The sequence below is a fragment of the Orcinus orca genome, chromosome 8 (genome assembly GCF_937001465.1).
Source record: "Orcinus orca chromosome 8, mOrcOrc1.1, whole genome shotgun sequence".
NCBI classification, from domain to species: domain Eukaryota; kingdom Metazoa; phylum Chordata; class Mammalia; order Artiodactyla; family Delphinidae; genus Orcinus; species Orcinus orca.
The window spans coordinates 7,510,818-7,790,715 of record NC_064566.1 but is presented as its reverse complement, the minus strand read 5'-3'; the positions used below and the strand labels follow the sequence as shown (position 1 = coordinate 7,790,715).

The window sequence follows — 279,898 nt, the reverse complement described above, 5'->3', positions numbered from 1 at the left end:
GGCAGACCCAGCCCAGGAAGGAAGCCCGCAGTGGCTGGGGGAGGGGCACACAACCAGGAAAGAGGGTCTGAGGGGATCAGGTGAGCAAGGACAGCGTTCGCTGCGAGGGGGGAGAGGAAAAGGTGGACTCGAGGGTGGCACCCGGGTTACCTGCATGCAGGTGATGCTGCTGCCGTTACTGAGATGGAGGAAGACCCGGGGAGGATAGAGGACGGGACCTGTTAAGTTTGAGTGGCCCATTATACAGCCCAGTGCCAACGTCAAGTAGATAGTTGGTGTGAGTTTGGCGCCTGGGTTGGAGATACACATCTGGGAGCCATAAGGACATGGCTGGTGTCTGAAGCCATGGGACCATCCGGAGGTGACTGGTCAGATAAATGGCAGTGCATCTTTTACTGAAGGACCCCACCTACCTCTCCGCCCTTCCCCTCGTTCTGGTCTGGCCACACTCCTTCTCCCAGAATGCCCCACACTCCACCCTGCCACAGGGCATTGGCACATGCTGCTCCTTCTGCTGGGATCCTCTTGCCTGACTCCCTCACTTACTTGATTTCTACTCATGCTGAAACCCTTGGCTCCGGCATGGCTTCCTTGGGGGGCTCTGTCTGACCTCTGCGGCCACATCAAAGCCCCCTGTATACCCTGTCCTGTGAACTTGTACCCTCTTTGGGAACAGTGGCCACACTTGTCAGTTTACACCTGTTTATGTGATTTGGTGGGTTTTGTCCGCCATTGGCCCCTCCGCCCTTTTCCTCTGTGCCTGATGGGGAAACGAGATCCCACAGCCCCGCTCTCATGGTGCTGTTCCTGTCACAGAAGCTTGTGCATTGGTCCCCAAAGCTCCCCAGTGAAGCCCAGGGGCCTTAGCCAGGGATTGGGCCCCCTGCTTCCAGCCTGCCATTTGTCCAGCTTCATCCCTCACTGAGATATTCTCTGCCCTGAGCAGGCTGCATGCCTTTCTGCCCCGATTCTTTGTGACCCAGTTAGTGGGCCTCCCTGTCCCCGTTGCAGAGTGCTGGCACCAGCATCCATCTTGGGAGCCTTTCCAAGTGCTTCCCCCTCGCCGGTCTCCACAGCCCTCCCGCCTGGAAGTACCGCACTTCTCCTCTGTATTCGCTCTGTGCTCTATGTACAGGCTCCACAAGCCCTTAGCACATCCAGCCCTTCTGGAATACTGCTTGGCAGATCTTCCCTGTGTCCTTTGTCTTCTGAGGGCAGCAGCCAGGCCTGATCCAGCTCACTCTCCCCTGGAACAGAGCCCAGCTCTGACATGCGCCGGCAGGGGTGGGAGGAATGGGCTCAAGCTTCAGCGTGTGCACGTCCCTGGAGCTCAAAACGTGACAGCGTGTCCTTACCTGGTGTCCAGAAGATCTCCTTGCTGAGGAAAAGAGATAAAATCTCAGCCAGGATCCTGGATCAGGTGGGTCACCCTGACCTTTAGGAATAAGCCCTGCAAATCACTGTGCTGTTATTTTGTTTTGTTTTATCGAAGGTAGTCTGAAAATTTTAGTAATCCAAGAAAATAGCCCAGTTACGTGTAAAAGAGTCAGCTAGAGTAACTGAAAGAATGATGTACATTAATGTATGTAAAAGAGGTCTTTTGACATTGTGGGTTTTTTTTAATTGGGTAAAATATACATAACATTAAATTTACTATTTTAACCATTCAGTGGCATTAAATACATTCATATAGTGGTGCAACCGTCACCACCATCCACCTCCAGAACTTTCTCATCTTCCCCAACAGAAACTCTGTAACCGTTAAACAATGGCTCCCCGTTCTCCTCTTCCCCAGCCCCTGATATCCACCATTCTACTTCCCGTTTCTATGAATTTGACTCTAGGGACCTCACATGAGTGGAATCATACAGTGTTCGTCCTTTTGTGACTGGCTCATCCCTTGGCACAACGCTTTCGAGGTCCATCGATGTTGTAGCACATGTCAGCATTTCCTTGCTTTTTAAGGCTGAATGATAGTCCATTGTATGTTTCTACCACTGCATTGGCTGTCTTTTCATATCCTCTGTATTCTTGACACTCTGGCATTGGGGGCCTTGATCCTGGAGAGTCAGGGCTTACTGATTCCTGGAGGTAGCAGACGACTCCCTTGTGAGGGCACCTTTGATGTACAAACCACCAAGCAGGGCCCACACGCCCAACCATCCCCTTTATCAAACTCTCTCCCTGCCCTGAATCACCCCAGGGCCAGGTGCTGGATAACTTGGGACCACCTCTATAGCCCAGATCCTGCTGAAATTATTCAAACTATCCAACCCTAGGCTTACTCAAGGTAACTACCCTCCTCTCCCGTTCTCTCCCACAACAACCCCAATAAAGGATCGGGGCCACGCTCATCCTTTTCTTCTCTCTTCTGCCTTCCGACTGACCCTGGTGCTCCCCTGAGTGGCCCTGTCTGGAGTTTCATGCCTCCTGTTTCTAGGGATCTGTGAGTACAGATTTCTTCCTTCATGACAATCATTTCTGAGTCTGTGTGTCTTACCATACCTGATTACCACAAATCCTGGGTATGTTTTAACAGAATCACATTTTATTTATCCATCCATCCACCAATGGACATTTGGGGACCTTTTGGGATCCTCCCGGACCGGGGCACGAACCCGTGTCCCCTGCATTGGCAGGCGGACTCTCAACCACTGCGCCACCAGGGAAGCCCCGTTGTCATTTTTTTAATGAAATATTTCAAGCATGCAAAAAGAAGTAGCAAGAATAATATAATGAACATCCAGGGACAGCCACCTAACTAAAGACACCCCACGCTGCCACATGACGTGTGTCCCTACCTGCCGTCTCTTTCCTTATGGATGGTTCTCTCTCCCCCATTAGCATTATCCATCCCAGGAAGGATGCAACTTCTCCTCCATAGGAAAGTCCTCATAAACAGTATACGGTATTGTCTTGTACATTTTTGAATTTTGTAGAGACAGCGTATATGGTACCTGCCGCAATGCGTTTTTCCGTTCAGCGTGATGTGTCTGACGTTACCCCATGCTGACGGACGCTGCTCTAGTTTGTTCACTTTACCTGGCTGCTCAGCATTCCATCTCTTGAATTTACCTTAACTTCCTTATTCTCCTGTTGATGGGCAGTCTGGATAGTTCCAAGTTTTTCACTAAAACGTGAACATCCGGGCTTCCCTGGTGGCGCAGTGGTTGAGAATCTGCCTGCTAATGCAGGAGACACAGGTTCGAGCCCTGGTCCGGGAAGACCCCACATGCCGTGGAGCAACTGGGCCCGTGAGCCACAACTACTGAGCCTGAGCGTCTGGAGCCTGTGCTCCGCAACAAGAAAGGCCGCGACAGTGAGGGGCCCGCGCACCGCGATGAAGAGTGGCCCCCGCTCGCCGCAACTAGAGAAAGCCCTCGCACAGAAACGAAGACCCAACACAGCAAAAATAAATAAGTAAATTAATAAACTCCTACCCCCAACATCTTCTAAAAAAAAAACAAAAAAAACCCGTGAACATCCGTGTGTGTGTGTGTCCATCTTGAGGGGACAGACCCAGGTGGGGAACTGGAAGACAGGGATATGTGCGTCTTCGTTTTATCAGGGCTGGCTAAACTGTTCTCCAAATCGAGGTAGCAGTTTGCACCGTGAGCAGCAAATATAAGGGTTCCTATTGAGACAGAGAAGCTGACTCCCAGCCCTCAAATTCACACCCAAACCAGACACCCCCTTGACCACAGCTGCTCTCTCAGAAGTGAGAATTCTCTGTGGCTGGTCTTGGTGTTAGTGGGAGAGTGGTTTCCCGGAGGTTCTTTCAACCATGGAGGCATCTCTTGGTCGGGATGTTTCTGGAGGAAACCCCTTGTTTCTGTTGCAGGAGGCCTCCATTGTGTATAAAGGCAGCAGAGGGAGCCTGTCTGACAGCAATTGTTCCTGCCTGTGAGAGCGTCCTCAGGGCCAGCACGGTGCCCTGGCTGTCCCGTCCCGTCCAGGGATGTGCGTGCCAGCCCCTACATGCCCCTGAGAGTGAGCCTGGCTCCGGCGTGGGGTTTGGTGTCCTGCTCATCCCAGGTGGGAACGGCTCTGTCAGTTTTCTGGTGGTTGGCGTGGCAGATTTACCGGCATCAAACAAAAACCTATTCTCTTAGTAATATGTTTGTTGTGAAGTGTCTATGTGCTTGTGTGTTCTTACGAGGCAAAGTGTTTCAGCAAAGAGGAGGCAAGTTCCTTGGAAATTAGGATATTCAGAGTAACTTCTCAGGGCTTCCCTGGTGGCACAGTGGTTAAGAATCCTCCTGGCAATGCAGGGAACTCGGGTTCGAGCCCTGGTCCGGGAAGATCCCACATGTCGCGGAACAACTAAGCCCGTGCGCCACAGCTACTGAGCCCGCGTGCCACAACTACTGAAGCCTGCGCGCCTAGAGCCCGTGCTCCGCAACAAGAGAAGCCACCACAATGAGAAGCCCGCACACTGCAACGAAGAGTAGCCACCGCTCACCGCAACTAGAGAGCCCGCGCGCAGCAACAAAGACCCAACACAGCCAAAAATAAATAAATAAAAATAAATAAATTCAAAGTAACTACTCAAGTCAGGCCCTTTGATATTGCTTTAAGAAACCTGTTTTGCCCATAAAATCATGGCTCTGCTGTTTGTGCCATTCTGTTGACATTTTTTCCAATTTTCCAATAGCAGCCTCTTCCACTTTCCCTTCTGTAATTCAAAATTGTAATCGTTAAGTCATCGGAAAATTGTTTTTGTAATATTCTAAAGTGAAATACTTGCAAATGTGTACTTTTTAGAACGAGTGTAAATTTTAACTTCAGGACTAAAGTAACATTTTATATGTAATCTTGTCTGTACCGTAAATCATGAAGTGTTTTATTCTCTATTCCTTGAGCAAGTCTCAGTTGCCCTGTGTATTCACGAGACTGGAATTGCTGGTTACGCGGTTTGATGGGCTCCAAAGATGTTCTTTGGGCTGTATATGCTGGAAGCATCTGCTTGTGGAGTGGTGCCACCCCATGCCTTCCCAGCTGTGGGCGCGAAGGGCGCCCGGGGCTGGTTGGTGTCACAGGTCTGGTAAAACCTGTGATGGGCTCTGGCGCGTCCCTTGTTGGGGGTCTCAGCCCCTTGCAGAGTTCTCTCAATGTGCATCCCCCCCTAATATTCCTGGATAGCCCACTGTGCTTATGTCCAGGCAGCTACTAGCTGGCTTCTGCTGGGCACCAACACCAGTCAGCACACCAGCGCCTGCCTCTGCTGGGCCAAGCAGTCCCTTCCCTTGGCCCAGCCTCCTGGCTTCTGCCCTCCCAGTGCTCCAGGTGGCAGGTGGGGGAGAAGGCCCCCCTCCCTGGTCTGAAGAAGGGGTTAGGCCCTGCCGTTGAGCCCTCTGTGCCCAGAAGATTTCAAGAACAGCTGTTTCAGGTTTCCCCTCTAGGACCCAGATGTGCCCAGGCTGGGCAGGGACCCTGGCTGAGCGGTGGACACGTGGCCGTGATCTTGGGCGCCCCCTGCAGTGCACTCCACTTGTTAATGGGTCAGCCCCTCCTGCCTGCTCTGATTCCCTGTTCCTCGAAGAAACAGACTTCCGGGGCTGCCTCTCCATTTGCCAGAAACGTCTCCACCCCAGCTTGCGCTCACTGTACTTGGAGTGCAGTTTCCTCAAGTCCGGCAATGCATCTGGACTGGTTAACTGTGTTCTTGAATGTTGAGCGTCTCAGACCCTCCCTGGGAGCATCATTCTGATGCTGTTTCCCATCGGGTGCAGCTGAGCACAGGGATGCGCCGTGGGGACACCTTTGGAGGGCCCACAGCGGGGGGAGGGGGCGGGGTAGGAGAAGGTGGAGACATGAGCACTAATGTCTCCAAACTTCCTCTGGCCCTACTTTTTTTTTGGCTGTGCCTCGCAGTCTGCGGGGTCTTAGTTCTCCGACAACCAGGGATTGAAACCCGGGCCACCGCAGTGAAAGCGCCAAGTCATAACCACTGGAGCGCCAGGGAATTCCCAAACACCCCACCGCCCCCACCACTTCTTCAACCAGGAGTGAGTGGTCGTACTAGTCCACCTTTAAGGACTCTTTAAGCTCTTTAAAAACTACTTGGGGAGGGAATCAAAAGTTTATTTATTTAGTTATTATTTTTTAAAACCGCGGTTAAGGGATAGATTCGACAAACATCCGAGACATCTCTCTCTTGCATGACCTCGTTTGAAAAAGCTCCCAATGGTCAAAACTGGAACTATTTGAGCAGCAAAATAAATGCAATATTGGACTACCTTTGCAACTTTTCTGTATATCTAAAATTATTCCTAGATAACAAGTTTATTTTTTTTAAGTTATTGTATTTCTTTTTTTATGAATCATTATCTCCGTTGCCAAGTTTTTTCTTTTGCTTGTTAGTCTTTCTTGTTTATTTGTAGCAGTTCTTTATATATTAGGATTTGACTGTAATGTTAATTATACATATTTTCTCCAGTTTGACTTTGTCTTTCAATTTTACTTACAGTCATTTTTCCCCACTCAGAAATGTTTCAATTTATATTGTCAAATTTATTCTTTTTTTGTGTGCATTTTATGGCTTTTAAGTTTGCATTATAGTTGGAAGTTCTTCCCCCCTCCAAAATTGTAAAATAATTCTCTCATGGTTTACTCAAGTGCTTTTACTTAAGAAGAGTGTTTTTTACATTTCCAACATTATATGATACAAACTTTAATTTCTAAAACTGTATCAGTTAGAGCAGTCAGGAGACAGAAACCACTCCAGTTATTTGAACAGAGAAGATTTAATATAAAGAATTCTTGGGACTTCCCTGGTGGCGCAGTGGTTAAGAATCCACCTGCCGATGCAGAGGGCACAGGTTGGATCCCTGGTCCAGGAAGATCCCACATGCTGTGGAGCAACTAAGCTCCCGGGCCTAGAACCCGTGTTCTGCAACAAGAGAAGCCACTGCAATGAGAAGCCCCTGCACAGCAACAAAGAGTATCCCCAGCTCGCCACAACTAGAGAAAGCCAGCAGCAACGAAGACCCAATGCAGCCAACAAACAAACAAACAAAAAGAATCCTTAACTAGGTATACAGTTGTTAACTAGGTAACAAAAAAGGTAAAGACAAAACTCTAAGGTATTAGGGGGTGAGCAACCACAGGAAGCAGCTACCACCCCCAGGGCTGAAGGAACAAAGAGAAGAGGCTGGAACCTTTAAACTCAGAATAATGTCTCTCCCTCCCTTAGAAACTCAGCGGGAGGGCCCCTCCTCCAGGTCTGGGGCCCACACCTCTGAGGGGAGGTACTGGCTGCGCTGGTGTCTCTGAAGGGTAGTGAGGGCATGATGAAGTTGGTCTGCAAGTGTTGGAAAAACTGTGTTGACCTAAAACAATAAAACGGCCAATTTACCAGCAAAATGGGTTTATTCAGCAACAGTAAAGAACTGCAACTGAGGACATACATTTACTGTGAACCACAGGCAAGTCCAAGAACAAAGGAGATTAAGTGTTCTTTTATAGAGGAGAAGGGGGAGCTGGGAGGGGCTGTTTTGTTATAAACAAAGGGTCCATTGGAGGAAACTGGAAGTTCAAAGTGTCGTCGCTTTTCATTGGCTGAGTGTGGCAGTCTCTCATTGGTTGGGCCGTTGCGGGGCAAAGAGAAATTCTTCCTTCCGCCCGCTGGGTGGTAAGTAGCAATCTTCTTGTTGGGTCTGCAATTGAGGTCAAGTGGCAGGGTATGAGAGTTCCCCCTTCTGGCCTCCTGACTTCATTTCAAATGAGGTTTCTGTTTATTAATTTTCACAACTGCAAACTGGATCCCACCCGCTGCTGTGGCCAGGAAATGCTGCTGCTGGGCTGAAGAAGCTTTGCTGGGATAAAGTTCACCAGAACAGGAAGCAAACAGGAAGAAGTGTCTTCTTCCTCCTCCATCTTTGCCCACTATGGGCAGAACCTAACAGGGACCCTGCTGACAAAGCAGAAACATTTACTGAGTTCCAGCCCCAGGTTCACAAAGCCAAATGGAGAAGAGTGGTTTGGAGCTGAGACAATAATTTCATAATTGACGTGTTTGCTTCAATGATTTTTGCATACTTCAGTCCATCCTCTTCTGTCTTGCAGTGGGACTGAAAATAACAGTAGCTACATAAAAGTGCTGTGCTTTCTTTTTTTTAAAATTTATTTATTTAAATTTTGGCTGCGTTGGGTCTTTGTTGCTGTGCACAGGCTTTCTATAGTTGCAGCAAGTGGGGGCTACTCTTCCTTGTGGTGTGCGGGCTTCTCACTGCGGGCTTCTCTTGTTGTGGAGCATGGGCTCTAGGCACGTGGGCTTCAGTAGTTGTGGCACGCAGGCTCAGTAGTTGTGGTGCACAGGCTTAGTTGCTCCATGGCATGTGGGATCTTCCCAGACCAGGGCTTGAACCCGTGTCCCCTGCATTGGCAGGTGGATTCTTAACTACTGTGCCACCAGGGAAGACCCTTGTTTGTTTTTTAATCTCTCAAAATGAATAATGTCTTGACTATTTTACACAGTCTGTATTGACGTAGGATAACTCACATTGCATGTTTACCAATTGATTTGCCCACCATTTCTTTTTTCATTTTAGGCGTTTTCTTTTCTTTTTCTTTATTTCTTTATTTTCGGCTGCGTTGGATCTTTGTTTCTGCGCAGGATTTCTCTAGTTGCGGTGAGCGGGGGCTACTCTTTGTTGCGGTGCGCGGGCTTCTCATTGTGGTGGCTTCTCTTGTTGCAGAGCATGGGCTCTAGGCACGCGGGCTTCAGTAGTTGTGGCACACGGGCTCAGTAGTTGTGACTCGCGGGCTCTAGAGCGCAGGCTCAGTAGTTGTGGTGCACGGTCTTAGTTGCTCCACAGCATGTAGGATCTTCCCGGACCAGGACTCGAACCCATGTCCCCTGCATTGGCAGGCAGATTCTTAACCACTGCGCCACCAGGGAAGCCCTCAGGCCTTATGGGATTGTTTTCCTTCTTCCTGAAGTACCTCCTTTAGAACCTCCTTTGGTTGGCATCTGTTGCTGGTAAACTCTCGATTTTTGTTTGTAAAATCTTTACTTCACATTAATGACACTTAGAAAACATTATTACACTGTCTTCTGGCTTCCACTGTAGCTGGTGATAAGCCTGTTTTCCGCCTAATTGTCGTTTTATTGATAATCTGTCTTTTCAAATAACTTGATATATAAATGGAAGGACAATAGGTATATTTAAAAGGACATTAATTTGTGAAGAAATAAATGGCAGACAAAGTCCTGATCCATCTCTGAGACCTTAGGCAAGTTTCTTAACCTCTGAGTCCCGTGGCTTCCTGGTAAGAAGGAATCTGTACTCTGCATGGTGGTTGTGGGAAACAGAGAAGCCGCATACATGCCCTGGGCAAATAGAGAAACTCCACTGACATGGTTATTTCCATGGATTCCATCTCTTTTCACATTTTTATGACACTTAAAGGTTAAAAATTTGAGTCTGTCAACAATGATGTTTAGTGCTTATTTTGAAATATCAAAACATAATTCCAACTATGGCTCAGTTTATTATTTCCTATTATATAGAATTTTCTTTTCGATTAACTTAATAAGGAAACCTACAAGCCTCTGCTAATTAATTTCTCGGCACCAACTACATTAGCTCAAACTCAGAATATTATCATGTCAAAATGGAACAAAAGAAGAAAGGGAGTTTTGGGTACTCCTTTAGGCAAGAGACTGGTAATTGGGGCTTCCCTGGTGGCGCAGTGGTTGAGAGTCCGCCTGCCGATGCAGGGGACGCGGGTTCGTGCCCCGGTCCGCGAAGATCCCACATGCCGCGGAGCGGCTGGGCCCGTGAGCCATGGCCGCTGAGCCTGCGCGTCCGGAGCCTGTGCTACGCAACGGGAGAGGCCACAACAGTGAGAGGCCCACGTACCGTAAAAAACACAGTTTTTGTTTTTTTTTTAAATCACGAATTTTGATTTAGAAGTTTTCCTAAAATGGTCGTCGTATTTGTATCTGCATTGGACAACTTGACATTCAAAGCAAGCAGGTTCCCTTCGAATTAAACTTAGAATATTCATCTGGGGAATTATTCACCTTCAGCAGAGTCGGCTGCTCGCTCATCTAGGCCTTCTAACGGCCCAGCTATCCACTAACTCATCTGTGTTCCTCTGCAAAGAACACGCTTCTCACCCTCACCACTCAAAAGTTGTGCTCATTTTGAAATCACACCTTTCTCATCTGTTTTAACGTATTGACGTTGTACAAGGGAAAAAGACAAGATATATTGAGAAATAAATTGTGTGAGAGGGTTAAGGAATCCTAAACTATTAACCTATGAAGGTTAGTAATGAGAATGTCTCCCTATTCCTTAAAAGCATGGATGCAAAGGGACAGTATTCTTGATTGGAAAAGAAACCATCACTTCCCACCTACTTTCTCAACAAGAAGGTAATTTAATTCTTTGCCTGAACCTTGTTTGCCCAACAGGACACTGTGTGCAGATGTTACTATTTTCCGATACCTCTTCTCTTTCTGTTCTTGGGTTGTCTTTGTGGATGACATCAACCTGCCTGCTCCAGGGGAAGATGGGGCTCAACCTCCTGCTGAGTTACTTAGATGGCAGTTCGATCACTGGAGTCAGAATGACCTAAAAGATTGTTCTGTGATCAAACTGGTGGACACTCAAATCGCATGTGCTCTGGGACCCGCAGGTACATTTTCTGAGTTTGTGGTGATTAAGATTGAAAATCACCCTGGCTATATCCGAAGAGGTAGCTGGAGAAAGAAAGAGAAACCCAATGGGACAATATGGGTCACAATGTTTTCTAAGCGTATACACTGCCACCTGAGGGGGTCCACCACAGTGGCCTGGGTCGGGGCCATTCTCCCACCAACTCTTCCAATCCTTTCCTCCCACCTGGGATTTACCTGTAAGACTTATCTGTACTTACCTGTTTTCCCCACCCCTTCAGGCCCTGGAAAGGGAATAGGCTGAATCCATGAGGTCACAACGTGGAAGTCCTAGAAGGAGGTCACTGGAACCTCCAATCTATAGCCAGTCGGTCAGGAGCACAGGTGACAACCTGGGGGGGGAAGGGGGAAGTGGGGGAGGGGAAGAGTCTTGTGGGACTGAGCCCTTTATCTGTGGGATCTGATGCTACTCCAGGTAGACAGTGTCAGGATTGAGTTGAGTGGTCATACACCCAGCTGGTGTCTGGAGAACCTCCCTTCCCCCCACTTACATTGGAATTGGGTTCAGAATCCCTTTACATATGGTCTCTTCTGGAAAATGCCCCTTGTGCATTTGAGAAGAACATGTACGCCATTGTTGTCAGGTGGAGTGTTCTGTATATGCCCATCAGGTTTAGTTGGTTCGTTGTGTTAAGTCCTCTATTTCCTTATTTACCTTCCATCTGGTTCTACCCATTATTGAGAGTCGGGTATTGAAGTCTCCAACTGTTAATGTAGAACTGTCTATTTCTACCTTCAATTCTATCAGTTTTTGCTTCACATAGTTTGATGGTCCGGGATTAGGTGTGTGAGTGTTCATTCTTGTAGGGGTTGGGGTCCTATTAACATGGGATAAAGAACCACTGTGATGTGGGGGGCGTGCCTACTGTGCCCTCCAGACCACCAAATAGTGTTACTCTCTGTTTATAAATATTTCGTTTCTTCTAGATTTCTGAGTGTTATTCTTCCTCTTACTTAATACATGTGCCATTTATTTTCCTGTGTGGTGTGAGGTACGGATCTAACTTTCCTTCCCATATTGCAGCCACTTGTCCTGGCGCTATTGCTAAAGACACTCCTGCTCTTGCCCATTGAATGTGATGCACCCATCATTTCTGGTAGGCTGTTTGTTCTGGATTTACAGTTACGTAAAAAAAAGAAACCCCATCTGTCTAACACGTAGCTGGTTGGGTTTTGTACTTGCAACCAAATACACTCATACTGATTCTGTGCATGAATGAACAGCAGTTCGATGAACAGAACAGTGCTGAGTCATGTTCTGCTTCCTCTCACTGCAAGGGTTGCTGGGAAAGTGGGTAACTGGACTGTCCTAAGTGTCTTAGAATAACCACCATTGCCTTGGGCTAAGTGTGAAAGTGGGGGCTTGAGTCACCACACAGACCAGCCTCTGGATTTTGTTATTAGCATTACAGTGCCCCTGAGAGAATACTACTGGGGCACTTGTGCAGGGAGAAAACAGACATATGCTGGAACTCCCGGATGATAAGTTCCAGCAGTAGCTTATTATTCAGCCTGTAGGGTGGCGGGGTGTGTCCAACCAGCCCCAGCAGGACTGGAGGATGTTTCAGCCACGCCCACACCTGACCCCACAGAGAGAAGGTAGAGGGTTCCACGTTGTCTTGTAGGAGGCAGAGTATGAGGGGTGGGGCAGAGAAGGACCATCCTCACCTATTGGTGGAGACTGGCTGCTTCTGTTGCCCTGGTGTGTGTATGAGTTTCCTATTGCTGCTGTAACATATCACCCCAAATGCAGTGGCTTAAAAGCAACACAAATTATCTTACATTTCTGGAGGTCAAAAGTCTGAAATGGTTCTCACTGGGCTAAAACCAAGGTGCCAACAGGGCGGGTCCCTCCTGGACGCCCCTGGGGAGAGTCTGTTCCTTGCTTCTTCCAGCCTCGAGAGGCTGCCCTCCATATTCTAAGCCAGCAATGTAGCATCTTCAAGTCTCTCTCTGCTTCTGCCTTCACGTCAGTTGATTACAGCAGGCCCACCAGGATAAGGTCCCCATCTCAAGAGCCTTAATTCAGTCACGTCTGCAAAGTCTCTAGCCTATAAGGTGTCATTTACAGGTTCTGGGGATTAGCACCAAGTGTTACTTCTTGTTATCCCAGGGGAGGGGCAGCAGCTGATTCTCCCTGTTGGGGAGGGAGGGAGGAAGGGCTCTGGGGGCAGGGCAGAGCTCGGAACGTTCCAGAAAGGCCATGGCTCGTTGGGCTCAGGGCGCAGCTGTCTGCTCAGCCCTGCTGTGATGTGGGTCTGGAGGGTCCTCAGCCTGTGACTGAGCCCAAGCTCGCTCTGCTCGCTGCACGACAGGCCAATAAATCAGGAGACGAGTTGCTGGGGCAAGGAAGAACTAATCGGAAAGCTAGGGACCAAGAAGATGGCAGACTAGTGTCTCAAAAAACCATCTTGTCTCAGTCGAAATTCAGGCTCTTTTTATACAGAAGAGGGGGGAGGGGAGGGGCCCACTGCAGCGCTGACCAGCGGCTGAGTGGGGCTCTTACAGGTCTCGCCTGCCCCGCCCCTATTACAAGCCTGGTTCCTGTTGTCAGCCCTTCCCCTCTCCCGCTCCACCTGCCCCACCCCCCACCCCCCACCCCCGGCCACCGTCCATCCCAACTGCCTCTTGGCTGGTCTCCTGCCTCCATCTGGCCCAAGTATTGTGGCCAGAGGAAGCTTTCCAAGGTGGAAATCTGAGCAAGCCGCTCAGCTTAAAACGTTGCTGACAGCTCCAGGTTACCTTTCAGGATGAAATCCCACATCCCCAGCCTTGCAGTCCCGCTCTTCAGGACCGGGTGCTGATTCTCACTTCCCCTCCCAGAGTGTGGAGAGAACTGCATTTCTCCCATTGTTCCAGGTCGGTTCTTGCCTCTTCACCTTCATATGTGTGGTTCCTCCTGCCCCTCCTCCCACCCCTCCTCTGCCAACTCCTATTCACCCTTCAGGACCCAACTTGGGTGTCACTTCCTGGGAAAACTTCGGGATTGGCCAGGATCCTGTGGACGCAACAGAAATGGACTCAGTCTGGTCCACGTGAATGGGGGAGGGGTGGTCCCCAAAGGGCTGATGTGATCACAAGGGGAAAGGATACCGGATACTTGGGGACACTGCCCAAGTATAAGCCTCCCTCTCTGATACATCCGAGTGGGCCTGGTGCCCCTATGGGCATGTTCACCAGTCCTGGCACTGACCACAGTACATCCTTGGTGGCCGGTTGCTTGCCTACCTCCCCGCCCAGTGAGCTCCTGCTGAGAACCCGGCCTGGCTCAGCCGGGCCCTCTGGGTCAGCACAGTGTCCGGCACACAGCTGCCCCAAGATTGTGATGTGGCAGGAGTTTGAGGAGCAGTTGGAAACTCAGAAACACAATGAACCGAGAGATCTGTGAGCTGTGGGGGGCCCTAAGCCGAGGCAAATGGAGGGTAAACGGGCTGGAAGCGGAGTCCCTTCTGCTCAGGCAAATGGAGGGTAAACGGGCTGGAAGCGGAGTCCCTTCTGCTCAGGCAAATGGAGGGTAAACGGGCTGGAAGCGGAGTCCCTTCTGCTCAGGGCTTGCTTCCTTGAGAACAGGGAGACTGGCAGTGCAGACTTTGGAGAAGTGTTTGGCAGTGTCTAGGAAAGCTAAAGAGATGCTCCTGCCCTGCCCAGCAAGTCCACCTTTGGTGTAGATGCAACAGAAACGAGTGTGCATCCCACCGAGATACCACATGAGCCCCCAGAGCGGCTTCATCCACAAGAGCCCCAAACGGAAAAGAACCCGAATGTCCTCCTCGGTGAAATGGATAGAGAGTGTGGACTGTTCACAAAATGGAAAGAAAGCTCATGTCACAGTTGACCCGCCCTGGCTTCCCTGGTGGCACAGTGGTTAAGAATCTGCCTGCCAATGCAGGTGACACCGGTTCGAGCCCTGGTCCGGGAAGATACCGCATGCTGTGGAGCAGCTAAGCCCGTACGCCACAACTCCTGAGCCTGTGTTCTAGAGCCCGTGAGCCACAACTACTGAGCCTGCATGCTACAACTAATGAAGCCTGAGTGCCTAGAGCCCATGCTCTGCAACAAGAGAAGCCACTGCAATGAGAAGCCCACTCACTGCAACAGAGAGTAGACCCCGCTCGCAGCAACTAGAGAAAGCCCGCACGCAGCAACAAAGACCCAACACAACCAAAAATAAAATAAAATTAAAAATTAATTAAAAAAAAAAAAAAAGAATCTGCCTGCCAATGCAGGGCACACGGATTTGAGCCCTGGTCTGAGAAGATCCCACATGCCCCGGAGCAACTAAGCCCGAGAGCCACAACTACTGAGCCCGCATGCCTAGAGCCCATGCTCTGCAAAAAGAGAAGCCACCGCAATAAGACTCTTCACGGCAACGAAGAGTAGCCCCTGCTTGCCGCAGTCAGAGAAAGCCCGCGCGCAGCAACGAAGACCCAACGCAGCCAAAAATAAATAAATTTATTTTAAAAAAAAAGAATTGACTCACCCTACATCTGCAGGTTGAGAACCCACATCCAGCTGAGAAGGATGTGCTTGAGAAGGAAACCCCAAATCGGTTTGGGGAACACTTTTAACCCAGGGAAATTTAGAATTGAGTATAGTGATGATGAAGTAAATCAAAACTATAGCATTTATCTTTTTGTGTTAAGCTCAGAAATCTACTTTGTATCTTTGGCATTTTCAGAACTTAGAAAGTCTAAGCAAATTGGGCAGATTTGAGTGTTAACATCAGACTTGTGATTCTAATTTTAAATGTGCTCTTGAGTCATTGGTTTCGACCTGTGCTTGTAAGTTGAAGTCTTACTACTTTGGTAAACAGTTTTTGAATATTTAAAAATCACCATAATTATAAGTTTAATGGATCTGATTGATAAGGATCACTTAAGGACTTGGGAAGATTTATTAGTCAGATAATTGAAAAACTTAGAAAATGGAATATAATACACTTCGATTGCAGCGTAAAATGTTTAAAGGAGTTTAATTAACTAAGTAGGTAAATGCTACAAACATTAATCAAAGTTCGCCTTAAAAATGATTGTTAAAATTGGCTGGGTATATTCATAGAATAAGATTTGTACATTGTACTTAAAAGCTCAGAGAAGAATTAGGGCTTAAAAAACAAAGTATTTCTGAAAGGCTTTTCTCTGACCAAAAGCTGTCCTCGAAAACATCAGAACAATACTTGGATTGGGACCAGAAGGAGGCTGGAGGGAGGATGACTCGGCAGCCACCTGTCCAGCCATCATCCTGGACCAATGGGGCAATAGGTCTGGCAGGTGGTGCCCATGGGTGGGTGATGTGAGCCCTGCATCCAGGCTCCCTCCTTCCTCTCCCCATCCCCAACTTGGAGATACTCTGCAAAGCAGCCGTTGGGCTACTGCAGAGACCTGGGTGGGGGGCAGTCACTGGAAGTCCCAGCCCCTGTGCCTCACAGCCTCTGTGAGAAGTGAGCTTGGACATCCCCAACACCCTCTGGTCTTCGAAGCCTCCCGTCTGCTTGGCGTTGCCCTCTGTGGTGGGCAGAATAATGCCCCCCAAAGATATCCGGGTCCTAACCTCTGGAACCTGCAAATGTTACCTTATATGGCAAAAGACACTTTGCAGATGCAATGGAATTAAGGTTTTTGAGATTAAGGAATATTATCCTGGATTATCCGGGTGGGTCCTAGATACGATCACAAGTGTCCTTGTAAGAGAGGCAGAGGGAGATTTGATGAAAGGAGGTGACGATGAGAGCACTGAAGCAGGTGGTTGCGCTCCCGAGCGCAAGGAATGCAGCTCTGGAGACTGGAAAAGGCGAGCAGCCAGATTCTCCCCACGAGCCTCTGGAGGGAGGCAGTCCCTGCCGTCACCTTGATTTCAGACCATTGAGACTCTGATTGTGGACCTCTGGACTCCATGCTGTCAGAGAAGAAATGGTGTGGGTTTTTTGTTTTTTGGGTTTTTTTTTTGTGGTACGCGGGCCTCTCATTGTTGTGGCCTCTCCCGCCGCGGAGCACAGGCTCCGGACGCGCAGGCTCAGCGGCCATGGCTCACAGGCCCAGCCGCTCCGCGGCACGTGGGATCTTCCCGGACCGGGGCACGAACCTGTGTCCCCTGCATCGGCAGGCGGACTCAACCACTGCGCCGCCAGGGAAGCCCATGGAATGGTTTTAAGCCACCACGTTGGTGGTCACTGTCACAGCAGCAAGAGGAAACTGGTACACCTGCTCCGAGCACGTCCTTGCCTGTGGCTTCCCGTGATGCCACAACTCTGCTCAGGGGCCCCGTGGCCCTTGCTGATCCTTGGACAGAGTGGGGGGCCTGGGGAGGTTTCAGTCCATCCTCTTCCCCAGCGAGCTGCTGACATCTCATCCTTTAGTGGAGAACGTCTTGGCACCTGCCCCAGTCATTGGTACAGGGTTCCCAAGCTTGACAGTGGCACCATGTCAGTGGGTGTGGCTGGCATGATAACGACCTCAAGGCCTCTCTGTAAGTCTGCAGGCAGCACACCCTGGGGCCTGGCTGTGGGTCCCTTTCTTTGCCCACCTGTCCCTAAGGCAGGCTCCTCTGCGGGCTTCCTGACCGTGTGGAGTGGATTGCAAACTGGGCCTGAACCACAGGGGGGACCATCATCGCCTATCACTACCGGTGGGCCTCAGATTGTTGGGGGCCCAGGGCTACTGCATCCCAGACTGGCACCTCCTGCACCTCACCATCTCTACCCCCCTTCCTGTATTCCTGGCAGGCGTGGTCTGGTTTCGGTGACAGCTCAGAGATGCCTGGTGTTAGATCAGGGGAGACAAGTCAAACATTTCACAACCAACCCCAGAGGCCACACCAATTCCCATCGCAGTTAAGCTGAAGTTCACAGGAAACAATGTGTGATCCAGAGATCTCCAAAGTGGGCGGCATGCTTCTGGGAGAGGCACCAGACAATCTGTCGGGGTAAGGGAAGAAATGTCAGAACTCCCATCTGTATTTATTTTTAGCTCATTCTTTTAAATTTCCATTTCTTGATTATCTTTTATATTATCTTTAATATATTAGGAGTCTAAGTATATAGTTATAACTAAATAAATATGAAATGGTGAGAATAAGCTTTAAACTTTTTTATGTAATGAAGATGATGAATAAAGAATGTTTTTACATCACTAATCTAATTGTCAAACGTTTGTTGATTTTCTACCATAGGCAAAGAACTAAGCTAGATGCTGGGGGATTTTTTTTTTTAATGAAAAGACTTTAGTCTTTTGTTTTTAGTCTGTGTTTACACAGAGGAGAATACATATTACATATTCACAATACATATATTGGGCAAAGGACTATATCCAGAAAACATAAAGAACACTTATAACTCAATAATGGTGGAATTTTTAAAAGAAGAGCACAGGGTATGGTCTCCAGCAGAAAGGTTAGAAGTGCTGCTCTGAATGACAGCCTGGGGAGAATATCTGTAACTCACATCACAGACAAAGGCTAATTTCCCTAAAATATAAAGAGCATGTACAAATCAACAAGAAAATGACTAACAGCCTAATTGGGGGAGGAGAAGGGCTGGGCAGATGAGATTCACAGAAATGAGCTACAAATGGCTGTTGAACATGTGAAAGATGCTCACTCATCGTAAGCAGGACATGTGTTAAAAGACACTGAAATAGGGGCTTCCCTGGTGGCGCAGTGGTTGAGAGTCCGCCTGCTGATGCAGGGGACACGGGTTCGTGCCCCGGTCCGGGAAGATCCCACATGCCGCGGAGCGGCTGGGCCTGTGAGCCATGGACGCTGGGCCCGCGCGTCCGGAGCCTGTGCTCCGTAACGGGAGAGGCCACAACAGTGAGAGGCCCACGTACTGCAAAAAAAAAAAAAGACACTGAAATACCAGTTTCCCCCATCATGCTGGCCAAGATCCACAGTGTGAAAGCAGGCACCACTGATGGTGAGGGAGGCAGGTCATCTATTACAACAGTGACAGCTTCAGAATGACAAACACACACGCCTCCAAGTTGGCCACTCATCTTCTGGGAATTTACCTACCAATGTACTCACCTGTGGGAAATAAACTGCATACATCCATACAGTGGGGTATCACTCGGGCTTAAAGAAGAATCAGGAAGCTCTATATGTACGGATATGGAATGAGTTCCAAGAATTATTGGTAGTGGAAATGGAAAGGGGCTACGATTTGTGTAAGAAAAGAAAAAAATACATATTTATACACGCATAGACAAATACTTGGAAAGCCGAGTGCAGGTGGGAGAGGCGGAACCAGAGCCTTCTTTGGGGGCTGCTATCCAGAACAGGACAGATCCCTGGACAGGTCGGAAAGTGAGCTGGAAAAGGACCCACAGTGCCCTGCTCCAAGTCTTCATGTTAAGCTCTCCAGCCTCGGTTTCCTCGTAGGAAACAAACACGGCCCACCCCTTAAGCCCCTGGGCTTGCTGGATGCCAGCTTAACACAGGCCCTGTTATTAGGGGTTTTCTGGCGCCAGGCTCTGTGCTCTGGGCTTCACATAGATTATCTCATGGAAACCTCACGACAGCCCCGTGAGAGGGCTACTATTTGCATCTCAGTTTCCAGGTGCTGAAAGTGAGGCTTAGTAAAGAGGTTAAATAATTGACCCCATGTCACACGGTGACAAAGCGAGATTCCACCCAGCTCTCTCTTTCCAAAGCTGAGCCGTATTCCTTTTCTTACAGACAGTGAGACCTCAAACCCACATCCGGGCTGGTATTTTGCTGTGTCTTGCATTGCCCCTGCTCACAGCCCTGAGCCAACCTTGGGGTCCCCAAAAGCACCCAGTTCTAGAGGAGGCTGCAGCCTCACATGCTCTCCTTGTCCCTGTGGGTTGATGCTGGCTTCCCGTCTGTCCTTCCGGAGCCTCAGGAACAAAGCACGCTGCTGATGGGGGCTGCAAAGCCACGTGCACAGCACTGCTGTCCTGGACAGCGGCAGGGAGATGGCCGCCAGCACTAGGGGAGGGGAGAGGGGCTGCCGCACAGCCCGCAGAGGGGTAGAGCCCCCTAGTTCTCCAGAGTCGTCCTAAACAAAGAGGACGAAGGCCACAGCTACCCCTCAGAGAGGCTTTCCGTCACCTGAGTTACAGGAATTCCCCTCCCCGCTCGATCCCCTTCTGCTATATCATCCTCTGTCCTCTATTTCTATTAATATATTTGCGCGTTGATTGCTGTCTCTCTTCCTCTGCTGGAGTGGAGCCCCTATGAGGCAGGGCTTTAGGGGCGTGTCCTCGGGCCGTTCCTTACACAACAGGCACTCAGGAAATGTCTGTTGAATGAATGAATGAACGAATGAGTGCGTGTAGAGTTCATCCCAAGCGTTCTGTCTGCTCCCAGGGATGAGGACCATGGGGGGGACCCCAGGGCCACCATCCAGGGCACAGACCTGGGGGCCCTCGAGCTCTTGCTGCTATGTCTCACACCATCTGCTTCCCACCACAGGTGCTTCATAGTGGGAAACGGGAGGCGTCAGGTGTGCCAGGATTGGAGGTTGTCAGCATGGGGAAGCTGGAGGTGGGCAGATTAGAAAGGAGGCCGCCCATGATTGGTCAGGCGAGCAGATTTGGCTTTCTCTGGTAGGTCTTAAGTTGGAGCAGAGAAAAAATTAGGGCAGCTGGTAGTTACCTACCGAGTTCTGGCCTTTGGGGGTTGATGCTGCAGAAGTTGAGGTTTGGCTCCCCCGGGCTGGTTTGCTGCGGCTCGCTCAGTGTTCTATTTTTGTATGTGGTCTGGCCTTGGTCGGTTTGTACATTCAGCCTCTCGCGATCCCCCGATCCACGGTGCCCTGGGCTTGCCTGGTGCGCGGCTCCTCCCTTTTTGTGCGGTTGGTGGTGCTGGGGAACCCTGAGGCCGCCGTGCCAGGCGGATTCTCGGCACCCGCCCGCAGGTCTGGCCGCCCCCCGGGGCCCTGCAGGCTGTGGGGCGCGACAGGCCCCGTCCCTGCGCTGCTTGGCGGGACGCGCCGCCTGCAAATCCGCCGCCAGCAAACCCGCCGCTGCGTCACGCGGACGCTGGACCTGCTCCTGGGCGGAGCCAGCGGGCTCGCAACTACCCGGGCGCCCAGGTGGGTGCGCAGAGCCGGGGGGCGCCATCGCCTGAGCAGCGGCTGCTGCGTTCGGGGCCTCAGTTCCCCCGCCCCCTCCTCTTCGGGCTGGCTAATGGTAGCGGTTCATGTCTTTCGGTTTTGCTTAGAGGGAAAGGACGGCAGAGCCAGGTTGACGTATGCTGGGAGCGGCGAGGAGTCTCCGGGAGGGAGGCCTAGGGGGTCTGGGCACCAGAGGTCTGCCCCAAGCTTGCCATGGCCACGAGGTGACCGGAGGAAGAGGGCGGGGCGGAGCGGGCACCCCCCCACCCCCTGATGCGCGCTCAATGACTTCCTATCCCAGGGTGTCCAGCGGGTCCCGAGAGGGAGCCCGGCTATTTTAGCAGATCCTCCACCGAGACCCCAGGCGCACGTGCTCCTCCCGCCCAAAGGCAACAGCCGCCAGAGGGCACACGTTAGACAAACCCAGCCCTGAGCTGCGGCCGCCCCTCCCCTCCCGCCTCACCTGTTCTGGGTCACCGCCCGCGCGCATCTGGCCACGGCGACCGTGAAAGCGCCGCCCCCAAATGCTCACTCCTCGACGCGCGCGCACGCCCGGAGGGGCAGGGGGTCATTCTAGGCGGTGTCCCAGGAGGGGGGAATACGTGCCTTCACAGGGAAAGAAGTTGATTCCCTGGTCACTTCTCTTTCCGCCCCCGATTGGCTGACGGGAGAATCTCCTTAACCCTTGCGGATGCTTTATTCTTAAAAACAAAGAGAAAGCTCAGAGCCCTTGGCAGGCAAAGGGATCCAGCTAGAACATACTGTTTGTTTTGTTTCCACAGGATCTGTTTTTACAGTTTCCTTCTGTTTATGACAAGTGATACTGGTTTTCCAGTTATGGTAGTTGACAAACATCCCGCAGAAGATAAATTATTTAGAAGTCTGTTGACTGAAAGAAAAGCATGAATAAATAATAGTTTATTGTTTATTAATAATAAGCAAGGGAACTGAGGATGTGACAGAAGTCAGGAAGACATGTAAGTGATAGAAGTTTTTTTATATAAATTTATTTATTTTTGGCTGCCTTGGGTCTTCGTTGAGGTGCGCGGGCTTCTCACTGCGGTGGTTTCTCCTGTTGCGGAGCATGGGCTCTAGGCGCGGGGGCTTCAGTAGTTGTGGCTCGCGGGCTCTAGAGCACAGGCTCAGTAGTTGTGGTGCATCGGCTTAGTTGCTCCGCGGCATGTGGGATCTTCCCAGACCAGGGCTCGAACCTGTGTCCCCTGCACTGGCAGGCGGATTCTTAACCACTGAGCAACCAGGGAAGTCCTAAATGATGGAATTTTGAAAAAACAGTGCTCTGAAGCAAGATGATGAACGCCTGCTGCGTCATTACTGTGCCTTTGTCTTGGGCTTTTTTTGGTGACTTAAACCTGGGCCTTGAAGATTTTGAAAACCTGGAACAAGTATTTCTTTATTAAATATGTACATAGCTTTTCTGTGTGGCTATGCACTATTCTAAGTGCTTTACTAATATAATATTATCTCATTTCATCCTCACACCCTATGTGATCAGTACTACTGTCCCCATTTTACAGAGGAGGAAACTGAGGCACGGTGAGGTTAGCTAACTGTCCAGCGGTCAGAGCTGGGATTTGAACCCAGTTTGGTTGGCTCCAGAGTCAGCGCTGTGAACTCTCATGGGGTCCTGGCTTCCTAGCCCTCATGCTCAGCAGCTCGATGTCAGCACAGCAATTTGATTCCCAGGCAGTCTTTTCAAAGGCCTTTTAGGGCAGGGGGTGCTCTGCAGAAACGCAGGCCTTTCGCCAGGTCTTTGCCGTGGCCGCCTGCCTCGGAGCCTCTTGGGGCTGCATCGTCCTTTACTACAGAGGTGCACTCGGGCCCCTGTGTTTTGGGGACTGAGGGAGACACGAAGGGTTTGGGGTGGAAATCCTCTCTTTAGACTACAGTCACTGCTCCCTTGGCTGGTGTCCCCTGGTCAGGGAAAGCTGACAGCGCTGAGAGTGGCGGTCATTGTCCTTCCAGGGCAGAGTTAGGGGAGCGCTGGTCGCTGAAGCATAAAGTGGGCACCAGCAGGCTCCCCTCCAGGATGGGAGTGTTGGAGGATGTTCCGACTTCCCACCGCAGGGGAGTGGACCAGGCGTCCGCTGGCCTGGGTCCTAAAGGCCACAGGAGGCGTTTTACCTCTATCCTGCACATCACCTACTGCATCCTTCCCGGTATGGCCCGTCTGGGGTCTTTTCTCCTTCTTGAAACTTCTTCCACTACCAGATACCATCCAAGACGTGGAAGACAGTGAGTGGGACCCTAGAGGGAAAAAGAATCAAGGTCCTGGTGACAAAATCACGGGGCAAGGAAACTCCTTGGAGGTCACAGAGAAAGCCCAGAGGTGCTGGAGTCCCCGTGGACCAGGAAATCCTGTCCTCGGTCTCGGGACAGGCTCTGGGGGGTTAGCTCTTCCCCTGGACTCCAGGTCGTGGTCTGCCAGCATTGTAAGCCCTGGAGGGCTGCAGTCAGTGACCCAAGGCCACCGTGGGGGAGCTGACAGGGGGCCTCCGGTCGTCTGTGCGTCATGGGACCCACCTGTCCCTGGGCTACCCCTGAGCCTCAGAGCCTGGGCTGCATGTCCCCTGACCACAAGCCCAGCCCCTGGAGCTGCATTTGCCTTCTGCATTCATCCTTCCAGAAGCAGGAAGCAGAACCCTCCAGGAGAAGAGAACTTTCAAGTCAAGCAGGTTTGTCTTCCTCCTGGGGCCTCACAGAGATCCAGAGTCAAGCCTCCCCACCTCTGGAGACCCTGCCCAGAGGTAGCACGTCCCCAGCGCCCCGTATCCCTGAGGACAGGCCCTGGGGGTAGCACTTGGCCTAAAGCCTCTTCTCTTGGCCACCTGCGCCCTGGACGCTCTGCTTCTCTTTGTGTTTCCACTGAGAGTCCGAGAGGCAGCCCACCCCACGGCCCCCTGCCTTGCCACGATTCCAGATGAATATAACAGCCCACCTCCCCCACTTTCTTCATCTCTCAGGGCCCTCCTTGCCCACAGATTGGCCCTGGCCCTTGGCCTTGGGGCTGAGGAACTGTGATGTGCTAAAAAGAAATCAGGTTTTGGGTGAGCAGAGCTCTCTGATGAGATGTGAAGCATCCCGAGCGCCAGGGCTGCTTCCTTCAGGCACTGGTGCTACTGCCATCCTCGTCAGCATCACCCAGACAGGATATGACAAGCCCAGGGCCCCACTGTACTTCCATGAGTGAGGTGGACAGCAAGGCCCCCGTCCCAGGGAAGAGGCAGCAGCGCCTGCTTAAGTGAACCTGGGCCCGAAACCGCCTTAGAGCAACTCCCACTTGCCTTCAGGGCTCCAGGATCCCACAAGGAGGGTCAGCCACCTTCTTTGCACTTCCATATCCCTGATCGTTAGCATTTATCACTGCCTTTATGTCCTTATCAAATATACATATATGGTGCTCACTTGTACTACGTGCAAGTCACTGTTCTAAGTGCTTTACTTATGACCTCAACACGACCTACGGGACAGGAACTGCTATTAGGATTCCCATTTTGCAGAGAAGGAAACTGAGGCACAGAGAGGTTAAAGTCACTTGCCTGAAGTCACTGAACTGGGAAAAGGTGGAGCCGGATTAACACCGCAGAGCCCCCATGTTCTTAACCACTGTGGGATGCACCTCTGTCCTAGCTGCCTGGCTTCACGTCTGTTCCCCCAGACCAGAAGCTTTTTTTTTCAACTTTACGTCCATAGTACAGGTTTCCCCCACTATCCGAAAGTAGAGCGTTCCTATGAAACTGTGAGATGCTGGGTGTGGTTCCTGGGGAAGGAGCTTGGCAGGGCCACTCCCACTGCCCAGGGTGCAGCGCCGCCCTTATAAGGGCTTGCTGCAGAACAAATACTGACCTCTATTTTCACTTGTTTCCGTAAAAGTGAAAGTCCTCTTCAGATTTCTTTCAATTAATGAACACAGGTGCTAATGTAACTCTTTGTAAAAGTTAACTGGCGTAAAGTGAACTTTTGAGAAGTGGGGATACCTGTAATTGGCACAGTGCTCAGGTCCTCAGTAAAGATTTGTGATTGAAATAATGGCCTAGGTGACTATATACTGCATGAGTCGTGGTGGGGACTTAATGTGTAAACCCATGTCTATTCTTGGAGCTTAGACTTTCACCAAGTGTGTGTCATTTTTTTGTTATAGCTGCTCAGCAGTCTAAACCACTCAGCTCAGAGATGTTTTCCCCTCTAATTTTTTTCTATTATTTCAAATTCTATGTTCAATGTTTTCTCCAACCTCTATTAGATGTCAAAAGGCCTAATTTCCATGACTTGTAACTTTTTGTAAGTATTTTTCATCTCTTTGTCCTTTTGCACTGTATTCTGGGAAATTCCCTTATCAGGAACTCCCAGGTCACTGCGTCCACTTCACTGTTCAACCCATTCATTGGCAGTTTCAGAATTTGTCAGTCATGTTTGCAATTTCCAAAATGCTGAGAATTTTTCCTTTTCCTTTTTTAAAAAACAGATGTGCTCTTAAATTTCTCTGACAATATAAAATAATTACTTTAGATTTTTCTTCTGTTTACTGCATTACTTCACTTACCTACTGAGTTGGTTCTTCTGTTTGTTGATCTGGTGTATCTCTCTCAGTGCACTGGATTCCTAAGTGTCGGTGTTTCTTGGTTCTCCATTCATGTTTGAAGAAGTGGGGTGTCCGGACAAAACCGTTGGTTGCTGGAACATCTTTCCTCAGGCCAAGTGGGAATTCCTGCCACCTAGCTGTGAGTGACATCTCTGACTGCAGGAGCCCTGGCCATGGTCCTTTGAGGTGGGGGCTAGCAGTCAAGTCCCATAGCCAGGTGGAGCGAGTGGACATGAATTTCTGAATAAAGGGCTCCACTCCGATGTGAGACCCTTACATTGCTGGGGTGCTGCCCTTGTTCTGTGGGCCTAGCCCCCAGTTTCTGAACCCCTTTTATCTGTACTTGAGGCTTTGACCCTGGGCAAACACTGGAGTCGGTGGCTAAGGGGAGGTAGGGAGGGGGGCTGGCATGACTACTTTGCTGATGCCCCTTCTGCTAATTACCCAAATCCTCCTCCGTCCCCCCACAGCCTCCCACCTGGTGCTATTGAACCCCTGCAAAAGCTCCTCTTCTTCCTCCTGTGTGGGGTGGTGGGTCCCTCTGCCTGGGGCGGGGGGTCTCCTTGTCCACCTGCCCCATGGTCTTTATATCTTACGTGTATTCCTTTCCTCCTTTGCCTTTTGTCATCTCTCTCAATCCACCTGAATTTGGGGAGGGGGAGATAAATGAGTGCTCTGCAGGTTAGTTTGTACCCTACACCCACCTTCATACCCCGGGAAACCAGGTACAGAGCTCAGGAGACCCAGGAGAAGCAGGGCCTCAGGGCCCCTGCATCCCCTGGGCGATGGCGCCCAGCAGGTTCCTTAACAGCAGCTCCATAGCTGCAGAGCCTGCGGCTGGTGAGGTCCCTCTGTAGCTAGGTTGACAATGCAGAGGAGAGTTTGGGGTCTACTTGCCACCGGGGGCAGAATGGGAAAGGGGGGTGGGGAACACGTGTCCCCAGGTGTCTGTCTCTATGGGCCCAGCGCTGGCGGGGGCAGCAGGTTCCATTGCCCTGCCCTCTGTGCCGGCAGAGAATAAAGTTGACGAGGGGGCACTCGGCAAACTTCCTGACAACGGTCCCTCCACGCAGCAAACACCCAGCATGCGCCTCCCGTGCACAGGCAGGCTTGGGCGCTGGACAGGTTAAAGATGAGGTAAGATCCCATTCCCGAAGAGATGATGTTTCGATGAGGAGGCAGTGGTGTGAATAACAACAAAGCCCCTCTTAGACAGTCCCTCTGAGGAGGTGGAAGGGTCGGCCCAGCAGTGGCTGGGGGAGGAGAACGGTCTAAGGCAGCGCCCCTTGAACTTGAACACAAATGCAGATCCTGACCCGGGAGGTCTGGGTGGTGCCTGAGATTCTGCATTTCTACAAGTTCCCGGGCGATGCTGCTGGTCCGCGGACCACACTTTGCGTAGTAAGGGGAGAGGGAAGCCACCGTTTCCTGCAACACCCCTGCTGCCATACTGTGGGTGATGTGCAGACCCCTGGGAACCCCACCAGGAGAAGAGTCCCGTGGTCTCTTGGGGAGGTGCTGTGCCCACGCAGGGCCGAGTCTCGGTGCTGGGCCGGCCAGGCTGCAGGCCCTCCTACCTGGCGTCTCGCTGGCCAGGAATTCATGCCACCCCAGGGGGAAGGTGCTGGGGGTGGGTGTGCCTGGGTGGGACAGTGCCCATCAGCCTGGGGGCTTGGGCAGGTGAGACCCCCCCCTTCAGAAGATCAGGGGCTCTGGCTCTGTTCCAGGGTTGGAGCCTGGATCGGACAAGGCCCTACAGGCATACATGTGTCTGGTTTCAGAGTTTGTCATCCGGTCCCCGTAAGTGCAAAGTGAGGCCTGTGTGTGGAGCCAGCACACGTGGCAGGTGTCCAGGAACCCTTGGTAATCTCGGGACCGAGTGACTCAGCAGCCCGTGACATTGGCCAGGAGCCAGGACAGTGCGGGCCACCCTTGGAACCTAGCTGGGAAAACCCTCCCCAACCACGGAGCTTCAAGGGCCCCTTTCAAGGCAGAAGATGTGCGTGTGGGGAGAGCGGCTGACCTGGGGTTAATAAATAAGCTTAAAGGTTAATCCAGCGTGTGACCAAGACAGGCTCACTCTGCGGGTCAGGAAGATGCCCTGTTACCGAAAAGAGACACTTCAGAATTCTGAAGAACAGCATGTGCTCTCAAGACCTTCAAAAGGATGGTGCCTGGTGATACTTACCTGGAGGGACGTTACTGGATCCAGCAAGTCCTTCTGCGGGTGGTTCGTATCGTTACCTCTTTAATATTTACTGAAACTACACTCTCACCATCCTCCGCCCAGGCATGGTTCGGGGACTGGCAAGAGCCTCTTGCTGCTTTTCCTCTTTTTAGCCCCGTCTTGTCCAAGCCTATGCACACACTGGCCAAGAAGATCTCTCAAAACTGTGAACATAACTGGAGCTCTTTCTTGAAGCTGCTCGTCACCCTCTGGGGCAGAGCCAGCGGGTGGGCTCTGTGCTCAGGGCCCCTTCCTACTCCAGTCCTGTAGTCCTCCATCCCTACACGTTCTCCTGGGGCCCAGACCCTCTCCTCCCACGTCTACCCCCGCCCCCCACCCCGCCTCAGGACCTTTGCACATGCTGTTCTCCTTCCTCAAATACCCACCCCACCTCCCTCTCCCTGCCTCAGACCTGTGCCCTCTCTCGGTTCTTCCGGAGCCCCCTCCCCAGCAGTTAATGTCTTCTGCTTTGTCCCGATGTGTGTCAGGTCCTGCTGACATTGTGTGATCAGACTATGTCGTGATGACTTTTTACCTCTGTCTCTCTACTGAACATACCTCCTTGCTGACTCATCTTGGGTCCCCAGGGCCCAACGTGGGGCCTGACACCTGGTAGGTGTTTAATATGTATTTGTGGAGCTGAAGTAATGATGAATTCTTTCACAGCCTTTGGGATCTGAGTGTTGGTAGGTGGAGGGAAATTGCTGGAAAAAAATTTAAGAACCGGGCTTCCCTGGTGGCGCAGTGGTTGAAAAAAAAAAAATTTAAGAACGAAGTGGAATAAATAAATGTGTGTCTGAGTTTCCTAGGGTGCAGCAAACAGGCACCACAAACCAGGGGGCTGACAACGGCAGACATTTATTCTCTCATGGTTCTGAAGGCCAGAAGTCCAAGCTCAAGGCGTCTGCAGAGCCGTGCCCCTCCGCAGGCTCTGGGGGACCATCTGTCTGTGCGCCTTCCAGTTTCTGGGGCTCCAGGTGCTCTTGGGCCTGTGGCCACATCACTCCGATCTCTGCCTCTGTTCTTGCGTGACCTCCTTTTCTCCCTGGGCCTCTCCTCTGTGTGTCTGTTATAAGGTCACTTGTCATTGGATTTAAGGTAATCCAGGATGTTCTCATCTCTAGATCCTTCATCACATCTGCAAAGACCTTTTTGCGAAATAAGGTCACATCCCCGGGTTCTGGAGAGTAGGGTGTGGACACGCCACTTTGGGGCCACCATTCAGCCCCTTACAATGTGTAATGAGATGAACCCCAAGCCCTCCGAGACAAACGCAAGAGTGGGTCTCATGACAGGTGCGAGTGGGTCAGTCCAGGCAGGAAGAGCACGGGTGACCAGTGACTGCACGGTCATTCTCTGGCGGCTGCAGGCAGTGTGGAGAGAACCGAGCGGGGACACCTGGATCCTGGCCCCATCACCCCTCCACCCCGGGGCCAGCACTTTATGTTTCTGAGGCTCTTCTCTATGGCAAGATGAGGGGTGAGGACGCATCTCAGGATCCTTCTGTCTCTAAGTCTCTGTCCCTTTAGTCTATTGGTGAATGCACGGAGGGGAACCCGCAGCAGCAGACACCCTGAGGAGTATGGGGTGGGGTTGGGCGTGGGGCTTACCACCCTGTGGCATCCCTGTGAGGCTTGAGGGAGTCACCCGACATCTCTGAGCCTCCTTTATTCACGAGTCACCCACCTCCTCAGTAGTCCAGAGCGTTACCGAGGCATCAGCCTGGTGCCCACACATAATCCCAGGACCCCTGTTGACCAACTGTCACGCCTCACAAAAGAGGGTTGGGACCCCCTGCCTTAGGTTGGGTTCCTCCAAAGGTCTGAGTGTAAACCATTTATCTGGAGGTGATCTCAGGAGGGGAAGTGAGACAGCGAAGAGAAGGAAGCCCACAGGGGATGGTATCAAGCCGGCTGCCTTCATGGCACTGGGGCCAGACAAGCTGGGGATGGACCCACCAGCTCCAGGCTGGAGGCTGCTCTGGGGGCCTTATGTCTCTAAAACTTCTGACTCGCTCCACGTGGCCACCTCGAGCTCCTGCAGCCAAGGAAGCCCTCGGGTACCTGCAGTAGGCGCCATCAGAAGGCACAGAAAAGAAGCCCTTTGCCCCCTTCCCCACAGAACCAAAGGAAGTGAGCAGAAGGCAAATAACAAGGGCTGAATCCACATAGCTGGGGCTGAGGGAAAGTCCAGTCTCAGGCCACCTGCTTTGAGAAGGACCAGTGGACAAGGCTGTGGGTTGCAGGACGATTCCAGCAGTTTCCAGACATCACGGTTCTTGCATCGGGTCAAAGCATAAACTTGGGGGGAGGGGGCTGTGGTGACCAGGGTCCACTGGAGAGGACACAACCTCTGAACGTGAGCACTTGGCAGCCTGGACCCATCTGAGGAAATAAAGCTCAGATATGAGACTGCCTGGTCACATCCTACCTCCTGGAACCTGCAGGTGCAGCTGAGACCCTCTTCCACCGTCTCTCTTCCCCGGTCCCAGAGGCTCCCGTTTCTCAGCCCTCCTACGTATCGAGGATGGAGGAAAAGCCCTCCATTATGTAAACTGAGGCAGGGCGTGAGAAGACGCGGCCAAATTATTTTTAATGAAGTATCACATTGATACCGAAACCTACAAAGATTGTGGGAAGGGAGGAAGGAAGGGAGGAAACCACAGCCCAATCTCACATGCGAAGAGTCGTGGAAAGCTCTAAATAAAACCTTAACAAGCAGAATCTAGCTGCACATTGAAGGAATAATAGCCCTTGTCTAAGTAGGTTCACTGCTGGAATGAAAGGATGGTTCAGCATTCTTTGGAAAACTCATTCCTATGATTCAGGAAATTTATTAACATAATTCATCATATTCATTGATTTAACAAGAAAAGTCATCCTGTCAACCCCATAGGTGTTGAAAAGACATGTGACAAAACCCAACAATCTTTCTTGATTTAAAGAGGCAAACCACGGGCTTCCCTAGTGGCGCAGTGGTTGAGAGTCCGCATGCCCATGCAGGGGACACGGGTTCATGCCCCGGTCCGGGAAGATGTCACATGCCGCGGAGCGGCTGGGCCCGTGAGCCATGGCCACTGAGCCTGCGCGTCCGGAGCCTGTGCTCCGCAACGGGAGAGGCCACAACAGTGAGAGGCCCGCGTACCGCAAAAAAAAAAAAAAAAAAAGAGGCAAACCATGAAAAAAATTCCTTCATCACCATAGTGTGGAGGAGACCTCTCAGATTATGACACACAAATCCCAAAGTCAAAAAAAAAAAAAGATTGAAAATTTGGTGACAAAAAAAAAAATTCTACATGCAAAAAGATCAATAACAATAGCACAGTAACAAAGTCCAAAGAAATTTAAAAATATTCTCAACTTCTATCACAGGCAAAGAACCAACCTCCCCCACATAAAAGGGGCTTGTAGAAATTGCTAAGGAAGCCACAGACCGTAATCAAAAAATAGACCAAGAACAAGAAGAAACAGTTCATGGAAAAAGAAATACAAATATATCTTAAATATGTTAAAAGATGCTCAACCTCACTCATAAGAAAAGAAAGATGAAATAAAGCTGCCTTGAAATACTGCTTGTCACCCATGATATTGGCAAAACCCCACAAGTGCGGACATAGTGCAGTGTGTTAGGAAGCTGGGGACAGTGTACATGAGGGTGTCCCTGGGGAGGCCATTGGCGCTGTCTCTCAAGGCCACCAGCTCTCTGACACCTCAACTCCATAATCCCACTTCTGGAATTTTATTCTACAGATACAGTAGCACACATTCAAAAGAGTATATGTGCAAAGCTATTCATTTCAACATTTTTTGTAATATCAAAATGTTAGTTGCAATCCAACTATCCATTGACAAGAAACCAGTGAGGTAAATTATGGAAATCCATACAATGGAATACTAATCCATACAATGGAATACTATGCAGCTGTGAAAATGAATCAGGATGTTCTTGGACGCACAAGGTATACCATCGTGGGGAAATAAACACAAAGTGCAAAGTTACCTTTTGCATAAAAGGGAGCAAAATAAGAATGCACATTTGCCCTTGCTTATGTTTTAGGAAGCAAAGGTGAAAGGATGCACAAGAAATTTAAAAAGGTTACCTGAGGGTGGAGGTGGCAAGTGGGGACTGTGGAAGGGGGCAGGTGGGAAACCGCTTCATTGTATACCTTGTTTACATTTTCTGTTCTGAACCTTGCGAATTGACTACCTGTTCAACGCTTTTAAAACCTGATGCATATATTTGAAGATGCTCTAAGATTTTGCTAGAAGAATAAACATTGTTGGTGGCACCTGCCTCCAGGCAGGTGAGGGTGATGGGGGAAAAGGACTTTTATTTGTCATTGTACAAAGTTCTGGACCATTAGGTTGTTTGCCATGTACACATACAACTTCTCAATTAAAGACAACTCATTATTAATGTTGATGTGTTCCTGAATACATAGAAAAAAGCATTTGAGTGGATTCCTCTGGGGCGGGAAGTGTTGGAGTTAAGACAGCAGAGAAGGGGCTTTCCTTCCATTACCCCCATGAGTCTGTGACTTATACAAGTCTCTACTCCTGCCCTGCTGTGTGAACCCAGGAAAGACCCTCACCTTTTGCCGACCCTAGGATCTTCTAGGAGTGCAGGGAGGGGCCAAAATCCAGTGAGCCCAGCTGGATCTGAAATGCTGTGACTTCAACTGGAAAAGAAAAAAAGGAAGAATAAGGGGTCAAGTGCGATGCCGGTGATGATGGTGGTGGTTAATACCCACTGTCAGGCCATTCATTATCTCATTTAATCTCACTATAAGTAAGCGGAAGGCCTCCACCTTAGAGATTCAGAGAAGGGACCCTGGAGTTCAGAGAAGGGAAGTGAACTGCCTAAGGTCATTTGGCAGCCAAGCTTGGCCTTGGCGTTTTTTTTTTGCCGGGGGTGGTGGTGGTGGTGGTTGCGTTGGGTCTTCGTTGCTGCGTGCGGGCTTTCTCTAGTTGCGGGGGCTTCTCTCGTCGCGGAGCACGGGCTCTAGGCGCGCGGGCTTCAGTAGTTGTGGCTCGCAGGCTCTAGAGCGCAGGCTCACTAGTTGTGGCACACGGGCTTAGTTGCTCCACGGCACGTGGGATCTTCCTGGACCAGGGATCGAACCCGTGTCCCTGCATTGGCAGGTGGATTCTTAACCACCGCTCCACCAGGGAAGTCCCTTGGCCTTGGCTTTAATTGGTAGAGCCCTTGGATAGAAAAGTCAACCCCAAGGGCAATTCTGGTTCTACGAGAACCAGGGGTTCACTTTACATGAATTAATTTAATGAGACAGTCTGGAGAGCTTTGTGGCTACAATCTGAGGCTGCCTGCATCCCACCCCAAGGCCCGCTCTTCCCACCTCTGCTTGGGTATTCTTGGGGGATGGGCACAGGGGGTGAGGATGAGCGTGATGCTGAGAATGCTGCAGTCCCGGGTGTGACCACCAGGTGGCGGAGCAGCTGCACCCAGTCCTGCCCCCCGCAGCCCCAGAAAAAGAGAAAATACAAATTAAAAATTCCTTGGTCTGGAAGCGGAAAGTCAGTTGGAGATTCCGGGAGCCTTCTGGCAAATCCAGGAGGTTTGACCTTCTCCTGTAAGCAAAGCTTAGGGGCGTCCATGACAGGCAAATGGCAGGGAAGAAGAGAACATTTTTTAAAGCATATGGAAGGAGGAGGTAGAAGGAGAAAAGAATTCTCTCGAAGACCCTGGGATTTCAGTAGCCACCTCTAGCCCAGCCCCTATCCAAGGGAGGCCTGGGTCCTAGTGCAGCAGAATCACCTCAGGGCTTATTTTTAAATGCAAATTCCTGGGCCCACAGGGGAACGGCATTTTCACCAGCACTCCAATGGTTTCTGGTCCTGGCTAAGGTTTGAAACACCAACATGGCAACACTTCCTTTCCCAGGTCAGAAACCAGGGGCCAGAGAGAGGAGGTCACTGCTCAAGGTTATGGCCCACGGGTCCAGGCCTTCCCCTGTGATGGTGTTTGCACGAACCTCGGCAGGAAGCACGATTCTTTCCATGTGAAATTTGGCCTGGGATAGTTTTGGAGGGGGCTGCTCCCAATCGGCCCCTCTCTCCTGGCCTCCTGGGCTTTAGCTTGGGCTGGTTCTCTCCCCACCTCTCTATTTGCTATTTTAAAATTCACAACGAGTGCCTGCCCGAGAGGCAGCGGCCCGGACTTTGAAATCCAGGCCCAGAACCCGGACTCCTGGCTTCCTGGCTGGGCGCCATCTTGGCTGGGTTCCCCAAGCGCTCTGGGGAGCTTCTGGGAAGTTTAGGGTCCAGACACCTACCCACACCTCACCCACACTTCCAGCGCTCTTCAGACTTCTCTCCGGAACTGACTCAGCCAATTCTTCTTGCACCTGGGAGGCCCTAATTCTGACCTACAATCTGAATTCCAGCCTTTAGCTGGGATTTAGAACATGACAAGCTAGAGACCAAACAGCAGCTAGCCAGGGGCCTCGGAGAGAGCACAGGCTGTGGTGTCTGGTTCGAATCCTGATTATGCTGTGTGACTTTGGGCAAGCTGCCTGCCCTCTCTGAGCCTCAGTTTCCTTGTCTAGGGGAATCAGTACTGTTTCTCTCCTGGGCTGCTATGAGGAGGGAATGAGAGAGTGCAGGCAGCGTGGTCAGCATGGAGATGAGCACACAGCAAGCCCTTGGTGCCAGGAGCAGCTGTTACTAAGAGGCATAGCGCAGGGTGGGGCCCGGGGGCAGGGGTTCCCTGCCTCCTCACACCAAGCTGGACTGGCATCAGACACTGGGTCAGGGGTGTGTGGCTTTACTCACTTCCCCAGTCTGCTCAGCTCCAGGGCCCACGAGGGCCTTCTAAGGGATGCCAGGAAATTGTAGCCTTGGTTTCCAACCTGGGGGAGCTGACAATCTAATAAAGGCAACTTGGAACCTTGAAATGGAAATTTCCTGAAATAGTGCGTCTGTGAGCTGGTCTCCCCATGCTGCCTGGTAGGAGGCACACGGTAAGGAGGGACAGAGCCCAGGCCTGGGCCCTCCTGCCAGCTCCGCGCGCCCACGCCCACCTCCCCCGGCCTCCCTGCAGCCTCAGGGTGGCGGAGCCCCGCTCGAGAGGGCCCTGCTTATCCTCACTTCTGTGCTTTAGCAAAATGAACTGATTGGTCCAGGATGGGTGAAAGTTCGGCCAACAGTTTCCTGATTAGAAGGAGGGCATGTAGAGGGTTCTGAAAGTTCAGACTGAAGGATGCTATCAGGCGGCCCGTGGGGAGCTGCTGAGGCCTTTCTGAGTAGCTGAGCCTGCCTTTCTCCCCCAGGATTCCTTGCTGGGATTTAACTTTAACCGTGGCAACGAGGCCACGGCCCGGTTGATGTTTCTTCCACAGCTGTAATTCAGTAACATCACGACATAGAGTCTTTTTTTTTTTTTTAAGCTTCTTGACCTTTTATTCTTGGTGTTGGAGAACAGGGTGCCCCAGATGCCCCAGTGAGTCTTATCTCCTCTCCAGAGCCGTGGAGCGTCTGAGCGGCCATTCCTAGAAGTTGGGCGGGGAGGGGTTTCTTCAGAGTATCTTGGGCATCTCGGGACACACTTGACTAGCTGCCGGACAGCTGCCCCACCCCCACGGGGCCGAGTGGTGAGCGGAAGCAGGAGGTCTGGAGATCCTGCGCTTGCTAGTGGTTCTGGGCAGCAGGCTGGTTACTCGCCAGCTCCCTGACCCCCAGGAGACCTGCTCTCGGTGCCGGCATCTCTGTCCATGGTGTTCACTGAGCTCCTGGAGCAGGCTGGGGGTGCGGGCTTCTTCCAGGCCCTGCAGGTCCTCACTTCTTCCTGCTGTCTGTCTGGGTGCCCATCCAATTAGCTGTGGAGAACTTTTCAGCTGCTGTCCTAGGCCACTGCTGCTGTGCCCACATGCTGGACAATGGCTCTGAGGCCCCCGGAAACCTCACCCCCGAGGCCCTCCTGGCCGTCTCCATCCCACGGAGCCCCAACCAGGAGCCCCACCAGTGTCTGCGCTTCCGCCAGCCACAGTGGCAGCTCCTGGACCCCCAACGCCATGGCCACCAACTGGAGCGAGGCTGCCACGGAGCCACGCGTGGACGGCTGGGTCTACGACCGCAGCACGTTTACCTCCACCATCGTGACCGAGGTGAGGGCCTCCCCCCAACCCGCCCCAGCCAACCCCACCACTTCCTTCCTTCCCAGCCTCCCAATGACTGGGAAGATTAGATAGACTGCATCACCACTGTGGAATGATATGCCACTCCCTCAACACGTAAGTACTGATCACTTGGGATGGCCTGGACTCTGATCTAAGGCTAAGGTTGCAGGATGGACAGGGAGGTTTCTAGGAGCTTACATTCTGCTGGAGAATTCAGAATTAGTCAGCATTTAAACCAGTAATAACAGCAGAACAAGTCCATACCTCGTGCCCTTTAAGTGGCAGCCACCGTTCTGATGCTTTCCCTGTCATCACAATTTCACAACCACCTCTTGAGGTGGGTTTTATTTTTGACCCCGTTTAATAAGTGACAAAACCGAAGCCCAGAGAGGTTAAGTGATTTGCCCCAGGACACACAGCTAAAGCACACTCGAATCTGGTTCAACCCGGGCAGCCAGGCACCAGAACTTCTCCATCACTTTCTGTCCTGCCTTGAGTCTCAAGGCCCCTGCGTCGTAAGTGAGCACAAAGGAGACAGCAGCTCCTGCTAGTAGGGAAGGGAGAGACAGGCAGGGAAGGGCTCTCCGAAGAGGCGACATTTAAGATGAGACTTGGATTATAAGAGAAGGAATCAGGGACTTACTTAGTGGCACAGGGGTTAAGAATCCACCTGCCAATGCAAGGGACCCGGGTTCCAGCCCTGGTCCAGGAAGATCCCACATGCCTCGGAGCAAGTAAGCCTGTGAGCCACAACTACTGAGCCCATGCACCAGAACTACTGAAGCCCGAGCGCCTAGAGCCCGTGCTCTGCAAGAAGAGAAGCCACCGCAATGCGAAGCCCACGCACCGCAATGAAGAGTAGCCCCCGCTCGCCGCAACTAGAGAAGTTCCGTGCACAGCAACGAAGACCCAACACAGCCAATAAATAAATAAATAAATAATTTTTTAAAAGACAGGGAAGGAATCAGTCACAGGAAGTTCGGGAGGAAGCTTAGTTGGGACAGAGGTCCAAGTAGGAGCTTGTCTGGGTGTTGAAAGAGCAGAACCTGGCACAGAGGGTGAGGGGTCCGGCGATGGCCGGGGCGTGTGGGGAAGGGGCCTGGATTTTGTTTAAGTGCAAAGGAAAGTCATTGGAGGCTTTGGGACTAGGAGGTGCTGTGATCTGATCTGCATTTTCAAGAGGTGACTTTGCAGGGTGAAGAATGTCCTGTGGGGTGGGGGCTCCTCCTGCAGCGGTTCAGGCAAGAGAGGCGGAGACGGAGAGGGAGCCGTGGGCGGAGCGTCCAGGCCTCAGTGAAGGGAAGAGAGGCGGAGACGGAGAGGGAGCCGTGGGCGGAGCGTCCAGGCCTCCGTGAAAGGAAGAGAGGCGGAGATGGAGAGGGAACCGTGGGCGGAGCGGCCAGGCCTCGGTGAAGGCAAGAGAGGCGGAGATGGAGAGGGAGCCGTGGGCGGTGCGGCCAGGCCTCGGTGAAGGGAAGGGCTGACTTGGGGGGAGAGGTGATGGGGCCAATGTTCAGGCGATGTCTGTCTGGTCCACGTCAGGCAACAGGAAAATCACGGTGACACGTGCTTAGCCATCAGTGCTCAACTTCATGCCCTGTAAGAGAAGCATCCGTACAGCCCCATTTCTGGAGGAGACGGGCTCTGCCAGGTGCAGGAACGCCCTCAGGGGCACCAGCCTGTCGGTCATCAGCTGACTCAGAATTCGAGCCTGTGGTTTAACTGCCACCCACCACTGTCCACTCGGAGCCGCCGTCACGCCATCAGACCCAGAGCCGTGTCACATGCGCCACGCTGTGGGGTGCCAGTGGGAGGCTGAGCCCCGCTGCCCGCACCCCCCTTCCACCTGGGTCGCCTGGCCTTAGGAATCTGGGGAACCCATGCAGCGTGGCCGGATCCCCTCTGGGGGTCCTGGACCTTCCTCTGCCACCCTGGCCCTGCTATTCCACACCCCCTGAGGCAGGCTGATGCACCCCCCTTCTCTTCCAGCGGGACCTGGTGTGTGACCACCAGGGCCTGAAGCCCCTAGGCCGGTCCGTCTACCTGGCGGGGGGCCATGGCGGGTGGAGCACCTGGGGCCTCCTCTCCCACCAGTGAGTATCTCTCCCCTTCCCAGCTCCTTCAACAGAGTGAGCATTGTGGGGACAGAGGTAAAGAAATGTCCAGTGAGCGTTCGCGTTTCCTAAGAGAGGGCCTCCCCTGGTCTGGGGTCTGCGTCCCAGGTTCCCAGGGAGCCAAGAACCCAATGTCTGAACCTCAATGCCAGGTTGAGCTGAGAAATTGCCCTGAACACTGGCTCTCATCTTCAGCTATTGCACCAAACTTTATTGAGCACCTACTGTGTGCCAAGCACTGCACAGCCCCTGCCCTCAGGGAGCTGATGGTCTTCTGGGCATAGACAGACCCCTCTTTCTTTTAACTCCAAGTACATGAAATGTAACGAAATAGAAGTACTCCTCTCCTCCCCCATCATCCCCCCTCCACTGCCCCCCAGCACACCCCTCCTAAGGTGGAGCATCAGAACGCTGTCCGGGACCTGCTCTCCGACCGCGGCCCCCTCCTGCGTGGGGCGCCGCTGTCCAGTGCTGAAAACGCCCACGTTGCACCCCCTCAACTGCAAACTGGGTTTGCAGTTGTAAACCCAACTGCAGACTTGGACGCACCTCACACTTACAGCAGTCAATGCTGAGCCGCTGACTCTCCACCCCCAGCGCAGCCCCCTCCGCACCAGACTCCATCCTGGAAAACAGCCCCGCGGGGAGCCAGCCCTGTGCTCCCTCCCTCACCGCCCACACTCATCCTCCAGGGCACAGCCCCAGCCCAACGCCCCACGCCCCCTGTCCCCCGCCCAAGCCACCGTGCTCTCTGGCCCTGCTACGGCCTCCTCTGGGGTCTCCTGCCTCTACTGGGCCTTCCGTTCTGCTGCAGAGCTCAGAGTGACTTTGCAAAGGCTTATATGTGGATCTGGTCGCTGCCCAGCCTGAGGTCCTCTGGGCTCCCACACCAAGGACAGTCCCCACGCACCCCAACACCCCTGCTCAGCACTTGGCCTCTCCCCCTGAGCCACGCCGGCCCCTCCTGGGGCACCGCTGCTCCCGTCCAGCCCACAGAACCCACTGAAGCCAGGGGCCGAGCCTCGCCTAGAGGTTTCTGCCCACGGCTGCTTCGTGCCCAGCACGCAGGCCTCAGCTCCAGGCCACTCCTCAGAGGCCTTTCCGGCTTCAGGCACAAAGGTCCCACTGTCCTGCCCACGCACCCCATCACAGCTCCTGGCTCTCTCTGCCGGTGCCCAGCTTTCGTGAGCTCGTTTACTGTGTGTGTCCCCAGGAGAACGTAGCTCCAAGGAGGCAGGGGCCTTGGGGCTGTATCCTCAGTGCCCAGCATATAGCACACAATCATAAGACGCTGAATGCATGAATGGTTCCAGACTCTGGGCAGTGCAGGCTCTGGGGCTAATGTGTCCCAGCTTCTTAGAAGGCAGGTTTGTTGCTTCTCTAGGCTTCCTCCTGTGAGTGGGGACCCTGCCACCTACCCACGGGGTTGTGATGATTGAGTTCATCACATGCAGAGCTTGGGCCGGGCCAGCACTGTGGTCGTTCTTTGTGGGCCTTATGTTATCCCGAGCGTAGCGGGGAGTCTGAACAGCGAGGCAGGAGGTGGTCCAGTTTGCACTTTCAGAGGACTGGCCGCCATGCCTCCACTTAGCCGTCCCCAGGGGCCACCCACACCTGGAGCCAAATCGCAATCAGTCTGAGGGTCACCTGGTGAGCCTGGGGTCAGCGCCAGGTGTCAGCCTCCAGACCTCACCCCGGATCTGGGGCGCGTGTCCCTGCTTCTGGGCGCTGCTCAGACAGGCAAGGCCAAGGTTTGCCCACATCTCTCCAGTCTGACTGACACATACTTCAGCTAAATGCAGGCAGTGGCTCGGGCTAAGCTGACCTCACTGGGGCTGAGGGCCCTCCGGTCACAGGCATGGGGGAGCCGCCTGGGTCACCCAAGGCCATGTGCGCTTAGCCTCCTGCCAGGCTCCTCCCTTGTTCAGTGTGTCCTCGTGAATCCCTGCATTTTACAGATGGAGAAACTGTGGCCCAGAGAGCAAGGCAGCTGCCATTTTTATAACAAATGCACTCTGTACGTGGTCCTAGGAGATCCGAGAACGAGGTGCTGCCTGCACTGGCAGGTGCTCCGGCAGGTGCCCCAGCCTCCTTCGGCCCTCCGGCGGCAAGTCCCTGCCTCTATGCCAAGTCCTCAGGGCCCCTCTCCAGGCCCCCACTGTGCTTGTCTCCCGAAATAGTTTGGGCGGAAGCCTGTTCTGAGCTGGCGCTGCCTGCAGGTGACGTGGCCAGCATCAGCCCCATCGTTGCCTCCAATCTCCTTGTCTACGATTTTTGAGCACTTTGGGATTGTCTGGCATCATCCTGACCTCCGCAACGCTCAGCGGATCCCTTGATCACCTGCCCCAGCCCTGTCGGGGAGGGGAGGAGGGGGCTCAAGGCCACTGCACGTGGCCCTCACCTGCTCATCTGCACCGCCTTTCAGTGGTGGAGTGGACCACGACCCGCAGAGGGCCGTCACCATGACGATCCTGAGATGCACCTACAGCATTGGCCAGACGGCCATGGGCAGCCTGGCCTTTGCCCTGTGGGACCGGCGAGCCCTCCAGCTGGCCTTGTTGGTGCCCTTCTTGGTCATCTTCCTGATATCCTGGTCAGTGCAGCTGGGGCCTTTTCCCTTGGGGAGAACATCACCGAACGGGAGGGGGACCCGGGGTGAGAGGGGCCCTACCACTCTGGCTGGCCACGGCTCCCAAGGTGGTGAGAACATGGAAGAGAATAATGTGAGCAGACCCCACTGGGGAGAGACATCCTGGGGGCTCAGAGTTCCGGGGTGGGCATTTCAGCCAGGGGTCCGTGGCTCCCTCCAGCCCACTGACCTCCGAGACCATGGAAGAGAATGATGTGAGCAGACCCCACTGGGGAGAGACATCCTGGGGGCTCAGAGTTCCGGGGTGGGCATTTCAGCCAGGGGTCCGTGGTTCCCTCCAGCCCACTGACCTCCGGGCCTGAGGCTGGGGGCTCCGTTCTTCCCTCACATTGACAACCAGCCCCCCCCACCCACCAGCTTCACTCCCTCACATCACTTGCCCAGCCTGCGGACCTCCAAGTCAGGCATTGGATATGGAAAGATATTATCATTATTATTTTCAGTGCTGCGAAAATCCCTGAGGTCTGGAAATACCTGCTTGGGTGGGGACTAGAAGAAGAGATACAGGGAAATAAACAAATTCCTGTCCTCATAAGTTCTCTTGTGCCCGGGGGCCAGAGTTGAGCAGGTCTGCTGTGGGGTGTAGAGAAGACTGAGCGCTCATTCATTCATTCTAAGATATTTATTGCACTCCTGCTCTGTGCCAGACTTGGCTTTAGGCACTGGGGACCCATCAGCAAATAAAAGAGATCATAGATCAAAAGTCACCGACTACATGGAGGTTTATGGTTTCAACAGGACCAGGAAGAAAGGAGGAAGACCATCCCGTAGTTACACTGATGAAGCCGCCCTAGTCACACTGATTGGGTGCATCCAGGTGCTGTTGGTAACACCAGATGTATATCCACACTCCTTCTAACGAGCAAGATGATGTTATCACTGCCACTTCCAGATGAGGGGCTGAGGCCCAGAGAGGGCCAGTGACTTGTCCAAGGCCACGCAGTCACTGCGTGCCAGAGGCAAGATTTGAATCCAGGCAGGCTGACTCTTGTAAACGCCTCATCAAACTGCCTCCAGAAGTTTTTCTTAGCTTCCCTGCTAAGGGCTGAGCTCCTGCGGGCTGGGAAAACCCTGACCCTTTCAAAAGGGAGATGCTTCTCCCTGCCCATCTGCCCCTGAGGCTGGGAAGAAGCCTACTACTTTCATAAAACCACTTGATTCTGGTTGGGGATGTTTTAAAGGTGTGTGTGTTTTTTAAATGCAGCATGATGCAAGCTTTCTACCATAGAAATGACCCCAGAATCACCCCATGTCCAGGCAGCCTGTGCGCTGGCTGAATGTGAGGCTTGGGCGGGCAGGCTCCTGGCAGCAGGGAAGCCAGATGGGGTGCCAGGGAGTGGGGGCTGGTGAAGAGGGCGGCCAGGCGTTGGGACTCATCTTTATTCTGAGACCATCAGGGACTCCCCAGCCTGGCATTAGTGGTGCAGAGGGAGAAGCGGCTGCCTTCTCCCCACTCCTGTTGCAGCTGGCAGGTCTGCTGCCCACCACCCCCTCCCCACATGACCTGGGGGCAGTGCCCAATCTACACGAAGAAAACAAAGACCCAGCCAAGCACCCGCTTCTTTAACCGGTGGCTGCCGGGATCCGCCCGACGGCTGATTACAGTGGGCAAAACAGATCGAGCGCTTCAGGAACTCAAAAAGGGGACCAAGATAAATGGCCACAAGGAAGCCAAAAAGACACTGACTATAGAAGTGAGATGCTATTTGTGATACAGTGTGGGACGTGACCCAGGGAAGGACATCCACGAATGTCTTATCATTATCACCAGCATCACCCCAATCTGCTCCAGCACCACCTCCATCAACACACCCACACCATCAAAACACCACCATCGAGGTCACCATCACTGTTGTCGCTTTTGCCATCTCTATCATCACCATCACCATAATCGTCATCACCATTATCACCATAATCATCACCATCAACCCCACCATCATCATCACCACCATCACCACCACCACCATCACCACCACTACCATCACCTCCATCACCACCACCACCATCACCACCACCATCACCACCTCCATCACCACCACCACCATCATCACCTCCATCACCACCACCACCATCACCACCACCATCACCACCTCCATCACCACCACCACCATCACCACCATCACCACCACCATTATCATCACCATCATCACCACCATTATCACCACAACCATAATCATCACCATCATCACCTCCATCACCATCACCATTATCACCACCATTACCATGTCCACTACACCCACAATCACCACCACTGTCATCATTTCTACACAAACACCACTACCATCATTACCACCACCAATCATAATAATACCACTAATACCAACACCATCATCAACAGCATTACAACTCTGAATAGACCCCCCATCACTATTACCACCATCACCACCACCATCACCTCCACCAGCATACCATACAATTGACTTCACCTTTATTATCACCATCACTACCAATACCAGCATTAACATCACCATCAACATCTCTGCAAAGCATCACCAACACCACCACTATTACTATCACCACCACCTTCACCACCATCATTGCCGTCCTCATCACCACCATCCCCAACTCCACCACAGCCACCATCAACACCACCAATAACAATACAACCATTATCAACAACAGCACACCCACATCACCATCTCTATTATTCATCACCTTAATCCACATGTGCTGCTCATTTACCTCACGGGGCTTCTCAGCGTATTTGGGGAAACAGGATGTGCTTATCTGAAGGTACCTATTTCAAGGAAGTAGGTGTGGGAGGATGTGCAGACAGAGGCTAGAGGACACAGAGCTCCCTGGGGGCAGAAGGATCAGGGAAAGCTTCCAAGAGGAGGTGAGCTAGAGCTGACCGGGACTGAGCGGAGCACAAGGCAGGCCAGGCCCGGGGTGCAGGCAGAGACCGGATGGGTACTTGGGAGGATCCAATGGCTGGAGGGGGCGTGCGCTGATGCCAGCCAAGAGGAGTGAAGAGGGATGGTAGGGCTTTGCGGGGTAACTGTCAAAACCTTCCTGCAGCCTGCAGCTGAGAGACTAGAGCTGGGACACAAGACCTGCTCCTTGGTTCTGAGTAGGGCGACCGGGTCTGCGGAAGATAGCTCAGCTAGGGGCCAGAGAGAACCCTTTCTGCCCTCAGGCCATCTGCTCCCCCAGGGCTCTCCAGTCTCCAGAGGCCAAGGCCAGGCTCTCCCTACCACTCTGCCCATCCGGACACCATTTCCAGCACGGGGGTGGGGCAGGGCCATGGCCCCAACGTTCACTGCCCCCGTCATCCCTGGAGGTACTGATGTCCAGCATGGAGGAGGACGTAGCCTCTGCGAAGTCCTGCCGGTCAGGGCTGGACCTGTTCCGTATAATCGCGCTCCTCTGGAGAAGCTGCAGACTGTTGGTAGCGAGGTATGCCATCCTGGGCATCCCTCCCGGGGCTAAGGAGGGCGGGGTGTCCAGTGGGGAAACAGCCCCTGCAGGCCTCATGGGGTACATTTCTGGCCAGAACAGGCAGCCTAGCAGGTGGGGGAGACAGAGTACGTACAGATGTGATCGGGAGGCCAGCTTGTGCAGGAAGTCAGCTAGACGGCAGGGCTGGGCTGTGGTCCTGGGCAGGGTGCCAGGGTCAGGCTGAAGCCCAGGGCAGAGGCAGAGCCAGGTCCTCAGAGCCAAGGGACCAGCAATAGCTGGAAAGGATCACTGGGACTCACCCTGACAGCTGGACTCCTAGAGGGTGGCAGATGAGTTCATTTATACCCCACTTTACAGATGGGGAAAGAGAGGCTGGGAGAGGCAAGAAACTTGCCCAAGATGACAGAGCAGGCGTTTGAACCCAGGCTGAGCTACCTCCTCGTCCTGCTCTCTGACCCTCCAGCCCCACATTGAGCGTGGACTCCCTGTCCCGCCCCAGGAGGCCCCACCTCCCAGGGGTACCTGGAACCAGGAAAAGGCTCCTTAAGACAAATTCAGTTTAAATGACTTGCAGAAGAGTGGATGGAAAAGTGAGGGTCAGGTTTGATTGGGCCTTGATCTTGAAATAGAACTCAGAATTAGGAAAACATCTATTTTATGCCATATATAAGCACATATGGGTTATAACGGCAAATACGTGCTGCATCTCAGACAGAGAATGCTTCTCTCTCTCTCTCTTTTATTTTTTTGCTTAAGTTTTTTTTTTTTTTTTTCCTGATAAATTAGGAGTGCCCAGGGCCACTGAATGTCCAGGGCCATTCTTTTCAAAAACCATCAAGGCTTCCTCAATTCTCCCAGGGGCCACTCTGCACTCTTGTTATTCAAATCACAGGCTGTGAAGCGGCCACCCTCGTGGGTTTTCTTATTTCTGTTAACCCAGTTGTTACCGGCTAAGGCTCTAGATACCTACGGGTCAGCCGCTTGCAGCTCCAGCCTGGCCCTTGTCAAGTCACTTTCACAAACTTCAGGAAGCTCTGCGTTTCTGCAGGAATCGCAGCTTTTCTCTACCGTTGTTGGCCTGGTGGCACCAGATGTCTCCTGAGGACGGCAGGCCGGTGCTGCTGAAGGGGAGGGCTGCGAGAAGCAGGGATGGGGACAGACTGGAAAAGTGGTGGAGGATAATTTCCCACCATGGCCACTTGTGGAGCCAGATTCAATCTCCAAGGTGTAGAAATTCAGCTACTGTAAGTTCAGCTACTCAGGAGCCTGTGTCAGGGGGTCCCCTGGGAAGCCGACTTTGAGATGGAGGGCCATGAGCAGGCAGTTCACAGAGGGGGCTCTAGGGATCACCTCTCATGGAAGCAGAGAGGGGCCAGGGAGGGCAGGAAGCAGCAGCGGCAGGGGAGAAGTCGTGGTGATGCTGTCACAGCCAGGCCCCAGCCTGGGGACCTGGGAGCTGGGGTGACCCTTCTGAGTCATCTCTCTGGACCGTGTAGACCAGCCATGGGATGCTCTCCCCAGCTCGGGGGCAGAACTCCCAGGGCACTGAAGGGGGAAGGCCAGCATCCTCCACTGAGACCCCATTCTATTATGAATCCCATGTTTCAAGACAAAGAAACGCGTCCAGAGAGGGCCAGGCAGAGACTTGCCCAGGTCCATGGCTAGTAGAGTGGGATCCAGATCATGGTTCCCGGCCACGACTGGGAACAGGAAACAAAGCCAGAGGGCGCTAGAGCCTGGCGAAGGGGCAGGTCAGCGTGACCCACTGCCCCATCTGCCCAGAGAGGGTCATGTTTTCCTGCTGGTTGGCGGAGAGGGAGCCTAAGAGGCAACGTCCAGCCCACCATGGCCGACGCCCAAGGCCCACACGTGGAATGGATGGGGCCACCGCCCTCCCACCCTTTCCTGGGACAACCTGACCCTGCGGAGGTGCATCCTGCCCTCACCAGGCTGCCCGGGGCTCGGGGCTGGTGGTGCCCTCCCGGTGCGGCCCCGGCGTAGGTGATGGTGCAGGGACCTGACTTCTGATTCGCCCCACAGCTTGTCCCTCACCCTCTCCTACTATGGGCTAGTCCTCCTCCTGCAGAACCTGGGGAGCAGCGTCTTCTTCCTCCAGGTCCTCTTTGGAGCCGCGGACTTCCGGGCCCGGATCACCACCACGCTCCAACTCAGGTTCTTTGGCCGCCACACGACCCTGCCTAGCTCCCTGGCTGTGGCTGCCCTCGCCATCCTGGCCAAAATGCTGGTCCCACAAGGTGCAGCCAGGGCAGCGGGAGGGAAGGCTGAGGGGCTGCCGGCCCGGGCGCCTGCTGGCCTGTCCACTGCACCGCACCACCACCAGCCTCTTCCCCTCCCCCGGCCCCGAGGATGGGCAGGGGCCACTGCGCCCCGGCTCTGCCCAAGGCCATTACTGCCACAGCCCAACCAGCCCCCCACCCATTTTCCTGGGGAAATTGAGGCTCAGAGAGACGAAGCCAGGTGCCCTAGATCCCTCATTAGCAAGTGACAAAGCCAGGCCTGGACCAGACTTCAAGCCAGAGGCCAAGTCTGCAGTGGGAAGAAGGGTCTGGGAGGCTGAGAGGGGCTCCAAGTGAGGCAGGAGAGGCACCAGGCCGAGTGTATTTCTTCCTGTTGACTAAGCGAGAGGGGAGACTTCCCTGGTGGTCCAGTGGTTAGGATTCTGCACTTCCACTGCCGGGGACCCAGATTTGATCCCTGGTTGGGGAGCTAAGATTCCCACATGACCAACAAAAAAAGAAGCAAAAGGGGGCTTCCCTGGTGGCTCAGTGGTTAAGAATCCGCCCACCAATGCAGGGGACACGGGTTCGAGCCCTCGTCCAGGAAGATCTCACATGCCGCGGAGCAACTAAGCCGCGCGCCACAACTACTGAAGCCCATGCACCTAGAGCCCGTGCTCCGCAACAAGAGAAGCCACCGCAATGAGAAGCCTGCATGCCGCAACTAGAGAAAGCCCGCGTGCAGCAACGAAGACCCAACAGAGCCAATAAATAAATAAATAAATTTATATTTAAGAAATTAAAAACCTCATACTGCAGATACTATAAAATGTGGGTGCATTAATGACACAAAAAAATCTGTATTAAAAAAAAAAAGAAGCAGCAAGAGGCAGAGCACTGGGGAAGCTGGGATGGGCCCTGGTCTCACTCTCCTTTCTGGCTGAGGCTGTGAGGCCCCAGAAACCCTCTCCGTGTCTCATTTTATTGCTCAAGGTGGGTGACTGGGGGAGGGGCAGGGACAGGTGTCCCGTGGTGACAGCAAAGCCAGGAGGGAGGCGAGAGAGGACCAGCCGCTGGGAGGGGCGGGGTGAGGATGGAGAACCAGTCGGGAGCCCAAACTCTGAGTGAGATGCAGCGCTCTGAGAAAAACTCCAAAGACGAGCACTTGAGAGTTTATGACTCTTCCCAACCACGTGCGGGAAGGGAAGTGAGGCCCAGGCCCACCACTGGCTTGCGACCTGCACCCTGGCTTCCCAGCTAAGGCTCCCTGTGGAAGCGGGGGCCCCACAGGCAGACTGAGGGGTGGTGGGAAGGCGTGGTGGGAAGGCTTCTGGGTAGCTGGGCACCCCAGGGCCCCTGCTGTGGGCCTGGGCCTGGCATGACCCTCTCCTTTGAGGGAAGAAGCACCCTCAGGGCCCAAGGAGCCCTGGCACTGTCACCCCTCGAGTGCCACCCGCAGCTGCCCCCAGGCTCACCCACCCCAGACCTGGCTGGGTTCTTGCCCTGCACCCCACCCCCAGCCCACCCACCAGGATGTCATCCTGCACTGCATTACCACCTGGCCCGGGGCAGCCTGGCACCAGGTCACACTGCCCGGGACCTGCTTTCAGTCCAAAGCAGCCTTGTGGGAGAACCCAGTCACTCTGCTCCAGGCTCCTGGGGACCCTCCCGAGCAGACCCCACCCTCACCCCTTCCTCTGCCTAGATCTGCAGACCCTGCATGTGATCTTGGCTGTGCTGGGAAAGGGATGTTTTGGCATCAGCTTAACCTGCATCATGGTCTACAAGCCAGAACTCTTCCCAACGTCACTGCGGTAGGCTGGGCTGCCGGCTGGGCCCAGGAGGGGCCGCCAGGCCTGGGGCGGGCGAGAAAGGGACCCCCCCTGCGAGGGCCCATGGCAGGAGTAGAGAGAGGGGCTGGGCACCCAGGGACACACAGCAGAGGTAGAGGGGGACCCAGCGCCGATATGGAACCGAGCAGACGCCCTGGAGTCCTTCCCCCTAAGGCACCTGCTCAGCCAGGGCCTCCGCAAACAGCCTCCCCCCAGGAGTCCAGGCTCGGAGGCAGCCCCACGGAGAGCCCTCGGGAGGCCTCTGGACTGGAAACCGCTTCGAGCCACACAGCTCTCTGCTCAGGTGAAATCTTATAAGAGCCCTGGTGAGGAGACCAAGAGCTACCCGGGGTAGTGGGGACTCTGCTTGCCTCCCACTGTCCCCTCCCTGCCCCAAGAGAGCCCCAGGTTACCTCCTCGGAGCCCAGTGGTCTAGAGTTAGGCCACCCCTGCATTGGACAGTTGGGTAGACTGAGGCTTAGGGTGGCCAAGGATTTAGCTGAGGAGCAGGGCTGGACCCCAGCCCCCAGAGGCCTGGCCCAGCCTCACCCACGGTGCTCACTCACTCACTTGTCCACTCTTTCTTTTTTTTTTTGACACACATTTATTGATTTTGTTGACTGGGAGCTCCGTGGCCTAGCGGAGACAAGCCTCCAAATTACCTGAGACCAGGGAGAATAGGGTGGGCCCTAGAGAGTTCCCGTGAAGGACTCTGGATGTTCCCAGGAGGCAGAGACCTTTTGGATGGGAAAATCTAGGTGGGCTCAATGGAGGAGGTGGGGTTGGAAGAGCCCTTGAGGAGGGCGACTCCAGCAGCCCAGCTTTCCCTCCCCTGGCCCAGCCAAGGAGCCCCTCTGAAGTGGCAGTTGTGACAGGGTCCCAGCCCTCCTCTCTACCCACAGGATGACAGCAGAAGTCTTCCTGCATTCAGCAGGTCAGCGGGGGTCCCCCTCCTACGGTGTCATCCCCATCGTTTCCCACCTCTTTGTCCTCTTCCTCCTGGAGACCTGGGGACTTCCACTCCCTGACACCATCCAGGCCCTGGAGAGACAGCGAGTGACCCATGGCCACCCTGGGAGTGATGCAGCTGCGTGGGGCTGCAGATACGGTGGCAGGTCCACCACAGCCCGGAGACAGGAGAGCCCAAGGGTCAAGAGACGTCCCGGGCAGAGAGGTCAGGAACAGGGCCGGGCTGGTCATCATGACGACACCCGCAGCTCGGGCTTGTTCAGTGCCCAGAGCATTCCCGACACCATGCTCAGGGCAGCATGTTTCTGAAACCGTTTAATCTTTACAACAACCCTGCTAGGAAGATACTACTGCTCTCCCTGTTTACAAGAGGCTCAGAGAGATGAAGTGACTTATTTGAGGCCTCACGGGTAGAAGGTGATTGTACCTTAGACAGGAAAATGTACTGGTCAAGAGCCTGGCTCTGCAACCAGACTGCCCAAGATTGAATCCCTGCCTACGCAGGCAAGCGTCTTCCCTCTCTCATCAAACTGACACAAGAAGAAAAAGAGATCCTCAACAGTTCTCCTTAAGGCTTCCTGCAAAGGAGCCCAGGCCCAGACAGATTATCAGGTGTCTTCCCTCGGGCCCTCCAGGAAAAAAGCCATGCTATTCTCATGTATGTTCTTTGAGAGAACAGGAATGAAGGAATGCTCCTCGACTTTCTTTTATAGCCAGAATCACCTCTAAGTTTCCTCTTCCTCATTGGTAAAACAGGTGTTGAAAAAAAACAGTGTAGCTCAAAGAGTTGTATTTGGGTTTAAGTGAGTAATTATACGAGAGCGCGAAGGACAGTGCCTGGCCCACAGCACGTGCTCCGTAAGTGTGGCTGCTGTGTCTCGGGCGAGAGGGTTCGTAGGCAGCCCTCCTTGCTAAACAAGAGCCAGGATCGTGATCATAGTAATGATAACAGTGGGGGCTTAGTGAGCCCTTATTGTTTTAATACAGCATCTGATTTGACCCATGCAGCCCACAAGGTGCTGTTCTGTCCAATTTCACTGTCAAGGAAATGGAGACACAGAGAGGTTATGCAAGTTGCCTAAAGACACCCAGCTAAGAGACAGGAAAGCTAAGTCTTAATTTACTCTTTCACTTAATTCATTTTTGTTGTGTATCTACTACATGTCAGGGACTGTCCCGTGCTTTGGGTAACAGCCGTAAATAAAACTCTCATCTCATAGAGCTTACATTCCCATAAGACTTGACCCCCGTTTCTGCCCTCCAAGCCTCAGAGCTGTAGCCATCACGGCACACAACTGCTTTCCCTTTTCATTATTCTAGGAGGACAGCAGCAGTCAGGGGCAGCCAGGAGAGGTGGTCATTACAGAAACCACCTGGTTCTAGAAATTCTGCCTGCGGGAGCCCCTTGGGCCAAAGATCCCTCTGGTGGGAATTGCCTCTTCTGTGATCAGAGGGTGGAAGCAATTTGGGCAGCCTTGAGGGTTTGGTGTGTCTGAGCTGGCAGCACAGCTGTGTGCTGAGGCTGAAGGCCACATCACCACTCACTTCTGCTCCCCGTGCCCCTCCAGACTCTACCCACCTCAGCATCGCAGGACGCCCCCGGCAGACAGACACGCCCAGCCTGGCTGCCCCCAGGTCCACTTGGTTAACACAGTGGTTCTCTCCCTTCCCTGCCAGGATTCGTCTTCACACCTTCACTCAGCCACCCACTTCTTCTCACTTCTCAGAACATGGTGCTGCAGGTTTCTCACCTTCCAGCTTCCAGAGTGGATCGTAGGGCAGGGTCCAGACAGACCTGAGCTCCAGTCTTTCCTCTGCCACTCACAGAGTCTTCATCAGTACAATGGGACTCATGGAATCTACCTCCCAGGGTGGGTGACAAGGTTAGCAGATCTTAGCACAGGCCAGATTCCAACAAGTAGAAGCTGCTACCAGAGCTGCCAGGAACAGGCAACCAGGTGTGCCTTGCCCCCGGGCACCAGCAGACGAGGCACATGGAGCTGAAACCCAGCCCAGGCTGCACCAATTCAGCCACTTCCCCTAACAGAGGCTGGATTCATTCCAAGCAAGGGGCTGTTTTAGTCACTTCCTGTTTACCCCCATTGGTGAGGGAGGCCTCCTGCCCTGTGGTTATGTGGCTTTAGGGAAGGCCCAACCTAACACTGCACAGGTAAGACGGACAGCAGTTTACTAATCACGTAAACTCACAGCCAAGGGAGGTCGACACTGTGTTCCACGCAGGCTCACATGGGTTGCACTCAGGAGAAGAGAGAACCACCAAAGGCTGTGGGAGGTGGGCTTCATGGTATCGAGAAGGTGGCAGGGGGACCCCTGGTTCCACAGGACCGTGTGATTGGCTTGCTTGAATCATTCCACAGGTTGGCAGGGACCCGACCCCCACCTCTCAGGGATGACAGGAACTGTGCTGGCCCCCCCCCAACCCCCATGAGAATTGTTGTTGGCTGGGGGACCTTACCCACAGGAGCAGAGTGGGGAAGGGGACCTGCAGATAAACCACAGAGACGCTCCCGGTTTCACCAGATGTCAAGGCAGCACAGGCTATTAGGCCTTAATTTTAGGCCTCATGCTTCAGGGCCACCCCTCTGTGTGTCTATCTTGAGGACTCACCTTTTCCTAATTCATGCAGACCCTCCCTATACAAGCAGCAGCCCAGGCTGTTAAAACGAGGGGATCATTGAGGCTGATCACCTACTTTAAAGGTAAGGAAACTAAAGCCCAGAGAGGTGAAGTGACATGCTCAGAGTCACACCGCCTAGCCCTGCCTGATTCCCAGTCCAGGTCTCTTTCCCGAACACCTGGCTCCCCGCCCTCACCTGTACCCCTCCGTGCTCTGATATCTGCAGCACTGTCACAAAGTTACACCCTTCCCTGGAGATCCAGATGCTTTAGACAACTCCCCGCTCTCCTTGGACAACTCAGAGAAACCTCAAACCCCAGTTCCCCATCCCATTTCCCCTCTTTCACACCTGATGCACACCAGACCCATCAAACCCAATTCAAATCAAATTCCCTGTCTGCTTAAAACCCTCTGGTGGCTCACGATAAAGATCATACCTCCCCCACCAACGAGCCCCTGTGGGTCCCCAGCCTCACTTCACATGTAATAAATTTAAAAGGATTCAAATCACACAAAGTATGTCCTTGGATGGTCATGGAATTAAATTAGAAATCAGTAACAGAGCCATATCTAGAAAACCTGTTCAAACTGAAAAACATACTTCTAAATAACCATGGGTCAAAGAAGAAATCACAAAGGAAATTAGAAACTATTTTGAGCTGGATGAAAAAAAAATTAAATCATGTGTCAGAATTTGTGGTGTGAAGATAAAGCAGTGATTAGAGGAAATTTTATATAGTTCAGGGCTCACATTAGAAAGGAAGAAAGTGAGAGAGCAGACAGCAGAAGCAAGAAGAACGACAGTTCTGCAGCCTGTGGAAGGAAAACCACATTCACAGAAAGATAGACAAAATGAAAAGGCAGAGGACTATGTACCAGATGAAGGAACAAGTTAAAACCCCAGAAAAACAACTAAATGAAGGGGAGATAGGCAACCTTCCAGGAAAAGAATTCAGAATAATGATAGTGAAGATGATCCAGGACCTCAGAAAAAGAATGGAGGCAAAGATCTAGAAGATGCAAGACATGTTTAACAAAGACCTAGAAGAATTAAAGAACAAACAAACAGAGATGAACAATACAATAACTGAAATAAAAAATACATTAGAAGGAATCAATAGTAGAATAACTGAGGCAGAAGAACGGATAAGTGACCTGGAAGACAGAATGGTGGAATTCACTGCCACAGAAGAGAATAAAGGAAAAAGAATGATGAGAAATGAAGATGGCCTAAGAGACCTCTGGGAAAACATTAAACACAACAACATTCACATTATAGGGGTCCAAAAAGGAGAAGAGAGAGAGAAAGGACCTGAGAAAACATTTGAAGAGATTATAGTCGAAAACTTCCCTAACATGGGAAAGGAAATAGCCTCCCAAATCCAGGAAGTGCAGAGAGTCCCAGGCAGGATAAACTCAAGGAGAAAAATGCTGAGACACATAGTACTCAAACTGACAAAAATTAAAGACAAAGAAAAATTATTGAAAGCAACAAGGGGAAAATGACAAATAACATACAAGGGAACTTCCATAAGGTTAACAGCTGTTTTCTCAACAGAAACTCTACAAGCTAGAAAGGAGTGGTACGATATACTTTAAGTGATGAAAGGGGAGAAGCTACAACCAAGATTACTCTACCCAGCAAGGATCTCATTCAGATTTGACAGAGAAATCAAAAGCTTTACAGACAAGCAAAAGCTAAGAGAATTCAGCACCACCAAACCAGCTCTACAACAAATGCTAAAGGAACTTCTCTAAGTGGGAAACACAAGAGAAGAAAAGGACCTACAAAAACAAACCCATAACAATTAAGAAAATGGTAATAGGAACATACATATGGATAATTACCTTAAACGTGAATGGGTTAAATGCTCCAACCAAAAGACACAGGCTCGCTGAATGGTTACAAAAAAAAGACCCATATATATGCTGTCTACAAGAGACCCACTTCAGATCTAGGGACACATACAGACTGAAAGTGAGGGGATGGAAAAAGGTATTCCATGTAAATTAAAATCAAAAGAAAGCTGGAGTAGCAATACTCATATCAGATAAAATAGACTTTAAAATAAAGAATGTTAAAAGAGACAAGGAAGGACACTACATAATGATCAAGGGATCAATCCAAGAAGAAGTTATAACAATTATAAATATATATGCACCCAACATAGGAGCACCTCAATACAAATGGCAACTGCTAACAGCTATAAAAGAGGAAATCGACAGTAACACAATAATACTGGGGGACTTTAACACCTCACTTACACCAGTGGACAGATCATCCAGGCAGAAAATTAATAAGAAAATACAAGCTTTAAATGACACAATAGACCAGATAGATTTAATTGATATTTATAGGACATTCCATCCCCAAACAGCAGATTACACTTTCTTCTCAAATGCACATGGAACATTCTCCATGATAAATCACATCTTGGGTCACAAATCATGTCTTGGTAAATTTAAGAAAACTGAAATCACATCAAGCCTCTTTTCCGACCACAATGCTATGAGATTAGAAATCAATTACAGGGAAAAAAACGTAAAAAGCACAAACACATGGAGGCTAAACAATGCATTACTAAATAACCAAGAGATCACTGAAGCAATCAAAGCAGAAATGAAAAAAGTACCTAGAGACAAATGACAACGAAAACATGATGATCCAAAACCTATAGGATGCAGCAAAAACAGTTCGAGAGGGAAGTTTATAGCTATACAAGCCTACCTCAAGAAACAAGAAAAAATCTCAAATAAGCAATCTAACCTTACACCTAAAGGAACTACAGAAAGGAGAACAAACAAAACCCAAAGTTAGCAGAAGCAAAGAAATCATAAAGATCAGAGTGGAAATAAATGAAATAGAAACAAAGAAAACAATAGCAAAGATCAATAAAACTAAAAGCTGGTTCTTTGAGAAGATAAACAAAATTGATAAACCTTTATCCAGACTCATCAACAAAAAGAGGGAGAGGACTCAAATCAATAAAATTAGAAATGAAAAAGGAGAAGTTAGAACAGAAATACAAAGTATCATAAGAGACCTCTACAAGCAACGCTATGCCAATAAAATGGACAACCTGGAAGAAATGGACAAATTCTTAGAAAGGTATAACCTTCCAAGACTGAACCAGGAAGAAATAGAAAATATGAACAGACCAATCACAAGTATTGAAATTGAAACGGTGATTAAAAATCTTCCAACAAATAAAAGTCCAGGACCAGATGGCTTCACAGGTGAATTCTATCAAACATTTAGCAAAGAGCTAACACACATCCTTCTCAAATTCTTCCAAAAATTTGCAGAGGAAGGAACACTCCCAAACTCATTCTATGAGGCCACCATCACCCTGATACCAAAACCAGACAAAGATACTACAAAAAACAAAAATTACAGAATATAGATGCAAAAATCCTCAAAAAAATACTATCAAACAGAATCCAACAACACATTAAAAGGATAATACACCATGATCAAGTGGGATTTATCCCAGGGATGCAAGGATTCTTTAATATATGCAAATCAATCAATGTGATACACCATATTAAAAAACTGAAGAATAAAAACCATATGATCATCTCAATAGATGCAGAAAAAGCTTTTGACAAAATTCAACACCTATTTATGATAAAAACTCTCCAGAAAGTGGCCATAGAGGGAACCTACCTCAACATAATAAAGGCCCTATACAACAAACCCACAGCAAACATCATTCTGAATGGTGAAAAACTGAAAGCATTTCCTCTAAGATCAGGAACAAGACAAGGATGTCCACTCTCGCCACTATTATTCAACATAGTTTTGGAAGTCCTAGCCACAGCAATCATAGGAGAAAAAGAAATAAAAAGAATACAAATTGGAAAAGAAGAAGTAAAACTCTCACTGTTTGCAGATGACATCCTTAGGGAATCCTAAGGATGTCACCAGAAAGCTACTAGAGCTAATCAATGAATTTGGTAAAGTTGCAGGATATAAAATTAATGCACAGAAATCTCTTGCATTCCTATACACTAACAATGAAAGATCAGAAAGAGAAATTAAGGAAACAATCCCATTCACCTTTGCAACAAAAAGAATAAAATACCTAGGAATAAACCTACCTAAGGAGGTAAAAGACCTGTACTCAGAAAACTATAAGACACTGATTAAAGAAATCAATGATGATACAGATGGAGAGATATACCATGTTCTTGGATTGGAAGAAACAATATTGTGAAAATGACTATACTACCCAAAGCAATCTACAGATTCAATGCAATCCCTATCAAATTACCAGTGGCATTTTTTACAGAACTAGAGCAAAAAAATCTTAAAATTTGTATGGAGACACAAAAGACCCCCAGTAGCCAAAGCAGTGTTGAGGGAAAAAAACGGAGCTGGAGGAATCAGACTCCCTGACTTCAGACTATACTTCAAAGCTACAGTAATCAAGACAATATGGTACTGGCACAAAAACAGAAATATAGATCAATGGAACAGGAGAGAAAGCCCAGAGATAAACCCACACACATATGGTCAACTAATCTATGACAAAGGAGGCAAGGATATACAATGGAGAAAAGACAGTCTCTTCAATAAGTGGTGCTGGGAAAGCTGGACAGCTACATGTAAAAGAATGAAATTAGAACACTCCCCAACACCATACACAAAAATAAAGTAAAAATGGATTAGAGACCTAAATGTAAGACCAGACACTATAAAACTCTTAGAGGAAAACATAGGAAGAACACTCTTTGACATAAATCACAGCAAGATCTTTGATCCACCTCCTAGAGTAATGGAAATAAAAACAAAAATAAACAAGTGGGACCTAATGAAACTTAACAGCTTTTGAAAGCAAAGGAAACTACAAACAAGATGAAAAGACAACCCTCAGAATAGGAGAAAATATTTGCAAATGAATCAACCAATAAAGGATTAATCTCCAAAATGTATAAACAGCTTATACAGCTCAATATTAAAAAAACCAACAACCCAATCCAAAAATGGGCAGAAGCCCTAAATAGACTTTTTTCCAAAGAAGATATACAGATGGCCAAGAAGAACATGAAAAGCTGCTCAATATCACTAATTTTTAGAGAAATGCAAATCAAAGCTACAATGAGGTATCACCTCACACCAGTTAGAATGGGCATCATCAGAAAATCTACAAACAACACATGCTGGAGAGGGTGTGGAGAAAAGGGAACCCTCTTGCACTGTTGGTGAGAATGGAAATTGATACAGCCACTATGGAGAACAGTATGGAGGTTCCTTAAAAAACTAAAAATAAAATTACCGTATGACCCAGCAACCCCACTACTGGGCATATACCCAGAGAAAACCATAATTCAAAAAGACACATGCACCCCAATGTTCATTGCAGCACTATTCACAATAGTCAGATCATGGAAACAACCTAAATGCCCATCGACAGACAAATGGATAAAGAAGTCGTGGTACATATATACAATGGAATATTACTCAGCCATAAAAAGGAACGAAGTTGGATCATTTGTAGAAACGTGGATGGATCTAGAGACTGTCATACAGAGTGAAGTAAGTCAGAAAGAGGAAAACAAATATCATATATTAACACATATATGTGGAACCTAGAAAAGTGATACAGATGAACTGGTTTGCAAGGCAGAAATAGAGACCCAGATGTAGAGAACAAACGTATGGACACCAAGGGGGTAAAGTGGCGGGGTGGGGGGCGTGTGGGGTGGAATGAACTGGGAGATTGGGATTGACTTATATACACTAATATGTATAAAATAGATAACTAATAAGAACCTGCTGTATAAAAATAAAATTAAATTAAATTTAAAAATTAAAAAAAAAAGATTTTAAATAAAAAGAAAGCAAGAATCTCGGGACTTTCCTGGTGGTGCAGTGGTTAAGAATCCACCTGCCAATGCAGGCGACACGGGTTCGAGCCCTGGTCCAGGAAGATCTCACATGCCATGAAGCAACTAAGCCCATGCACCACAACTACTGAGCCTGCGCTCTAGAGCCCGTGCTCCGCAACAAGAGAAGCCACCACAATGAGAAGACCGTGCACTGCAACGAAGAGTAGCCCCTGCTCGCCGCAACTAGAGAAAGCCCGCACGCAGCAACAAAGACCCAACACAGCCAAAAATAAAATAAAATTTAAAAATTAATTAATTAATTAAAAAAGAAAAGAGGAACAGAGCTGGACAACTTATGTTTGATATAATAGAATCAAGAATTCAGATAGAGCCATGCATAAATGATTAATTGATTCTCAGCCAAGGTGCCAAATGAATTAAATCGGGAAAGGATAATCTTTTATGGCAAAGGATGCTGGAACAGCTGGATAGCCATAGAAAAAAAGAGAAAAGAAAAAAGAAAAGAAAAGGAGAGAGAAAGAGGGAGGGGCAGGAAAGAAAGAGAGAGAAAGGAAGAAAGAAGGAGGGAGGACGGGAGGAAAGAAGGAAGGAAGGAAGGAAAAGAAGAAAGGAGGGGAGAAGAAACTCAACCCTACTTCACACCGTAGGCAAAAATGAACTTTAACTTTTTTTTAATTTATTTATTGGCTGCATTGGGTCTTTGTTGCCGCGCGCGGGCTTTCTCTAGTCGCGGCGAGCAGGGGCTACTCTTCATTGTGGTCCGCGGGCTTCTCACTGCGGTGGCTTCTCTTGTGGAGCATGGGCTCTAGACATGCCGGCTTCAGTAGTCGTGGCTCACGGGCTCTAGAGCGCAGGCTCAGTAGTTGTGGCCCACGGGCTTAGTTGTCCCGCGGCACGTGGGATCTTCCCGGACCAGAGCTCAAACCCGTGTTCCCTGCATTGGCAGGCGGATTGTTAAACACTGCACCACCAGGGAAGTCCCCCCAAATTAACTTTAAATGTATCATAGACCTAAACATAAGAGTTAAAATTATAACACTTTTAGAAGTTTAGAAAACAGGAGAAAATCTTAGCCACCTTGGGCTTGGCAAAGATATCTTCAATAGAACACAAAAAATGAGCGATAGAAGAAAAAAATGATATATTGGATTTCATAAAACAGAACTTCTGCTTTCCAAAGAGACTGTTACAAAAATAAAAAGGCAAGCCACAAACTTTGGAGAAGACATTTGAAAAATCTATATTTGACAGAGGACTTCTATCTAGAAAAGATAGAGAACACTTACAACTCAACAATAAAAAAAAGATCATCCAATTTTAAAACAGGGCAAAAGGTTTGAACAGATGCTTCACCAAAGAGGAACTAGGGAAGACAAATAAGCATATGAAAAAATGCTCTACACCATTAGGAAGATGCAAATGAAAACCGCCGCAAAATGCCACCACACTCCCAAGAAGGGCAAAAATGTAAAAGACCGGGCTTCCCTGGTGGCGCAGTGGTTGAGAGTCCGCCTGCCAATGCAGGGGACGCGGGTTCGTGCCCCGGTCTGGGAAGATCCCACATGCCGCGGAGCGGCTGCGCCCGTGAGCTATGGCCGCTGGGCCTGCGCGTCCAGAGCCTGTGCCCCGCAATGGGAGAGGCCACAACAGTGAGAGGCCCGCGTACCGCAAAAAAAAAAAAAAAAAGAAAAATGTAGAAGACCAAGCGTTGGTGAGAATGGAGAACAGCGTGGCAGTTTCTTAAAAACTTACACCTATGCCAGCCACGTGACCCAGACACTCCGCTGTTTTTTTTTGTTGTTTTTTTTTTTCGGTATGCGGGCCTCTCACTGTTGTGGCCTCTCCCATTGCGGAGCACAGGCTCCGGACGCACAGCCTCAGCGGCCATGGCTCACGGGCCCAGCCACTCCGCGGCATGCGGGATCCTCCCAGACCGGGGCACGAACCCGTGTCCCCTGCATTGGCAGGCGGACTCTCAACCACTGCGCCACCAGGGAAGCCCACTCCACTGTTTTTATTTACCAACAGCAATGGGAGGATTCGCCCCCTCGACGACACGCGCTTGGGGGTTCACAGCAGCTTTATTTGCAACTCCCCAAATCTGGAAACGACCCAAATGTCAGTCAGCAGATGAACAGGTAACAAAATTTGCTATATCTATACAATGAAATACAAATGACATGTACTTTTACAACATGTTAGAAAACACAAACTAATCTTTAGGGACAGAAAGCAGATTAGCGGTTGCCCAAGACAGGGGGAGGGGAGGGAAGGAGGGATTTCCAAGGTGCAACAGGGAATCTGGGGTGATGGATACCTTCATTATCTTGATTGTGGAGGTGGTTTCACAGGTGCGTGGATACGTCAAACAGCATTAAATTGCACACATTTTTTGTAAACTTAAATAAGTACAGTCAATTATCCTCAAGAAAACTGTAAGTAAATTTAAAAATTATAATCAAACAAACACTCATGTATTTAAGAAATCCGGCCTTGCAAGTACTCAGCAGCCTCCTGGGTGGCCCCCCGACCTGTGACCCAAGGTAACCGCTAGCCTACATTCTCGTGTTTTCCTCATAAATGTGCCGCCTACTCACACATTCCTCAACGGCACGCTGTTTGGTGACAACAGCATGGAATCCCGTAGTCTTCAGCCACTTCTTTCAACAACAGTGTTATGTGTTTGAGATACAACCTCGCCGATGATTGATCATGGCTGTGGTTTGCTCCTTTTCTCCCCTTTATTCATTCATTAAGCTTGAAAGCAAACCTCAGGCAGCAGCGAATCTGCAGGGGGACAGCTCCCAGCTCAACTGAGGCCACAGGTGCCTGGCAGGAGGCCAGTGTAGCCCAGGGGCATGAGTATGGGGAACAGAGTGGGCTCTGGGGTCACGCAGGTGGCAGGGCTCAGTCCCTGGGGCCAGTGTCTGTGAGGAGGACTGTTGACTCTACTCTTGGTGAGAAGGGGCCATGCAAGGCTTTAAGTGGAGGGCTGATGGGATCTGACCTGATTCTGGAAGATGCTCTGGCTGGGAGAAGGGAATGGGTGACCAGGCGGGGGACTGGGGCAGGGAGACCCATTCAGGGCTACCAGGTCCGGGCAGGAGGTGACTGGCTCGCCTGGGGTGCCAGCAGTACCCCCTGGGGGAGTGGTCAGGGAAGGGGGGGGCGTGATTTGCAGGAAGAGCCCTTTTTATTTGCTGAAAGGTCAGGAGTGGAATTTGAAAGAGGAATTGCCGAGACTTTGTGCGGTGTGTCTGAATGACCGCCTGGTGGCGTTTTACCGAGAGGGTGACGTGTTTTCCCCGAGGGGAGAGTGAGGGTTGTGAACTCACACATCTGGGGAGACGAGGCAGGTGGAGAACCCAAGGGGGGTGGGGGCCGTGACCACCCAGACCCAACCACTGTCGCCCTGGAGCTTGTGAGCCCAGGGGTGCCAGTCAGTCAGAGGTCACAATTTTTATGTGAAATCTCCAAAATGTTCAACGTTGGCTCAGTTGTTGAAAGCACAGCATTTGGGCCAGAGGCGTCTGGAGGAGACAAGCCACTCTCCTCTTCCAGCCTCACCAGCCTGGATGCTCAGCTCCTTCCCCATCGGGCGTGAGGCTCCTCCCTCCTCCGTAAGGTCATCCTGACCATCAGCTGGGCCCCCCCCCCCCGTTGCCCCCACACCCTCTTGGTTTCTTTCATCACCCTTAGAATCTGTCTTCATGAAATTAGTGATTGGGGAGGCAGTAGAGATGTGGCCCCCTCCCTCCACCCTGCAGGCTGGAACGCTTCTGTCTTGTTCTCACCACATGCCCAGAGCTTTGCTCCAGGGCCCAACTCAAGGTACCCAATAATTGTTTGTTGGGTGAATGAATGACGAGTGAATGAATGAATGAATGGGAGAGAAGAGAGTGAGGAGGCCGAAGAGAACGCCCCGTTGTTCAGTGGGGTTTCCATCCCGTTTGCCTCCACCTGCCGAAAGCCTCACCCTTCCTGGGGTCCATGGGGACAGCCCCCAGCAACCCCCAAGTTAGAGTGTGGACCCACCACCCATCCACAAACACCCCCTTTCCCACCCCCCTCCTCCTGGCACAGATGTCAGAACTCGCTACCCGCCCACGCCCCTCTCTCCCCACGGCATCATCGTGTTCTCTGGGCCCTCACTGGGTCCACCAAAGCCCTCTCCGGGGACATTTCTAAGGAAAATGGAGAAGGAAAATCAGCCCTCTTTGGGGGTGGAGAAGCAAGAATTGACGTCCTGGGGTGGTGGCTGCCACGCTTTCCCCTGTGTGGAGGAAACAGATCTGCAGCAAGAATGAAGCCAAGAGAGAAGTGGAAACAAGGGACAGAGGAGGGATGCAGCCCCCAGGCCCCCAGTGCAACTCTCCCCCTCGTCTCATGTGGGCTGGGGACAGTGCTGGTCCCAACCCAAAGCCTGGCGATGCTGTGCTGGGGTCCTGGGCCTGGCACAGAGGGTGGGGGCAGGGCACCCACAGGAGCCATGCGTGTCCCTTCAGGCTCAGTGGGTGGCAGGGGCCCTGCTGAGGCTGTGTGCCCAGCTGGGTCCCCGAGGAGGTGCTAATGGAGCACCAGTCACACATGTCCTCACAGCTGAGAACTGACTTCTCAGGGTACAGCTGTCTTGGCTTGGGAAACTCCCTAGGCTAGGTCACGCGGGCCAAGGTGAGACCCTGAGGACACCAGTTTTTGCAGGAGAAACAGCAGCAAAAGAGAAGACAGAATGATCCTGGGGCGGGAGAAAACTGCTGAGAGAGGGTAAGGCGGAGGCTGCCCAGCGAACCCAGAGGCAAGGGCATCCAGCAAGCAAGGCTGTCCAGTTCCACCCGGGCATGTTCTCATGGCAGCCGGAAAACATGCCCTCTGTCTCCTTAAGCCTCTAGGATTTAGGCAAATGGTGCATATGTGTGTGGGCACATGTGTGTGTGTTTGTGTAAATAAAGGCTGGGGGCTGACATTCAGTTTCCAAGGTACAGACCCAGCCAGGATAGAACCATAGGAAATCATAAGCCTGTGGTAGACAGTGACTCCAGCAGGACAGGAAGTAACCAGGAGCCAGGAGCCCACCTTCACCCTCCCCGCAAAACCCTCCTTCATTTTGTTCAAATAGCACAGATGGGGAGAGAGTCCAAAGGTCCAGTCCCCCTGACATCTGCATTACAGATGTTCTTCCTCGAAAAAGAAAAGTTCTTCGTTAAAACCGTCAAGCAACATTAGTTATATGTGAAAAGATGAATGACTTAGATTTACGCCAGCCCCACTCCATGGTGTACAGTTTAGTCCCTGTCCTTCAAACAACATCTATCCCTGCCTGATCGGACTCTGGACCCAACCCCACTCCCTATGAGCCCTTCTCAAGTTGGTCTCTGGGGTTCCCTGAATGTGTCGTCATGGTCAAAAACAAATGATGATGGTGATGTTGATGATGAGGATGGTGACATTAATAACAGGCATTCACTGCTTGTCAGGGACTGTTACAAGTGCTCTACATAAACTGATTTAGTCCTCACAGAGCTTTATGAGATCAGAACTATTATCATCCCCATTTTACAGAGGAGGAAACTGAGGCTTAATGCCTTTTCTAAGGCCACACAGATTGGGCACAGCAGGAATTCAAATCCAGACAGCCTACTCCCGAATCTGTGTGAGTAACCATCGAACCACACTGCCTCTCGTTTCAGGAGAATTCAGGGGTTTGTTAAAACCACGGCCGGCACTGGCTACTCTGATCTCAGGCCGTGCGTGTCTCATCCACAGAAGCAGAAAAGAAAGCTTCTGACTGCACGGTGTGTTTGCACATTGCCGGCCAAATCCTGCCACTGTGTTTTACAGTGAAATGAGAGGGATTTTGCCAAAATCCACGCACGCTTTCACTTACACTCCCCGCAGCTTTTCCTTGCATCCACCTAAAATTACTCTTCTTAACAATAGGCTACAGGGCTTCCCTGGTGGCGCAGTGGTTAAGAATCCGCCTGCCAATGCAGGGGACACAGGTTCGAGCCCTCATCCAAGAAGATCCCATGTGCCGCGGAGCAACTAAGCCCATGTGCCACAACTACTGAAGCCCTCGCACCTGGAGCCTGTGCTCCGCAACAAGAGAAGCCACCGCAATGAGAAGCCTGCGCACTACAAGGAAGAGTAACCCCCGCTCGCTGCAACTAGAGAAAGCCCGCGCGCAGCAACAAAGACCCAACACAACAAAAATAAACAAAATAAAATAAATAAATTTATAAAACAGTGGTCCCCAACCTTAAAAAAAAAAAAAAGGCTGCAACTCACAAAATCAAAGAGACAGCGACCAGGCCTTCCTAAGAATGCAGCTAAACCAGCGTATGACTTACTCAGTAAAGATGCTGAAATCCTAAAGGCCGAGAACCAGGGGGGCCAGCAGGGGTGGTCCGGACCCCTGGCACAGGGGCCCCGTGACACAGGTTCCAGGGAAATCGTGCAAGGGCTGGGGGCGCCAGCCGTTTACATCCAGCCTTGTTAAAATGTGCCAGCTGGTCGCTGCCAGCTGTGGTCAAGACCCTGCGCAGAGCGGGGCAAAGTTCATCCTGTTTGAGCGGCTCGCATTCTGACGAGCCTTATTCCGACTGGCTGGTTAACATCTCCCCATTGAATTTTAACGTGAAATATCTTTTTGACGCAGCAAGGAGAGCGAAGTCCCTTTGGTGAAGGCAGGCTAAGCTTGCAGGAGCTGCCAGGCACGTGAAAGGGAAGGAGCCGGAGCCACGGCTGCCCAAAGCTCTCCTTGACCTACTTAGAGCTGATCTGTTCCATGGGCCAGAGGAACCCCGGGGAGGGGGAGGGGAAGGGGGAGGGGAAGGGGAGGAGGAGGGAGGGGGAGGGAGGGGGAGGGAGGGGGAGGGAGGGGGAGGGAGGGGGAGGGAGGGGGAGGGAGGGGGAGGGAGGGGGAGGGAGGGGGAGGGAGGGGGAGGGGTGGCTCCTGGGAGGCCGAAACAAACGGGGGGCTGTGACCAGGGCTGTGGCAGCCCGCACACGGGGGCCAATTAAAACCATGCTATACTTACCCCCAAGCTTTGGCCGCCTGCCCGAGATGCTGCCGAGCCAGTGGCCCGCAGCCACTCCACCACTGTGCGGCCTCCGCGTGGGCGGTGGGTGCGCACAGGTGGCCCAGCCTCGCCTGCTCCCGGGGGTCAGCAGCCTAGAAGCCAGAGGAAAATGCATTTCAACGCAGCCAGTGCCTCCGACTGCTCGGGAGAGATGCCTGGGGCAGGAAGCAGGGGTTCTCTTGATGAGTGCCCACTGGATACCAGGCAGGTGCCACACGCGGTGCCCCAGAGGTGGAAACGGGTGACTCTGGAAGTTAGCTTGGAGGGAAGGCTACTTTTCTGTCTGGTAAAACCTTTTATTGGGCCTTTTGGCTACAGAAGGAGAAGAGGTCAAGCTGGCAGCACCAGGAAGTAAATGGATCTCTTCCCCGGCCCCGGAAGGGCTATGAGAGGGATTGATTTGGGGCTCCCTCTAAGGAGGTTCTGAGGTTCTGAGCTAGGGGAAGGGGGCCCTTGGGCTCAAGGAAGAGAGGATGTGAGGGAAGGAGCTGCTGATCTGACGGAGCAGGAGCCCAGGGAGAGGGGCAAGGATGCTGAGGCAAGGATGCTACCTGGTGGCCTCCTTTGCTACCCAAAAGCCTTAAGCCAATCTCAGGAGTTAAAAACATAAACACTGGAGCTGGACAGACCTGGATTGGAGTCCTGATTCTGCCACAGAGTAGCTGTATGACCCAGACTTAGCTCTATGAGCCTCAGTTTTCACATCTCTAAAAATGGGTATAAGAATCATATATCTAATTAAAAGCGTTGTCAGAAGGATTAAATGAGTTATTACAAGAAGAGGACTTAGAATTATGCCCAACACATATAAAGACTCAATATATCACTTATATGTGGAATCTAAAAAAGGAAAACTTAGAGAAACAGAGTAGAATGGCGGTTACCAGGGGCTGGGGGCATAGGGGAAATGGAAGATGTTGGTTAAAGGGTACAAACTTCCAGTTATAAGATTAACAAGTTTGGGGATCTAATATACAGCATGGTGATTATAGCTAATAATACCGTATCATAGGGCTTCCCTGGTGGCGCAGTGGTTGAGAGTCCGCCTGCCGATGCAGGGGACGCGGGTTCGTGCCCCGGTCCGGGAAGATCCCACATGCCGTGGAACGGCTGGGCCCGTGAGCCATGGCCGCTGAGCCTGCGCGTCCGGAGCCTGTGCTCCGCAATGGGAGAGGCCACAGCAGTGAGAGGCCTGCGTACCACAAAAAAAAAAAAAAAAAAAAACGTATCATATGCTTGAATGTTACTAGGAGAGTAGATCTTACACGTTCTCACCACAAAAAGGAATGGTAACTATGTGACGGGATGGAGATAGCAGCTAATATATGGTGGTCCTCATTTTGCAATTATAAAAGTATCGAATCAACACATTGTACACCTTAAACTTACACAATGTTACTTGTCAATTACATTTCAATAAAGCTTGGTGGGGGGAGCATTAATGAGACCGTTAGATATCATCATCATCATCGTCATCGTTTGGAAAAAGTAACACCCAGGAGACCAGATCTTCAGAGGTTCTGGAGAAGGAGTTAGAATTCCAGGCATCACATGTATTGGGGGCTCTAATTACTTGGACACTCTGGCAGCGGGAGACGGTGAGGACCCCCAAAGAACCATGACTTCTTGTCCTGAAAACAACCTTGTGAAGTGGGGGTTATGATGCTCTATTTACAGATGAGGGAAACAAAAAGGTCCTGAGAGCCCAAATTCAAACCAAGACCATGAAGACCGCACAGCCTCCCTGCATCCTGCCTGGGCCCTGGTCCTCATGCTGCGTCCTGCTGTGAGCACCGTGAGGGGCACAATGACTTAGTCCGGGCCCTTGGGAAGCGTGCAGCCCATTACCCAACAGAGGGAGGAGCTGGAGGATCCTCCCGTGGGCAGGGGGCTGCGGTGGAGGTGGGCAGGGACAGGGAGGACGAAGCGTGGAGGGATGGTGGCAACGGCCCTCAGATAGAAGAAATGGCTCACAAGGGAAGACGGGTGCAGGGCATTTCAGGCCATGTGAAGGAGGCGCCAAAGTGAAGGCTCTGAAGATGGGCTGGGGAGGGGGGCTCTGGCTGGCTTGGCCTTGTCTCTGAAGCGCTCGGGAGTCATCGGAGGCTTTGAGTAAGGGTGACGAGCCGGAGCCTGCAGACACCTTCAGAGGGACCGACTGAGGCTGTCCTCCCAGAATTGCCATCTGGTCTCAGAGCACTTGAGGGAAGGGAGGACAGTGGAGTTCAGGTGCTGCTTTATACTCTGTCCCAAGTGCTGGGGATCCCGGAGGCATAAGCAAACTCAGCTGGCTGTGGCTGCCACCTCCTCCAGCCGCCTGCCTGGATGCAACCAGCCTTCCTGGCCACCGGGGACTTTGCTGAGTCACTGACAGTGAGCACTCCTACTGGCCTTTCTCCTGCCTGGCCTGGGACCAAGGGCAGCTGCTGTCACCGCAGGACATTGGGGCTGGGAGGAATCACAAAAAGCCTGCTGCACCATCTGGCCAGAAAGGTCCATGGCGCATCCCCAGGTCCAAAAAAACACATAAAAAAAGACAAAAGGAAACATGTTGTTGAACAGCTTGCCTGTGCCCATTTTCGGAAAGTACGTGATCTTACTGGTCACAACCCCCAGTATTTACCAGGGCTGGCTCCGGAGCGGGGATGCCACACATTCCTGCAACAGCACCTCCCCTGGTCCCTTCGCCCCAACTGCCTGACCTCTCTGCTCCTTGACCTTCCCTCCACCCGCCGCTCACCCCCACGGTCATGATCCAGACTCTCTTTCACTGGAACCTTGTCTTCCAGGTCTCTAAACACTGGAGACCAAGGGCTCAGCCTCAGACCTCATCTTCCTGCTGTGAAAGGTCACTCCCCAGGTGAGCTCAGCCAGTCCTGGACTTGAAATGCCTTTCAGCCCTCGTTATCCCCACATACCAACTCTCACTGCATAGCGACCTCCAAGAGACAGGTCAGGTTTTGTTTATTTTGCTTTTTGGTTTTTCGGTTTTTTTGGCCGCACCACGCGGCTTGCGGGATCTTAGTTCCCCCACTAGGGATCGAACCCGTGCCGCCTGCAGTGGAAGCACAAAGTCCTAACCACTGGACCACCAGGCAATTCCTAGACAGGTCAGTCTTATCTCATCCAAAGCCAGACAGTTCGCTACCCCCTCAAACTCGCTTCACCCCAGTGTTCTCCATCTCAGTAGATGGCCCCCCATTTACCAGCCCGACCACAGGGTCAACCTTCCCTCCCCTCTCTGCACCCACACCCAACCCAAAATAAAACAATATACCCCGAGTCTAAGCATTTCTCCCACCTGCCCTAATGTCCTAGAGCTGACCCTTGTCTTTGCTCACGGGGACACCAGCCCTGAGGACCCCCTCCTACCCTGCTCCTTTTTCAGTGCATTCTCCACACAGCAGCCAGAGGGATCTTTTTAAAACATGTCAGACCACATCGCTCCCCTCCTCAAGACCCTATAAGGATCTATATGCTCTGGCCCCATAACTGCTCACCTCATCCTACTCTCACTCCATTCCATCCCCGGCCTCCTTACCAAGCCTTGAGCACACCAGGCACACACCCACCCCAGGGCCTTTGTATTTGCTCTTCTCTCTTCCAGGGATGTTCTATCCCCAGGCATCTGTGTGCCTTGTCCCCTTACCTATTTGTGTCTCTTCCAATGTCACCTCCACAGAGAGGTCTTCCCTGACTGCCGTGTCTAAAGGAACCCCCTCACTCTTACCCCTTATGCCACCTTGTTCCTCTCCATGGCATGACCACTACTCATCATTGGATTATATTCATCTATTTTTTGGTTTGCTTCCCCTCCCCCAGCGGCATGGCCTCCACGGAGCACAAGGGCAGGTACTTAGCTTGTTTGTTCTCTGCTGCATCCCCAGTGCCAAGAGCAGTGGCTGGTGCGTAATCAATGCTCAGTGAAGAATGAATGTCCACAACAGTAAGAGAAAAGCACCCTTGATATCCTCTAAGAGATCAAGGAAATGATGCCACCCATGAAACAAGAAGTGGAAGTTAGGAAACAAGAACAGGCAGTTGTAGGAAGGACCAAATAGTAATTTGGAAATGAAAAGTATAAATTCTGAAATTAAAATTCCCACAGTTTGAAAATCAGAGTCTCAACTGAAGGACTGAAGAGCAGAATGAGTTCAAGTAAAGAGCAGCTCAGTGAGCTGGATGCTGGCGTGGAACACCTCCCACCAGGAGGAGGTTGATTCTGATGAATTCTGGAATGTGTTTGTGTTTGTAGTGTGCACTTTAAGTATTTGCTCATTCATTCAGTCCACACTTGCTGAGTGCCTCCTAAGTGCCAGGCTTTGCTCCGGGTGAAGGGGATACAGCAGTGAGCAAAACTGACCAGGCCCCCACTTCCAAGGAGCTTACATTCTAGCAGTGGGAAGCCAGACAACAAGGGAATCCATGAGTAAAAGATGAAATGTGCTGGATGGCGGGAAGGGCAATGGGGAGAAGAGAAGCAGGAAAGGAGGCTGGGGAGTGTGAGGTTGGGGGCAGTTAACATTTAAATAGGGGGTCAGAAATGAACTTATTTACAAAACAGAAATAAATAGAGTCACAGATGTAGAAAACAAACCTATGGTTACCAAGGGGGAAAGGGGGTGAGGGATAAAGTGGGACATTGGGGTTGACATATACACACTACTATATCTAAAATAGATAAATAATAAGGACCCACTGTATAGCACAGGGAATTCTATTCAATACTCTGTAATGACCTATATAGGAAAAGAATCTAAAAAAGAGTGGATATATGTATATGTATAACTGATTCACTTTGCTATACAGTAGAAACTAACACAACATTGTAAATCAACTATACTCCAATAAAATTTTTAAATAAATAAATAGGGGGGTCAGGGAGGGCCTTGCTGAGAATGAGACTTCTTCACAAAGACTTGGATGAAGTGAGCTGTGTGCCTCTCTGGGAGAAAAGGGTTCCTGGAAGAAGGAACAGCAAGTGCAAAGGCCCTGAGGCAGAGACATGGAGCAACAGGAGGAGGCCAGTGGGGCTGGCGTGGATGCAGGAAGGACAGGAGAGGAGCTTACAGAGATAGCAGAGGCTGACAGTGAGGGGACTTTGACTTTCACTCTGTGTGAGATGAGGAGGCACTGCTGGGTTTCCTGCACAGCAGTGACACAGTCTGATGGAAGCTGACGAAATAAAAATTCACATCTTAAGGCAAGACAAGAAAAATTTTAACATAAAACTTTTTCTCTGCCCTCTGGCCTCCTCCCTCCCCATGGTGTGCATAGTGCCCCCACGTTCTGTGTGAACCAGACCTCCCCAATGGCAGAGGCACCTGCTCAACCATAAAGATCCAGTTTTCTCCTTCTGGCACCAGCCCTGTAACTCCTTAGAAGATAACATTCTTTTCTCAATCCTGTAAGGGGTCAGGATGACCCACCACTCACCCTGTATAGCCCAGAACAGACTGGTCAGATGGCCTGGGGAGACACTGGGCCACACCTAATGGAAGTTCTTAGCTTAAATACTTACAACCATATTAAGGTTACTGGCTATATTACTTGTATTCCGTCTATTTATAAGATTACTGTCTCTTGCATTACCCAATGTATGACTGAGCCTCTGATAGAATTAGTGATGATTAGGTGACTTGAAACAATAGACCAAGCATCGAGTTCTGTAAGATCAATGACTGTAACAGTGTAACTCTAGGTATGGGAAGAAGTGACAAGAGGGCACAATTTCCTGGACCATAAAAGACTAATGAGACAGGCAGCCCAGAGGCTCTTGGCTACTGTTAACAGGGCCTAGTCCAGGAATAGCACACTGAGTGGCCTGTCAATGGAATCCTCGCCTGACCTGGGAATGAGCATTCCTAGCGCCATGGGACAAATTGGTCACAGAGCGCCTCCTAAGCCTTGGTCGAAATTAAGTCCCAAAGGGAAGGGATTGTGAAATAAAGAACGTTGCCTACCATCCAGTTCTACAAGAATCCAGCCGTTTGCCACTGCAGTCTCTGACCTACAGTAACCCTAAAAAAAATGCAGGGCAAAGATCAAGATGAAGCACTTTACGCTTGGGAAAACGTGCAGAACGGGCCTTTGGCTAATGAGCTATTTTCAGGAGAAATTTTTTATGAACTCGGATTCTTGCACCTTCTCACATTTAGAAAAGCATTAACTAAGATGTCTGTTCCTCGTGACTAACGGCAACCGTTTCCTGAGATGTGTGCTCAATTGCAGGTTCCCGCTGCGCCAACATCACGTCTATACCGGCCTCCCCCTTAAACTCTTCAGAACAGTCCTTAGAGCTCTCTCAGAGACTGTCTCCCAGGTTATAATCCTCAGTTTGGCTCAAATAAAATTTTCCATTTCTTTCGTCGGTTGACACTGATAAATTTTTTTTGTTAACGAAGTAAGACAGAATCCCTCTATCTGCGTGCGTGTGGAGGATAGATGGCAGAGGCTCAAAGGTGGAGGAAGGGAGACCAGTGAAGAGGCCCTTGCAATGATCCAGGGAAACACGGCAGCAGCTTGGGCCACGGGGGTAGCAGATGGGGAGGGGAGAAGTGGGCATGGCCCAGGCATGGCTTTAAGGTCAAGCCAACAGGACATCCTGGCAAATGGCATATGAAGTATGACAGGGATGGCTCCAGGGTTTTTTCCTGAGCAGCTGGAAAGATGGAGTCCCCGACCGCTGAGACAGGAAAGGCACAGAGAAGCATGTTTACAGGGAGCTCAGCTTTGGCCTCGGTAATTGTGGGACGTCTGTTAGGCCTATTAGAAAGTGATTAAAGATAACTGAGGTGATACAAAGTTTATTTAACACTTCACGGATAGACCTAGAGATTATCATACTAAGTGAAGTAAGTCAGACAGAGAAAGAAAATATATGATATCACTCATACATGGCATCTAATTTTTTTTAATTATACAAATGAACTTATTTACAAAACAGAAAAGGCTTCACAGATTTCGAAAACAAACTTGTGGTGACCGAAGGGGAAACGTGGTGGGCAGGGGTAGGGATAAATTAGGAGCTTGGGATTAACATACACACACACTACTACATATAAAATAGATAACCAGCAAGGACCTATTGTATAGCACAGGGAACTCTACTCTATATTCTGTAATAACCTATATGGGAAAAGGAATCTGAAAAAGAATGAGTATATGTATCTGTATAACTGAATCACTATGCTGTACACTTGAAACTAACACAACAACAAACTATAAAATTAACTATAGATCAACTATACTCCAATAAAATTTTTTTTAAATGGTGAATTAGATAAAAATTTCAAAAAAAACCCCACAACACTTCATGACGTGGACCATCTCCATTCAGAGAACTGCAAAATGAGGGAGGGGGAAGGCAGGAAGCTTTACAAAATAAGGAATAAAGAACAGGATGCGAAAAGTAGAAAATATCAGATTGGCTGGGACCACATAGTGAACCCTGTTTGGAATGAGAAGCAACAAGGCAATAAGTATAAAGCCCAGGGTTGGCTTGTCGTCTGGGGACCGGCTGACTGCATACACTGCATTTCTGGTCAAGCGGAGCACTTACAGGGGCATGCATGTTATCAAAGTTTTCCTTTGTTGCCATGGCACCCCCAGCAGGAGCAGCTCCATCTGGGGCCTTCTGTATTTCAACAGGCCCCTACGTTTAGGGGGTTGGATTAAAGTCTAGCATTCCAACAAGAGGTCCTTGAAGAGGTGAACTGTCCCAAAGATAGAGGAGAGAGACTGAGAAGAGGACCAAGTACTGAGCCCCGTGACCTCAAGGGTAAGAGTGTGGGGAGAAGACGAGGAATCAGTCAAAGAGACTGAGAAGCGGGGGAGGGGGAGGAGAGCCGGGCAAGCCCTGGGGCCCAGGGAAGAAGGGTCTTATGAAAAGAGAAGTCTCAGAGGCTGTGATGGCTCAAGTAAGATGAAAATAGAAAGTGGCGCTGAACTCGCTGTAGGGACATCATTGGTGACCATGGGGTGACAGGGCAAAAACTTGATGAAGATGAATCCAAAAAAGAATGGGCAGAGAGATTGGAGATGGGTGTCGACAAGCCTTTTATGGAACTGTACAGTAAATAGAAGCAGAAAAAGAGGGTGGCAGCTGAAGAGAGATGTAAGGTTGAAAGTGAGGGGAGCTTTTTTGAGGACTGGAGAAAAAAGCAGCATGTTTGTACATTGATGGGAATTGTCCAGTAGGGAGGGAAAATCAGGTGCCAGGGAGGAAGGGGAGTCTTGAAAAGGTGGAGAGGTGGGCTGCAGGGCACACAGGGAGGAGCTGGCCACAATGAGAGGGGACGTGTAGGGCATTTACGGTGGCAGGATGGAAGGCAGAATGTTGGGGCACCAAGGCCTGTTGGCTTCGGTGAGAGACTCAGACTGTTGGTTTCTGATGGCTTCTATTTTCTTAGTGAAATAAGGAGAAAAGACATTTATTGAGAGGACAGAAGAGGAGGTGGGAGGTTTGAAGGGAGGAGATGGTATAAAAGAGCTCCTAGTTTGTGTGTTCAAATATAAGGCTAACAGAAATAAAATATGTCACTGCCAAACCACAACAGAAGAAAAATAGAACAAGAAAAAGCAATGGATTCCACAGAAAATAGGAACAAGGAAAAGATTTAAAGGGAAAATATGGTAAAGAAGAAAAAGCATCAAAAGGCCAAACATGACCATAACCACAATAAATGTGAATAGGCTAGAATCACTAGGTAAAAGGCAGAGGCTTTTCATTTGGACTTTACAAAAGGAGATGTTAAGCTTAGTTTGCATTCCAGGCTTATGAAGCAGAACATACAATGACTAAAATAGAGTCTGGAAGTATTCACTCCAAATTGTTACCAGTGGTGATCACTGGTTGGTGAGTTTAGGAGAGATCTTTGTTTTCTTTTTACCTTTCAATATGTTTTGAATTTTTTGGAAGGGGCATACATTAATTTTATTATCAGGAGAAAAAAAGAAGTTGTTTTTAAAAACAGCTGAAGCACGTCTTCATGGAACCTTTGTTTGCTGTCCAAACCTGGGTTCCAAAGATGCTCTTAAGAAGGGTCCCTGCCTAACATGAACTGGATGGAATTGAGGCCAGCTGGACAATAACAGAAGGGTGCAGGACAGTGTGAAGAGGGGGGCTCCACTGCCCACTCTGAGCTCCACGGGGAGGCAGGAATAATCAAGGAGAGCTCTCTGGAGGAGGAGGCTCTTGTAGTACATGGAGGATGTGGCCCAAGGGTGAGCCTGGAGATAGCATTCTAGGCTAGGGGCACTGTCTGAGTAAGGGCAGGAGCCCACTGAGCCAGCACAGGGTGCATGTGGGAAGCAGTGGGTGAATTGGGGTACAGAGGCCAGGGAGGCGAGGAGGTTGTACCTGTGAGCTACATGAATGGGCCAAGGGAAGAGTGGGCAAGACAAAAGGAAGCAGTGGGAGGGGAGATATTCTTAAAATAGGTGGGCCTCATGCTCCAAAGCACATGAGAATAAATGGCTGGGTCACCATCACTGCTCCATTGCCCACTCTCTACCTGCCACACGTCACACACACACTTGAACACACTCATGTACATATATGTGCACATACATCTATACACTCATGCACACACACATGCACACACATTCATGCACCACGTGTGTACACACATCCATGCACTCATGTATACATGCACACACATTTTTTGCCCTTTTGTGGCCTCTGGCCCTTTAGCCTGGAGAATTAACTATTGCAACCACGGGGCGGGGGGGTGTCTCTTGGCTCAGGTCCAATCTTTCTTGACCTCCCCCCCAGCATGCATTGCTTCCCCACCCCCGCCCTGGCCATGGGATACATTGGCTAGCTGCTGCTGAGGGGGTGCCCCCTGGCTTTTAAGCAGGATTTGACAGGAGGGTTTTGCAGTGTGGGAGATGGGTTGCAGGGACAGGAACAGAGGCAGGAAGACCAGGGAAGGGACAGCTGTGGAGACAGAGAGGTGGTGGAGGAGAAGTTAGTAGGGCTTGGCCACTGGAGGGGTTGGGAAGTGAGTAACAGGAAGCATGAAACAAGACACGGAATTTGGAAGTGGATTTGGGGAGGGGGCAGAGACCTTGGGGAAACACTGAACTTGAGGAACCCATGGGGTGTCTGGTGACACTAAAAGCCCCATGAAGGACTCAGGAGGGGGTGACCGCAAAGCGGGGCAGCATCAATGACAGTGGACACGTACAAGTGAGGGGACATGGGTGGAGGGCTGGGTCACACTGGCTGGGACGCGCGGTGCTTGGATGTCTGCCGGTGACTCAGCCTACACACACACAGGAGTCCTCACGGCGCACGATGTCGTACCAGCCCCCAGATTAAGAGGACCCCGGGCAATGCTTCTCCTGGGTCAGCCCTCAGCACCGGCAGAGCCAGGCCAAGGGGCAGCAAGGATGCTGGGGGCGGCGGCAGCCTCACGGCAACCAGGGCAGAGCAAGGCCTCCCAGCCCACATGGGGCAGGAGCTGCCGTGCCTTTGAATTTGCACCTCCCTCAGAGCCGGGTTAAACTGACCAAGGAAATGATTACTAACCCCTCTTCCACAGCGTCACCTGGACACAGTAACTCCAGCCTGGGTGCCTTCAGCCTCCTCTTTCCCCACTTCCCAAATTCAGCTTCTCCCAGAGATCCAGGGGCAGCTGCGTCTCTGGGGAGATGCCGGTGGCTTCAGGGTCACACCTCACAGACTCAGGTCCCCGTCGGAGCCACCCTGAGTGACGGCGGCTGAGCAGGCGCTCGGATACCTGCGGGCCAGGTCTGCGAAGCGGGCGCCACTGCCATGCCCCAGGTGGCCTGGCTGGCGGAGCAGGAGATGCCACGGGGGAGGCAGGCCCCTCACGTCAGCCCCTCTGCCCTGGGCCGGCCTCTGTGAAGTGGGCACCTCCACTGGCCCCCTGGGCAGGCTCCATGGCCTTTTCCGAACTCCCAGACTGAGTGGGCAGCCTGGGCAGGTTCCAGGTTCTCCAGATGGTGGCCCTTGTGGTCCCCACCATGTGGCTTACCACTCAGAATATGCTGGAGAATTCCTCGGCCACCATGCCCAGCCACCGTGGCTGGGCGCCCCTCCTGGACGACAGCACTACCCAGGCCACTGTCCCCAGGGCCCTGGACCCTGAGGCCCTCCTGGCCGTCTCCATCCCACCGGGTCCCAACCACGAGCCCCACCAGTGTCTCTGCTTCCGCCAACCACAGTGGCAGCTCCTGGCAACTCCTGCAGCCACCAACTGGAGCGAGGCTGCCACAGAGCCACACGTGGATGGCTGGGTCTATGACCGCAGCACCTCCACCAGCGTGGCCAAGGTGAGGGCCTCCCCCAAGACCCTCCCCAGGTCCTAGCACCTTAGAGGCCAAAGTCACAGATTACAGTTGGCTGGACTCAAAAATGGCCCAGTCCCAGGAGGGACCCGCCACCCCTGGCCTCCACACTCACAGGTGGCTTCTGGCTCCTCCTCGGCCACATTGCCCTACAGGGGTTGGTGGCAGGAATGAGCCTGCAGACGGACACTGTCCCCAGGCTGTGGAAGAGCTGGTGGTACTAGAGCAGGTCTGATACCCAGGCGGCCCTACTGCTGCAACTCGGGCAGCTCTCTCCACCCAGGAGTCTCAGGGGACTCAGGGGAGAGTCGCTGGGTTCCCAGAGGCAGGATCCAGCAAATGAGGGAGAGCGGGAGAGGCGGCCCATCCCAGCAGGCAGAAGGGGCCTCTCTGTGGAACGGGAGGGATGCGGCCTCGGGAAAGCGGGGGGAGGTGCCAGCGTTGCGTGGCTGCTGCCGAGGGGCCAAAGCAAAGGAGGCAGGTGAGGCCAGAGAGGGCTTGATCCTGGACCTGTGGGCAGTAGGGAGCCATGGAGGGGCTTAGGCAAGGGGTGACAGCCCCAGAGGTCACCAGGCCGGCCGCCCGGCCCCAGTGCCCTGGGCCTTCCCATCTGGCTCCTCTGCGCCCTCCGCCCCTCCAACCTGGGCTATCCAGCCTCCTGAGCTCAGATCCTCTTCCTCTCCCACCAGGGGGACCTGATGTGTGACTCCGAGGCCCGGAAGCCCACGGCCCAGTCCATCTACCTGGACGGGATCCTGGTGGGAGCTGCTGTGTGCCGCCAAGCCTCTAACAAGTGAGGCCCCCTTTCCCCTCACTGTCCCTGTGCTCCCAGACTCCTGGCCCTGAGTGGCCCTGAACTGGCCTCTTGCAGCCGGCCTGGGGAGAAAACTCCGCTTGCAGTGGAAATACCTGCTCCCGGGTCTCGCTCTGACACCCTCCAGCTGTGCCGCTGAGCAAAGCTCAGCCCCTCTCCGGGCCTCGGTTTCACTGACCCTCCTCTGCGGCCGTGAAAGGTCATTGCCCTCATCAAACGTTCACTGCTAAAACCTGCTCAGCAACGTGCCTGCCTTCCGCTGCTGCTTGGCTGCCCCTGCTGACAGGAAGCTCACCCCCTGCCCAGCGCCTTCACTCCTGCCTGGGCCGCGGGGGCGCTGCCCACGAGCCCTCCCTCCACGGACGCAGAATGTGGGTCTGGCCCTGAGAGGCACTTTAGCACCGCTATGCTCAGCGGGCGAGCGTAGGGTGGGCACACCACGGACCCGGCCGCCCTCCCCGTGCGTGTGCCGCACGTTTGGACTCGGGCTGGTGCTGACCTGGAGCTACTTTCCGACGGCCATGTGGGGCACGGCAGCAGCTTTCCTCCACCCCTTCACCGTGTACCGCCTCTTCCGCTTCCTGGTGGCCTTCGCCGTGGCGGGCGTCACGATGAACACCGGCACTCCCCATAGGTCCCCCGACCCGGGCCGTGCAGGGGAGGCTCGTGCAGCCTCCCAGGCTGACCCACTTGTCTCCTTGCAGTGACGGAGTGGACATCGGCGCAAGCCCGTGCCTTGGCAATGACTTTGAAAGCCCTGGGCTTCAGCTTGGGCCCGGTCCTGATGGCCGCAGTGGCCTACGGCGTGCGCGACTGGGCGCTGCTGCGGCTGGCGGGCTCCGACCCCTTCTTCCTCTGCTTCGTGTACCCCTGGTGGGTGCTACCCTTCCCCCTCCTCGGAGGAGATAACTGCCCACCCTCCCCCCGGGGCGCAGAGGGCCGGGGTGCAGGAGGCTGGAGGGGAGCCACGGGAGCCTGGTACAGCCACAGCTCACCCACTCAACCCAGGGCTTCTTCCCCTGCTCCTCCCACGTGTCTCCACTCCCTCCGCCTTCTTTCCCATCACCTGTCGGCCCTTTCCCCTCTCCGGTCATCGCCTGCCTTGGCAAGTGTGCCTCCAGGCACGTTTTCTGAGCCCCTCCTTCGTGCCAGGCATGGCAGCACTAGGCCAGATGGGGGATGGGATGCAAAGATCCAGCACGCGCGCGCGCGCACACACACACACACACACACACACACACACACACACACACACACCCCACTCCCAAAACACAGCCACAGTCAGCCTTACGTACTGACACTATTGCTAGAGGACAAGGACCACAACCCAATTGTCAGAGGGGGCCCTGGTTCCTCCACACAGGGCTGACACATGGGAGGCTAGGAAATGTCTGCACTGACCTGAAATTAATCCGGCATGGCCCTGACCAAGCTCCTGGCACACAGTAGGTGCACAGTAAATATCTGTTGGATGGATGGAGAGATAGATATACAGATAGGCAGACAGATAGATGAGTGAATGGATGGGCGGATGGATGGATGGATGAATAGGTGGGTGGATGGGTGGATGGATGGATGGATGAATAGGTGGGTGGATGGGTGGGTGGATGGATGGATGGCCCTTCAGGGTAGGGCTGAGCCTCACTCATCACATATATATAGGCCCAGCACCTGGTAGTCGCTTGGCCATTGCAGCCACCGCAGAAAGGAGCACAGCAGAGGCCCAGTGGAGGACGGGGCACCTGCACCCGCACTACGAGGAAGGCTGGCTCCACAAATCTCTCCCAGCCCAACAGCCTGGAGCAGAAAAGTTCTTAATATGGAGCCTTTAGCAACTAATTTGCAGTCACTTGCCAGAGCAGGAGGCAATCACATCTCACGCAGCGGCTCTGAGACGGGGCACTCGTACCTGACAGGTGGACTTCTGGGATGGCAGACTGACCCCCATAACAAGAGGGTGAAGGCAAATGTCAGTGATGCAGAGTCCAGGGCACCCCTCCTGGCTCTCTGATGCCGAGGCTGACTCGCGGGGCTGAGCCCCACTTTCCTTGGCAGACAGGCCCACACAGGTGCTATGTGCCCACATGTATTCATTACTCCACTACTTCATCACGTCAACAAATTGCACTGAGAACCACCATGGCGGGGGGACTGGCTGGTGCCGGGGTGACAGCGATGAGCAGCACGGACAGGGTCACTGCCCACGTGGAGCTCGCAGGAAATCCCCTGCATCACAGCATCACAAACCACGCTTGGGGTTTGACGCATCAGTGGGGGATGTGGACCCATCTGAGGATGGGACCCCCTGGCCCCTCAGCTCCCGCCAGCTCCTCTGCCTCTCTTCCAACCCAATTTCTCTTCGTGAGAAGCATCTGCACACACAAACCCACTCCAATGACCCTGCCGCCCTCGCTCTGCTCCCCTCACTTGGCCCCTGCCCAAAAGGGCACCGATGCTCTCTCTCCGGGGATCTCACCTGTGCCCACTGCTCTCCCTCCACACACTGCAGGCCCCCAACCCCCTCCCCTGTCCTGCCGCTCCCCGGCCTCCAGCCACCCGCGTGATGTCCCCATTACCAGTGTCTCGGCATCACGAACGTAGCATCTCCTTACCCCTGCTCCTCCCAGGGCCTCCCCAACGTTGATGGCGGGCCCCCACCCACAGGTACCGGAGTACCTGACACCTGACACCTCCCTCTCCCTCACGGTTGCCGCACCCCTAGTCCAGCAGGTCACAGAGTCTTGCCAACTCTACCTCTAATGTGCGCTTGAGTCCCCCTCTCTCCCCTGCTCTGCAAACCCCCAAGGATCTCAGGGACCCGGTGGCTGTGGGGCAGGCGGCCCCGCCCTGGCTGCTGCTGGGGGCGGGGTGCGGGGGGCAACGTGTCTGGCTGGGGGACCTGAGTCTGGAGGCAGGAGCCTGTGCGCGGTGGTGGGCACGGAGGGGGCTCCGAGGCCTGGATGGTGCAGGGGATCTGGGCTTGATGTTGAGGGGGTGGGAGACAGGTTAGTGTTAGGCCCACCCTGAGCCTGGGCCCTGCCACGGGGAGGGGGCACTGGGATGCCTGAGGCTGGCTGGCACTCAAGAGGCAGCGACTGTCACCGGGCATGCCATTGAGGGCGTCCTTACTGCACGCAGGCCCACCAGCCCTGGGTCCCGGGCGAGGCTGGGGAAGGGCCAGGGGGTTGGGAAGGAGGCAGGAAGCAAGAACAGGGGCCCCCAACCCCAGCCCAAGAGAGGGAGGAGGGAAGAGGGAGAAAGGGTGGCCTGCAGGGGAAGGAGGGTGCCAGAGGGCGCGGCTTCCGCAGCCCCGGAGCCCTGTGCTGCCTCCCCCGACCTCAGCCACCCTGAGCCTCGGCTGCCAGTGAGGCCACTCCTCTGGGCAGAAGGGGACGGGCAGGCTGGAGAGGGGCCTGTGGGAGCTACAGAGGGCGGCTGCCGTCAACGGGAGAGGGCAGTGCGGGACACACTGACCATCGAGGTGAGGCGGGGCTGGGCCTTCCCCCTTGAATCTCTCTTTCACGTGGTCTCAGGGCTGCCCAGGTGCATCCCGACCCAGCCTGACCCACGGCGCCTCTCTGGGCTGAGCAGGGCCGGGCCAGAGTGAGAGGCCAAAGCCACAGGTAGGCAGTGCGGCCCCTCACAGGTGCATCTGTGCGGGCAGGATGACCGCAGTGGGCCTGGGCCAGACGGCAGCCCGAGGGGGAGCCATCCTGGGGCCTCTGCTGCGGCTGCTGGGTGTACACGGTGCCTCCCTACCCCTGCTGGTGTACGGGGCGGTGCCAGTGCCAAGCGGCCTGGCTGCACTGCTGCTGCCCGAGACCCAGAGCCTGCCACTGCGTGACACTATCCCATATGTGTGGAGCCAGTGAGTGGGCCATCCCCTCCACCCTCCGGACAACCCCAGAAGAGGGCAGGCCTGGCAGCCACCCCTACTGCTGGACAGAGGGAGAAGCAGAGGCCCAGAGAGGGATAGGACTGGCCCAGAGTCACACAGCACATTTTTGGGAGATTGGAGACCAAGGGCTGGGTCTCCCGGCTGACAGTATGGACTTTGTCCCCTACCCTTCATTCCACCATTTGAGACCTAAATGCCCTAGCTACCCCCCAGCTCCACCTCGGGAGAGATCAAGGGGAAGGGAGGGTGTAGGACTTTGTGAGAGGGAGAGCTGAGGGTGTGACGGCTGTGCTGCAGGTCCTCACGGGCCCCAGACTCTACTACTAAAGCCCCTAGACATCTATCAAGGCTGTCACTGCACACCCATCCCCCACGATGTGCTCAGGGAGCTCAGTCCTGGGCCCCTGAGAGCAGGGCAGCAGTATCTCCTAAGTCTTCAGGACGGACACATGTCAGGGGTCAGGCGTGACTTGCACCCACGAGACATAACCCCTCCGTGCCTCTCCTGAACAGGGCAGTAAAGAAGGCAACACACAGCACCCAGGGGCGTCCTGTTCTGAAATCCACACGACTTTAGGCCTCCTGGGAAGCCTGCGATGGGATGGCAGGAGGAGGCTCTTCTCTGCGGAAGGAGAGCAAAGGCCTCGGTTTCCAGAGGGCCGGGGGGCTGCCCCTCCAGCCGAGCCCAGCCTCTCACTATCTAAGGAGCCGCCCTGAACACAGAAGGGGCCAAGGAAGGTGTGATTGGCAGGACGCTGCCCGGTACACCATCACCCGACCCTCTCTCAAGGCTGCTGAGAGAGGAGCAGGGGCACGACCCAACCCGACCCTATGCTTCCTCGCCCCTCACCAGCCCTGAGCTCACAGGCTGACGTCAGCCACGCTCAAAACCTCCCCAGCTTCTCACGCCACCCTGAGGGCTCCGCACAAGCGCCCCTCAACTTTACCAGAGAGACGGCTCGGGCCCTCCCCAGCCCCCTCGCTACTCCAGCCACGCAGCCAGGTCTTCTGCCTGGAATGCTTCTGCCACCTTCCCTACCTGACAAATCCCCCGCCTCAGCCTCCCATACCCAGGGCAATGGCCTTGTTCTGGGGCCCAGCGCCCAACCCAAGTCTCCAGTGAAATTCTTACCACGGCTGCGGCCACACGCCTGTGAGTCCCCAGAGGGTTGGGGTGGTCCGCCTCCCCGTGTCCCCAGCTCCCACACAGACCAGAGGGCCATTGGTGCGAGGGAGACGGGAGAGTGAATCAAGGACTGTGCCTCGGCGACTCCAGTGATGAGCCCCAGGGTCTGCCGGCGCAGGGGGTGGCACTTCCTCCCTGGGACGGCCCTTTCCCAGGCCAGCTTCCCTGTCCTGAGTGCCAGCCGAGTGGCTGCCTTTTCCAGCCTCTGCTGTGGGCCAGGCACCGTGCTGGACGCCTCAAGGCATCGTCTCGTTTCATCTTTTCCTGAACGCTTTGTGGTAGATGTTGCCCCATTTTACACACGGGAAATCTAAGGCTCAGAGAAGCTGTGCCTGGGTGCCCGTGACACCCAGCTAGGAGGGGCAGCTTAGGAGTCAAGCGCAGGTCCGAAGGCCTCCAGAGCCAGCTCTGGCCCCGACACCCCCAGCCTGGCCTCAGGCCTCAAAGTCTGGGCATCCAGTGAGCTTCTCGAGGGCAGGGCCTCCCTCTAAAAACCATCCCAAACCCCCTCACTGGCATCACTTATGGGGAAGCCCAGTGCAAGAGCTCAGATGGAAAGGGATGGGCCCCGAGCTCCCCCACCCCAGCTAACACACTCATGGGTGCAGCAGGAGGCCTTTCCTGCCCAGCGGGGTCCCCGCCAGCTGCCCCATCTGCTGAGTCACCCCAGACCTGTGCTAGGTGGTCTCTGGTCCACCTGTGCCTTGTGCCTCTGCTTCCAGGCACCTCAGCAGAAGGCTGCAGCCTCTACACCGACATACACACTCACACATCAGTGAGGGGTACACACGTGGGCACACACGTAAGAAGGTCAACGGGAAATCAGGAAGCAGCTCCCTGGCCCCAGGAGACAGGATCACTCCCTGGCTTGGTCATATCTGCCTGGGCCTCTGGGGGGTCGTGTCCTTTAGGTGTCTGCCTGTGGCCACCCCTCAGTGAAGACCCCCAGAACAAAGGGGCTGGGTGTGGGGATCACGTTTGCAAAGATGCCCGAAGGTGAGATTTCGCCAGCCTGCCGTGACCTTCTGTCTTGTCTGCCTGCTGCCCAGCTGAGCCTCAGCTGCCTCACTTACTGTTGCTTAGCATTCTTGGGGTCTTAGGGTGTCCGGAAGCCTCCAGCAGGCAGACCCCAGGGCTGGCGGAAGATGGCCCCTCCTCTCCCCAGCGATGTCCTCCAGCTCACCGAGTGGTCAGAGCTGTCCCTCTGCCCAAATTCAGAACGGCCTTGCTCCTGGTCCTTCCAGGTGGTCACAGCCTTCCAGGACCCAGGGCCTACCTAATTCCAACATGTCACTCCTCACTTAATTCGACAGGACCCAGAAGCTGGGAGGTCCAGGGCCCTGCCCCTCTGGGGCAGCTAGGGAGTGAGTGTCATCACTGTGGCAGAGTGGGCGCCCTACCAAGGGAGAGGGGGCCTCCCTCGGCAGCAGCCACAGGCCTGCAATCAGCTAGGTGCCACTACCCGAAAGGCAGGTCTTCACTTGGGACACACTCGCTCTTTTGATGCCCGTGCCAGTTTGCTCCTGGCCCCGGAAGCTGCTGGGCGCCCTGCAGTGTTAGAGCCAAGGGAAGTGGGTGTGGGAAAGAAGAGCCCACCACCACCCCTACAGTCTCCGCGCCCCCCATGGCAGGAGACGCCTCAGGCAGCAGGCACAGGAAAATGCCTCAGGACCCACTTCGGCCATTCTCCTGCCTCCAGCCAGGCCTGCAGCTCACCCAGGAGGGTGTGTGAGGGAGGACAGTGTCAGCAACACAGGCCCCATGTCCACCCCCAGGAGGAGGACATCCTCCCAGAAGAGCCCCAGCACTGGCTGAGCTTGTGTTCCCTCCCCTGGGGGCTTTCATGGCCAGTGCAGGTCTTCAAGGTCGAAGGCAGCAGCCAGACTTCACTGCAAGCTTCTTCCCCAAACTCCGTCCTTCCTTTCCCATCCCCCTCCCCCGGTAGAATCTCCTGGCACATCCCTGCCAGTACCAGCTGGCAAGGAGCAGCGTGCCTGGAATTCCGGCCACCCCCCCCCCCCCCGTATGCTGTTTGGACTCTCCTGGGGGTCACTGCCAGCCCAGCCAGACACCAAGGAGCCCAGGTCCGGCCCAGGTGTTAAGGTCAATAACAGATGCACAGGATGAAGGAGCTAAGAGCAAGGTGACCATCTCTTACGGACAAGTACACTGAGTCAGCGGCAGAGTCCAGGAAGCTTTCCTCTTACTACCAAGTCCTTGGGTGGCAGGGCTCTTAGCTTCCTTACGCAGAGAGGAAAACACCCAGTCCCACAGGCACACAGCAGTGAGCCAGACTGGGGCCCATCCTTCCAGCTCCTGCATGCTCCCTCTTTCTGGCCCCCTACTCTGATAGACTATTCAAGGCCACTCTAGAATTTCTGGAGTAAGGATGCTCCCTTCTTGATACCAAGGAAATCCTGCCTGCCTCTCTTTGCTTTCTCTGGCCAGTGGTGATGGGGGAGGAGAACCTGAGCTAAGTCTCCATTCCTTGGACTGAGAGAGCGGCAGCAGAAGAGCCAGGGGCAAGGCCATTACCAGCACAGGAACAGGATGTCTTGACAAACCTGCCTCAGGTCAGGCCTCCCCCCTCGGGCTCCCACAGAGGGTTAGAGGCGGCCTCGGTGATGCTGATCTCCAAGACTGAGCAGCTGTAGGAGGCAAGTGGGGCCCAACCCTCCCTCCTGGTGGCTGGTTCAGGAGGGCAAGGGGAGGCCAAGTCCATGGAAACCCACCTTCAGGGGCCGCTGGGGGAAGACTCGCTCTCCCACCCATGTTAGGACTTGGGGGTGGGGAGAGGACTCTCAAGGGCCACTGGGGCACAACCTGTGGTGGGAAGGGTGGTCCCACGATAAAAGCTTCGTCCCAGGATGGAGGGAAGGAGGGGGAGATGAGGTGGCCCTGGGTGGGGCTCCTGTGGGCAGTTGAGCCCAAGGGCCCTCAGTGCTGTCCAGGCCTAAACACAGACCAGGCTTGTGAACTGGAAGATGCTGCAAGAATGAGCTGGCCAGCAGCAGAGCCGCCCGAGGTAGGAGCTCAGGAAGCAGAATAGGGCGGTGAAGGGCCACAGTGAGCCAAGAGCACGAGAAAGCAGAGCCAGGAGGGGGAGGCGAGACCCACCAAGCCGAAGGCAGAGGAGACCTGAGTGACGGAAGCGTGGCTGAGTCCTGTGTCCAGTGGCGTGGCGGCCCACCGTGGCCCCCTGGGAGACACAGGCCCACCCACACTCTGCTTGCTCTCCTGAGGGTGCCCAGGTGCGCGGCTCCTCGTGTACAACCCCCATCTCAAGAGTCTCGGCTCCTTTCGACGGAGAGGCTTAACAAATCCAGACCCATCTCACATGTCTGGGACCATGAGCCTGTTTAGTGTCCCCATGAAGAAGCAAACACCTGGTCTGAGGTGTGCTGGCTCTACTTCCACCTGCGGCCACAGGGGCTGCCCACGGTCAGCCAGGAGGGGGCAAGGTCCAAACCCTAGAGATGCAGAAGGGGCAGAGACCGGAGTTAGGCGGAACTAGGGGCCAATCTGGACTCAGACACTGAGTTACCTTGAGACCTTGGACCAGCCACTGAAGCTCTTCCCACCCAGGAATAACATCACCTTCCCCAAGGGCTGTGTCAAGGCCAATGCCTGCACACACAGCCACCAGAAGGGCAGGCCCTCTTTAGCCACTAGGGGGCAAAACACTGCTCCCGTCTCGGGATTTGTCAGCCCCCAGAGAAGCTAAGGTCCGTGGCCAATGGGACCAGAGACCAGTCATCGCTCACAAGCCTGGGGCCTGTTTGCGGTCTCCTTCCCCAGCCCGCTGGGACATGGGGGTGAGACAAAGACAAGCTGCCCCAAGGTGCCCAAAGTCATGCTCAGCCCAAAACTTTGGGGGCTACTTACCAGCTCTCGTGGGCTCCAATCTGCACCCAGACCCCAGCCCAGAGCTCGGACCAATGTCCCAACAGCACCCAACCCGAACAAACTGCACAGGACCGTTGGATTTGGAAAGTTTTTGTTTTCTTTTCCCACACATTTCCGGGGTTGGGGTGTTATCCAAGACTCAGACACATTTGTTAACAAAGAGAGAAAAAAAAAAAACTGGGGGAGCAGGGAGCCTGTGGGCAGATAAGTGACCCCAGCAGTATGCGGGTAATGCCTGGCTCCCTCTCTTCCCTGCTGCCCGCGCCCAATGGGTGCCACAGGCTGCTGCTCGCGATATCTAGATTAATTGTCTTCAATATATATCTGCATTTGCCTTTCCCCTCCCACCCGCCCCCCACCCTGCTCCTCCAGCAGCTTCCCCATCAATGCACGTCGCCCGGCGGCACACAACAGAACAGGTCTTCCCAGGCCCGAGCCCCTTCCCTGGGCGGAACCAGGCAGGCGCCTCCTCCTGGTGGGCGGAGCCATGGCTCTCGGGGCCATCCCGGCCCCGCCCCCCGCTGGGACGCTCCGCCCACCCTCCCGCCCTTCTCCCACCGACTCTGGAAACCCGAAGGGAGGAAAGGAAGGGGGAAACCAGACACACACAAAAAGGAGAACTGGGGAAGGAGGGTGGGGACAGAGAGACATAGCAAGCCTGGGGTGGGGACTGGAGGGCTTGGGAAGAGAAGGAAGGCTGGGGGAACAGAGGAAGGAGGAAGAAAAATGGAGGAAAATGAACAGGACGAGTAGTTGACACTGTACAAAACCCCCAGTCTTCCTTCCCTCCCAACCCCACCAAAATAAAACTACCCCCCTTAAAAAAATAAATCAACCCAGGACTGTGAGCACGTGCCCTGCCCGATGGGCGCAGAGCTGAGAGGGACAGACAGCCCCAGGACGCACGATGACTCCGCGCCGACGGACGGCAGGAGGAAGGGGACGAGCACGGGGTTTTCCTTTTTTTTTCCATTTTTTTTCATTTTTTTGCGTTTCCTCTTCGTGAGAGAAGTCTGAGGCAGCCAGGGAGTGGGTCCCCAGGGCCCCGGCAGGGAGAGGGCCGCACCCTCCTCTCGGGCCCTCCCAGGAGGGGCAGCTGGCAGTGGGGCGCGGTGCCGGGGGCTCAGACGTAATACTCCTTGTCTTTGTTCTTCTTGGCCTTGCTGGGCGTCTTGGGGGCAGCCGGGGCCTTCTCTTTCACCACCGCCCCGTTGCTCTGGGCCGAGTTACTGATGTAGTTCCGGCTCTGGTCCACCTGGTAGGAGCCCTCGTCGCGGTTGCGGTACTTGTACATGGCATAGAGGAGGATGAGGATGCAGAGCGCCGCGGCCGCCACGATGCCCACCACCATGCCCGTGGTGCTGCTGGACTCCCGGATCACCTCCACTGCGCCCGGCGGGCCCCGCTCCCCAGGCCCCGTGGGGTTGGCTGTGGGCAGATGGGGGAAGCCGGGGGCGGAGGTCACGCCGGGGCGCAGGGGAGGGGGCCTCCGCGGCTCGAAGGACGTGGGGGCCCCGGGCCCCAGGGGTGGGTTCTCCAGCAGGGGCTGCAGCGGGTCTCGGTGGTTCATTTTGCCCGCTGGCAGGTTGGGGGCCGGGGCGGAGGGGGCGAGCAGCACCCCAGGGGCGCCCGTGGCCCCATCTGTCCTGAGGTTGGGCCGGGGAGCGGGTTTGCGGGGGGAGAGGAGGGTGGTGCGGTCCGTGACCAGGGGAAAGGTGGTGTAAAAGTCCTCGTCGTCCGTGGGGGGGAGGCTGGAGTCAAAGACCTCCCCGGAGGCAAAGCCCGAGGCCTCGATAGGCTCCTCGCAGTCGCTGTCGTCCTGCTCGGCCTGGCACGGGCCCCCGGCGGGCGGGCGGCGGGCCGCGGGCGGGGGCAGGGTGTCTTGGGTGGCACCCACGCCCGTGAGGAAGGGGTAGAAGGTAGGGGGTGGGGGCACGAAGGGGGATCGGGTGGCCACGGGAGGGGGGTCTAAGGAGTCCTCCGTGATAATGGGCAATATTAACTCTCCTCCTAGAACAAGAGAGAGAAGAGAAAAGACAGGGCGTCAGCGAGGGCCGGGGTGCAGGCGGCCGGCACAGAGAGAGAAACAACAGCCTCACACACCCAAATCGGTTCCAATTGGCCTTGGCGGAGACTAGAGCGGGCTGGGCCCGCCCGCCAGCCGGCCGGAGCACTGCGCTTTAAGCTTTAAGCGGGCAGCGGCTCGGATGCCCTGGGCACCCCACGCACGGGCTCTGTGGCTCTCTGGGTTTTGGTCTTTTGTTTGTCTTAAGAAACCAAAAGGAAAAGAAAGGAAAGGAAATAGAAAAGAAATGGAAAAGAAAAAAAGAATTCTACTGGTTTAAGGCTTTAAAAACAGATACAAGAGCAGCATTTAAACAAACCTAACAACAATATCTTTTAGGGTTTTTTCTGGGTTTTTCTCTTTTTTTGCTTTTTTTTTTTTTTCTTTTGTTTTTAAAAAAGAAGATAGCATACCACGGAATTCAGGCAACTTACATCAACAAATAGGCCGTGTGATTTTAGCATGAAGAAAAAAATTACAAACAGAGCTGTGTAAGCGGGTTCTCCCGGAAAAAATAAGAAAAAAACAACTTTTCCGTACAACGTTTCCTTTCTATCTGTTTGGTATCTCCCTCCCTCACTCTTCTCTCCCTGAACAACTTGCTTCCTCCAGAATACTCTCTCTCCTCCCTCACTTGGGCCCTCTCCCCCTCATTAAACACAAAGCTGAAATCTGCACAGTGAAGGCTAGCGTTGAGGAACTGTTACCACCACTTGGTGTCAGCGTGTGGGGGAGGGAGGGAACAGTGGGAAGGAAGGAGGCACGTGACAGGCAGCTGCGTAGGAATTGCCTCATTGCCTCATGGGTGAGAGGACTTGGGAGGGGATGAGCATGGGAAGGGGCTTTGAAGGCTAACTGCAGGTTGGTCATGGGGAGAGGAGAACTGAAGGTGGGAGGTGATGAGGTCCAGGAGGAAGAGCTGGCAGGGTGGGAGTGGTGGTGAGAAGCCATGCTGAGGTAAGGAGGTGAGTCAGGACAGGGAGTGAGTGAGGGAATTGGGCAGGGACACATGATTCTTGAGCTAACCCTAAATCCCCAACTTTCTCTTTCTTCACCCTCCACCTCTGACCCCCACTGACTTCCCCCCCTCCCCCTCCCCAGAACCCCCATGGGCCGCCAGGACCTGGCCAGGGCTTGACGGCCTCTGGCCCTCTTATTATTGTTTAAAACAATAATAAAACAACGGAAAGAAGAAGAAAGCAAAAAAAGAAAAGAAAATACATACACAGCCATCTGGGAAGGATGCACTTGCTAATATAGGGCCCAGGAGAACTACTGGGGAGGGCCTTTGGGGTAGGGGTGTAGGTCTCCTCACTCCCTAGGTCGGATAACTGGGGTCTCTTGGGCCAAAACTGCAATTCCCATCAGCCCCAGAGGGTGAGAATTACAATTCCCATTAGTTCTTACAGGGGTGTGGACCACAATTCTCATCAGCCCCTGGGTCAACAACTACAACTCCCATCAGCCTGCTGGGCCCCCTCTCAAACAAAAGCACTGCAACCCACTGGTCTGGGGTAGACCAGAGCTGCAGCCCTGGGTCTAGGTGGCTGGTGGAAGGGCTCCCTCCTCTTGGAGGGGCAGCTCTGGGCCTGGTAGGGACTGTAGGTTTCCTCTCTAGCTCTCCCTCCAGCACAGCTCAAGCCCTGCCCCCATCTGAGTGCAGCTCCCTGGTCTCTCTGCAGGGTTTGATCTTCAGAGATCACACCACAAACCTCCCACCTGCTCCATGGGAGGCTTCTCAGGGCTTCCCTGACAGACCCCTCTGCCCCAGTGCATCCAGGCCAGCCATGTGCCACCACCACCACACCTTGGCACCTCTTCTCCTCCTCCCCCCACCCAAAGCGCTCTGGTCTCCACTCTGCTGTTCAAACATCTCTGCTGATCCTTCAGATCGCAAGCTCCAGCGGTTTGTCAGAGCTGTCCTTGGCCACACTAGCCAGCTTGGCCAAGACCTTGCTATTGAACTCGCAGCCTTGCTGAGCTCCTCAGGCTGCTCTCCCCACCAGGCTCCAATCTCCCCCTGGACAGGGGCTCACCTGCACCCCAGATTGTGAAGCCTCAGGGCACCTGGGCTTCCACCGGCTCAGCCACACTGGAAAACTGAGCCAAGAGCAGAGAAGCATGTTTTGTGGGGCTGGAACTGTCCAACCCTGGCTTTTTATGGAGGAGGATGCTGAGGCCTGGGGTGGGCAGGACTTCCAGGGTCTTCCAGGTGTCACTGTCAGGCTACATGAATGAATAGACTATCCAGTCCCTTCTGTGGCTCTCAGAGGCCAGGCGAGGGCCAAGTCTCACAAGGAGCCCCGGAAGGCCTGACTCATCCTCCCCACGCCTGCAGGAATCTGCTAGGCTGCTTGACTCTTGGCTTGGATTTTAATGTGGGAGGCCAAGACCTGTTCTGTCATTAATTCCTGTGTGACTGTGGGCAAGTTTCTTTCATTTCCTGGGCCTCAATTTCCTCATCTATAAAATTAGGGTATTGGGCTCCAGGCCCAGGGTGAGGCCAAGGCCTGGATCCCAGCCTGTGGATGAACATAGTTTGTCCTCCCATCCCTACTGAGCCCTAGACCCACCAAGGATGGCCCAGCAACCTGGTCCCTGGGTAAGTGGCAAACTCAGCTGTCAGGTCTCAGGAGGAGGCTGGTAGCCCTTCGAGTGGTAGCATCTGGGCCCAGCCATGACAAGGTTCCCTTCCCTGTGTGGACCCTGAACACATCTGGGGTCCTCACTGCTGGCCCACACCACCTGCCCCCTTCCTGAACTTTGCCTTCTGTTCAGAACACCTTTCCCCTGCTGATATCTCATTCATCCTTTGAATCCAACCAAATACCTCCTCTTCCAGGCAGACCTCCAGAGGCTCCTCCCTGCCTTGGGTGCCTCTGACACCTTGTCCCTATTCTGTCCTGGAGGCACAGGTTTGGACTCACTGCCAGGGAAGGCCCTTGCTGGGGACACATCATGGCCCAAGGGGTTGATCAGGACAATCAGGGCATAGACCTTGGCTTTCTATCCTTTTGCTCACCTCCCCAGTAGATGAGGGTGTATGGGGGCTTCAGGCCTTGGACCACAGACAAATCCTGCTCAGCCTGAGCCGCCCCCCACCCCCACCCCCCACAACCATTTGCCCCAATTCACTGGTTCCTTAGGTCCCTGGGACACACAGGCTCCCAGGGCCCCCCTGTGCAGCCTCCTGCCTCCCCCAACCCTGCCTCCAGAGCCCTCCCAGTCCTGGTCATATTGACTTCTCGGCCCTGCCCTTCAACCCCAGCCAATTCCTGGCCTCCATCTCTGGGTCTCGGTCCTGTCCCTGCGTCCCCAACTCCTTTGGGGAATTTCCCTGGCCCGAGGCTTTGACAGCATCTCCTGAGGGTGCCCTGCCCTCACTCACATCCCCCCACACTGCCACAACTGCCCCTTGGTGTCCCCTTCTCCTGGCCCTGAACCTCAGCCTCCACCTCCCACGCCACTTCCTCCCTGGGCCCTACACCCCTCACCACAAGATGACACACTACTGAGACCCCACGCTGCCTTCCTTCCCCAACTCTCACTCAAGTCGGTCTGGGCTCTGTGGCAGTGAAGTCACACACAAAGTAGGGTACCGTCTTTTCCTGGGGTCATGCAGGAAGGGTCAGGCAAGCTTGTGCCAATGAGGAGTTAGTGGGGCCTGGAGGAGGGCAGGAACCCTCAGAGACTTCTCACTGCAGAAGTCCAACTGGGGGCTCCCCAGGACGCCCCTCCCGCTGGGCTTTTAGGGGTGCAAACTCATGAAGACTCATGGTGCCTCGGACCCTGGGTCCAGCTCTATGCCAAGGGTGCACATTGGGATGGGGTGCCCCTGGGGGTCTGATAAGGACCCTAGGCAGCCTCCCTCCCCTCCCCCACTTCAGGCAACTGCAGCATTTGGGAAATATTCACAGGAGCACTTATCATAGACGCCACCCACCCTCTGCTCCTAAATTGAATTTCAGTGCATGTCAGTTCCGCTTACTAAAAGGAATTCCATTCTGGCCAAGGAGACCACAAGCCATTCCCGAGCACCCTCCTCCCCCAGCTCCCCTGCCTCTGGGGGCTGCTGGACAAGCAAGCTGGGCCCTTTCTGCCTTTAGGGCAAAGAAGGCCCTTGACTGAAAATCTACCCAAGAACCCCATCCCCTCCCAAGCAAGATGTGCCCACCCCCAAAGCAGCATCTAGAACTGAGGCTGAGCGTCAGAGACTAAGCAATCAGCTGCCTGAGGCCTCATCTGCCAGTGCTGGGTGCCCTGCCCAGGCTGTGACGGCAGGAAGGCCACTAGTCCACAGGGCATTTCGTGTGGATTAGAAACATGGCAGACCCTCAGTGTGGCCACAGCCCTGCAGGTACACCATTTGGCAAACAGTATCTCTGTGCAAAACTGGAAAAAGGCATTCTGTTCTCCTGGTGGGCACAGCCCCGCTCCAGGGCGCAGGACACACAGCTTGGCAAGCAGAGCACTGGCTAGATTTCAGCCCTTACTCACCTGTTCCAGCAGAGAACAATCTGTGCAACTGTGTGCAGTGGCCTGAAGGGTACCACCCCTCCCCACCCGGAAACCCACACACAGCAAGGGCAAACGTCAAGGTGGAGTCAAGGTCAGAGACGGTGAAGCGCCTACTGTGTGCACGCACGTGCACCCACCCCTCTGAGGGTCTGTTTCTGCGCAGCTGGGCACGTGTCTCTAAGCGTGTGTGTGTGTGTGTGTGTGTGTGTGCGCGCGCGCGCACATGTGCGCGCGCGCTCGAACCTCAATGGATCCAAGCACGTGAGCATGCATGTCAGCGAGTCTTAGCGGACGTGCGTGCATGTGAGTGAGCCTGTGCTCTGTACGTGGTTTGTGTGTGGTCCGCCTGCCTCTAGGCCTGGGTCCGAGCTCGTGTGTGCATGTGAATGCATGAATGTGTCGCTGAGAACGTGTGAGCGTGCCACCATGGGTCTGAACACACGCGGTTGTGCCTCTGTGACCACCTCTTGCCCTCGGGTAGTGAGACTACATTTCCCAGCATCCCTTGCAAGTAGGTGCGGCCACAGGAGTAAGCAGTGGTCAGTGCCAGTACCGGCCCATAAAAGCTCCAGTGCCCGATCCTCCGCACTCCTTCTCCTCCTTCCAGTGACCTTGCAAACCACGTGTTGAAATGGAGGAGCCACAGATGGGAGGTCTCTGGATTCCCCAAGCACTCCTTGGGGCAGAGCCACCTGCTGGTCAGGAGCACCCAGGTGGGGCTTCACCTGAGTCAGAAACTCCCCTTGAAGGACCCACTGAGATTCGGGGGGAGGTTATCTGTTACAGAAACACATGTTACCTTAACTAATACAGACACAGCCAGAAGTGGGTGTCACATTAACAAAAACCTGTGGCCCTCAGGTAACAATTCAAGAAAATGGATTTGGAGGCTGGAAAGATGCAGAACCACATAATGCAGCGGCAGGACACCTGGCACCAACCGTTGCTTGGGACAGACCACGTGCTTACTGAGGCTGAGGCACTAAGGGAAGGTGCCAGAAAAGTCGGGACAATGCCGGCTTTTACTTTCTGTGTTTGGTAACGTATTACAAGAAAGAAACAACATTAGACGAGAATTGGTGCGTTTGCAAGAGATGAAGGGACCAGAGAGAGCCCAGAAATGCGGGGCCGGCAAGTGTCAGAAGAACCACTGCCCCCAAACCCCAAATCTTAAAAGAGAAGACTGGAAACGGCTTTCAGGGATAGTGGCCCAGTGACACTTCCACCTGAAAAACGGGGCTCAGCCTTGCCTCAAGGATCACACTAAGGGTGTGTCTCCCCACCTATTGTTTCAAACGCCCTCAAGATAGTCACCACTAAATTAAGAGATAGGGCAGAGAAACAAGGAAATAAACAGGCTTGAGAATTATGTCTAGGAGAGAACTCCGAGTGTCGTTCCGTTGACTATTGGAGCCTTAAAACAACCTTTGGGCCCCCAAACATGCATGAGCAGGAAGAGAGGGCCGTCAAGGCTGTGAGACCTCCAAGGAGGTCATTTTCCCGACACCCACCCAGAGGATGGAGGACTGGGAAGGGTCTGCCAGAGGGCAGCGCCAGGGCCCCAGACAAAGCAGAGGGGAGTTTCTCCCACACAGCAGAGGTGGGGTTTCAGGGAGAAACTTCCCCACTACTGAGGGCAGAGCCTCAAGCTGCCTGCTGGCTGGATCTTCCCAACACTAGGAACTACAAGCTGCTGTGCACCCTCCATCCTTCCCTTTGGACGCAGGGTTTTATGGTGGTGGTTTTCTCTGGCCCATCATGGTATTCTGGGTGTGTGTTGGGCTGTATGGGCAGTGAGATCAATTATCCTTTTAGTTCATGGGTATCCAGACCACATATGGGTACCCAGGAGCCAAGTCTGGACCCAATGGAGCGGGTCCATCTCCCAGACATCCTCACCTCTGAGATGACTATCCTAACCGGCTAGGGCTTCGGGTGTCTCTCCTGGGTAGGAGTGGGTGTGTTCTGTCGGTGGGGGGAACAGTGGACTGGATCGTTGGTGACCCAAAGCCCAGACTGTGGCAAATAAATGGCTAGCTGGTCACCAAATCTGTTTTTGCTTCCTCCTGGACTGCCTGGAAGCTAGGTCGTGCCACATGACCGAGCTCTGGAGAACAGAATCAGTAGGGCCCATGCACACCTCTTCCTCCCAGGCCTGGCCCATAAACCCTCCCCTTCATGCCCCTCCCTGCGTATCCCCTTCCACCACAACTCGGGAAGTCATGGTGAAGATGGTGCAGCTTCAAGGTGGAGACAGACCAGCCCTGAATCAGCGTCCTGAAAAGAGCTGCTCACCTAAGTGTCCATCGACAGATGAATGGATAAAGAAGGTGTGGCACATATATACAATGGAACATCACTCAGCCATAAAAAGAAGTGAAATTGAGTTATTTGTAGCGAGGTGGATGGACCTAGAGTCTGTCATACAGAGTGAAGTAAGTCAGAGAAAAACAAATACCGTGTTCTAACACATATATATGGAATCTAAAAAAAAAAAAAAAGGTTCTGATGAGCCTAGGGGGAGGACAGGAATAAAGACGCAGATGTACAGAATGGACTTGAGGACATGGGGAGGGGAAAGGGTAAGCTGGGATGAAGTGAGAGAGTGGCGTGGACATATATACACTACCAAATGTAAAATAGATAGCTAGTGGGAAGCAGCTGTATCGCACGGGGAGATCAGCTTGGTGCTTTGTGACCACCTAGAGGGGTGGGATAGGGAGGGTGGGAGGGAGATGCAAGAGGGAGGGGATATGGGGATATATGTATATATGTATACATGTAGCTGATTCACTTTGTTATACAGCAGCAACTAACACACCATTGTAAAGCAATTATACTCCAATAAAGATGTTAAAAAAAAAAAAGCTGCTCACCCATCAGGAACAGTGTTTATAACTTTACGTGAAGGAGAAGTCAATGTCTATGTGTTTAACCACGGGGGTTGAGAGTTTCTCTGTTACAACTAGTGTTACCTTAAGACACGTTGGAATCTGAACATGTTTCTGCCTCTGTGATTCTGAGCTAGATGTGTGGGTCTGAGCACATGTGTCTGTGCCTGTGGAATTAAGCATGTGTACGCCTCTGAGGGCCCTGTGTATGTGTGCACGGGGGCAACGCCTCTGTAGTGGGCCGAGTGCATGAGGCTGCCTCTCTGGGTCTGAGCACACGTGGGCTTATATGAAGCCGAGTACACATGTATGTGTGGGTCCTTGTGGGTCTGTGTGCTCACCTGGTGAACACGGAAGCATGCATTTTACTGTGTCTGAACATGTGTGATTGGCCTGAGGGTCCACGGATATGTGGGTGTCCTTCTGTGTGGAGCTGCATGTGTACCTCTAAGCATATGAGTAAGTACACCAGCAGCTGTGAGCGCCCGTGTCAGTGTTGGCCTGACTCTGTGTGTGTGTGTGTGTGTTCACGTGTGTGTACACCACCGTGGGACTGAATACGAGCATGCATGCCTTGAGGGGTCTGAGCACGTGTGTGTGTGTCTGAGCATAAGGCATGCACATCAGAGTAAGCCTCAGAAGGTCTGAGCTGAGGTGGGCCTCCGAGGGTCTCCTTTCCTGGGGCGGTGGGGCAGGGGCGCAGGTCTGTGAGTCTGAAGAAATGTGTGCGTATGCCTGGACCCCTGGGTCTGGGCACACACAGCCTGCCTGAGGATGCACACACGTGTGCCCTCATGGCCCTCAGCATGAGCACACACGTTGGTACACGAGGACATGCCTTTGAGGATGTGTGTGTCTTAGAGTACGTGAACAGATGTGCAGGCGACTGTAGGTCTGAGCCCAAGTGTATGCGGGGGTGGTGCTGTGACACTCGTGCACCTCTGTGAGCCTGGGCGCAGACGTGTACATCCCTGAATTCACACGCCCACGTGCACATGTGTGTGCCTGCATCTCAGAAGGTCTGTGCATGTTGTATACGTGGCTGCCCTGAACACGCACACACACACCTGTGATTCTGAAACATCTGTGAGTGTCTGTAAGTCTGAGCTCACGTGGGGGATTCTGTGGCCTGAGCACATGTGTGAGCATGTGTGTGATGCGGGTGGATTTGTACACGTGTGTGCCTCTGTGAGCTGAGTGTGGATGTGGGATTGTGAGAGTCCGAGGATTCGTATATGCCTGGGCCTTGAGGGTCTGAGCACGCAGGTGTGCGTGTCTCGCGCGTGTGTGAAACGTGCAAGCGCTTCTGAGCGCGCGCGACTCTGAACATCCGGTCTACTCCTCGATAGCTGTGCACACGTGCGCTTCAGTGGGTCTGTGTGTACATGGAGGTGCAGCTCTGAGCACATGCAACTGCCTTGGTGGGTTGAAGACATGCTGCGTATGCACCCTTGTGCAGCTGAGCTCGTGTGTAAGTGTCTGTTTAGACACTTACACTTACACTTACTCACTGGCAGACACCCGTGAGTCCACATCTAGGTGTGGAGCCCTAAGCCCACACATGCAGGACTGCAGCTCTGAGCACACGTGTGTACCTCTGTGAAAATGTGCACATGTGTGTGGGTTTGTCTGTGTTCATCGGACTCCCGGGGCTCTGAATACACGCGTGTCTCTTTAGATCTAAGCACCTGGCGCCTCTTTTGCTCTAGGCACAGATGGTGTGTGCCCTTTAGGTCTGAACATATGAGTACCTGTGGAAGTGGATGTGCGTGAGCTTGCTGGTAGGTCCATAAATGTTTGTGCCTGGACGTGGGCGTGCCTCCGGTCAGACACGAGTGTGCATGTAGCTGGGTCCCTCTGTGGGTGAGTCTGTGTGTGCACTTCCTATGTGCCTCAAGGGGAGCAATTCCTACAGGGGCCAGGCCCATAACACAAGGTGTGGGACAGGCTGGCTAAGGCAGCGAGGGGCGTTGGGTCACATTGCCTACTATGCAGGGCAGGTCCCCATAAAGGCACTCCCATTCAAAAGAAGTTAAACACCGTGTCCATCAACACAGTACTCTTGGCTGGGCTGCCAACCTCAGGTAAAATAACCATTAGATGATGGGCTCTCCAGGCTGGGGAGGCTGGGACCTGGGGTCTGTGGAGGGGTCCAAGTCAAGGGAAGGTGTGAAACGTTTCAGGGATGACCCGAGGCTTCACACCTGGACCAGGAAGGAAGATCTGGCAGGTGAGAGGGGTGCAAAGAGCCTGCGGTCAGCCCCTGGGTAGCTGCTGTCTCCAGCCAGGCTGCCTCCACCTCTGACACTGACCTTGGAGCCCAAGGAGTCCTGGTTGTCTGCTAGAGAAAAAGCCTCCCTACACTGGGGGCACAAGAGGGCTCTGGCCTGAGTCCCCTCCCTCTCCAGGTGGGGTGTATCACAGTCTAAATCAGCCTGAGGGACCCTGGAGTCATCTTGGTCGTTGTCTGGCCTCCCATCAAGATAAAAATCCAATTTAAGCATTTCAGGGCAGTATGAGCGTGGAGGTGCAAACATACGCGATGCACACCTGTGGGCTGCGATGGTTTTCTCTGGGGGCTCAAGCATGCACTCTGCCCTCCCTCCCTCTTATTTTTAAAGCTGGATGCTGGGCTGGCCCGCCAGCCTCTCCCCATCCCCCAGCTTCCATTCCTCCTCCACCCTCCTTGTCCCCTCACATACTTGGCCCTTTGATGCGGGGAGGGCAGCTGACCCGCCCACTTCAGCTCCTCCTCACTCCGTGGTCCCAACACAGCCTAAAAGAGCTCGGCCCACCTGTGGACGCGCTCAGCATCACACCCAGGCCCCTGACAAGACCCCGGGCTGGGGCTGGGAGGCCAGAATTTTGGTGGACAGGATGTGGCCTTGGGGTAGCCCAGTGTGCGCTTCCCGTCCCTGCATCATGGCCATCTGCAGGGTCCAGGGAGAGCAGAGGCTCCTCCTGTCACCTGGCAGTTCCCACCCCTGAGTGTGCAAACACATGTGGCAGGGCCAAGCTGGGCCCTTTTCTCGTGACTGCACAGCCTTTTGTCCCCAGAGTCCCATCCCGGGGCTCTCAGGGGACCATGTGTCCCAGGTGCTCCCCGCAGGCCTAGGCTTGAGGTACTGTGTCCACCTATAGGAAAGCCCCACCAGTAACTAGGTAGGGGGAAAAGCAGGGTGCAAGGAGAGTGCTGTGTCGAAGCTGCCAGATTCCCAGGGCCTCCCAAAGCAACGGTGGGGTGTGAGGGTGCATCCCTGAGCCGAGATCATCCAGTGAGACGGAGGGGAGAGCCCCCAGCAGAGGAGACTCCCCACAGTGGAGGGTGTCTGTCCGGAAAGCACTGGTCCTGGCTGTGGCGGAGGAGGCCTTTCCAGCCCAGCAGCCGGAGGCTCCCCCAAGGACCTCAGGGCCCAGGACTGCCAGAACAACCCCCTCAGCTCTGGCCTACTGGGGGGACACGGAGCAGTCAGGCTTCAGCCTCTGGGCCTGGCGGCCTGCGCCCCAGAAACCTCTCTGCCCTTGGTCTCTGGAACCTGAGCCTCTGCTCCAAGGCTCCTCACACTCCTTCCTTGGTTGCAGCCCACCCTCACCTTCAGCCCCAGAGTGTCTCTTCTGGGGCTGGCAGACCCCCTAGGCTCATGCCCAGGCCAGATTCACAGGATATGCCCAGGTCACACTGCCCACCTCAGCTGACCCCATCACCCCCCGCCCCAACCCTGTGGGCACCTGCCCCAACCTCCAGCCTTCCAGTACCAACAACCCAGGTGCCACACACTGCAAAGTAACGGAGAGAAGTCTCTGGAAACCCAAGCAAGGGATGAGGCTCCCAGGGGCTCATCCAGGACACCACCAAGCCCACGCGCTCCCACTGGGAAATCTGGCCACATTCAGTCTCCTTCCATTCCTGCTGCCAGCCTCAAGCACCAGGACCTCAGCTCCTCCCAGCCACCACCCACCTGTTCAGAGGCACCCCCTGTGCCGTTCCACACCCCACACTTCTGAGTCGGCACCCATGGCCCACCCCTGCCTTGCCAATCTGGTCTCTCTCTCTCTGGGGCTGCACCCTTCTCTCCAGCTGGAAGCATCAAGTAGAGCCCTGGAATGCCTCCCCCTGTAAGCCTTCCCTCCCAGCTCTGCTCTCCTCCTATAGCAGCTCCCCAACTAGAATTGTGGATCAGACCCCAGGCCCAATCTCCCCGGGGGACATCATGTCTGGCTGGGGCACCTCCTACCCAGCACGCTGCCCGACACTGTGCAGTAACTGCCCCAGCTTGGCCTGGCAGCCCCGGCAGTGTCTGGCCACCTCCCTGACTCTGGGAATGAGGAGGGTTCAGGAGCCAGCAGAGACCTCCTCTTCTAGCGACCAAAAGAACACCAGGCCTCGGGGACTGATGGGAGTTGTAGTTCTGGACCCAGGAGTCGATGGGAATTGTAGTTCCTAGGCCTGTGTTCCCCATCCCCATCCCCCACACACCCCGCCCCCCAACACACACACCCTAAGGACTCATGGGAGCTGCAGTTACTCATCTTTCTAGGGAAAAGTCTCCCTCTTTCCCTCCCAGCATCCCTTGGCCCTCAACCCCAGGACCCCAAGCTAAGGACCTCACTATCTCTGAGGGGCACCAAAACGCCAGAAACTGCCTCGCCAGGGGGCATTTGCGGGACCTGGGGCAATGGTAGGAGGGGAAAGGAAGCTACCAGGGAAAGTTAAGGCCTGGCAGCAGGCCCCTTGGGCTCGGGCCAGGTGGCAGGGACAGTCGCCCCCCTCCCATCAGTGTTGCAGCGGGCCCGGGGCAGGGGAGGGGGGAAAGGCACTCACCAGTACTGGGCTCACACTCCTCTAGGTCCTCGTCGTCGCTCGGACACTCGGCCGAGGCCACCAGGAGGTCATCTGTGTTCTTGGGGGCGAGAGGAGGGTGGGGGGAAAGAAGAGGGTTCCAGGCTGGGTCAGCAGGCCCCGCAGCCACCTCTTGAGGCACAGGGGATGAGCCCTGGGCTGAGACACACACCCTGGTCCACACCCCAGCTCTCTCATCGCTCGCTGGGTGACCATGGGCCTCCACCTCCCTTGTGCGAAGGTAGACTGAACAGCGCCTGCCCTGCGGCGGTTCCCGCGCTCCCGGGGATCAATGAAACAGCACACGTTGTGCCATTTATTTCTGGGAAGGCTGGGAGACTGGACCCCGGAACTGGGACTGCAGGGCCAGAGCGAGGGGGCCCGGGGCAGCAGGGAGGTGAAGCACAGGGGCCTCTGGAGGCCAGCACAGGCAGACACGGAGCAGGACCTGGGGGGTTTCTTGGCTCCAGCCTCACCACCCCACCACCTTCATCTCTCTCCCAACCCCCTTCCCGGAGCCTGGAAACCGGGCTGCATACGATAATTAGGGCTGTGGTTGCCATGACAACAGGAGTCGACTTTGTCAGCATTTTCTCTCCTGCTTGCAAAGAAAGAGAATCCCCAAGAAGAGTGAGTGTTAAGGGGTGGGGGGGATTCTCAGGGGGTGCTAGGGAAGAAACTCAAGGAGGGAAACCCAGAATCCAAGCAGGAACGGACTCTGAGAGACTTCGGGTGAAGGGAGAGGGCCAGGCTGAAGGCCAAGGATGGGAGGAGTCTGGGGTGGGTAGGGGGTGAAACGGTCACATCTTGCTTCTTCCCCACCCCCTGAGCTTCGGACACTGCAGCCCTCACCCAAGGGCAAGGTGGGACCTGGAAGACTAATTTTCCTTCTGCATCTCCGCCCCTCTGCACCAGTCTCCCCTGTGCAGGCTCCACCAGCACAGCTATGACCCCTAGAACCCCACCCTTCTCTTCTACCTGGATGGTCTGCCCATCACCTCACACTGAGACTGGACAGCCCTTCTTGCCATTGGGCACTGGGCATGGCCGGTGCCCAACCTTGGCTAGAGCCAGGCCTTTCTCCCAGGGCTCCCCGCTCCCTAGGGCAAGGCCTGGCATTCAGGTCCCCTCGATTTTCTTGGCATTGAAGGCAGAACGGAAGGGGGCTCAGGCTTGACTCTCTTGCCTGGACGAGGCTGTCAGCCAGACCCAGGCCCCTGCAGCACTGATGGGGAGGGACAAGGGGACTGCAGCTCAGAGAACCCAGCCCTCATTTACAGAGGCTGAAGGCGGGCTGGCAGTGGAGGTAAGACACATCCCCATGGCTGACCCAGCACCTCCTTCACCTTGGGAGGGCAGAGGTCCCTCCAGGCCCAGAGGCCCACAGCCATGTGTGATGGGGGCCAGAAGTAGCTTGGGCAGAGGGAGCAGGGTGACTGAGCAAGGTCCAGTGTGCCAGGTGTGAGCCCTCCCCCCCACTGGCCAACAATGACCGGCAGCAACAACTAGAAAACTCAGCTGCACTCCAGGGCTGCCTTGGTAAGTCACATATACTCAATCGGCTTTGGCCACCGGAAAAGCCAGCCCTGTCCTTCCCCAGTGGAGCCTCATTCTCAGGTACAGCCCCCTCCGGTGCTCCCCTGGGTGCAAGAGAAGATAAATTCAAACCTGACACAGGGAGAGCACCTGAGCAGGTGGGGCAGGCAGTGGGGAGGGAGGGTAAAGCACCAGGGGACTGTCTGTACCAGCCCCGGCTCTGAGGCACAGGCATGGAGGACACTGAGGCCTGCTACACGGCGGCGTCTACTCAAGGTCACACGGAGAGGACGTGTGAAGGCAGCGGGCTGGCAGTCTCACTGCAAGGACACCAGCCATCAGGGAGAGGCTGCTCCTGCTTCCATCAGCCTCCGGAGAGGGGCTGCCACCATTGGGTGAGCCACTAGCCCCTTCCAGTGCTGTCGTCTCTGTGCCCTGCGCAAAGCGACGCCATCCTGGCTCCCCCCGTCTCTCCCTCGATGCCCACACAACACTGGGCGTCGCCTTCGTTATGGGGCAGGCAGAGGGGGTCATTCCACCCCTCATCCCCAGCCCGGACTTCCTCTCTCATAAGTGGGGTGGTCTTCCCTGGTCTAGCTAGGGTACCAAACTCCCCCTCAACTCTGGGAATGGTCCCCCTAGAAATAGTGGTCACCTCCACATCTACAACATCCCTGGCCATCAGGGTGACAATCGCTTTGAGAAAGGAGACCTTGGGGACTTCCCTAGTGGTGCAGTGGTTAAGACTCCGTGCTCCAAATGCAGGGGGCCCGGGTTTGATCCCTGGTCGGGAAAGTAGATCCCGCATGCATGCCGCAACTAAGAGTTTGCATGCCACAACTAAGGAGCTGGCGAGGCACAACTAAGGAGCCCGCTTGCCACAACTAAGACCCGGCACAACCAAATAAATAAATAAACAAATATATTTTTAAAAAAAGAAAGAAAGGCGACCTTGCCAGCCCCACCTAAACCACAGTCCCCTCCGACCCTTCCTGAGCACCACAGTTGCTATGCAGACATCAGCCCTATTCCCCACCTGGAGCCCCGTTCCTCGTGCACCAGCGGAGGGGCCCTCACCTGGGTGGTGCTGTCCCTCAGCGTGGGGGAGCGGCCCCGGCGCGTGGTGGTGGTGGCCATGGTGGTGGTGGTCTCCATGATGGTGGTAGCCATGTCGGCCAGCAGGGTGGTGGCCGTGGTCTCCGCACTGAGCAGCACGGACGGCCCCTCCCCCACCAGGCGCAGGTGGCCCTCGGTCCGCACGTTGGGGTCGCTCTCGGCGGCCAGCGCCAGCACCTTGAGCCCATTGTAGTAGAGGCCGGACACCTGGCCCTGGAAAGGGCGGCCCTGATCCCGGCCCCCAATCTTGATGGCAGCCTGGCTGTTGAAGATGGTCAGCTGGCGGCCTGGCGGGGAGGGGAAGGGGCAGGAATGACAGACGGGGGGGGGGGGGGGGGGGCAGGCAGTGGGGTGGGGAGACCAGAAAAGGATAGGGAGAATGGATGGAGATCCAAGGGAGGGAAGGAGGGGTGGAGGTGGAAACCAGCAAGTGGGGGTGGGGTGGGGAGGGAGAAAGGAGGAAGGGGCAGACACCAAAAGGAAAGTCCTTGTCAGCCACTAGCCCAGCCCAGCCAGGTAGGGACCCTGGACAGGAAGGATCTCCAGGACACACTTGGGCTGGGAAAGGGGGCCCAGCTCCCCACTCTCCCCACCATGCTCATGCCTCTGGCCTTCCCATCCCCCCTCCTCTCCTGCTCCAGGGGCATCGCTCCCCTTCTTTCCCTTCCCTCAATTTGACCCCCCATCTTCCCTCTGTGCTTCCCCAAACTTCCCACACCCAGTGTCCAGCCCCAAGCCACAGAACCCTCGGAAGCAGCAGGTAGAGGAGACAAAAAGGCAGAGACAGAACAGCGACTGCCAGGCCACATGGTCCGTGCATGTCAGGGCAGGGATGGAGATGAGACCGAGGGGTGGACAGCGCATGGGAGGAGCGCCAGCGTGAGTGAGGCTGGGAGCAGCCGCGGACCTCACGCCACCCTCCCAGCCACCACCAGGCCCTCTGACCTCTGGCCAGGCCCCCCTCTCTCCTCCTCCCCTCCAAGGCCCAGCCACTGCCTGGGGATCAGGCCCTGGAGATCAGAGACCTTCCTTCCCCGCCAGGATGTGCAAGCACAGAGATGGAAAATGTTAAAGGGACCTTGCTTCGCTCGCTGACAGCCAAAAAAACCCCACTCCAGCTCCAACCTCACTCTTTACTTAGCAGTTACACCTCAGAATGCCCACCTGGGTGGGGTTTGGCTGTTCTGTTTGGTTTTAATGGATCTGGGGGTCAGTTTAACCCTCTGAGTTTGTTGCTTTGGTTTGGTTTTTAGAAAAGATATTTATTGTGTTTAAGTTTAGATTTAACTTTGGTTTTGATGTTGCTTATTTTTGGGGGGAGAGGGTCAGAGGAACTACTAAGTTGCCCCCTGCTCCCCTGGACCTTCAGCTGCTGGTGCTGGGGGTGTTTAAGACCTGGCTTAGCCCTTGTTAGCCTCTGGTTAGTGCTTTGTTAAAGATCTGGTTTAGAGTTACGTGCCTGTAAGCCCTGCCCCCCAAACCTGGGCTGAGGACGGTCCAACTTGTGAAACCCACACCCTTGCTGGCAACACAGGTTCCCTGGGACACCCAGGCCTCTGGGGCACCCAACCATCTGTCTGGCCTCTGGTCAATGATCAGCCAGGGGTGTGTCTGCTCGGCCCCTCTGCTCAACCTCTGTACCTCCTCCAGCTCTCCCTCCGCCCAGCACCTCCCTCAGGCCTGGAGCAGGGTCACCATCTTACAGATGGGGGAGCCGGAGCCCACAGAAGCGGAGAACTAGTGAGTGGCAGCTGGACACCAGACCCAGAGAGGCCCTTGAGGAGCACTGTGTCCAGAGTTTATTCTCGCATATAAGAATTATGAGAAAAACGAAGGGGAGAAGGTTCACAGTGGTCAAATGAGTTTGGAAAACAAACATTTCACAATTACACAAGGGGTTTGTCTCTCACAGGACCTCTCAGAGCCTTTATTAAAATCCATGTCCATATGCATCTCCAAGAGGGAGAAACAGGATTCAGACTTCTCAAGCTCATTTCACCACAAATCTCTCTCTCTTTCTCTCTCTCTTTTTTATAACCACAAATCTCTTCATCGTGAAGCATCTCATGGGACTTATGCTTCACAGGACATGTTTTGGAACTGGATTCACTCAATAAATATTTACTGAGAACCTACCACACGCCAGGTGCTGACAGTAAAGCAGTCCCTCCAAGAATGCCCAGCTTTTGTTCTCAGATACTTTCCTGCTCCTCATTTCATCTCATCCTCACAGCACCCGGTGTGAGGCAGGCTGAGCCGGGATCACCAGCCCTGTCTCCCCGAAGAGTGAACTGGGGCTCGGGAAGGGGAAGCCTTGAGCAAGGCCATGCAGCAAGTGAGCTCCTCCAGCCACACTCTGGGAAATACTAGAGTATGTGGCCAACCCTTCACTTTCTAGAAGAGGAAGCAGAGGCCTAAAGAGAAGATGTGACCCTGCAGCTAGTAAAGGATGCCTGGGCTTCCAAACCGCCGGCAGGAGCTCTTCCCTCATCTGGACCACAAGTCCCTCCACCCCCACCCCCCTACCGGGCCTGTCCGGCTCTCCCTATCCTTGGGGTCACAAGTTGTCCCAGCCTCAGCCCAAGCTGCTCCCTTGGCCTCTCTGATTCCGGGAGAAGGAGGTGGGTAATGGAGAGGAAGCTACACAGGTGAGCCAACTAGGCCTCTGGGGCCCCACCCACCATGAACTCCTCAAAGGGTTAAAGTTCACCCCGCTGGAGAGAGCAGCCCAGTGTGGCTGGGGGCTGTAGGTTTTAGCGATGTCTGTTAGTCCCTTTAACTTTTTGTCCTGTTATGGATTTATCACATCTGGTTATCAGCATGTTTAGTCCCCGCTGGCCACGTTGGGGGCTGGAAGTGACATTGGGGGTTTTAGTTGGGGCAGGCCCCAGTGGACATTTAAAAGCACAGTTATCAGCTGGTTAGGTGGAGGTTTAACAGTTCTACTTCCCCCCTAGAGTTTAGCCTTAGAGGTACAGAGCTCGCCCCCTCTCCAAAGGGAATGGGATGGCTTTGCCCTTGGCCCCAACTTCCCTTGGTGACAAGTGGCCTTCTCCCTCACACCCAGCAGCGCCTCACACATACGGCCGCTTAGCCAGCCTGTTCTGTCTTCCTCATCAGCTCAGCAGGCACAGGAATCCCCATGGGATGGCCACCTCTTCCCCATCTCCTAGTCTCCCTGCAACCTCCACTGCTTCTAGGAGACCTTCCGGACCAAGGTGGGCCCGTTCCAGAGATGGCAGTCCCACAGACACTCTCTCAGGGTGGCAGTCTTTCCAGTAGGATCTGAGCCCCCCACTCTTCCCTTTGCTCCTCAGATGACCCTGGTGGACCCTTCCTACCCGCCTTTGGATCCTAGGACCAGCACTTGCTGCTTCCCAAAGCCTTCCTGCTTCTCAGTGTGCTGTGGCCCTCAGGTGGCCCTTGACAAAACCTCTGAGCCAACAGGGCAGCTCCCTCCCAACCCGCACTCCAGCCTGCTTTCCTGGAGGGGTTCCAGGATCTCCCCTATGACCCTAGTCCCTTCCCAGGTTTAGAAAGAGACCGAGGACTCTCCGTCTTCTAGGAAAAGCCCGTCCCCTGCCCAAACCACCACTCTAAAAGACAGGGACCCTGGACAACAGAGAGGAAGGGAACAACCTGGCCGGACAATTGTCCTTTCACTAGGGGGTGGGCGATGGGGAAGGCACGGATGGGGAAAGAGAGAGCTCTGCACCTTTAAGATAGTGTTTTTAAAGTTAATTAATTAATTAATTAATTAATTCTGGTTAATTACCTTTGTCGAGCAGCCATTCATCTACTACTCGACCAAGCCGGTAGGGGATTCTCTGTCTAGCAATCGCCAGGCGCTCGTTATCAAAGTTTCCTTGGAAAAGTTTAGAAAGACAGTAGGTTTCTCAGGCGGCGAAATTAGAAAAGTAATTATGCATTTCTCAGGAGACTCAGAGTAAGCAGCGACATTCAACGGAGAGGGGGCCAGGTCCACCCAAGGCGGGAGAAGAAACGCGGGTCCCTCGTCCTCCCTCCGGTCCCCCTCCCTAGGCTCCCATGCAGAGCCAGCCCCACCCTGGGGGCGGGAGCGACCCAAAGAAAAAGAGAGGGACAAAGAAGAAAAGGAAAGGGGAAAGGAAGAAAAGGCAGCTGGAAGGTCAAAGGTCAGAGGTTAAACAGGTTTGTCTGTGCTCTCCCTGTCTGCCCACTTCCTTCCCCATCCCAGAGCGGGGCAGAGGGGCGGGGAGGGGCATTTAGCGGGTTTAAGTTGGTGGGGGGAGGCCTCGGTGGCCGGCGGGTTACTGCGTTTAGAGGGCTGTTTAGAAGTGGGAGGGATGGGTTAAGCGGGGGGTTTATGCGGCATTTAAGGGGTGGCCCAGCACACGCATTTAACAGTGAGATTTCAACCACTTCTCGAAGCCCCCTCGGCTCCCTTTACCTTCTGTGCTCAACCCCCAGCTTCCCCTCACCTCCCACCCCACCCCACCCCACCACCAGCTTCCACCTGAATCCCCCCAAGCCCCCCGCTGCTCTCACTGCAGGCACTTCCGGCTTCTCACCCTGGGCACAGGTGCCTGCTTGTGGCAGCTGGATGTCACCCAGCCGCCTCGCCCACCCTTTGCATCTCACCTCTTCCACCCCTGGTCCACCCTACAGGCGCCCCAGCCCTCCTCTGCCTGGCGGCACCTTGCTCTCTTCCCCTCTCTCTCAGCTTCATTCCAAGACCCTCAGACTCCTGTCTGCTCAGGTCCCCTCTCCTTCCAGCCCTGGGGAGCCCAGTCCAGCTCCCACTTGAGCCTTCCTCCTTCAGGTTCCTCCCCCCACAATTCCTAACCTCCACTCCTCCTCTCAACCCTGGCTGCCCATCTGGATACACACCTGCTCTTCTCTCCACTCACAGGGAGGAAGGAGGATGTGTGTGTGTGTGTGTGTGCGTGTGTCTGTCTGTCTGTGTCTGTGTGTCCTGTGAGCTCTTCCCCAAGGCTGTGGGTGATCCCAAACTGCAGCCGTGGAAATGGAAATGATTTCCTTTGGAAATCTGGCCACTCTACCCACTGAAACCACTTACACGATCTTCAGTAACATTCATGCCGGGGGCATTTTCCCTCTCATCTCCCACTGCACAGCTGTACTACCTGCCCAATGAGACCTGGGCCTGGGCCTGGGCCTGCCTGCGTACACATCCCGTTAATGAGCCCATGGTGTATTCACACGAGCATGGATGGGGCCTCCCTAGGTGCTTATGAGGCAATGAGACCCTGCCTTCCCACAGATTCCACAGGTTCTGAATCCACAGATTCAGGTCACTTGTGTTTCAGACAAAAATGGATCATCCATTTGTTTAGTCACTCAACAAACATTTCTTGAGTGCCTGTTCTGTTCCTGGTGCTGGGTACTGGAGATGCAAAGATGAACGTCCGGTCCTTGACCACCGGGAGCCCCAGCCAAGCAGGAGAGACTGGCAAGTGACCAGCAGTGTCCTGTGTTCTGTTAGAGGTAGCACAGCCCTGGGGATGGGGCTGAGAGGGGCCCTAGAAGACACTGGAGGAGAAGTATAGTAGCCAGAAGACTGTCAGATGGGGGAAGGGAGGGAGAGGGCACACACAGACAGAGGCAGAGAGGCAGGAGGGCAGGAGGCGTTCAGGGACCTACCTGCACTGGGATAGTTGTGGGTGCGTCTGTGTGTCTGTGTGTGGCATGTATTTGTGTGTGGGTCCTGAGAAGACGGGAAGAATGTATGTGTGTCTCACCGGCACACATAACAATTCTAACAAAAGCTCCGTTTACACAGCACCTCTGAGCACCTCTGCTACGCCACGCCATTCTAGCACTCTCCTTAGGTTATCTCACGGAACTCTCACAGTACGGCTATGAGGTAGATATTATCCCCAACTTTCACAGGTAGAAACTGAGATCCAGAGGAGCTAAATGACTTGTCCAAGGTCACACAGCTTGTCAGTCGGAGACCCAGGATTTAAAGCCTGGTCCTGCTGACTCGGAGTCCCTGGGCTGTGTCTCTGAGCTCCCTGAGTCTGGGCCACGCACACTGCTGTTGCTCAGGGTGACTCTCGGCTTTCGTAAGGGATCTGCTGTCACAGGGCACACAGGCAGCCACCAGGCCCTCACGGTGCTCTGCTTGGCAGGTAAGGGGGCACCCAGTGGCCTTCCGCACCCCAGCCAGGGGTCCCTGAGGAGAGGAGAGAAGGCGTGACTCCTCTAACCTCGCATCCAGCCTACGGGGCTCCAAGGGGAGGAGCTCTGGCTTGACATGGTAAAGCCTTCATGCTCCCCAAGTCCAGCCTTGTCCAGTGTAGGCTGGTGTCTTCACTGCTACAAAGGTGGCCCTGGTGTGTGTGTCTAAGACAGAGCGAAGTCTGATGCCCGCAGAGCCTGGCCTGTCAGTATCTGCGCATCTGTGGGACTCAGCATGGGAGCGTTTGTGTGCCTGAGTTGCCCTACACGTGCCCAGGCCCTGGTGTAAGCTGGCATCCCACTGTAGGGCTCTTTTTTACCTCGTGTCTGTCTGACCGTATGAATATCTGCAGTTGTCTGTGTGTCTGGGGCTGGCCTGTGTGTTTGTCAGCCTCTGAGTTTCCTAGGGGCCCGTGTGGTTCTCTCTATTTCCAGGGCCTGCCTGAAAGCGTCTGGGTACAAGCCTACATGGCTGTGAGCCGTGAGCCCACACTGGCGTTTTCATCCTAGCATGTAAGCGGGTCCATGAGGGTCTGTGCACTTGAACCTCTCACTGTCCTTCTGCCCACGGCTCTCTCAGCCAGCACGGGGCAGCTTCTCTGGGCATCACTTCTGCCAGGAGAGGGGCTGAGCCCGAAGACGCTCTCTCTGCTTCTCAGGGGCTGCTTCTCAGTCGGCACCCGCGCGTGTGACTCTGCAGTGCTGCTCAGCCTGTATCTCCACATCTCTGTGTTTCTGCGGTTCTTCTGCAGTACCTCCACTTCCCGTCCCTCTTCATCTCCCGCACTGGGGCTCTCTTCCTCTCCCTCCCAAGGCTCTGGCCACCTCCTCTCTCGCTGGCTGGGTCTGCACGACAGCGGCTCCATATATCTCCCTGCACCCCTCTGGGAGCTGCCTCCGTCTCCGCTTCTGTCTGGGTGACTATTTCCATCTCTCTCCCTTGCTCCTCCTCTGGTTTCCTCTCACTCTGAGGCTCTTTCTCTGCCTCCCTCAGATTCTTGCAGAGTCTCTGCCTCCTCATTTCTTTCAGGTCCTCATTTCTGTCCCTCCCCTGTGCTCCTGAGACCTTGGTTTGTCCTCGGCCACCACAGCTGTCACACTGTTGAACTGGGTCTCTTTGCATCCCCGTGCTCCCCCAGCCCCAAGACTGCGAGCTCCCTGCAAGCAGGGGCTGTATGCTGTGTCCTCAGGGCGCGGCACAGGACCTGATACTAGTAGGTTGTCGATGAAGGTTTGTTGAAGGCACTTGACCTATTTTTTGCTCTCGTTGTCACTTGTCGCTCTCTCCTTTTCACCATGTCCCTTACTTCTTGAGACCCTGGGGTTCCTTTTCTCTGGGTCTCCATGGTTACTTCTCTTCCTTTATTGAGATCACCTAATATGAACCTTTGACTTGCTCTTTGTAAAGACCTGGGTTCTTGCCTTGGTTCTATCCTTGGGAACAGTCCTGCCTCCTTGCCAAGATCCGTTTTGGGTTACTTCTGGATCTTCTCTCTTTGGTTTCTGCATCTGCCTCCCCATTTCCGCCTGTCCCTCTTTTCTCAACTCATCCTTCCCTCAATTACGACAGACTCTCCCTACTTCTACCTTCCTTCCCTCCTCTCCTCCCCCATCCACAAACTGGACCCTGACCTTGCATCCTTCCCTGTTCAGCTGTGCCGCCTTCCTCCTAGCTGACCCACTCCCACAGTCTCGCCCCCACCCTACAAATCCCAACTTTTCCCTTTAGCCCTGCCCCGCCATCGTCCCGCCCCTACAAGCCACGCCTTTCCCGCAGCCGAAAGCCTCGCCACTTAACCCCGCCCCCGGTGCAGGCAGCTCTCCTATCAGAGGCCGCCCCGCCCGCCCTGCCCCGCACCTCCCCTGCGCCCCGCGCCGCCTACCTGCCGGGTACCGCTCGTTGACCGGCCAGCTGTCCACCTGCAAGGTGGCATTGCCGCCGCTTCGAGTGAAGCGCACCACGTGGTATTTGCCGTCGCTCACGATGGCGTTGGGCTCGTCGATGGTAATGTCGTCCGTGCCCACGTTAAAGATCACCCCCACGGTGCCCTGGTCCTGGGGACAGGGAGGTAGAGGTCAGGGATCTGGAGGGAGAGACCGTTCACTCCTTCTAGAACTCCACCTGTGAACACCACCGGTCCAGCTCTGCAGCATTTAACAGCTTTACAACACACCTCTCCCAGCCGCGTCTTTACTGGACCTTTTCACCTGCCCAAGGAGGTGGGCAGGCTTGTCCCCTCCCTGCCTCATATGCAAGCAAGGGAGTAACTGAGGCTCAGAGAGGTTGGGGAAGCCACCGTGGGGTGCACAGCATGGGCCTGGAGCACTTCCACTGACCACACCTGCCTGTTGCTTTTTGGTTCAATCAAAATGTTCACAAATGTTCACAGGGCACCTCCTCCATGCAAGGGCCACTGAGCCTCCAGGCCCCGGACAGGGACGACCAAGAGGAACCCAGGACCAGTGGGACCACAGAAGGTGGAGGCTTCACCAAGGCACAGCCAACAGAGAAATCCACAGAAGCCAGCCCTGTGCCTGAGGAGGGTCTGGCCTCCCCACTCCTCACACCTCCAAGCTCAACCCTCGCCTCCCCTGGCTGTTCTGCACTGGGCGAGTCCCTGAGGGCTCTGGCACCAGGGCATTGGCAGGTGTCAGCCCATGGAGGTCAGGCCTGAGTGCGGGGGCAGCCCCTTTGCAGTCAAGGGGGCACAGGCGCAGGGTCTGGACTGTGTGTTCTGGAGGGAGTCAGGTATAGAAAGAGATCAAGAAGACAAACCATGTTGGGCTTATTAAGGGAAGGTTAGCTTGGGGGTGTAATGGTAGAGGATAGGGCCGGCAGCTGGGAAGGGAAGGGAAGAGGAAAGACAGGGACTGAGGCCTGGAGAAGGGGAGCAGAGTCAGTCTGAGCAACCTCTCCCAGGCCCAGGCTCCAGAGCGGACCTGCATAGGGAACCCTCAGAGGCCACCCAGGATCCAGCCCAGGAAGAGTTCTGTCCATGGTGCCAGGGTGAGAGGGAGAGCCTCACTGAACCCCTAAATGGTGCCAGGTCCTCTGTGGGTACTGTACACACATGCTGTCTTCATCCCCACAGCAACCCTCTGAGGAATAGACAGCATCCCATTCTACTGAGGGGGAAACTGAGGCTCAGGGAAGCTAAGTAACCTCCCCCAATCTCACAACTCATAAGGACGGACCCCCAGATTTGAACCCCAGTTGGCCTGACTCCAAAGCCAAGTGCTCCCTCCCGCTTTGCCCGCCAGTCTCGGGAGACACTGACTCAGAGTGCTGGAGGTGGGGGTGATCTGAGAGGCTACTGAGGCCAACCTTCCTTCAAGACCAAAGACGTCTAAAGAAGCCAGTGGAAGGCCCACTCGGCCCTAAACCTGAGCCCTTATTCCATTCCCCTGTACTACCCAGCAGCACCCCCGAACTCGGCCTCCTGAGTTCCTGCACCCCTCCTCCCACACAGGACAGACACTCGCACAGGCTCACACAGTCACGGGGACCAGATCAGCACGGAAGACACTACACTCCTGGAGTCTTCCTGAAAGACTGTTGCAGTCCGGCCTGGGCATGAGGAAGCATTTAGTTGCCACCTCCAGCATGCAACAGGGCTGAGGGGCTTGGTGGCCCTGGGTGTGGGGATGGGGTGACTCACAGACGGGGCAGGGATTGGGGTTTTGCAGAGAGAGCTGGGGGGGCAGGATGTGCAGCCGTGGCCCACTTGAAGATCCACGCCCTATCCCTTCCCCACTGTGGGTCCAGTTCTCCCCCTCCTAGAACCTGGGAAAGACACACGCGCACACACACACAGAGTCATACACACACACTCACACACACACACACGAGTCATACACACTCACACACACACACACACAGAGTCATACACGTGCAGCGTCCCTCAGATGCAGGAAAGCAGGGAAACTGAGGCCGAGCTTGCCTAACAAAGGGTACTAGCAAGCCGCATTCATCCACCACCCACAGACTGACGACATCCAGGGAGAAGGGGTGGTCTCTGCTCCCCACGTGAGAGGAACAGACCTCAGTACTACTGTCAGTCATAGAACAGCACCAGCCCCTTGGGTGCCTCTGAGGGTTTCTCCCCACGAGGCTCAGCTGGGTGGTGACAACGGTCAAGGAGCAGAAGTGGTCTGGGAGCCGGGATGGCAGAGGGCTGTCCAGGGCGGCTGGAAGGCAGGACACCTGCGTTTCCTAGGAGGCAGCCAAGCCCAGAGCCCAGAGCCGTGCACTCCAGGGGAGAGGCAGCTCCCAGAGCTGCTCCCCACGTGAAGTCAGTTGTCACTTCTTTTAAAGTCATTAATTCCTAATTCCCCAATTACCTCATTAGGCGGCGGTGGGAGAACGAGGCCGCTCCTACAGCAAATAATTATGGGAGTCAAAATTAATTTGGCAAAGTGGAGCGACGCTTTATTAGAAACGTCAAATTGCTTTTCTCTCATTTTGCTGCCGCCTCCCCACTCTCTGAGAGCTGCTAATGACGCTGCGGTGGGAGCTGATATATCACCAGGGGAGAAGGGGGCTTGGGGGCTGCCCCAGGGGGCTTCAGCCCGTCGGGTGCCCAGCTCTCCCCTCAGAGCTGACCTCTCTCATGGCTCCCACGCTTCCTCCAGGGCCCCCGACCCTCGCCAGGCTCCTCATCCCAGGGGCAGCCCCGCTCCGCCCCGCCGGCTACAGCACGAGGCACCAGGCCTCGTTCCTCCATAACCCTCGTTCCTCCATAACCCGGCACCAGGCGAGGGCTGTGGGCAACTGCTGGGAGGGCAAAGGAGACTCCTTCTCCCTGCACCCTGATCCCCCTGCCCCTTCTCCTCAGCACTGGGGAACCCTGTCCCCTAAACCTTCAGGCATATCAACAGAAGTTGTCAAATGAGGCGGACACAGTGCACCACAGATCTGCTCACCCAGGTGGATGCTCACAGGTGCTCAGGACATTAGTGGACACGGTGCTTCCCACGGGCTGGGCAAGGAGTGTCCTCAGTGCTTTACATACATGGTCTCGCTTATTAAACCTGCGAGCATCGCTGTCCGCTTATCATGCCATTACACAGATGAGGACACTGAGGCTCGGAGACACAAGGTGATGCACTAGGGCAGAGCAAGGACGCGGCAGAGCTGGGACTCAAACCCAGGCATCTGCTCCAAAGCCACACACCACCTCTCAGGACTATGTGATGAGAGAGCAGCAGCCCTCACTCACAGAGAGGGACCCGGAAACACAGTCACACCTGCCACGCAGAGTCAGGAGACTGAAACAGCAGCAAACGCCACACTGCCAAGAAATACAAATATAGAGCGACACACCCGATCAGAGGCCACGAGACTGTCCCCCACGGCGCCGCCCCCCAGCACTCCTGACACGATCAATGTGCACGGGGCCCACGCTGTCACATACAGTCACCGTCCGCACTGCCTCTCACGCAGGTGGAGACGCTCACACACACGGAACTTGCAGGCCTTCTCCCCAGGCTACTCCTTACTCTGCTTTCCTTTCCCCCTTGTTTCCCTGCCCGGCCTCCCAGGCCCGGTGTCCATCAGCTGCCACTTCTACTCCAGCTCCGCTCTGTCCACGGTCCATCTCTCCTCAGACCTCCTTCCTTCCCTCCCTCGTGCCGGGGAAGGGGTGTGCAGGCTGGGGACCCTGCAAAGCTGTCGTGTAAGGAGGGGCCAGAGCCCAAACGAGCCTTCTCCCCTGGCTCCCTCACTCCCCTGAAAGCTCAGGGCCCCCCACTCAGACCCTTCCAGCACACAGAGCCTGGCCAGCCTGTTCGACCCTCCCAGCTCGGGGTCCTGGCCAGGGTCACCATGTGGGATGCGGGCAGGGAAGGAAGGGGGCCGTAAGCGGCTGCATAGGTGGAAAATGGAGACTGAGGTCAGAGGCCCAAGGGTTAAGACAGTGGGCCGGGGGCAGGGGAGAGGCTAAGAGCACAAATGAAATGCAGCAAGGCTTGAGGCCACAGGGAAGTGTGTGGGGCCAGAGCAGAGAGGGGGAAGAAAAGGGGCCGCCCGAAGACCAGAGTTAGGATGGAAACTGTGAGAAGAGGAGCCACAGGCATGGCGGGGGGCCTAGAGGGAGGCAATGGGGAGCAGCAGAGGGCGAGGAGGGGAGCTGGGCAGAGAAAAGCAGAGCTGGGCAGGTTCGGAGGCCAGAGCAGAGATGTGGGGTAGGGCCGAGGTCAGGGAGGAATGAGCAGGGCTATGGCCAGAAGGGCTGTAAGGGAGGCCGGGTAAGGGGGCGGCTGGGAGGGCAAAGGTCATGGGAACAGTAATCAAGGGCAGGGAGGCCCGAAGGAGGGGACAGGAAAAGGTGCAGGACACAGTGGGAGGCATAGGCGGTGCAGGAGTGAGCAGGCAGCAGCCCAGGGCAGTCACAAGATGGGGATGTTCCCACAGGCTGCAGGAGAATGGCCGGGAAGGCTCAAGGAAGCCCCTGAGGTCTCAGGGTGGGGAGCTGGGGAGCTTCAGGTGAGCGGAGGTGGCTCTGGGGGCCTCAGTGAACAACCGGGAGGAGAATGGGTCTCAGGTGCGGAACCACAGACTGGAAACCCCAGCACTCAGGGAACAGAGGTTCTGAGGGCTCCACGGGAGGGAAAGATGCGAGGTGCTGGTCCCATGGCAAGAGAGGACTGAGTGGATTCGGGGCAGAAGGCTGGGGGGTCGGGGGTGCCAGCCCCGCGTCCTTACGATGTGCAGCTGCAGGTAGTCCCCGAGGCCGGAGGCGCTGTCCACCCGCACCAGCACGGCGCTCCGCTGGTGCGTGCTGAAGCCCACGGCCAGGCGGTCCATCCTCGTGCTCGGCCGGTCGTTGGGAGGCCATGTGTAGGTGATGAGCGCTCCCCCCTTCCCAAAGATGTATGTGGTCCCGGCTGCAGAGAGAAGGAAAGGGAGACAGAGATACGAGGTCAGGAGGGCGAGATTAGCAGGTCCTTGGGGCTGTGACCAGAGCACTGGGACACCAGGTTTAGGGTACGGGGGCTTCAACTGTGATACCCACAGCGGCCACCAGGCCCTGCCCTCCTAGGGAACAGTTGACAGGCGGGTGCCTGGGTGGGAGCCCGTGCAAGCGCGCAGACAGATGTAGCCGCCTCATCAAGAATTCTAGCTTTAATTACAGCAAAACAGAGAGGTAAGAGAGAGAGTGACACACAGAGAGAGAGAGCCCGGAGAGAGGCTGGCTGCAAGGGGACAGAGAAGATCGCCAGGGACGGGCAGGACCCAAGGGGCCTGGGCCTGAGCCACTCGGCTGCTCCCAGGGCTGGCAGAGGTGACAGGTTCGAGTATGTACTTGTGTGGGGCCTGAGTTGAGCAGGCACCAAGGCAAAAGCAGCCCCAGGCGATGGCGGCCGGAAGAGCAGGGGCTGTTCCTCTGACTCACAGCCTGCAGGCTGGCCCCGCTCCAGCGCCTGCTCCCCACCCCCTCCCAAGCCCCTGCAAATCCTGGTCCCACTTTGCCCGGACTCCCTGCTTCTACTCCCAGCTAGGGGGCTGCCTGGGTGCCAAAACGGGGTGTGGGGGAGGGGGGGTCCTGGAGCCCTGCCCAGAAAAGAAGAGACAGACAAGGGGGTGGGGGGGTAGAGATTGACAGCCAGAGGAGGAAGGAGGCAGAGAGACAGATGGACAGAGAGGGACAGAGAGGGGTGTAGGTGAGAGAAGGCGGGAGAGTGGGAGCCAGAGATGATGAAGGGATCCCTCTCCCTACCCTCTCCCATCCCACCCTCTCTCCCCCTCTGTCTCCTCTTTGCCATCCGGCTGCTGCTGGGGCGGGTGTGAGGTCCCTAACGATCTCAGCCCCAAAATAAACCCTATTAGTCGCCTTGTTCCCTCCTGTGGCTGCCTGGGCTCCCTGAGGGTGGGGGCAGACTGATTGCCAGGATGGAGGCAGGGGTCAGGGCCGGTCGCCCAGTTTCCGGGAAGGGAGCTTTGTCTGGGAGGCCTAGAGGACTAGTACTCTGGGGCCTTCAGAGAAGGAAAGACAACAATCTTGCATTCTTTAGAACATAAATGGAGCAGATGAGACTCATAAAATGCTTAATTAAATAATTAGCCACTAACAACTCCTCTCAAAGCACTTCTTGCAGGTAGAGGGGTTCAGGGGAGGACTTATCCAGAGAGAAGGAGAGGCAGATGGGGCGTGAGGGCACAAGCCTGGAGCAGGCTGGGAGAAAAGCAAGGCCTTGGGGGTGGGAGAGCTCTGGGTGGGATGGGAAGTCCGGGTCGGGGAAGGCCTGGGGTACTTCCCCGGAGCCAAAGCGCTCTGCCAAGATGGCAGCCAAGCTGGTGACACTAAGGCCAGGCCTCTCAGGCACCTTGGGGTCTCTCATCTCAGGGACTGGGAACCCCACTGTAGTTTGGGCAATCGGGGATCAGGGGTCTCTATCCCAGGAAGCTCCTAGGCCCCCGAAGGAGAGGGGACTCCTGAGTGCCTTGGAGGGAGGTACCATCTGCCCGCCCAGGAGGAACTGAGAAGGGAAGGCTGTTGCCTGGGTCCCAGAGAGGCAGTGAGGCCAGCAGGGGGCTGGGGCTGGGGGGGCAGGAGCTGTCACCCAGAGCGCTTGTCATCAGGGCCCTCCGTCTCCCCAGGCAAGGCTAGAGGGGAGAGGTGACTCCCGAGGGGGCAAGGCAGGTGGGAAAGAACCACCTTGATGTCAATTAACTGACATCTTGCCACAGCACATTGCAGGGAAAGTCCCCGCGCAGAAGACAGAGGGAGCTCGGCTCTGCCCCTCCAAACTGAGGTATGCTTCCTACCTGAGGGCCCTGGAGGCTCAGTGGTGAGATCTGAACTCTCAGGATGGGGTCCCAGGATCAGGGTGGAGAGCTGGACTGGGGCAAGTGAGCCACACATCCGCCTCCAGCAGGTCACTGCCTGGACAGGGCAGGGCCCAAAGGCTAGGAGCAGGGTAGGCCTCAGTCAGCAACGGTCTCTCCACTCCCAACACTGCAGCACTCTGGAAAATCGGCTGTTTCCATGGTAACCGTAATAGCCAGGGTCCTCCCTTCCCCCTCCACTCACTCACAAGCTGCATGTACAAAATTTGGGGGGTGAGGAGGGCCAGGGGCGCTAAGATGCTGACCCTTCTCCACATACACCCCTCCCTGCTTCCCAGACCAGAGGCTGCTGCCTCTCACCCCCGGGGCTCCAGCGTCTCCCAGTCAGACGCGGGAGGGGCTTATTGGGTTTCTCGATCCCTCAGACCAGCGAAAGAAACTCCATCTACCTGGAGCCTCCCAAATCTCCAGGTCTAGGGGAAAGGAGGCCCTTTCTCCTCACTTTCCCACCCCAGGAACCCAGACAGCACATCAGGCTGAGCCCCGAGAGGGCGCGAGGAGCGAGCACGCCCAATGCCCCATAGGGCAGTGAGGCCGGAGGGATCAGAGGCGGGGCGGGTGCTCCAACCCCGCAGACCCCGCACCCACACACGGGCCACGACGCAGCCAGCTGCGCACAAAGACCCAGTGTGGAGAGGCAGACCCCAGACAGGAGACAGCCGGGAAACATGGCGGTAAGCGCACAATGACGGGCCCTGGCAGGCGGCGAGGGCAGCGGCTGGCTGGCACTGCGCAGGACGGGACAGGCGCACGGGTCCCCGCCCCCGAGGCCCATGGCGCACGGGCCGCACACCCCCGCCCCAGCCTCCCCCAGTCCCCAGCCAGGGCCCTGCTCGGCCGGGCCTCCCCCGGGATTTATTACACAGCTGCTCTCCCACTGCCGCCAGTTTTTTCCGGGGGGGGGCTGGCCTGTTAAAGCCTAAGGGCGTTTATTACACGGTGGGGGGATCGGGTGGAGAGACACTTGTTGGGCCGAAGAGGTGAAGGATGAATGGTTTATCGGACTGGGGCGGCACTAATTACCCTGGGGAGACATTTCTCTCCCCGGCACCCCGCTCCAGCCCGGGCGCACAGGGCTCGGGCTGGGATGAACGCGGGTGGAGGGGCGGGACTCCGCCTGGTCCCTCCCCGTCCCTCCCCGCCGCGCTGCGTAGGCGTAGGCGCCTCCCGCCTCTCACTCCGCAAGCCGTCCTCTGCCCTGGCCACCGGGCGTCCTGGGTCGGGGGGCGAAGGCACATGGAGCCCAGGACACCGAACCACAGCTAGAACCTCTGAAAGGTTCCGGAGAGGGCTCCAGAGAAGAAAGGGGCCAAAGCCAAGGCCCATTATGTTGCCCTAGGGTGGTCCAGACCCATTGTTTTTGACCTCCCCAGGAAAACGCTAGTGAGCTACAAAGTACACAACATTGCAGGGTGGAAGGGTGGGGAGCAGCCCTGAAGCCCAAGGCAAGACAGCCTCTGGCCAGACACAAAATGCCCCAGGCCCAAGTGGCCACCACCCAAAGGCCCTGGCCTGGAACCTTCTGCCCACACCCAACATAGTCCCCTCAATGCCTCCTGGACCCAGAAATTCACTGATCCAGTAGAACACTAAATGATCAAGAATCTTCTGTACAATTCCCACACACCTGCATTCTAGAAAAAAAAAAGAAAAACCCCAACCAACCATTAATAATGGTTAGCTTACCCAGACCCAAACAACATAATCATCCCATGTGAAAAACCACCCATGCAGTGCTGCCCCTGTGGTTAAAACTACACGTGCAGACCCTCTGTCTGCCTGTCCCTGCCGCATCAGAAGCCATGACAAAAACCTTCTGGTGGATCTCGAATCATGAGAGGATAAAACGTCTTGTACCATCCAGAAAAGCCGCAGTCCTGGGTGCCCACAGCCCACGCCAGCTCTCTGAATACAGACCCTCACAGTCCACGGGGTTATCTCTCCAGGTCCAGAGCCCTGGGCTCAGGTCTCTCTTGATCCCAGAACAATAGTCCCTCAATTCTTAAGCCTGTTCTTGGCCATAAGACATCCAGTCAGAAATCCAAGTGAACACACCCATATCCAGCAAATCAAATGAAATGCCAGTCCCCTTTAGAAGCTGGAGTGATGAATCCAGAACCCGTGGAAGCTCCTGACTCAGAACCGAACCGGGATTGACCCCTCTATTCCTGGCCTCAGAGGGTACAAGAAATGAAGGTCAGGGGCTGCAAGGCTCGTAAAGGGCTCTGAAACTAGAATCAGGGTCAAGGATCAGGAGAGTGTCACCCCCTCAGGCCATTTTTAGGACCCGGGTGTACTAAACTCAGACTGACATCTGAGGTGCAGGAGTGTCAGTGAGTGTCCGGCAGGTCAGTAGGGATATTATGTAACGGGTGGGGTTGAGGGTGGAAAGGGAAAGGCAGGAAAGAGTGAGGAGAGGAGGGAAGGAAGGCAAGGAGGAATGCAGGAAGAACGCAAAGAGTCGGGAAGTGGAGACGCAGGTGCAGGAAAGAGAGGCTTCTCACACTGGGGGCAGCCAGGGAGATGCTGGCACAGAAAGGAAGGGTCTCCCCTGGCCTACAAAGGTCTCCCAACCTGGCCTCTTCCTCTAGCCAAGCATGGGGTCCCAGCAGAAGCCCATCCTGTCGCCTCCCCCCACATCTGAGGTGCGCCCAGGTGGGGTTCAGCCATGACAGCTGGCCTCCTCCCTCCTCTTCTATCCATCCTTTGACCCTCTTCCTTCCTCTTCACTGCCTGACCGTTCTCGGGCTCCTCCACTCGGTCTCCCCACCACCTTCCATCATGGCCCTGCAGCACCCTCCACCTCCTCTGCTTCCACGTGGTCCTCGGCAGCCATCGGCCCTCTTGGGGCTGTTTGTCTCCTCTGCACAGCAAGGGAGGCTCTGAGGCCATCCCAACACCAACATTCCATAGGTTCCCCCAACACCCCCCCCACAAGCTCTTTCCTCCATTTTCTCTCCCTCTCCCCCAGCTCTCTGCATCCCGACTCCAACTCCTTCACGGAGCCTTCTTCTGGCACTTTGGCTCCCAGGTCCCTCCTTCCAATCTGCTCAGCTCCCCTGGGCCAGCCCCTCTCTCCTTTCCTTTCCCCTTTCACCTCCTCTCCTCTTCCCCCCACCATGATTTCCCCCAATAGCCTTTCTTCTCTTGTCCCTTCATGCCTCTCCTCATTGCCCAGAAGGACCATGTCCTATCTGGGTGTCTCTGGGGACTGAGCCTCAAGGGAGTCAGAAGGGATGATGAAGGGGACGGTGAAAGGCAAACAGGGCCAGATTGCTCGCAGGGAGAAAAGGGGAGTTAAAGTCAGGTGCAAGGTGTGTGGGGGGAAGTGGAGCAAGGAGCCTAGAGAGCATTGCACAGAGAGGACCCCAGCTGGGACAGGGGCTAGCCAGGGACACTCTGCTGGGCAAGGGAGAGGAAAGGAATGAAGGAGAGTGTTGGAAGAGGCCGCTCCTGGGAACTGGATGAAGAGAAAGTAGAGACATGAAGAAGATAAAGGTGAACTAGGAAAAAAGGGGGAAGGAGAGTAGAAAAGGGGTGGAAGGACTGAAAGTGATATGGGGGAACAAAGATTGGGAAGCAAGGATGGACAGATGTAGAACAATGATGGGGAGGCAGAGATGAGTGCAGAAATAGAAGGCCATGAGGGCATAGATGGGAAGTGAAGATACAGGCATGAAAGATGAGGGCAGAACAAAAATGGAGTAAAAAAATATGAGAGGGGATGGATGAACAGAAATGGAAGTGATGGGAATACAGAAATTAGAGGCAACAAGGTACAGAGTGAGAACTGGTAAAGGCACAGTGATGGGAGTCAAGATAAAAGGTGATGGAAGCATGGAGATGTCAGAGTGCCAAGATGGGAGGTGATAGGGGTTCAGAGATGGGAAGTGATGGGAGGACAGGTATAGGAGGTGATGAGGATATAGGGATGGGAAGTAATGGAGGTACAGAAACGGTGAGTGTTGGAGGGATGAGATGGGGACCGAAGATGAAAGGTGATGAAGTATATGGATGGGAAGTGATGGAGGTACAGAGATGGGAGGTGATGAGTTGCACCATATGGGAGGTGAAAGAGGTACAGAAACGGTGGTACCCTATGGAAAGTGATAGCAAGGTACAGAGATGGGAGGTGATGTGGAGTACAGAGAAGGGAAGTGGACTAAAATGGGAGGTGATGGGGGTCTCTGGGATGGTAGGTAACAGGAGCTTTGAGATGAAATGTGAAGGAGAGACTGAGATGGGAAATGATGGAGTCTGACATGGAATAAAACGTGAAGAGGGACACACATGGGAGGTAGTGGGGAGGGCAGAGATTGGAAGTTATGGGGATGCAATAATGGGAAGTGATGGAGGTACACATAATACGGAAGAGATGGAAGAGGTGGAAGGTGGCAGGTACAGAGATGGGAAGAGATGGCATCCAGAGAATCTTAGAGGTCTAAGGTATGAGGTGATGAAGGGACTGGGCTGGGAGGGCCAGCAAACCCACAAAGGGCAGAAACCAGAAGTGATAGAGGTCAGAAATGGAAGGTGATGGAGTCTGAGAGGGAAGAGGAAGTAGGTTTTGAGATGGAAGGTTATGGGAGGGGGCGCTGAGATAAGAGGTGATAGTGTAAAGTGATAGAGGACTGACTCTGGAGGTGATGGGGAGACTGGGATAGGGGAACAGAAATTCAAACAGTGGGAGGTGGGAGATGCTGAGGATCAGGGGTGGAGGCAGGGCAGAAATGAAGAGGTGTGGAGAGGAGAAACCGGAGATTCAGGGAATGAGGCTGGGAGAATAATGGGACAGTGGAGCGAGGTGACTGCTTGGAGGTGGTGGAAGGACAGTAATAGGGGAAAGACAGGACAAAGACGGGACAGTTGCTGGAGGAACAGACGTAAAATAGAGACAGATATGAAGAGGTGAAAGAGGCAGAGATGGAACACGTCTGAGCCAGAGATGATAGGTGGGACAGAGGTGAGAGGTTGGTGGGGGACAAAGATGAGAAAATAATGGGTACAGAGATGCTGCACCAGCAGTGGGAAGGCGACGGTGAGGCAGAGGTGGAGGTAAGCCAGGTGGAGAAATGATAAGGGGCAGGGATGGAGGAGGTGAAGACAAGAGAAACGGAAGGGAGAGCTGGGCAGAGAGGATGAAAGGACAGATGGGGAGGTGGTGAGGGGACCTAAACAGGAGGGTGATAACAAACCAGACATAGGGATTCGGAGGTAAAGGTGAGGCGAGGAATGAAAGTGATGAAGACAGATATGAGGATGATAAAGGGACGGGGTGGGGGGATTGTGATGGAGAGGCGAGGGTGGGGCTGAGATGCTGGGAACCGAAGATGGTAGGTGAGGGGATGCGGGCCCGCAGGGCCGAGGGGCCGGGCCTCGGCGCTCACGGGCTGGGGTGCGGCCCGCGGGGGCCAGGGCCGCGCACACGGGAGGCCCTGGGAGCCAGCCGGCCGGCCGGTATCGGCAGCACCACTTACCGTGCCCGCCGCGGGTGAGGAAGGGCATGCGGTTGATGGCGATCGGCACGGTGCCGTGCTTGCTGTGGAAGTGGTGGACGTGGTGGGTGGTGCTGAGGCTGGAGGAGACCCGGGCCCCCTCGGCTGCCCCAAGCAGCAGCAGCAGCAGTAGCGGCAGCAGAGGTGGCGGCGGCGGCGGCACGGGCCCGGCCAGGGCGGGGGGGCGGCGCGGGCACCCCCCCGGCCCGCTCCCCCCCGGGGGCATTTCGGCCCGGGGGCGGCCGCCTCACAGTCCCATGGCCGGGGGCAGGGACGCGGGGCTGCGTAGCCCCGCGAAGCCCCCCTCCGGCTCCGAGCCCCGGGAGGGGGGTAGGGGTGAAGAGAAGGAAAACCAGAGCCCAAGCCTCGGTCCCGAGCCAACGAAATCAACTGGATACCGCCGGGAAATCCGGGGTCCGCAGAGTGGCAACGCCAAGGTCCAGGACGCCTGGGTCCATCGCGAGGAGCTAAGGGTCTCCCCGCATCCCGGCGGGGTCGGAGCGGCGCAGAGGGCCGTCAGAAACCCGGGGGAGCGCCCGGGGGAGGGGGCATGGTGCCGGGTGGAGAGGTAGGGGAGGCGCGGGGGCCAAGCAGGGAGGGGAGAGCGGGGGAAATCCTGCAGAAAAACCGAGCCGGGGAGGAGGGGGACTGGAGGAGAGAAGCGGGAGACCGACGGAGGCTAGGGCCGCTGCCGCTGCCGCTGCCGCCCGACGGAGACAGGGGAAAGGAGGGAGGGGCCGGGGGAGGGGGGGCGGGAGAAGAGAGAAGGGAAGCAAATCCGGGTGAGGGGGGAATGAAGGGAGAGGAGAGGAGGGGAGAGGAGAGGAGGGGAGGGGAGAGGAGAGGAGGGGAGAGGAGAGGAGGGGAGCGGGGCTGAGCAGAGGAAAGGCGCGAGCCTGCTAGATTCCGGCGGAGAGATGGAGGCAGCGGAGTGTTGCTGCAGAGGCTGAGAGGGCTGGAAGGGAGAGGGAGGGAGAGAGGAGGGAGGAAAGGAGCGGAGTGGAGAGGGGAGGCGAGGGGAGGCGAGGGGAGGAGGAGCGCGGGAGAAGGAGGGGGCAGGGCGGAGGGACCCGGGCGGCTCCCGATCTGCGGGCGACGCTGGGCAGCTCCACCGCGCGGCTCCCGGCTAGCCCGCTCGGGGCTCGCCTCTCCTCTGCGCGAGCCCCGCCTCTCCCCCGCGCCCTGGCGCGCGCTCCCCTCCCGCCCCCTCCGGAGAAGGGGACCTGCTGAATAATTGAACAGGACTGAGGCTAGCAGAAGAGGCCGCTCTCTCCCACCTCCTCCCTCCCCCCCACCTGGACGAACCCCAGGAGTGCTCGCTGGTCCAGGGCGCAGAGATGTGGACACCGCCACCTCTGCACGCACGCCTCGGAACACACGTGCACGCTAGGATGTGGACGGGCTCGGGTATGGAGACACCCACGTGCCCATACAGGCATCAGTGTGCACGCACACACACATAAGCTCAGATACATACATGCATACATGTGCTCATAGACACTGGCACACGAACTCACACTCAGCCGAGCGTGTACACATGCTCATGGAGGCAATACATGCACACACACATACATGTTCGGTCACAGGTACTGAATGAACAGCCAACGTACACACGGACGGCTCCCTCCAGCTCACCCTCCAAAAACAGGGTCACCCATACGCATACAGACAACGCACCCAGAGGCTCAAAGGTGCTCCAGAGTAAGACATGCCACACACACAGTCCCTCGCCACCTCTCCAAAAGGGTGCTCCCCTCCCCCACACACACCCTCCTGGACTCCTCCAATCCTTCCTGTCCACTTCCCCTGCCCCTCCCGCTGCCTCAACCTCTACCTCTGGGGAGGGGAGTTTCCAGGATACTTATCCACTGAGTGGCCCACTTGTGACAAAACCCTTCCTGGGCCACTTATGTCCAGCTGAGGAAGTCACTTGTCCTTCTAGGGGCCCCTCCACTGAGATCTGTCCCCTCCCAGACTTTGGGACACCTCTGGGAAGCACGTGTCACAGGCCCAGAGGTAAGTGCAGGGGGGCTTTCTTCCCTTCCTCTGGATGCCACCTCGGCATGGGGCCTGGGGGGGGCTGAGGGGGGGAGATGCTGAAGGTAGAGAGGGAGGGAGGTAGAGATGGGACCTGGAAGGAGGCAAAGAAGGAGTGTCATAGGGTGAGAAGGAGAGGTGGTGAAGAAAGGGCAAAAGGAAGCAGGTGCGAAAGGGGAGGGAGGGGCTGGCTCCTGCTTATTGATTCTGAATTCCGTTTTGGAGCAAAAACTGCTACCAGGAGCCCCACAAGTTCTGCACCCAGGTCCTGGGTGCAGTCAGAACCCAGGACAGCTCCTCTGCCGCAGCTGCCACCTCCCCAGCCCTGCTAGATGCCAGGGCCCCATTTGGCCCCCAGCCCTTCAGAAGGGGAGAAAGGGGTCCTCAGAGGCACCCGGGAGGAAGTTTCCAGGTGGTGCGTGGCCCCATGAGGGAGGAGAGATTGCAGGCTGAGGAGCAGGGCTGGGGCCCCCAAAGCCTTGTCCTCCTGCCCTCTCATCCCGTGCACGCTCTTGGCCCTGGCACTGAGGTAGAGACTGACAGAGCTCTGAGCAGGCAGAAAATGTATGGTCCCGGAGGGAGGGAGGGAGGGAGGGAGGGAGGAGCCAGTGGCAAGAGGAGAGGAAGGGAAACCGCCTAGAGGCCAATCAATACCAGTGAGTGGGAAGTGGAGAGCTGGAGGGGGTGACGCTGGGGATCGAGGGGGAGAGACAGAGGGTAAAAAAGAAGGGAGAGACAGAGGTGTGCAAGAGATCAATAGAGGCTGTGGAGCAAGTGGAGAGAAGAGAAACACACAGAGGGGCAGAGATGGGGAAGAGCTGACTGCCCGGGCGAGCCAGAGACAGGCTCTGGGAGACTGAGCTGCCAAGGGGAGCTGTCCTGACCTCAGCCCTGGGACTTCAGGCCCTGCCAGGAAGCGTGCCTCCTTCCAGCTTCCTTCCTCTCTGAGTTCATATTCTCTTTTTCATTCTCTCTCCACTCTTCTCTCTCCCATCCTGGAGATGACTTCTCTCCCTCTGATCTCTCTCCTGCCTTCCCAGGGCAGACTCCTGAGCCCACAGAGGTACCTTCAGCCCCAGGTGTAATGCCCATATCCCAGACGGAGAAACTGAGGCCACACAAGGGGAAAGGCTGTCCTGAAGGTCGGACTCCTCTCATTCCAGTCTCTTTACCACCAGACAGCTCCACACCCCAGGCCCAACCCTCTAAGGACACCTGGGCCATTCCCACCCGCCTCCCTCTCTTCAGGCACAGGGGCCCTTGGTGCCCAGTGGTGCCTCCAGGGCCTTCACACTTGGGGGTGAAGCAAACAGGCCTCTGGGCCAAGTTCCTGCTTGACGTTGTGCATCAGTGGAGCCTCAAGAAGACCCGCCATAGAGAGACAGCACGAACATGAAACAGCCAAGCCTGGAGAAGCGGGAGGAGGCACAGCTTCAAGAGAAAAGGGGGTGTGGCTTGACCCAAGATTCCTGCCTCGACCCTTGGGGCCAGAGATCTCAGAGGTACCCCAGGGCCAGGGTTTGGAGGCTCCCAGATTGCACCCACCTTGTCCTTACCTCCATGGCTTTGCTCAGGCTCTGCCACCAGACACACAGACCAGTGCTTGGGGACAGTGACACTTCCCAAGACGTGCCCAGCCCCAACTCTCCCTGCCTCCCACCTGCCCCCAGAGAAGTTGCTCCAAGCTCCCTTCCCATCCCTGCTGAAAGATGGCTTGACTCCCTAAACCACCATCCCTCTCTACGCTCCCTTCCAGAAGGCTCCATCATGTGGGAGTGTAATGGTGATGATGGGCAGCAGCTCTTCTCAGCCCTGATGCCCTGCAGCCCGGGCCAGCCATGCCCACCGTCGGCACCGTCTCCATCTCCGCCACCGCCCCCAACCCAGGGACTAAATGAGCAACAGGGGCAGCAAACTTTAGGGACGCCTAGCTTCTAGCACCTGTGATTTAGGGCAGGGAACTGCCTCTTACTGAGGCCTCAGTGTCCTCAGCAGCTAAATCGGATGGTTGGTCTCCATCCTACTGCCTTCTCTGAGGACAAATTAAAAGGGCTTTGCAAGCTGCAAAACACGAAACAATCAGTGGGGAATGTTACTGTTAAACAGCAAAGTCACCACCGTCCCCAGATCGCCCGTGCGAAGCTGAGTGAGCTGGAGAGGACGACGCCCAGCCCCGTCTCTATTCCCTGGCAGCCAGGGCTGGAGCGCCCCTAAGCTGGCCATTGTCTGGAGGCTGGAAGGTACAGAGAGTGGCAGGTCGGACAAGAAAAATCCTGGGGGACAGGACGGGATGTGGAGGTACCGAAGGACAGGTCTGCCTTAGAGCACCAGGAAAGCACTGAGGGAGATTGGTGGGCATTCTCACAAAGTAGAAGAAAAAGTCAAGACCCACGCAAGAGCCCAATCCCTGAAACCAGTAGGTTATCTACCCCGTAAGAAACTCAGGACTCTGCCCAGATGGCCAAGGCTCTGCAGTGTGGCACAGAGGCAAAGGCCCTGACCCCCGTTCTCAGCCCAGATCTACCGTTCACTCCTCCAGAAATCCACCCACCCCTCCAGGCCTCAGCGTCCATGTCTGTAAAATGGAGAAGCCCTAGCCTCCTCTGTGTGTCTGTGTGTGTGTCTGTGTGTCTGTGTGTTTTTCCCAGGCAGCTGACCCTTCATGTCCCTGGTCTCAGCAGGGCTACCCCAAGGAAGACCACTCAAATGACACCTGAAGAGGCTGCGTGCTCCCCAGCCCGCCCCCTGCAAGCAGGAGGTTGGCTCTCCCCCGCTCTTGCCCCACTGCCCTCCGTCTGCCAAGCTCAACCAGCTGCTGGCCACCAACCACTAGGGACTGGAAACTGCTGCTGAAGCTGCCCTCTCTGGGAAGGGGCCTCAAACAATATGCGGGCTGGCAGCAGATACCCAGCCAGGGAGGAGAAGAGCCAGGTGAGGACACTAGGGAGTGTTCTTGTGGCTCCAAGGGACACCCTGCAGCTGGGTGGAAAACCAGGGAACTGCACCACAGCCGGCTTCCAAGGAAGCCAGCTCCAGAGGCCTGCCCTCCTGAGCCCGTCCTCTGGGGCGCAGGCCTACCCTGGGCAGGAAATCCCAGGCTTCCACTGCACGTTTCTGAGGGCACCAGAGGAAAGGGGGTGCAGGTCGACAATTCCCACCCCCACCCTGTGCAACAGTGTGTACGTGTGAGCTACGACTTGTGAGACCATCGCCAGGATCGCATGGGGAGAGCGACAGAGGCTGACGCCCTTGGTGAGGGGTGAAGGGAGCGGTGTCCCGCCAGCTCAGAAGGAAGAGGAGAGGCCGTCTATCAACGATTTGCCCCAGACATGCAGGCAGCAGCAGTCCTGCACAGGCCCGAGAGGGGACTCCGGGAGGGGACGGCAGCCAGGAGCTCCCTCGGTCTCTCGTGACAAGAAGGGATGAGAAGCAAGCAAGCAGCACGGCTCTCAGAGACCCTCCCTCCTCCGGAGCATCCCTGGGGCCGGGGACGGGCCAGGATCTCCCCCCAGCACCCCGAACTCTCCCGGTCCCGCACTCACGGTCGTTGCAGACGGGGCCTCCGTAGGAGGTCATGGTGCAGTCGCAGGTGAAGCCATCCCACTGCTGTAGGCAGACGCCCTGGTTGGCACAAGACTCTTCGGTGCAGGTGGTGCTGGGGCCTGGAAGAAGCAGGAGGAAGGAACACCCCCAGCTCAGCCAAGCCCCCTCTAGCCTCAGGAGGTATGGAAGCTTCGGGGCCAGGCCGAGAGATCTTGCCCTCCGTTCTGCTGGGCAGAAAGGGCCAAGAACTGATGGGGGTGGGAGGGGGATGGAGGGGAGCTCAAGGACTTCTAGTCTTGGCCTGGAACTGTGATAAGTGGCCGGGGTGGGAGGCAACAGGGAGGGCAAGTGACCCCCCTGACTCCCCCATACTCTGCCCCAGAGTGGCAGCTCCTGTGAGGCCTGAGAAGAAGGCCACCCAGCGGCCCTGGTCTGCCTCTACCGCTGGCCCCCCTGCAGCGTGCAGAGTCACACCCGACTTCTGTGCCCCACACTCACCGTCACAGCCCCTCTCCACCTGCCCGATGCGGTGCAGGGCGTCAGCGATGAGGTCCGGGAGGCGCCCGTTGAGGTCCACCGAGGCCAGGCAGCCCTGAAAGCCATCCCGGGAGGCCACCAGTTTGGGCAGGTTGTGGAACATATTCTTGCTGAGACCGCCAATGTACAACTCCCCTGCAAAGGGAGTGGGATCAAAACCTCGGCATCCCGCTCCCCAGGTCCCCGTTGCCCTCCCAGGACATCGGCACCCAGCTGTCAGGTCATGCAGCCCCACAGTGTCCCATCCCGGACTCCAGTTTCCTCTCAGAGATGCAGCAGCCCGCAGATGCCCACCCTCCACTCTTCTTTCTTCCTTCTCCACTTTGCCATCTGTCTGCTCCCCTCCCAGAGAAGCCCAGATGCCCGGGAAAGGGGGGGCAGCTGGAGGAACCTGCTCCGTGCTCTCTCCCACACATCTGATTCCAGTTCCGGCCTGTAATCAGGGCCTTTCATAGATGTGCAGCCCGATCCCCTCCACCCCCACTCCCTCCCTTCCGAAGTCTCCCATCCCCAGAACTCCTTCAGGCCTCTGCCAGCCTCTCCCGGCTCTGAGTTGTCTCCTGGGGGTTCTAAGCCCAGCACCTTCCAACAACAACTAGGGCTTGGCCTGGGGACTCTGGGTGACACGGGGAAGTTCTCCTCAGGGACACATCACTGCCTGGCCACATAGACCCTAACTCCCTGGAAATCATAGCTGGCCCCCAGCAGAGCTCCAACAAGACATGAGTCAACCCTGCTGCCCTTGCCCTGCACTCAGTGCAATGCAAGACCAGCCCAGACCACCCCGGGTTTGCTGCCACTGAGGATTATCCAAGACACATCGCCCCCTTCTGGCATCAGGGAGAATTGACAGCACTGTGCCATTCGTCGGGCCCTGGATCTGACCAAGCTTCTGGTTCCAACTCTGCGGCCGGCTCACTTTGTGACCTTGGGCAAACCATGTAGCCTCTTGAAGCTTCCATTTCTGTCTCTCCAAGAGGGGGATGAATAGTCTCTAAGGGCCCTCCCCCAGCTCGGACAGTCCCAGTCGCACTGACACCAGGGGTCCCTAAGGGACTGAGGGCTGCTTTGGGCATGTAAGGGTCGCTCACGTTACCCCGGTGGGCTCTGGAAAAGCCGCAGGCCTTGTCCTCACTCCTGTGCCAAAACCCCGGTCTCTAAGCTCATCCTCTTCACTCCTCTCTCACCCACTCATTCTGGGGGCAGGCAATGACTTTCATTAGCTACTGAAGACACCCTGGGGAATGTAAGTCCCTGGTATGACGCTGAGCCCACCAGGGAGACTCTGAGTCCAAAAAAGTTCCCAGACCTAGTCCAGCCAATGCCCAAGGGCTATGACCAGGGCAGCATGTGGGGACCCAGTTATTGCCCCTCCTTCCTCCCCACATCACTGCCCCCTCCTGCCCCAGCAGGGAGGCATCTGCCAGGACACTATTCTCTCTCCAGCCCCCAACCAAGGCAGACTTCTCAACCCTGGAGGGCCAAGAGGTCTTCAGAAGGTGCAGCTGCCTACTCCTAGCTCTAGAGTGAGGCCACCAGGCTCCCCGTGAGACAGACACAACCTGCAACCAGGCTTTCAGTGTTGGGAGGGCAGCCTCGCAGGGGAGCTGAGCAGAACTTTGACGGGAAGATGTCAGGCTGGACACAGTGGAGAACAGGAAAGAGGGAGGGAAACCATGGGTGGGGGCAGGGGGAGAATCACGCGCGTGAAAGAGCATCCCAGGTCAGGGGTGATCTTGCTGGGGCCGAGGGGGCATCTGGGGTAGGGCCAGGCCTTCTGCAGAGGCCCCAGGCCCCACCTTTGAGATCGAGGTTTCGGGCGCCATTGGAGTGCTGAGTGACAGTGCGGGAGTCGATCTGGAGCGTGTGCACGTTGCCGGGGTCCCTGGACACCACCACGTTGTGCCACTGGTTGTCATTGACTGGTTTGTCAGAGTTCCCCTTCATCAAGGACGGGCCATTCCCCAGGTCAAACACGTAGTGGATGTACCTGCCCCACAGTAGGGAGGAGACACTGGGTCAAGGTGGGGGCCGATGCTGGGAAGGCGGGGAAAGGAGGAGCTATAGCTGCGGTGGGGCTGGGAGCTGTAAGCAGAAGGGGTGGAGAGGGAGACCTCATAGTGGAGGGACCCAAGCCAACAACACGAGGACTCTGGTGTGAGGTCCCGTCATGGGTGGATGCGGGCAGGGAAGGCCACAGAGGACCTGGCTCCAGGGGCAGGCTCAGAAGAGAAGCTGGTGGGGGGAGATATCTGTGAGGGCAGCAGGGTCCTCTGGGGGCAGGGACAGAGCTGCTCTAGGGCGGGGACCTCTCAGGCAAGAGAGGCCAGAGGGACACAGCCCTGTCTTCTGCCTGAGCCAGGACAGCGAATGGAGGACAGATATGACCGGGAAATCCCTGGCAAGGAAGTAATGGGGGCGGGGGGGTCACCAGGGTGGAGGACAGGGTGCTGCTTCTCCATCTTGGCTGGTGGAGGGCGGACCTGAACCTTGACCTGTGGTCTGGGGGATTGGACATCTCAGCCAGTGGCTGGGGGAGCTGCATCTTGGTCATGGCGGGTGGGGGGGAACCACGTCCTTGACAGCGGTGTAGTGCCCAGCACCTCACCCCTTGACCAGCTCGATGACAATGAAGTCGTTGCCATTGCCCGAGTTGAACAGGAGGAGCCCGTCGGGGGCTGTAGTCTTGAACTGGAAGAAGAGGTGCATGGAGGCGTAGGCTTGGAGCGTGGCGAGTGCCAGGTAACTGCTGCGACTCTTGAAGGTGACGGGGTCAGCCACGATGGCACGCAGGCCAAAGCGAGCATTGAGCTCGCAGTAGGTGATGTCGCCGTCCTTGCACTGGTCCATGTAGGGCTGGCCATTGAACACCAGCCCGCTCAGGTGCCCGATGAAGTTGGAGGGCACCACAGAGATGAAACGCCGCTCCGTCATGATGCCTGTCTCAATGTTGTGGAACTCCAGACGCGTGTGAGCTCCTGCCATCTGTCCTGCTCGGGACAGGAGACAGAGATGGGGACGTGGTTTTGGAGCCCAGATCGTAGGATCATTGGGTCCCCAGGAGCCTCCCCTCCACTCAAGGGCCACATGGGAGAGACACTGGCAAACCCTCGCAGGTGGGTGCTGGCAGCAAGCACGGCTCCTGGGTCTGGGGGAGTTGCGGGACTCTTTAGGCCAGGGCCGACAGGCTTGCGGGGCAAAGCTGCCTGCGGGGAGTTGAAATGGTCCCTGGGGTCCAGGAGCCCATGATATACCAACAGCACTGGCAGCTTGCCAGAATGCCGCCCCAGGTAGTGGTCACCAAGAATGGGGCCGCAGACCACCTACCCTCCACGGTCACGTTGTCCACTGACAGCTGCAGGCTCTTGCCACGCCGCACCACCCTCACCGTGTGCCACTCATTGTCATTGAGCTTGTGCCCCGCAAAGAGCGTCTCGGGGCCTTTACCTGCGGCACCAAGGGGGGAGTGAGCATGGCACCTCCACCCGCTCGCATTTGGCTTCATGTACCGCCCTGGGCACACAGAGCCTCACCACTGCCCGCACCTATGCACACAGGTACACACACCCACACACACAGAGCTTTACACACCCAGTCACAAACACCGACGTGCTCAGTCTTGCCACACTTCGCGCACCATCCAAGGGTGCTGTTCGAAAAGAATACGGTGTGAATGGCGCGGTGCCTCTGGAGCTGTGCCCTGAGACTGCACGCAGAGACTCACACCTGCACCAACATACCCCCCCACATCTCCTAAGGACCTTCAGTCGTCAGTGTGTGTAGCCAGCAGCTAAAGTCCCAGCATATGTACATAGGCCTAAAACTTCCAAAACTACTGAGCCTTACCACGCACCCAAATGTGAATGTGCACCCACAGACTCACTGCTGGCAGTGAAAACACACAGACACACAGCTCCCCCATCCAGAGGAACCCAACGTGACCTTTCTGCACATGCCTGGTTAATTCCACACACCCAGACACGCAATCATATACACAGCACATCCAGCCTGGCCAGAGAGCAGAATGTTTCTTAGGAATTAGGGCCATTTATTCAGGACCTGGATTAACCACTCCCAAGACTAAAAACGTGTAGCTTTAGAATGGTGCTGCAGTCCATTTGCAGCACCCCCAGGTTACACCTGGGCCCCCCAGTGCTATTGCCAGCAGGGACAGGGTTCACCATGCATGCGCACACACGTGCCAAACACACACCAGAGCCACGGTACGTACACACCCTCTCTGCCTGTGGCTGCCACGTCCCTGTGCTCTCTTACGTGACCTCAGGGCACACCATGCAGACACTCTCAGAGACAGAGCATTGAATCCAGGCACACTGGGGTGCTCAGAATTGTCCACACCCGCTCTCCATCTCACCCCTGCTGCGAGCCTCACTGTCACCTCTGAGAGAGCTCCCCTTTGGCAGAATCTCGCCCCCCACCCCAAACAGGGGCTGTGGGGGTTGAGCTTTGAAGCCCTGGCCAAGCTCACCTCCTGCTTGCCTCCCGCCCTCATCTTCTTTCCTGTGTGCCCCGCCTTCCCCCTTGTGGCCACCTCTGGAGGTGCAGCAGGATGTCCCAGCCCCTCTCCGGCTCCCTCCAGCCATCCTGCTGTAGGTGCCACCAGGCCTTTGCCCCACCCCCCAGAGGATGTGAGGTGACTTGAAGTTTCTGGGCCTTCCTTCTCCCGGTCCCGGTGAACATGCTGACCCGGACCCTCCACCAGCTGCCCCTGGGTCAGCTTCCTTGGGCTCATTCTGCCCTCCACGACCGTACCACCCTCACCCCCACCACTCCAGCTCCCCTCTCCACACCCACTGCCCAAGCCCCACACAAGCTATCCATGAAACCTTCTCCTCCCCCACCATCCCTCCCCAAATCCCAGAGTCCAGAATCCCAGGCCCCCTGGGGCTCTGCAGAAGAAGAGGGAAGCCACTTACTGGGTGCGCAGCCGACGCGCAGGCAGTCTGGGGGGGCCATGGGGCGGGCAGAGGGGGAGGGGAGACAAAAAGGCAGAACAAGTTTTTTTTGTTTGTTTTTTTTTTTTTACATCCTTCACAGGGAGGGGTATCTGCGGGCGGGGGTTCCCCCCAGGGCCACTTTCTGGGGACCACGCGTGCTCAGGTGCCTTCTCCCCTTCCTCAGTTGGACCCCTCTCCCTCCTTCCCCCAAGAGGGCTCCAACCCTCCCCAGAGCTGGGAGGCGGGGCAGCCAGGTGATGGGAAGAAGGTTTACATCTCCCTTCTTAGAGGGGCCCAGGCCTCTCATGTCTGAGGGAGATGGGCACCTTGGGAATCCCAGTCGTACAGGGGATCAGTGAGGGGGACTGAGGGTTTGACCAACCCGACATCTCCCCACCTCTGAGAGGGAGATGGGTGGGGAGGGCCAGAGCCCCTGCACCCCCTGCTCTGGGACAACTCCCTGCTCAGAGCCCAGGCTGTGACACATCACCCCGTGCCCTCTGGGCTCTGAGCTAAACGGAGGAGTCTGCCCCAGGGCCCCCTTCCCGTGGCCACACACCTCCCAAAGTCCCAGGGGGCTAGCACCACCCCTACAGGAACCTTCTTGCTACCCTTCCTAACCTGGAGGATGCCAGGCTGTCCTTGGGGACCAGGGTGGTCCTTCACCCTGAAGAGGAACTAGTATTAATCCGTTTTCCTAGGGAAGGGCCAGGGGCTCACAGATGAAGACACCGAGGCCCCCAGTGTATGACTCCTGAGGACTTCGGGGACAAGAAGTTACCCTAGGCAAAGTCTCCTGCCCCTTCCCCAGCCCCAGCATTCCTATCCAGCAACTCCAGGTTCGGAGGACCCCATGGGCTCCGAAAGCACACTGTCTACACAGAGCTGCAGCCCGGAGCCCCAGGGCCTCTGGCCACACCCCTGGTGGGATACATTACCCACCCCATGTGAGTCAGCCAGCCTTGCCGAGGAAATAGAGCACTAGCGTCCTGTGAAACTGGGGCTTAGGGCCCTTTGGACGCCTGTCCTGCTCCATCAGACCCAGACAGCTTGGGGCTGCAGAAGGTCCTGCAGGAAGAGGCAGAAACGCTGGGTCCGAATCTCATCATGTGACTGCGGGCAAATCTCTTCTCTCCCTGTGAGCTGAGGGGCTTGAACAAGAGGATCCTAAGCTGGGAGAAAGAAAAGGTGTCCACTGGGCTGGCCCTTGCCTCTCAGACAGGGGCAAGTTCCAGGCCTCTGTTAACAGCAATATCCTGCCATCCCGTGGCTCCTCCCGGAACAGGCTCTGCCCACAAGGCCCAGGAGGCAAAGAGGGGTGGGGGAACCTGGCATCCCCTGGGCCCTGAAGGTTCCTGCAGCGGAGGTGAAAGATTCCCCTGTGGCTCTGGGGGCATGGGCCCCTCGGGCAGTACAGCTGAGCCCCACACGCGTTGTCAACCGCAGCAGAAGAGTGGGGGGAGCAGCCGGGACCTTGAGCCACAGGCTGGCACCAAGGGAGAGGCAGAGGGAGGTCAAGGAGCAGATACAGGGGCAAGTCGGAAGTCATAGGGAGAGGAAGGAAGTGGAGAGGATGCGGAGAGAAAAGAGGAAGAAAGGGCGAGCAGAGGGAAGGAGGAGCTGGACAGAGTGGGAAAGGGAGGATGTCGGGGTGAGGGCAGGGGTGCCAGGCCTGGAGTCAGGTCACGGGGGCTCTCTCAGGGCCAGCAGAGTCTTCACCAATGAAGGGTCCAAAAAAGAAAAAAGGGGGCTGGAAAGGCAGGCCGATCCCCTGTTGAAGAAGAGGTCTAGAGAGGAGCACAGTTCTTCCCCTCCCCAGCAGGGGAGCACCAGGAAGAGGGGGGGGTCCATCTGTCCAGAGAAGAGGTGTCAGCTCCAGGCCCACCCCCTTGCAGTGACCCCACCCGCAGGAGCCACTACTCCAGTGGGGCTTGAGGGGAGCAAACTCCCCTTGAAGATGGGCCCCCAGGAAGCAGGCAGCACCATCCCAGGGGAAAGCCAGGAACTGTGAGTAAGTGGGAGAAACTGCCCTCTGGTGCCCACACCCATGCAGAGTGCAGCTCAGGGAGCTTTAACTGCTAATCTGTTGACTAGAAACCTACGCCTCACGTTCGGCAAACGGACAGAAGCGATTGGTTTGCAGAGACCCACCAAGGTCCTGGCAGGACATGGAGACCAGGGTGATGGTATGAATGTGTGATAAGACTGGTGGGAAAAAGTCATCTGCATGGAAAGGAGCTCAGGAAAAGAAGCCAGGCTTCTCTTTCTGTGACCCACCTGCCCCCCACCCAGGCCCCAAGGACTGGAGGTGGGGGAGAGAGAACAGAGGCTCCAATGCAAGGAGCCTCCGGAGCCCGCTGGCTGGAGTCTTGGAGGTGATACCGCAGAGTGGCAGCATGCACTCCGGCGCAGCCCTCCTTCAGAGCCATCTCCCCAGCAGCCCAGCCTCAGAAGGAGCTCAAGACCTACTGAACAGCGCCCCCATGGGAAAAAGGCACCGTCTCACGGTCCCAGAGATTAAAGGGCTTTGGAATGTAATGTGCATTTAGCCTGGCTTACAACACAAATGAGTCAGGCTTGCTCTGTACAGCTCCAGAGGGCAGAACTAGGTCCACAAGTAGGAATTTCAGAAAGGGAAGCTTCCACCAGGGAAGAACAACCCAGAGATTAGAATCACTGAGGTGGCCATCTCAGAGATGGGATGCTCCTGACACGGGAGGCATCTGAACAGAGGTGGAGAGCCTCCCATTGGTGGGGGAAGGCACAGAGGATGCACCCACGGGGGCGGGCTGAAGGAGGTGCCTTCCGAGGGCCCCTCCAGCTTGGAGATTCTTCAGTTACAATGCGCCATTCATGTCATCCTCACTAGGAACTGGGATTGCCAACGGGCACACCTAGAGAAAGGCAACTCCAGGGGGGTGATGAGGGACAGGCCAGGCTGGGCACTGGCCCCAGAGGCCACGCCCAAGGTAGAAGGAACCCAGGAACCCAGGTCACACTGGAATAGGGTGAAGAATCCAGGGACTCTACGGTCCTCTAAGGACAGAGACCAACCACCCTGCTCAGGGCCCGTAGACAGCAGAGCTCCGGGAACTGGCTCAGCGTTGGCGTACGTGGTGCAGGCCGGGGCCGGGGCAGGAGGCACAACCGGCTTCTCTGGCACCTCTGCCTGGTTGGAGGCAGCAGCCTCAGGCCTTCTCGGCCCTCTCCAGCCCAGCAAACACCCAGGCGCCTGAGGCTGGCACTGAGCGCCTCCTCCCGCCACATGGCCAGGGGCAGCTCCGCTCTCTTCAGGACCAAGTCTGCGTCATTCCAGTGAGCCCCTGACATGCTGCACAGCTGCCTGTGGGAGCCTGGCTTCCCTCACTACAGGATGGGACCACGAGGCCAAAGACAAAGCCCGCCGGGCTCCTCTCCATCCTCCAGCAGCAAGTCCGGACCAGGACCGGGGCCTCGGTGGAGCAGGCCCTGGGTAGCAAGCAGGATGGGGATCAGAATGGGGCTCCTGAGGTGGGGCCAGCTTGGGTCATGCAATGTGGAAGCAAGTCCCAGGCCTGGCTCTAAGCTTAGGTCCGTGTCCCAGTACGATTTCCCTTCCAGTCGGCTGGGTCTGTCTTTATGTGTGTGGCTTGCATCTATATAACGTCACTCCCACTATTCCATTTGAGCCTCAAAACCACCACAGAAAGGAGGCAGAGTGAGGATCCGTATCCCCACTTTACAGACAAAAAAACAGAGGCTCAGAGAGGGGAAATGACTTACCCAGCAGTCTAGGAGACCAGGGCTAGAACCCAGATCTTCTGGCCCCAGGCCCAGTGCTCTTCCCATCATAGCCTGAGGCTGGTGGCTGGGTGTGGACCACCTGTGTGCTTGTGTGGTTCACACAGAGGTCACACGCCTCCCTGTACACACATCACTTGGTGTCTGTGGACAGATGTGTCTGCAACAAGCATTTGGTCACGGCTTGTCATGAGCCGTTAGAAATGGCATCTCTGTGGACGGAGGCGGGCACAGCAGGCAGCGAGAGATGTGGGAGGACTGTCCTGCTGGCCACCTTGTTCCTTAACTTCTAAATACTTATGTGACACAGACAGAAAAGCATATCCATGGGAAGGAGAGGGTAGATCCTGAGGGTGAAAGGTCCCGAGGGTCCCCCAGAGGGCACTGTCCTGGCCAAGGCTGCTGCCTCCTGTCGAACCTGAAGGAACCCACGCTTCTTCACAGGGAAACTACGACAGTCCAAATGAGGAAGAAGCATCTGCTCTCCCTGCAAACAGAAGGCCCCAGATTCCCCCTGCAGTGTCCCCACCAAGTACAGAGCCACGGGCTTACCACACCGAGAACACATGCCAGGGTGAAGGGGTACCTCACCCGGGGTACACAAACCTGGGCAGTCTGAGAACCGCAGGGCCACGCACGGGGTCCTGGGCTGGCGCCTTCCTCCTGTGACCATTTCAGGGGTGCCAGGGGCCGCTGTACAGACCCGTGGAGCGCTGGCCAAAGGGTGTCTCCCATCCTGCTTCCCACTGCCACCCACCCCCCACCCACTCTGTAGGCTGTGATTGAGGTCAGAAGCTGAGCTTCAGGGAACCCTAAAGTCCCCCACCTCCGGGGCCCTGGCCGCCTGCACACCTCCCCACCTCCAGCCCCCGCCTCACTCGGCAAATCTTTGTCCTAGGAGTACAAAGGCCAGGTGGCCAAAAGGGGAAAGGACACAGTATAAATTTATTAGCGAGGTAATGGGTCCCCAAAAGGCCACAGTCTGTCCCCCAAATGCCCTGGAGACCAATGTTAAGATAGACTCCAGATAAATATTTAAAGCTCAAAGCTCCGTGTTCTCTCCAGTTGAGCATTCTAACCTGCTCAGAAAAGCCCAAGTTCTCCTCCAGGCCCAGGACACAAGAAGCAACCCCAGGGGCCTGAACTTCCCACATGACAGGCCCTTGGGTGCTACACTTCTATACGCTCAAAGGCTAGCCTGAAAGGGACAGATGTGACCCCAGCCTGGGCAGCTTAGGCCCTCTAGCTTCCAGGGTTCCCCTGACTGAAAGCTCCATGATGGTAGGACCTCACCTTAGTCACTACTGTAGCCCCAGGTTCAGAACACACTGGCACTAAGAAGGTGTCCCATAAATGTCAGCTGAATGAGTAGCCCTGCCTGCTGTTTTCCTTCTGACCCTGCCCACAAGAGCTGAAGCCTACGGAGAGTCCAACAGGTCTCACGGTCCCACCACACGGATGCCCCAGGGACTGCCAGGTGAAGTAGAGCTGTGCCTCCTCTGGGCAGGGGCAGAGGCATCGAGCCTTCAGGTGGCAAGGGCCCCTGATGCCCCTCCACCCCCCAGCTCTGTCAGAGGCAATGAGGAAAGCACCAAACCTCGGGGCAAATGGCCTGCGTTTGAGTCTGGGGTCTTCCCTGACCATCACTATAGCTTTGTGATGCTGGACAGGTCAGTAGATGGATTTCACAATCTATAAAACAGGGGCAGCTATGGGGACTCACATGTGAAAGCAGTCAAGGGGAAGATGACATGTCCCCTTGTGCATCACACACACACACACACACACACACACACACACACACACACACACACACGGCTCTCTGAACGCAGAGCAGACGAGGGCGGCTGTGTGAGGGCTGGGTCCTCCTGTCTCCGGATCTGCCACTGCACTGAGCTTGGGCTGAGCACCAGTCGGTGTCTGCGATGCTTCATGAATGAATGAACCAACGTATGAGCAAGTGGATGAGCCGACAACCAGGAACGAGCTACGTCCTTACGTGTGCACGCGCGGAACAGATGCCTCCGAGACCCAGGAGCGCCCCGGGAGGGTGGCTGTCACACCCAAGACAATTCGGGGTCCCCCTCCCCACAGTGCCACCGAGCGCGAGGCATCGCCCTACGCTGTGCATCCTCTCTGGGACGAAGTTCTCAGGGGCTCTGACCAGGGCTGGCACCTCCCCACCACCAATCTCTCACTGGCACCACCACCAACTTCTCCAGACAGAGGGGGTGTGGGTGAGAGGCAGGGTCGGGGAAGGGGCCAGGGGCGCGGGCAGGGCGGTTACCGAGGTTGACGGTGAGCTTCATCTGGCCCCCGTCCAGCTCCAGGCGCAGGGTGTCAGCTGACTCCCTGGAGGTGGTGGCCATCATGAGCCCGTAGGCCCGCTGAGACATGAAGCGCAGAGACACGTCCTCCGCCTCCGTGTGCATGGCGTTGGGCAGCATGATCTTCATGTACATGGAGCCATCGTAGCTCAGGACCGTGGCCTCTGCCCCAGGAGTGGGGGGAGGGAGAAGGGGGGGACAGGCAGAGGTCAGTGGAGGGAGAGAGAAGACCCAGAGAATCAGTGCAGGGATGGCAGGCCCAGGGCTGGTCTACGAGGGGCGCAGGGATGGGCAGGGGGCACCGGGATGACAGCCAGCCTCACCTCTCTCACAGACCCGCCCCAGAAAGCCGGTCCCGACGCAGTCACAGACGAAGCGGTTCCAGCCCTCTCGACAGACACCGCCATTGCGGCAGGGGGCGGAGTTACACTGCTTCAGCGTCTCCCGGGAGCAGAAGGGGGCGACGCCCACAGCCGCCTGCGCCTCCGCCAGGCCCCGGAGGTCTCGGCTACGCCCGTCTATGAAGAGGTCCCGCACGCAACCCACGTAGCCAGCCCGGAGCGCCGCCGTCCACACCTCTGGGGGCAGGGGCAGGTCCACCCGCCCGCCTTCAGGTAGGCCGCCCAGGTACAGCTCGCTCTCCAGGTCCAGAATCTCGCTCTCCCCGGTGGCCAAGAATGGCGTGCTGCGGCTGTTCACCGAGATGGAGCCTGCAGATGGAGAAAGAGTGGGCTTCAGTGGGGAGGGCAGGACTGAGAGACCCCACAGGCCAGAAAAGGATGTCCTGCCCTCACACCGCAGGCAGCCCTGGGCTGCAGACACTGCTTGACAAAGGTGCCAAGTTCAGGAACCAGTGTGAACCAGCCCCAGCCCAGCTGCAGTGTGCAGTGGGCCTCTGTCCGGACTCCTCCTTCCCACCAGAGCAAGTCCTCAGAGGATGTACAGGAGGTGGACGCGCCCCCAAAGGGCTGGATCCTTCACATGTCCTTCCCCCAGCCAGCCCCTTAGACCAGGAGTCAGAGGCAGAGACCCCCAAGGAAGCTGAAAGGCTTGAATCCAAAGGGTTTCCCCCACTAACATTTATTGAGCTTTAATGACTATATTTCCAGGCACTTAGCCCATCATGTATATCATATCTCTTAAGTCTCACGGTAACCCTATGAAATTGGTCCTTTACGATCCCAGTTTGAAATGGCAGATGAGGCTTAGAGAGACTGGGGAAGCTGCCCAAAGTGCTGCAGCGAGTAAGGACCAGAGCCAAAGTACCACCCACATGGCAGGACCCCAGAACCTGCATCTCCCACCCCCCGACCTGGAGAGATAGTCAGGCTGATCAGCTCCTGGAGCCTGTGAGACAGGACGGCAGCCAGGAAAGGGAAACCAAGCATGGAGCTTCTGCGTTGTAAGAGTTCTTTGGATGGAGAGGCTGGTTATCTTAGAAAAAGGATTTGGGATCAGGTGCGAGCTTCAAAGCCTTTCCTGAGATCTCAAGAAACCAAAACCTATACATTAGAAGCCTTATTCCGTTCGTAATTTTTATTCCATACATTCTCCTCCCGCTCTCCTTTCTCAAGTTTGGAAGAATTCTTTAAAAGATAAAAATAAAAAGTCTGCCTATCTCAGAGGGGCTAATAAAGAGAGGTAAGGATGGTTTGATCCAAGCTAGGCCTGATCGGGCAGAGATCGGGGGTGGGGAGTGGTAAGAGACAGCATGGGCACCAAGCGTGGAGCGGCAGGAGCAGGACCAGGGCCTCCTCTGCACACTTGGCTCCGCACCTGGAGCATGTGCTCCTCTGTGCAAACCCTTCCCTGCACCAGAGAGGCCCTTCCCCTGGGCCCCATTTTAACACCATGGTCCCTGGCTTGTCCTCCCCGACAAGGTGTCCGATCCCCACTGCTCCTCCCGGCCCCCCAAACGTGGCCCCCAATCACCCACACTTCTATTTGTAGCAGGTTCCCCAGGTGCTTCCACCCACCCCCTGTGGGGCCTCCTGGACACGGACACCACCCAACTGGACTCTCCACAGACGAACAGAATATGAAAGAAGGAAGGGGGTGGAAGGCTATGGTGGGGAAAGGGTGTACAATGGAGAGTCAGCAAAAGGAAATTAAAGTGAATATAGGTCTTCTTTCAAGGTGACTGTAAAACATGGGAAGGGAACAAACCAAGTGTCCCACGACAGATGGGTAGATAAACAAAAGGTGGTCTATCCATATAACGGAACGTTATTCAGCTGTGAAACAGGAAGGAAATGCCATCACATGCTACAACGTGGATGAACCCTGGGGACGTTATGCTAAGTGACATAAGCCACACACAAAAGGACAAATATTGTGTGATTCCACGTATAGGAGGTCCCTAGAGTAGGCAATTCATAGACAGAAAGTGGGATGGTGGTAAACGGGCTGGGGGACGGGGAGTTAGTATTTATGTGGACAGAATTTCAGTTTGGGAAGATGAAAACATTCTGGAGATGGAGGGTGGGGATAGTTACACAACAATGTAAATGCCCTTAATGCCACTGAACTGTGCACTTAAACATGATTAAAATGGTAAATTTTATGTTATGTATAAATTACCACAATAAAATTTAGAAACATGGGGAAGGTCAAAGAGAGCTTTGTGGGAGTGACTGTCCCAAGTCTGTGCTGGTGTACACGAACAAATGTGGGCCATCAGAAATGGTCGGGGCTTCCCTGGCGGCACAGTGGTTGAGAGTCCGCCTGCCGACGCAGGGGACGCGGGTTCGTGCCCCGGTCCGGGAGGATCCCACATGCCGCAAAGCGGCTGGGCCTGTGAGCCATGGTCACTGAGCCTGCGCGTCCGGAGCCTGCACTCCGCAACGGGAGAGGCCACAGCAGTGAGAGGCCCGCGTACTGCAAAAAAAAAAAAAAAAAAAAAGAACTGGTCAAAGTGACCCAAGGACTAGCCAGGGCTGGTGTGTGGGCTCTGGAGATCGAGCGAGGCTAAGGAGACCACTTCCTGAAGACAGAGAAGAGCGGAAGGCCCTGGGGTTCTATGCAAGACCTGAGCAGATTTCCAACCTAGAGAGTTACAGATCCCCTGTGTGGAAACCCTGGGAGGCAACAAGTTCTCTGTGAAGACTCCCTGGTACCATCATGACACAAAACAAGGGGACGAAGCCATTTACCGCAAAGCCTGGGGAAGCCTCATTTCCCTGAGGAAAGGAGAGGAAGAAACAAGCAAGCCCACGAGAGGCCAACACCTCCGGGAGCCATGGCAGCCCCTTCCTCCCTGTGTGTGCGGGGACGCTCACTCCACCCAGACATGAAGCCCCGTGCAGCGACAGCTGGGGGAGCATGAAAATTTAGCTGACGTTGATAAGAGCTTAAATTGGATAATGTGTCAGTTCTCATTTATATCAATTCTTTCTCTTATGTCCAGCAAGATGGAGAAGAGTAAAGAGAAATAGGCAGAAAACAGAAAGAGGATGGGAAAGGAAGACTGAAAAAGAAGAGCGGAGGAGGGGTGGCAAGAAGCAGCAGACGATTCAAGAACAGCACCTGCCCGGCCCCAGTGCCCTCCGCCTCGCTGCTTTACTGTGCAAGAACCTCACCACGCGGAGCGTGGTGTTTACTGTCTGTGTCTCCCCACTGGAACACGAGCTCCGGGACAGCCAAGACTCCAGCTCAGCACTGCCCCATCCCAGCACCCTGGACAGCGCCTGGCGCACAGTAGGTGCTTGCTAAATATTCAAGTGAGTTAATAAAGAAGTTTGAATGAATCTAGATAGAAGGGAGGCAAGGTTGGGAAGTTTTTTTAAGAGAACAAGATAGGGACTTCCTGGTGGTCCAGTGGTTAAGAATCTGCCTTCCAGTGCAGGGGACGCGAGTTTGATCCCCGCTCAGAGAACTAAGATCCCACACGCCACAGGGCAACTAAGCCCGTGTACCACAACTACAGAGCCCATGCACCTTGGAGCCCACATGCCACAACTAGAGAGAAGCATGCACACAGCAAATAAGACCCGACGCGGCCAAAAATAAATAAATGTTTTAAAAAGACAGAGAGAGAGAGAACGGGATAACCACTGTGTTACACACTGCACTAACGCTTTTACAGGTGTTCTCTTGATTTTCCCTCCTGAGCACCCCAGTTTAATGATCCTTTTATAAAGAAGGAAACTGAGGCTGCAGGGGGTTGAGGGACGGCCTAGAGTCACACACGCAGGAAGTGGGAGCATGAGGTGTGTGCCCGGGTCCGACTGACTCCATTCTTTCCACCAAGGCACCACGCAACAGGAACAACAGAGGGGCTGGGAGGGCCAGGGGAGGGCGGGAGGAGAACAGTCAAAGAGACCGTCAGGGTGGGTGGAGAGGGGCGGGCAGGGGAAAGGGGAAGGTCCAGAGGCCTCTGACCTTTGCGCCCGTCCCTCTGGAAGTCCACATGGCACCACTCGCCGTCGTTGACCTTGCGGCTGGACGCCCGCAGCTTGATGCCCCCAGACCCCATGTCCAGCAGAAGGTAGAGGTAGCCGTCCAACAGCTCCATGGCAAAGTAGTCAGCCCGCGGGGCAGCACCGTGGCTGCCGGCCCCAGCCCCGGCCCGCCGGCCCTGGCTGAAGAGCAGCAGCCCGTTGGGCTCAGTGGTGCGGAAGTCTAGCGAGATCGAGCCGGTGCGCTTGGCGCTCCAGTGGGGCAGCGCCACAAAGGCCTCAGGGCTCTCGAAGGTCACAGGGTCCAGGGCAGCCACATCCTCACAGCGGAAAGACAGGTCCCCCTGCAGCTTCATCTTGGGGTCTCCTTCCTTTGCCAGGCGGGACAGCTCCAGCTTGAAGTCATTATTCTTATACACCACCTGCAGCGAGGGGTGGGGGTGGGATGAAGAAGAGGAAGCAGTTTAGGGCCTGGCCACTCCTGCCCAGTGGCATGGGCCCCTGCCACCCAGCCCCGGGGCCCCACTCCACACCCCAGACCGTTGTTCTAGAACTGCACGAGCAGAGGCTGTGAACAGCACCTCCCTTGCCCTGCTTATTTCTCTGTCCTGTCTCCCTGCCCAGCACAAGCACGGCGGCCCTCGGGGCTACTGAATTGCAGTTCGTAATAACCGCAGGACAATCGCCACTGACGTTTGGTTGACATTTACGCTCTCATCTGCTCCTCACAGCCGCCTTGAGAAGTAGGTACTGACCACTCGTTTTACAGACGAGGAAACTAAGAGTCAGACAGGTCAAGGGACCTGGCCAAGGTCATGGAGCTAGTGAGTGGGCCTTAAACACAGGTCTTTAGTGTTCACGTCCACCACTCTTGCCTCTGTACACAGCTGCCTCGAGGGTCCTCCGAGAGGACGGGGGCCTTTGGGGCTCAAGGAGGCAAGAGAGAAGCCGGAGTCAATGGGCCTTAGGTTTTGAAGAGAGATCTCCCACCACTGACCAGAAGGAACAGAGGCCCCAGGCAGCTGGCCGGTCAGACCGAATCACACTGCAGACAGGGTTCCCGGGCTACCCCTGGCCCCCTCCTGGCCCTACTCACATCCTTGAGGCAGCCCATGAAGTTGTTGCTGACGGGCGAGCCCGGCAGGTCTGCCGTGTTGGGGCTGCCCCCAATGTAGAAGAAGTCGTCAGAGCCCAGCATGGTGTAATCCTCCTGCGTGTAGCCTGTGGTGGTCAGGATCCCGTCCACGGAGATGGTCACCTGCCCAGCCCAGGGAGGGAGGGGGAGAGACAAGGAGACAACCGGCATCAACTCCCTGGGAAGAGCCTCGGGCTGGGCAAGGGAGGGGCCGGGGGGCAGCAGGGGAGGGGGACCCCCCCATTTTTATGTCTGCTTGTCTCAGAGGAGGAACAGTGGGGGTGTGGGGGGGAAGTGGGGGAAGGAGGCAGCACAAGATTTGATGGTTTCAGGGTGGGCTAAGGCCCAGCGCGGCAGGCAGAGGCCTGAAGCGCGCTCGAAGTGCTCACTGTGAACAGCACCAAGAAGTGGCTCTGGACGGGAGTGGGAGCTTCGGGAGGGGCCCCAGCAGGGCAGGATGCAAGTGGCGCCCTCGATTCTCTCCTCTTGAAGGGGTCTCTGGACCCCCATGTGACTTCAGAGCATCTTTCATAAACAAGGCAGAGAACACCCATTCTCCTGGGGTGCTGGTGGCTTGGACTCCCCTGCAGCTCTCCCTGCAGGGCGTGGAGGAGTCCTTTCAATCTTAGCCAGGAGGGAGGTGGACAACAGCAAGGGCATGAGGAACAGGAACCCAGATACTCCTGGGGAGACTTGGAACTTCCTGGGGGACACATAGCACCCTTCAGGACTGATTCCCACCAGCACCCCCCTAACTGGTCCTAGCCCCCTTGCTGAGTCTGTCTCTTTACTCTCCAAGTCACTTCCTTGTCCCCCAAGGAGAGGGCAGCCGTTGGCCTATTCATCAGTCTGTCTGATTCATTCACCACCACCATCATCGGGGCCAGAGTAAGGAACAGAGGGGGACAGGCTAACCTCATGTTACCTTGACTCTGGGCTGAGAAGTCAGGTAAGAAAGCAAGATGGGTAGGGATGGGGGCATACCTGGTGCTCTGAGGAGGTGAAAGGGGCTCAGTAGTGGCCTGGAGAAGGCTGAAGTGACCTTGGGGGGCAGTGACAATACAGGGAACTCCTGATTCCCTGCTCCCCAGACAAATGTCCACCTAAGCCCTGAAAAGTCTAGCCGTAGGAGCATCCCACACCCAGCCAGGTTGTGGGGAAGAGCCGAGGCCAGGGGACCATAAGCCCCCGCTCTCTGGAGGCTGTGGATTAGGACGGTCAGGTTCCTGCAGCGGTGATCAGGAAGCTGACTCGCGGTGAACCCGACACTGTGCTTCTGCAGGCCACAGCTCACCCCAATCCCACACTCCAAACATGCCTCAGCACCCCCTTTTTGGGCCAAGTCTGGAGACTGGGGCCTTCTAATCGCAGCCCATGATGTCCTCCCCACATCAGTCCATACCCACATGCCACCAGCCATCTTCCAGTGACTGGTCGCCAGGGTTCCACTGTTGCAGGGCCGCAGAGTGGGTGTTAGGAACACCTAAGGGACATGGGCAGGATGGGGCCAAGGGGAACGTCCCTCACAGGCCCCTCGAGTCCCCCTCATGCTGGGCTGGAGCCTCACAGTGAGAGGGGAGGGGCCGAAGGGGCCCCCTCCTGGGAGCCATCAAATCTTGTGCTGGGGGGACTAGGTTCAAGGACAGAGGTAAGGGGGCGTCTTTGTGGAAGCGGGCACTTTGAAGCTTTTGAGTCTTGTTTTGAGGGGAGGGTTGGTCATTATTGTTTATTTCTTCTTCCCTCCACCCCACCCGAGGCTAGGAAGTGGAGATCTGGGTGGAAAAGGGAAGGGTCAAAGTATTAGTCACAAAAACATGCAGGCAAGATTAGAACAGGCAGAAGGGGGCTGGAGAAAGGGCAGAAGGGGGCTGGGACACAGAGATGGGGGTAAGACAGGGAGGCAGGGGGAAGGGGCCTCCATCCTGCCCTCCATCTCCACTCCCGGGGCTGCACTAAGAGACCAGGAATTGGGCCACTATTAGTTCCTGAGCCTGTGTCTGGTCACCCCAGCTAGAGAGTCAGCTCCTGAAGGCCGGGCCCCTGGCCTGATGTGTCCTTGTAACCCTACTAATCCCAGCACAGTCCAGGGATTGTGGACTCCATCATTAAAATGAATGTCAAGTCACCTTGTGACCCAGGGCCACACTTGGCTCTCACTTGCCTGTGTCCCATCTATGAACCCAGCGCCTCGGGGGCCTTTGGTGGACAGAATCTCAGTCCTCCAAGACTGCTCTGATGGGATGACCCTGCTCCTGTGCATGAGGAGGGCCCTCCCAGCCCCAAAGCTCCCCCAGAAGAGGCTCTTCCTCGCTCTATATATACGTCGGCCTACCAGCAGCCTGAGCCACTCAGCTGTCTTCCCTCCCCAGCCCCAGAGGCCAGGGCACCAGCTACCGGCATCTTCCTCACCCTATGGGCCCTCTTCCTCCAGTCCATTCAGCCAGCTCACCTGCCTTCGCCCTCAGAGTTAGAAGGACCTGACTTGGGGGGGACCCTCCTCAACTCCCCTCCAGACTGGGCACAGATCTGACCTTGCCCGCCATGGCTTTACGCAAATCACCACCACGTGGTGCCCCCATTGGGAAAGGGCTGCCTTAATCCCTTTTGTATCTGTCCCTCTTTTAGAGCCACCCCGGCCCAGGGGGTGGGGAGAGGGTAGCAGGAGGCAGGGTAACACAGGGTGCACAGAGGAAGGGGGGGTGGTCAGCCTGGGGGTGGGGGAAGAAGAGAGAGAAAGGGGGAGACGGGCACTGGGTAGAAAGGAAGCCAAGGGTCGGGGGAATGGAGGAAGGTCTCTGGGGAAGGCAAGGAGGGAGATGACTGAGATTAGTAAAACCCGACTGTTCCCTCAGACAAATCAAAGTCCAGACACAAAAATGGCAGGTTCGTTAGTAAAAGCAGGAAACAGGGGAATAATTCCCCTGGTCCCCCTCCACCCCAGGGGTTCATGATGCCCCTGCCCCCCAATCCCCCCGCGCAGCTTCTGGAAGGGGTGGGGACGGCAGGGGAAGAGGGCAGAGCGGGGGCATGCGACACAGAACAGCCACCACAGCTAGGACGCATGCAGGTTAGAGGGCCAGGGTGGGGGGCCTGGCCCAGCAGGACAGGCGAGAGAAAGGCAGCCACAGGTGGGAAGGCATGCGGGACCGGAGGGCATTGGGAAGAGCCGAGATGGAGGCGAAAGAGCTGTAGGGGTGCAGGAAGGAGAAGCTTCCTTTCAACGGAGGAAGGGAGAGGAGCCACCACTAGAACAGAGACATGTACAGATTGAGAAAGAAAGGGATGGGACATTAGACTCAGGCCTTCCTCCCCAGAGGGTGACCCAGACACTCATTCCCACCACCCATTCACCACTGATCACTGATCACCGACCCCAGACACGCCTGCTCACACACCACGTCTTACTGAAGGCAGTGGAAGGGAGTCTTGACAGGCTCATTTCCAAGCAGAATCCTTTTTTGTCATCAGAACCACGGCTAGCACCCCAAGACACAGCAGGTACCCTGCACCCAACCCACACCAATCCACGCAACACAGAGAGGCTGGGCCCTGAGTGGGGCTGAGTAGGACAAGAGGAACGAGCCACAGCTCTGCCCTGAAGAGCCACGGCCAGCCAGGGACGAGGGGAAGGAGCCAGGAGACTCGGGAGCCCAGCACCCAACCTCCGCTGTTCCCCGGGCACGGGGCGCGTGGCTGCAGGGGGCAGCCTATGACCTGGGTGGGCTCTTAACCCTCCCTACTGGCCCCACCTCTCTTCTGCTCTGCTCTGCTCCTCTCCCCCTTAGGCAGGCTGCTAGGATGTGAAACCAGGTCTTGGCCACAAATCCACTCGGGCATTCCATGCCCACCGCACCCCTGGAGGAAAGGCTATGGAAGAGGAAAATACCCCTCTGACATCATCCAGAGCCTTTCCCAGCTCCCTGCTACCATCACAGGGTTGCTGACCTTCCTGGGAGGGGGATTATTTGGGGGAGAATAAGACTGTTTTTAACCTGTAGGTAGGCTAGATGGGCTTTGGGGAGTCATGACACCCCTTGGCATTGTATGCAAACGGCTTCAATGGGCTTCTTTCTCCTGTGAGAGTCCACTGCTGCCACCAAATTCTCAGAAGGTTCCTGAGCCAAAGATGGGTAAGGACAACTAGTTTAGGAAGAAGGTCCTGGCCTGCCCTTAGGACTGCGGACGTGGGAGCATGAGGGCATGAGGACGGAGGACAGCCGAGGGAGTGTGTGCAGCCCTGTTACATGTTTGGGGTGGGGAGAAGCTGCAGAGAGAAACAGGTTGGAAAGACACACCAGGAAGATGACCTAACCAGCAGTGATAGCCCCACGGTGAATCCTGATGACTGGATTTAATAAAGTTTGGGAACAAAAACTTCAGGTCACAAATCCTGAGTTCTCCTGTGGCCTTTACCATCTTCCAGAACAATCTCATTTTACATCTCTGACTCTCGTCTGTAAAAGGGGTTTAACAACTTCCATCACTCCTGCTTCTCCCAGGCTTACTATGAGGATCAAATGAGATCAATAAAGTGAAAGCACTGAACTCTTCCACTACTTGCTATATGACCCCAGGCCTTCTTGGGCCTCAGTTTCCCCATCTGTTAACTGGGAATAATCTCTGCCTGCTGCCTGCAATCTAGGCATTCGTCGAGTTTAAATGATATTCAAAAGATGAGAGCTATTTAGAAAAGCAAAGCCTCCAGTGTCACGAGCAGAGAACACTTCTTTCAGCCTGACCACACCTGACCCAAACCTCTCCACTGGTTGGCCTTTTTGATCCGGATCCACCCTCTCCCCCAAGGAGGAATACTCAAATAACAAAAAGAGTCCATATAAAGAAGTTAGTAAAAATAAATACAAAACCAACCAGAGTCCAGCCGAGGAATGCCCGGGAATCAGAGCAGGTTGAACCCTGTCTCTTTGGGTGCCCGGTTGTCTGACTCCATTCTTGGCTGAAAGTGCTGATCCCTGGGACAGGTATCTGAGGGTTTATGAGGCAACTCAGGCCACCCATGGGCACCAGCTCTGGCTGTCAAGCAGTGATGCTCATGCTAGAAAGCGTGGACTTTGGAGACTTAGAAATTCACAGGGACTTTCCTGGCAAGGGCTGAAACCAGACAGGGTTGTTTGCTTCTTGACCAACTTAACCAAGTCATTCCATCCTCCCCAGGCCCGATTCCTGGGGCATTCTGGGGTTTCATGTAGTTATTTTGGGACTGATTCCCAAGCAAGGACGGTAATAGGATCTCCAATGGGGCCAGATATGCTGTATTCTCCAGGGTTTGCTATGAGAAGGGAATTGCTTCTTTACAAAATATCCCTGCTCTGGAAACACGGAGATAATCAGTTAACATCTCATAAAGCTTAATAAAATTATAATTCCCTTTACAGAGTACACACGCTTTCACTTCCATTCCCCTTCCTGATCTTCACACTGACCCCATGACATAGGCAATGCAGGTATATCAGCAGCTCATTTGGTAGCTGAGAAAACAGCTTTAGCCCCAGTTCACACAGTTTTTAACTGAACTGAGACTAGAAGGAAAGGGAGGTCTGTAGGGCCCTGATTCTCAGATGGTATCCCCAGGGGTTGGCTTTATCTTGCCTCCCTTCTGTCCCTGAAGTCACAGTTCAGCTGTCTAGTGAAGCTCTGTAAAGAAAGAGTTCTAAATGCCCAGCTCCTAACAGGTACTCAGTGGCCTGGCCTGAGGTGTGGGCAGCAGTGAACTCCTAGCAGCAGCAGCTGGAGAACAAGGCCCGTGGAGGAGCCGTGCTGGGACCACCACATGGCTCCACCTAAACACTGGGACGACAGAGTGGCCAAATGAGGTCTTGGACTGGGGAGGGCTAGGCTGGCCGTGGCCACAGGCACTAGCTCAGGACAGGGCAAAGGACGGGACCACCACAGGTCTGTGGGTGCAGGGAAACACAGACCTGCAAGAGTATCAGGACAGGCCAGATGTGGCCTCAGAGGTACATCCTCCTGGGGAGGTGGGGGAGCCACTCAGACAGGAAGCCTCGGCTCTCATGCTTCCCTCCTCTGCAGCCAGGCAGCTACGCAGACCTGGGAGGCTGGGAAGGCCAGGCAGCTGCCCCAAGCAGCGTGGGCCCCGTGGGAGCAGACACGTCCAACTGCAGGGTCCCCAGCCTGGTGCTCAGTCACTCTGCATTATTAATAGGCGATGACTAACTGCCTGCTGCCGCAGAGCCAGGACCGGGCAGGCAGGAGGGAATCCCGGGGGATGGCGCACAGCAGGGCCTGCAGGCATACGCTCCAAGGGGAGGCGAGAAGTAAAGGGCCGCCCTCAGCTCCTCCCCTGCTCCTGCCCTCCCTGTCCCCACAGCCCACCCCCTAAGAGCCCTCACCAGCTCAGAAGCACACAGTCACGCAGCCCCCGGCTCACACCGGCGTTTACACTTGTAGAATCACCAGCAGAGAATCACAAACACACAGTACAGTCTCCCACTAACGCCCCCTAAATGTCACACCAACATTTACACACAGTCGCACCCACACACCAACACACACCAGCTGTGTCTACACAGACACCCACACCAACACTCACCGGGACTGAGCCCAACCCAAACAGAGGAGCTTGGCGACAAGTACCCCGACTTCACCCCAGCTGGGCCTCCTCCTCTCACCCCCTCAACAGGGAAGGGAACCAACCCCGGTCAGAGGCCATGCGGGACAGGCAGGGGGCAGACAGGGGACAGGAGATGGAAGGGAAGGAAGGAAGACAGTGTGAGACACAGTGTTAGTCAGAGCAGCAGAGTGGTGGGGGAACTGGACACTGTCCCTGGTGGGGGGAAAAGACCATTCATGCCATGCAAGATGTCGGGGGAGACGGAACCAGGACCCCTCAAGACTGAGAAGTGAGGGAGGGGATGCCGCTTCTTCCCTGGCAGCCAGCATGGGGCAGCTCCTAAACTGGTATGAATGGTGATTTGAAGGAGCTCTGGACCGGCCCCAGATGGCTCTGCATCCCCCAAGGCCACCTCCCTCGCTGCAGCCTGTGGAGCTGGCTGCCACTGGAGGCCTCACCCCCAGCCCCCTCCCCCAACTCAAGGGGCCTGTCCGGGAGCTGACAGTCAGCAGAGCGTAGCATGTCATGGGATGGTGTTTTCCATGGATTTTCAGGAGATCAAGAAAGAAGCTAAATCAAAGAAAAGAAACAAGGGGCAGGGCAGGGGAGAAAAGGAAAATAAAGCAATAAAGTAAGCAGCCTGGCATCGGGGCTGGTCTAACCAGAGCCGATGAACATGGGGACTGCCCCAGGTCTCTCTGGCCAGGAATCTGAATTCAGAAGTGGGGGGTTAGGGCAGGGACAGACCAAATTCCTCGATTTCCATTTGCTTTTGGATTTGAGTTTGAACCAAAAAAAAAAAAAAAAGAAAAGAAAGAAAGAAAAGGGAAAGAGGAAAACTAAAAGAGAGAAGCAAAATCTAAAGATTGTCCAGGACACAGAAAACAATAGGAAGAGCAAAACAACCAAAACCAAACGGGGAAAGGAAACGAAAGAGGCAGAATCGAACAGTTAAAAAAACCCACGGCAAACCAAACGGTAAGACAATTAGAGTGATATCTACCAGATAATGCAGTTTGTTTACCATAGCGTGTCCAATGCCTGCGTGCTTCACCGGAGATATGGGGGAAGGGGGGGGTGGGGTCAAAGAAAACAACAAAGACAACAACAAAAGAACAGAACGAAAAGAAAAGAAAAAGAAAATGACCAACTGTGAAACTCAAGGAAGGAGGAAAAATATATATCCCTATATGTTTGGTTGTTCAGACCCTCCCACCTTAAGCTCAGCTGAAGTATTTTGTTTAAAGAAAATTAAATTATAATGGGAGGGAGAAATAAAACACACACAAAAATTAAATCCCTTCTCCCAATCCCCTCCCCCCCAACCCTCCTCTGGATTCCTCTCCCCGCCATCATCCCCTCCGGGAAGAGCCGGCTGCAGAGAAGGAGAACAGTTAAAGACCTTGGTTAGTAGAGAAGAAAACAACAAAAGAACTGGACCAGGAAAGCAAAGACTTAAAGATGGCCACATTCCGCGATGAGACAGAAAGGTTAGTTCGGATTTTCACGCATACCTTGCCCCACCTGTCCCTGCCCATCCCTTGGTCCCCCAGGTTATAAGCGTGTTAGTCACACACACAGAGTTGGCAACGGGGTTTTCCAACAGAAGGTGAGAGAGGGAAGGCAGGCGGTTAAGAAGCAGACCCAATTATGCAGTATTAGTAAGTCCTATGGGCTGAAATGTTAGGGAGTTGAGGGGAAGGGAGGGAGGGGAACAGGATGTGAGAAAGGGATGGGCTATTGACTCATGGAATGGATGGATAGGTTTGTTGGCTAACTGGTCAACCAGATGGCTTTCCAGAGAACTGGCTAAAGAGCAAGTTGGTACTGGCCAACTGGCTGACCAGTGACCATGTCGAGTTAATGGGTTAACTGGTTGGTGATGGGCCAGCTGGCTGTCAGACTGGGAGAAGAGTGGCCAAGGCCCCCAGAGAATCCCAGGACTGGCTCAAATGAGAGGCAATTTCATTTGGAGGCAAGGAGAAGGTGTTCCCAGGGAGCATAGGAGGGGATATGGGTGTCTTGCTTTTCCTGGGGATGGAGGATAGCAAATAGATCCAGGGAGTCATGGTGGGGGGAGGGGCAGCTCTGTTTTTGGCAGGGGGGTGGGGGGAGGGTTGGGATTTTTTCTTCCCATTTCTGTTCCTTGAGAAAGGAAGAGAGAGTAAGTCACCACCAGAACAGGGAAAAGGAAACTTGCCCTCCATGAGCTGGCAGAAAGCTCACTCTCACATCAGAGCTAATCATCCCAAAACCTCCTCCCTCCCCTCCGCCCTCCCACAGAGAACTGACTCCTCCTTCCTGCCTAAACTGACCTTTCAGAACCCATATTACCCCCAAATTTCCCCCAGTTCTTCAATCACCCCATGCCTATTCTCTTATGCTCCTCTGGGCAGCTGTTCCTCCCAGAATGAAGTACCCCCTCACCACCACCACTCCTATAAGTCCCTGGAATTGGTCAGGCTTTCCCAGCAGCCCAGCCTCCTTCCACACACACCCACAGACCCCCGCGCCTCCGCTCCCCACAGCCAGCAGCAAAAATTCACTCCCCGCCACATACCACACCATAAAAAGGAACAGAGAGGCCCACCTCCCTCTAAAATCCCTTACTCCTCTGTAAACTATCAGCCAGCTTCTTCTACCCCAGACTCTGGAGGCCCCGCCCCCATGTGGCTTTATGTTCATTTCCTCTCCTCATGGTCAAAGAACCACCTTCAAAATTACGCTTTGAGGAGGAGATGGCAAAGGGGCTGAGGCAGCTTCACTTAGTGTATCAGAGATATTGGGACACTACTGCTGCATGTCCATCAAATACTAAACTGTGCGCCCGAGAGTGTGACTGTGAGAAGGAGAGGTCTTCTAGAGACAGATCCATTAGTTAGAGAGTTATTATAACCAGTGGGCACAGGACTAATTCAGTAAGACAATTAATAAGGGCCTTGTATCATTAAAAATAACAGAATTCAATATTAAGCAGCTAGAAGAAGTACTAAATAACCAATATTAATTATTAGTGATGCAGAAACAGTTTACATAGCAGGCAGACAAGAGTCTAACTGCAGATGCAGAGGCTGGAACAGGGGATAACACGTGGTACAAGGATTGGTCCTATCAGCCAGTAGGACCGTTGGGAAATGAAGAGGCCAACTAGTCAGGACAAGGAACCATTAGCTTCAGGGCAGCTAAACCCATGGCACAAAAAAAGGTACAAGTGCTCTGGTATCACTGCACTAGTCAAACAAGATAGGGGAAAAATGGTATTCGAGGTAAAAATCCAGCTACTACTCTTTTTTAATTAGAACTGGTTGTGGAGACTAAAACAAGGAAAGAATAGTTTTCGACTTTCATGGACAACTTCAATTGTTTAACAAGTACAAGAGCAAATTAAGAAACAAGATTGAGGGCTTCCCTGGTGGCACAGTGGTTGAGAATCTGCCTGCCAATGCAGGGGACACGGGCTCGAACCCTGGTCTGGGAAGATCCCACATGCCGTGGAGCAACTAGACCCGTGAGCAACAACTACTGAGCCTGAGTGTCTGGAGCCTGTGCTCCTTAACAAGAGAGGCTGCAACAGTGAGAGGCCCGCGCACCGCGATGAAGAGCGGCCCCCACTCGCCGCAACTAGAGAAAGCCCTTGCACAGAAACGAAGACCCAACACAGCCAAAAATAATAAATAAGTAAAAAGAAAAAAAAAGAAAAAAAAAAAGAAAAAAGATTGAGGGAATTCCCTGGTGGTCCAGTGGTTAGGACTCCACGCTTTCACTGCCGAAGGCACGGGTTCAATCCCTGGTCAGGGAACTAAGATCCCGCAAGCCGTGCAGCACAGCCAAATTAAAAAATAAGAAAGAAAGAAACAAGATTGAGAGGGCCTTCCACTGATGTGTCAGGAGATCTGGGCTACCTCTGATAAATAGCGAGGTTGTGGTGGGCGAGACGGGGCCCCTCTAGACCTAGGTATTGCAGATCCAGAACCCGGTCCATGGTGATCATGCCCGAGGGGGCAACTGTGGCCAAATACTAGAGTGGAGCCTCCACTGGAACCCATCCTGGCACCTGTGACGCAGCAGCCCACGCCTTCCCGAATGTCGGGATCGTGAGGGCTGAGGCTTCAGACTAACAAATGAGCAAGGAAAGCTTTGCCCCACCCACAGAAACAGCTAGAGGGCTCCTGGAGCCCACGAGCACAAGGATGACAGTGCATGATGAGTGAGGAGGGCATGAAGAAGTCAGTCATTGTAGCAAGTGTAACTTACCATGGCCAAGGGCCTTTGACAAAGCTCTACCCCATCTTCACCTTGATCTATCGGCATAGCTCCAGCCCTTCAAGAAAGCCAAGAAGGGGATTATACGCACAAATCACAACAGTCTGAGTGAAGGCAATCTCTGTGGAGCTTGAGCAAGAGACGCTCAGGACAAAGAAAAGAGGATTCAGAGATAAGAGGGGCCCATTTTTCCAAAAGACAAGCAGAACATTTAGATGTTTCAAGATTTCGGAACACCCAAGAATGGCGGTACCACAAGACAAACGACAGGCACCTTAGCAGCGCGCACCAAGGCCGACAGCCAGGCCCTCCCGGGAGGCAGGAAAATGGAGTCAGACTCCCATCCTCCCACTTCCTGCGGGACAGCCTTGGGCCAGCTCTTCAACCTCGCTGGTGAAATAGGAGTATCTCCCACTTCACAGGATTGTTAGAAAAGTTAGGTGAGATTCAAAAGAGAAAAGAGACCCTTGAACTTGGGGGTTCCGGAGGAGGAGAGATGTGAGGGTGCAATCTCAACAATGCTGTAAGAAAGGGACAGGTCCTGAGGAGACTCTGAGGGGGTGGGAGAGTAAAGTGAGGTAGAGCTTTTCCCAGAGGACAAGAGATATTTCTGGGCTCGTATGAAATAGATCTGCTGGATCCTCATGTCCAAAACCTCACCAACTGGCTTCAAGAAAGAGCCCAAAGGAACCAGCAAAACCACTAGAAAAACAAATAAAAACACTCAGTAGTTGCTGGTATTAAGCCCTCAAGGAGCTTACCATGTAGAAATAGAGAAAAGAGGTGAACACAAATCATTGACCATGCAGACGGAGTGTGATGATAGGGCCAGAACACAGCAAAGAGGGAGACTGGCCAGGGGACCCGGAGGATCAAGGAAGACCTTACAAAAAAGGTGGCGGTTCAGCTGGGCCTGAAGGATTGGAAAAAAAAAAAACCCACAACTAACAATAATGACGGCAGCAAGCCCTCCGCTGCTCACGCGGTGCCAGGCACAGGCCACCACCTCAGTTAGTCCTCAAAGGCCCCTCTCACTTTGCACAGAGAAGTTACATTACTTGCCTCAAGTCACTCCAACTAGTGGCAGAGCTGGGATTTGAACCCAGTCTATCCGACTCAAACCCCAGCTCTAGGGTTTCACCCGGCAGAAAGGAGGGTGAACGGTGGGAGCTCTGTGGGAATGAGGTGGGCAGCTCGGAAAGCCAGTATGGACAGGGTGTGTACAGCACCACAGTTAGGCCCTAAGATGGGGCGTGTGACAGGCTGGAGAGACAGGGCAGCCCAGGCCGGAAGGGGAGGGAGTCCCAAGTGCCTGCCAGGCCCCATCCTTGGGGGATGTCCCTCCTTGGGGCCCAGGGGGCTCCCGAAAATCTCCCCACTGAGGAACGGCCTCATGGGAGCTGAGCGGGTGGAAGCTCCACATGATATTTTGGGAGCCAGCTTGTCTTCCAGAGTTCATGCTGGCTAGTGATGAAATGGGTTGGCACTCGGCTTGCATGGTGGGGGGAGGCATACTGGGTGTGGGAGGAGGGTGGGCCCAGGATTAAAAATAGGCCTCAGGGAATCCTCAGAGGGAATTATTCCTGCAAAGATCCCCCAAGAGACACCACCGGGCACAGGGTCCTCAGGGCTGGGCTCGGAGGGAGAGGAGGGCGAGAGCGGGGTGTGGTCTGGGTCAGGTGTCCTCCGGTCCTGACTGCAATGTTCTAGGAGTCTCTGGATGATTCCGGGGACCACTATCTGGTTCAGGGGAGGGGTTGAAATGCCTCCTTCCAGTCTCCCAAAGCTGCAGGACCAAGAGGAAGGGAGACCCCTCAGTGCTTGCCCTGGGGCAGGCTCTCCCCAGGAGGCAGTCTCCCCAGCTGTTCTAATCACTTGGGGAAAACAATGTGGATCCCAGTGTCCTCAGATACCAGCCATCTACCCTAAAGGCAGAAGCAGATGTCATTTCTTACCTCAGCCCCCCACCCCCGTCTTTGCTCCTGGCCACTCCCAACCCAACGTCACTCCTAAGATCATAAAAGGATCTTTCCAATCCCAGGACACCACGTGGCCCCTGTATAAACGTGTCTGCACAGGGTTTCTCCCCTTCGTCGCACTACTGACATTTGGAGCCAGATAATTCTTTGCTGTGGGGCTGCCCTGGGCATTGTGGGATGTTTAGCAGCATCTTGGCCTCTACCCACTACATTCTAGTAGCACCCTCCCCGAGTTGTGACACCCAAAATGCTTCCAGACATTGCCAAGTGTCTCCTGGGGGGCACTCCACCCTCGGTTGAGAACCACTGCTCTAGGGACAGCAGGACCCAATAAATTATTAGAAGCCCTGAAAGACAGGCACTCAAAAGGCCTGGTGAGGATGGACTTGGTCACAGGCTAGGCCCCGAGCGAGGGCAATGAATCCAGAGCACAGCCTTAGGGCTGCCATTCCATCCCCCTGATGGTCACAATGACCAAAAAAGGGCTGCAGCTCATATTTACGGATGTGGACTGGAGTCAAATAAATCTCTCCAGAAACCCTTTCTAAGGAGACCTCTCAATCCAAGGCTTAAAGCAGACACCCTCTTTGGCCCCGAAGGCTTATGTTCAGGTCAACATGACCTGACTCTGCTCTGACCCATGCGGTACAGCAGGCCAGGGGCACGTGGTCACCAGTTACCAGCTCAGACCCAGGACTCTGTGAGCCCCGGGACGAGGCTACTATGGGGCCCTGTCCACACTCAGTACTGCTGAGGCCAGGCCTCACCCCCTCCGTATGGCGTTCCCACCTTCCCTGGTCACAGACCTCTCCCTCCTCTCTAGGTCTCTGGAGTTCCTAGAACGTTTAAGATTCCTGCCGCTCAGGTGGCCCTTGTGTGGCTTTGCTCTGTTCACTTTTAACAGACTTATCCTGTGTCCTCAAGAGCCGAAGGGCTGGGAGGGCGGGGCCCATGTCTTTTTTCCCTCGGTATCCAGTATAGATGGACAATATATTGGCCAAAGGACACGTGGATAGGGACTCTGGGCTTGTAGCGTGTTGCCAAAGGCAGCACCAGGTGACAGCACTGGGCCTGGGGAGGGAACATCAGCAAGAAGGCAACTCCGCCCACCCCTGCAGTAAATGTGGGTGGAGCCTGAAAGTATGACAAACAGCGCAAACACTCAGGTTTGCTCAGACGGTGGTGACAACACAAGACAGCCCTCCGGCAGGGTCAGGGGATGATGCGACATGAAGGGGGCACCACCCTGAGGAGGAGTGCCGCTCTTCAGAGCTCGGGGCGCACTGAGAGCAGGTGCCTGGGTGGGAGCCCGACTGCAGCAGGGAGCAGCGGCTCGGAAAGAGCAGGCGGATTAGTCACGGTGTCCCTACAGCAAGGGGAAGGCACCAGAGGAGGGGGACTCCCCATTAGATCGTCACTCAGTGGGTTGAAGAAGCGCAGGTAAGAACAGTGTGAGGTCAGCCGGAATCCCGCCCCCGCCCACTATGAGCCTTTCAGGGGGAAGAAGGGGAGGAGGAGAGGGCAGGTGACAAAGACGGTGAAGAGGAGAGACATCGGAAGTTCAGCCACCAGGAAGCTCAGCTAGAACCAGGAGATACAGAGCAGACACCTAGTAAGAGAAGGGCTACAAACCAGCCGAGACAGCACCTCCCAGGCACAGAGGCTCCGTGTTCCTGGTTGCACTGAGCTTGCTGGGGGTGGAGCTGGAAAAGTGTCCCTGCCACCAGCTACAGAAACTGGTGGACCCGGAGAGAAGGACCAGCAAGAGTCTGGGCACCTGGGCCTCAGGTGCCAAGCGATCAGGGCACGGAGTCAGAAGGTGGATCCAGGAGCCACCGAGGATGCACAGCGGCTTCTCCTGCTTTGGAAGAAGGGTCTGGCTTGGACTCTGCTTGAGGCGGGAACTTCTCAGGGCTGGAAACAAGCTGTGGAGGCTGCTGTCAAGCAGAAGCCCAGCCAGAGGGAATACTTCGCCTGCCATAGCCACCCTGTGCCTTGTGAGAGGCGAAGAGGCCACTGCACTGAGAGGACAGCGCCGATGCCCAGAAGCATCAGCCCCCAGGGTGGGGGGGAGTCTGGGAGATGGAGCTGAGGGGACGCTGAGGACACTGTCCTGCCTGCAGGGGCTGCCCCAAGAGTCTCCTCGAGCTCCCACATGGGCTGGCCTGGAAGCCACAGAAAGACAGCCACCGACCCATGGGAGAGCCTACACCCCTTCGGAGGGACAGGAAGGGACAGGAGAGAGAGGGTACTGCCCGGACGAGAGGCAGGACCAAGCACCTTGCCAGTCCGTTCCCCTCTCACGCCTGCTGCCCCGACCTTGCTCTGAGCCCAGGCCTGCCTCTGCCCTAGAAAGGCCCCGCCCAAGGGCAGGCCACACCCCACCCCACATGGCCCAGGCTTCCTGCCCTAATGGTACACCGACTCAACCAGAGTCTGGCCAGAGTCTCCCCATCCCGTAGCCCCCAAGGGCCCCGCCAGTTCAGGTTCTATCTCATTCCTCCCAGCCCCCCAGTCGCCCTCCTGCCAGATGACCTGATTCCTCAGCCCCAACCCTTGAACCCGGCCCCTGGCACCAATCGGAGCCTGGTCCTTCCTCTTCCCTCGGGCTCCGGCCCCGGGGCAGCCTCCTCTCCAGCGCAGCATCCTGGTCCTTGAAGCCTGCACACTGCAGGCTGCGCTCCTGGACCCTCCCAGCCCACCCGCGGCCTAAACCTTCTTCAGAACCACGCCTTGCTGCTGGCCCTGAAGCCTCGCCCCACACCCCAGGCAGCCCGCTCTCCCCACTCCCGTACTGTCCCAGATACAGCTGGCCCCTGGCCTTCTTGCTCCCCCTACCTGGCGCAGGTTTCGAGTGACCCGGACGTCGTGCCAGGCGTTGTCGTTGAACTTGCCGTTGACGGGTTCCACAAGGGCCTCAAAGGCTCCCGAGCCCAGGTTGATGACAAGCCAGACGGCCCCAGATTTGAGGGACAGGTTGACATAGTCGGCCGACTTGCCCGTGTGCAGCATCAGCCCGTTGCGCTGCAGGGTGCGGAAGGCCAGCGTGATCTCGTCCGTGCTGCTCTGGATCGGGTTGTGTGACAGGTCATAGCAGAAGAACTCATTGCCTTTGAAGGTCGCCACAAACTCCTCCTTGCCTGGACGCCACGGTGGGGAAACAGGAGAGGGCTGAGTGGGGCAGGGCACTCCAGACCCTCCCTCTTCCCCTCCAGCCACCCAGGCGCAGGTCCTGGGCACCGGGAGCCCCTCGATCCCAACTGCAAGCTTTAGGCTCTCTCCCCTCCCCGTGCTGTCCACCCTCCTCTCTGGACCCTGCCGTCTTTGATGTCAGAAGTCAGCTTCCCCCACGTCTGTCTCCAAAGCAGGAGGCTGCTAAGTGGCTCTCACACTGACAGCTGACAACTAAGCTGCCACAGGGCCAAGCAAAGCAGACGTTCTCACTGTCTCCTCCCCCACTGGCCCTCCATCGGCCACCCCTTAACAAAAGGATGTGGTAGAGCAACAGGAAACTGCACCGGACATCTTCCCAGAGTGCCCCCTATGGCGGGGCACCAAGGGTCTCCTGAGTGCAGCCCACCTCCCCCTCCCACCTCTTCTCCAGTGATGGCCATTCTCAGTGCCTGGGGACAGTCTGAGGCCTCACCACATGGGATGGGACTAGTAGGCCTACTTTGTAGCAGTGAGCAAATGAGGAGAATGGGGTGGAGGAGGCAGGGGGAAGACACATGGGAGGGCGATGCAGGTGGCAAGGATGTGTGTCAGGGAGCAGTGGGCCATTGGGCGGGGCTGACACAGGTGGCCACCATGCCAGCTGTCACCGCCCCCCCAGCTTCCTAGTTCAACCTGAGAGGACAGCACAGACAGGCCCTAGGCAGAGAGCATCCAAGGGTCCCCAGAGGGCAGGTGTGGGACCCTGTGTGCCAGGAGATGGCTGGGGGCAAAAGTGCACAGGCAGACCCGGCCCTCGTGCATGTGTGTGTGAGTGTGCGTACACGGGTAAGCGCCTTGCATGGGGCTCCTTCCACTGGCACGCTTTAAACAGGAGTGAAAACAACTGGAAGGGCCTTAGGGACTTTTAGTGTTCTGTAAGTGGGTGACAATGGCTCCGTGCAAAGAAGGTGGGTCCCAGCCCCACACCTTCACAAGCCGGAGCCCACACAGAGGGAAGAAAACAGGCCGTGGAGTCAAGGGAGCGCAGAGGACCTGGACTCTGACAGTAACTCATTTCTCCTCCCAGCAGGCGGTGGCACAACAGCTGGGCCCACCCACCTTGCAGGGTGGATGTGGGGGTGAACAAGATGGCCGGCCAAGGGCCTTCATGGAGTGCAGAGATTCTCAGCACAGGCCCCCAGGCCCAGGAAGAAGCAGGGCACGATGCCGGTGCAGGGGGCACACGCGGCCTTCAGAGGCCCCCGCCCCCCTGTGGGCCGGGCCCCAGCAGCAGGCGCCGCGTGTGGAAGCCGTGGCTCTCCGGGTGCATCTCCTGCAGATGCCTCTCCCCTGCACAATGGCCCCACTCTCTCCCTCGGGCAGTCTGCCCACAGACTCAGTCCTCACTGCTTCCGGATGCCAAGGCACCAGCTGCTGCCCCAGAGCCTGGCACCGCACTCACTGCAGCTGGCCAGGCCTGGTTTCCTGAGGTCACAGGGCAGCGAGGCTGGTGGGGCATGGGCCACATGGGGACAGCCACAAGCCCCACTCTGCCTACCTTGGGGCTCCAGTGGGAAGGGCCAGAAAACAAAGACGAGGAGTCAAGGAGAAACAAGAAGGGAAAGACTGGCGATGTGGAGGGAGGCCATGTAGAGAAGGAGAAAGATGGACCATGAGAGACAGAAGGGAAATGGAGACAGCGCAGAGCTGTGAGGGACCAAGAGGTGATGGGGGGAAGCAATCTGGATAAAGACGAGGGCAAGCTGGGAGGGGACAGGTAAGGGTGATGGGAAGAGGGCCCGCAAGGAAAAGGGGACAGAGACCTCCCAGGAAAGGAAGCCAAGGGTTTCTTAGGGCCTTGCTGTTTCCATAGCAACCAGGCCTGCTGCCCAGGCACTGGCAGAGCAGGAGGTGGGGGGGGCTCAAGGACCAGAAAAGGGAATGTGTTTGACCTTGAGTTTGCTCTGCATCCTACTCCCTCCCTGAAGCTGGGCCTCCCCTTCCACTCCCTCACCTTCACTGCAGTCAAAGAAAATATTAAAGGGAGAGTCAAAAAGAAAGAAAGGAAAGAATAAGGCAACCACGTGAAAAAGTGATTGGAACAGAACAAAAGAGGCCAGTAAAAAGGAGAGAGGCGGGCCTAAGGCTGGACCACGGCTGCCAAGGCAAAGTGGAGAAATGAGGCCATTCCTCGACTCCTCTGGGCTCTGGCTCTGGTCTCCTAGGAGAGGAGGCAGAGCCAGCCACTCTGGAGCCAGAGTCTACATGTTCTCCAACGCCCGTCACCGCCACGGACCCAGGTAGGCCCAGGGATGGAAAGAGGCTTGGAGCAGCCAGAGGGAACCTGAAAGAATTGGGGGAAAGCGACAAAATAGATGAACAAATGCGAACAAGAAAACCCAAGGTGGTGGGAAGGACAGAGATAGCCCCTGAGTGGGGAGGAGGCAGTAGGACCTCTAGGGATTAGTGTGTCAGGTAAGCAAGTGGGGGCTGCCCTGACAACCGTGCTCAGAAGAGCACCAACCACATCTAAGAGGAGCGAGACCTGAAACAGCAGGGGGCGCTCTCCCCCACCTCACCGCGCGGACGATCCCGGAACCACAACTCCCAGCAGCACTTGAACAGTTACCGGTTCCTAATAGCCCCTGGCACTGGAAGGGGATCATTGCTGATACCTGTTTATCTCCCAGGGTCGGGGAACGTGGAGCCCCACAAGTGTCCACAGTCAAGCTGAATGTGGCTAGGGACCAGTTGCTGTGGTCCTGGATATCTAATGGCCATGGGGGGGCAGAGCAGCTGCCTCCTTTCCAGGCCCAGCTCAAAGCCCTCCTCTGGGAAGGTCTCCAGCCCCCTTAGCCCCTCCCTACGCTCAAGCACTACAGCTGTCTGTTCAGCTCGTTTGGCTCTTACTGCCTAGTAACATCTTGTACTGCTCCCTTGAGAGGAAGTGTGATGTGAGAAAGAAGACCTGGGCACTAATGCTGGCTCTTGCACCAGCTTTGTGACTTTGGCCAAGAGGCAACATCTCTAAGCCCCAGCTTCCTCCTCAGGACAAAGGAACTCATCATCGGCCTACCTCACAGGTCGCCGTGGGCATCTAGAAAGAGACCAGACCAGGTGAGGCTTCATAAACTGTAAACCATTCCACAAATAAACGACTCTTACGCTGGAATGTAACTTTCTCTGTGTGTATGTGCTGCCTCTCTCTCTAGATCAATGAATAAATTAACTCCTCTGCACAAAGTCCGTACTTTCCCTATACTTCGCACGTACCACACTTTATTGTAGTTCTTTGTTAGAACATCAGTGAGCCCCTTGAGAACAGAGCCCATTCACCCATTTAAAATAAATCTGCTGAGCACACACCTACATATGTGCCAGGAGCTGTGGAAAGCATCAGGGGTACACGAACGAAAACACCCAATCACCGTCCTCAGGGAGCTCGGTGGAGTTGGGGAGGCAAACAGGTAAAGTGACAGTTACTCGCCGTGTGGCGAGTGATGTAATGGAGGTGTAGACAAAGGGAACACCGAGCAGCTTCTGGGTTTGCCTGGGGAGTTTGGGGGAGACTTCCAGTGTGGTGGCCTGGCTGCTTTTTCGAGAGTCAGCTGAAAGAGATACCAAATGGTTGGGGAAGAGGGCAGGGATGGCAGAAATGCAGGCCAACAGAACAGCAAGTACTAAAGAATGGGACTTGATAGCCCCAGGGCTTGGCACCCACTGGAACTCCTTGAGGGGTTGCTACACTGCCCTGTAAACTTCTTAGGGAAGAGAGTCTCTTAAGAGAGGCAGCCTCACACAGGTTCGAGCCCTGGTCCGGGAAGATCCCACATGCCGCGGAGCAACTAAGCCCACGAGTCACAACTTCTGAGCCCACGTGCCACAACTGTTGAAGCCCGCGCGCCTAGAGCCCGTGCTCTGCAACGAGAAGCCACTGCAGTGAAAAGCCCGCGCACCGTAAAGAAGAATAGCCCCCTCTCGCTGCAACTAGAGAAAGCCTGCGCACAGCAATGAAGACCCAATGCAGCCAAAAATAAATAAATAAAATAAATAAATTTATTTAAAAAAAAAAAGAGAGAGAGAGAGAGGCAGGCTCAGTGAAGAAAAAAAAAAGGAGCTTGAAACCTACAGCCCTGAGACAGGATAAAGGGCCCCGGGCTGGCCTCAGGGGCATTGGCAAGCGTCAGTTTCCTCATCTGTAAACCAAGGGCAATGAGCCCTTCCACAGGGGGTTGTCAAGGCTCATTTAGGTGACGCATGTGATACACAACTTATTATAAATGCCACATCTCCCAACCAGAATCTCCCTGGGCTGACACCTATCGTGCTTGCAGAATTTGATGGTTAAATGGGGGGCTGACCCTGCTGCCTAGCCACTCTCCCAGAGAAACAGATACTTTCTAGTCATCCCTGTTCTTTGGCCTGAACAACTACCACCAAAAGACATCTGTGGGGACTTCCCTGGCAGTCCAGTGGTTAAGACTCAGCGCTTCCACCACAGGGGGCATGGGTTCAAGCCCTGGTCGGGGAACTAAGATAAGCGCGGCCAAGAAAAAAAGGACATCCGTGTTCTAGAAAGAGGTCATCAGGACAACTGGGCTTTGGGAAAGAAATGGAGGTTTGTGGCCGTTTACACCGAGGCAGGTACTGCGGGTGGACCTCAGAGGGAGTTGAAGGGTACATGCCTCTATTGACTCAGCTGCCCTCCAGAAAGTGAAGTTGGCCTACAGAGGGTGAGGGCTGGGCTCTCTGGGGACCGTGGGGTCACTGACCTTTTGTCGGCTGGTGCACATCGCTGGCTCCTCCTCTCCCGGCCCCCCCCTCGGAGAACAGTAAGGACCCTACTGGAGAAGCAGAATTGGGGAGTCAGGCACAGGGGGCTACCCAGGCAGTCCCACCCCAGCCTTGAGGCGATGGAGGGCCCTGTCCAGGGCAGAGGGCCGGCTTGGAGGTACAGGGTCAGGGTGGGGTGCTGCTCTGGGGACTCGCTCACTTCAGGGCCTCTGGGGAAGGAGCCAGTTGACAAACCGGGAACCATCAGCCCCACAAACCCCGTCAGACTCACGACCACTGACCTCCCCTTCCTTGCCCAGGGGCGGGGAGACGAGCAGAGGAGCAGAGGCCTCGCTGCTGGTTCAGGAGCCCCTTCTGCCCAACAATGTGCAAACAGGTCAGACCTCTGGCCCTGGGGGCCCTGACCTCCCGTCCAGATTCTCCCCCACTCTCGGCCGCACTCTGCTGGGCCAGGTTCCTCTTCTTCAACTAGTCCAACAGCCTGACAGAGCACCCCTCTTCCAAAACCGCCCCGTTCCCGCACCAAAGCCCTCTTCTCCTCTTTGCCCATCCTCAAGGCAAGCTGGTTCTCCCTCTACACCTGTTCCTTTACTGCAGTGAGTGCTCTCAATGTTGCCTTCATCCACTTCTTGGCCAGTTAGGCCGCGGGGCTTCCCAGGGGCAGGGCCATGCGCTCTGTTTGCTCCTTGTCCCTCCACTGTGCCCTCAGCAGGGCTGCGCACACCAGGAGGTCCTGCCTGGCTGGCAGCACTAAATCTTATCTCCACAGTGGATGTGGGAAGGCCTTTCTCGGGGAGGACTTCCCGCTCGCCACCGGCCAGCGCCCCCAGCCCAGGCCTCCAGAGTCCCGCAGGCACTCGTCACCATGTCTGGCCTCCAGGCTGCCTTAAGTTCTCCACCCAGCCCTGACCAGCGGCTCCCAGGCACCACACCTACTGCCAGACCCCACGAGATGGTTCTTAAGGGGAACTCAAGAATGGAGTTTAAAAGTCCTGGGGGCTTCCCTGGTGGCACAGGGGTTGAGAGTCCACCTGCCGATGCAGGGGACACGGATTCGTGCCCCAGTCCGGGAGGATCCCACATGCGGCGGAGCGGCTGGGCCCGTGAGACACAGCCACTGAGCCTACGCGTCCAGAGCCTGTGCTCCGCAACAGGAGAGGCCACAACAGTGAGAGGCCCGCGTACCGCAAAAAAAAAAGTCCTTGTCTGGGCCCTTATTCCAACCCCAATCCCCAGAACTGAAGCTAGAATAACACCTGGGCTGTGGCCTTTCGGGAGGTGGAGGGGTGGCTTTAGGGATCCTTCAGGGCTTCATCTAGGACAAAGGTGAGCCACAGCCAGCAAACCCAGAATCAGGCACTGAGATGCAAGAAGGATGTGAGTAAACCCACCAGGCCCTGACTCCCCACTCGGGACTTCCTCTTTCCCCACATTTCTTACCATAATTTCACATCCTTGCAAGAATCCCAGGCCTCTACCTCCCCAGACCTAAATGCATCCCAAATTCCCGATCTGAGTCTCTCCCCACAGCCCAGCCTTCATCCTGTAGGCTTCTCCTGCCTACAGGCTAAGGATACCACCCTGTCCTTATGGAAGATGAGCCCCAACAGAGGACCAACGGGGCAGGGAAGCAGTGCCTGAGGATCTGGGAGGGAGTCAGCAACAGGGAGGTCAGAGCTAGGGGATCAAGGTCAGGACTCCTGGGGTCTGTCTCCAGGTTTGCCGAACACCAGGGCTTTTAAAGATGGTAAGGACTTGGTCGAAGGGAGGCTAAAAATAGATGAGCAGTCCCAACGGTACCACCAATTAAACGCTGCGTAATCACTAGCAAGTCACTTCATCTCTCTGGACCTAAATGTCCTCATCTGTCAAACAGGGTCAGGAGACATCCAGAAGACACAAGGGTGAGGGTGTACGGGGGTGGGGGGAACTGCTGTGGAAAGGGGGCATCCCACAGCGATGAGGGGAATGAGGCTGCCTAAAATCCACTTCCTCCAGCCCATGCTTTTCTCTTTTTATTTGGGTTCACAGAAAAGAAAGAATGAGCAGAATGAGCAGAAGGAAATAAAACACCACCATGAGAAAGAAAAAAAAAAAAAAAGCAAGATACACTATCAGGAAAACGCAAAAAGGTGACTGGAGACAACGGCAGGAGTTCAAACATCTCTTGATGTCAGAAACCAAGGTGGGATGAGGGCGGATGGAGTGTGTCGGGGGAGGTGGGAGAGGGGAGAGCACACACGGGGACCAGCCCCCACCCACCCCAGCGCCCAAATAAAATAAAGACAAGGCAGAGGAAGGGGGTAGGAAGGCAGGAAGGAGGCGGGACAAGTGGAGGAGGGGGAAGGGGGGCAAGGGGGGGTGGACAGAAAATCCAGGTGCAGGTTGGGGGCCATCCAATCCAATCCAATCCAAACCAAGCCAGAACTTCAAACCATACCTTCGCTGTTTAACGTCAGGTGAGCCGGACCTTGGAAAGGGAAGGAGAGAAAGAAAGAAAGGAGACAATAAAAGAAGAAAAAAGAAAGAAAAGGGGAAAGAAACAAAGAAAACACGAGTCATCAAAATCAGCCAGAGAGAGGGGAGAAAAAAGCTTTTGCTGCCACAATTTAAAAACCCTTTTTAACTTGTGACAGACATCGGGGGAAAGCCCCCAGCCCAGAGCTGAGGAAAGGGGCCCGATGCCGAAACAGAGGGTGGAGGGCACGAGAAGCGGGGCAAGAGAGAGAGAGAGAGAAGGGGGGCGCCGGAGACGGTGAGGGGGGTACAGGCAGAACCAGAGGAAGGATTGGGGCAGGGAGTCACTGCAGGGGGAGAGGAGATTTTGGTTTCTTTTTTTTTCTTCTTGCCGGAAAAAAAAAAAGGAAAAGGAGGAGAAGCATGAGGCTGGGAGGGCTGCTTTTTCCTTTTTCTTTTTTTCTTTTTTTTTTTCTTCCGGGAGGCGGAGAGAAAAAAAAACAGTCAACGAGAAAAACGATTCGGATGGAGGAGAAAATAAAACACGACACAAAAATCAAAGCCACCTGGAGAGAGAGAGAGTGTCCTGTTAGCGCGGGATTGAGCAGACAAGAGGGATATCCAAACCCCCCCACCCCACCCCATCCCATTACCCCTCGAGCCTGGCAGAGACCGGGAAGACGGGGGTATGAAGAGCCTGGACCTAGAGGGAATCTCCCACCAAAGGGGGCTGTGGAAAGGCATCTGTCCAGGTCCAATCCTCCCAACAGCCTCCAAATGGGTAACAGGCACCCTGCCCACCCGGATTCTACGAGGAAACTGAGATTCAGGAGGACAAAGTTAGAGAGACAGCAGGTTGGAGGAAACAGAATCTAGGGAAACACTGGAGCAAGGATGGGGGCCTGGATCCTTCCACAGGGAGGACTGGGAGGCCAGGCCAGCACTCTTGGACAGCAAAGACCAAAGAGGGCAGCCAAGACCCATGGGCGGGAGCCCCAGCTCTCTGAGAGGTCGACACACCTCATTCGAAACTATTCTACAGATCCCCTTTCTCTGGACAGGCCCTCTCTGAGGTGACCCAAAAGCTGAATTTTGAAAAGGGAAAACAGAAGCCTGACAGCCAAGACTGAGAGCAAGATTGTCTGGGATTTTTTTTCAGGGGTGCCTTGGTCCCTTGAGAGAGCCTGGTCAGCCCTGATTTGGGGCCCCCCCAGCCTTAGGGGGAGAGACTTTGGCCCACTGGACCAGTACCCCAGTCCCCAGAAGGCATCAGCCAAGGAACACCCTCCCTCAGAGAGGCTGCAGCACATGCCCCACAGCTGAGCTGAGACCCCAGGGCTCCCTGAGATGACCAGCCCCACCGAACCGCAGCCCTCGCCTCCCCCATCCCTGCACCCGTGGTGTCTGGCCAAGAGGATGGGGAAGGAACAGCCCTGCAGCACCACCTCACCCTTGGAAACCATCCCCACTGCTGAGGCCATGAGATGTGGGCCCTGGGGGTAGAAAGCCAGGACCAGGATGCAAGACAGGGAAAAGCGCTCCAGGAGTCTCTGGGGCAAGGCTGAGGGCCAGGATGCCTGGGTTCCAAAAAGAAAGGCAGCAAAAAGGCCAGAAGGGCATGGCCGGGGGCCAAGGGCCGGGATCCTGTGGAAGATTTGGGTAGATGGTTCATGTTGCCCCCTTCTTGTCTCGCGCAGCACTCATCTCTCCCCAGTGCTGGGTCTGAGGCCAGTCGGGGGAGGGGGCCACAGCTGACAAGGGCTGCCACAGGACAAAACAGCTCTTGGGAAGACACAGGTTTTATCCACAAAACCGGAGGGGACCCAAGCATTTGGACCAAATCTTATTCCTTGCTCCGAACGCCCCCCACCAACTCTTTCCCCCAAAACTACCAGCATCTTCCAAACCCCCTAAATCCAGGACCCAGACCCAGGGCCCTAACCCCTCATCCAATTCTTCCAGGCCCAGGAGCCGAGGGACCTGTGAACCTGTCTCCTGTCCCCACTGCCGCCTGTACCACTGCTCTGGGGGAGTGGCATCTCTGCCTCACAGACCCTTCCACTGCCCAGCTCCCAGCCAGCCTCATTAGCATAACGCACTCTCCCTCTGTCGCCACGGCAACCAGCTGCTCAGCTCCCTCAGGAGTGAGAGCACCAGCCATCTTGGGGAAGGGGAGGCCGGTTCCCTGTCCCGTCTACCTGAGGCTCAGCCCAGCCTGGCCTGAGGGTGCTCTCCCTAAAGCCTGCCTCACCCCGTGGCCTGAAATCTCTGCTCTCCCCATGCCCCAGCCCCCCTCCTTACACCCCTCCCCACCTCTACCTGTGGCATCAGTCCCTCCTCCAGCCACTGGAGAAGAGGCTGGTAGTGACGGATGGCATTACCAAGGGTCCCGTCCTAGGGCACTTTATCTGGCTGCTTCTCGGTCTTCTCTCCCTGCTACAAAAAGCTAGGGGGAAGGGGGTGGGGCTACCAGGATCCCCAAAAGGAGATGCTCGGCAGGGGCCTGGGGAGCTGGATGGCTGGGTCCCTGGGAGAAAGCTAGGCCTGAGGCACAGTGTCGAAGGACCAGACAAGAGGGTGAAGGCACGGAGGACTCAGAGATCTGAAGAGGGACCTGCAGAGTCCAGAGCGTAATGCCCCCAAGGAGTCCCCCAGCCCACCCCCCGTGAAGCCACCACCTACCAGATCCACCTCCCCACTCTCAGTCTCGCCCCCTCACTCTCCTGACAAAACCCCAGGGAGGACCAACATCGAAAGAAGGAAGAGGGTTACAGGGGACAAGATTGTGAGACACACAAGCAGCCAGGACACAGAGACACACAGATGCATCACATCCCTGGGTGTATACACACACACACACACACAGCCTCAGACACACACCCCTGCACAGCCACTGACCTGTAAGCACACGAAGGGCCACATCCAGACCAGCAGGCCACCATGGCGCCCCCAAGAGGTGGCTAAGTGGTCTCATTCCCCACTTGTCCCTCAAGCCCAGCTTCCCGTCTTGTCCCTCTATTCTACTATTCTACTTGTTTGGAGAAGAACTGTTTCCTTTTTCCTCCCCTTCAGCTCCAGGCCACTGTTCCTCCCCAGAGCAGCCCTCCGGTTTCTTCTCTTGGGCTGGCCTTTTCCCCCTCCCCATTTCTCCCCTTTCTGCCCCTCCCTCCACTGTGTCCTTCCTCTTCCCGCCTCTACTTACCCCCTCTCCTTCCTCTTGTCTGTCTGCCCCCTGCTCCCTCCCCCCGAGCCCCTTTCCTCCACCCTTTTCCCCTCTCTTTCTCCTCCATCTCTCCCTTTGTTCCAGAGGAGACATGACATCAAGAGCAAGTAGAAGTCCCATCAGCACTAAATCTTATCTCCAGCCCTCAGAAGGCTGCGACCACACAGACACGCAGACTCTCTCTCACACACACACAGAGGTAAACACTGACACACGGAGAGGCAGACACAGACAGGACAGATGCAGACACAGATGCAGACGCTCCTACAGAGGCACATGGAGATGTGGGCCACGCCACAGAAGACACGATGCTGGAGGGGCGCACACCTCCACACACACTCAGACACATGTACACAGGCATACGTGTACAGACGTGCACAAAGACACCCAGACACAACAGAGCAGAGCTGCGTGAACAGTGTGCATACAGATTCTCACACACACACACACACACACACGGGTGCCTGCCCAGAGGGATCGGGAGACCTGAGGGCACCCAAGGAGAAGGGACATTAGAGAGACAGACAAGCCAAACCATGGACACCACCAGGGAAAGTGGATTCCAGCCCCTTCTTTCCTTCCCCAGACTCCTGCATCCAGGGCAGGGCCAGGCCCGGGGAGCTCCCAGCCTGGCGCTGCGCACATGCTTCCCACACCTGCTACTCCAAGAAGAAAGTGTGGGGCAGGTTTGGTGACTGGGGTCCTATCTCCCTCCCAGCCCGCTGCATGCCCTCCCTGTGTGGGCCACATGAGCTCCCCTGCAGCCCAGGTGTCAAGCTTGGTCCATTCAACCCAGTCTTCCCTCCCTGACGTGGTCCACCTCGAAGAAGGAAAAGAAACAGGGAAAAGCACGGTGAGTGAGAGAAGGTTCAGACAGGAACACAGAGAGAGCCTGGGGAAGGACAGAAACAAAGAGAGAGGTCCAGGGACAGAACCCTGGAGAAAAAGAGAGGCAAAGACAAAAATCAGAAAGAGAGAGAAGGCAAATGAAGCAGAAGACAGGGAGAGAATGGACAGAGAGACCCCGAAGTGAGGCACGTTCCCCGCCCTTCCCCGGGCCTGGGCTGAAGGAAGAAGCAGACCACCCCTACCTACCTAGGCCAGCCCGTGGGACAGGGGACAGGGGACTACAAGTGTGCCAAAGAGGAGAAGCCGCCACCCAGCCCACATCCCCTGACCTGGGGACCCGACAGCCCCGCCTCTGCCTGCGCTCTTCAGACCCTGGAGCAGATTCTACCCAAGCACCAGCCCCGGCCACACCCCAACCCTTGGCAGCGTGGCCTTTCTAAGCTTCCTCAGCTGGGCTGGGCAAAAACACATCTCCTCAATCATTTCTGGACACTTCTGAATGCTCCAGCCCCATCCCTCCAGCTCCACCCCCCGTCTGGTCTCCTCCCAGGAAAGAAGAAAGGCCTGTGGGCAGATGTGCTGAAGACAGGCAATGGAGGGACGGCCTCTACCAGGCAGTTCTCCCCAGCAAACCGGAAAGAGGGACCAGGTGAGAGGCGGGCCAAGGCAGCCAAGAGGACACCCAGACATCCTTCCCTGGGGGCCCCACACATGGGCAGGGGAGGGAACCACCAGGCCCCCCGGCGATCGATCTGCCACCCCAGCGACCGAGAGGTATCACTCACCTTCCATGGGGTGCTCCTCTACAGGCCGGCGAGGTTCAGGAAGGGGGATGCAGAAAGAGAGAAAAAAAGGAGGACAGTTAGCGAGGGTACCAAGGACAGGGCTCCAAGGGGAGTGATGGAAGGTGGGTCCAAGCCCCCCCAGGCCCGGACACAAGTCACCCAATCAGGAAGGCCCTGCGGGGATGAGACAGAGACCAAGCTGTTCCCCGAATCAGAACCTCACACACAGGGTCACACAGTCCAAGGGGACATGAGCCTCGAGTTACACTTCAGGACACTGAGGCCCAGGACAGGGAGCTAACCGCTCAAGGTCACATGGGAAATCAGAGGCAGAGCCAGGAGCAGCAGTCAGGCGTCCAGACTCCCCCAGCACGCTCCCCCCACCCCCGCACTCCATCGCGTCTCAGAGACAGATGGGGACACGCTCACGCCGGGCTCACCCTCAGTGACACACTGACACACATAGGCACTTAATGATGCAGAGACATGCATAATCTCTCACACGACTCACACCTGAAGCCTGTGCACACTCGGGCCCAAGCACTCCCCACCGCCACCCTGTCGGGGGAGAAAAGTCAACGTACTCAGAAAACACAGTTTCTGCCTCAGAGTGCCGTGTGACTCCCATCCCAGTCGCCCAGTCTCTCTGAGCCCCCAGTACCTCCTCTGCAAAAATGAGACGGGTGGACTAGAGCTCCTCTGAGGACCCTTCTGGCTCTGGTTCTGTGATTCTGGGATAAATGCCTTCTCAACAGCTGGGTGTGGCTAAAGGTCCCCAGGCCGGACGGGTCACTTAAGGGGGCCAGACTGGGCCCATCCCTCTGTCGTGCCACAGCCTTTGGGCAGTCAGCCCTCACCTCTCAGGGGCCTGCCTGGGCCTGTCCCTGGGGCTCACCAAAGAGATCAAGAAAGAAGGAAGGAAGGTAGGAGAGAGGCAGTTCTTCAGCGGAGCTCCGGCCTGCTCCCTAAGAGCGCCAAGAAGGCCCCTCTGAAAGCATTTCTGACCTGCCACCTACCGGGAGCCTTTAGAGGAGGCAACAGGGGGAAAAGGAACAGCACGACCTACAAACAAACAGACCCATCCGGCAAACACACAGGCACGCAAGCACACGTATGTGGACCCGGGATACACACGTGTACACGCAAACAGCTGTTCAGGACACACTCATGCCCGTGTGCACACACCATCTCCTACCTCCAGCCTCACTTTGTGTTCTCTTCACATCCGCTCTTAGGGGGTGAGCTAAACTCCAGAAACACACACTGTCATTTGTCACACCTTATAGCACGCCCACAATACACACACACAGGCTGAATGCAGAATCATACGCACGCTGTGACCTAATACATAACATGAGATGCACACACCACACCACCCCCCACTCCCTCCAGGGACTAGAGACACACACCCCGGGAGGAACACAGCCCCCTTTTGCTATCTATCCATCTATCGGTCTCCTGTTTTCTAAACCTACACACACAAGCCTTTACATATCCACGTGTGTTACAAACACACTTCCATACAACACAGAGCTTCTTTTACCTGACAGCTGCATCCCCCAGAGGCCATGTATACAATGATTTCCTTAAATAAACTGAATCACGTGACATTTATGGTGGGGAGGGGAGCTGGCTAGAAAGGGACCCTCAGGAAAACCCTTGGACTCTCGAGAGCAGCGCTGTGTCCGGATCTCTTTGTCGCAGTGTGCTGGGGCCCTGGCCGGTCAGCACACTCATCTCTCCAGCTCCTGCACAAACAAGGAGGCACATCACCCGACATGGCGGGGATTCCAAACCCTATTCCCACCTGCCACAAATGTGGGTCGTGCTATGCTCAGGAAGGTCAGACGACCAAGTACAGCCTGCTGCCTACATGAGTCTCCCCTCTCCTGGCTTCGCAGAGGGTCCCCTCGGGACTCACTGGCCTCTCTTTCTCGGCTGCCCTTCGCTTTCTGCTGATTCATCTGTGCCCCTCACCTGCCATCACGGGCCCCTCCAGGCTCAGCCCCAGGCCCTCCACACTCCTCTTTCTTCTCCCTCACTCCTCCATGAGAGTGCACTTTCGCGGCTAAGGGACCCTCAAACCTGTATTTTCATCCCTGGCCTCTTCCCTGGGGGCCAGTCCTGCACCCCCAGCCATGCGCTCTGCAATCACTCAGCTCCTGACACCCAGTCCACCACTAAAGCCGCATCTGACATCTCTACCCGCTGCAACAAAGCTCCCGTTTCCCTGCCTTCAGCAAAGGCACTGCTCTCAACCAGCGCTTCTTGAACACCCAGCATGTGCCCCATACTCTGCCAGGCTCCAGAGAGGCCAAGAGTTAGCCACATGCCAGACGCCGTACAGACCCTCAACGTGCGTTGTCCGCATCAGCTTCCCAGCAGCCCTCACGAGCTTGGTGTGTTACCTACCTCCTTTGTAAAGAAAAGGACACTTGCCCAGGAGCACAAAATCACCTCTGCCTTTGTCCACTGCGCTCCTAGGTCATCAGAGCCCCCATGCTCACCCCTGACCCCCGGTTTCCTTCATTAGCCTCCTGCTGTTTGGTCCCCCGGCCCATGCCCAGCCTCGCTCTTGGGCACATGTACCAGGTACACCTGACAAGTATTGCCATGATCAACACACATGCACACGCACACACACACGGTTAGAACTTTTCAGTAGCTTGGGTACAAACCTCTCTTCTGTGCTCCTGATCTGCCTTCAGAGAAGCTTGACCTGAGTGTCTCATGGGCTGAATGTCCTCATGTCCAAGATGGACCTCAAAACCCTCGCCCCTGCAAGCCCGTTCCTCCTGCCTGCACTCCCGGATCAGGTCAGACACCCAGAAATCAGCCTTGCTCTTTTTTTTTTCACACCAATCACCAGGTCCTATCAGTTCCAACTTGTAAAACTCTAAAAGCTCGACTCGACTCCTAGAAACACTTTTCATCCCTCCATCACCATCAGCAAAGCCCCAAGGCCAAACCCTCATCAGATCCTCTCCTCGGAATGTTAATAAGCCTCTTAAAGGATCTCCCCCTACAGCCAGTCTTCTTATCCTGCAAGTCACAGTCCAAGCACCACCAAAGTGGTCCAACTGAGTCACGACCCTGCTTAGAACTCTTCAAGGCTTCCCAGGGCCTACAGGATCAAGTCCAATCTTCTCAGGAAAGTCCATTTGGGTTTGACCATGCCTCCCTCCAACCTCCTTTCCTGCGACAGTCCGGGCTTCAGCCACACCCAATTTCTCCCCCTTTCCCTAATATGCCGCGTCTCTGCACATACTATTCCCTCCGCTTGAAACACCCTTCCCCATCCTCATTCCTCTCACCCTCAGCTGCCTGAGAAAGTCGACTCCTGCTTTCAGACCAAGTCAGTATACATTGGTCTATGTTCTGAACTGACCTCCTAGCCATCCTTCTTTTGTGCCAGTTCTCGATATGTAGCTCGGGTTGTTATTTCACTTATCGCATCTCTATTGCGATTGTGTTTCCACGTCTGCTTCCTGGCTGGACTGTGAGATCTCCAAGAGGAAGGACAACGTCTCATTCATCTCTCTATATCCAGCTGCTTACACAGTTCCTGGCTCAGAAAAAGGCATGCCTGTGTTTGTTGAATGAATAAAAAATAAGAAGTGAACACTTCTCACTTACCCAGCACTTCAAATGTGCCTGGCTTTTTCCATGCCTCGTTTCCGTGCTACCTCATCAACAGATACTACTATTACTCCCTTGTAAAGACGGGGAAGTCAAGGCTCAGAAAGTGGAAGAAACTTACCCAAGGTCACACTGCTGGTGAGGGACAGAGTCAAAATCTGAACCAAATCTGTCTGGCTTTAAAAGTTTCGATGGGCTGCATTCTTGGCCTGAAGTTCAGGACTTCTAGAAGCTGGCTTTAATCTACAGTTCTGATTTTATTTCCCATAAAGCACAACCATCTTGGTCTGATACACTCGACTCATACCCTCTGGACTCCTCATTTAGAACATTTTCCTGGCGGGGAAACCCTGGTCTTTCCTTTACCTCCACAAATCTCACTCAGTCATCCTTCAAGATCTAGCCAATTCCCACCTCCTCCTTGAAGCCTTCTCTGACCACGAGGGTTAATAATCATCGTAGCATTTATTGATCACTTAGAATAGTGCCTGGCACATTGTAAAGGATTTCCATGTATTAACTCATTTAGTCCTACAACAACACATGACCTCCATTTTACAGAGTAGGACATTGAAGAACAATGCAATTCAGCAAACTGTCCAAGTTCACACAGCTAGCAAGTAGCAAAGCCGGGATTAAACCCGTCAGCCCATGCTCTTAACCATTCTGCCACAGGAGGCTTTCCTTGGGAGCATCTATCTCATCTCTGGGATCTTACAGCAGTCGCTCTCTGCACAGCTCTCTCTCGAGCTGTCCATCCCATTCTGCCTAGAGCCGTTTCCAACAGCAGAAACTGTCAGGACCACAGGTATTAGATGTTAGAGCTGACAGAGTGATTCCACATATGTGACTTCATTTACTCAACTTTCATACACACAGGTCTTGAGTGCCTCCCCCGAGGGCATAAATGGCATTGCCTTGGCTAACATGAACTGGGGATTCCAGCAGATTCATTATCAAGGACAGGGATGAAGACCAGAACCAAAGAAAAGAAACAGTTCTGAGCAGCCAAAACTGACACGATAACAGTTATGCATTAAAAACTGTTATTTTCTCATAGGAGAGCCTCTCAGACCCAACCCAGAATCCATTCCTTCTTAGCGACATCCAATTCTAACATGCTGGGAATGCTGATTTCCAAGTTCACAAACAGAGAGAGAGGGATATGGATTGTTACCTGACAACTCCTCCTCAGGGCAGAGGTGGAAAAACTAGAAAAAGCTAACATTAAGAACTCAAAAGTCAGGCATCATTTCAGGCAGGGACAAACCTCAACAAAGGAACCACTGTGTGACAGTCCGGTGCAATACCTGAGGGGAATAGTGACATCCTGAGTCATCCAAAAAGGTTAAATCACATTCCAAATATGCTTAGGGAGGCAGAAAGGTGTGCAACATATTTTTAAAAGATTTCCATCTGTAATGTTGTAAATGCTAGTGAGCGGTGTATTTTAATGGGATAATGCCCCACTTTCCAGGGTGAGTTCCTCCCCGCGGGCTCCGGAAGCCTGTGAGTTTCCTGATCGATTTCCACTGCCCTCTCTCACTGCTGGGACGACAAATACAGGAACACCCTCATCACATAGTGGCTGAAAGGAGAAGCTGTGGCCCAAGGAATCTGGGGTGGTTGCTGGTTTCTAATGAAACGCTGTCCCTAGGCACCTCCAGTAAGCCAAATGCAGGTCATCCACGGACACAGCTGACTGACTGACTCTCCTTTTCGGAGGCAGCATGGAGAAGGTGGGGGGCCCCGGAGTCAGCTCAGTTCAGATCCCAGCTCTTACATCTCACGGGGTGGTCATGCCTTCAAGGCACCCAGCAAATGCCCACTAGCTGCGAGGCCCCGCTCTCTCCTCCCTTGACTGTGTGATCCGATTTACTTTTTGTTCTAACTGCTCCTTCCCTGAGTCTGCGGACACTCCTCTCCCTCTTCCTCCCAAATGAGCCCCCCTGAAGTCTCTTCACCTTCTCCTTGGCCACTTCATCTGATCCCAAAGCTTCAAATACTCTCTCCACACACGTGGCTCCCAGGTCTCTACCTGCAGCCCCACCTTCAACTCAAAGCTCTGGTCTCACACTTCCAACTGTCTGGATGCCTCTGTCCAGGAACACCAAGACAGGTGCATGACCTGTGGCTCAAACCTGGTCCCCCTCCCAACTTCTCCCTCCCCGCAACTCCCACCGCCATCCTTCCGAGCAAGCAAACCTGAAACCTCATCACCTCTGCCCCTCCACGTGGGAAAGGCAGAGTCCTGCAGCTTCAGTCTCAGCAAAAGCTCTCAGCCACTGTTGCTGCTACTGCCACCACTGCCGCCACCACCCTTCCTTGCCAGTCCCCAAGACAGCCGAGGGTCAGAGCCCCAATATCCCTTTCCTGAACCATCTCCCACTGATCCCTCCACCGCATGACTCTGCCCTCCATATTCCATTCTACCCTTCACTCCCAGCTTCCAAAACACAGTTCTTCTTATTCACGTGCCTGCTCAAAATTCTTTTGTGGCTCCATTTACCAATACTCTATACACAGCATCCAATAAGTGTTAGGTGAATGATTTAAGTCAAAATTCCAAGACCTGGGGAATTCCCTGGTGGTCAGTGCTTTCACTGCCAGGGGCCCAGGTTCAATCCTGGTTGAGGAACTAAGATCCCACAAGCCTCACGGCACGCCCCCAAAAAAGAAAAACTCCAAGACCTGGCCTCATCCTGCTTCTCCTGCTATAGATTCCACTGTTTTCCCTGTACTCCTTGGTGCCCCTCTAAGGACATGATGTACATTTCCCCCTTCCACGCCTTTGTCCTCACTAGTTCCATTGCTTAGCGTGACCTCCCCACACCAAGTTTACTGATCAACGTTCAAGGCCAATCTTAAATAGTATGCCTTTTATTATTAATCCCCTGACTTGTAAATTCACCCCTTCTTCAAAACCCCAAGAGTACTCTGTTATAATAACAACTACCATTTACACCACTAATTATGTACCAGACACTCACTTCATTCCCAAAACAAACCTGTGAGATAAGCATGCTTATCCCCATTTTACAGGTCAGGAAAAATTAGTCGGAAGGTTAGTACTCATCTGACTCACAGGCCGAGTGAGTAGAGAAATCAGATTTAAACCCAGATCTGAGCCTCAGAAGACTACGCTTTAATCACTAAGCTACACTGCCTCACTGCATCTCTGCATCTCACTGCATATGCCATGCTGTTCTTTTGTTATTGACCACTTTCTACGTGCCGGGCACTATTCTAAGCACTTTATGTGAATTAGCCAATTTAATTTCCATAACAACTCTGTAACGTAGGTACTATTACTGTCCCCATTTTACAGATAAGGAAACCAGGGCAGAGACGGCTTAAGTCCAAGGTCACTGCCCAGACAGCCAGACTACAGCATCTGTGCTCTTAACCACACCCTGGACTGCTTTTTCATCTGCTTCCCCAATTAATCAGGCAACTCCCTGAGCAGTGTCTTCTTCATGTCTGACTCACCTTCAGCCCCGAACACAAGGCTTATCACCAAGGAGGACTTGACAACAATCTGTTGAATTAAATTGCCAACAAACCTACAAAATACGAGACCCATGCGTCTATCTCCCTGCCAACACACGCATTACCACTGGTTTCATTTCTCCCCCAAGCGAGGTACGCACCATCGTATACATCTACATCCCCACTCCACTCGAGGTATCCCACACACACCTGCATACTCTTCTTCCTTGATCACTTTTCAGCCCTTTCTCCCCACACGAGTGACATGAGGCGGAGTTCACACGTAAACCAATGCAAAATCCCAGTCTACTTGATCCCCACTTCGGCAGACAATCAGCAGCAGTATACACACTCAGTGACTCATACTTAGCTCTGTCTTCAATCACCTGTGGCCAAAGCCCCAGAGAAAAGAAACAGATTTCCTAGCATGGAGGTTCTCAGTCAGCGGTCCCAGGAAGGCATCGGCAGGGCGGGGGGGGGGGGGGGGGGGGGCGTGGTCCAAAGGATCCACAAATCCATATGCACATCAAATATCTGAAGGCAGATTGGCATGTCTTGCATATAAAGCTAAAACTATTTTTCCTAATGTATATTTGATTAACCACAATGGCAAATATAACATCAACGCCATCTAAAAGCTTTCCTGGGGGCTTCCCTGGTGGCGCAGTGGTTGAGAGTCCGCCTGCCGATGCAGGGGACACAGGTTCGTGCCCCGGACCGGGAAGATCCCACATGCTGCGGAGCGGCTGGGCCCGTGAGCCATGGCCGCTGAGCCTGCGCGTCCGAAGCCTGTGCTCTGCAGCAGGAGAGGCCACAACAGTGAGAGGCCCGCGTACCGCAAAAAAAAAAAAAAAAAAAAAGTCCCCAATCTCAGAAGAAGTTGCGAACCACTCAAAGCAGATAATAATGAAGTAAATGTAACTTCCAGGGAAGCTTGAAGACTCTGGCCCTCATCTGGAGCCAGACCTGTTCCCCTTAAAAATCTTCCAACCCTAACCCCAACACCCAAGGGTGGAAGCTCATTCCTGTCCTCCCTGGCTGGATGGGAATGTACTAGAAGTGTAATGAGCACAGGATATTACAAAAGCTGCCCAGGAAGCAAGGAACAAGTATAAGGGGAGGGAATGAGGTCATGGGTGGGGAGGAGAAGCAGTAGAGTTGTCACTGTGCCTGTCATCGCCAGATGTAATCAGTGTTTATAACCACCATGGCCACCTACAACATATATCTGAAAATACACACATACATCGTTTCATATACACATACAGCCTTACTCCAAGCCTTTATTCTATCAAATACTTGTTAATATCTCTTCAGTCATTACACAGATCTTTATCAAACACCCACGGAGTGCCAGATGAATATCCCTCCCTTTTTATCATAGACAAAACACAACTCCTTCCACAGATGTCACACACACACACACACACACACAGTGGGTCAGATACGCAACTGCCTCTCACAGCTCTAACACAGCTGCCACAAACATACAGCTGATACACACCCATCACATATACACATGATACAACCATCCCTGTCACGCACAGGGACCCAAACACATCGCAGACACACAACCACACAACGCGCGTTCAGAAGCGCACATCTTGTATGGCTTACTGGGAGCCTCTGGCCGATGAACCCTTTCAGGGAATTAATACAAAGGCTCTGGTTGACCAGGGGGCCTCTGGCTGCATTTTTCATACACCGAGGCCAATTCTGCCACAGTGAGACCATGGACCAGTAGCCTCTCTGTAGCTCAAATTTCCCTCCCATCAAGTTAGAAGGGTGGTTCATCCTATTTTCTTAGAAAGGCTTGGAGGGGAGGGGTCATAGGGACCAGAGAATCAAGTTAAAGGTCATGAAAGATGCCTCATAAAGTCCAGGTGTCTTACTGAGATCTCACATGAAAATGCATGCACGTGGATACCTACACAAGCACCCACACCCTTACACTTGTGTACTACTCACTCTACTAGGCACAGCACTTCTACTTGCAAACACTACTTTTCAAACAGACCATTCACACGTAACATACACACTGCCAGACTCACGCACCACCGCGTGCAAGCAAACACGCACAGACACACGATTTCACAGTTTAGGGAGCACCTGCACTCCTTGGAGAAAAGGTGAGAAGGTGTCAGATTCACTTAATACACATAGTTCCTGAAGATACATCCCCCAACCTTGTACAAACAACTCCCAAGAGCCATCCAAAACCTTCCTTATATATTCCTCTACCACAACTGCAGATACATAATCAAATTACACACTTCCCAAGCCCAGAGCCACACCTGCAGATGTGGCTCCTCCCATGGCTGGAGGCAGGTCCCAGCCAGTAGGACACCATCCCCAAAGCAGCCCCAGGGCCGTGCTGGTCTGTGGGCACACACACTCCTCAAAGACCCTACCTCTGGAGGGCAGACACACACGCAACTGCTAAGTACTCCAGCTTCTAGAGGTGCTGGGGGAGCGGAACGCTCATCTGTCTGCACACATCTGCTAAAAAACGGCTGCCACAGACCAGGAGATGCACGCGCCCCGTCCCCAAACTGATGGGGAACCTCTCCCTGACTCCCCAGCCAGACCAAAGTACAACAGGGGCCTCGAAATCCCTCCTCCCCCACCCCCTCTAAAGCCACAGCCCACGCCAGGCCTGGCGCCACCCTCGACCTTGTCCCCTCACTTCGCCCACTGCAGCCTCTGGCAGCCCGGGAGCCTGCGGAACCTCTCCCTCCTTTGACCTCCTTTTGAAGTCCCAATTCCACACCCAATTCCATATTCCAGAGTCCTCACCACTCCTCTCCAGCCCTCCAGTCACCCCTCCAAACCCCACGCTCGCGAGGGCTCCAGTGTTTTAAACAGAGGCCTCCACTTCCCGTTTCTCACCCGGGAGAGACGACCAGCCATTTTTTTTGTCCGTCAACGAAACCAGCAACTCTAGTCACGAGCCTGAGAGGCCTCAGCCACCCTGTCCCTCGGGCTTCCTTCACTCTCAAAACACTCGGTTCCCGCCCTCCTGGCGCGTGCGGTCACCCTGGCGAACCCCACTCGCCCTCATCCGCCCTCGCACGCGCCGCCCTGCCCTTCTCGCCGCGCCAACCGCCCTCCGTCCGGGGCCCTCATCCTGTGGTACAGCGCCGGCCTCTCAGACAGTACTTCCCGCCCACGCGCTAACCCTCAGACTGCGGCCCCGCCCTCCTGGGCCGACCACGCGCCCGCCTCCTAGGCCCCGCCCGCACCGACCCCACCCACGGCCCACGCAGGCCCCGCCCCCTCCTCGTGCCGACCCTCTCCTTCACAGCCCTACGCAGCTCCCAGTGGTACAAGCCCCACACACCGTCTTCAGGACTCCTTCACAGGACTCCCACCGTCCCCACCCACAAGGCCCCACCCACTGCATCACATAGGCCCCGCCCACAGAGATCACATCCACCAGCCCTCACGGGCGCCTCACAATCAGTCACCCACCCGATCCACACGCCTGCAGGGGCCGGTCCTCATCCTCTCGCTAGCTGGACCTGACTACACAGTCCTACCCACAGGTCGTCACAGGACCTTCACTAGGGGACAGGGAGAGGGGCACTGGATGGGCTCACGAGGCCGCGCCCACACGGGCCGCGCCCACACGGGACCCGCAGGCCGGCCACGCCCACGCCAACCCTCAGCACCCCGCAGCTCCTGCAGCTCACCGGCTGACCGTGCGCGCCCTCTCTTTGGGACAGGCGTCCTCACACGCCCCTCCCAACTTGCGTCCTGGTACACACTCTCACCCGCCCCCATGCCTGAGCCCGCGGGCCGCAGGCGCCCCTACAGGCCCAGACAACTCTCCCGCCCCTCACTCCGCGCCCAGGCACCCAGCGGGGGCTCCCCCCAGACTCACCTTCGCTGCAGAACTTGCCGCCGAAGCCCGTGTGGCTGCAGTCGCAGCCCACCTCGCCGGGAGCCAGCACGGTACAGAGGCCGCCGTTGGCACAGGGGTTGCGCGCTGGCGCGCACAGCGGGTCGGCTGCGGCGCCGCGCAGGCCCTGGCTGCCCAGCAGCGCGGGGGGCCGCTCGCCCAGCTTCAGGTTGGCCAGGAGGCCGCTGAAGGGCGGCTCATACTTGACGGTGCTGAGCGTAAGCGCCGAGAGTCGCACGTCGGGTGGGATGCCTCCCACGAACAGGTCGCTGGCCACCTGCATCTCGCGCCGCTTCGAGCGCACCTCGGCGGCGCGGGCCTCGCCGTCCACCGCCAGGGCTGTGCGGCGCGCGTCGCGGGTCAGCAGCACCATGTGCCAGCGGTCGTCGGCCACCAGCGTGTCCAGCTGCAGCGTGGCGGGCTCGGCGCACGAGAGCGTGAAGCGCAACCGCAGGCGCCCTTCCACCAGCAGCAACTCCAGGAAGTCGCAGTCGCCGCCGTCGTCCAGGTAGAGCAGCAGCGCGCGAGTAGCGTTGGTGCGCAGGCTGAAGCTGAGCTCGCCGCTGCTCGCCGCTCCGGCCCAGCGCGCATAGCGCGCCCACTGACCCGGGCCGCCGCCGAACTCCAGGCCGCCCGCACCCGCCGCCAGCGTCAGCAGCAGCAGCAGCGGCAGCGACGGCGGCTGCCACGGGTTCCCAGGCGCCATGCCTCCGGCGGCCCCGGCCCCGCCCGGCCCCCGGCCCCGCTCAGGCTTCAGAGCCGCGGGCTCATGGGGCGGGGAGGGGGCCGGGCGCCCCCCGCGCCGAGCGGGGCTCCCTCGCCGGCTCACAGTGCCATGGGCCCGGCCGCAGGGCGAAGCGAGCAGAGGCCCAGGTGCCGGCTTCCACGGACTGAGGCGGAGGCGCCCCTCCCCTGCTGCGGGCTCCGACGGAAGATGGGGGAGGGATGCCTGCGGGGAAATGGAGAGGAAAGTGTTAATGAGGGGCTCGGAGGAGGGGAGGTGTCGGTGTCTGGCTCCCCCCTCACACCAGCAAGAGCTCAACTGTTTCCCTTTAGGACTGACCTGGAGAGGGTCTCAAAACAAGAGACACCACCATGACGGGAGCACTGGGGGCTCAACCCTGGGGGTGGGGGAGATGACACTCGCTAGGGGCATTATTGGTTTACGATGTAGACAGGTAGGGAGGTAACACCTCCGTGTCCAGTAGGAGCCCAACCCAGATGCCCTCACCCCTGCCTCCCATCAGGACCAGGGCCAGCTCCTGTGGATGAGGCCTAAAGACTCCAGCTGGTGACCACAGCCCCTTCCTCTTTGAGACACCCAACCCCTGTGCATGGCTCCCACCACCAGCCACGGCTCTCTCTCATCAGTTCCTGATGCTGGATAATGAAGTTGCTAAATAATTCATTAGGATTAATTAAATGCCAATTTGTCAATGGTATCACTGGGTAACCTGGCTGGAAGGGGGCAAGGGAGAGAAACCAGCCAGGACCCAGGCAACCAGACCCCAAGCCCTCTTCATCCATGCAAAGAGACAGGCGTCTGATTCCGTGTCTCCACTTACCCCAAAACCACACTCACCCCTTCCTGGGCCCCAACCTCCTGCTCACCAGCCCAGGTCATTCCTGAACCTAAGTGTCTGTCACCCCCAACCTCCAGCTCCCAGTCTTCAGCCTGAGACCTGCTCCGATAACTGGGTTCTCTTCACCCCTCAGTTCCACCCTCCTCCTCATCCAGGCCTGGGGGAGCCACCAGGAGGCAGGCAGCCTCATTTGCATAAAATTGCCTTTCTGAAATGATTACCCTTGTAACGGGCTGTCAGAGAGCAATTTATACCCCACGCCGGGGAGGGGAATTTGCATCTCGTTAAACTCTGAGTCGTAATTATTTATATCCAACAACCCTCCTGAATATTGCATTGATTTTATTTTGGGGAGGGAGGAAGGGAAAGAGGTGGGGAGAAGCCTGAGACAGAAGCAGAGAAGGACCATAGTTTAGGAAGAGACAGGGAAAGATTGAAGGGGAGCGTGGAGAGGAAGAAGAGAAATCGCATGAAAAGGAAGAGTAATTGAGGAGAAAGGTGGCCTGATGGGGAGAAAAGGAATGAGAAGACAGAGAAAATTAAATTCCAAATTCCAACAGCATTTGTCAAGGCCCTGGATGCTGAGCACTTTTACAAATGTCATTTTACTTAATCAGTCTGGGATGTCCCATTATTCCCATTAACCATTGGGGAAGCCCACATAGAGAAGTCTAGGGACTTGCCCAAGGTCACACAGCCAGTCAGCAGGGAACTGGGACTTAGATCCACATAGGTCTGACTCCAGCAACTCCACAAAAGAGACAAAGGGCAGGGCAGCCACGGGTGTGGTTCAGAGAGGTGTGAACCAAAAGAAGAGAAGAGGGGTGACTTGGAGAGAGAGAAGGTTGGATGAGTGTGGTTCCTCCCTACATGGGAGGAAGTTGGGGTATGAAGGGGGAGAGAGAAACCTAGGGACCCCCCGAAAAGGCCAGAGTGAGGGGGGTGAGCAGAGAGTCACGGGAGGGCAGGACGGTTGGAGTGATATGTATGCAGAAGGAAGATGGGCAGAGAAGGCCTCAGGAGGCTGGCAACAGAGAGAGTTTGGGGAGCCATCTCCAAGAGACCCTCCAAATCCAGCTCTCAGGTCCTTCCATCTGGCTCCTTCTGACTGCTGCCCCCCCCCCCGACTCCTACAGGCTCCAAGAGGGTCTCAAGTGTCCTGCCCCAGCACCCCTCCAAGGGCTGCCCCAGGGAGGGAGGTGTTCCAGGCAAGCAGTCCCTTCTCTCTCCAAACACTATCGCAGTTATATATAGCTTTGCCATTGCCTCTCCTCACTGGGTAATAGAGATAATTAACATGCGCGGGCTAATTAGCCAATCAAATTAAATGCAGCACCTGCTCCCAGCCTGATTGATGCCCTTACCCCCACACGCATGCACCCTCACCCCAGCCCAGGGCAGGGGAGAGGGACCCTCAGGCTTGGGGGAGGGAAAAGCCAAACTCCCCCTCTTCTTCAGAAGGAGCAGCCAGAGACCCCCAGCAGAGGCACGGCTCCGGAGGCCGGAGAATGGCAACCTCCCTCCCTCCCCGACCCAGGGTCTCAGTCTCAGTCTGGCCTTGCCTCTGAGCAAGGCCCCCACCCCTTCCTCCAGACACTATTTTGGGGAGGGAATTAATTAGCTATCGATTTCTGCTGGCAGAGGGAATAGGATTTCGTGCTGCTGTCCGCTCACTCCTCAGCTCAGGAAAGGGAGGGGATTAGTTCCCCTGCCCCACCCCCAGCCCAGTCCCTCTGTCATAGTCACATCCCCCACCTTCTAGAGGGTGGCAGAGGGGTTCCTGCTGGCAAAGCCAAGGGTCAGGGTCTCCCTCATTCAGGAAGTTGGCAGAGGACAGAAAGAGTGGAGGCTGATGAGGCGGCCTCCAGAGGCTGGGAGGCAGACGCCTAGGTCCTAAAAGCCGGAAGGAATGTTACCTGGCTGGGGGATGGGAGCGGCAGCGGCAAAGTGGGTAAGAGTCCAGGAGGGGATGACTCTATCAGTCTTTGTGTGCCCAGATGTGGAGGAAGAGTGTGACAAGGGAGAGGGTGCTGTGCGCAGGCACGTGCCTGCTAGCGCCTGCCAGGGCAGAGGCTGGGCTTCTGCGGTGCCTCCGGGAGGGGCCGGGGCAGGGTCTGGGCCTGCCGCCCCTCAAAGCTCATTACTCATTCTCCCCACAGCCTGCAGCTCTGCAGCACAGGCCTGCCTAGCTCAGCGCCAGGGGCACAGGGGCTGCAGAGCTGGCCAGGAGGCAGCCCCAGCCCTCCCTGCGTCCTCTCTCCAGGGACCCAGGGACCAATGAGGCAGCTTCAGGCTTGCGAGGCAGAGATAGCCCCAAGAGGAGTGTGAGCTAAGCGGACACCCGGTCCTTTCCACCCCACGCCACCCTACAGTTCCCAGGAAACCTGCTGCTCTTCACCATTCCTGTCCCCTCCCTTCAGACTCCCCCCTCCCCAGGACCAAGCTTCTGCTGACCCAGCCTTCAACCCACCCTTCCTCCCAGGACGCAGGGGCTTCCTGCTAACCTAGGAGGCTCCATCCTTCCTCAACTCCTGGTACGCAGTTCTCTGGCCGCAGGTCTCCTCGCCGTGGGCGAGGGCCATGGCCTTGCACAATTACATCAGGTAAACAGTGTCCCTGGAGTTGCACATGGCTCCTCCCCGAGGCTCATGCAGTACAGTGGAAGCCCCCCTGCACCCACAGTGTCCAGGTGCTGCTCCCCAAGATTGATTCTTCTCCAGTGCCTACTGCCAGTGCAGGGACATTGCCAGAGCAGCCTTGGGATATCCTGCCTGCTGACTGATGTCAGTGCAGTGCACACTGCCAGCCACTGCTGGCCCAGGGCCACCACTCCTCTGGGGAACAGACCTCTTCCCTGTAACTGGGGATCCCGTACCCAGTCAGCTCCCTAGCACCCGCTACCCACAGGTGGACTCTGCAGCCTTGAGCCAGCGGTGATGGGAGTTAGAGAGGTTGGGGGTGGGGTGACTCAGCTGCACTCAGGGCCGCAGCCCACTCTCTTCCCCCACAGAATCCTGTCCCAGCGATTCTTTCTGGGTCCTCCTAGGCTGGTGGCTTCCTCCCCATCTTCCCATGGCCAGGCCAGTGCCAGTGTGGCATCTGGGCTGCAACTTCGGGGCTTCCCACTGTGCATCGGGTGCCAGGCTGGACCACCACATGCACGTTCTTACATGTCCTCCAGTTCTAGGAGGTATTTTTGTCACCCCAGGCTTACAAACAGGGACTCTGAGCTTCAAATGATGGATTCATTTGCCCAAGTGCAGGTACGGGGCCAGCTGGCTCCAGCATCTACGGCCTTCCTTCTACCCTGCACTGTGCACAGGCCACAGAGCTCACCCTTCTCCGGCCCAACCTTCACAGGGGCCACTGCCGTCTTCAGATAATCCAGACTCCGAGTCTGCCCTGGGGGCTGAAAGACACAGACCTCAGAGCTCATGGAGTTTACCCCTCTCGTTTTCTCTGAGGTGGAAACGGAGTCCCAGAGAGGGGCAGTGACTGACCCAGGGCCATAGAGAAGAGCAAGGCTAAAATCAAGGTCGCTGGCCTCCCATTCTAGATGCTTCCCCTGTATCTACTATTCTACTCCCGGGCCTTCTAGCCTGACCAAAGGCCTAGCCCCATACCACCAGCACAAACTGAGTGAATGGATGTGAATTCCAGGGTGAGATCGTCTGTACCCATCCCGGCAGAGCCCCTGGTCAGGGGTCTTCTCCCAGCATCCACTCAGCCCCTTCTCTGGCCACATCTACACCACACACACACACACACACACACACACACACACACACACACACTTCCAGCCATGGGAACACCAGCCTCCCTCTGGCTCTCCTCACGCCAGCTCCCTCTCGCCAGCTGGGAGTGTAACAGCAGGGGCCTCCCCCAGACATCAGGGAGGAAGAGCTGGGTTTACACACATTCTGGTGGCCCCAGAAGGCAGCCCGTGGACAGGTGGGAGAGTACGTGTTATGGGGAGGGAGATTTTGGCTCGAGCTAAAGAGAAACTTGCCGGCGATGCAAAACAGCCAACAGTGGAGTAGGCTGCCTCCGGGAGGGGGGGGGCGGTGAGTTCCCAGTCTGTGGAGGTGTGTGAGCTGAGAAAGGATGACTACTGCTCAGAGATGCTCAGGAGGGGCTCTTGAATCATACGGGAGGGGGCATCGAAGTGCTTGAGCTCTGAGGGCCCTTTCAGTTGCACAAGGTGTTTTTTGGAGGGTCCTGTTTCCTCCCTAAAACGTCAGGCAGGATTGGTGGGCTGCGAATAGGCCCCACCCCCTCTTCCTCCTCCCTTCTTCCAGCCCTGATGACCTAGAAGTGACAAGGGAAGACCTTGGGCAAGTCCAAGTCCAGCCACATGTCGGCAGAGGGCAAAAGCAAAAGTGAGATACTGCAGTGATTAGAGGCACTGACTCAGGGGCCTGGGTTTCCTTCCAGCTCTACCCCTTTCTAGCTGTGTGACCTCGAACCAGTTGCTTGGCTTCTCTGGGCCTCAGTTTCCTTACGTGTAAAATAGAGATATTAGTAGTGCTGTCAAAATTGAGTTAATATATGTAAAGCATTTGAAACAGTGCCTAGCAGAGACTAAAGTGGAAAAGTAGGTATTGTATTAATAATCACTTTTAAAACTCCTCCTCTCATCATTTTACAGTTTGCAAAATTCCATGTGTCTCTTGTTTCCTTTGGTTCTCACCAAGGCCAGATGAGAGAAGTAAGTAATGCAGCCCTTATAACTGCCCCCTTTGGCAGATGGGGAAACTGACACTCAGAGAAGAGAAGGGACCTCTGAGTGCCCATTTCTGTGGGACAGGATTCTGTGGGGGAAGAAAGAGTTGAGATCCTGAGAGCAGCTGAGTCACTCCCACCCCGACCCCCTCCAGCTCCCATCACCGCTGGCTCAAGGCTGCAGAGTCCACCTGTGGGTAGGGGGTGCTAGGGAGCTGACTGGGTGCAGAATCCCCACAGTCACACGGCCTGTCAGTGGCAGAGCTGGGACTCAGATTTTGCCCGCTGAGCCTTCCTCCACTCTGCTGAGCACCTCCTCCTACCTGGGAAGGTGGGAAAGGGATGAATGGGTCTGGAGACTAGTGGAGGTCCCACAGCAGCACGGCTGGGAGTGGGCAGGTGTGTGCGAGGGTCCCCCTGAGCAGGTGTTCGTGAAGGGGGCTGAGCACAAGAGCGGCAGCTGTTGCCAGGTGTGGGGGGTTGAGGAGACGGGTGGGCTGGGGACCGAGGTGCAAATGAATGACTCGGCAGAGTGGGAGCCGGAGCACAGGTGCCTAGGAGCTTGGGGGTAGTCAGTGAAAGGAGTGAGCTCACCCCTGTGCCCACCCTGTGCTATGCACAGCTGAGGAATGATGCCGCAGGTGGGTACACCCCAGCGATGCAGAGGATAGATGGTTTCCAGGGGTAGACTTGTGAGTAAGCAGGAGGTGCCTGGGAATTTTCCTAAAGGTACCCGTGACAGGTGTGTGCACGCGTGCCATGATAATGCTGGAAATAGCTGCCGTTTACCGGGGGCATACGACAAAGTTCACAGAGTGCTTAGCACAGAGCCAGGCTCACAGTAGGTACAGAGGACAGGCAGACCTTGGAGATACCGCGGGTTCAATTCCGGACCACCACAATAATGCGAATATTGAAATAAAGGAAGTCACACGAATTTTTTGTTTCCCAGTTACACTATACCATAGTCTATGATACTGTAGTCATGTGTGCAATAGCATCGTGTCTAAAAAGCAATGTACATACCTTAATTTTCAAATTACTTTTTTGCTAAATTACGCTAACCACCATCTGACAGCGCAGTGTTGCCGCAAACCTTCAATTTGCAAAAAACGCAATATCTGTGAAGCGCAATAAAACAAAGTATGCCTGTAGATACAGTTGTTACTATTATTATTGTCAGCATAATCATCTGGCCTAGTCCTCAAAAGAACCCCATGAGGTAGGTATGGGAAACCCCATTTTACAGATGAGGAAACTGAGGCTCACAGAGGGGCAGAGCTGAGCCCAGGCGGCCTCACTCTCACCCCACTCCAGCGTGACAGCAGCAGAGACAGCTTTGTAAGGATCAAGGATCGGCAAGGTGTCATGCAGATGCCAGATTATTTGTTGAATGAGTCTCTGAGAGCCATAGCCCACCGGTGTGGACGGGGCCAGGCCGGGAGCCGCCCCAGCAGACGGAGGAGCAGGGTGGGTGGCGTGGGCTCGCACTGTGGGTCGGGGTGTCCCCATGAGGGCTGGGAATAAATGGACAGCATGGCTCCGGCACCAGGCAGGGTGTGAGTGTAGGATTAGTGCTGGGGGGTGGAGCGCCTAGAAACGGGAAGGTTCTGAGGATGGCAGGTGTGGCTGAGTGCTGGGCCAGACCCGGAGGGGCTGTGGTCGTGCACATCAAAGCCTGGGGCAAAGAGCTCAGGACCAAGAAGGGAACGTGGTGCTTAATGATGGGGGTGGGATGCAGCTAGGAGGAGAGGGTGTGTCCCGGGGAGTGAAGCTTTGTTGCAAGCATACAGATGTGCCTGAGATGGCTGTGTGAATCTGGGGAGGTGAATGGTTGCATGGGGGGCTGTGTGCACCTGAGGGTGTGGGCTGACACTGCAGTGTTGGGGCTCTGGGGGCAGGTAGGGGCCATGAGCGTGTCACGTACAGGAGAGCAGGGCGACAGGAGAGCAGGGCGCCTCGGGGAGGTCTCTGAGGCAGGCAGTGAGGTGGCAGTCTCTGGGCGGGGCGTGTAGGCGGTGTGCAGCCGGGAGGTGTATTGTGTATGCAGGTGTGTGTGCCTGTGTAGGTGTGTGTCTGGGCGGGTGCCACTGAGCATATGTATCAGTGTCAGGTTGTCTGTGTCACTGGCAAGGGTGGGCGGGAGGGAGCAGCTGGACCTGGATAGAGACTGAGGGCCTGGGAGGGGAAAGAGGTCCCCCACAGTCCCTCTGGAACCCAGCCCCCTCCTCTCAGGAACCCATAGTGTGGATTCAGCCCAGGCTGAGAAGCCAGCAGAGGCCCCAGCTCCTGGAGAGAACTCCCCAGCCATCCTCTGATGGCCGGCCTCTGCCTGTCGGTCAGTCCCGCCCACCCTGTGGGTATGAGGACAGGATGGATCTGAGAACACCTCCTCTAGCAGGAGTGAAGGAACCCCCGAGCCTGACCCTTCTCCCCTGCCCCTAGAAAGATCCAGCCGAGTCTCAGATGCCAGCGTCCCTGGAGGCATCCCTGGAGGCAGAAGGAGTTAGGGACCTGAGTGGCCAAAGCACCCACAAAACAGGAGGCTTTACGGTTAACAGATCAGCCGACCTCCCTCCTCTCTTTCTTCCTCTGTCTTCCTTCTCTCTGTCTACTTCTCCGGCGAAAGATAGAGAATGCAAAGCCCTGAAGTCTACCCTGCCCCAAAAGGAATACCCAGACACTGGGAAGGTGGACAAGAGGGAGGGGTGGGAATGAATGGGAGGTTCTCGCCCACCTGACCCCATCCCCCAACACATAAAAAACCAGAAGTGTATGGAAGCCCCAAGGCAGCCAAGAGGACTGGAGACCCAAGACCCACACCCTAAGATTGATTTCATCACTCCAGGTCTGGACAGCTTCCCCCTTCACCTCCAGGCACCAAGAAAGAGCCCCCTCCCAGCCTTGCTGGTTCAATGAGGCACCGAATGCCTTCACCCAGGACTCCGGTGGGGGCTGAGAGTAAAGAAGATAACAGCTGCCCACAGCCAATTTTTTCCTCTAAGGACCCATCAAGGCTTCAGGGGCCCATACCCCAACCCAGAGGACCCAGGGCAGATGGCTCCTTCAGCTGGGGAGGAGGCTGGGACATGAGGAATGTTCTCCTCCTCTTTGGGGGCAGGGGAGCAAGCCCCGGGCCCTGCAGCTTCCCCTCCCTGCAGCACTCTCTGACCATAACCCTGTCACCACCCCCAGCGTGTTCCCACCCCAGCACAGCCCCCTCCTACTGATTTCCCAGTCTCCCTCTCTCATCACCTCCAACCTTCCCCCGCAAGCTTCTGCTCCTCTCCCTCGGGCCCCCCATCTTTCCCGGCTCTCCACCAACACATGCCCATCTCTGCCTCTAGCACCTGGGCGCCTTCCCCTCTGCTCCCTCCCCATAACCTCCTCTCCCCTTGGCTCCCATCCCCCAGTAAAGCCTGGTCCTCCGCGGTGCCCCCCAGTATGGAGCCCTTGGCCTGGCCCTGCTCCCTGCCTTTCCACTTCTCTCCTTTCCCCTCTCCAGCCCCCTCTGCTTTTCCTAGGAAGGCCAGTTCCTCGCTGGTTTCTCCCCTGCAGACCCTTCAGGGCACAACGGGCTCCTCATCCCCTCTGGACGGGCACTGCTTCCAGCCCTTGGGGTGTAGGCTGGGGACCCCCCTTCAGAGCCTCCCTCACAAGCCTTCCGGATGCCCCTCCTTCTCGCCCCATTCCTTCCCCTCAACGACCAGCCCTCCCACCCCCCTCCATTCACCCCAGCTCAGTGCCAGTGCCCCTTCCACAGGGAGCCTCCGACCCCCAACCCCCCAAGCCGTTTAGCCGCCTCGCTGTCACCCAGCCAGCCCTCTCAGCGCGCCAGCGCCCCCGCCCCCCAATCCGCCCTTCTTGCCTCCCCCGCCCCTCCAATCGTTGCCCTCCCCCAATCGGCTCTCGCCCCCCCCGCGTCCGTCTCCGCCGCAGCACCCCCCCGTACCTGGTTCTGGGGGCGCCAGGAGCAGGAGGGTGGGGATCAGAACCCCAGGGCCGCCCCGTCTCCGGCGGGTGGCAGAACCAGGGCCAGTGGTGTCTGCCGCCTCGCGCCTCTCTCGCTCCCCGCCGCGTCCCCGCCCGCCTGCCGGTCCGCCCGCCCCGCCGCGGTGCCGCTCGGAGAAGGATGCTCCGCGCGTCAGGGCGGCTGCTCCCGCCGCCGCATCCCTGCAACACCGACTGACGGCAGCATCAGCACCAGTTTCCGCCCCCCGGACGCGAGCATTGGATCACGCTGCGCTAACGGACGAGCTGCGCAGCCAATGCGAAGGCGCAGACGCCGCCAGTCCCGCTGCTCCACAGGCCCACGCCCCGCGAGGAACCCAGGCGTCCCAGCCTCCCGGCCTCCGAGTTCTTCCCCGCTTCTCGAGGTTCTTAACCCTGGCGCCTGGGCCCCCAACCAGGCAGACCCCCAACCCAACCCCAGTGACTTTTCCGGAAACCCAGGCGCCCTAGCTTCTCGCCCTGGGATCCCGCATCCCCCGGCCCGCGGACCCAGGTGGCAGCGCCCAGGGCTGGGGCGAGCCGAAGGGGAGGCTGTGGGCCCAGACTTGGGGGCCCGAAGGAGCAGGTCCTGTTTGGGGGCCGGGGCCACAGCGCCCTCTGCTGGCAACGCCTTGGAGCGGGCCCGGGCTGCCCGGAGCCTAGGGACGCGGGCTGCTGGGGGCCCTTTCCAGCCCTTGCCTGGCTTCCGCCTCCCACTGCCCAAAGGCCCCCTGACCGCCCCTAGAACTGAGGAGGGCGCTTTCCTGGGAAAAGGACAGAGGCGCGGTGGGGGAGGGAAAGGCAGAGATGGGGGCGGGGTAGACCTAGGGGCTTGGGGTTTCCCAACCCTGCCTCATGGGAATCCCAGAGTTTGAAGCCTGATTTCCAGTCCTGCCTGGAACTCTGGACTGGGATAGGAGTAGGTTGAGGGGTAGGGGCGTGGATACACACTGCCTGGACCACAGAAGGGAAGCTGGCAGCAGCTCACTTCAACCAGAATTTTCAGAGTGAATGTGGTGCTGGGGTGAAGGTCTTCCCTGTAAGGGCGTCTGCATCACTATGCATGGGTATGAGTTTGGAAAGAAGGGGACCCCCTTCACTCATCCAACCCAAGGTGGACCTGGCACCTAGCGTGTGTATCACAAAGTTGGACACTGGGCTTCTGAATGAGGGAGGCTGTGTGTGTGTGTGTGTGTGTGTGTGTGTGTGTGTGTGTGTGAAAGACCATTCTGCCAGCTCACTCCAAGACCCTGATTTCTGTTGCAGGGTCCGTGATCTGCACAGCCAGTGGTAGTTGGCGCTTCCTTAGCCAGAGGCAACATGCAAGAACACTCTCATTCGACCACAAATGCATGCATGGGCACTCGGAGGCGTACTCACAGCCATGCACACCTATCCATGTGCACATAGGCGTTCCCAAGGGGACACACAGGGACACGTGCAGAAATGCCCCCCCCATGGTACAACACCCACAAGAAGCATATACTTGCTCAAGAACATACACAAACTTATGCACACAGGTACCTGAGGCAGATGCATGCCTTGGGGGGGAACAGGTGTACACAGAGGACCTGCCCACGAGGTCATCCTGCCCTCCGAGGCACTTTGCACAGAGTGGTCAATTACTGAGTAGATGCGTGGGGACACTCCCCCACACCAGAGAGCTCCCTCCCGGCCTGTAAGGGGATGAGAGGGGGACCCAGGCTGTAGGACCCTAGAGGTTGGGAAGAGAGATCCCTGAGCCAGGTTCTAGACTTGGGGGGCCTACTCTGACCTTGGAGAGACCCTCAGGATGGCCCCACCAAGGCCACTAGAGGAGCCAGAGAATGGGAACTGCTGAGTCAGGGCCTGTGAATGTGAAATTGCCTCTCTGACCCCAGAGCCCACTGCCCTGCCCATCCCCCACTGCTCCTCTCCCTGCAGGCTACACACACACACACACACACACACACACGCACATGCACACACACACACAGAGACGTGTCCAGCCAGGCAATAGGGCATAGATGGGCACACAGACAGGCGCAGTGACTCAGACCCTTATAGATGGGTGTGGGAAGGGGTGGGGGGGAGGGCAGGGGCAGGGAGAGATGCAAGAGTGAGCACTTGTCTCTGGTCCCCACCCCCAGCTCCCTGGGCCACCTTTGCCCATCAAGGGCAGGAAAGGTCACCTGGCAGCTGCTGCACCTCCCTGCCCCTCCCCCAGCTACAGTGATGTCTCCCCCCACCCAGGTCCAGGCTTCAGAGTACCGGATGTAGGTGGGACCCACCACTTCAAGACAGCCCCCCAACAGGCACCCACCCAACGTGGCCCTTCTCCCGTGCGCAGTCCAGTGAGGACACACGGTGGAGGGAGAATGCAGCAAATACAGTATGCATGCCTGTGCACACGCATGCACACACGCGCACGATGTGAAGCTCGTCTGCCAGATTCACACAGGCGACCATGAAAAGGCAGCCACACGTCCCAGTCCCAGGGCGAGCAGACCTGGGCACACATCTGCAAACACACACACTGAGAAGAGGCCAGGCTGGGGCTGGGGGGTGGCAGGGAGGGGAGCCAGCCGACCGGGCTGCAGGGATGGAGGCAGCGTAGGGAGCGAGCTGCTCTTCACAGCACAATCGCCGTCTGTTGTTATAGCAACTCAGCCCCCAAATCGTGAAACGGATATTACAGCCTCCAGAGGAGGAAGGAAGGGAGGGGGCTGAAGATGGAAGGAGGGGCAGTGCGGGGGACCCAACGGGAGACAGGGCTGGGGGGCCCAACAGGTGGCAGAGCTGCAGCTGAGAAGTAACAGGGTGGGAGGAGGAGGTACCCCAGATGAGGAGTAGGCCAGGGGGAGTGGGGTCTCAAAGGGAAAGATGGGCATGGGGTCAAGGAAGTTTGAGGGAGGGGGCTGAGGCCATTGCCAGGTCCTCAGATATTGTGCTTTGCAGGTAGGAGTTGGGGTGCTCAGGCCTCCACTCCCAGGACAACCTGCAGTTGCTGTAGGACATGCCTCAGCTTGGGGGAGGGGAGCCGGGGAGGTAGCTCCCATTCTCAGACTGCTGTCTAGAGCCTCCTCACCCCAGGGGCAGCCTGGCTCAGCTTCAGAACCTTTCGAAGACCCCCAGTCCACCCTCCTCACCAAGACCAGCCTCTGAAGTGGCCTTAGCCTTCCTCAGGTAGTGGTGACCCCCCAAAACCTCCATGCTGCAAACTCGGGAGGGAAGAGCTGGGTTGGGAGAGGCTGCCAGAGGCTGACAGCAGGATCGATATGCATTTCCTCTGGAAGTCCCTGTCCTTCCGGCTGGCAGCAGCGCCAGGCCAGGAGGCTGCAAGCCCAAGGAGTGTGCCCCCCTCGCTCCTTCCCCCACACCCAGCACTCAGGGCTGCCCCCTCCCTCCCATGATTCTCTGTAGTGAGCTCCCCGTTGCTGGAAGTATACAAGCAGAGGCTGAAAGACCACCTGTCAAGCAAGGGAAATTCAGCTGCGGGCTGAAGGCTATGGCTATACATGACCACCAGGCTCAGCAATTCTACTTTCAAGTTTTAGGCCCCCAAGATTCTGGACTCCTAGAGATTCTAGACCTCCCCCCAAAACTCTCTGTTCCACGGTTTCCTGGTTCTAAGGCTCTATCCCCCACAATTCTACCTCCCCCCAAGATTCCAGACACATGAGATTCCAGATCTCCCAAGATTCTCTGACTACAGAGTTTCCTGCGCCACAGTTCTAGTCCCTGTGCTTACGGACCCCTGCCCTCTGCCCCCGCGAGGATTCTAGGCACTGATAGTCCAGGTTAATTACTTGGGCCTTTATTCCGTCTGGAAAACACAAATATTCACAAGAATCTGTACAACCTTAGGGACACCAGCCCTGGCCCTGCCCTCAGCTGCATGCGACCCTCACACCCCACCCCCCAGCCCCGGCCTGCCGCCGCAGCACCCCAGGCTCCCTGCTCTGGTCCAAGTCTTTTCTCCAAAGCAGGCATGAGTGCTTGATCCAGTCACAGCTGGGAAGAAGAAAACAGAGGTTGTGAGGAAGACCCTCCCCACTCCCCAAAAAGCAGGATTCCACCTGGCCTGGGCCATTTGGACAGAGCGCCCGTCCCACCCATCCCCCCATTGCCCCAGCCCTGAGTGGGGAGGCTCTGCCCAGGCTGCAGGGGGGCTCACCATCAATTACAAGTGGATGTCAAACACGCCATCCTCCACCGTCTGAACCTCCTCCTCTCGGATCTCTGCAGGGAGGGGGGTGTCACAGGACCAATTCCTGGGTCCCTGTGCCCTCAGCAGCCCTTCTCCCCATCACTGGAGGCACCCGGCCCCATCCCAGAAGCAGAACCATCCACAGTCATTCACTGAATGACCAAAAGGCCCAATTTTTGAGGCTCTTTTTCTAAATTTTCATTTTGCCACAGCTTTTTTGCAGCCACAGATTTATCGGTGCGGTTTGCTTAAATGTCAGTTTTGTGTGTGTTTTACATTTTAGACCCCAGCACTTCTGGAAGGCTCAATGCAAATGGTTTCATCTTTTCTGTATCTGAGAACTTATGCCCTGTGCCTGCCTCTATTTTTGAGGACTTATGCCAGTCTGAACAGTTGTGGTCAACTGCCTTAGACCCCAGTTGAACATGGTTGTTCAGAGTGTTCTCAGCAAAATAATCATTTGAGGAATTGTCATTCAGAAAACTGACCTAGAACCACCAATGGCCCCAAGAGAGCTGCTGGGAGCTTTGGGGGGCAAGGGACTTTTCTCAGAATAGCCTCCAAAGCAGCCAAAAAGGGAAACACAGGCAAATGGCTCACAAAACTCCCTCTCCAACCCATTGTCAATCCCCCTAACAAAATAAGAGTGCAAATTGAATCTTGAAGTCTCTTTCACGTTTACTCTTTTTTATTTATTAGTCTCTCTCCTCCTCAGCCTCAGAGGGTTGAGGGCTCCCTGGTCACCTTCTGACCCCCTTACCTGTCCAGCCCTTCTCATCACCCTACCAAAATAAGACAATTACAAACTCTGCAATAATTTCCATCCTGGAGAAAGTAATACTATGCCACCATGGCCTTGCCTCCCTCCCTCCACAGGCCAGTACAAAAAGAGACCCCTTCTTACCTGGAGGCCGGGAGCCTCGCCTGCCAGGGCGGGGCAGGGAGAAGCTGAAGGCGCGATGGTGGGTATGTGTGGGTGAGGGTGAGGGTGCAGACCCCTCCAGACTCACACTCTGGGCCCGGCGCCGGCACTCAACTGACAGACGATCCTTGCACTGCTTGTGGCAGTTAACACCACAGGCTGGGGAGGCAGATGGGGAGCCCAGCCAGATCAACTGATCAGAATACCCTTCACCCCATTCCACAGGCCTGCACCTCTCCCCAGGTCCCTTTGCTCCTGAGCAGCTGCCCCACCAAAACAAGAGCCTCCTTTCCAAGTGCTCTCTTCATCCTACTCGGCAGTCTGTGCCCTCTCCAAAGCTCCCTGTTCCTGGGCAGCTGCCTCACCAAAATAAAGGCCCTGGTTTTTGTTTGTTTGTTGTTGGTTGTTTTTTGGGTTTTTGGTTTGCTTGTTTTGGTTTTCGGTTTCTGGGGTTTTTTTTTGGCAAAACTGCGAGGCAGGCGGGATCTTACTTCCCAGACCAGGGGTCGAACCCACACCCCCTGCAGTGGAAGCACGGAGTCTTACCCACTGGATGGCCAGGGAAGTCCCAACAAAAGCCCTGTTAAAGGCTACCCCCTTCACATCAATCAGCATGCCTCTTTGGCTCTAAGGTACTTCACTCCTTGGCAATTACCCCACCAAAATAAGAATATTCACCCAGATAGTAACTCTTCCCAAAAAACTCAGCCCAGCAGCCTTGCAACTCCATCTCACCTCGGCATTTGAGGCCCTGCTTGTAGATACCCAGGATCTGAAATAGAGGAGGGGGCCGTAGTATGGGGGAGGGGTTTAGAGGGGATGACTCTACTTCTTCCTTTCCATGGGCAGGGAGTGGGACTGACCCTTTCTGGAGCCTTAGGGCCCCCTCAGGGTTTTGTTCAGAACAGCAAGAGGGGAGGCAGGTGGAATTAAGGTTTGCCTAGGCTGAGAAGGCTCTGGCAGGGGCGGGGCCAGAAGGGGTGGGCGTGGATGGGGCGGGGCCGGTGCTGGAGGGGTGTGGCTTGGGCGGGGGCTCACCAGGGCCTTGCAGTGGCGGCAGGCGACCGGGCGCAAGGAGTTGCTCTCCTGGAAGTTGTGTACGAAGCCCATGCGGCCACCCAGCACAGAGCTGGAGCGCAGAAAGTAGGAGACCATCTCCTCCTTGCTGATGCAGCCATCCCTGTCCGGGAAGGGGGAGGGCCTCAGCTCTGGGGGCCTCCCTGGTACCACCCACCACCAGCTTAACCCATCCCACTGGGAAAAACCCCTACCAAGTTAAAGGTCCTCACCGACTCCTGATTTTGGACCCCTGGTGCAGGAAAGAGAAAGAACACTAGACTTGGAGTCAGGCAGATGTAGTAGCTGCTACTAACTAGTTGTGTGGTCTTGGGCAAGTCAATTGCCCTGGGTTTCCTCCCTGGAAAAATGGGGATCATAATTCCTGCCCTGCTCACTTCACAGAGTTGGTGTGTAAACTAAAATTGCTCTGCACTTCCCCATGGGATTATCAGCTTCTGTTTCCCAAAGTGAGCTCTGTGGAACACCAGTCCGGAGCCCTGAGAATTAAGAGATCTCTGATGAGTTTGGGGACCAGGTAAGATTGGAAAAAGCTGCACCTGTCTCACTCTTGCATAATCCTGCCAGAAAGGTAATCCAGGGCTTCCCCACGGAGCCCTTGTTTTTCATCCATTCACGTATTTTAGGGAAAGAGTGAGCACGTGCTCTGGAGATGGACAGAACTCAGTTCAAATTTGGGCTCTACTTCTTCTCTGTGTGACTTCAAGCCCCATCCCTCGGTTTCCTCTTCTATAAATGGGGACGATGATAGTTCCTACACCTCAGAGGCCTTTGGGTAAGGCTTAAATGAGATAGTGCACATGGAACGTTGACAACAGCGTCTGTAATGGTTAATAGATGCTGGGTCACTGGGAGCTATTTCCACCAGGGGTGGCCCTTGTCGGAAACGCCTGCCCATTGTATTTAGGTGATCCAGGTTGTCCTTCAAATCAGTGGTACATTGGGACGACTGATGGTTTATGAAAATATGTAAACCTAGGCTCCTATCTCACACTGTTCATGAAAACTTAATTCCCACTAAATTCAGAACACTAATGTAAAACATAAGAATTTCAAAGTATCTGAAAAGGTATAAGGGAAGAATTTTGTAATCTTGAGGGGATGAAGGCCCTTCTACGCATAACACAAATCCGAGAAGCCATAAAGGAAAAGACTGACATATTGAGCACACATTTTTAAAAAATTTTATATGGAAAAGGACGACATAAATGACAGACTGGGAGAAAATATTTGCAAACATATTCAACACCAAGGGTTAATATCCATTAACAGAGATTCTAGAAATCAATGAGAAAAAGACTCACAAACCCAGTGGAATAATGGACAAAGGACATGAACAGGCAATTTACAGAAGAAATAGAAGTGGCCAGTAAACATATGAAGATCTCCTACCCCCACTAGTATTAAAGAAATGCAAATTTAACCAAGACGCCATTTGCCAATTAGACTGGCAAAATTGTAAAGCTTATTATAGCATCTACTGTTGGCAAGGAAGTTGGGAAATGGGCACTCGTTCACTGCTGATGGGAGTGCAAGCTGGCACAACCTTGCCTGAGGTCACCTTGGCAGTCTCTCTTCTAATTTAGAATGTGCATATCTTTTGATCCAATTATCCCACTTCTAGGAATTTCTCCTACAAAAATAGTGGCCTGAGTGCATGGGTACAAAGATGTTCACAGTAGCATGGTGGATATTAATAGCGAAAAACTGGGAACAGTCTACGTGTCCATCAGCAGGAGAATGGTGAGGCAAATGATGGCCCAGCCACACAGTGTTACTCTGCAGCTGTTCTAAAGAATGAGGTAGTTCTGCATGAATCGGCCTGGAAAGATGTCCATGATGAGGGTTTAAGTGGAAAACAAAAGTAAAAAAACACAAAGCATGCAGTTCTGTCAAGACAGTGATTTAAAAACAAAAACAAAAAACCCTGAAAACCCTACTGCCACAAATACCCAGATGCTGCTTAAAATATATCAAAAATTGCTTTAAATGCATAGGTGAGTTTGTAAGAAACGGAATCCCCCAAGTTTCAGAAACAAAGAGAGATCTTCGAATTGATTCAGTGAGCTGTGGCTGCCCCAGGAGCCGGGTGCTGGATTTTGATACCTGCCTGGGGCCTGCAGGAGGTGGGGAGTTAAGGCTGAGACGCCTGCATGAAGCTGACGCCTTGAAGGTCTCCAAGGGCTGCACCCTCCCTAAAAGCGTGGCCTGGAAAAACTCCACCCTAACGCAGGGAGGTGACAGGGAACTGTTTTCAACTCAGAGAAAACCCCGTTTTCAACTATTTGTTCCCAACGCTGGGAGGAGAAACAAAGCAACTACAATGAACGCCACTGGCGGAACTAGATTTATACCATCATCCTGTTTGTCTATGAAACAGACACAGACAAATTCTCTAACAATTTGCAACACGCATGAAAAAAAAGACTGGAAAGATACAGGCATTGCCACACCAGTAATGTTACTAACATAGTTACTAATGACAACCTCTGAGTGGGAAAGGAGGGAGGGAATTTTCACTTCTTACCTTATACACTTTGCTCACTATAAATCTATTTTACTACCTGGATTTTTTTTTAACCATGCATTTTTATAATATGGGAAAAACCCCAGCTTTTTGAAATATGGATAACATTGAAAAGTAAATCGACCTGGGATGGACTATAAATTTTGATTGGAATTTTGTCCGCTCAGCAAAGCCAGGGTGCGAACATGGTTGCATGTTTAACCTACTCCAGAGAACCAGCTGTTTGTCCAAATTGTCAACATGTGAATTGTGAATTGTTGATAAGCAAGTGGGTGCTGCTAATTGCAGGCCTTTCTTATCTATTCATTAAGACAAGCTACCCAGGAGTTCAACGTGCCCACACTTTTTGCCAGCTGTGAGCTCCACAAATAAAATGGCATTTATGTAGCAACAGTCCCCAGGCCACCGTCTTTGCAAGATTCAGGTGGAGTCCCCCCACCCCCTCTTCGGTCTGAATAAGTGAGGTAACCCTGTGCCTCTGCAGCTGGAAGCCTCCCCGAAAATAAGAGCCCCTCCCCACATGGGTGGCTTCCTCCCTCAAGATCATCTGGTTCAATGTCCTCATCTTGCACGGGAGGAAACTAAAACCCAAGGGGAAGTGAGTCTGCTTTCCCTCTCCCCCTGCCCCCAGGCCTCCTCACTGGTTCTGGTCGAAGTCCCCAAAGGCGCTGAGGTAAGGAAAGTTCCCACGGATGATCTGGAACTCCTCCTGTGAGATGTGGCCGTCCCCATCGACATCGAAGTTCCGGAACACAGACTGGAGTACACAGAGGGACACATGGGGGAGGGGAGGATAAAAGGAGCATTAGCCCCACCCTGCCCACATTCCCAGTCCTAGTGATGAAGGGCGGGCGTCTCAGCCGTGTGCAGCTGTCTGTCTCCCCCACCACCTCCCTTCTCCGTACCCCCATCCCAACCCCACCTATCAGCTGCGCCCCGTGCCTTCTGGAGACTGAGTGTTGGCCCTTGAACCTGGCACTGGTGGTGGCTCCCAGGGCAGTGCCCTGGCAAAACTAGCCTTGATTGACCACTACGGACGTGTGCCCCCACCCCGCAGACTCCAGAGCTGGCTGCCACGGAGTCTCACCTCCACCATCTTCTCAATGTGCTCCACCATGAGTGCCTGATCCAGCTTGGGTTTGGCCGCTGAGGTCCACTCCTCCAGCACCGGGGGCCGGGGAGGCGGCGTGCAGCTGGTGGGGCTGGTTGGCTGTGGGAATGGTCGAGGCTGAGAGAGGGCCAGAGGTGAGGAAGCCCAGGGCCCAGTGGAGGAGAGAGGGCAAGCCCTGGGGACAAGGAAGCCTGCCCGACGAGCAGGATGGGTAGATTAGAGGTAGCCTCTAATCTTGGAACTCCCAGGAGGGCAGAGGTGGGGGAGGAAGAGGATGGGCCGAGTGGGTACGCAGCGATTCCGTCCCTCACCGAGGACTTGGAGCGCGGTTCCCGCTGCAGGGACAGCTGGTAGAGCTCATCCTCTGTCTGATACTGATCCAGAGACACCTGGGACATACAGGTCTGATCACGCCCACTGGGCTCCGCTGCTCTCAGGAGCCCACTGCCCAGAACTCAGACCCACAGGTCCACCTAGAGGTCGCAGCCCAGCCCCGAGCCTGGCCCAGAAGCTAGACTCAGGACGAAGGCCAGCTTAGAACACATCCCAGCAACCACACACCAGCCTAGCACACAGACCAGACCTGTATCTCGGCCCCAAACCTTGAACACAAGGCACTGTCAAGATCTCAGCCGAGACTCCAGGTCGCAACCCAGCTGAGAGCTCTGAGATTCCCGCCAACATAGAACCCCGCCCAGCCACCAGACTCCAGCTCAGATTCCAATCCCCATCTCAGTCCGGAACCTAGAAACAGGTAAGACTTCACACCAAGCCTTAAAACCTAAGCCCCAGCCCAACGATCAGAACCTAGTCCAGATCTGGACTAGAACCCAACTCCTACGCTAGGGCTCAAAACCAAGTCCAAGACCAAGCCCAGAAACTCAGAGCTCAGGGCCATGTTTAAAAGCCGCCCCTGGGGAACTCCCTGGCGGTCCGGGGTTAGGACTCGGCCCTCTCACTGCCGAGGGTGCGGGTTCCATCCCTGGTCAGGGAACTAAGATCCCACAAGCCACGAAGCACAGCCAAAAACTAAAAATTAAAAAAATAAAATAAAAGCCACCCCTACACCCAGAATCCAGAGTCTGACCCCAAACCTTGAACACAGCCCACTGCTAGGAACTCAACCCAGGGCCCAGGCCCAGCCTCAAGTCCACATGCTAGCCTCAGGGGCCCACAGCCCCATCTGGAGCCTAGAACCCTTCTCCAAGTTCACCCCAGCCTTGGGGCCCAGGCTGGGTGTCAGTTCTTCGATCATAACTGAGAACCCAAGGCCGAGCCTGCAGGACCAGGTGCAGCTGTCGACCCTGCTGCCTGGCCCCTCACCGTCAGCAGGCTCAGCAGGTCGGGGTTGGCTTGCACTGGGGGCTGAAGGCTGGTCACCATGGCCAGCTCCTCCAGGATGCTGAAGAGCTGCTTCATCTTGGCCCCATTAAGTCGGGTCCGGGTGGGGTCCAGCCAGTCAGGCAGCGCCAGCTGCAGGGCCACCAGGTCCTTGAGGTGCACACCCAAGATGGGGAAGCGGAAACCCACGCAGGCTGCCAGCCGGCGCCGGTAGTTGCCATAGTTGCCAGTGGCCGTCACTAGTTCTGTCAGACCTTCCCAGAGCTGGGGGACAAAGGGCAGAGGGTCACACACACACACACACACACACACACACACACACACACACACATCACGTACACATCACATATCTCAAGCTCAGCTCTCCTTCCCCTGCCCAGCCCTGGAAATGTGGGAGAGGATGTTGAGTCAGGGTCAGGGATGGGTGAAAGGTCAAAAGCCTCCCTCACTATCCCCCAACACTGGCTCCCTTAGCCCCTGGGAATCAGAATTCATAGGTCACGAGTTCAAAGGGACACCCACTACCAAATACCACACCTCTACACCAGGCCTGGGCACAGATTATCATCAACATTTAACAGAAGAGGGGACTTCCCTGGTGGTCCAGTGGTAAAGAACCCGCCTTCCAATGCAGGGGACACGGGTTTGATCCTTGGTCAGGGAGCTAAGATCCCACATGCCGCGAGGCACCTAGGCCCCTGTGCCGCAACTACTGAGCTCGCGTGCCTCAACAAGAGAGCCTGCGTGCCGCAAACTACAGAGCCCAGCACTCTGGAACCTGTGCGCCACAACTAGAGAGAAGCCCGCACGCCACAATGAAGAGCCCACGTCGCAACAAAAGATCCCGCAAGCTTCAATGAAGACCCCACGTGCCGCAGCTAAGACCCGACACAGCCAAAAACATAAAGAAAATAAATAAATAAATAATTTTTTAAAAAACCATTTCACAGGAGAGGAAACTGAGGATCAGGGAGGCAGAGCAGCACAGGACGATGATTTCGAAGAATATTCTTAGTGGTATCATTCGTAACAGCCCAAACTGGAAAAACCCCAAATGTTCAATAGTAGAGGAGATACACAAATCGGGGTGGACTAAAACATTATACGGTAACGGAAGTGAATGAACAATTGCTCCACATAACAGAATGTAAGAATGAAAGGAGTAAAATCACGTATACAACACGATCCCATTCACAGGAGGTTCCAAAACAGGCAACAAGAAACGCACATGCTTTTGGGATGCATGCACAGGTGGTAAAGCTATCAAGAAAAACAAGGTCAGGAATTCCCTGGTGGTCCAGTGGTTAGGATTCTGAGCTTTCACTGCAGGGAGCACGGGTTTGGGGACTAAGATCCCACATGCCGCGCAGTATGGCCAAAATAAATGAATAAATAAATAAAAATTTTTAAAAAGAAAGAAAGAAAAGCAAGGTCATCATCCTTAGGAATGTTATGACATTGTTTGCCTCTGATGAGGACGGAGTTATGCGCTAAGGTGCTGTGAGCTTCGGGGGCTGGCAGTGTTCTACTTCTTGACCTGAGTGGTAGTTACACAGGCGTTTTCTAATTTTTTTTAACTGTACCTATGTTCTATAGACTTTTCTATATGTATGTCACCAGTTATGTTTTTTAAAATAAAATAGGGACTTCCCTGGTGGTCCCGTGGTTAAGACTCGGTGCTTCCACTGCAGGGGGCACGGGTTTGATCCCTGGTCAGGGAACTAAGATCCCACATGTGTGCGGCACGACCAAATAAAATAAAATAAAATAAAATAAGCAGGGGAAGAGTAAAGCACGAGCTTTGAAGTTCGGCAGACCTGTGAGACTCCACTCTGCTGCTTTCACTGTGCAACTGGAAAAGGATTTAACCCCCAGACTCAGTTTCCTCATTTATCAAATGAAGAGGGAGTGCCCAGCCCCCAGCACTGCTGGGAGTTCTCAGCGAGGCCAGCCCTGGGAAGGCTGACCAGGCCATTCCCCTGACCCCCCCGAGTCTCAAGCACCTTGATGGTCTCTGGGCTCACGTGGCTGTGGGTCTCCTTGAGGCGGGAGATGGAGCTGTGGCTCAGGCCCCCGACCACCGCCATCAGCGTATTGAAATTCTGCAGCTCCAGGAGTTTCTGGGGAATAAATGGAGAGAGATGAGGCAGTGAGTCACTGAGTGGGCCCAGAATTTGGCTCAGCTTTTCTGGAGAAGACCTGGCAGTGGGTTAGGGGAAAGGAGGGACTCAGCCCTACTGGCAATTTGGGAGGTTGGGGGGAAGGGGAGGAGCAGGCACCTCTGCAACGTGGACGAAGTGTGTGATGACCAGGGCCCGCTGCGGGGCTGTGGGCTTGCTGAGAATCATGAGTTGCACCCACTGCGAGACACTGTTGAAGAGGGAGATGAATCGCTCCAGGACAGGGTTGTCCACGGTGCAGCCGTGAGTCACAAAACTGTGATAGTCCTGGAACTGCAGGCACAGTGGCCTCAGCACCCTGGGGCCCCTCCCCTCACCAATGGCTGCTCCTCATCCTCCAGCGGCCCTTTGGTGGTTACATTGAAACCCCAGACCCACCCTGTGACCCCACCTATCCCAGAGACCCTGCCCCTCCTGGCACCCCCTCCCCAGCCCACACCCGCTCCCTGACTGAAGGCCATTGGGCCGCACCAGGATCTTGCAAAAGGAGCAATATTCCAAGTAGGTGAGATGTGCTGCCAGCTCCATGGGGTCCAGGTGGTCAAACAACAGGGACATCTTGCGCTTTTTCTGTTCCACAGGGTTCCTCTGGGTCACCTGCCGATTCCACTTGTAGGTGGGGCTGGGGGAGTGGGGCGGGGCAGTGAGTCCTTTGCTGGAGATGCCCCACCCCTCATGGCCCTACACTCATGCCACTCACACTGACCACGAGACACTGTGCAGAGCACGAATGTCCCCAGTCCCAGCACCTCCTGCAATCTCCCCCTCATCACACACTCAACACAGATTTATGGAAGACCTACTCTGTGCCAGGCACTGTGCTAGGCGCTGGGGGTACAGAGATGAGCAAGACACGGTTCCTGCCCCCGAGGAGCTCACAGTCTACTGAGGGAGACAGACACAGAAACAAACAATCACGAAATAGCGTGGCACAAGTGTGGAGGTCTTTGGGCAGAGGTCTGCACGAAGTGTCATGGAGGAACAGAGGCAGGAACGACAAATTCTGCCCTGAAAGAGTCCACAGACACTCCACACTTGTGCTAAGTTTTGATAACACGGAGGAGGAGGCAAGGGGACATGAGCAAAGTGCCATGGTGGGAAAGGATGCAGGAGCTGCAGAATGGTGAGTGGACCCGTGCAGCTGCAGTATGAGGTGCCTGGTATGGGGTGGTGGGCTGTGGAAGATGAGGCAGGAATGCCAAGCTGGCCTGAGACTATGAAAGGCCTTAATCCCCAGCCGAGGCATTTTGAAGACGATAGGAAGCCATAGAAGGTTTTTAAGCAAGAGTGACATGACCCTCACCCATTCAATTCGACAAACATTTATTAAGTGCAGATGGTGTAGGATGCTGAGTGCCCTGCCCAGCCCTCCGAGCTCCCCCCACGCACACGCTCTCGATGTTGATGAGGCTGCTGTGCCGGCGGTTCCCTTCTTGGTCTAGCAGAGCCTTCAGCTCCTTGATCTGCTCAGCGAGCTCAGGATTCAAATCAAACTCTGCTGGGAATGCTGAGATCCAGTACCTGGTGGAGGTTCAGAGTCACCCAAGGCAGCCCTTCCCCCACCATCCCCTAGGACTGTAGTTCCCCAGAGAGGGGGAAAGAGCCTCGAACTGTGGTTCCCCTTGCCCAGCTCTTTCCTTCCCTACCCGCACTGGGCAGATCAGAAAACAGGGACCGGGCCAGGACCAGGAAGGGGCAAGCCTGCGGCAGCACAACCACCATGGACAGAGCCAGGTTCAAACCCACATGACCAGCTTCCAGAACGAGCTATTTCCACTCCTTCAGGCCAGTCTGAAGCCTGAGATAAGGGAGGAGAGGAGGGGACAGAGCCCCAAGAGGAAGACTCACCTGACCAGATGGCATGTTTTCACCTGAAGCGAACTGGAGTCGTCCTTCCGGGATTGTTGGTAGGTGAAGCAGAGTTAAGGAAAGCAAGCATGGAGACTTACTCGAGAACAGGAGGCGGGGGATGGAACCCGAGTTCTTGGGGGAGGCTGAGGGCAGGGCCTGGTTCTAGGAGAAATTCTAGGGGTGGGGTCTGGGGCGGGCAGGGCCCAAGCTCTGGAAAGGGGCTGAAAGCAGAGGTGAGGTGTGAGCTTTGGGAGGGTGCCTGGATGGAATGGGGGCCAGATTCTGGGAGAGGCTGAGAGCAGGACCTGGGTTCTGGGAGAGAAGCAAGAGGCAGGACCTGCGCTGGGAGTAGGAACAGGTCCTAGGCTGTGGGGAGGACAGAGCAAGGCCTAGGCTGGGGAGAGACCCGGGGACGGGGCCTTAGGTCTAAGGGGAGGAAAGGGGTGGAGCTTAGGCCCTAGCTGCAGCCTGGGCCAATCCTGAATTCTGTGATGTGGGAGTGGCCCACGCTCTAGGAGCGAAGCCCATCCGCTGCCCCCGCTGGGCAGCGGGGCTCCCTTATGGATGCGGACTGCAGGGCCCTTGGCGAGGCCGGCGAAGGATATACGTACAGCAGTTTTGCCGCCAGCTGAGAGGAAGGGATGTACCAGGGGTGCATCATGAGGAACATGCGCACCAGCTGCGGGTCCCGCACCTTCCCGGAGTCATCTAACTCCGAGGGGTCAAGGAGAAGCGGGTTGACCCTACGTCCCGCAGCTTCGGTCCCTAAACCCTACCCCGCAGCCTGCCGGGTTTCTGGCTCCCGGCCGCCTCCGGCTTTCCCGGGGCTCCGAAACCAGGAGGCAGATTATAAAGTAAAGGTAGGATGGAAGAGGGATAAGGCAGGATCCGAGGAACTAGAGGAGAGGAGCGTCTGAGTCGGGCCTGTAGTCTGGAGGGGAACCAGCTGGGGCGGAAGGAGACGGGTTCCGCGGGGTCAAGAATCCAGAGGTCATTTCCTGAGTGCCTGGGGAAGGGGCACCCCTTCACCAGATAAGCCACCCCCCATCAGCCGGAAACAGCTTCCAGGCCGCAACAGCGAGTTCCTCCGGATCCCCCGGGGAGACAGATAACGGTCCTCGTGGGTCAGAGTCTGGGGACCCCGTCGCTCCTCCCTTCAACGCTGGTATACTAGGGAAGGGAAACCTTTTCTCTTTCTGCACCGTGTGGATCTCTCTACCCCGGGATGAAGAGGAGACTTTCGCCAAAGAGGCTGCAGGATGCGAGTTGGGCAGAGGTCTGCCCTGGGAGGCAGGGGTCAGGGTTCAGGCTCCCGGCTGGTCTCAGGCTGGGCGTGTCCTCCCGTGCCACTCACCGAAGGCTTCAATGCAACCACGGAGCAGCTCCTCCACCGTGCAGCCCTTGTCCAGGTCCAGGGTGCCCGCCATGGCCTCCGGCGCGGGTAGGCTGGGCCAAGCTGCGCTCCGAGAGCCTCCACGGGGCTCGGACCTGACCCCTGTCCCGGGAGAGACAGAGCCGGAGTCAGCGGAGGCGCGGGCCAGGGGCGCGGCCCCGCGGACAGAAATGGGGCGGGGCAGGCACGCCCCCTGCAGGGCAGGGGCGGAGTCGTCCGCCGCGGCCACTCCTGGGGTTAACTGGCCCGGGATGTTGCAACCCACCAGTTGGGAAACGAACTGACCAAGAAGCTTCCGGCCCACCCTTGGAGTCGTGGGAGGGCTGAGGGACTCCCCGGGGATAGGGACGAGCCAGAACTCGGGGGGCTGGTTAGTGTCCCAGCCCCCCTCCCCGCAGGCCCTCTTCTCCTCACGTCCTCTCCCCAGAGGCACCTGCAGCACCCCGCAGCTCAGTTCTGCGCCCCTCCCGCTTCCCTCCCTTCACAGCCTCCCTTCCCCCGCAGGGTTATTTTGGGAACCCAGAGCCTGAGGGGACCTCGGAGGAATTTCTCCCTGGGATGAGAGGGGGGAGGAACCCAGGCGTCCTGCCCGCGTCGCCCCCTCCTGGGCTCCCCGGAAAGGAAGGCGGGGCTGTGGCAGCCCCCAGGGGCCTGCCATTGGGGAGGCGGGCTGGAGCGGAGAGGAACATTCCTGGGGCGGGGGGGGGGGGGGCGGAGAGGGCGGAGCGGGGAGCCCACTGCGGCCCGGAGGCGTCAGCGGGAAGCCTGAGCCTGGGAACCGCGCGCTCCCAAGCCACCTCCTCCGTGAAGGCCCCAAGGGTCCCGGCTCAGACCTTCCGCAGGCTATCTTCATCCCCAGACCCTGACGCAGGTCCCCATACTGCACAGTCGAACTGAGTGCACACACAGGCCGTCCACACTCGAGCACAGAGCAGGGTGCCCAGAAGGGGGCGCTAGCACCGTGCGGGGTGGAGAGTGCCTGTACGACTCCACCAGCAGCTCCAGTCACTGGCGGGAATATACGCACCCATGCAGAGACACTCATTCCACACCCGAGACCAGGGACCCACATCGGGGTGCAAGAATGCCTGAGGCTCCCAAGAAGCCGAGCCTCAGGCAATTACCTCCCATACTCTCTCTCTCACACACAATGGCACCCACAGACCTCGCACACCTCAACGAAGGAAACCTCGGACACACATACCCAGCTCTCTACCCCAGAATGCAAACCCGTTGGAGCGGCCGGCTTCCGGCCCTGCTGCTCACTAGAGCCAGGCCAGCCTGGAGTTCCGCGGCCACAGCAGCGCGACATCCGCACACGTGTGCACACGCGCAAGGCAGTGCACCTACACGCATGTACACTCTCCCACACATGCACACACCCGGTGGGTATGCACACACGCCCATTCCGCCCCCGCCCCCTTCATCTGCGATCTAGGGCCAGCCCTGCGGCCCCAGCGACCTGACATCCCGTACCCACGGACGCTGGCAAAGCCTTGCCCCACAGAAGGTACCCCGCCCCTACACATACTCCCCCGGGCTGCGGGGGGGGGGGAGCGGGGGGCTCCTCTATGGAGTTCTCTGGTAGACTTTTCCTAGGAGCCACCCAGAGTCATCACCCCCCGGCTCTCCCGCTTCCTCGCTGTGTGACCTTGAGAGTCACTTGGTCTCTCGAAGCCTCAATTTTCTCATCTGTCAAATGGGGGCTTCGCCGGGGAAGGTCCCGCTGAGACGTGGCTAGGAAGAGCCGGGTGCGCCCCGTTTGCCGCCCCCTCCCGCGCTTGTCCAGGGAGCTTCGGGTCTCTCGGCAGGTCCCTCCTAAGCCCTGACCCGGGCCGCAGATTCCCCACCCACCAACCCACCCGCCGCCCCCAGCCCGTCTGCGCCGCCCTCAAGGGCCCCTAGGGGCCGGGCCTCCTCTGCCCTGAGCACCCCCCCGCCCCGCGCTCATTCACTCACACTTGGGACCCGCGGCAAGAAGCCCGCACCCGGCCCGACTGGCGCCACCTCCGTGCTCTCCCGCCCGCCGACCTCGCTGCGGCTGCGGCTCCCGCCCGCTCTCCGCGCCGCGGCCCCGCTCCCCGCCGCCCCGCCCCCGCGCCGCGGCCGCCCCCTCCTCTCCCCTCCCCTCCCCTCCCCTCCCCTCCCGCCCCTGCGCCGGGCTCCGCACCGGCGGCTGCGTCTCCCCCATCGGGGGCTCCCTCTCGCCCCGCACGCGGCGGTCCCTGCGGCAGCTTAACCCCTGCCCTGCCGCGCCGCCCGGGAGACGAGGGCCGCGGGCGGGGGGGCTGCGCCACGGGCCGCGCCGAGGGTGGGTGAGGGGAGGTCAGGCCGCACGGGACATGGAAGGGGGGAACTAAACCACCGGTCCTCTCCCCCCATCACAGACACCCCCCTGCCCCCCGCCCAGCCTGGTGTGGGGCAGAGGAAGCCGGGAGGGGCAGGAAGCAGACTGCGGTGGGGAAGGGGCGCCCCGCCCAGCCCCCGGCCCGGGTTCCTGTTTTCGAGACAAACCGTTCCCACGGGGCTAACCCGGCCTGGGGCCGGGCGTCTTCCTGCGGGCAGCGGGGGGCACAGGTTGGGTAGAGATCTGGGGCGTGGGCGCGGCGGGTCCTTGTGATAGCCTGGGGGAGGGGCTAGGACAAGGTGGGAACACTTGGGGGAGAGGGGCTTGTGGGGAGGGAGGAGTGAAAACGCGGCTACCTGGAGAAGGGGCCTCGAGGTCTGGGGATAGAGGGAGCTCCACTTCACACAGGAGGGACTGGGGCCCCGGAAGCCTGGCTCCCCATGAGGCCAGATGAAAAGGGGCAGCTGCAAGCGACGGGTGGGTTCTCCGCAGCTAGAAAACTGGAGCCTGGAGGCCTGGCCAACGCCCCCCCCCACCCCCCGGCAGAGAGGAACTTGGGAGGGGAAGCCGCAGGCGGTTGGGGTCCCCACAAGCCGGGCCTAGGGGAGCCGGTAACCGTTTCCGGCTGTTCAGGTTCAAACACACTCACTGTGAAACCATCGGGCCCCAAACAAATCTTCTAAGGCTTGCCCCGCCCTGCTACCCGGCTGCGGAGGCAGGACCACCCCCACACCTCAATCTCGGTAAAACGAGACCTACAAACAGGCCCCTTCTGGTCCTTAGTTTCCCCAAGTGAGGAGGGGCAACACCGGCCTAGCCTAGACGGTCTGTGTGTGTCCCCCGCCCTAACACTCTCCTTACTTTGGACCTAGCGCAGCCACCTGCTGAGAGACCCTTAAACGCCGCAGTGGGGCGGGGTTAGGGGCGGAGTCAAGAAGCCGCCAACCACCCAGAGGCTCCTCCCCCTTTTGAGTCTGGCCCCCAACCGCATGGATCTTCAGTAGTCCTGGAGGCCTCGGCCTAAGTCCCAGCTCCCGGCCCGGGTGGGCCCCACCCGGGCGGATGCCACGCCCCCGGCCAGCCTAGCAGGCCGCTGACCTAGTATGGACACAGCACTGGGAAGAGAGGCGTGGAGGATGACGCTTGGAAGTAGGCAGGAGAGTCCGGGCCCTGCCCCCACAGGCCGCCCCCCCCTTCTAAGGGGACGCACCTGACACGGGTGGGGGTAAGGCGCGGTGACTGTGCAGCTGCTATGCCGCCCGGAGCTAAAAATATTTCCCAACAGACAGAGGAGTAAGGAGGCTCCCAAGGAGAACCAGTTTATTGGGGAGTGGGTAAAGTTGGTCAGAGCCATAAATAGGAGCGGGCGGGGAGCCCGAGGACAGGACGGGAGCAGTGTCCTTAGTCACGCTGAACACTGGGATCTCAAGGCTGATGGGAAATGGGGTTCCAGGAAGAGGTTTAGAGATCTAACCCCAGTACCCTACCCTCTGGACAAGGAGCTGGAGCTGGCCCAAGGGACTGCCAACAGACTCAGGGGCAGGTTTGGGTCTGGTCTAGAGGCTCAGATCTTCTCATCAGGTGCTGGCAGGCGCTGGCGGCTAGGCTCCACGCCCCAGATCTCCTTGGCGTACTGGGCAATGGTGCGGTCGCTAGAGAACTTGCCAGAGGTGGCTATGTTCCGGATCACCATCCGCGTCCACTCTCTCGGGTTCTACAAGCCAAAAGGGAGCTAGCTCTGCCAGTGGGGTCCCCACCTACCACCTCATCCCAACCAGGGCCACCAAAGCCCTGCCAGCCCCTGGCCCAGGACCCCTCACCTTGTACAGGGCACTGACTCTCTCCTGGCATTTAATGTACTCTTCATAATCTGCAAAGACTTTAAACCTGGAGGGGAATGGAGAATCAGGAAGTTTCATGAGGTCAAGGGCCAAGCCCATCCTGTCCCATTGGATTTCTGGGGACCTGAACAGTGATGCTGCTTCCAAAGGAATCTAGTCCCAACTGCCCAGAAGCCCTGTCCAGCCTCCCCACCGCACCTGAGCCCTACTGAGCCCAGCAGCCCCACGTGCGCAGTTTCCTGGCCGGCCAGCTCACCGGTCATGGTGCATGAGCATGTTGACAATGTCCTTGAACAGGTCGGGCTGTTTGGGGGAGAAGAAGCCACTGTTCAGCTGGTCAATGATGTGCCGAAGCTCTGGAATTCGGTCACAGTATTCCTGGGCATTGTACCTGTTGGGGAAGAGCTGTAGTCAGTGCCCTGGAAATGGGTTCCTGGCTCCTCCTCCTCCAGCAAAAAGTTCCAAGCCCCAGGGTCAAAACCCAGGCCCAGCCTGCTACTGCCCTCCCCGCAGCTGCCACACTCCCTCTGGAGGTCTTTCCAAGAGGCCCCCTCCCTTCTCAGCTCAGCTTTTCATCCCCCACTTTGTGGATGAGGAAACTGAGGTCTAGAGAGGAGAGAAAGGTAGTGTCAGAGCCAAAGGCCCCAAACCAAGCGCTCTTCTTCCCACACACCACCACTGTCTCCCAACAGGTTTCTTTCCTTCGTTAATGGCTTTTCTCCCCCACCATCCACAGTCCATCCCTGGCCTCACTTTCAGGCCCCAGAAGGAGCGAACAGGTATATCGTGAGGAACATCCTTAAGTTCAAACCGTCCAGCCAAGCTCATCGCTGTGCCTGGCACCAACTTTCCTCCAGTGTCCCACTTCCTAAGGCAGCACAATCCATTCCTGAGCCACCTGGGTTCAAATCTCTCAAGACCAGTCTCATCTCTTTCCTCCCTTTCTCTCTTCCAACCAGAAACCAAGTCCGCCTCCTCAACAATGTCCCTAATCCCCATCCCCAGCAGTGGCCTGCTGCAGGGGACTCCCCCTGCCATCTGGTGTCAGCCCCACACTGGTCCCCCACCTAGACATTGTCCCCTCCAGTCAAGCCTCCTGCAGCCAAAAGTGTCCATCTGGAGCCTAGTTCTGAACGTGTTGGACTTTGCTCAAAACATTTCACATTTCCTTCCTGGTCAAAGGACCAAGTCTGCCACGCTTCCAATGCAGGGGACACGGGTTCAATCCCTAGTCAAGGAACTAAGATCCCACATGTCATACGGTGCAACCAAAACAACAACAACAACAACAAAGGACCAAGTCTAAACTTTCTAGTCAAGCCCCACAGGAGAAATTCCTATCAATATTCAGTGCCAGCTCTTGTAAGCTGTTGGTGGGAGTGTAAACTGGTACCAACTTTCGGGAAAACAATTTGACAATGTGTATCAGGAGCCTTAAGAACTCATACTTTTTACTCAGAAATACCCCCTTCTAATAATTATCTTAAGGAAATAATCAGAGATGTGGACATCAATGTAAAAGGTTAGTCATCACAGGGACGTTTATCCTAACAGACAGGGGAAATCAACCTTAATGTCCAACCATATGGAACTAGTTAAATAAGTTATGCCATGTACATAAGATAGAATGCTATACAAACATTTAAAATATCTTGAAGACTATTTAATGACATGGAAAATGCCTCACCAATGTTAAGATAACAGGATTCAAAACTGTACATGCATTATTCCCAACTTTTAAAAACTATATACACGAAGAAAAAGAGAACTGTGGCTTTAAATCTGGGTGATGAGATTATGGATGACAGTTGTTTTATTCTTTGTGGCTTTGTATATTTCTAACCAGTGAGCATGTACTGCTTTTATGAGAAGAAAAAATCATATTTTAAAATGTTAAAAATGTAATGCCAGGGGCTTCCCTGGTGGCGCAGTGGTTGAGAGTCCGCCTGCCGATGCAGGGGACACGGGTTCGTGCCCTGGTCCGGGAAGATCCCACATGCCGTGGAGCGGCTGGGCCCGTGAGCCATGGCCACTGAGCCTGTGCGTCCGGAGCCTGTGCTCCGCAACAGGAGAGGCCACAAGAGTGAGAGGCCCACGTACCGCAAAAAAAAAAAAAAAAAAAAAAGTAATGCCAGGAAAATGTCTTCTCTGAAGATCTATGTTTCTGACCACAAGCACAGATATAACTACTGTACTCATATTTCCCTTTTTGCCATGGCTGCCAGGGAGCTAAGAATTTCACTTTACTTCCAATTCCAGAAATATTATTATCTCTGAGCGTTGGTATTATTTTCTCTTCCTTTCCCTTCAGTTCTCTGTTACTTCTTTCTTTTCCCATTTCATTAACTTTATTTGTTATAAGTCACCTCAAAAGTTTTCTAGACTCGTGATGGCCATAACTAAGACCTTGTGCAGCCTGGACCAGCCTTTCCAGTCATGCCTCTTGCTCCCGGCTCTACCTCCAGCAGTCGCACCTTGGTGCCTCCTGCCAACAGACTGTGAACTTTGCAGCCCATACCCTTTCTGGTCAAGCCTTTCCACGTCCTCCACCCGCATGCCGAAGATGAAGAAGTTCTCCTCTCCCGCCTCTTCTGCCATCTCCACATTGGCCCCATCCATGGTGCCAATGGTCAGAGCCCCATTGAGCATGAACTTCATGTTGCCAGTGCCTGAGGCCTCAGTGCCCGCAGTAGAGATCTGCTCGGAAAGGTCAGCAGCCGGGATCACTGTGCGGGGGGGCAGCAGGGGACAAGCTCAGCTCCAGGAAGAGCCCCAGACCAGCTAGAGACTCTGGAGTTAGTCTGGCCCTAGGCCTAGCCAGATTCAGAGTCCCCTCCACCCCAACGCTCCACTCTTAACCAATTAAGTCTCTCTCTCACTGCCCCCCACCGCCCCGCCACCTCTTGTTGATATTTGAACATCTGGGACCTAACCTGGACTCCCCCCACCCCCCAGCTCCACTGTGTGATTTAAAGGGCACCACTGAGGCCCATCTCCCCTATAATTTCACCCCATACCACCATTAAAGGGACATCCTCATGATTTGAGTATTGTCCTCTCCAGATTCTTCCTTAAAGTGCAAGCACCCTAAGAAGAGGAGATTAATATCTCTTCCTGGAACTGAACTAATCAGAGCTTCCCTAGGGTCCCCACTGGCGGCATTCCACCTTTCTCGGCCAGTGAGACTCGGTAGTTCTCCAAGAAGATCAGGCGTAGGCGGTCTCCCACCACCGGGTCGTGGTTGACCACATCCCCAATGGCTGTAATGAGTTTGATGATCATCTTGGCCATGTGGTACCCAGGTGCAGCCTGTGGGAGCACAGTCTGGGGTCAGCTCCACAGCCTGACCTCCTACCCCCATCCTGCAACTCAGCCAGGCTGACCTCAATCTGGATATCAAAGAACCACAGCCATGGTCTGCAGCCCGGCTTCTCACCTTCCCTCCAATCATCACAGTCCGAGGCACAAAAAACTTATTGGGATCCTTCTTGATGCCTGTGGAGAAACAGAGGGATCCAGTGAGTGGGCCAGGTTTTCCTTCTAGGCAGTAACACCTGACAGCACTCATCCAGCCAGGGCTGGGCTGGGAGACAGTAGCCCTGACTTGGGCAATCACTTGCTTTGTGACCTCAGATCTGTCACTTCCTCCCCTTCTGAGCCTCAGTTTGCCCATCTGTGAAATGGGGATAATTCCATGTCCCAAGAGTTATCCTGAGGTCAAAGGAGATGTTGATCAGGAAGTATATAGTATCCTGGGAGGTACACAGAGGGGGGAACCAGGAGCCAGAGGGAACCCTGCCACTCACGGTTGTACATTGTGATGACATGGAGGCAGTTGAGGAGCTGGCGTTTATATTCATGAATCCGCTTCACCTGGATGTCGAAGAGCGAGTTGGGGTTGATGTGGACTTTGTATTCCTTCTCTAGGTACGCAGAGAACTTTAACTTGTTTTCCTGAAGTCAGGGGAGTGGAGAGAGCTCACCAATAGGCCTCAGCCTCAGGAAATCCTACAGTCTCATTTCTTTCCCAGGAAGGTGAGGATAGAAGTCTCCCTTGCTACCTTTATCCACTCCTGCATCAGGGCAGACATTGCTAATCAATGTCAGCACTCTTCCAGTGAGGTCAGATGATGCCTTCCCACCATGGACTGACTCCAGGCAACTTCTACCAATGGCCTGAGTTTGCAGAAGAGATGAGCTCTATCGGCCATTCCTGACTCAGACATCCGGCCCCTCCAGCACCCTCCACTCAAGCCCTGGCACAGGAGTCTGTCCCAGATTGCAGCGCTCCTCACCTGCTTCACTTTGGCCACATCCCGGATAAAGGCTTCATCGTCCACATAGGAGAGCAGTTTGCGCAGCTGGTCCAGGTCTGCGATGTAGTCCTCCCCGATGCGCTGTGGGAAGATAGCTCTCAGTTAGGCCCATATCCCTCCTCCGTCCTCCCTCACAGAGGGGTCCCTTTCCAGGTCAACCAAGCCCCATCCACTGCAGACAGCTCCTTCCTCTGCAGCCTCCCAGCTGGGGGGTGGTACATGTATGTGCATCTTTCCTCCCCTCCTGACCTTGAGCTCTGATGGCTGACCCCCATCTGACCCCACAGGCCTTCCTCTTGGCCTTTTCCTCTGACAGGCATTGACCTCAGGGCCCCGCTCCCACTCTCTGCCCCTTTCTGGTCTCACTCCAGATGTGACCTGCTGATAACCCCTCCATTAGACTGTGAACTCCACCAGGTTGACCTTCATAGCCAGGGCTTCCATTCGCCCACAGGCACCCTCATGCAAGTAAGAAAATGGTTCCCCTTCTCCAGACAGATGCAAGGCTTGGGGAACGCAGTGCAGGATGGACTTCAGCCCTCAGATGGGTGCCCTACAGTGAACCACATACACAACCACACCCAGATGCTCCCTGCGGTGACCGTGTTGACCCCTACTGGCCATACGTGAACGCTCACCTCAGCAATGACTTCTGCCAGCCCAGGGTTACACATAACCAGCCAGCGCCGAGGAGTGATGCCGTTGGTCTTATTCTGGAACTTATGAGGCTCTAGCTCATAGAAGTCCTTGAAGCTATAGGATGGGGTCGGGGGATCACCAATCACCCCTGTGGGATGAAGGCCTCCTCCCTGGGGCCCCTACCCTGGTTTCTTGATGAAAGGGGCCTGGAGGGGAGGGGGAGGGTGCTGTGTGTAAGAGGGGTCATCTGGGGACAGGACTGGACTGGACGGCAAGGCTATGATTCTTGTAAGAGCAGTGCCACCCGTGGAAGGGGCCAGCTGAGGGCGACTGTGAATGGCCGGTGCCGGGCAGTGAGGGGGTGAGCGGGGATCCAGCGGGAGGGGCGGTGTCTGCGGAGCGGGTCTTACGTGGTCTTCTTGAGGATCTCGGAGTGGATGCGAGCCACGCCATTGATAGCATGTGAACCGGCGATGCACAGGTGCGCCATGTTGATGCGCTTCACCGCGCCCTCCTCCACCAGCGACATGCGCCTCAGCCGGTCTATATCCCCTGGGAACGCAGCCGCCACCCGCTGTGCCAGGAGAGCCCAGAGCTAGGACGGGGACCCAGGACCCAGGTTTCCAGCCCCTACCCTATCCCCAGGTCTCTGTCCACAGCCCTCCCTGCCAGAGTCTCAGGAGCCATGCTTTCCATGCCCTCCACGCCCCACCCTCCACCCCACGCTTCCTCCACTCACATTAAGGAAGCGCTGGTTGATCTCATAGATGATCTGGAGGTGCCGAGGCAGCAGGGTCTCCATGAGGTGCACGGGCCAGCGCTCCAGGGCCTCGGGCAGCACCGTGTGGTTGGTATAGGCACAGGTCTTCACAGTCACGTCCCATGCCTGACAGATGGGATGGCGAGGAAGGACCCCCCGGGCTTAAGCCGGATGGCTCTCCACACACACTGTGCAGCCAAGAGCCCTGGCCCTGCCACTGCCGCGCCAGGTTCTAGGACACCCGCCCTCTGGGCCTCACACTGCCGTCTGTGCAGTGGGGGCTCCACCCACATCTTTCCACTCCCCAGACTGGGAGGGGAACCCTGAGATGCAGAGGGTGAGGCAGGGGTGCAGGAGGGGCCCTGAAGCCCACCTTGTCCCAGTCCAGCCGCTCCTGGTCCACCAGAATCCTCATCAGCTCAGGGATGGCCAAGGAGGGGTGGGTATCATTGAGCTGGATGGCCACCTGGGGGCGGGGGGGCATTGGAGTCAGTCTGGGCTCCAAACCAAGGCTATGATTGCTGTCCTTTGCCCCTTCAGAGCACCCCCCCCAGGGCCCCTCATGGTTCTAGGGTTGAGCTGGGGGTGGAGGCCCTCACGGGGGCAGGTATGGGGCAGGAGGAAGAGGGGAGCGAGGTTCTATTGAGGATCGCGAGCAGATCCCCCCACACCCACCCCCAACACCCAGCCTCCACGTCCTCATCTGTAAAATGGGTGGTTCAGGCTGAGACTGGAGGGAGGAGGGATGGCACCCATCACAGGAGGTGTAGAGGCTGGCCTTCCCTGGGGCCTGGTACCTTATCCGGGAAGGCGTCGAAGCTTGTGCGCACAGGGTCTCGGCAGCCGAACTTGGCGGATTTGAAGCGGCGGATGATGTCCTGGAGCGTGGCAGCCACTACGAAGTACTCCTGCTTCAGCCGAAGCTCTTTCCCCTCAAAGAACTGGGGACAGTGCCAGGCAGGGTGGAGTCAAGGTGGTGGCCTGGGGTGTGGGTGTGGGTGTGGCCAGGGGAGACTCCCACCCACACCAAGATTCCTGAGCCCCGAGCTGCCCCACCTCAGGGACCCAGGGGTCTTTCTCCCACCAAGAAGCAGCAATGTGGATGGTAGCAGGAGGGAGGGCTAAGGACCAGGAGGAGTATTGTGGGTGTTACCAGGGAGCGGCTCATCCAAAGTGCCCCACCCTAACCTGCTGCCCCCAGGACTCAGGCATCCTCCCACTTAAAGAACTTGGGGGAAGAACAGGACACACAGGGGCCAGCAATATGCCTTGGGTGTGACTAGGGCACCGGCAAGTGTCACTCCCCTTCTCCTGCCCTCTCCCACACACTCTGGCTTCCTGTCCCCAGCCCAGGCGGTAACGTACGTTGTCGTTGGGATACAGGACACGGGAGATATTCTCAGCCAGGTTGCGGTCCAGCACAGCCTGGATGTAGCCACCGACGTTGACTGAGGAACGAATGTGGGGACAGGGTCAGGCTTGGGTCGAGTGTGGGCCGGGGTGGGCAGGGGCTGCTGACTTTGGCTGAACTCACAGTCCTTGAGGTTAAAGTCATTGGGGGCCTTGGCAGACCACAGGCGCATGGTATTGACGATGTTGTTGCGGTAGCCGGGCACAGGTGTGTCGTAAGGCATGGCCAACACCACCTGCGGGGCACCCGGTGTTGTGTCAGGAGGTGGGCATCTGCCATGCCCAAGAGGCCCTGAGAGCCGGAACTCCGTGCTCTGTCACTGCACTCCCCCAACTCCCCATGCTGGGTTCTAGTCCCAACTCTGGGTGACACAAGCAGCCCCGCCAACCTCTCTGGACCTCGTCCATAAGGAGAGGACTTCCCAGTGCCTCCCCACACCACCGTGCCCCTCCTTGCTGGGCTGTTGTGAAGATTCCAGGAGGTGGGGATGAGCTCGGAGCCCAGGGCGGGGCCCTGTTGGTGGCCACTCCGCCATGATGGCGATGAGCTGGCCGCTGGCCTGAGCACAGTCTAGAGGACACTCTGGACTCATGGAAGGGCTGGGGGGAACCATGGGGCCTGGCTGAGGGCGTCACGGAGGTCAAGGCCATCCAAAGGGCTTATGCCTGGTTGACCACAGGGCTAATTAGCAGTGACTAATGCTGGCCCCACCTCCCACAATTAGCAAACATCAATAATTGCTGCCCATAGCTGCCTGTTACCATGGGGCGGGGGCGCACCCACGCCTCCCTCCCCAACACTAAGTAGCCCCTGATTGGAGCAGAGTGAAAGCTGCAGCTCAGAGAGGGAAGGGACTGGCCCAAGAGCATAGAGCTAGGCGGGCAGCCAGAGCCCTGCTGGACCTTGGCGTGGATGACAGCAGAACAAACTCTAGATTCTGAAAGCCTAGAGGTTGCTGTGCAGCCATCTGGAGGCCGGTGACCTGCAGCCACAGCAAGACTGGCTGAGCTGGAATTTGGACACCTCGTTTAGCTTCAGGCTCCCTCTAACTTGCTCTGTGACCTTGAACAAGTCAATTGCCCTCTCCAGGCTTTTAAGTTTCTCCCCTGTCCCCGTTTCTGGGCTGTTGCTTTGTTTCCCATCAAGCCCCCAGTTCAGATGTGCAGGGGAGCCAAGACTCCGTGATTATTCTTTGATGAGTCTTGTGGGGTGGTGGAAAGGAGCCAGGTCAGGGGAGAAGCACTGGTAGAGCACGGTGGCCTCTCTCCTCCTCCCAGGCTCTGCACTTGGTCTGGCTCCCCTGTGACCCTGTCTCTAGCCTCTCCTAGTTCTAGCTGTGTGACCTTGAATAAGTCACTTAACCTCTCTGAGCCTCAGTGGCATCCATTATAAAATAGCACTAGGTCCAGTAGCCTCCAGGCTCTTTCCTTGTTTCTCCCTGTTTCCTCTAGAACCTCCTCCCCTCTCCCTCACTAGATTTCCCCACCACCACACCCCGCTCCCTGACTTCCCCCTCACCTGCGTGTCCACCCACTTGGCCCCCTGGTTGGTGTGCTCCACTCGGCCATAGAAGTGCACAGGCAGTGTGCACTCGGGTCGGGCCTTCTCCCAGGGGTTGCCGTAGCGAAGCCAGTCATCAGCCTCCTCCATCTGAGCCCAAGGCAGGTCAGGGGAGAAAGGAAGGCAGTGTCAGAGCCAGGCTCACACCACAGCAGGTGGTGAGTAGGCCAGGAGCAGTGGCCCTAATGTGCCCTATACAGGGAGGGTGTAAATGAAGGGCTTTGGGGTAGGTGGGCCCCTGGTCTGGTGGAATATCCACGGGGACACTGTGTATGTATGAGAGTCTGAGACATTCCACAGGTATGGACCTCCTATCCCCAGAGCTAACAACTGGCTTGGGGCCAGGGGGAAGGGGCAAGGATGTTTTCCACCAAGGCTGGGGCTGGTTCTGGATCTATGTGCAGATGAATGAACAAATAGGGGTCTTCTCCATCATCATCATAACAAGGTCAGGGCCCAAGGTCACTCACCTGCCAACCCCCAGAGATCTTCTGGTTAAAAATCCCAAACTCATAGCGGATCCCGTAGCCATAGGCAGCCAGGCCCAGTGTCGCCATGGAGTCCAGAAAGCAGGCTAGGGGTGTGCGTGGAGGTGGGTGTCAGAGACGTGGCACAAAGGAACCCTTCTGCCCAATCCCCTGCCACCCTGCTCACTTACCCGCCAGCCGGCCCAGGCCCCCGTTGCCCAGCCCTGCGTCCTCCTCGACTTCCTCCAGCTCCTCCATGTCCAGGCCCAGCTAGAGGCGGGAGGGTACGGCAGGCGTCAGGGCCAAGGGCCAGCAGGTCAATCTCCCAAGCCCCAAGGCTTGCCCCTCCCCCACACACCTGGTAGGTGGCCTCATCACAGGCATTCTCCAAGGCCAGGTTCACCATGGTGTTTTGTAGCGTCCGGCCCATGTAGAATTCCAGAGACAGGTAGTAGATCCTCTGCCCGGAGAGACAGGTTGGGAGGTGGAGGGGAGGGCATCAAGGCCACCCACTAACATTCAGCCAGGCGCAGCTGGGCCTGCACCTCTCATACTTCCTGCCCCACTCCTAGGCCCCAGCATGTTCCAGCCCTGCCTCCATTTCTCCCCCCTTCTCAGGCTTTGGGACCCAACAGGCAAGATTCTGGTCCCAGCATTTCTTCTGACTTTGGACAAATCACTTTTCTTCTCTGAGCCTCAGTTTCCTCATCTGGAAGATGGGGCTGGCCATATCTACCTCAGGGGTTAGGAGAGGTGCCTAGGAGAGGTAGGAACTCCTTTCATTGCATGCAATCCTGCCAACAGCCCATCAGGGAGTCAGAATATAGGGAAGCACCTCCAAGTGCTCCCCAAAAGGGAAAGCCAGGCCCAGAGAAAAAAGTCATTGGCTCAAGGTCACACATGACTCAGGGCTAGAGTCGGCCACCTCCTGTCCTTGCAGAGGGCCCCCTGGCTCTCAAGCCTCAGTCCCAAGAAGAGGACAGAGAGCTGCCAGGATCTAGGATGCTGATGGTGCCTGGTCTCCTGGTTCCCTGGGTCCCCTCCCTGGCCCTCCCCCACGCCTGCCCAGAAGTGTCAGGTTGCTGACATTTACCAGTGACCCCAACAGACATTTGATCTCACCACCCCAGCTGCGCCCCATGCGCTGCACCAGCACACACACCACGCACGCATTCAATGATATGTCCTTCCACTTAGGGTCCAACCCAGGCCACAGGGATCTTCATGTCCCCCAGAAGCCCCTCCATTCTCTGAGTGAGCCCTGGGCCTTTGCAACCAGCCTACCTGACCCGAGCCCCCTGACCTGCTCCCATCCCAGATTTCTCCCCCTGGGTTGCCCCAGCAACCCATTGCACCTGGCACCCCTGGATCCTCCAACCTCAGGAACCTGGAGTGACCCTTTATTTTGCTGCAGAGAGCCCTGACCCCAGGGAGGGGCTGCCACTTGGTCAAGATCTCCCAGCCCCCAGGCAGGGCACCCAGCCCATTCCCCTCCCGGGGTGCCCCAAGCAGCACCTTGGGGTCCTTCTCGTAGTAGTGCTGCTGCGTGCGGAGCCAGCGGCCCACGAGGTGGTCACGCACAGTGTAGGCCAGCGCAAAGTAGTAGTCTAGAGGGGTGGCCACATTGCGGTCTTTCACGAGGGTGAAGTGCAGGTGCCGGTTGAAATTCTTCTTCAGCTCGGTCACATTCTCCACGCCGGCCAGGCCACGCACGCTGATCTGCTTTCTCCTCTCCTGGTCTGTCAGGGGCCGGGACATGGCTGCGGGAGGGCAGGCTGGACTGACTGTGTGGACAGGCGGGCGGCCTGAGCAGTGCCTCCAGCCAGGGAGTGGAGATCCCCAGCCGGCTGGTGCTTTAAAGCCTGGCTCTGGGCAACGTGCCCCGCCTCCTCCCTCGATGGGTCGGTCTTGGCTTGGCCGCTCGGGGAGCTATTTTGGGGTGAGGGGAGGAGAGGAGGGGCAGGGAGGGCCACCTGGCTCATTCGCAGCCCTGCGCTGACCCACTTCCTCCAGGCCTCACACACTGGGGTCTGCTCTCTTCTGTCCCCGTCCCTGCCTTTTGCAGGGTCAGAGACAAGATGCAGCAGGCAGAGCACTGGCTTGAGGCCTGAGGCTTGACTAGAGCCTCTGGGCTGTGACTTTGGCTGAGGTCGCCCTGATCTGGGCCCCTCTCCTGGGTTATAGATGAAGGATGCAGCCTGATTGCGGGCCCTCAATCAGGACTCCTTGGAGAGGCTGAGGGCGCTGTCAAGGAGAACAGGTGACAGGAGGCCCAGCCTCCATCAGAGCAGCTTGACTTCGGTTCTAGACCTTCACGCAAGAGGCTGCAAACCACAGGCGGGATGCCCTCTGGTCAAGCTTCCACGGTGGCCCTGCACCCGGGTGGGGAGGACACATGTGGCAAGAGGGGCCAGGATTCCCCACAGGCTGAAGGCCCAGGTGCTGAGGATCAGGGTACCCCGAACAGAAGAAGGGCAGCTAGCAGAGGACACTGGGTGGCTGGGAGAAGGGGGACCGGGACCCCGGGTTCCAGGGGTGGTATGGGGAGGTCGCCTGAGGCAGGGCCCCTCCCCGCCCCACCCCCCCACAAAGTCACGTCACTCTGAGCTCTCCCTGTTGCTGTCCCTCAAGGACCTCTGAAGTGACCTTTTGAGAGGGACGGTCAGATTACAGGCCAGCTTTGGCTGGAGGCCACCAGCCTGGAGCAGGGGTCCCTGGGAACTGCAGTCCTGTGGCCCACAGGGGTAGAACTGAAGCACCCCCTACACAGACACACACACACATTGGCCAGTGGCATTAGGTCTCCCCATGACGCAGCTGCCAGGTGACTGAGTGAAGGCCTTCTCCCATTCATTTCTCCCACCTGGGGCCTCACACTGGACAGGCCTAAAGAGTGGGTCAGAAACGTATGGACCCCAAGCGGGGGAAACTGCGGGGGTGTGGGGATGGTGGTGTGCTGAATTGGGCGATTGGGATTGACATGTATACACTGATGTGTATAAAGTTGATGACTAATAAGAACCTGCTGTATAAAAAAAAAAGTGGGCCAGGTTCCCAAATGTGACTTCACCCGTAAAATGGGAGCTCCTGCACCCCGGGAATGTTACACCATTCCTCCCCAGGGCCTGGCAGCTACAGATCCTTCCTTCTGCGGCTTTGGCTGCCCCCAGTTCACTGCTGGTGTCCTGGCCCCAGCACTGATTTGCTGTGGGAACTTAGGCTGGTTGCTTTACTTTTCTGAGCCTTGAATTCCTTCAAGAAATGTATACTCTCAAGTGAGAATATAACTCCCTGCTTCCTCCAGCCACTGCCTCCTAGTCTTGTGGAGGCTGACCTCAGATCCTGCTTTGTTCTTTGAGCAAAAGGAGCCCAGGGCCTGGAGCTATTTCAAAGGATGCCTGGGCTTCCTGGGGCCGGGCGGTGGGCCGGTGGAAGGGGAGAACTGGGTGCTCTGGTCTGAGGGCCAAGAAAGCAGGTCAGAGGCCGGGACAGCAGCAGGATGCTATCGAGTCTGGTTCAAGGAAGGCCAAGCTGTTTCTGAGGACTCTCTGCGCCACAGCAGACCCAGCCCTGGAATTACCACCCTAGTATGGGGGCCAAACTCCAAGTCTTCCAAAGGCCAAGCTCTGCTCTACCCCTACTCCCAAACAGCGTCTGTTCTGGTCTTCCATAGTGCGTGCTCCAGAGCAGAGAAAAAAGACCATGAAGAGAACACCAAAACACAGATGCCATGAGAACACAGAAACCTTCCTCTTAAAACGTTTGCATTTTAAGTTTTTTACACCTTGTATTTCAAAAGAATGCCTGGTGGCTCTCAGGTCTCACAGTTCCCACCCTCAGCCTTTCCTCCCGGGCTGTGCCTCTGGGGAGGTTCACCCCACCCTCCACCAAGCACCTGGTCTCTGCGCTTGGCCAGCATCTTGGGCTGCCTGGCCCGTGGTTCCTTGTGGAGGGCCGGGTAGAGCTCAGAAGCTCCTTGGTACAGTTGTCGACAAGGTAGCGCCAGTTCCCCTGTTGTCACCTCATGCCCCAACTGTGGCTGCGTGCTCTGGCCACACAAACCTTTGCACTGACCCCTAATTTTCCTGCCACTATGGACCTGCTCCTAACAGAGCATTCCTAGCTTCTTATCCTGCTCCCCATGTCAACTCAATCCACGCCCCCTCCCTGCTCATCAACTTAGTGCTCACCCCGCCCCTGCACTCAAGGCACTTGCTGAACTGGGACACATCCTGTTTCTCTTGGGAAACAGATGTACTTTGAACTGGTTTCTCCAACTACCTTTCTTGTGGGCTCTTTCGGTCTTTGTTGCGTCATTGGCACCCACTCAAACTTTCCAGTCTTTTCCAAAGGTGACGCCACCTCAGGAGACCCTCTTTTATTTTGCTTCCCCCAGCCCAGCAGGATGGAAACTTGAAGGCTGAAACTGACCTGCTTCCCCAAGTCCTTCTCCCCTTTCACCCCCATTAGTGTTGCATGCATAGATTTTAAAGAACCCTGAGAGCACCTTCCCAACCTGAAATAACTCAAGTTGTTTACATCCGACTAGGTTTCTAATCAGAAATCCTGCCTCCTTCCCGGGACCAATCTTGGGTTCCTCCAGAGCCCTTGGCTGGGTCTCAGTAACACAGCCCTGACGGTGACCTTTCCCAACCGACATTCCTTTCACCAACCTAGCTTTGAGGGGGTGGGGAGACACTGCTGCTGCAGCAGAACAGAAACAGGGTCAAGTAGAGGGCTCTTCTCTACCCTAGGTGTCCAAGGCAGGTGGGAGAGCACTTCTCCCTCCCGTTCCACCACAAAGGCAGGTGCTTGCTGTGGTTCCGAGGGCCAAGCCTTCCTGCTGTCTCTCTTCCATTTCAGGGCCTTGAGCTGCTTGGAGAAAGGCCACTGATGCCTCCTTCAGCCACTTGTTACCCCCCCAAAACCTTAACGAAAGCTGACGGCAGGGAACAGAAAGGGAGTGAGCCCAGGAATGGAGCTGGCCCCAGGGGAGAGAAACGGAGATAGCTGGGCTGTGGTTAAGTCATTTATTGATTTTATTTCTAAAACCCACATAGCGCCACTTTGCCTCTTCCAGAGCTTCAAAGAGCTAATTAACTGCCCCATGAGCCCACCAGGGAAACCAAGCTTCTGGGGGGAAGCAATGAGATGAAGCCGAAGTCAAAGAGAGTTGCCAGGCCCCAGGCCCTGCCCCCATTCTGTCAGCTAAGAACAAAGAGAAAAGATCTCCCTGCTCCCTTTCAGTCAACTGAAGTTTAGGGCTTGCTTAGGAAGACCCAGGCAACAGGTCTGGGTTCTGAGGCTTCATTAACCCCTGCTGGGCCTACAGCAAACACAGGCACCCTGGATGGGGCCCAGACACGCAAGGCTCTGCTCCAGATAAAACAGCAGCGGCCAGCCCCAGCCTGAAGCTGGAAAGCAGCCCAGGCCAGCGTTGTGCCGTCCCCGCTGGCCAGGAGCCGTGGGCAACAGAAGCTTGCTGTCCCTCAGCCTCCTGGAAGGAAGGAAAGCTAGTGGGAAAGGGCAGGCCCCAGCGCAGCTCTCCCCAAGGGAACTGTAGCAAAGCAGCAGCAGCTGAACAAGACCCTCACTGCCCCATGTTATGTCCTGAGATGTACTTTTCTGGTGCCACCATGGGCCCTATCCACCACCCCAGACACCAAAGACCAAAACAGCCTGAGACCCTCTGTGAAGTGCTTACAAAGCACAAGGTGAGTCCCCTTCTCCTGCCCCACCTCTCCCCGAAGCCTGCAGTGTGGCAGGCTGCGAGTCACCAGCAGAGAGAGAAAAAGCCACTTGACGGTTTTAACTTTAGCAGCTCTGAGCCTGACAGGCAGGATTAGTTGGCTTGACCTTTAGTGCCGATGCCTCCCTAGGCCCAGGACCTCACAGTCAGGTGGCAGCTTCCAAGTACAAATCACAACTGGAGCTCATTGCATGGGGAGGTCCAAGCCCCAGGGAAAGGCCTTCGAAAAGAGAGACCAGGGAGGGGGTCACCAGGTTCTCAGCCATTAACTACTAAGGCAGAGGGAGGAGGTGGGGCCGCCCACACACCAGCTTCCCTCAGCAAAACTACACAGGGAGGTAGATGGGGGCTTCCTTAATGAAGGTCCCAGAGGCTCTCCAGGAAGAAAAGGACAAGTATGGCCAGGAGCTGAATGCAGGTAAGGTAACTGGTGCTGGTGCTGATGGTGGCAGAGGGGATTTAAAAGAAAAGGAAATAAACAGACCCAGAAAACCACACTGCTCTTTTATTCAATGGAACATCCCCCTTTAACGCAGTGTTGAATCATACACCAAAAAAAAAAAAAAAAAAAAAAAAAAAAAAAAAAAAAGCCCAGAGAAATTTCTGCAGATAAACCAGTGAAGAGAACGCGCATTATACATTATTATCAACATAATCACACCATTAAGAGGAAGGAGGAAAAAAAGAAGCAGAATGGAAAACAAAGGGCTCAAACCCCTAGACACTGCAAAACACTGACATTTGGGACTAAAATAAATTTGAAAAGGAAACCTTCCAGGAAAGAGAGGAACAAATGGAATCTGAGGCAGCTCAGGTGCTCAGGGGCGTGGAAAGGGCGCTCCTGGCTGGCAGACAAGCCCACGGCAGCATAGGTGGCCCCGACTGCTGGCAGGGATGCCAGGACGGAAATGGACCCTGGACCTGGGGGTCAACCCGCCAGTCTACAAAGGTGACAGAGACAAAACCCCACGCTTAAAATTAGGGGAAAAAAAATCTCAGGGCGACTATGGCACCTTGAAAATCTTAGAACCAAAGGAACCCCCCACTAGCCTGACACTGGTGGCCAAAAGCCTTTGCCTAAGAACCATTTGTTCCTCTCTCCTTAGAAAGAGAAGAACGAGGAATGAAAAAGGGAAAGGAATCTAATTGCAGCAGAAGACCGGGGAGAGCATCTCCTTGGACGGAGTCTGAAGAAAGGAAAAGATAAGGAAATAACAAAGGAAAAAGAAAAAATTAATAAAAAATTTCACAATATGGAGCCAGCGTGTTCCGATTCCGTCCATAAAAATAACTCAGGCTGCTTTGCCGAACCATCCTGTCCACCAGGGGCGCTGCTGAGGCTGTCTGCCTGGAAGGGTCACCAATGGGCGCGGAAAGTCCTCACTCTCATGGCTCGGGCCATCGCCGCCGCGGGGAGGGATCCTGGCGGCCCGGTTTGGGGAGAGGCAAAGGGATTTGGGTGAGGAGAGAAAGAAGACAAAGAAGACACTCGATGCTACGGGGCGCCAGGAGAGCCCAAGCTGGCGCCCCTACTACCACCTGCCCATTCCTAAGCGAGGCCTCAGTCGCTTGGCCCAGCCCGGTGCGTGCACACACACACATGCGTGCACACAATCACATGCGTGCGTCCCAATGTCTGGCTCCATATGGCGAGGTTCGGCGTGTGTTTAAACGAGACCAATTCTCTCTATATATAATATATATTTTCTTAAAAAACCGAGTCTAGTTCTGTGGTGGAGGCGGTGGGGGAGCTGGAGGCATCCCGAAGGGTGGCATGCCCGCCACCCCCATGCCCATCATGGTGACAAAGTTAGAAGGGTCCATGGGAGGCGGAGGAGGAGGGGGCGGGGCATACATCATGCCGGCGGAACCAGGCGGCGGAGGCGGCGGAGGGGGAGGGGCCCCGGGCGGCAGAGGCGGCTGGACCCCTGGGGGCAGGGGCACCATAGTGGGGTTGCCTTGCATCTGAGGGGCTCCTGGAGAAGCTGCGGCAGCCGCCTGCTGCTGTTGCCATGGCGGGATGGACCCTGTGCCAGCGCTCGTGGTGGTAGTCGTCGTATCTGGGGTGGTAAAGAAGCCCAAGGTCACACGCGCGGGGGCACACCGCGGCTCTCTGCGGCTGCTGCCTTGGGATGGGGGGGCGAGGGACGCCTGCTCCTGGCTTGGCATGCGGTACGGTGGTGGGGGGCGGGCGGGCAGGGCTGTCCTGGCGATGGGGGTGGAGGGGTGGGCAGGACTACCCTGGGGTCAGCCTCAAGGTCTCTAGGCTTAACAGAGTAAGCCCTTTGTCACCAATGCCCCTGGAAGGGCTGAGGGGAAGGTACCAGACACAAGAACCGGCTCTGACATCCCTCCGCCCATCCGCCGCCACCACCGAACGGCACATTCAACCTCAAGGCCACAGCTACTCTCCCCGCTGCCCCCGATCCCATCCCCGCAGTCTCTCAGGCCCCAATCACATCCCTCTGCAGAGCAGGCATGCACCACCCCAACCCGGGCCTAACGCGTAGGCTTGGGCCAGCCAGCAGCTCACCCAGCACAGCCTGGACTTCTGGCACCCTACCTATGATGGCGGCTCCCCTCCAGGCCCCCCCAAACCTCTCCCCAGACACAACCACACCAAACGTCAGCTCTCCTCCCCGAGGCCCCCGGGGGCCACAAGGCCCTTCTGTTTACCCTGCAGCAGAGACCAGAGTCTCACCCCAAGGTGTCTGCCTGCCTGTCTGCCAGGGTCTCTCATTCCTCTCAGCCCCCTCCCCCGCAATCCCACCCACCCCCACAAGCCCAAAATATTCCACTCACTTTGCTGCCATGGCAAAGGGGTACTGGAAGCCATACTGCTGCTGGGCGGAGGGGGCGGTGGAGGCTGCTGCTGCTGCTGCTGCCATGGGGGAAGAGGACCAGAGGGAGGGGGTGGAGGCTGCCCACTGGGAGGCGGCGGCGGCGGCGGCATCATGCCCATAGGTGGTGGCGGCATCATACCTGCAGCCAGGTGGAGACAAGGGTGAGGCCTCAGTGGAAGAGAGGGATTTGCAACAGAGCCCCCACTCACTCCCAGGCCTGGGAGGCGACACCCCAAAGTGAGCAAACGGCCAGGTTCCATTACCTTTTCCTTGATGCAGGCGATAGACCCCAGAGCCCACAGGCGTACTTCCCAGGTACTGATCTTGATGGAAGGAAAGAGCAGGAACTTAGCAGGACATTGGAACTGGCCAGGGAGGATGCCGCCCCACCAGCAGCTTAGCCGCACAGCTTGCAATCACTACCCGCACAAGAGCAGTTCTGGGACTCCGCCTCTAAGCAGCAGGCTTGTGCCTACCCCACACAGAAGTCCCTCCCTGAACCAGGACGGAACCTTCTTCCTGGCCTGGAGCCCAAGCCTTGGCAAGAGACTCAGTACCAATACCCGACGGCTCTGAGACCTGCTTCCAGTGTGCAGTGACGATACAAACCCTTTCTTATCCCAAAGCCCCAAGGTTTCTGGTCTGACACTTACTTACCCATTGGAGGAGGGCCATGGTGCCCAGGTGGGTGGGGGCCCTGGTTCATCGGTGGTGGCGGCGGCTGCATCCAAGGAGGAGGGGGTCCATTCGGGTTGTGCTGCATGGGATGTCCACCGTGCCCGCCCGTCAGGCTGGGTAACGGGTGTGGGAAGCTGTGCGGGCCACCTCCGGGCCCACCAGGGCCACCTCCGTGCATGCCATGGTAGGGCCGACTCTCTGACGGGCCAGAATTCATCCAGGGTGGGCGGCTCTGGGTAGTGGACATGAGAGACTACGTGAGAGCATTTCCCGCCAGCGTCCCTGCCTGCTCCCCCTGGTGGCAACACTGTTCTTTCGGCTATGCCACAGGACCAGGACACAAGGACAAGATCTTCCCCAAACTGAGAGGTCCCCAAACATTCCTGACGTCCCGAAAGAACAATGTTGCCGCCCATGTCCACCTGTTCTACCCAAAGCACCTGGCCACGTTCCCCCAGTCTCTTCAGAAGACAAGGGGGGCCAGGCTGTAAGAACCAGCCCTTGAAGCTCACCGGTGGAGGTGGATTGCTGGCGGGAGCAGCGGGCCGAGGTGCACTGGCCAGGGGTGTGGTGGCAGGCCCAGAGGTGGAGCCCACAGATGCGGGCACAGGTGCCTCCCCCAGTTCGGCCATGAGGGACAAGTATTCTTTATCCATCCGCGCTTTATCCTGAGCTGACTGGGGGTCACCAGGCCTGAAGGTGGGGTGGGGGACACAAAAACAGAAAAGGAAAAAACCCTCCTTAAGATAGAAACCTTTACTCTGAGAAATTTACACAGAGAAAGTTCTGAGGAATTCAGTCACCCTTTCTAACCCCTTCCTCAAAATAGTCTCATCAGCTTTTCAGTTCCATGCCCAGCTCTGCCACTGGGATTACATGTACCTCTGCCACAGCAGAGACCCTTAGGGCAGGCACAGAGGAGAGAGGAAGCACCAGACCAGAGCCAACCACGCCAGCCAGGAAAGCACAGGTTTTTCTACAATAGCAAGTTTCATCAATTTCTACATTCCAGGTCTGAGGGAAGGAACATCTATGCCAAGACCGGAGCAACTGCCAGAACTTCCTTAACAAAGCTTTTTATATTTGCCACCCAAAGTAGAAAAACATTGCTATCAAATGCTGGTTCGCAACTGGTCGGAACTGCACAGGATTGCTGTCTTCTTATACCCACCTTAAGCAACAAATGGCAGTTAACATTAAGCCACTGTGAAAACACCTATACCCAGAAGGAAAGTTTTCCAGTTTCCCTGGGCTCAAGATAAGCAATAAAATAGGGATGTTTTCCATCAGCTGTTTCTAATCATTCCGGGTTTTCGATCACACCATTACAGACCACATTCACAGAAAGAAAGCTTCTCTTGAGTCTGCAGGTTAACAGGAACTGTCTTGTATACCACGGGCTACCAGGAAACCCTCACCTTTGGAATTTGCAATCGGAAGCAATGTGGCCAGCCCCTCCACACTTGGTACACACTGTGGTATTGGTAATGCTGCGGGTCTCCGAGCTCTGCCAGGGTCTTAAGATCCTGTTGACAGAAAAAAGTCACCTGAAGGGCTATGGCCAATCACCCTTCTTCCATAGGTTCTTCAGGTCTCTGTGCACTCCCCTCTAAACTAATCACATACACACCTGTTATCATCTTCCCGAAGGGTCCCATTCAAACGAGCCAACTCTCGAAGCTGCATCTTCCGTAGATCGTTCTGGTCCTCAGGAGTCTCGATACCCTGCTTCAGAATGTTTCTTATCTGGTGGAGATGCAACGGGCACAGTTATGTAAGTCCTGGGACACCACCTAGAATTCTGGCTAGAGGCTTCCTTTCTGGCTCCCTCACCTGTTCTACTGCTTTCTTCACATTCTCCATGGTATTGGCAGTAACCAGGGCATGAAGCGGCTCATCTTCTCCTGGCAGCATCTGGCCATCTTTGCGCCCGACTTTCCCTTCTTTCACAGAGCCTTTCCCCCGGATCATGATCTTGGCATTACACTCCTTCTCTATGTTCTTCAAGGTGTTCCCTCTGTCAAAGGCAGAAAACACCATTGTCATACCTGACACACAAATTCACACGCCAGAGTGGCTCGCTGGGCACTGGAAGGAAACCATGAGTGCAGAGAATGGGATTTTCCCACCAAGAGCTCCATGATCTCTAAGTTAAGGTCACAGACACAGCAATCCTCAAGATCTGACTTCCCTGCGGTGAAATGGGGAAGTTAAAAGAGATTTTCTCACAAAAAGGCATGCACTCAGCCAAAGTGAACATCCTACCAAAAACAGGAAGATAAGCCACCAGTGGCACCCAAACAGGCACAAGACAGACACATCTCCCAGGTCCTTAGGAATTCTATATTCCACAGGATAGTAGTTACTCACCTGGGCCCAATCAGCAGCCCCACAAAGTTGATTTCTGGATACTCATCTTGTGGAATCATTACTTTATCGCTCACACGTGTTGCTGGAGGTCTAAGAAAGAAAAGACTCATAGACTCTGCACACTTCCAAGATGACACAAATCGACAGCTCTTCTAGAACTAACCCGACACCACTTGTTAATTACAGGTGACTGGGGGTAAGGAGTAAGAGATTAGTACCAAAATTGCTCTACCAGACCACACCTAATCCGCAGGTGTCCTTGTCCCAGATCACCTGGCCCCCACTTACTTGTAATCTGCAGGTGGCTTGAAATCAGGGTTGAGGGCAACCATTTCCGTGATGAGGTTATGCCGCTCCTCTTCAAGCTTTTTGCGGGTGCGGAACTCGCGAGTGTTAAGCCGCTTCCCCTCGCTATTGTAGATGGGCTCAGGGGAAGGGGACCTGTGGGAAACAGACCACCATCACTGTTCTGCCTTCACTTTTCTCTCATTCCCACACGGGCTAAAATAAGTCTTCCCCAGCCCCTCTGCCTCTCAGACCCTAACTCAACACTCTTCGGAGGAACCGACCATAACGTGTGCTATTCACGATCGTGTGGAATGAGGAGGTGGAAGCTGGCTTAGCATTAGGGGGACTGGGGTGTGTGTGAGAAAGAAAAAAGTAGTTTTGCTTCTAAAAGTAAGAGGGAAAAAAAGTCTGTCCTTCTGGGGGAAAATCTCTAGATTGTAAATGGCAAGGACAGTATCATCCTCTGGAGTCTTCTTGCCAGATATGAATTTGCTTTCATTTGAAAAAAAAATAACATTACAACTTTATGAACCACGGAAACCCCAAGTTTAGATAAAACGTTAACTCTTGCAGAGCTCATGTCCTATCAGGAAGAGAGTCTACACCCCTACCACATAGTAAGTCTGAGCTCTTTAACCCAATGCAACTGGGACTCAAGGCTACTGCAGCTACTTGGCCCCCACAATGGAGAGAGATGGTTCAAGGCTTCGTCTCTGCTTTTCCTTCAATGGCCTGGCTGGCTGTGTCCAAGGCCCAGGAGGTCAACCTGTTTTCTGGCTGTTCGAGGTTGGGGAGTCTGGGTAGAGAAAACGGTTAAATTGCTAAAGCAGCTTCTGTGAGAGGCTGCAAATGCAGATTTGGTCAAGTACTTGTCTAGGGTCTGAACCTGCAAACAGCAAGGGGAAAACCTATGATTCTCCACCAGAGTTTACAAGTCCAGAAAGCAGATTTTCTCTCTCTCTTTTTTTAAGGAGTAAAATGCTGTTGCTACAAGTAAAAAATAGTAATGATAAAATGGTCAGTTTACCACAGCTGGATTTTGCGGTAATTAAAAAAAAAAAAAAGAAAAGTTACACTCCTAGAATTCTGAGTTAAGATTACAAAAAGGACCATAGCTTGATATTCTGAATGAAAATTTAGTAGCAGCTGCAAGAAGGGAAGAGACCATGTGGATCAGGTTATTTTAAAAACATCCTGAAAGTAGTCAAAGACTCCTATACCCTTGATTTAGTTGAGAGAACCTTGCCTAGTTGGAGAGCAAGGACTGAACTCGGCTGCTCCCACTGTCTTCAGCCTAAAGGGAACCATGTCATACCACGTTACACACACGATGGAATAAAAGGTCAGGTTTGTTCATGGCTAATGACGGCTAAATGACACCTCCGTTTCTAGCATTTGTATAAACTGTTAGCACAATCCAATAATAGTGAACAAAAACAAACATACCCCAGCTTATTAGACTATCATCTTACACATTTAAGTCTATAAGAGATTTTAAAGCATTTTTAACTGTGCAACTTGAGCAAAATCAAAATGGCATAAAGTGGCTTCATACTGAGAATACACCTTCTTAAGAAATAATCTTAGTAAGAAACTCATATCATTTCCCTCCAACCTGGGTTCTTTCAAAGCAAAACCATAAGGCATTAATTAAGGCCTCTTTCAAACTGAATACAAGGGAGAAAAAAAAACTCTGCTCTGTTTTTATTTCTAACATGTTTGACGTTTCTAATTCCCACCTCATTCATAGCTGTCTAGATTAAGCATTTCTGGCTAATCACCAGTTTTACCAGCACCAAATTGGTCATTTAAAAGCCCCGCAACAGTGAACCTCTTTCCAAATTGTGGAAGTGAAAGGCAAAAGCCAATATTCTAGAGGTCAGATTGGCCCAACTTCTTCGCTTTGAATAGGCATTGTATTATAGAACATCTAGTTTCTAATCCAAATTCTCCAGGAAGCAAAGGTTTGTTAAAAATTCAACTTTTTGAGGAATTGCCTGGTAACCTGTAGACATGTTATTAAAGGGAAAAAGGCCAAAAAGGCACTAACAGTTGTGGTCTACAACCTATAATTCAAATCTTAAAAAAAAAAAGTCAAAATATAAAACATAATACAACCCTCCAACCAAAATCTACTGGTGAAAAAATAATAAATTTAATTAAATAAAATTAAAAGCGTCAATATGGAGAAATAAGTTAATTTGTTTCCTGACAAAGGGCAGCAGAAAGATGCTTAAGTGAGTGGCTTCTAAAACCATTACATCATCTTCCTGATTTAACAAGTTATTAAAATGGGTAACAAAACCCAAAACACTACTTTTTTAAAGCAAAGTGTTTTGAACTATGCTGCATGCACTAAGAGAAACTTCACTGAGAGGGAGGCATACTGCCCTTCTATTAAATGGACCAGATTTTAGCTGCTCAAATATTAACCTGCCAATAAAATTCCTGTTTAAAAAGTTCATTTCCCTCAGACTTTTTACTTTTCAGAGGTGAGAGAAATCATAAACTGAAATGACAAGACCACAGCTGTTTGAAGACCACACTCCCTTAAAAAAAAAAAAGTAATTTAGGGTTGGTTGCTTGCCTTCCCAAAACAGGTGAGAATATTCTGGCCCCTCCCAACACCCCCAGGCAATGGCCAAGGCTGAAAATTAACTGGCAGTGAAGGAAGTTGGTTAGAATCTTGTCTACTTTAAAACCATGTCAAAACCATGAGCAAGAGACTGCAGCAATGAGCTAACCAGAATGAATTTCTGGCCTTCTCAGATTCAGTGATGTTCAAAAATATTCTTATTCCCTACATTGTGTAGTACCTGTGAGGAAAACTTTACACGTGGGCTGTCAGCCAAAGCAGGTACTGAAACAGCTGGTTAACGGGCCACCTCACTGTCCCTACCGGTGGGTAAATCAGGTTAAAAATCTACAGGCTTACCAAATGAAAACCGGTTGTCCGTTTTCCTGTAACTTTCGATTCTGCTAGTAATTAAATTTCATTCCAATTTTCTAACTGATGACTGACCATATATACTGCTAATTTACACTCTAGTTCCCAGAATGGTCACAGTACCAGTCTTCTTACTAGGATTTTATTGAACTGACACAACATGTTGCCACCAGTAAAACGTATTGAGAAAAAGGTAAAAGCGTTACTGTCAGCTGGTTAAAACTGTTTCCCAACCTGTCCTCAGGGTTAGGGGGGATGCCCAGGTCTCCTGTGCGCAGTTTACGAGTCAGGTCTTCTATCTGCAGTTGCACTGGAAGAAACCAGGTTAGGAAAGAAAAAAAAAGGATGGAAAAAAGACAATGTTACCAAAAAACATCTCAAATCTCAACAACAAGCATGAAGAACTCGGAGACTTTGAAAGGGACGACTGATCAGTGAACACATTGAGGCAAAAACCCCAACCACCTATTGGCAGGAGTCCATTTACATCTATAAGTATCTTTCACTTCAAAATGGTTATCACTTAAGGAAGCAAACAATTTGTTGGAAGAGGGGTTAGCAGTATAGACTGTTCGCTAAGGCTAACATCAAAGCAATTATTAGGAGGTGTCTCACCTCTCCGTCCCCACCAAGGCTTGCTATACAATTGGTACCCAGAACTAAACCACGTTATCACCAGTATCCTGTTCCCACCAAATTACATTCTTGAGTGCAAGACTCTTAGAGTTTATTTTTCCTTCATTAAATATTAAACATAACCCAAAATGAGACTCAATTAACATGGGACAAGGAAAAACACCAGTTAAGCAAAGATCATTTTCATTGATACCAGGCTTAAAATTCCTTAAATAAGACATTTAATAACCAATTCAACAATCTCATATAAGTTTGTACATAACTCTTTGTGTAAAACCAGATCCAAAGGATCTTCCAATACCTGTTGTTTCTTGTTCAAATTTTATGACAATCCATATACCTTAATAAACCAGTAACCGTTAAGATGCAAGAAGTCTGTTTTTAGACTTGCTCCTTATGCAGGGAGTAAAAGTAGGGGTGCAGAGGATGAAAAGTGTGGGTCAAGGACAGTATGTGTGGCCCTCAGACCTTGACAAATGAGGCTGTATGTGAAAAAGAGAGATGAGGGTTTCACAAAAGTTCAGTGATTCCAGGGAAATATTACCCGGATGATTTCTCAAGATAATGGCACTGCATAGCCAAACCACTTTCTTCGGCATGCTGAAGACCACCTGTTTCTTACCTTTGTAGCATCTGAGTGTTGTAAACAGATACTTCTAAATAAGGGCAAGTTTTACTGGGTTGGGTTAAAGTTGAGTTTGCTCCAAGAATTAATGCATGTCTAACCCCAGACACCCTTCTAATTTTAAATACATCCTACAGGGATATATCACACAGCCACTCAAACTCTGAAGAAATGAAAATCCACATTAATATCAAGAGAAGATATTGGGGGCATTCTGTACAAGGCAGTATGTACCATGAAAGACAGAAATGCAATAAGACACACATGGGCCCCTAAGCTCTTTTATGCCAGAAATGTTCTGACTTGGCAGTCAAGTATTAGCTCAACAGCTCAAGGTGAAAGTCACCTTCATGGAGATAGGCAGTCATCTTAACTGGACTGTAGGGGTGTGGGATCTGATCTGAGGAAATTGTTGGCACTTAAATCAAAAGGCTGCTATCTTCCTTGGAGCAGAGACCTACAGTAACCTAGGCTCTCATTCTCTCTACTTTGATTATAGCTATAAACAGCCCTTAGGGCCCAGAGCATTAACTCCCTCCAAGGGAAGAGAGCGGGAGATGTAAAGAATGAGTTTGTTTTTCCCATTTTCTACATCTGCTTGTGTCCTTGGGATATCACTCCACTAGGAACATTTTCATAAGGTTATCAAGACCCAGACCAGTCAAATATGAGACATAAAGGGATGGGTGGGAGTAGGTTGAACAGTGGGGAGAGAATTATTAGTATTGTAAAAAAGAGACAGACAATTCCAACACCTCAAAATTCTCAGCAATCTAGAAACACAAGAGATTAAGATCCTCAAGAACAACGGCCTTGAAGTTTTTTTTATTCGTGAAGGCCACAACCTCACGGGTCTAGGAGGCGTCTGCCCTAATTTACTCCAAAGGGGATGTTTACTTGGTTAGTAAGAAATGTTTATCAAGTGAACTTTTTTGAGACACCTGCACAAGTACATAAATAAAGGTAAAACTTGCATTAATAACCTTGTATTTAAAAAAAAGGTAATTTTGAGGTTAATTTCATTTCTACTGTGGACATTCTTACTTCTCAAAATTTCTCAACAGTTAAGATATTTTATCCTAACCACCTCATTATTCCATATCCAAGCAGTATCCCTTTCCCTGCAGAGTTCTTTAGTAGTAAACCCAAGAGCCCTCATTTCAAGACAGCTCTCCACAAAAGACCAAACCAGAAAAGATGCTAAAGGAAAGGTTAAATTCAACAAAATGGTAAAAAAGGGGTGCACTGTAAACACACTTTCAGAACCACTTTTTGATTAAACTGAGCTTTTTTTTCCCTTTTAGGAAGTACCTATAAAAAATAAAAGACCACATTTTAGGGAAGGGAGGAATATGAAATTATGGTGAAAGCCCATGCTGTGAAAAAGGTACTTGGTTTACAATACCTGCAGTGTTCTCCAGTGGGGCCGTGTCCAGAGAGGCATAAAACACTCACCTCATCAACTGGCAATGAACAGCAGCTGAAAAGGGTGGGGTGGGGTGCTGGACTGGGGACTATTCTCACTCCTAAGTGGGCCCCTCTACCCTCCTGGCACTCATGGAGAACACTGCTGTTACCAACAGACCAAAACAAGGAGCTACAAATGCAGGACTCACAGAGCAAAAACTGATAGATTATACCAAAGTCGCAAGTACACCTGACCATACCTCCTCTCAAAAAAGAGAAAACTTTAAAGTCCCAAACTTTCAACAGATAAAATGTTGCTCAGAATAGTAACAATCCGAAAATGCATTTGGGTGCAGAACGTGTATTTACCTATATAAGCTCTTTCTTGTTCCCGAGTAAGTCCAGGGGGGATAACTGTAGGCATTCCTGGAATCACCGTCTTCTGTTCCATTGTGTCTTGGTTCCAGCGGCTCCTCTTCCGCTTCTTACTGGGAAAGTCTAAAAGAAATAAAGTTCATCAGATGCAAATATAAACTAGCAGACAAAGTGCCAACAGAAGTTTAGGATGCTTATGATTATTACACACAACCTCAGCAGACTGTGAAACTGAGAGCTTGACCTAAAATGGAAATGGCAAAGAATGGAAGACAAACCTGAGAAGTCAAGAGACATGGCCACTAGAAGGGGACCTGGACCTGGGTCTGAAAAGTTAACATTTCACATTTATAATTTTTGCCCACAGAAATTCTGTGAAGTACGTAAACAAGGTAACAAATCTCAATGCATAAAGTTTCAAGTAGTAAAATAAAATATTGAGAAGATAATATACTACGTGGTTGTCCATAAACACCTTAACAGCCCCAGAGAAAATAAGAGTAGACTAAACACTCAGACAAGCCTGTAAAGCAATATTGGGACCTGCTGGCTCCTCCCACCTCCCCATCAGCCACCTGTCTAAGGGGGCCAAAACACAACTAAACCTATAGTTACTAACTGAAAAAACTGGATTCTTCCACAAGATCACTTTTTTCTCAGAAATTTCTCAGAAATCAGCATTCAATTTTCCCGGCCAGTTGGACATTTAGTGTCTAAAAGATGCATCAAAAGTTCAACAAGGAACAAGCTATACAAAAACAGCCAAATCCTCCTTCTCCAGTACACAGGCAGAAACTCCCTAGCATTCAGTACACAAAAGTGTTCTTCTCAGGGGCCAGACCTAGGGGGAACGCCTCAAGAGGAGAAGGCATGTCACATTTCTTAGGTAGACAAAGGGAGATTAGAAAACGTACAGAATTTCCTCCCCCAAAAACAGCCACAAAAAAATCAGACCCAACCATCCTCTGAAGACTTTCAACCTCTTTGGTTCTCTGTAGTGAAAACCCTGCCTTACTGTAGCAGTCGAAGAGCTACTCTGGGTACTTTTCTCCCTTTAGGACTCTTCTACAACCAGGAAAAGGACGCTCCGCGTCATCAACTGACCCTTTCACACCCTCCAGACTTGCACACCCAACACCCCATTCACTCACTCGACCCCCTCCACACCTCTCCCCTACACCAGGATGGAGAGCAACAGAGAGTCCCCCCCACCTAGGCTTTCAGGCTGGCCGCGAAGCCCGGCCGCCACACTGCGCCTGCGCGCAACAAACTTCCTCCCGCCAGGCCCCCACCCCTAACGCGCGTGCGCACTCGAGGCCCGAGGACTCGGCCGCGCGCCCCGTGGCGCCTCCGCCCGGGTCTCCCCGTGCGCGCGCGCCCCAGCCGCGTGCAGCCGCCGTCGCCGCCGCCGCGCGCCCCTCAGCCGGCCGGGCCCATCCGCGCAGCGCCTGTCGCGCTCTCTCGGCCCGACTCACCTCCTCCGCCACCGGCCGGGCCCGGCTGCTGGTCCTGACGCGGCGGCTGGGGTGGCGGCTGCGGTGGCGACACGCGCTGGTAGAGCGGCGGCGGAGGGGGCGGCTGCGGCGACGGGTACGAGGAGCCCGGGGAGGGCGGCGGCGGCTGCTGGGGAGGCGGGGGGGGCGGCGGCGGGGGCGGCGGGGGCGGCGGCGGCAGCGCCGCGAAGGGGAAGGCCGCGGTCAGGGCCCCCACCGAGCCCACGGGCGGGGGCGGCGGCGGCCCGGACACCAGCAGCCCCGTCCCAGGCCCGGGGGCAGGCGGTGGCCCCGGCTCGAAGCCCCCTTTGGGGCCAGGGAGGCCCAGCTTACCCAGCGGCGTGGCGTTCGCTCCGGTCGCCATGGCGCCCCCCAGGGACCGGCACCGGCGGCTCCTCTTCGGCGGCGGTTTCTCCTTCGCGAATCTTCTGGGGGGAGGGGACCTGACTGTGCTGCCGCGGAGCGCGCGGAGCCCGTCCTCTCACGCGGCGGGCGGCGGCGGCGGCGCGAGACGCACAAAGAGGGAGGAGAGAGGGCGCCGCGGGGGCGGGTCGGGGGCGACGGGGCCGGAGCCTGGATTGGGCCGGGCCGAGGCAAGGGGTCGAAATCGGCGGCCTCCGATTGGCGGAGCCTTAGCCCTTCTCGATGCGCGCTGGGATTGGCCGGACCGTTAGGCCAGGCGAGGAAATGGCGGCTGAGCCTGGAGAGCTGAGAGGTGTCGCAGCGCGCACTTCATTTGTTACTGCGCGAACTGAGCTCGGAGTCCAGAAGGGAGGGGATAGGGTGGGGCAAACTCTGTGACGTTTGGGGCCAAGAGCTCTCCCATTGGCTGGAGTTGATGGAGTCAATCAAACTCGGTTGCGTCGTAGTGTCATGGGATTGGCTGTCGCTGGTTCGATTCTTTAGTCTACTCCCTTCCCCCGGGGAGTAGTTTCGCTGGGTTTAAGCGCGAGGTCGCAGCGCAGAAGTCCGGGCGAAGGAGATTTAGGGTCGCGGGGAACGGAGCAGCAGTGCGCATGCGTAGTTGGCGCAAAACCCGCCCCCAGCACCTGGCTTCAGCTTCGGTCCTCGGGTCCGACGCGGAAGCTCTTGGTGACGTCAGTCCTCGATTCCGTTGGTAACCCGGAACCGAGGGACGGGGGAGGGGCTGGCGCGGGCGGGTAAACCAGATTCGTTGACAACTCAGGTAAAAGGGGACTTCCTGCTTTTGAAAAAAATTAAAGTGGAAAAAACAAAAGCTATGAAATAGTCTTGTTGACGGATTAAGAATGATATCTGAGCCGATGGAGGTACATATATCTTACGTGGAAAGCAATATGAAGTTGTCAATTCCAAAATTAGTTTACATACATAGTGCATTTTGATTAGAATCCCAACGAGGTTGGGGCTGATTAAATCATCTTTAAGTCATATAAAATAACTGAAAATAGTGGGGAAACTTGTAAACGAGATTGAGGCTTAGCTTGCCTTTCCAGATAATACACAGTATAAAAGACAGTAATGAAACAATGTGTTATTGTTGTAGGAAAAACAGATTAGTGCAACAGAATAGAGTCTGGAAATTGATTCCCTACAATACCTGCCAAAAAGGTGGTATTTCAATTCAGTAAGGAAAAGATTTAGCTAGTAAATGGTATAGAGTCCTAAATCTAAACAATAAAACAGACACGATAGGGCTTCCCTGGTGGCGCAGTGGTTGAGAGTCCGCCTGCCGATGCAGCGGACGTGGGTTCGTGCCCCGGTCCGGGAAGATCCCACATGCCGCGGAGCAGATAGGCCCGTGAGCTATGGCAGCTGAGCCTGCGTGTCCGGAGCCTGTGCTCCGCAGCGGGAGGAGCCACAACAGTGAGAGGCCCGCGTACCGAAAAAAAAAAAAAAAAAACAGGAGACAACTTAGGAGATTATCAGGGTCATCTAAGGGTAGAGACTTTATGAAGACAGGAAACTCAAAATATAAAGAAAAAATATACTTGATTACCAAAGAAACCTATGATAGAAGTCAACAGACAATAATACATTAGGAAAATATACTTGCCATACATATGATAAAGAGCTAATATCTATAATATGCAAAGAAGTCTTGAAAACTAATTAGAAAAAAGACAAAAACAAGAGAAAATGAGCAAACACTGAATAGGCAAGTCTCAGAAGAGCAAATCCAAACAGCCAAAAAGACATGAAAGGTACTAACAGCCCAAGCAGGGGAGTGCAAATTAAGGTGATAATAAGAAATCTTTAAATAACAATCAAATAGAAAAAAAAAAAGGTGCTAACACCTACTATGAATTCTTTTTTGGAAAGTATTCTGTTACCTGTTAAAATTGTACCCCTTGCAGGAAAAATTTAAAAACTCTTTCAGTGTAGCAGTCCAAGTCCTGGGAATCCACCCCAAAGCAAGGCATGTGATTATATAATGTAATGAGTTCAAAGTCTTCTACTGCATTTACTGCAGCCTTGTTTGTAATGGCAAAAACCTGGAAACGAAGTAAATTACCATCAATATGTGAATGGCTGAATAAACTAGATCACCCATAACTGGGATTAGTAGGCAGCCTTGGAAAGCAGTTAATCCACCAGGTTGGTGAACATATTAATGTAACAGGAGGGTGATGCATCCTGACTCCACGGGTCAGGGTGAAGCTTCTGGGCTCAGGACTCTTCCAGACCTTGCCACCCAACGCATGTCTTCATCTAGCTGTTCATTTAAAAGTAGCCTTTAAAATAAATTGGTAATCATAAATATTGCACTTTCCTGAGTTCTGTGTGTCATTCTAGCAAATCATTGAACCTGAAGGGGGCTGTGGGAACCCCCGAATTTGTAGCCAAGTTGGACAGAGATGTGGGTAGCCTGGTGACCCGGGACTTGTGATTGAACTCCTTAACTTGTGGGGTCTTCCCCAACTCAGGTAATTCATGTCAGAAGTGAATTGCAGGGGACTTCCCTGGTGGTCCAGTGGTTAAGAATCCGCCTTCCACTGCAGGGGACCTGGGTTCGATCCCTGGTCAGGGAACTAAGATCTCCACGTGCAGCAGGACAACTAAGCCCACGCACTGCAACTACTGAGCCCCCAGCCAAAACTAAGACCTGACGCAGCCAAAAATAAATTTAAAAAATTTTTTTAAAGAATTGAATTGTAGGACGGTTGGTATCAGAGAATTGGTGTCAGAACATAAAGAGCAAGAAGTTTCAGGATTTCCCTGGTGGTCCAGTGGTTAAGACTCTGCCCTTCCACTGCTGGGGACAGTGGTTTGATCCCTGGTTGGGGAAGTAAGATCCTGCATGCTGCAGAGTGCAGCCAAAAAAAAAAAAAAAAAGGTTTTGACCCCTACTTACTAATCCCTGGCATTTTCTATCTTTTAACTCTAATCTGATAGTTGAGAAACCCCAGGCCCCTGGCAAGATCAGGAGGTAGCATCATGCAGCTAGCTGAGCCTAGAGGGAGCAAATCCATGGCTGTTCACCACAACCAACCCCCCTCCACCCTGCATCCAGCCTTTGGAGAGCCCTGTAGATGATTCCATTGCCCGAATTAGGAATAATAATATCTACGATGGAGTGAGCACACATGATGCACCAAGTACTTTTCATAACTTTTTTCCTCTGGAAAACCATGTTTATTTACAACTCCCAGTTAAAAGTAATTTGAACAAGGTGGGGGGATGGGTATTGGAATTTGTGAGTTAGCTACAGATTAGAAATAATAGCAAAGTAGTTATGTACAAATCACATATCTGGTAAAGGACTTTTATCCAGGGTCCCAAAACTCAACAATAATAAACAACTCCTGGGCTTCCCTGGTGGCACAGTGGTTAAGAATCCGCCTGCCAATGCAGGGGACACAGGTTCAAGCCCTGGTCTGGGAAGATCCCACATGCCGCAGAGCAACTAAGCCTGTGTAGCAACAGCTACTGAACCTGTGCGCTAGAGCCCCCGAGCCACAACTACTGAGCCCGGGTGCCATACCTACTGAAACCCGCACACCTGGAGCCTGTGCTCTGCAACAAGAGAAGCCACCGCAATGAAAAGCCCACACACGCTGCAACTAGAGAAAGCCCGCACGCAGCAACGAAGACCCAACACAGCCAAAAATAAATAAATAAAATAATTTTTTAAAAAAGAAAAGAAACAACTTGTGTGGTGATGGAAGTGTCAACTAGTTGTAATCATTTCACAGTATATATGTGAATCAAATCATCACACTGTATACCTTAAACTTACATGTTTTATGTCAATTATATCTCAATAAAGCTGGAAAAAAACCTATTTTTTAAAAGCAAAAGATGTTTTTTTAAATTTATTTTTGGCTACATTGGATCTTTGTTGTTGCGCGGCTTTCTGTAGTTGCGTCGGGGCGGGGGGGGGTGCTGCGGTCCGCAGGCTTCTCAATGCAGTAACTTATCTTGTTGCGGAGCATGGGCTCTAGGCACACGGGCTTCAATAGTTGTGACACGTGGGCTCAGTAGTTGTGGCTCGCGGGCTCTAGAGCACAGGCTCAGTAGTTGTGGCACACGGGCTTAGTTGCTCCGCAGCATGTGGGATCTTCCCGGACCAGGGCTTGAACCTGTGTCCCCTGTGTTGGCAGGCGGATTTTAACCACTGTGCCACCAGGGAAGTCCCAAAGCAAAAGATTTGAATCCACACTTTACCAAAGAACTCACTTTATTGTGCTTTGCTTTACTGCACTTCGCAGATTGTGTTTACAGATTGAAGGTTTGTGGCAACAGTGTCAAGCCCGTCTGTTGGTGCCATTTTCCCAACAACATTCGCTCCCTTTGTGTGTATCTGTCACATTTTGGCAGTTCTCACAATATTTCAAACGCTCAACCAGGAAAAAGATACAACTCGCTGAAGGATCAGATGATGGTTAGCAATTTTATTTAACAATAAGGTATTTTTTAATTAAGGTGTGTATATTTATTAAAGACATAATGCTATCACACACTTAATAGACTATGGTATAGTGTAAACATAACTTTCATATGCACTGGAAAACCAAAAAATTCACGGGATTCCCTTTATTGTGGTGGCCTGGAACAGAACCTGCAGTATGTCTGAGGTGTACCTGTAGATGGTAAATAAGCACAGGAAAAGATGCTCAACATCATTAGTCATGAAGGAAATACAAATTAAAACCACTGTGAGATACCACTACATATGTGTTTGAGTGGCTAAAATTAAACAAGACTGACAATACCAAGTGTTAGCAAGGACTTGGAGGAGCTAGAACTCAACTACCCTGCTGGTGGGAATGCAAAATGGTACAACCACTTTGGAACACAGCTTGGTAGTTTCTTAAAAAGTGAGAGCTTCCCTGGTGGTGCAGTGGTTGAGAGTCTGCCTGCCGATGCAGGGGAAACGGGTTCGTGCCCTGGTCCGGGAAGATCCCACATGCCGTGGAGCAGCTGGGCCCGTGAGCCATGGCTGCTGAGCCTGTATCTCCGGAGCCTGTACTCTGCAACGGGAGAGGCCCGTGTACCGCAAAAAAAAATAATATAATAAATATATAAAAAAATTTTTAAAAAGTGAAATAAGGTTTAAAATAATAATTTTTTTAAATTAGAATTAAACAAAAGAGAAAAAAATGAAACAACACCTACCATATGACCCAGCCCTTCCACTAGAAAGCATTTACTCAAGAGGAATGAAAGTATATATCCACACAAAGACACGTACATGAATGTTCATAGCAACTTTATTTGTAATAAATAGTCCAAAACAGGAAACAGCCAAACGTGTATCAACAGGCAACTAGCTAAACAAACGGTGGTACATCCATATGATGGAATACTACTTGGCAATAAAAGGAATGACCATTAATACATGCAACAACATGGATGAATCTCAAAATAATGATGCTTAGTGAAAGATGCCAAATAAGGAGTACGTACAATATGATTCTATTTATATAAATTCTGAAAAATTCAAATTCATCTATAGTGACAGAAAACGGATCAGTGGTTACTTCGGGATGGGGAGGCAAGGAGGAACAGGAGGCCCTGATTACAAAGAGGAAGAAGCTTTGCAGGTGATGGAAATGTTTCTCTCGATTGCAATAATGGTTTCACTGGTGTGTGTGTGTGAAAGTCATCAAATAGTACATTTTTAATAGATGCAGTTCATTGTGTGCCAATTATACCTCAGTAAAGCTGTTTTAAAAGAAGCAACAGAAGAAGGCAGCTAGAGGGACCTGCCCATAGCTTGTCACTGGAACATTTTCATTATCTCCACTTGATTTTATCATCTGGGAAAGGATTATGTTGCCTGTTTGATTTTGTTTTTTAAGCCATTACAGAGTTTTTTTAAGTGGTTACTTTAAAATATCTAAACTTACGTTTTCTTACTTTTTTTTTTTGGCTGTGCGGCGTGGCATGGGGGATCTTAGTTCCCAGATCAGGGAGCGAACCAGTGCCCCCTGCAGTGGAAGCACAGAGTCCTATCCACTGAGCCACCAGGGAATTCCCTCACATAGTATTTGATACATACAAAAGGATGTGTGGAACCTTATGTGCATTAGGAACTGAGCTATAAATCGAATACTCATGAACCCACCACACAGCCTGAGAAGCAAGATATTACCAACACCTTTGCAAATTCCTGGGATCCTTCCTTACCCCATTCCCACTCCCCTCACAGGGGCCATCATGTGAATTTTGTGCTGTTTCTTCCCCTGATCTCCTAAGTGTTTTATCACACGTGCTTAAATCACCAAACAATAGATGGTTTAGTTTTGCTTATTTTTGCTATCATACTGTGTGTCATTTTATGCAATTTGCTGTTTTCACTCAGCATTACATCTCTATGATTCATCTGTGTCATTGCATTATGTGTACTACAATACTTCCAATCCTCCCTATACCCTGCAGATAGACTTAGGACATGGTCTACCTGGGGAAAACACAGCTCAGCAAACTCATCCAGTCCGGGGGCCCAACTCTAGGGCCTCCTCTTCACAATATCACGCTCATTCCTTCACTCAGAAAGCATGACTGAGGGCCTTCTGTGCACCAGGCAGTGACCAGGCACTGGACATACCACTGTGAGCACGGCCGACGCCCTGCTGTCTTGAAGCACACATTCTGGTTGTCACCTCTCACCTTGACCCTCACTTGGCTATGGGCCAGCTACCCGAACATCCTGGGGTGCCCTAGCCTCTTCTGCTGACCCACGGGATGGCTTACAGAGGCTGATCTGACCCATCCCAGAGGCTTCTGCCCAGGGAGGGCAGTGTGACAGTAGTTGTCACAAGGACAAAGACAGCCAGCTCTGACCCAGCAAGGCCACTTCCGGGAATTAATCCTACGGGACACTTGAATACCTACACAGTGGCAATGGCATAAGAGTATTTATTGCTGCATCATTTGTAATAGCAAACTAGTAGAAACAACTGAAATTTCCATCAATAGGGATCTAACTACAGTTAATTCACATTAGTTATGGGAAACCCATACAGTGGAATACCAGCTATAAAAGAACAAAGTGGGAGGCATTGATCATGGAAAGCTCTTAAGGACAGATTTTTTTTTTTTTTTGGCCACTCACTCAGCTTGCGGGATCTTAGTATCCCGAGTAGGGATCGAACCCGGGCCCTCGGCAGTGAAAGTACGGAGTCCTAACCCCTGGACCGCCGGGGAATTCCCTCCAGGACAGATCTTAAAGGGCAAGATTAGAACAGTGTGTGTGGAATATATTACCGTGTATGTAAGAAACAGGGAAGACTAAAGCATACCATTACTTCTTAAATATGCATAAGTACTTCCAGAAGGTTTATAAGTAACTGGGACCTGAATAGGAGACTTCTCATTGTATTTACTTTGTATTATTTTTTTAAAAATTGTGTACCTATGGCCAAGGGCTACCTATTAAAAAACATACAGATAAAATAACAATTTTGGTCTTTCAGTGCATATTCCCTGGCCTCTTGGCCTTTCTTTGGCTGGTGGCCAGACTCTGCTGGCAGCAAATATTTCATCAGGGGCCCCTGCTTTTCCCAGGCACCCCTGCTTTGGCACATTACATTCTGACACCCCCCAACCCTCCTTTAGAGTGTTGGGGCAACCTGCCACAAGGTGGCACTGTCTGCTGCCTGCTGCTCTGTGGGCTGAAAGTCCTCTCCAGGTACCTGGGGTCAAGGTCAGGGGTCTCTGTCCACGGAGCAGCCTGGTCAGTGCCTGGGGCCACAGGGGGCTCCCTGGTCTGGGGGTGTGGAGCCCGCTAAGAGGGAAATGTAGGAGAATGACGATGCAAAGCACAAGGCCAGCAACAGGTGGACGAATGTGCCCTCGAGATGCAGGCTCCAGCAAGGGCAGCTCCCCTCACTGGGGGCGGGTCCACATCTTGGTAGGGGCTCCTCTGGGAGCCCAGGGATGGGCACTGAAGAGACCCTCTGGGAATTCTTGCTAAATGGACACAGGCTGATCTTCCCAGAGTCTAGCTTGGTGAGCACACCCATGTTCAGTAATCCTGGCCTGACAGAGCAACTGATATCCAGGCAGCAGGTGGGAGGCCGGGAGGCAGCCCCAGGCCTGGGTGGGGGATACAGGTCAGGGCAGGCTGTCTCCAAAGGCTGCAGCCTCCCTGGCGCTGGGTGGAGCAGCCCTTGGCGGGCCTCTCCTGGGCCCTTCCATAGGCTACCTGGTGAGATCTCATATGGGACAGGGGTGCTCGGACGAGTCCCTTGTTTAGTGCCTCCCCCGGCCCCATCTGCATGACTCCTTGGCCACAAAAGAGACCTCACACTGCAAGGCTGAGGGCTCATCCTGAGCAAGGGAGCCCAGGAAGACACAGAGACCCTGAGATGCCACGGAGGGCCATGGCCTCCCCCTCACCTCTGCCTGGCTCCCCATGAGAGCCACCAGAACACTGGTGGCCTCCCTTCCATGTTATATCCACAGCACCTGGTGCCACAGAAAGAAAGAAAGGTGTCCTGGAGGGAGAGGTAGAGGGAGATGAGGCAGGTGGGCTCAGCTCCCCCCAAACCAGAGGGACCAGTGGAATAAAATCAAACCAGCTTTAATACCAATATAGTCTCTCTTTTAAATACCATGTTCCCCAGGACAGAGCACAGGGGCAGGCTCTTGGCAGGAAGAGTGGAAAGGAAATGTGGAACCGAATGGAATGGATAGCCCCGGGCCTGCCCCCAACCAGCCCAGGGCCCCTGCCAGGGGGCACTGGGGACTGGCTGCCCGCCGGGGAGGGGGAGGTGACAGCAGCTTCCTCTGGTCCAGTTGTTGCAGAGGTGTGGGGTAGGCACCCTTACCCTCCCCAGCCCCCAAACTCTTCTCAGGATTTCTGCCCTTCAGACCAGCAGAGCCGAGGCCTGGGCTCCTCTGATCTGGGAGGGGCCCCTCTGCCTAAAAGAACTGCTGCTAAGGCCTGGAGTGGGCGGGGGATGCCCCCGGCCAGGCCGGCCCACTGGCTCAGTAACTGCTCTGATGGCCTGTGAGAATGTAGAGGTTGCTGTGAGCCCCCGGCTTGTCGGTGGGAATGCTCTCAAGGATGATGTCTCTGGAGGGGAGAGAACCGGAGGTGAGCAAGGTGGGAAGACACTTGGGCACCTCCACCTGGCCTGGAGAGCGTCTGAAGGGGAGGCCGGGGCACTGTGTCCTACCTGTGGGCCCCAAGCACTCGGAAGATCCTTGTCTCGTCTGTGATCTCCTGGGTCACCTGGGAAGAAAAGGGGGACTGAGGCTGCCCCAGAGGTCCTCTCCTAAAAGGTGGGGACACCTGGGTGGGGAGCCACCAGGGTCCTGAGTGTCACTCACCTCATTAGTGTCCAGGCTGCGGCCTTGCATCCCATGGCTCCAGAAGGCCAGCACACTGTCCTGCAGACACACTAGGAGCGGCCAGGCGGCCATCAGCCCTGCACCTGCCCTGGGGACACTGGCTCCCCCAGCTACACCCTGGGCCCAGGTCTGGACCACAGAGGACCTCACGGACTGGGCCGCAGGTGACCAACATGGCTCTCAAGAGGGGCTGGGGGACCTGCCTCCTTGTCCTGCTGCCAGCCCCAGGCCCCGGGGCCACATCATGTGCTCCAGGCCAGGGATACTCCCACCCCCACCTCTGTCTGCTCACTTACCCACAGTCTCAATGGGGAAGTCAAAGGTCAGCACAGGCGCCAGTGTCACCGTGGGCTCGCCCAGCAGGTTGACGATCCTCACGCAGCCTATACAGGGGGCGGGCTGGTGGGCGGGGCGGGGCGGGGTGGCCCCCTTCTGGGGAGACAGACCCACCTGGCCTCCCTCACCACCCCCTTCTAGCCCCCAGCCCTGATACCAGGAACACTCACGGTCAAAGCAGACTAGGACTGTGTCCCTGTCCACCTGGATCACCTGCTGGGCTGAGCCCGGAAGCCCCTCTGCAGGCAGAGAAGGGAGACACAGCCTGGCTGAGCCACCAGCCCCGCTCTGGCCCCAAGAGGAAGAGCTGGGGGTGTGCATCAGCCGGCTTTCCCCACAGTGCATTGCGCAATAGCTGGGTGGGGTCACGATGCCCAGTCTCACTGCACAGCAGGGGAACTGATGCTTGGCAGCAAAGTGACCCAACACAAGCGGCAGGGCTGAGGCCCAGGGAGGCTTTGGGGGGCAGAGGCTCTGGAGCCAGGAGAGCCAGGCTTCATGACCCAGTCACTGTGTAACCTCGAATCTCTGGGCCTCAGTTTCTTCATCTGTAACCCAGGCACGACGATGCCTACCTTGCAGGGCCATTGTGGGGATCAAGAGTAAAATCCCATGAGACCCCTGGCTGGGGGTCTGGGCTACCGCAAGGACTTGGTCCAGGGCACCTTCCCCCTTCTTTACCCACTGCCACTCACTCTGCTCCCCTGAGCTGTCCCAACACCCAGTGTCCTTCCTTGCTCAGAATGGAGGCCTCTGGCACCTGCCTTCCCCAGCTTGGCTCTGTCCCTGCAGCCCCTGCAGGGTTGGTCAGGTTTTCTTAGCTGCTGAGCTGAAGAGAAGCTTGGAGCTTCGGGTCCCCAAGGTCTCCGTGGAGCCATAAGCTGTGAGGAACTTCCTCCTCTCCCTTCCCTCCCCCTCCCTCCCCCTCCCCTCCCCCTCTCCCCCTCTCTCTCTCTCTCTATATATCACATGCACATGCACACACTCACATACAGCAGCCTGGCCCTCCAGCTCACCGGGTGGGAGGAGGATGTCCGGCGTCAGGCCAGCCTCCAGCGGCAGGACATGGAACAGGACGCGGCAGCCAGGCCCCTCGGGGCCCTCAGCCCCCACGCACACCTGCGGTAGCTCCTTCCCATCCAGCACCAGCGGCTCCAGCATCCTTGCTGGGCTGGGCAAGGGGCTGGAGAAGTTCTGGGGGCAGCAGGGGCGCTCAGGTCTACATTTCTCCTCCCAGAAACCCTGCCACCCGCCCGGGGGTCCCCCCACCGGCACCGCACCTTTAGCAGCAGGAATTTCTGCAGCGGCTCATACCACTGCAGCAGAAGCAGACTGGTGGGCAGCGCGGCCAGCAGGAAGGTGCTGCCTGTGTGCGGATTCCGCACTGCGAGAGAGGGGGTGGTGGGGCCGGGGCTGTGCCCACCCGCGCCCCCCCGGCCCCGCCCACCACACCCAGCTCTTACCCACGCGACACTGCAGGCAGCCTTTGGTGTCAGGAATCTTGGTGGACAGGGCAAAGCGCCTGTGGGGTGGCAACCAGGGCAGGCGTCACGGGTGCCACCCTGGGCAAGGCCCCCTGCAGAGCCCTAAGGGGACGGTACTAACACCTTCCCCGCCTCACAGGTGGCAGAGGCTCAGAGAGGTCAAGCCCCTGGCCCGAGTATCCGAGAAGCCACGAAACTGTGAATCGCGCAGGATGTGACGCAGTGCTTGTGGCTCCAGCACCCGCTATACAGCCTGGAGCGTGTACATCCAGTCCAGGGGTTTGGATCACAGAGTTACCTCTCACCGTGCGACTTGGGGCAAGGCACTGAACCTCTCCGGGCCTCAACTGCTTCACCTGCTTCACCTGCAGCTTCACCAGCAGTACCCTCAGGACTTGACCTCTCCGGGCCTCAACTGCTTCACCTGCAGCCTGGGGATAACCGTGGTACCCCCCTCACAGGGTCGCAGTGAGGCCTAAATGAGTTAACTCAGGGGAGGAGCGTGCAGCAGAGCCTGCCACATCAGGTGCCCTCACAAAAGGCTAACTTTTCTCATCCTGTTATTATTACTTTCCCACCTATTTTCAGTCATCGAAAATACTTGTTAGGCAAAGGCAGGGTGTAAATAAAGAAATAACTGAAAAAAACGAGGGTGTGGAAGGACGGCAAGCTAATGCGGCCTCCAGCTCCTCCGGCGGCCAGAGCACTCAGGGCCGGTCCCCACCTGACACACTGCAAGTCACAGATGAGCAAGCCGGGCCGAGAACATGACGACTCCCCAGAAAACGGCAAACGCCCTGCCCTCTCCTGCTTCAGGGCAGGCTATTCCGGGGGGGACCAGTGGGTGCCGAGGGAGAAGCGGGGTCCCTCCTTTGGTTACTGGCTGTCCCCCAAACCCTCAGGGGACCTTCCAAACCTGCTTCTTCCCTTGGGGAACAGGGCTACACGTCAGCAGCCCTGCCACCTCCTCCCACTGACCCAGCCCTGTCTGCACCCTCTGCTGGGATGTGGGCCCCGCCAAGGAAGCCAGCACCTCTGTCTCCGCCTCTGTCCTCACTCTCCTCTCTCCCCTTGTTCCTTCCACTCTCTTTCCCAGCTGGCCTTCAGATGGGACAGAGGCGGACATTTTTTGTTTTTTTCCCCAACAATTCGAGATCTCTGCTGTGATACTGTGATTTCCCAAACACACACCCAAAGCTGCCTGTGACTTGGGCCTGTAATGGGCCTGTTTCCTGCAGGTCCTGGGCCAAAGCAGAGGTTGGCTTCGGACTGAGGTCAGGAAGCCCCAAGGCCACGGGGCTCCCGATGTGCTCCTCAGGCGAGCCCGCTGAATCATGGCCCTGGGCCCCTCATCTCCCCTCGGCCCGGCCTCCCATGCCCTCCTCACCGGCTTCCACCACCCACCGGGTCATGACGATGTCTAAGCCCACAGCCCGCCTCCCCGCTCAGAACTCAGCGCCATCCCCCACCCCCCAGCCCCCGCCAAGGGCCGAGGCCCCACTTGCACATTTCAAACTCCATGTGACAACACTGAATTCTGCTCCACCCACAGCTGATGACAGCTCCATCCTTCCCATTGCCTAGGCCAAAAGCTTGGAGTCATCCTTGACTCCCCTTTCTCTTCCATCCACCAACTGTCCGGAAATCCTGTTGCTTCAGTTTTCAAAATAAAACTAGACTCTGACCGCTTTTCTACTCCTTCACGGCCTCCCTGGCCCAAGCCGCCATCATGTCCCACCTGATGGTGCCACAGCCTCCTGATGGGTCTCCGCATCCGCCCGCGTCCCCTCCAGTCTCCTCCCAGCTCAGCAGCCAGAGTGACCCGTGAAAACCTCAGTCATGCCGCTCCTCTGCAGCGGCCCTCAGGCTGCTCTGAGTCAGGGGCAAAGCCCTCACTGTGACTACAGAGCCCTCGGAGGCCAGCTCCCTCTCACTCCGTCCATCTGGACTCACTGGCCTCCTTGCTGTTCCTCATACAGGCAGGACGGCTCCAGCCCCCCAGATACCCTCAGGACTTGCTCCATCAACCCCTCCGAGTCTTTGCTCAAAAAGCACCTTCTCAGCGAGGTCTTTCCTGACCACCCTGCCCTTCTCCACGGGGCACTTTCCCCTCTGTGTCACCACCGCATAGACTCCTTCTCATGTCCGCTGTTGTCTGTCTCAACAGGAGGGTCTTGGGAATATAAGGGTCTCCAGTTCTCAAGTGTATCTCACGCCCAGGACACTGCCTGGCGCATACCGGGTGCTGAATGGCTGAATGAGGGACTCTACTGCCCTGTAAATGCACCACAGTCTGCTCTCTGGGGTCTCCCGGTCCCTCCCTTTCCCTCCAGCTCACTCTGATTAGTCCCCAAATCCTGTCAATCCCACTTCCTAAATATTGCTCGAGTCCATCTAGTTCTCACTGCCCTACACTGCCTTGGGTCACTACACCGGCCTCCCTTCCAGGCCCTCTCGCCAGCCTCCCCCTCCATTCCTCCTTCCCACTGTCACCAGAGAGGCCAGCAGATGTTCCTGTTTCCATCTGCCCAGACAAGCCCCTCTCTCCTTCCCCCAGCTCCAAGAGAGGGCACGGGACGCAGGCCTGGGCTCTGGCTCCTCATGCCCTTCCACAGTGACTAGCCCAGGGGTAGGCATGAACCTAAGCTAGGCCAGTGAGAACTGGCCCTGGACTTTTGTGGGAATTACTTGGAAACAGAGGTTCCAGTTCCATTGGGTTGTTAGCTAGTGGAACGCTGGCCTGGACCTGCAGGCAGCCATCACTGGACAAGAAAACCTGCGTGAGAATGAAGGTGACAAGAGGAAAACAGAGCCAGGAGATGCAGGAAGATGCCTGAGGATGCCATTTAAGCCTGGATCCAGCTGGACATGCAGCTGAGCCTACTCCTACACGAGGCGTTGTGCTTAAGCCGGTGAGTTGAATCACCTGCAACGGGAAAAATCCTGATTGACGTACAGAGGGATCCTTCTAAGATGCTCCGGGTCCGCTACCAGTCAGACAAAGCCCAGATCCTGGGCCTGGAGTCAACGGCAGGCCTCTGCCACCTGTGCAGCTTCCTCTTGGGCTGCTCCCCGTCCTCGATCGGGCCAAACACCTTTTAACTCCCCCGATCGCCTAGGAGAATTCACACTTGTTCCTCGCACTGCTAGAAGGCTGTTCCCTAACTCATCTGCCTGGAAGACCCCCAACGCTCTGTCAACGCCGCGAGCTCGCCTGGCGTCTCTGAGGCCTCCCCACCCCTTCCAGCTCTCCCCCTGGCGCACCTCAGTCCCAGGAGCTGACTGTCAAGAACTCATTTGATTTGTCATCCCTAAGCCCAGCCTAAGACCTGCCGCATAGTAGGTACTCAGGAAACATTTGCCCCACAGCCTACCCACCGCAGCTCCCAGAGCTTGCCAGGTACATTCACATGCCCTGTCTCCTTCCCTCCCGACAGGTCTGGGTGCAGGGGCAGGGGAGGCTACCAACTATATTGACCTATGAGGAAACCGGGCCTCAGAGAGGCCAAGTGACGTGTCTAAGATCCCAACAGTCTCAGTACCAGGAAAGGCTGCATTCCAGCCCTGGCTCTGTCCCTTTGCCTCTCCCTCCTCCCTCATCCCCGCAGGGCCAGGCTCCCCAGGGTCCCTGACCTGGGGATGATGCGCTGAGTGAGGCGATTGGTGGGGATGGAGAGGGGGACCTGTTGCTGTAGCCGCCGCTGCTCAAACAAGCCTGGGAGGTCGTGGGCCCAGATGTGCGTGGATTTCCCTGCGGGGGGATGGGACGGAGGGGAGAGGGGCTCAGAGAGTGTTGGTGGGTGGGGCGCTGGCCCTGCCCCCGCCTGCCCCAACTGTACCTGAGAGTGACAGCAGCACGTTGTTCACGCAGTAAAGCCAGGCGCAGCGGTGTGAAATCAGCTGGAGGCCACAGAGCCATAGATGGACAGGGGTCAGCACCCCAGACGCCCAAGGCCCTCGGCCCTCCCCCGCCAGCCGGGCCTCACCTTCTCCAGCGTATCCTCATGCAGTTCATGCAGGTTGAGGGTGTAGATGCCTTCCTCGGCCCCCACCACCAGGAACTGGTCTGCAGGTTTGGGTATGGAGTCAGAGGTCAGCCACGTCCCCTTGCCCAAGCTGGGGATTCCCAGGCTCCTGCTTCCTCCCTGCCCCTGGCCTACCCCGGGTGACAGGGTGAATCCAGGTGACAGCAGCGTGGATCCGCAGGGGGCAGCCATTGAAGACCTTGGAGAAGCAGGCGCCCATCTGGAGAGGGGGCAAGAGGCTGATGAGGAAGCACCAGGTGGGGGGACGGGGCGGGGGGAGCCACAGGCGGTGAGGCAGAAGGCGGTGGGGAGGCGGAGCCATGCGCAAACGCTTACGTGCACCTTGGGGGTCGGGGGGAGCCCACGGCAGGATGACCTCTGGGAGGGAAGAAAGGAGTCAAGGCCACACCCCCAGCCTCCCATCTCCCCGACCCCCCCTACAGCACCGCCTCACCTCATGATCTTCCCGGTGCTTCACGGTGGCCCAGGCAGTGGAGAGCAGCGGGGGGCTGTCAGGGCATGGGAGAGGTGCAGGTGCGGTTCCTGCAGGCACAGACCTGCCGTGAATTCCGGTCCTGGACCGCCCCCTGCCTCCAGGGGCCTGCCTCCTCGTCCCCGGAGCCTGGGGCTCACCTGGGAGGCTGGATTGAAGGTCCTCAGCCGGAGGCTCAGTGGGGGATGGCTCCAAGAACGGGGCCCTCTTGATGGTTCCTATGGTATCATCTGGGGAGTCCAGCTCCTGGCAGGAGGGTCAGCGGACCCAGCCCAGCTGTTAGCAGGTGACCCTGTAACCTACCCCCACCCCAACTGCACCTGCTATCGCACTGCCCCCCATCCCCATCCCCCGCTCCCCTCCTCTCCGTACCTTGAGTTCCAAGGCTGGCCGGATGGTCAGGCTCCTGTCGGGGACAAATCAGAGGGAGATGAGGTGTGAGATGTGACTGGGTCCTGAGCCCAGCTGCCCCCCACCTCCTCCGGGCCCTGGCCCCTCACCTTTCCTCCAGGGCCTCCTGGACTGACTGCAGCAGGCTCCTGGGTAGAGAGGGGAAGGGATCAGAGGTCAGCCTTTCCTCCTGCCCCTCCCCCCCCCACAGCTCCCCCACCCCCCTCACTCACGAGCTCAGCTCCTCCTTTCCCAGCAGCGTCCACTCCTCTTCCCACTGTGGGGAAACCGAGTCAGAAAGACCGGGAGGGAGGCAGAGAGACAGACAGGCAACGTGAGAGAGTGCTGGAGAGATTGTGGGAGAGAGAGATGGCAGACAGACAGATGGAAAGTGAGATTGGTAACAAGCAGGAGGACTGTGAGAAAGACAACAAGAGGCCGAGAAAGTGTGAAAAAGGGCCAAACAGACAAACAAGGAGAGAGAAGGAGACAGAGAGACAGTGAGAGAAAAGGGCAGGGAGGGACTGAGATCGTGTGGGTGAGAAAGATGCTGATAAGTAGAGACAGCAAGAGAGCAGAGATGATGAGTCAGCCAACCCAGCAGTCACAGCGACTGAGGCAGAGAAGAACGTGCCGAAGGGGGCGGGGGCGTCCTCAGACGAGTGACAGGCCCACGTTTTAGAAAGGCGTGGTCACCCTGCCACCCCCAGCCGACTGTCCAAAACAACCTGCCCCAGGAAGGAGCCCCCAGGCTTCCGGGTCCCTGGGCGGACAGGCCTGCTTGGACAGCTCTCCCGGGCCGAGGGCCAGGCTGCTGCTGCTTCACGGCTCCTGAGTTTGAGGTGCTCAGTCACCCGCACAGCTCCCCAGCCCAGCCCTCTGCCCCACCCTGCCCCACCGCCAGCCCCTCACCGGCTCATTCAGTGGGTCTGTTTCCTTCCTTCGTGGGGCACCAAACTTCACCTGGTGAACTGGAGGGCCCAGATCCAGGGGTTAGGGGGGCCAGAGCCTCAGGACTGACCCCTTAACTCACACCAGATCCACACGCACAGCCCCCCAATCCACACAGCCCCCCACCAAATCCACACACAGCTGCCAATCCACACAGCCCCCCACCAAAGCAGACTCACACTGGATCTCCGAGGGGGTCCTCTCGGCTGGGCCATGCTGCCCCCGGGAGTGAATGGTGTCGGGAAACATGTCGTAAGTCTACGAGAGAGCACAGACAGCGGACATGTGTCCACGCTCACCTCACACCAGGTATTCCTCGAGCTGCTCTACACACACTGACGTGTCTGTTTTCACGGAAACGCCCTGAGATGATCGCGAGATTAAATGGCACCCTCGTTTCACAGGTGAGAAAACCAGCACAGAGAGACCAGTAACTCGCCAAAGATCACAGAGAAAGCAGAAGATGGCTTAACTAGGGTCACGGTCACGCTGGGCCAAGGGCAAGAACCTATCACAGTGGGGCGACAAGGAGGCAAACCGGCTCAGGGAAGATTCCTAATGGGTGGGCTCGACCAGACTGAAGCTCCATGTGCTGGAAACATACAAGCTGAAGGGCCCTTGACTTCTGTCACCTCTGCATGCCTATGACCAAACCAGGCCAAAGCCCAGTCCCCAGCGGCTCTCACTTACCTCCAGGTCACAGTCTTCTGGGGAGGGGGTTCCCAGGTGGGGGTCATTGGCCTTGTCCAACAGCTGTGTGAGGAGAGCCCGAGGCAACTGCTGGGTCGTGAAGGGGTGCTGGAGGATGGAGGGGGTGCAGGTTGGTCCCTGGCCTCCGGGTCCCTGCTTCTGAGCATCTAGCCCCCTGCCCCACCCCCCTACCTCCCACCTGCAGGAGCTTCTCTGCTGTTGGCCTCTTCTTGGGGTTCTTGGTCAAGGCAAGCTTGAGAAAGTGATGGAAATACTGGGTCCTAGTGGATACAAGAGACCCCACCCGCAGGCCCAGATTAGCCCTCAGGCAGGCCATCCTGCCACCACTCCTGAGGAGTCTGCTGGGCCTGCCCAGGAAGGAGCCAGCCTGAGACCAAGGGCAGCTGGCCTGAGCAACACTGCTATTGCGACACGGCAGCGCCTCCATCATCAACCATCTGCCCTTCTTCTTTGTCCACGCTGGTCCCCAGCCCAGAGGCAGGGCCCAGGCCCCTCCCGCGGATGGTCTGTGGAGGCCCAGAGAGGGCAGGGCCCTCGAGGCTGCACGCTGGGGGGTGGCAGAAGGCTCCTCTGCCCCCATGGGGCTGGGCTGAAAAGGGGGCCCCAGCAAGGGATGTGGGCCCTCACCAGCGAGTCTTGTCTCTCAGCTTTGGCGGCTGGAAGCTGCTCTTTGACATCAGCATCAAGGCCCTGTGGAGACCACAGGTCAGGGGTCGAGGGTCACAGGGTTCTTGGGGTCACGCAAGGGGCAAGTATTCAGCTGACCTCATGGGGTGCAGGTGGAAGAGAGGGGGCTGCAGCTCGCCCAGCTCGATGGCGGTGATGCCCAGGGCCCAGATGTCACACAGCTCATTGTAGCCACCTTTGCGCTCCACGGCGGCCACCTCCGGGGCCATCCTAGAGGCGGGGTCACAGATGAGACGGCCGGGTGCCCCGCTGTGGCCCCCACCCCCTCAGCCAGAGGTGCAGCCTCACCAGTATGGAGTCCCAATGAAAGACCTCCTCTTCGCCACAGACGCCGTCAGCTCGCCTGACACCCCAAAGTCAGCTACAGGGAGAAAGAGCTGCTCTCACCCGACCTCTGGCTGCCACTCCCCACCCCCTTTCAGGGCTCAGGCTCAGGATGCACCTGGCAGGGCTCAGAAAACAGGCAGCCCAGGTTCAGCCACAACTGCCACAGGCACAAGGCAAAGCCAGGTCCCCTCCTGGGAGGGGTCAACCACCTTCTCTCCACGACCAAGTGCCCGGTCCCATGTTAGACTCCATACGAACCCAACCACATCCAACTTCTAGCAGGAAGGGAGAACTGTTCCACTTTCTAAATGGGGAAACTGAGGCTCAAGTGGTAAAATGACTTGCTCAAGGACAAGCTGCACTTGAAAGTAGGCTCTAAGACTCCAGGAGCTCCCATAGAACCCTCACCCTGATTGTGTCCCCAGGGTACTGACCCAGCTTGACATCTCCCTGGAGGGTGAGGAGAAGGTTGGCTCCCTGTGGGAATGGAGGAGAGAGAATCCCGTCTGGTGCCCCCGAGAGCCTCCTCCTCCCTCCCACAATGCCCTTGGCCAGACCCCTACCTTGATGTCTCTGTGGATCTTCCCCTGAGAATGCAAGTGGTGCAGCCCCTGGGGACGAAGAGGAGCCCCTGAGAGCAGCTACCCAGTATATCCCACCTCTCCTGAACCCCCTCTCAGGACTGGGGCCCCCCACCCAAGCTGCTTCCTCCTCCCCTCTCCCCAAACAGGAAATGACTGAGCCAAAAGGGAAATGGGCTGCTTCCGGCAACACGGCTGGGGCCCCTTCCCCGCAGGACCCACAGCCCCTCAGGCACCTTTGCCTGAGCACTCCACCCACCCCACCCCCCAACACACACACTGGCCAGCTGGGCTCCCTGCCCTGCTCCAGGGGACTGGGGGTGTGAGTAGCCCTATGGGCCCAGCTACCTTCAGTGCCTCTCGGCAGACATAGGCAATCTGCCGTTCCTCCAGGGGCCCGGTGGCTGAAATGGGAGTGGTAAGGGCTGGCAGGGGGGTCTGGGGGAATATGCTGACCCTCCCAGGATCCACCCTGTGTGGGGTAAGCAGCAGGCATTGCTGGTGAAAGGGGAGTTGGCCACATCCCCTCCCGACATAGGCTGGGATATACAGCCCAGAAAAGGACAGCATTTCTCTCAAGGTCACACAGCTAGTGAGAAGTGGAGAGGGGCCCAAATCCAGGGCCCCAGCTCTCCCCTCCGGCCCTGCGTTGCGGTGGGGATGGGAAGAAGGCTGTGACCCTCTGTGGCCTGGAGTCCTGGCCCTCACCGTGGTAAATCTCCTGCAGGGACCCCCCTCCGCAGAACTCCATGCAGATCCACAAGCGGTCATTCCTGGGGTGACACAGAGCTGGGGTGGGCACATGGTACGGCCATATGGGGGCTGCCTGGGGGTAAGCAAGGGGATAAAGCAGCCTCACCTGAGGTAGCTGCCAATATAGGCCACCACATTGGGGTGGCGGCACTCACGCAGGATGGTGATTTCCTGCTGAAGGGAGCTGATGTCGTCCCCTGGGAAACACAGGGCATCATGAAGGGGGCCGCCTTAACTCAATGCCCCCATCTGCAAAATGGGCACAGAGTGCCTCCTCTCTCCAGGGCAGACAGGTGCCAGCGGACAGTACCTCCCGGGGCCTGCTTCTCAGGGGGTCTCGGAAATGTCAACTCTCACACCGCGCCCGCTCTGCGGCCCTCTGCCCTCCCTCCAGCGCTGAGGCCCTGGCTCCGGGCCCTCACCTGGGTCTAGCTTGACTATCTTGACCGCAGCCAGTTCGGACGTGACCGTGTCGCGGGCCTGCAGGGGCGGAGGGGGTGAAGCGAGATGAGGAGGGGCGGGGCTGGGGGCCGGATCCCGCAGCAGGGCACGGAGCGCGTACCCTCCTCTCCTCTCTCCCGTCCGTCCCGCCGCCCGACGCACCTTGTAGACGTCGCCATAGGTCCCGGCCCCCACGCGCTGCAGCAGCTCGAAGCGGTCCCGCGGATCCTGCAGCGACACATCCTGCAGCAGCGCCATGGCCCGGCGCCGGGCGGGCGCGAGCTGCGGAGCCGCGGAGCCGGCGCGGGGCGGCGCGGGGCGGCGCGGGGCGGGGCGGGGTGGGACCGCCGAGGCGGGCGCCGGTGGCTCAGAGGCCGCGGGGGCGGGGCCGGGGCCCGGGGCGGGGCCAGGCCGGGGATGCCCCGCCGCCCGGCCGGGAGGAGGCGCCAGCGGGACCGGCCCTCGGCAGCTAGGGAAAGTCCCGAGCCCGGGAGGAGCTGATGGTGCCGAGGCTCTTCTGCCGGCCACCAGTTCCTCGCGCTCTACAGGTGGGGAGCCCGAAACCCGGAGGGCCGGAAGGCAAAGGAAAGAGGGGGAGCTCCACTCCCAAATTCCCAGATGAAACACGGACAAGTACTTTTTTTTTTTTTTTACAAAATGTATTCATCTTCCTTGGAACTGAAAAATAAATCTATGTACAAAACAGGAAGCGATCAGGCTCCCCTCACCCACTCGCAAACCCCTGCAGATTTCCTCCAGAGTCCCCCGAGACGGGATGGACCCCGGGGAGGTTCCCAGAGGGTCGGAAGAGAGGTCTGCTCTGATCTGGGGCCAGTTTGGTCAGGAAGCGGGTGGGGCTCAGGATTCGCACACGCCGGGAGCGGAGTTTCGTGTCCCGGCCTCGCGACAGGGAAGGAAGCTAGCATTTCCAAGTTCTGGAAGCGTTACTTAAGTTCTTTGCGGTAGGGGGCTTGGATTCCCAAGGAATGGAATTTTGAAGGGCGGAAATGTACTCCTAGGGACTGAGCGGGGTCCTTGGTTCCCGGGCTGTGGGTGGGACCTGTGCTCCTAGGGTTTAGGGTGAAACAGCCCTATGGGCTGGAAGCAACCCTGAGCCAACACTGGTCAGGCCTAAGGTTAGAGCCTCGGTTCTGAGATGGAGCCTGAGCTTCCCGTAGTTGGACCTTTAAAGATGGGTGAAGGACTCAGGGTAAGGTTTCAATTGGCCGGCTGGGATTCTGGGGGATGGGCTCCATATTCCAGTGACTGGGCGGAGCCCTCGGTTCGGGCGCTGGGTGGAGTCTACTCTGGGAACCTGCAGCCTGAGTTCCGGGTAGGGGTGAGGCCTGGAGGCGGGGCCTAGGCCCCTAGGCCAGGGGCGGAGCCTGGGCTCGCTAGGGGGGCTGGGGTGGAACCTAATCCTGATTGAGGGCGGGCTCCGAGTGGGCCGCTACTGAGACCCGGGTACTTCAGAGGCCCTTGCGCTGCCGCTTGAGGAATGAAAGAGTGTAGTCACTAGGTGTAGACACCTTCTGCTTCTTCATCTGCACTTGTGACTGAGCCGTGAGCTGCAGCTTGATGGCGCTCGAATTGATCTTGGTGGCCACCAGCAGCTCCTTCATGCCCTTCATCTTCTCGCTCTGAAAAGTGAGCACCGGACCCTCCGGTGGCGGCGAGGCGGCGGGCGCCAGCGCTGGAGCCGCGCTGCCGCCTTCAGGGCCGCGGGCAGTGCTCGGGACGGTGCCTGGGGGCTTCCGGGGGGGTCCTGGCACCGCACCCTGGCCCGCGCCTGGGCCCTTGTCCAGCGCCGGCTTCTTAGGCGGCGGAGGCTCCTCAGGCTTGGATTCCCGCCGCGGGCCCCGCCGCCGGCCTTCTCGGGCTTCCTCGCCCCAAGGCTCTTCTGCCTCGGCCGCCTCTGCCTCTCGGCTCACTATGCGTACCTTCTGCCGCACCTGGGCCGCATGGGGGCGGGGGCAAGCGGAGGAAGAGGTTGCAGGCCAGTGGGTCGAACCCCAAGACCCAGCCAAGACCATCCTGTCGTGGAGCCTCGGTCTCACCCGCACCCAAAGGGGATGGACAGATCCCCTTCAGGGCTACAAAGGTTCTGACTCCGCTGTAGCTGCTGTCACCACCTGTCCTCCCCAGCCACCCTGCACAGCTGTCCCTCACCTGTCCCTCAAAACGGCCCAGGGACTGCACAAGGAAGGTGGCCCACCCCACGTGCAGCACGGGCGTGGGACTGCCCTCTTCCCATTTGCAGATGCCATCGTAGAATCGCAGCAGATGGGCGAAACACTCTGGGTCCTGGAGGGCAGAACCCTGGCTCTGGGTGCCCTGGGAAAGGGGGAAAGGAGGACACAGTTCAGACCCCATTACTCACCCCTCATCAGAGGGCACAGGCCAGACCTCTCGCCTGGACAAAGAGCCCTGGCTCTGGCAGACGTGAGTATAGGTGGAGAGAATTCTTAGAACCGCCTTCCTTTTATAAAACCAGTCCTTAGCCAGCACTTGGGAGGAGGGAGGGACCATCCCTTACCTCCGTCTCACCCCCTCAGCTGAATGAGTGACCCTGACAGAGAAAGAGAGGGGCTTCCACCCCATTTACCTCAACTCCTCAAACCCAAGCCCAGGCCCTCAGCTACTGCATAAGAGAACACAGCTGTCTGCCTGAACCGGGCCACCTGTCTCGTGCCATCCCCAGTCCCATGCAGCAGTCCCACATCCTGTGACTGGGAGCCCTGCTCAGGTGGGAAGGCGTACACAGGCTGGAGGTCCAGCCCTTCACCTGGGTCTGCTCCCCTGGCCGCTCCTCGCCGGCCTCCAACAGGCTGGCAGCCTCTTTCAGCAGGTTGGGGATGACATCATTGGCTACTTCAAAGAACTCCTTGTAGATCTCCTCGTCTTCACGGCAGTAGTTGTAGCTGTGAGAGCAGCAGGGCACTGTGGGGTCTCGGCTATGGCGGTTACCCCCAGGGACCTGGCAGGGGATGGAGCCCTGGTTTCTTTTCCGGGGTCATCCAGGGACTGAGTGAACAGTTGGGGTCCTCACTCGAAAATGGTGGTGTCTGTGTCAGCCCAGAGCAAGAGTGAGGAGGGGGATGGGGAATGCAGATTCCACAGCTGGATGACAGCGGTTAGAAATTAGGAGGAAAGGGTGGGGAAGGAAAGGCGTGAAGCTCTCATTAGGGGTCCCTACCTCTTGGGTGATGGTGGCCTTGGCTGCCTAGTGACTGGATGGAGAGGTGATAGGGCTTGGGACCCAGGCCTCCCTCCTGGGTGAGGGTGGTTGGAAATTGGGTGGAGGGGGGAGAAAGGCCAGGCTGGGGCCCCGTGGGGGGATCCTCACTCCTGAATGACAGTAGCCGTGTCAGCCCAGGCCTGCAGGGCTTCACGCACGTTGCGGTTGCGACAATGGTAGCCAGCCAGGTACATGTAGGGGTAGATGTGCTCATCCCGGTAGTAGGTCTTGGCTGAGGCAATGCCCTGGGGATAGAGCAGAGGGGCCTCAGGGAGGCAGCTCCCAGCTGCCCCAGGTGGCACAAATGTCCCATTGGATCACACCCAGGAGGGGCAATAGGAAGATTCCAGAGAGTCTCATCTCCCACGTGACCTTACCCCCGGGCCATCCTCTCTACCAGATGTTCCTCCCTGGGTCTGTAGGTCTGCACTGGGCTGGCCTTCCAAGCCCAGCCCAATGTCCCTCCTACCCCCAGCCCCACCAAGTTAACACCCCCCCCCCGCCCCCCGGCCTCAGTGCTCTCACAGTGTTTGACGTCTACTATACTCCAAGAAGGACAATGATAGGCAGTAGAAAAGGCAGGGCCGAGGGGACAAATCCAGGACCTACCACTCCCAGGTAGGGAACCCAGAACACTCCTCAGACAGCCCTGACCGCCCTGAATACGCACACGGTAAATACAAAACGAGGACTGGATGGGCGGTACCCCCCAATACACACAAAGTTCTTCTTGCCTCACCTGCCCCCCTTCCAGTCCCAGATAAAAGGGAAACCCAGCCATCGTTGCACCTCCCTTCTGTACCCTCCTGAGATGTCCCCACCTTGTGGTAGAGGGTGAGTGGGTCCGGCCGGCCAGGGGTAGGCTCCAGCTCCTCCAGATCTGCCAGGTTCCCCAGAGCCATAGGGTACCTGGGAAAGGCTCATGAGTCCAGGCTGCCCCCCAGCCCACCCTGAGGCCCAGCCTGGCCACTTCCCTCTACTGACCTTTCCAGATGTCCCAGGTCATAGAGCAGCCAGAGCAGCTTCTAGGGGCCAAAGGAGAGAAGTGTGAGCCGGCAGGAGAGAGGGGGGTCCTCAGTCTACTAGGCAGACGGGGGTCCAGCACCAGTAGGGACCTCCCACCAGGTAGGAAAAGCCAGAATTCAGAACTAGCCCCTTATTGAAGTCAAAGCGCTTTCACGTCTCAATTCTCCCCTCCCAAGAGCCCCAGGAAAGTCCAGGCCAGGAATGATTCACCCACATTACAGAAGGGGGAGCTGAAGCTCAGGAAAGGAAAGCGCCCTGGCCCAGGCTCCCACAGGCACCCCTCACCTGCTGCAGCTGCAGCAGCTCCAGGGAGTCAGTGTGCAGGTCAATGGAAGGGTTGATGGCGCACACCATAAATGCCACCTCCATCTTGCGGTCACAGCGCATGTATGATCCTTTCAGGTACAGCCAGCTCTTGGAAGAGGACAAGACCAGATGTCTCACGATGGCCTACCTGTGCCTGCTCTAGGGAATGACAGCCAGGAGGGGGGTCCTCCCCTTCCTGACATATGTAGGTGGTGATAGGAAGAGGGCAGCGTGGCCCAAGAAAGCAGAGCTCCTTGGGTGGCTTGGGCTAGGAGAGTATGGGGGGGGATGCAATACCCGCTCAGCCACACCCGCGTTGACTGTCTGGCCTCTGCGGTCCTCGTTGCCCTTGCCATGCCAGGTGACCTCAGCTGTTTGTTCTCCATTGGGCCCAAACACTACCCAGGCATGGTCCTCAGACAAGGCCAGGTGGACATCCCGGAGACCCAGGGCCTGGCAGGCCCCCACCACGGCAAAGGCCACACCAGAGCTGTCCAGTTTGGTGCCTGTGGAAGGGAAAGTAATGAAAGAGGGTCCTCTGAGCTCTGGCCTGGGGGAAGGGACCAGGTAGTGATGGGCCATGCACCCTCCCACACTCACCTCCAAGCCTGTGCTCAAACCTCAGGCACTCCTGCCCGTCTTCCCTCTATCCCTTTCCTCCTACGTGTTCAGAGACTCTCCTTCCCCCTTTACGTTCCCCATCCTCAACAGGAGACCTTGGATCTTTTGTAGTTCCACCCAACTTTTGACCCTGTCTCTTCTCTTTCTCTGCAACTGTATTATATATTTCTGCTAGAATTTCCTCGTTTTATTGTACCTATTAGGTTATAACCAGGGACGGCAAAAACAGGACACTGGCCAACACTCCTTTTACACACCCACTGGCAGACACTCCCCATTTCTCTCTGTATTCTTTTCTTGCTAAACTCAGAAGCAGCCTCAGATTCCTTCTCAATATGGCACTCCAGGACCTGACTGCCAGTCAACTGGGCTTGGACCAAAGAGGAAAGCTCTTTGCAAGCCCTGAGCCTTCAGTTTCTTCAGGTGAAGCCCTGGTCTGTTCACTTTCAAAACATGTTCATAGACGTTTCATGGAATTGGCTCAAATGCAGCCCGATTTTGGCTCCTCACTCCCTAAATCTGCTGCTGCCCTCTATGCCTCAGGCTGGGCTGCAGGACTCCTGTAGCTGCTCAATGGCAGGGAGGGGGGTTCTGAGGGGGCAGAGGGTGGGCTAATGGATTTGGAGTCATGTGACTGGGGTCCAATCCCAGCCTTGCCATTCTGTGTGACTTGAGAAGATCACTTTCCCTCTCTGGGCTTCAGTTTCCCTAGCTGCAAAGGGGGACATAACACTTGCCCCACCTCACAAGGCTTACAGGTCTCAAAAGGGCTCTGTAAACCACACAGTGTTGTGAAGAGGTGGGCCAAGGTTCACACGTGAGACAGGATTCTCGCCCCTTGCCACCTGTCGGGCTCCAACCTGTGATGAAGCTGAAGAGGGACTGGATGTGGGCCCGATCCTTGAAGTAGGAGCGGCTGAGGCTGTTCCAGATGACATCGGAGACCTTCTTTACCAGCTCGCGGCTGGAGACGCCCCCCTCTCGCGGGTAGAGAGACAGGTCGACGGCGCCGCGGATCTGGGCGGTGAAGCGGGCATAGAGCGCGGCGATGATGGACAGGTCGGCCACGGGGAAGTAGGTGAGGCCGCCAGGAGGGTCGGGCGCAGGGCTGGGCTGAAAAGTGAGCTCGGGCACGTTGGTGGGGATGACGCGGTTGACAGCTAGGAAGTGCTCCACGAAGCCCAGTACCAAGGATAGGAGCACCAGGTCCGGCTCCTCTCGGCCCAGCTCGGCAGCGAACAGGCGCACCACGTCGTCTATGGAGCGCAGCGGGAACAGCGTCTTCTGGGCGGCCTTCAGCCCCATGGCGGCGGGCCTCGGCCTGCGGGCGAGCGTGCGGAGGGAGGGTCGGGGGGGCACGGCCCAGGAGCCCCCCTCCCAGGCTCGACTAGCTTTCTACACCCCCACACACAGACACAATCCCTTGCTTCCCCGCCCCTTCACGCTCCGCTCATCTGCTCCGCCTCTTTCGTCGAAGAGACCCCTCAGCCGAGGCTGCGGGGCCTTCTTGTCCCCCACAACCCCAGGAGCCCCGGCCCCGATGGGGGTGCGCCCCTAGGACCCCACTGAGAACTCCCAATGGCCGCTCCGCCCCCTCTCTGCGCCCATACCCCCAGGGCCCTAGAGTCCGCGCGGAAGGCGCTCCTAGGCCAGGCCCCCCAAGTCCCAAGGAGAGTCCTGGCCTCGGTCCCCCGCGCCCACCTCCGCGCTTACATCCCACACAAGGCACAGCAGCGCCCGCCGCCTGGAGCCTGCTGGGAAATGGAGTTCCGCCCCCTCGGGCCGCACCGCCTGCCGGGAAGTGGAGTCCGGGGCCCGCCCCTGTCCTTGCCAAGTCTTGAAATGGTGGCTGGGCCGGCCAGTCCGCGATGGCTTATGGGAGTGGTAGTCCCGCTGCTCTGGGCGCGGCAGAACCCAGAGGTAGGTGAGGAGAGGAGGCAGCGCCACCTTCCTGAGGTCCTCAGGGATTGGTCATTCCATTTCACGCCTACCCAGGTAGGCAGAGGAACCGCAGTGCATTCTGGGAGTTGTAGTCCGGAGAGTGAGCAGGCATCCTCAGCACTCGCTGAGCTTCTGTACGTCATCACGTGTCGGCAAGATGTGATGAAAAAGGGCACTTTTAAACACTGCTGGAGCACTGTAAACGTGTCCAGCCACTGTAGTTGGATATTTATCGGTATCCATTAACACGTAAATGTGCCTACTCTATGTCTAGTTTTCTGTCCGTGAGAAAATCTAACACGTGTGCAAAGAGGAACATCCAAAGAACCATTGTAGTTATTTGTATACAAGAATTTGTATACAAGAAGAGTAAAGTAGCTCTATGCATCCTAAAATGGATCTTCAGGGCAAATTGTTGAGGGGAAAAAGCTACAGAGCGATATGTATGATAGGGTAGTATTTATTTACCATTTTAAAACTTCAAAACAATACTAAATTTCTACAGAATCATTCATTCACTTATTCATTTTACAAACAGATTTTTGGTGCCTATAATGGGCCAAGCACTCAGTCCCAGGCACTGGCTATGTAGCAGTGAATAAAACAGATTAAACTCCTGCCCTACTTCACCTCTGTGGGTTTTTTCCAGAAAAACCCATAAGTTTAGCCTATTCATGAGAAAACATCCAGCAAACCCAAACTGAGGGACTTTCAGACTGGTCGTACCTGACAGTTCCCCTCAAAAGTGTCAAGGTCATGAAAGACAAGGAAAGACTGAGAAACTGTTGCAGCTTAGAAGACACTAAGGAGACAGGACCACTAAATGCAGCGTGGTGTTCTGGATTGAATCCTGGACCAGAAAAAAAGGACATTAGTGGAAAAACTGGTGAATAGGGTGGCTGACTGTCCCAGCTTGCCCAAGTCTGAGGGGACTTCAGGGGAATGGGATTTTCAGTTTTAAAATGAAACCAGTCAAGTCTTGGGCAACTGTGAGCCCTACTTATGAAATTCAAATAAAACCTGTAGCTTCATTTATAGTTTTCATCAGTAAGTTTTAATAAATGTACCATGTTGTATAAGATGTTAACATTAGGGGAAATTGAGTGAGGGGTATATGGAAATGAGATCCCCAAGGACTGAGTTCTGGGACACCCCTTCATGGAGAGGTTGGGAGACCAGGAGGAACCAGCAAAGGATTCTGAGAGGGATCAGCCAGAGAGATAGGAGGAAAACCAGACGGGCATCTGGTTCAGAAGACCAAGGCAGAGGGGTGATTGACAGGGTCGGGTGCTGCCCACAGGTCAGCAAGCTGAGCACCAAGGACTGACTGCATTTAGCTCTGTGAGAATCCCTGGTGACCACCTTAGGAGCAGTTTGAGAGCAAAAGCCCAAAGTTCTTGGGCTCAAGAAAAAAGAGGGGAAAGAAACTGGAGACAGTGATAATACACAACTCTTTCAGTGAGCTTTGCAGCAAAGGGAAGGAAAAAATCAAGATGGCAGCTGGAGGGGGAAGAGGGTCAAAGGAAGTCATGGTTGTGGCTGTTGTTTAATAGGAGAGAATGCAGGACTGATGACCCCGAACGAGTAGAGAGGATGGGAGTTCCTGAGTGACAGGCTTGTCCTTTGCTAGGAGCATGAACACAGTCTAGCCATAATAATTGGAGAGAAGGGGACTTCCCTGGTGGTTTAGTGGTTAAGAATCCGCCTGCCAATGCAGGGGACACGGGTTCGAGCCCTGGTCCGGGAAGATCCCACATGCCGCAGGCCCGTGCGCCACAACTGCTGAGCCTGCGCTCTAGAGCTCACACGTCACAGCTGCTGAACCCGCATGCCACAACTACTGAAGCCCGCACGCCTAGAGCCCGTGCTCCACAACAAAAGAAGCCACCGCAATGAGGAGCCCGCGCCCCACGACGAAGAGTAGCCCACGCTCTCCGCAACTAGAGAAAGCCCCCGCAGCAGCGAAGACCCAACACAGCCAAAAATAAATAAATTAAATAAATAAAATTTAAAACTAATAATAATAATCGGAGAGAAGGCAGAATACACGGGTACTTTCATTTTCTCAATGAAATAAGAAGCCCAGTTGGTCTCCCTCCCAAATGCCACCTTCTCAATGAGGCTGACCCAGACCTGACCAGCCTACTTAAAATCACACTCTCCAACCCAAATTCCTCTTTCAGTCCCTCCACCCAACTCTACTTTTTTTTTTTTTCTTTCTAAAGCATTAACACCTTCTAGAACAGGGTTTCTCAACCTAGGCACTGTTGACATTTGGGGCTGGATAATTCTTTGTAGTTGGGGCTGTTTTGTACCCTGTAGGATGCTTAGCAGCCTCCCTGGCTTCTACCCCTTCCGGATGCCCCTCCCCCTGTTGTGACAATAGAAATGTCTCCGGACATTGCCAAATGTCCCTGGGGGGCAAAATTGCTCCTGGTTGAGAACCACTATTCCAGCATCTAATATAATTTACTTATTTGTCTATTATTTCTCTCCTACCACCAAAATATAAGCTCCACGAGGACAGGGAATGTGCCTGTTTTGTTCACTGACGTGTTCCATGTGCCTAGAATAGTGTCCCGCACATAATTGATGTTCAACAAGTATTTGCTGAATAAATGAACAAATACATTCATACAAAGGAGTGATTATAACAATTGACTGGAATTTAGGCTGTTTGAGGGAGGAACGTAAGGACATAAGAGGGATGAGGGGCTGCAAAAATGTGGGAAAATCAATGGATTGTAGGTTCCAATGGGGTCAAAAGTTTATTGGAGTTGGGGTGCTAAAGAGAGCTGGAAAGATAGGGGTGTTGGATAGAGAGTAGGATGCTTGGGATTGAGACGATAGGGAGACGGTTGGTGTCATTATTGGCAGTGAAAAGATTTAGGGGACTTCTGTGGCAGTCCAGTGGTTAGGATTCCACGCTCTCACTACCGAGGGCCAGGGTTCAATCCCTGGTTGGGGAACTAAAATCCCACAAGCCATGCAGCTCGGCCAAAAAAAGAGATTTAGATCAGTGCTTCCGGTAGAAACCTAACGTGAGCTGCATATGTAATTTTAAAATTTCTAGTAGCTACATTAAAAAAGTAAAAGATACAAGTGAGATTAATTTTAATAATATATATCCAAAACGTTATTTCAACTTGTAATCGATATAAAAATTATTAATGATAACATATTTTTTCCCACACTAAGTCTTTGAAATCTGGTATGTATTTGTTTTGGCTGCGTTGTGTCTTCGTCACTGCCCCAGGGCTTTCTCTGGCTGCAGGGGCTACTCTTCATTGCGGTGCACAGGCCTCTTATTGTGGTGGCTTCTCTTGTTGCAGAGCACGGGCTCTAGGCGTGTGGGCTTCAGTAGTTGTGGCTCGCGGGCTCTAGAGTGTGGGCTTAGTAGTTGTGGTGCACGGGCTTAGTTACTCCTCGGTATGTGGGATCTTCCCGGACCAGGGATCGAACCTGTGTCCCCTGCATTGGTAGGCGGATTCTTAACCACTGCGCCACCAGGGAAGTCCCTGGTATGAGTTTTATACTCACAGCATATGTCAATTCAGACTAGTCACATTTCTTTTTTTTTTTTAGTTCCCTGACCGGTGATCGAACCTGTGCCCCCTGCGGTGGAAGCGCGGAGTCTTAACCACTGGACCACCAGGGAAGTCCCCAGACTAGTCTCATTTCAAGTGCTCAGTGGCCACACGTGACCAGTGGCTCCCATATAGGACAGTGCGGCTCTCCAGTATAGCTATGGGAGTGAGTGACTGGGATGAGATGGAAGGCAAGACAATGGGAGAAGATGGGTTCAAGGAACCGAGAGGCCTGGCAGCTGGATCATCCACATGTATATCAAAGTCTCTAAGAACTAAAATAGGAATAGGATGGAGAGAGTGACAGCAAGCCAGGAGCTAGAATTATCAAGAAATGAGTCATGCATGGGTTAGGAGATATCTGAAGCAAAGTGGGTGGTATAAGCTAATAACTTGAGCTCAAACCTAAGTTTTATTGTTTTTGTTTTGTTTTTTTCTTTTCTTTTCTTTTTTTTTCGGTACATGGGCCTCTCACTGCTGTGGCCTCTCCCGTCGTGGAGCACAGGCTCCGGACGCGCAGGCTCAGCGGCCATAGCTCACGGGCGCAGCCGCTCCGCGGCATGTGGAACCTTCCCGGACCGGGGCACGAACCCGTGTCTCCTGCATCGGCAGGCAGACTTTCAAACACTGCGCCACCAGGGAAGTCCAAACCTAAGATTTGAAAAGAGGAGGGAGCAGGGTGTCTATCAGTGGCCATGGGGGAGGACCCCTACCCCATCTCCAGGCCCAATGGTGGGAGGGGTGTAGAAAGCCTGTGGGACATGAGGCAGCGAGCAACAGTGACCCCAGGGAGGGCAAAGTTTCTGACAGAGCAGGAGGGTTAAGGACCATTTGCAGAAGGGGGCGAGGACACGGGAGATTTTGCTGAAGATGGACCATCAGCTCTAGAGTGCATGGTGAACAGCTACCAGGAGCTGAGGGTGGAGATGGGATCAGCTAAAGCGATGGCCAGAGCCATGGAGAACCTAGAGGCTTCAGTCCCTGCAGTGAAACTGAGCAACAGGGACAAAGAGTAGGACAGGTTCTGATGGTCTTGAGGCAGGGGTAGGGTGGTGGGCCGGCCGTGAGTGTGAGAGCACGGAGAGCAGGGCTTCCTGCCAAGGGTAGGAAGGGTTCTGAGGCTCCAACTTGATTCCCATTGATGGAGGCAAGGAGGCTGGTCCCTCTTGATGCCTGCCGGTAACATGTATGGGCATATATGGAACACTGACATAATTTTATGAGAGGAGGGCAGGGAGTCAAATGGGAATTCAGCCTCTAATTTACCAAAAAAAAAAAAGTGTATTATTGTAATTAAAATTAATTTAAAATAGCATCTGCTATATAATATCTTGACAAAAATATTAAATCTGACTTTAATGAAGAAACAATCAGGACAAATGCAAATTGTGGGTTATTCTACACTCTGCACTTCCACTGTAGGAGAAGAGGGTTCGATCCCTGGTCAGGGCAGTAGGATCCCATATGCTGTGTGGCATGGCCGGAAAAAAAAAAAAAAAAGTTAATATCATGAAAGATGGCCCAGAAAGGTGGGAGGAGAAAGTTGTTGTAGATTAAAGGAGATTCAAGAGACACACGAACCAAATGCAGCATGTGATCTAGAACTGGATGCTCAATTTTTTTTTTAATGCTACAGAGAACATTTTTGACACAATTATATCAGAAACTGGGTGGCTTAAACAGAAATGTATCATTTCACAGTTCTGGAGGCTGGAAGTCCAAGATCAAAATGTCAGCAGGATTTGTTACTCCTGAGAGCTGTGACAGAGTCTATTCCAGGCTTCTCTCCGAGCTGCTGGTGGTTTGTTGGCAAATCTATGGCATCCCTTGGCTTGTAGAAGCATCACCCTGATCTCTGCCTTCATCATCACAGCGTGTTCTCCCTGTGTGTGTGTGTGTCTCTGTGTCCAAATTTCCCCTTTTCTAAAGGACACCAGTCATATTGGACTAGGGCCCACCCTAATGACCTCATCTTAACTACTTACATCTGCAATGACTCTAGTTCCAAATAAGGTCACATATTGAGGTACTTGGGAATAGGACTTCATTTTTTAGGGGTCAAAATTCAACCCATAACAGATTGATACAGAGTATCAATATTAAATCTCTTGAGGGCTTCTCTGGTGGCGCAGTGGTTAAGAATCTGCCTGCCAATGCAGGGGACACGGGTTCGAGCCCTGGTCTGGGAAAATCCCACGTGCTGTGGAACAACTAAACCCGTGCACCACAGCTACTGAGCCTGTGCTCTAGACCCCGCGAGCCACAACTACTGAGCCCGTGCGCCGCAACTGCTGAAGCCCGCGCGCCTAGAGCCTGGCTCCGCAATAAGAGAAGCCACCACAGTGAGAAGCACGCGCACTGCAACGAACAGTAGCCTCCACTTGCCGCAACTAGAGAAAGCCTGCACGCAGGAACGAAGACCCAATGCAGCCAAAAATAAATAAATAAAATAAATAAATTAAAAAAAATATTAAATCTCTTGAGATACTAATAGTGACTTCTGGTGATTCCTTATTCTTTTTTTTCTTTTCTTTTTTTTTTTGGCCGTGCCACACAGCTTGCAGGATCTTAGTTCCCCGACCAGGATTGAACCTGAGCCCTCGGCAGTGAAAGCACAGAGTCCTAACCACTGGACCTGCCAGGTCAAAAAAAAAAAAAAAATGACATGTACTGCCAGGGAATTCTTGGTGGTTCCTTATACTTTTTTTTAAAAAAATAAATTTATTTATTTATTTATTTATATTTGAAGGTGAGAGGGCCCCGAAATATGGGGTGGTTAGTTTTTGTTTGTTTTAATTTATTTATTTATTACTTATTTTTGGCTATGTTGGGTCTTCGTTGCTGCGCATGGGCTTTCTCTAGTTGCGGTAAGCAGGTGCTACTCTTCGTTGCGGTGGCTTCTCTTGTTGACGATCATGGGCTCGAGGCATGTGGGCTTCAGTAGTTGCAGCACGTGGGCTCAGTAGTTGTGGCTCATGGGCTCTAGAGCGCAGGCTCAGTAGTTACGGTGCACGGGCTTAGTTGCTGTACGGCATGATGGTTCCTTATTCTTAAGAGACGGCTGCAAAGTATTTAGGTGCAAGGTTCAGATTGTCTGCAACTTACTTTCAAATGTTAGCAAAATACATGCTATGTATACACGTTTATATGGGTACAGAAGTAAAGCAAGAGCAGCAAAATGTTAACAATGGTGAATCTAAGTGAAGAGTGTAGGGAGTTCATATTCTTTTTTTTTTTTAATATTTATTTATTTGGCTGTGCCAGCTCTTAGTTGCGGCACGCGGGGTCTTTTAGTTGCGGCATGCAGGCTCTTAGTTGCGGCATGTGGGATCTAGTTCCCTGACCAGGGATTGAACCCGGGCCCCCTACATTGGGAGCGCAGAGTCTTAACCACTGGACCACTGGGGGAGTCCCAGGGCGTTCATATTCTTTCAATCTTTCTGTAGGTTTGAAATTTGTCAACATAAAACTTCGGGAGAAAAAAAAATTTTTAATGTAAAACTGTGAAAATCTTCTGGCTAAATTATTGAGGGGTGCCAGGGAAACAGCCATTTCTCCACTTTGGTGAGGGTGGCTGGAGGCCCTAGCTTGCAAGAGGCCTCGGTGTCCCTGCCCTGGGCCCTCTCTTTGGGCTTCTGCAT

At 55.0% G+C, this 279,898-nt stretch overlaps 7 protein-coding genes and 1 long non-coding RNA gene across 78 annotated transcripts; 1 reads left to right on the top strand and 7 right to left on the bottom strand.

Annotated features, from left to right (window-relative positions):
* Positions 1-15,122: 15,122 nt before the first annotated feature.
* LOC117198557 (uncharacterized) lies at positions 15,123-21,429 on the bottom strand. The gene is made up of 3 exons (XR_004479744.2): positions 20,304-21,429; positions 18,707-19,943; positions 15,123-17,600 (listed from the first exon to the last, which is right to left on the bottom strand). It is a non-coding gene; the product is annotated as an uncharacterized LOC117198557 (long non-coding RNA).
* A 13,886-nt stretch (positions 21,430-35,315) lies between these two features.
* On the top strand, positions 35,316-81,799 carry LOC101278285 (solute carrier family 22 member 11). Its single transcript, XM_049713421.1, is given in 15 exon segments — positions 35,316-35,379; positions 35,382-35,605; positions 35,607-35,708; positions 37,710-37,817; positions 40,015-40,097; positions 40,099-40,157; positions 40,260-40,277; positions 40,280-40,427; positions 40,645-40,678; positions 41,882-42,178; positions 43,765-43,880; positions 45,924-46,138; positions 47,826-47,934; positions 80,286-80,489; positions 81,033-81,799. Coding segments are annotated over 15 exon segments (1,845 nt in total). The 3' UTR covers positions 81,097-81,799.
* Positions 81,800-85,685: 3,886 nt separating this feature from the next.
* On the bottom strand, positions 85,686-195,434 carry NRXN2 (neurexin 2). 43 transcript variants are annotated; one of them, XM_049713231.1, is made up of 23 exons: positions 195,196-195,431; positions 184,921-185,887; positions 173,910-173,927; positions 169,036-169,065; positions 166,574-166,645; positions 161,487-161,788; positions 153,410-153,454; positions 145,779-145,940; positions 144,666-145,104; positions 140,609-140,995; positions 140,246-140,449; positions 134,158-134,184; positions 132,548-132,676; positions 131,829-132,210; positions 131,020-131,210; positions 129,182-129,355; positions 128,683-128,802; positions 115,464-115,645; positions 110,644-110,815; positions 106,353-106,442; positions 102,539-102,864; positions 99,908-99,986; positions 85,686-87,621 (listed from the first exon to the last, which is right to left on the bottom strand). In XM_049713231.1, exons 2-23 carry the CDS (start codon positions 185,642-185,644, stop codon positions 86,735-86,737), a joined length of 5,142 nt encoding a protein of 1,713 aa, XP_049569188.1. In that variant the 5' UTR covers positions 185,645-185,887; positions 195,196-195,431; the 3' UTR covers positions 85,686-86,734. The 43 variants fall into 43 exon arrangements, with proteins under 43 accessions (XP_049569188.1, XP_049569205.1, XP_004264349.1 ...); XM_049713248.1 differs by having other exon boundaries at positions 85,686-87,039; XM_004264301.4 differs by having other exon boundaries at positions 132,548-132,667.
* A 3,573-nt stretch (positions 195,435-199,007) lies between these two features.
* Positions 199,008-215,051, bottom strand: RASGRP2 (RAS guanyl releasing protein 2). 8 transcript variants are annotated; one of them, XM_049713084.1, is made up of 17 exons: positions 215,033-215,051; positions 211,786-211,926; positions 211,037-211,139; positions 210,429-210,491; positions 209,970-210,101; positions 209,052-209,202; positions 208,680-208,853; positions 208,404-208,520; positions 206,383-206,664; positions 205,371-205,448; positions 205,036-205,176; positions 204,590-204,705; positions 201,383-201,524; positions 201,080-201,116; positions 200,327-200,503; positions 199,390-199,454; positions 199,008-199,226 (listed from the first exon to the last, which is right to left on the bottom strand). In XM_049713084.1, exons 2-16 carry the CDS (start codon positions 211,856-211,858, stop codon positions 199,396-199,398), a joined length of 1,845 nt encoding a protein of 614 aa, XP_049569041.1. In that variant the 5' UTR covers positions 211,859-211,926; positions 215,033-215,051; the 3' UTR covers positions 199,008-199,226; positions 199,390-199,395. The 8 variants fall into 8 exon arrangements, with proteins under 8 accessions (XP_049569041.1, XP_049569038.1, XP_049569039.1 ...); XM_049713081.1 differs by lacking the exon at positions 215,033-215,051 and adding an exon at positions 214,528-214,676; XM_049713082.1 differs by lacking the exon at positions 215,033-215,051 and adding an exon at positions 213,784-213,906.
* Positions 215,052-215,465: 414 nt separating this feature from the next.
* PYGM (glycogen phosphorylase, muscle associated) lies at positions 215,466-227,002 on the bottom strand. The gene is made up of 20 exons (XM_004264310.3): positions 226,681-227,002; positions 225,524-225,625; positions 225,357-225,435; positions 225,169-225,272; positions 224,657-224,788; positions 223,262-223,373; positions 223,093-223,175; positions 222,525-222,668; positions 222,101-222,193; positions 221,707-221,853; positions 221,378-221,541; positions 220,967-221,081; positions 220,308-220,409; positions 219,819-219,966; positions 219,449-219,507; positions 219,180-219,321; positions 218,531-218,738; positions 216,269-216,403; positions 215,992-216,058; positions 215,466-215,885 (listed from the first exon to the last, which is right to left on the bottom strand). The coding sequence occupies exons 1-20, from the start codon at positions 226,921-226,923 to the stop codon at positions 215,736-215,738; spliced, it is 2,529 nt and encodes an 842-aa protein (XP_004264358.1). The 5' UTR covers positions 226,924-227,002; the 3' UTR covers positions 215,466-215,735.
* Positions 227,003-231,401: 4,399 nt separating this feature from the next.
* On the bottom strand, positions 231,402-245,355 carry SF1 (splicing factor 1). 14 transcript variants are annotated; one of them, XM_033415854.2, is made up of 14 exons: positions 244,559-245,355; positions 243,078-243,206; positions 240,275-240,350; positions 237,094-237,246; positions 236,806-236,895; positions 236,269-236,452; positions 236,066-236,181; positions 235,854-235,961; positions 234,948-235,128; positions 234,415-234,688; positions 234,021-234,080; positions 233,717-233,896; positions 232,770-232,974; positions 231,402-232,336 (listed from the first exon to the last, which is right to left on the bottom strand). In XM_033415854.2, the coding sequence occupies exons 1-14, from the start codon at positions 244,938-244,940 to the stop codon at positions 232,207-232,209; spliced, it is 2,268 nt and encodes a 755-aa protein (XP_033271745.1). In that variant the 5' UTR covers positions 244,941-245,355; the 3' UTR covers positions 231,402-232,206. The 14 variants fall into 14 exon arrangements, with proteins under 14 accessions (XP_033271745.1, XP_033271773.1, XP_004264363.1 ...); XM_033415882.2 differs by having other exon boundaries at positions 234,411-234,688; positions 244,910-245,352; XM_004264315.4 differs by having other exon boundaries at positions 244,910-245,352.
* A 4,896-nt stretch (positions 245,356-250,251) lies between these two features.
* On the bottom strand, positions 250,252-265,857 carry MAP4K2 (mitogen-activated protein kinase kinase kinase kinase 2). 7 transcript variants are annotated; one of them, XM_004264317.4, is made up of 32 exons: positions 265,701-265,856; positions 265,520-265,577; positions 265,204-265,294; positions 265,053-265,117; positions 264,693-264,748; positions 264,327-264,374; positions 264,198-264,240; positions 263,725-263,797; positions 263,515-263,646; positions 263,377-263,439; positions 262,928-263,009; positions 262,729-262,836; positions 262,218-262,296; positions 262,000-262,058; positions 261,321-261,364; positions 261,198-261,236; positions 261,070-261,103; positions 260,838-260,943; positions 260,659-260,747; positions 260,541-260,582; positions 260,340-260,424; positions 260,166-260,245; positions 260,019-260,079; positions 259,813-259,930; positions 256,159-256,217; positions 255,976-256,079; positions 255,712-255,889; positions 254,866-254,934; positions 254,656-254,742; positions 254,339-254,409; positions 254,185-254,240; positions 250,252-254,081 (listed from the first exon to the last, which is right to left on the bottom strand). In XM_004264317.4, the coding sequence occupies exons 1-32, from the start codon at positions 265,794-265,796 to the stop codon at positions 253,994-253,996; spliced, it is 2,463 nt and encodes an 820-aa protein (XP_004264365.1). In that variant the 5' UTR covers positions 265,797-265,856; the 3' UTR covers positions 250,252-253,993. The 7 variants fall into 7 exon arrangements, with proteins under 7 accessions (XP_004264365.1, XP_049569029.1, XP_049569030.1 ...); XM_049713072.1 differs by having other exon boundaries at positions 260,547-260,582; XM_049713073.1 differs by lacking the exon at positions 264,693-264,748 and having other exon boundaries at positions 264,172-264,240.
* An 800-nt stretch (positions 265,858-266,657) lies between these two features.
* Positions 266,658-272,584, bottom strand: MEN1 (menin 1). 3 transcript variants are annotated; one of them, XM_012537337.3, is made up of 10 exons: positions 272,431-272,584; positions 271,590-272,050; positions 270,406-270,614; positions 270,088-270,216; positions 269,761-269,801; positions 269,598-269,685; positions 268,885-269,021; positions 268,324-268,459; positions 267,708-267,872; positions 266,658-267,490 (listed from the first exon to the last, which is right to left on the bottom strand). In XM_012537337.3, the coding sequence occupies exons 2-10, from the start codon at positions 272,032-272,034 to the stop codon at positions 267,008-267,010; spliced, it is 1,833 nt and encodes a 610-aa protein (XP_012392791.1). In that variant the 5' UTR covers positions 272,035-272,050; positions 272,431-272,584; the 3' UTR covers positions 266,658-267,007. The 3 variants fall into 3 exon arrangements, with proteins under 3 accessions (XP_012392791.1, XP_004264367.2, XP_033271931.1); XM_004264319.4 differs by having other exon boundaries at positions 272,443-272,565; XM_033416040.2 differs by having other exon boundaries at positions 272,340-272,460.
* Positions 272,585-279,898: the final 7,314 nt, after the last annotated feature.

Excerpts from the sequence above, each read along its gene's own strand:
- NRXN2 (XM_049713231.1), bottom strand. The coding sequence starts at position 185,644 with ATGGCGCCTGGGAACCCGTGGCAGCCGCCGTCGCTGCCGCTGCTGCTG. Across the intron at positions 140,996-144,665 it reads CCAGAGGGACGGGCGCAAAG|GCTCCATCTCGGTGAACAGC; the intron begins GTCAGAGGCCTC and ends CTCCATCTGCAG. Across the intron at positions 128,803-129,181 it reads GGTGGAGAGGGGCTGTGACG|GCCCCAGCACCACCTGCACC; the intron begins GTGAGTGTGGGG and ends TGCTTCTTCCAG.
- RASGRP2 (XM_049713080.1), bottom strand. The coding sequence starts at position 213,136 with ATGTCGCGCTGCTGTGGCCGCGGAACTCCAGGCTGGCCTGGCTCTAGT. Across the intron at positions 211,060-211,785 it reads TGGTTGCATTGAAGCCTTCG|CTGGCGGCAAAACTGCTGTA; the intron begins GTGAGTGGCACG and ends CCTTCCTCTCAG. Across the intron at positions 209,203-209,969 it reads CTCATCAACATCGAGAGCGT|CCCCACCTACAAGTGGAATC; the intron begins GTGCGTGGGGGG and ends CCACTCCCCCAG.
- PYGM (XM_004264310.3), bottom strand. The coding sequence starts at position 226,923 with ATGTCCCGGCCCCTGACAGACCAGGAGAGGAGAAAGCAGATCAGCGTG. Across the intron at positions 222,194-222,524 it reads TCGACGCCTTCCCGGATAAG|GTGGCCATCCAGCTCAATGA; the intron begins GTACCAGGCCCC and ends CCCCGCCCCCAG. Across the intron at positions 216,059-216,268 it reads ATGCTCATGCACCATGACCG|GTTTAAAGTCTTTGCAGATT; the intron begins GTGAGCTGGCCG and ends ATTCCCCTCCAG.
- SF1 (XM_033415847.2), bottom strand. The coding sequence starts at position 244,940 with ATGGCGACCGGAGCGAACGCCACGCCGCTGGGTAAGCTGGGCCTCCCT. Across the intron at positions 236,182-236,268 it reads TGAAGAAAGCAGTAGAACAG|ATAAGAAACATTCTGAAGCA; the intron begins GTGAGGGAGCCA and ends CATCTCCACCAG. Across the intron at positions 235,962-236,065 it reads CTTCGGGAAGATGATAACAG|GATCTTAAGACCCTGGCAGA; the intron begins GTGTGTATGTGA and ends TTCTGTCAACAG.
- MAP4K2 (XM_004264317.4), bottom strand. The coding sequence starts at position 265,796 with ATGGCGCTGCTGCAGGATGTGTCGCTGCAGGATCCGCGGGACCGCTTC. Across the intron at positions 260,080-260,165 it reads ATGAGGATACGCTGGAGAAG|CTGATTTCACACCGCTGCGC; the intron begins GTGAGGCCCGGC and ends TGTGGCCTCCAG. Across the intron at positions 254,743-254,865 it reads AGTCCTAGTCTGCTTTGACC|GCTGCGTGAGGATCGTCAAC; the intron begins GTGAGTGTTCCT and ends CCCCCTGTATAG.
- MEN1 (XM_004264319.4), bottom strand. Across the intron at positions 270,615-271,589 it reads CCTCTTCAGCTTCATCACAG|GCACCAAACTGGACAGCTCT; the intron begins GTTGGAGCCCGA and ends TCCCTTCCACAG. Across the intron at positions 267,873-268,323 it reads GGCCAGGGGAGCAGACCCAG|GGCACCCAGAGCCAGGGTTC; the intron begins GTGAAGGGCTGG and ends CCCCTTTCCCAG.